This window comes from Phocoena phocoena, chromosome 10 (genome assembly GCF_963924675.1).
Source record: "Phocoena phocoena chromosome 10, mPhoPho1.1, whole genome shotgun sequence".
Classification (NCBI taxonomy): domain Eukaryota; kingdom Metazoa; phylum Chordata; class Mammalia; order Artiodactyla; family Phocoenidae; genus Phocoena; species Phocoena phocoena.
The window spans coordinates 5100608-5373702 of NC_089228.1; the positions used below are offsets into that span (position 1 = coordinate 5100608).

A 273095-nucleotide genomic window follows, 5' to 3' on the forward strand; every position below is an offset into this window, starting at 1 on the left:
TGGTTTAAAATGTTGTCCGTAAGTCTTCTGTTTAAAAGTTGGTTCAAGCAATTTGCCCTAGATTTTGGATTTATCAGAAAAGTCTCTGCTGAAATTTTCTCAACTCTTAACGTCTATCGTGGGCGAGTTGTAAAACGCGTTCACTGCTCAGAGGACCGCCGTCTGCACACTCCGGAGTTTAGCGACCTAAGGACATAAATGCCGTGTCCAGGCTGAGTAATGGGCAAGGAGCTTGGACCCGGGGAAAGGCAGTTATTGTACTTCAGTTGCTAACAGCAACAAAACCTCCAAAACAAAAAACAACAAACCCCAACGCTTGTGTGCCCATGAAGTGTCTATCTTCCCTTACTAAGATGTGAGCACCTTGACAGCAGAAGCCATGGCTTATTGATCTTTTTACACCCACGACCTGTTGCCCTACAAGGCCTGAAACCAAATAAGTGGACAATCAATGTTTGTTGAATGACTGATTGCCAAGTGTTTAACTTGCAACCCAAGCCTACTATTAAGTAAATAATTCAAATGTCAGTTCATCAAGAGGTCCTCCATCACTATTGTTCTTTATTCTCTTAACAGTTTTATTTTTCTTCCTACCACTTATCACTACCTGAAATTATATTTTTAAACTTTTATTTATTTACTGTTTCTCTCCCCACACTAGAATGTGAACTCCATGAAGGCAGCATTTTTTTTTTAAAGTCTTTGTAATTTTAGAACAGCCTTAGGTTCACAGCAAAATTAAGAGGAAGGTACAGAGATTTCCCATACGGCCCGTAAGGCAGAGATTCTTTTACTTGCTGTTGTAGCCCTGGCTGATGGTATGCTTAACACATGGCGTACCTTTTTATCATTGAAAAAATAGTAATGCCATAAATTCAGTCACCTTTAGAGGTTGTATTTTCATCCTTCATGATGTCTACAAAGTTGACGAATATCGTTTATGTAAATTCTCAGGCTCAGCTACTGACCTGAGCCTTACTTACATAGCCACAAGCCTTCTGTTTTTATGAACATAATTTTATTTTGAATACTTGGACCCATGCGCCAACTTTGCTCTTGATACAAGGAACTGCTACTATTGATACACAATTTCTCTTTTGAGCAGACTGAGGACAGGGAAGTTTGAGCAGAAGGCTGAGGAACTGGGCTTTCTATTAGAATGATTTCAGCTATTCTGTTTCCACGGTGATATTCCAGTAATATAATTTCCTTTATTGCTTTTTACAGAAGAGGTTTTCAGGAACGCAGGTGCTTACTTCTGAAATGCCTTAAGGTATAAGGATGCGAACTAAGATAGCAACAGACTTTTTGCTGCCCTGGCCATCCCCACGGCTCTCTCGCCAGTCTCTAGCTGGCCAGCCCTGGCACTGACACCTAAAGGGGCATTTTTCATGCATCCAAGACAGGAAATTTGGAGCCACTTTCTGGGGATGACACTTTGGCCCGGCGTAGACTTCTTCCTTCTGTTTTGCATTTTTACTGCATTTTAAATAAGTAACGGGTAGGTTGATCATGAATTGTATTTATATGTTTAGAAACTTTTGTACACTAGTGGGAGGAGGTACGGAGAGAGTTGGGAGATGTGTATGCTTTACCAAAGGGCTTTGCTTATGGACATTATGTCTGGCAGCCACTCTTCCTACCACTGTAACGTGGATACATGGATATTTTTTCCTCCCCAAAGTATTTTTCTGATTTTGATCTCCTATAATTATCCATTTATTCGCACAGGAAAATTTCAGTAGATCAATTCTTTTAGGTCAATTTCTGCATACCTTCACCTAGGATGCAGAATTTTTTAAAAATTATTTTATTCCTGTGGTAGTAAGAAGTTGATTCTTCCACGGACAGGGCTTTAAAAAGATAAATTTAGTTGACGTCTTTAACTGTTTTCCTGCCAAACGGAATTGCAGTGACCTAGATGATTTGCATAATCTATTAATGACAGAAATCAAATTATTAGCATTTAGGGCAAAGTTTAGTCTGGTTCTACAGAACAAAAGTCTCACTATAAGTTTTCAATTATTATATTTAATCCTAAAATATCACTAGACATTCCCCCCACCCCCAATTTTTAAATCTATGTAGCATGTTTAAAGAGGCAATGTTGTATAAAACAAATAAAACATTTACAAACCACAAAATTAATAACAATTGTAATATAGGGGCAACAAAAGTCAGTACAACCAAATAATGGTAGGATACTTAAATCTAAGAGGAAAAACAAAAACAAAACAGAAAATAAAAAGAAACCACAGGGACTTCCCTGGTGGTGCAGCGGTTGAGAGTCCGCCTGCTGATGCAGGGAACACGGGTTCGTGCCCCGGTCCGGGAAGATCCCACATGCCGCGGAGCGGCTGGTCCCGTGAGCCATGGCTGCTGAGCCTGCGCGTCCGGAGCCTGTGCTCCGCAACACAGTGAGAGGCCCGCATACAGCAAAAAAAAAAAAAAAAAAAAAGAAAAGAAATCACAGCCTAGGACTTTTATGTAAATTGTGACTTTTTTCTTTTTAATTATTTAAAAAGTTATAGAAGTGATATACGCTTCTTGTAAAAAGTCAAGCCACTTGTATACCAATGTTCATAGGAGTACTGTTCATAGTAGCCAAAAAGTGGAAACCATCCAAACGTCTATCCATTGATGAATGCATAAACAGAATGTGGTCTATGTATACAATGGAATATTATTAAGCCATTAAAAGGAATGATGTGCTGATAATACTACAACAAGCATAAGCCTCAAAAGCATTACGCTAAGTGAAAAGTCAGTCACAGAAGACCTCATATTGTATGGTTCCATTTATATGAAACGTCCAGAGTAGGCAAATCCATAGTGACAGAAAGATGATTAGAAGTTGCCAGGGGATTGGGGTTGTGGGGACAAAATCGGGAATGATTATTAATGAGTACAGTTTCTTTGGGGGGTGATGAAATGTTCCCGTTAGACAGTGCTGACAGTTGCACAACTTTGTTAAATATACTAAAACCTACTGAATTGTACATTTAAAAGGGTGAATTTTTACAGTATGTGGATTATATCTCAACTAAAAAAATGGAGAAAACGATGATTATTTATATCCTTCCCTTACCAAATAACAACCAGCCTGTTTTTTTCTTTTCTCCAGCCACCTACCTCATTTTGTCATTCTCTCATTCCAGGGCTGAAGCAGACTGCTGTGCAGGTTATAACTCTGCCCCGAAGGGCTAGCCAAGTGGACAAAGAGGGTCTGAAGTCCTAGCCATGCACTCATTCTACCTGAAAGAAGAGGTGTCTTTCTTCTAATTCACACAAAGGTGACTTACAGACTAACAGTGGCCTTAACCATTTGCCTGGGCTTTTGGAGTAGGGACAGTTGGTAAATATATGTGCTTAGTTTGCTATCTTGGATTAAAAGTCAAGCACTTCATAAGTCAGAAAAAGAAAGACAAATACCATATGATATCACTTATATGTGGAATCTAAAATATGGCACAAATGAACCTATCTATGAAACAGAAACAGACTCTCAGACATAGAGAACAGACCTGTGGTTGCCAAGGGGGAGGGGGTTGGGGGAGGGTTGCAGTGGGAGGTTGGGATTAGCAGATGTAAGCTTTTATATATAAAATGGATAAACAACAATGTCCTACTGTATAGCACAGAAATCTATATTCAATATACTATGATAAATCACAATGGAAAAGAGTATTTTTAAAAGAATGTATATATATGTGTGTAACCAAATCACTTTGCTGTACAGCAGAAATTAATACAACATTGTAAATCAACTATACTTCAATAAAAAAATTGATAAAATTAAAAAAAAAAAAGTCAAGCACTTCATTTTACTCTAATACTATAGTGGATTATTTTCCAGACGAGAACACTCTTTGGCCCTCTCTTTGCACATTGGGTTGAAACTTATCTGATTAAGCTTAAGAAGTACATTTCTAGTTTAAATATTGTCATACAGTTCCTTTAAACTTGCCTTTTTTGTTTAAAAAGGAATTGGTGTATTGTTCAACTTTACATTATGGTCCTCCAATACAGTTTTTATGTTTGACACCACCACTACTAAGAGGATTTCCTGATACTTACTTGTTCTAACAATGCAACTTTTCTGACGGCATTCTTGTATAGATTTCAAAAGAGCTCAAATAATAGTATTTTCTACACTAAATTTAATCAGTGAGTCAACACACATTTATTGAATTATTATTATGTTCAAAATAACATTCTATTCCAAACAGGAAGAAGCCCCAAATCCTGGTACTTTACATGCAAAGTACTTATGTGCTTGGCATATAGTAGGTACTCAATAAATATCAGTAAATGAATCAATGAATAAGAGCAATTTTGTTTATTTGTGATACCTAAAGATTAGACACTCTGACAAATAACCATAGGATTTAATAGGTCCTTAATTCTACCATTAGAGAAAGAAGAGAAGCTGATGTAAAAAATGTGATATAATTAGTGACTACTTCTAAAATAAATCCCACAACTCTGGCAAACTAACAATTATTTTAGTGTTAAGTATTTGTAGCTGCTAATTTTCATCAGCAATTTTTTATCTACTTTGTCAGTTTGTTTGTTTGTGAAAGAGTATTTACTGCTAACTTCCATGATTACTCAAAGTGTTTCCATATAGAAAATAGATAACCAGTGGTTCTCAAATCTGGCTGCGCATCAAACGCTTAATGTTTCTGTTTTGTGCTTCTTTGTTTGTTTCCAATCCTAAAAAGGTGGAATCCAAGATTTCACCTGGTTGAGCTCGTGGATGATATTTTAAATTTTGTTTTTATCTACACAAATTGTACGTGAACAAAATTTTCTTAAAAAAAGTGTAAAGATTTCAGGACTTGCCTGGTGGTGCAGTGGTTAAGAAGCTGCCTGCCAATGCAGGGGACACGGGTTCAAGCCCTGGTCCGGGAAGATCCCATATGCGGCGGAGCAACTAAGCCTGTGCACCACAACTACTGAGCCTGTGCTCTAGAGCCCGCGAGCCACAACTACTGAGCCCGCGTGCCACAACTACTGAAGCCCGCGCGCCCAGAACTCGTGCTCCGCAACAAGAGAAGCCACTGCAATAAGAAGCCTGCGCACCGCAACTAAGAGTAGCCCCTGCTCGCTGCAAGTGGAGAAAGCCCACAGGCAGCAATGAAGACCCAACGCAGCCAAAAATAAATAAATTAACTAATTTTTTTAAAAGTGGAAAGATTTCAAATAATGCCAAATTCTCATCATCATTCCAGGTCTTGGTTCTTTCTCTCCTTCCCTGACACAGGTGTACTTCTTATGCACATTAAAATTTGGGAACCATTGCTATAATGAACAGGTCAGTAGTAATAAACTGAAAATTGTGTTAGAACTCAAACATGAGGCCAGATTTTTAATGTTTTCTCTGTCATGTGAATTACAGAGTCCAAGTCCCAATCAAGATAGAATTACCTCTTCAAGTATTTGAGGGCCATCATTTAAGATGATTTCGTACCGAAAGAATCTCTTCCGTCTTACGAAAATAAAAAAAAAAATTTCAATTACCCTCAGTAAGAAATGTAAGCAATGGAAATAGTAAATATATTCAGTATATGGGGAAAACAGTTGGTATTCAGTAAACACCAAGTAATTTATTGACTTGGCAAGACTCCCTTGAACTTTAGTAAATAGTTAACTCTTACTTATGTAGGAACAGATTTACTATTTTGTAAGCTGTAATGTCATCGAGCTTCTCCCCATCATTTTGCTAAATTCTAGGCTGTTTTACAGTGTGCCTGAGATAGCAGAAGAATTAACCAAGCTGAACGGGGGCAGGGGGTGGGGAGGCTGGTGTAGGTTCACTGTCAAATACACCGTGTTAGCTGAAAGACAAAAATTCTGCTTTTAGGGAGCTCACTGTCCTGTAGAGGAGGCAGACAAGCTAAAGAAAATTAGAACACAATGGGTAAGTGCAATGAAAGAGGTGTTATATAGTGCTGGGGGTTACATACAGAGGGGAGGAATCTAACTCAGGTTGGAGAGGGGAGTAGTAAATGGGAAGGCTCCGCATAGGTATAATACCTGAGCTTAATCTTGAAGGGTGAGTATGATGCAGCCATACAAAAACACTTAGGAGGCAGAGTACAAGACCTTTTAAAAAAAAGATTTGCTCCAACTTGAGCAACTGATGGGGTGCGCTTGGGACATGCTGAGTTTTCGGTGTTTGTTGGTGGGGGCGGGTATCCAAGTGAAGATGTCCATGGACGATAGGCTCCCCACTCCTGTAACTTTGGAAGGGAATCTCAAATGGAAATACAACGTGGAGCTGTCATCGTACACTAGCCAATGAAGCCTTTGATGTGAAAGGACTGCCAGGGAGGACAAGAAGAAGAGGAGGCTGAGGAGAAATCTCTGCAGAACATGAGCTTGTAAGGGATAGAGGGAATCTGAGAAGGAGCAGCTGGTGAGGTGGAAAAAAGAAAAATGAGAACTGCCTGGTACAATGAAGATCAAAGGAAGGAGCAGACAGTACTCAGAGGGCACAGAGATGTCAGTTAAGATGGGCCTGGTGACTTGGGTGAAAGAGGAGAGGGAGGTAGAAGCCCGTGTCGGTCAGGAACATTTACTGAGCAACTACTATGTGCCTGGCATTGTAAGGTATCGTGCTGTTTAACCTTCACCACAGCTCTCTGAGGTATTAATGCAACATCCTCATATTACAGATGAGTAAATGGAGGCACTGAAAGGCCTTGACCAGAGTCATACAACTAGCCTGCAACAGATGAAAGATAACTCAGCTCTACCTAACTCCGGGGTCTAGCCTCTCAGCTACTGCTGGTTACCAGTGGTGGTGAAAAAGTGGAGGTAACGAATGGAGACAGCTCTTTTGAGATGTTTGTGAAGGGAAGAGGGTTGATTTTACAAAGGAGAAGCTGAGTCTAAACAAGGTGGTTTTTATTTCTGTTTTTTAAGATGACAGAGGTTTGCACATGATGAGAAGCTGAGGAGAAAGAGCTAGTGAAAAGAAAGACACGGAAGTCTCCAGAATGAAGGGGTTGATGCATTTCTAACCAGACTTCTATTTCTGTGGCTAGATCAGAACAGATCTGGGGAAAACAAACAAACAAACATATCTGGAAAGAGGCTCTCAGTTTGAATAACTGAAGCTGTTTGGTACTATATCAGTATGTTTTATGAAAGAAATCACCTGCAATAAGTGTCCATCCAGATTTTTCTCACTTTGGAATCCATTAATATAATTAATATAATTCATGATGAAGTAGACTGAATTTCTTATTTCACTACAATTCGCAACTGTAGTCATTATATCAAACTCGGCCCTATCTATCTAGGTTTAAGAGCAATACTAACAGTCAGGGATAGGCCCCATTTACACCTTCCTTCCTCTGTTCACACTATAAAATCTAGCATCTTATTTCCTGCCATCAGCTGCTGTGCTCCTGTGGAATGCCCAGAGTTCTTTCTTTCATAACAGAAAAATTGGTGCCCGTTGTAGAGCTCCTAGGTGATCCTGCTGTGGTACTAGAATTCACTACTTTCATTTCTCCCAGATCTTATTTTCAAAAAAAATATGCCATGTGTGGTTAAACTTTATTTAAACTGAGCTTCTAGTAATTAGACTAGAAAGGGCAATAAAATTCAATGTGTTCAGTTTACAAAGGACTTACAGTGAATTGCCTACCGAGACCCACCAGAGCTCTTGGTAGACTCCTCTCCAAAAGATCCTAGTTTTGCTGCGCTGGTGGCTTCTAAATCTTAGAGAACGAACTTACGGTTACCAGGCGGGAATGGTGGTGGGGGAAGGATAGATTGGGAGTTTGCGATTTACATGTACACACCGCTGTATTTAAAATAGATAACCCACAAGGGCCTACTGCTTAGCACAGGGAACTCTGTTCAATACTCTGTAATCACCTAAATGGGAAAAGAATTTGAAAAAGAACAGATACATGTATATGTATAACTGAATCACTCTGCTGTACACCTGAAACTAACACAACATTTTTAATCAACTATACTCCAATATAAAATAAAAATTTTAAAAACCATAGTCTAGGTCATTATTTTATACATTCAAGACAGACACACTAGGACTTCCTGTGCAAGGCGCTAGTGCCAGGGCTGTGGGGAAAATGCAAAGTACCATGCATGTATCTCCTCTAGGAGCTTTCAACTTTCTTAGGAGAGATTGGCTGGTTACGGAAGTGACTAGAATTCAGAGCACTGAAGGGCCAGTATAAATGGTGAAAGGATGTTAGGTCACTCTGATTTCTTCCATTTAAAAATAATTACAGCAGTAATGCAGGATTTTTGTTGAAGGGAATACAGAAATATCTAGAATAAACTGTAAAAGTTCCCTCTTACTTCCTCCCCACTTCCACTTCCCTTCCCAGATTGAGGCATTTTTTGCATTTTCATAAATATAGAAGTACATATGGACTTTAGCACACACACTTTTATAGTTGTTTAGCGAAAATTATTTGAAATGCATTGTTCTGTGAATTTTTTACTCAATAAGGCCTTTCGTGTCAGAACATACGGATCTATTCTGTTTAAATTCAATGTAGAATACATTTTAAAATGTATCTTAAGTGAGTGAAACAAAATGCCTAAGTTCTAAAACTTTTGATTGGCAAACATTAGTGATTATATTCAATTACTTCCATGTTTAATTTCATGTTTGAGAAAACTAAACCTCATAGGAATTTCCTCTTAACTTTTCCATCTTTTAAGAACATAGATTTAATGCATTATTTTGATATATAAGACCACACATAAGTATTTTGTTCAAAACAAAGTATTCTTGAAAGGAATACTTAAGTAGAATATACTAGAATACTACATAACAAGCCATAATAAGCTATAATTGAATGCTGTGGATCACACGATGCAGAAACAGAATGAAATAAAAGAAAAAAATTCTTAAATATCTAATAATAATGGTAATTCTAGTGGTACCTAAGGACAATGGGGGTTCTTCTTAAAATTTTCAGTTCTTTTCTCATCATTGTTAAACTGATAACTAAAATCTTTAAACTAAAAACCCAAAATGCTACATACATCTTGTTTAAAAAAATATTTACATACACATGTATAGAGAAATGCCTAGAGAAAAATAAGTGTATGTTTTAACAGTGGTTATGGCTGGGTGGTGGGATGCGTTCAAGGTGATTGTTATTCTTTATCTCTTTCTGAACTTTCCAATTAAAAAAATAATGAATACATATTCATTTCCTTAATTAGAAAAACTATTGAAGCAAAATAAAATGAATTAATAATAAATGAACTGAATGACTATATCTCTAAATTTAAGAAAAAGAACTGTGCCCTCCTTGTATTTCCCCACATTACTTTTACTCAAGTAGATGTTAAAGTTTAAAAACTTATAAAGACAAAAGTAGCATTGGACCATTAAGTATAGTGTATAAAATTATAACCTCACGTCAAATAAACTCAGAAATAGACTTGTATAAATAAGCACAGCATCTAAAGTAGCTTATTCTAGTACTGTTAGGCCAGCTCACAAAATACATTTTTATTGACTAATATGTTAAATGTCTTTTGTTAAATAATTACTATTTTTAATTTATAATTTAGCAAAATTCAGTTTTTCAAAAAGCTTATTCTTGTCATTTCCAAAAAAAGACAAGGGGAAAGGAGAGAGGAAGCTGTGTTTACTGGGAAAGTTGCAACATTCAGTTCGTAAGTGCTTTTTGCTTTAGATATTTTTTTCAACTACTTCTCTTACATAAGAGTCCTGTAATATCTCCATAGGGAGAAATAACACTGGGCTACATTATGTCTTTTTAATTTTTCCTCCAGATAGTGTTTACAAATCAACATGTAGCAGTGACTCCATATTCAAAGTTAGCCAATTTGGGTGTCCATTTGCCATTAAGGACAATTGGTAATTTTAACAATCAATGAGAGTTTATTTTAGGAGAAAACTTACTGAAATTTGCAGGAAATAACCTTTTTGTTCCCAAACAGCTGTCATTGAACACCATTATATCTACAACAATTAAAATTATCTCTGGTGACTTTTAGCATTTGGCATTGCTCCATTATTGTTCAGTTAAATATTTTTCAAGTTTGCTAGGACTTTTGCCCACTGTGTGCTTACGGCCCTTTATTGTCAATATGTATCTTAGAATTCACCTTTGTGACATTATTTTTTTGCATTGTGGGAGAGAATGTAATTTCTGAAGCTAATTGCCTGAGAAATCAAGTAATATGTATCAGGAAATTACAGTACAGATTTATAAGTTACTTATGAAAATATGATTACAATGTATCCCATCATATTTGGCAACAGATAGTCCCCTTGTCTGTGTTTCTGGATCTTTGCAAAAAATTTCCAGTTTAAAGGATTAGCTAATGTTTAGTGAACAAAAAGAGCAAGGGTGACACGTGCTGTCATTTTAATAACTCGAATTTTGAAAATTGTGATGAAAAATTCTAAGACCAGACCATCAGTGCAGGGAACTGATTGTCAAAAACCAAACTAAACAAACCCCCAAACATTCTATTTTGCATGCCAATGGAAGTCATAAACAAGTTAGCTCAGCACCCACCCTAAATGTACTGTCTTAGAAAGAAATAACAAGCTTCAGGTCACCCAATTTAAATCTTAAACAAGACTTCATGTTTGTTCATTCAATTTTGAAAGGAAGTAAATGTTTGTCTTCAGAAATGATTAGTTAAATATTGAAACATAATAAATAGCTTATGAACCCTAAACACATCATAGGATAAAATATCTTGGACTTTGATCACTATTACTTGGTTACTATATTTTGAGGGAAAGAATTTATTTGCCATGATTTATTCAAATTAAGAGTTATTTGGAAAATATTTAATAATTATCACTCATTATTTAAACCTAGGATACTGATACCAAAGAACATTTCTTATAACCTAATACTTTACTGAACACTTCCAAGCTCATAAGTAACTGTTCAGACAAAAACAAAAACAAACCCCAAACTGGAAAGGATTAGAAGGGCTCACAGAGTGAAATTTATTTAAGCAACTTCCATCTGCAGGGATTCAAAGCACTGTAAGCTCTGTGTTTATGTGTTTAGGGCTCATCAATTTGCATATGTTGTCTTTAGGCTAACTCCCTTTGGTGGTCTTCCCTCTGTTAGGTCACAACAGATATTTTTATTTCTGAACCCTCCTCCCCATTTCACATAATTAAATCCAGGACTTTTTTTTTTTTTTTTCTTTCGGTACGCGGGCCTCTCACTGTTGTGGCCTCTCCCGTTGCGGAGCACAGGCTCCGGACGCGCAGGCTCAGCGGCCATGGCTCACGGGCCCAGCCGCTCCGCGGCATGTGGGATCTTCCCGGGCCGGGGCACGAACCCGTGTCCCCTGCATCGGCAGGCGGACTCTCAACCACTGCGCCACCAGGGAAGTCCTCCAGGACTTTTTTGAGGAGAAATAGTAGCTAATAAAACTGTTTTCCCATCTTAGAAAGTTGTAAATAAAGGGCATGCAATATATTATTTAAAAAGCAGATGCAAAACTTTCATAAAATTTAAAATCGACTAATAACCTGAAGACAAATACCCCAAATTGTTAAATGGTCTTATCTCTGGGGTATGGAATACTGGTGATTTTTCTTTTCCTGACATTTTCTGAACTTTTCAGAAATTCATGTATTACTTTTATATTTAGCCCAGTATGGAGAAAGAGGTGGAAGAGTATCCCATTGATCATGAAAACGTGAATAAAATATGTAAAACACTGAGTTTTCTAAAGTAAATCACTTTTGACAAATTACAAAATTACTTTTGTAAAAATAATCCAGGCCCCCAAGCTCTTCCTCTCATTTGCGGAACATAAAGTATATTTTGGATCAAGACATGGAACATTCCAGACAATGTGAAATCTAGAAAGGAACTGCACCTGTATCCCCATGCAGCGCCAAAAAAATGTAGCTACTGAATAAATAGTTTTCCTAAATTAGAGAAAAGAATTAAAGCCCACTTTTCCACTTACTGCTATACACAAAAGTGAAAGTTTTATTCTTGGCATGAATATGATAGAATTTGTGGGATAGTAATTATTAGTAATAAGGTATTTGTTCAGAGTTTTATTATACTGAACAGTTTTTACATGGAAGAATAGATATTGCAGAATATAACTCAGTGCTTAACTGAAAACGTGATGATTTTGAATTAAACTATAGCTATTTACAAGTTTTAAAAGTTACTTGATTAATTATTTTTCTCAAAATTGCTAATTGTACCAAACAGAAAACATTGTGTATTTGAGGATTTGTTTACCTAAACAGATGCTCTTGGTGGCGGTGAATTTAGCTTCAGCAGAATTTTTTGAAAGAAAAATAACATTTATAGAATGGCAATTCTAAAAAAAATGATCTTTTTCATAGGAAAATGTGAAGCAATGTATGTGGAAAGCTGCAGACTGGAGTTACAGGCAGATTAAGCAAGGGACATTTGGTAGTAAAATAAAAAGAATTAAATGATGGCTAAAGGGCTTTTTTTTGACAGAAGTAACTAATATATGGAACAAACTATTAATAAAACTTTGGGGGATGAACTATTAGTACAACTGTTTAAAAATAATCAGAAGTTGTAAAAGAATTCCAGTGCAGGAGAGGCATGAGATAAAGAGGGAAGTTGAGAAAGAAAAATAAGTATGTGACTAGACATGTGACTTTGTCATATTTTTATTATCTTTGCAGAAAACCTCAGACTAATGAGGAAAGAGGATTGAGGAGAAGACAAGCTAAAATTGAGGTCTCTAGATGAGATCTTTTGCTTGGATTTTATATTCTTCCTTTTTTAAAAAACACATTTTTTGGAGTATATTTCATGGTAGAAAAATCTCTCAAATAGTCTGTAGTTTACAACAAAAACTGAAAAGCAAATGAAATATGTGGAATTCTTCTCAGATATAGATAGAGGAGAGACCCAAAATAAATCTTCACCTTTGCATTTCAAAGTTCAACAGAAGTGTTGTGGTTAGAGTCTGACGTTTCTGCTGCTCTTATTTTTGCAGCCCTTTTTGCCATAATCTTGGCAAATGTTTGAGGAACCTAAATTGCTAAAATCATTTCCAATCCAGTAAAATGATCTGTATTTCTTTCTTCATTGAACCTTTTTATTAATCTTCCATTTATCAGAATTTGAAGCTGCTCTTGAATTTGCACTCTTCCATTTGAAGGTTTGATCAGGCAATCCATTGTTTTATTATATATAAAATATATATATGTGTGTGTGTGTGTATATATATATATATATATGTATGCCAAGCATTGTGCTAGGCACTTGAGACAAAATGTTGAACAATTCAGAAACGTTTCCCATTCTCACTGTACACCAAGTTCTTTTCCAAAAAAGCTTGTAAAGGTTCTAACCATCTCTACAATGGTATCAAAAATAATCTCTCTTTTCTAGTTTGGATAACCAGAACATTAGCTGTTATTTGTTTCTTAGTGGTTTTGCACAAGCCAGTCATCCTATCTTGGAACTCCTCAATCTCAGACCAAACCCCTCAACTAGCGGATGTTTTCCCATGTGACCCTTTAAATAAATTCTAAGATTTTTCCCATAATTAATTAATCTCAGAAATCAAAATGAAACATGTCACCAGGGTCTTATTTAAAGCCAAGAAATTTATTGGCTATTGTCCAGGCTTCTTTCTAAATTAAACAACCCCAAAGACTACTCTCACCATCCTTGCTTCTTGATATTAGGCATTTTCTCTTTAGAGAACTAGGGCACATATAAGAAAGAGTTTTGATATGTCTATGCTTTAACCAGGACCACATTTATTTCTGATTTCAATGATACATAAGGAAATTTTCCTCTAAAATTTCCATATCTGTGTTTTCTTAAAAAGATTGGGCTTCCCTGGTGGCGCAGTGGCTGGGAGTCCGCCTGTCAATGCAGGGGACACGGGTCCGTGCCCCGGTCCGGGAAGATCCCACGTGCCGCGGAGCGGCTGGGCCCGTGAGCCATGGCCACTGAGCCTGCGCGTCCGGAGCCTGTGCTCCGCAACGGGAGAGGCTACAACAGTGAGAGGCCCGCTTACAGCAAAAAAAAAAAAAAAAAAAAAAAAAAAAAAAAAAGATTTATTTACCCCATCCTTAGTAATAAAATGCTATTATACCATTTTTCATTCTTTGTATGATCCAAACTATAGCAAGTCAAACTCTTTTCTCAAAGTCTGAGTCTTTAGGCCTGGTAACAACTTAATGTACAGCTAAATCTTTATGATTTATACATGGATTACTTGAATTATACTTTATCTTTGGTGACTCAGCTCTTTCTCACTTCTGCCACCTGAGCCAGGTTCAAGGATACTGAAAGGAAGCTGAACTGAGTCAGGGTCAAACAAGCAGAATGAAATTGTGAGATGTGTGTGCGTGTGTGTGTGTGTGCGTGTGTGTGTGTATCTGTGTGTATGAGACAGAGAGACATACAGAAAGACAGAGACAGATTTAATTCCCAAGTCAAACTCAAGATTGTCCATGTTTTAAAAAAAGGCCTCTCTTTTGCTGAGGTAGACAAAAAAAATTACATAGAGCTAGACGTACCATATGATATCACTTATATGTGGAATGTAAAATATGACACAAATGAACTTATCTATGAAACAGAAACAGACTCACAGACATAGAGAACAGACTTGTGGTTGCCAAGGGGGCTGGGTGGGGAAGGGATGGATTGGAAGTTTGAGATTAGCAGAGGCAAACTATTATAAAGAAAATGGATAAACAACAAGGTCCTACTGTATAACACAGGGAACTATATTAAATAGCCTGTGATAAACCACAATGGAAAAGAGTATGAAAAAGAATTCATATATATGTATAACTGAATCACTTTGCTGTATAGAAGAAATTAACACAACATTATAAATCAACTATACTTCAATTTTTTAAAAAGTTAAAAAAAAAAAAAAACTAAGGAGAAAGTTGGGTACCTTTTCTTTCTCCTTCCTTCCATTCCTTCCTCCCCAGGAAGAATTCTTCCTTTTTTCTCCCTTTTCTTCCCCCTCCCTCCCTCTCTCCCTCCCTCCCTCCCTCCTTCCTTCCTTTGCAAAAGTGTTATCTCAGTTGAAAGCACAGGATTCTTTGGCAGCAGGGTAGGGGATACCTACTCATCCAACCTTCAGCTTAATTGCATCTGGTCCTTAGGGAGATGTTGATCCAGCTGTTAGGACCACTGCACCCCAAACATGAAGACTGTGGCCTCTGAACAGTGCTGTGCCTCCACTAATGCACATCTCAGAGCCCACGTGCCTAGCTTCCTGTATTTCCTTCTCCCTCCCCCTTTTGTTCCCTCCTCTGTCTTCCACGTTTGTCTTTTTCTTTCTGTATCTGTCTGCGTGCCTCCCTCTGTCTCTATTCTGCTGTTCTGTTTCTCTTTCATTCACTAAGATTTTCTCTGTTTTTCTCGTAAAAACCTCTACATTATTATTTAAAACATTTTCTTCCTTGAATTTAGATGAGAAAGCTGGTGCCTTGACAAATATATACTTCTGCAAAGATATAGCTGTTGTAACTTCTAATTTTTGTTTCTATGAGTCAGTGATCTTTGACAGAAAGAAAGCATTCTCACTACAGCTTACAGTATTACCATTTAGGAAATGTATGAGATATTCTAAGGGGATCCTGTTAATTTCTTCTAAGTGTTTTAGGATAATTTTAGAAAGAAACTATCATAAACATTGAAAAGCATAATTATCCTTGGGTAGGGTTGCTGGATTTAGTAAATAAAAATACAGGACACTCAGTTAAGTTTAAATTTCAGATAAACAGCAAATAATTATTTAGTATAAGTATGTCCCATGCAATTTTTGAGACATATGTATATTAAAAAACGATTTGGCATTTATCTGAAATTTAAATTTAACTGGGTATGTTTAACTGGGTATGTTATGATTGACCTTTTGTGTCTATATGCAATATTTGTAAGCTGGGTGTTTTTAATTTGGGGACTAATTGTATTTAGAGCTCCTTGCTGCTTCTATATTTAGAGCTCCCTGGTGCAGTTTCCCACTGAGATTTTACTACTCCTGTGGCTGGCCACCGGATAAAGATGAGTGATAGTGAAAAAAACTAATTAAAATTAATTAAATTTTCCTATTTACTTCTAGCATGAGGCTCTGTGAAAGCAAACAGTAAATTTCTCAGTTGTTTGTCCCCCACTAATTCTGAATTCAAAAGAATGTCCTGCCTTTATGTTTTCCCCCTTGGATATATATTTTTTTAATTTCACTTCCTTTCTGTTCCATCTAACACATGCATGGTTTAAGGAGAAAAATGTACCTACATATTCCATTCCAGATCACCTCCCACTGAAACAGGCATGTATTTACTTAATGAACACTGGAAAAGGCAGCATTTCTGAACCTCTTATAAAAGTCAGCCTTATAAATTGCACTAGGTCCATTTTTTTTCTTAATCTCTCTCTCTCATTTTAAAATAAAATATCTGAAAGAAAGCGTGAGTGACTATAGTAATCCTAATAGCTAACATTTATTGATCACTTACTATTTGACAGGCACTGTTCAAGCATTGTATATAAAATGGCTTAAATCATTTAAATCCCCCAAACCAATAAGGTGGGTACTGTGATTATCTTCACTTTAGAGATCAGGAAACCGAGGCAAGGGGAAGTTAGGTAACGCCCAGTTTCCTCTGATATTAACATTTTACATTAGCAGGGTACTTTGTCACAAAATATATATTATTATTAAGGTCCATGCTTTATTCATATTCCCTTAGTTTTTCCTAACGTCCTTTTTCTGTTCCAGGATCCTATTACATGTAGTCGTCATGCCTCCTTTGGGTTCTCTTGGCTGTGACAGTTTCTCAGACTTTCCTGGTTTGCAATGACTTTGACAGTTTTGAGGAGTCCTGGTCAGGTATTCTGTAGAATGTCCCTCAGCTGGGAATTGTGTTTGATGTTCTTCTCCTGTTGAGACTAGGATTATGGATTTGGGGGAGGAAGACCATAGAGGTTTACCTGTTGCCATTCTCATCATATCATGTCAACCTTGATCTCTGGCTGGGTTAGTGTTTGTCGGGTTTCTCCACTGTGAAGTGATTCCTTTTTCCCTCTTTCTACACTGCCCTCTTTGGAAGGAAGTCACTATTCCCCACCCACACATAAGGGGTGGAGAGTTATAACTGAGCTATTATTCTAATAACAGTTTTATTGAGACATAATTCATATACTGTATGATTCATCTATTTAAAGTGTACAGTTCTGTAGGTCTCAGTATATTCACAGAGTTGTGAAAACATCACCACAATCAGTTTTAAAATATTTTCATCACCCCAAAAAGAAACACATACCCATCAACAGTCATCCCCCTTTTTCTCTTGTCCCCCTCCCCGAGTCCATGGCAACCTAATCTACTGTCTCTGTGGACTTGCCTGTTCTGGGCATTTCATATATATGGAATCATGGTGTTTTGTGACTATCTTCTTTCACTAAGCATAATGTTTTGGAGCACGTCTGTGTTGTAGTATGTATCAGTATACTACATTGCTCTTGATCGCTGAGTAGTAGTTCTACTGTATGGACACACCACACTTTGTTGCCCATCTATCAGTCGATGGACGTTTGGACTGCTTTCCTTTTCAGGCTACTGTGAATAATGTTGGTATGAACCTCGTACACAAGTATTTATGTAGACATATGTTTTCATTTTTCTTGGCTAAACACCTGGGATTGCAGTTGCTGGGTATAACTGAGCTATTTTTACAATAAGAGAAACATGGCTGACTAGGCTGTGGGCTGTCCCTGCTTTCAGCCATCCAGAGGGCTAGGAAAACCTAGCCAAGTGCCCTATAAAGCCAAAACAAGGCCCCACCTCTAATCTGTTGGCAGGTACCCAAACTGCAAGCATGTTGACTAAGATGAACGAAAACAGCTTCATAAAAGCCTGCCTACACATCCTGTTCTATAAACCTATGGCAAATAACACAGTTTATATGCACTGGAAAAAAAACAAATCCCATTTATCACTCATTGCTGCTGAAAAGTTATGATGAGAAAGCTCTGTCTGTCCCAGGTCTAGATGTTCTTCAAGGGGCATAGAGTAAGTTGTTTGCCAAAATCCTCTTTTTGAAACTCTTCTAAGGCTGCCACTATCACTATTAGGACTAAGTATTTTTAAAAATTATTTATTTATTTATTTGGCTACAGCGGCTCTTAGTTGCAGCACGTGGGATCTTTGTTGCCGCGGGACGGATCTCTTTTAGTTTGGGAACGTGGGCTCTTAGTTGTGGCATGGGGGATCTAGTTCCCTGACCAGGGATCAAACCTCGGCCCCCTGCATTGGCAGCATTGGAGTCTTAACAGCTGGACCACCAGAGAAGTCTCAGGACTAAGAACTATTTGTAAAGAAGACAGGAACTAAGGAAGGGGCAGTAGCTAGTACTTTCCAGGGCAAGAGATGTACACATCATTTTAAGGAAGCATTTGGTAGAAGGCAACAAAGACACGCTTATACAGATATTACATATAGACACTGCTACACAGAGACAGAAAAAAACAATGAATCTAGAATACCACTCCCTATAACCACTCATGGTAGGAACTAGTTTAGTTATTGATTGGCATGTTTAAAAAGTCAAAAGATCATTCTTCTCCTTTTCTTGGTGGAAAGAAATTAAACCCAAGTAGCTTGTAGCTGATATCATTTAAGTTATTCCCTTAAAAAATAAGCCATCTGTCAGTGCTTCTATGTAATGCCTTTGACCATATCCATTGTTCCTTTGAAATATGATCAGCAAAATCAAGCAGGACACTTTCAGGCCTAGTCCTTTAGCAGTGAAAAGACTTATAGCAGAGAATAAGAAAAATGGAAATGTCTGTTTTTAATGAATAATAAAACACCAGAAAATAGTGGTCTACACAAATCCATCATGTCTTCTCCTGTTTTTGTTCTCTCCCCAAATCCCACACGCAACCCAAGAAAAATAACTGTTGGCTGATTGCTAACTGATTTACTTCAGTATCTACTTGTAGAGTTTTGCTGACCCCTGATAGAAAAGATACTTATTAAGCAATCTGTGAAAGTACAAGTCACAGCCTGGTCACTGAGTAAGGTATGCGTTATGGAGGGTGGTTTACAGAAGAAGGAAGTGTGATAGGAAATGGCTTCTTTAAAGAATGCACTCATGAGTATACACCTAAAATAAAGTCCCTAAATGATCGTGGTGGCCTAGATTAGCATGGGGTTTGAAATAAGGGATTTCTGGCTGCTATTCAAACAGGGAAATCTGATAGCCAAAGGAAAAATTTACCTCTGAAAGAGGGGTAGAATGTCTTTTCCTGGGGACATTTCTAAACAAAATAGATGTACCTCTGGCTAAATGATGTAGATCAGAGCTGGTGTGCAGGGAATGTGTTTCGGGTGTGCAGAGATAGTGATCGTTTCAGCCCTAAGGGAAGCTGGGCAGGGCCTGTGGCCCACAGAGATGTAAGGCTGACCATCTTTCTCCACAAGTGTCCTCTTGGAGTTAGCCCTGTGTGCCATATAAATGCCATTTTCCATGTGCTCCACAATACGAAAAAGTTTAGGAAGCTTGAATTTAGACAAAGCTTGCCAGAGGTTGAAGTAGATGATTATTCAATAAGGATTCAGGATATACTAAATTCTCCATCATGCTTTCTCATGAAGATAAATGATGAAAACAATAATTGCAAGTCTTTTTTTTTTTTTTTTTTTTCCTGCACTGCACAGCTTTCAGGATCTTGATTCCCTGACAAGGGATTGAACCCGGCCCTGGCAGTGAAAGCGCCAAATCCTAACCACTGGACCACCAGGGAATTCCCTAATTGCAAGTCATTTTTAAATTTAGCTTTAGAATTTGATTTTGTTTTTAGACAAAATATAGCCATCTCCCGTATCCTTAGGAGTGGGAATTGAAGGGTTTTAGCCCAGCAGCAGAGGACTCAGCATCAAGTAGCTCTAGTTACTAATTTAATGTGTTTCTTGGCATCCTGATTCTGATAACTGGGGTTCCTCCCTGTTCCCCTCTGCCTGAGTTCCTGTCTTAGTGTTTTGCCTGATACCCCAGACCCTCTCCACCTTAGGCCCTGTCTTGTTCTTACAAGTCTTTTCTCCAAAGGAATGAATGTCTCTGCTTCTGAAATCAAGCCCAGGGCATTCCAGGAAAAACAACAAAAAAATCCAGCATCTGTAGATAAACATGGCACGTTCAGGGAGATTTAGCAAGAGGTTTCAGCATGACTGAAATGAAGGGAAAGATCTGCGAAGAGTAAACAATAAAATTAGTAAAGTAAGTAGAGAACATATCATGAAAGCCCTTATATTACATTTTTAAGAATGTATATGTTCCTATCCTGCCAGGGACACATTGTGGATATATAGATATTATATACGGCATATATAAATATAATACATATTTTTAAATCTACTTCATTGTAAAATAATGTGTGCTCATTAAAGAACATTTGGAAAATATAATGAAATTTAAAGAAAAATAAATAAATATCGCCTATCATCCCATTACCCAGGTAGTTTCACTTAGGATATCCTTTTGTGTGTGTGTGTGTGTGTGTGTGTGTGTGTGTGTGTGTTTGAAATATTTATTTAAAAACTAAGTATCTAAAAAAAAACCCAAAAAACTAAGCATCTAAAATAATTTATATTTTGTTTGTTTTAAAAGCATGTTTGAATTATATTATTCTTAGAACACTGAGTATATTCTGATGTATTTCTTTCCAGATTCATTTCTTGTGTATAATATATCATGATTTAACATAAGTAGAAGAGTCTGCTTCTTTCACTCAACAGTTACTTTGTACTTTTCCCGTGCTGCTAAAATTCTTCCAGAACACAATTTTAATGATTAAATATTATTATACCTAAAGTAGTAAAATTTACTCACGCACTTTCCTAGTACTTGACATTAGGTTGTGTTCAATTTTTTTCTTCTTATTAGTAACAGTGCAATAAATGTTCTTGTACATAAATACCTATATTCTCCTCAGGTCATTTCCTTGGGGTGGTTTCCTGGCAACAGAATATCTAGATCTAAGTGCAAAATCCTCAAATATTTCTTTCTAAGAATTTTCATATTACATTCCACCAAGATTGCATTCATTTTTATTTATATCAGAGTATCTCATTACACTCTTCTCAACAGTTAGAATAAAATCTTTATCTTTGTGAATTCGATGAGCAAATAATGGTATCTTCTTTTAATTTGAACGTATTTGATAAATACTGAGGTGAACATTTTTAACGGCTATATGTACTTTTTTCCCTTAGATGGCTTGTTAATGCCATTTTCTGATTTTCCTATTGAAATTTTAGTGTTAGACTATTAATATACATGCCCACCTGACCTTTTAATGTGTGGCATAAGTTGGGTGTATCTAAGTAGAAGATATACTTGTTAAAAAATCTGACAGGGACTTCCCTGATGGCACAGTGGTTAAGAATCTGCCTGTCAGTGCAGCGGACACAGTTTCAAGCCCTGGTCCAGGAAGATCCCACATGCCGCGGAGCAACTAAGTCCGTGTGTCACAACTACTGAGCCTGCGCTTAGAGCCTGAGAGCCACAACTACTGAGCCTGTGTGCCACAACTACTGAAGCCCGTGCACCTAGAGGCCATGCTCCACAACAAAGACAAGCCACCACAATCAGAAGCCCGCGCACCACAACGAAGAGTAGCCCCTGCTCGCTGCAACCAGAGAAAGCCTGCGCGCAGCAACGAAGACCCAACGCAGCCATAAATAAATAAATAAAATTATTTTTAAAAAATCTGACAAAAGTCATTCTCTGCAGACCTAATTTATGAATATCTTGGAAGTTATTACATTTCTTCATGCTCTATGTATTTATATTAAAGGTAAACTAATAGTGGATAAAGAATCTTTAACATAATGTTACTCACTAACCTAAATAGAACTGTCTGCTCTAAGTATGCTGTTACTGTAGTTACTCCTTTCCTCAAGACTTCAAAATAGTCTAATGTATTTTGCTTAAAAGATCCTTTCTTCCATCTTCTTCTGGGCTGTAGGCTGCTTGTAGGAATAAGTATGTAAAAATAGCAATAATGACCACAAAAGATTTTTTAAAGAAGACCAGGTGAAAACACTCAAGTAAAATTTTGAAGACCTGATTTCCCATAGAAAATTTCAATGCAAATAATCTTCTATACTTAACTCAACCACATTCACAACAGGGAAGATGTATACAATATGAACTTGGAAAGAATTTTAGATGGTAGTTAAAATGCGACATCACAAAAGAATTTTCCTCTCCTAAGTTAAGCCAAATGTACAAGAGCAAGGAATATACAACTTATGGAGACCCCATGCAAGGGTCTCCATCTCATTCTACAAACTTCAAGAAACATCATCAGATAGAAGACAAATTTTGCCAAGTTAAAAGGAGATACAGGGAATAGACGCTTGACTTTCTCTCTCAGGAGAGATATGCAGTGGGATGATCAGTACTCAGAGAAAATTCTGGGAAACCTCAGTGAGGTTTGGTATAAAGACTGGGAATAAAGATAACAAAATGTAAAAGCTCCTCCTTCCGACCTTAGATAAATAGTTCATGAGCCTAATTTAGAAAAACTCATAGGATTTGCCTCTTTTTCCCTTCGGCCACATAGAAAGTGAAACAGGTTTTTTGTTTTGTTTTGTTTTAAGTAGCAAATAAAGTCTCTGGATGGTGGGTGGGAGGGAGGAATATTGGGCCACACCAAACTAAAAGTTAAAACACCCAATGCTTTCACCCTAAATACACTAGCTTGATCATCCTAAAACAGGGAAGCATACTGAAACTCAAGAGAACCTCACTGTCTCAACCCTTTGTCTACACGGACAGGCCATCTCCCCACAAACTCAATAAAATGACCTCTTTATACAGGACTCATTAGGAAGGGTGGTGATAAAGCTCCATGACTTCATCTATTCCAAGTCCCAACTCTCTCAAGCCCCTTCCCACTCTCACAGGACAGAACATAACCACAACCCATTAATATGAGCCCTTAAACTCATGTTCTGAGGGGAGGATTCAAATATTACCCAGATAACAAGGTCTGCAGTCAAGGAAATCTTCCTTTCATTATTTTCCAGCAAAGAGGCCACGATGGAATTGCTGTGGCAAAGGTGATAGGCAAAGCAAGCTGAAATGGGAGCTGTGCAAAAATTTGTTAGTCTCCTCTCCATATTTTCCTCCCCTTGAACCCCTCGCAAAAAAAAGAAACGTAGCAAAGAATCCAAATTGGAAGAAAACTTACCCTGGAAAGAGAAGAAAGGTTTAGATATTATATTCTTCATACTCTTGAGGAAATGAAGAAGAAAATGAAATAACAAAATGACACAATAAGGTCCAAAAGAAGCTGGCCAAGAAAAGGAGCTGAGGAGAAAACAGCACAGTCCCAGAACAAAGAATTGTGTCAGAAATTAAAAGGCAAGGAATGAACATGTGGAAAACCACGTCAAAGATATATTCAGTGATGGCGAGAAATGCTTCTTAAATATCAAAAGGTTTTAGGAAAAAAATAATAGAAAATAATTAACACCAAGAAGAATACAGGTGGGCTACTGAAGACCAAGAAAGATTGTTACAGGCCTCCTGAAAAAGGGGTTAAACCACCTACATAGGAAAAGGAATCAGGCTGCCTTGAGCCTTCTTCACAGGAACATCTGAAAACAGTGAAGCAACATCTGAATGTTTTGCGTCGTAAGGGATTTTTGACTGAAAAACTCTGTACGCAAGTGTCATCAGGCAACAGATAAACACAAGCAACATACAGGGAATAGATCACCTCTGATAGGCAAAGATTCTGGAGATAAACCATTTCTAGAAAGTCTACTTGATGATATAATTAAGTCAATCAAGAGTTGAAATAGGGCTTCCCTGGTGGCGCAGTGGTTGAGAGTCTGTCTGCCGATGCAGGGGACACGGGTTCGTGCCCTGGTCCGGGAAGCTCCCACATGCCACGGAGCGGCTGGGCCCATGGGCCATGGCCGCTGAGCCTGCGCGTCCGGAGCCTATGCTCCACAACAGGAGAGGCCACAACAGTGAGAGGCCCGCGTACTGCAAAAAAAAAAAAAGATGTGAAATAAAATAAAAAGCTGCAGTGTCTGAGTCACAGAGAATGACTATTTTCAACTTTATTAGCCACTGCCAAAATGCTCTTCAAAATGATCCTTTAGATTTATGCTGTATCTATCAAGCATACACAGTATCAACTTTCCCACCTGCTTGCCAACACTTAGTATGGCAAGATTTTAAAATTGTTTCCAATCTGCTGTGCACTGTTTTATTTTTTCTGATGTGAAGCTCTACAATGCTTTGCAAAGGGTTGTACCAACTTTCACTCCCATTAGACGTGTATTAGCATTTATCTTGACCCATATGTTGCCCATGCTTGAAATGTGGGGAACAATTATGGTCACCAGTTGGCCTGACGTAGCCTGAAAATTTAATATAAACTCTTTTAACCATGTAAATACTTCTAGACCCTCTTTATAAATATATGAATATTGCCCCCATTTTAAACAGAGTGGATATGATGGTACATATCATGACCTCCTTTTTTTATTCAACTAGGCATTGTGGAGTGCTCCACAATCCCCCTATCATCTACCCCCTCACCAACAAAAAATTATGTGAAGAAATTGTGCAGGAAAAATATTCCTTTCTTCCTTTATTACATAATTCAACTAAAACTCAGTAAAGTTTTAATGCAGTATCAAGTTTAAAATCCTAAACAATATATGGATTTTCTTCCTGTTGATCTAGTAGACCATCCAATGGATCTTCTTTTTCCTACACTATATCACTGAGAAGATAAACTTTACCTGAAAGCTGGCTGTGGTTTCACACACACACACACACACACACACACACACACACACACACACACATACGAATATTTATAAATAAACTATTGATTCAGTCAAATTGCTTAATTTCCAGTTAGCCATGGGATTATAAAATATAGTTTCCTTAAATACCTAGGTAATATTTTACTGAATGAATCCTGCTGTGATAAGTCAAACTGCACCCTAGGCAGATTATATTTTATAGTCACTCTCCAGTTTTGTTTTGTTTTGTTTTTTACTATATAAAGTCAACCACAGTTTCCCTATTTCATCACTGTAACCTGGGTTTGTCTGCATTTCTGCCAAAAACTCATTTTCTCCTGATGAGGATGTTCATGATAATGTAGCAAGAAAATCTAGGAAGTAAGCATCTAATCTTGTGCCTGGCACATAATAGGTGTTGAACATTAGTTTTGAACATGCAAAAGTTAAGTCTTGTTTTCTGATTTAATTTTATATTCAGTCTATCCTTGTATTCCATATTATATTTGAATTGTCATTTTAAATGGTGAAGTGTAGGTCATTTGTATCATATCCGTATGATAATCTCCATTACTGGGTCTTCTTAAAGTTGTTCCATTTTTCTAGATCCGTCCTGTGAAGGTATGTGGGTCAATGCATATGAAATACAATTTTACCTATTATGTAAAGAAATATGATGTAAATAGTTTTTCTTGACGCCCTTCCCTGAGTAGCTACATCACATTTCTCCCCTACACTAATCCTTTAGGATCATGCCTTTCCCCTTGATCACAGAACAAACTTACGTGCACAGAACTCATACCCAGAAGCCATTTCCACTTGAACTGGAAAGGATTAAGTGAAGGTAGCTAGAATGTTGATTGTAATCTTGGACTTTGTTTCTCTTATCCTGATTCAAAATTTTGTTTGCATCAGTTAACAAGGTGGATCAAATCCATATCTTTAGTCTGTTCCCCTTTGAAGCATCTTCAAAATGACAGAATAGGAACTTGAAATGGCATAAATTCTACAGCACAAGGGAATGGGAGAGGAGACAACAATGGATAGAGGATTCCACAAATTTGTAAAAGATGGAAAGTAGAAGGACCTGTGATAATTGACTTAGTAGAGTGGAGAAAGCTAAAACCTAAGTCTACAGATGGCAGACGGCAGTGAGAAGATAGTTCATTCTATGGAACCGTAGAAAGTTCAGGAATTGGAAGCATCAGGTGAACTTGGGATGGGGAGGATTGAGGACTGGTTGAAAGTCTGTATAAAGAACATCTAGTTCCCCACATCTCCTCAATTACTCCACCCAGTTAAGTGACTGCTCCTCTCTTACCCTGCACAAGAATGGAGATTTGTTCTTCGAAGAAATTGAAAGAGAGAGAAAGAGACACAGGGACTGTAGGCATAATGGAGGGTGTGGGTGAGCACTGAGCAAAAGCTCCTTCTTTGTTCTCCAGCATCTAAGCTTATATTGTCCTCTTCCCTTCAATCATCTCGCCAATCATCCCTCCAACTCCCCATCCTCCCCCCTTCCCCTAACACACTTTCCCCCAAGGTAAAGAGTGGATGATATGCCCCCGGAGAAACTACCTCAAGAGAAAAAGAAATCTATAGACACTGAGATTTAGGGGCATCTCAAGAAACAAATGTGCCCTACCAAATCACATCACAGTGAAGCCCACCAGGAAGCCAACCCTGCTCGTGTCTCATTCTTAAACATACTCTGTCAAAGATCACTAAACATGTGAGGAGCACCTCCAGCACGAAAGGCACACCAGTAATTAAAAAAAAAAAAAAACCAAGACAAATAATCTGGAAAAAAAGGAGCTCAGGGAGAAGAAACAGAAACAACATAGGGGTTAGAAAATAGGTTCAATAATATTCCAAGAGGCAAAAGAGTATACATTGCATCTATGAAATAAGAACAATCAGAAAGAAGAAAAAGCTCTTGAAATGATAGCTAGAATTGAAAATATTCCACATAAGAATTAGGAGATAAAATTAAGAAACTGTCCCAGAAGGTAGAAGTAAAAGATCAAGAGGTGAAAAATAGGAGAAAAAAGATAAGAAAATTAGAAGATCATGGCAGAATTTGAAGAATAGGAATTCTAGAAAGAGAGTAGGGACAGTAATGAATTATAAACCATGGAGAGGAGGGGAGAAAGCCATGAGTCAATCCATACCAAGGATAAAGAGATGATAGGATAGGTAACTGATGATAGATAGATAGATAGATAGATGATGGGTTGGTAGACAGAAGGATGGATGGATAGATGGGGAGAGAAGGGAGGGCTCTCGCTCTTGGTGGAATGCTGAGTGCTGGCTGCTAAATGCAGGAGTTAAATCATCATTTGCAACTATCAAAGTAAAGATTGTTTCAGGCAAGAGTCATCAATGGATGTGAAATCTAGGGGGAAATTTCAATGATGAAGAGGATATTAGCATGGCCTTAAAGTGTCTTCCTGCAGATTTCTTGTCACAAGCAAAAAAAAAAAAAAAACTATCCAGTGGGGAAAAAACTGAATAGCACCTGGACCAGGTGACCAAAATTAACACTATCAATGAGAAGTGGATGGACATTGGGTGTCTCCAGATGTTACGACTTGGAAAGCACAGCATCGCTTTTGTTGTATTCTGACCAGGAATGCATAACTTGAATCTCACCACGAAGAAACACTGGGAAACCAAAATGTGGACCATTCTACTTAAAATAAAAGGGAGGAGGACTTTACTCTTTAAAAAACAAACAAAGCATCACAAACGATAAAGATTGGCTGTGGAAATGTTCCAGATTAAAGGAGATTAAAGAGACATGACTACTAGATGCAATGCCTGATCCTAGGCTGGATCCTGTACCGGAAGGAAAAAAAATAATACAAAAAACATCTTTGGGGCTTCCCTGGTGGCACAGTGGTTAAGAGCCCGCCTGCAAATGCAGGGGACACAGGTTCGTGCCCCGGTCCGGGAAGATCCCACATGCCATGGAGCAGCTAGGCCCATGAGCCATGGAGCGGCTAGGCCCGTGAGCCATGGCCACTGAGCCTGTGCGTCCGGAGCCTGTGCTCCACAACGGGAGAGGCCACAACAGTGAGAGGCCCACTTACCGCAAAAAAAAAAAAAAAAAAAAAAAAAACATCTTTGGATCAACTGACACAATTGATCTATTGGAATATGAATGATAGATTAAAGTATTGTATCAATGTTAAATTCACCAAAGTTGATAATACAACTATAAATATATAAGATAATATCTTTATTCTTATGAAATATATATTGAAGTATTTAGGGATAAGGGGCCATCATGTGTAAAACTTAAGTTTTAAATGGTTCAGAAAAAATATTTTTATTATGTATACACATCACACGTGTGTGTGTGTGCAAATGGGGCAAAATGTTACAAATAGGAGAATCTGGGGAAAATTAAAATAGATTCACATAATCTTGAAGTCATTTACAAATAAAAAGTTGTTAAACTTGCCTCGCACTCACCTTTTCTTAGGAAGTTAATAGATGATGTAACTCCAACAAAGAAATGGAGTGAAACAATTACAAAGAAGACAAAAAATCCAGAAGACTGGGAGCCACCTTGGGGGAAAGGAAGGGCAATTCCCGGGATAATGGTAAAGGCAAGGTTGGCAAGTTCACAAGAGACCAAAAGAACCACTAATCCTACCTGGAGCAGGAGGACGGAGAGATTCCAGAAAGATATCCCCCCAATCCCCCAAAATGATATCAACAGATTACCTGACTGCGTTGAAAGGAGTTTACAGTTCTTTTATAGAGTCTGGGAAGAATTAGTGGTAGTAAAAAAAAAAAAAAAGGCAATTAGTAACTCTAGGGGAAAATAACTTTGTACAAGAAAAGGAATGTAATGATATACTACTTGGCTCACTTGTGAACAATATTTACCTGGAAACAATACATGGGGACACAGAACGTTCATTTGTCCAAAAATTGTGGTAAAACTGTACTGAGAAAAATGAAAAAAAAGGGAGTGAAGGAAAGGGATGGACGTGGGCAGACGGGGCTGTAAGAGCACTATATTCACAGCCTCCATAGTTGCAAGTGAGCTAATGCCCAAGTTGACTGATAAAAAAAAGGCAGCATAAGCAAATCATTTAGAAATATGGGGGGAGGGCTCCCCTAGTGGCGCAGTGGTTGAGAGTCTGCCTGCCGATGCAGGGGACACGGGTTCGTGCCCCGGTCCGGGAAGATCCCACATGCCGCGGAGCAGCTGGGCCCGTGAGCCATGGCCTCTGGGCCTGCGCGTCCGGAGCCTGTGCTCCGCAACGGGAGAGGCCACAACAGTGAGAGGCCCGCGTACCGGAAAAAAAAAAAAGAAATATGGGGGGAAATATCAGAAGAAACAGAGGAATAGCAGAAGAAAGAGGTGAAAGACTGAGAAGTTCTGAGAAGCAGAACTCAGAGATGGTGGTGTGACAAGTGAACTGTAGTTTTTTGGGGTTTTCTGTTTGTTTGTAATAAACTTTGTAATACTATTTGATTTATATACATGTATTGTTTAGATAAAAAAACATTTTAAAGCTCCAGATTTCTGCTCAATATGATTATGATGATTAACAATCTATTTTGCATTTCCTTTTTTGATAGTACTAGGATATAGGTAAAGCTTAGGATACAGGTAAAGCTAAGGGGAGCCGACAACTAAAAAAGGTGATCGTTCTACTCATGGTAAAACTTTGTTTCTTACGTTGTTTAAAGCTGTGAGTGTGGGGTGGTGTGTGTGTGTGTGTGTGTGTGTGTGTGTGTGTTGGTATTGAAAGGGAGAGAAAAAGAAAGGTTTGGGTTTTGAATAATTCAGGTCTTCTCAAAACTCAAGAAGGAACCTCTAGTCATTTACATGCTTTATAATATAAGCTCGTGCTCGAGAGTAATTAGGACCCAGGTGGAGTTTGATGCCTAAGCATAAGAAAAGGAAGCACGAAGAGAGGGGTTCTGATCAAATAGGAGGTTGTTGTCTTTATTTGGGGTACAGAACAGGACGGAAAGGGGGAAACATAGAAAAGATGTTTATTTGAATTTTACAGATTAGGCGCTTGACCTCATAATGTGGTACAGCTGGGGAATTATTTCACCTGCAGCACAGGTGTAACAGAGCAGGGCGCAAGAGGAGGTTCTACATGTTACATGGGTTTCAAGCTGATATTCCCCTAGGGAAGTGGGGACACCAAGGAGAATAGTGTGGGCGGTACCAAGTCACTCATTCTGGTTGGTGGAAATTTCACGGCTAAGCAGAAATACGTCGAATTTTCTTTGCCAAAAAGACATGTGTAAGAACACCAGTGATTTCTTAATCCAATTTTGCAAGTACAAACAGTGACTGTGTACTATAAAAAGGGCTATTCAGATTTAGATTTCTTCATAGTTCCAATAAGGCAAAGATCAAATTTTAAATGTAAAAAAGAAAAGACAGGCAAGCAGACAAGGGGTGAGAATGCTCTAAAAACTTGAGAGGCATTTTAATTGCTTTATAGTTTATGGCAAATGGAAGCCAACATGCAAAACTGAGTTAAAATGTTATGGTTTGGGAGTTTTTTACTCTCTCGTGTCAATCTGAAGTAAAACGAAGCATATGCTTTTTCAAAGGCTGATGATGTCAATGTGATTGATAGGAAATGCTTCTTGGTTATAACGCCAAATATCCCATCAAAATGAAAGTTTTCGAGTCCATGATATCTGGATGTTTCCAAACATCTAGATATTCAGTGCCATGTAGATAAAACATACAAATGACATAACCCCTAACACACAGACATTTCACAGAAACTTGCAGGTTGTGTCCAAATATTTAGATGGTATGACTAGATATGCCTTGCTCTTATCTCAGGCCTGAGGAAGTGGGCTGTGCAAAGAGCATGACTTTATTTAAATCTGTCTTCAGTTAGCTTGGCTTTTTGCTGAAATGAGTTATGACTGCAACTCTTTAATAATCACATGCACAAGTTTGACTGTGTTGTTTAGCACATCAAGAAAAAAAAAAGATTTGTACCCTGGGGTTTCTAAACCTGGGTCAGGAGTTTGTTACATTTATTTTAATGATCAATTTGGTCTCAACCGGACAACCTGGTAGCTGAATTTTTAAACATTACAGAAATCAGGTGTGACCTGTTTGGTTTTTTTGGTTGAACTGAGGATAGCGCAAGAATGAGTACCCTCTCAGATGACAGTATTCCCCTAGGAGATTCGAGAATGAGGGGCACTCAGTCTACCAGAGGAACATTTTCCTAAACTCACCTACTACCCCAAATTTGCTATTTAAGAGAGGGGGGAGAATCTAACCAAATCAGTTAAAAAAAAAAAAAAAGAAACGCTTCCCTTACCAATAACTCCTAAAGTTTTTAATAGGTACATATACATACATAGATATGGATCTAGAGACAACAACAAAAAATCTACCTCATATAGTTCTAACATCTAACTGAATAAAGTCCCAAATCAAATCCTCCTATGTGGTAAAGAAGTAACGGAGATGGAAGCAAACAAAAATACTTCCTGGTTTTCTGAGGTCTTTAGTGAAAGAGAGCATCTTTCTTGTCTCTGGACTGTTATCTTTTCACGTGTGACCCTGTAGGAAGCTTACAATTCTTCCATAACAATATAAGATTCTCTTTCCACAGCTACCTATGGTTTGGTCCCCATTAAATAATGAAATTGCAACACATGAGAGCAGGAAAGAACACCTCAGGAAATTCAGCTCAACCCTTTTGCCCTCTCCACGAGGGAAGCAAGATGTTAAGTCTCTGATCCCGGGTCCCAGAGCTAATGGGAAGCAGAGCGCAGGTGTTCCATCGCCCAGTGCTGTGCTCTCTTCTGTGTTCCACTTGTCACACTACTTCTCATCCGTGAGAGGGATTGCCATCCCTCCCTCATTCCCACTTGACTCTTGTAACTTTTTCCCAGACATGCTCTTGGCTTGCCTCTGATCTTTTTCTGATTCTCCTCATAAACAAATCCTGTAGCGTCTAACCTTAAAATGTTTGAATTTTTGCTGAGATAGCATCTATAAACAACTTATTAATGCATTTTCAAAAACGTTATGGCAAAATAGTGCAATGAAGAGAATATTAAGTTTGGATTTAGGAAACCTAGGTTGTAATCCTGAGTATGTCTTTAATTTTCTGTAGCTTTGGGTAAGTCGCTTTGCCTTTCTCCTACACAGTTTTCTGATCTATAAAATTAAATATTTTCTATTTCCATAGTTGTATGATTATTTTGCTTTTTAATAAATTTAATTATGGAAACAAAGAAAAAAAACGATTTTTCTTAATCTTCATAATTCCTTACCCACTGGAACAAATCTATATTCTTCATGTAGTGCCTTGGTCTCAGCTTCCCTTCCCACCCAGCAAAATGGGAACTGTCTCTAGGTAGTTCTCTTTATACACTGCATACCATGGCACCATCCAGTCTCATTAGCTTAATAAGTATTTTTCAATGTGATGGTGACAAGTATAAAATATAGTGCAAACGTTGACATTTTAACGCCTGACATTTAAAAATCTTTCTGTTTTACTCCTCCTTTCAAAACACTGGTTTTGGCAAAAGAAAATTAATTAAATTGATTTAGGGTCTATCCCTAGCCAAACTGTTAAGTTAATTAGGTTTAGAGGGATCCTAGGAGAGGCATCTTTCTTTCCTGGCCCCTAATAGCCAGGCTTTGCTTAATCTTTTCAAAAAAAATTGGAATTCAAGTGGATAAGGAAATATTTGAAGGACTTCCCTGGCGGTCCAGTGGTTAAGACTTCACCTTCCAATGCAGTGGGTGCGGGTTCGATCCCTGGTCGGGGAGCTAAGATCCCACATGACTTGTGGCCGGAAAAGCAAAACATAAAACGGAAGCAATATTGTCCCAAATTCAATAAAAACTTTAAAAAAATGGTCTACATAAAATATAAAATCTTTAAAAAGAAAAGACATATTTGAGACAGAAGCTAAATAAGATTTTGGCCCTTGGGAAGACTATGGTATTTCTTTCTTTTTAAAAGTGCGTTTAAAAGAAAAAGAAACACCTTTTTAGGAGAAGAAAGGAGGTAACTGGTTTATAAATAAGACTTACTTAGGTTTACGGTCTCTAGGATTTGCCATAACATGTTCCCTGGAAAAGGAATTCCATGCTATTGGAAAGTGTGCAGTATGCCTCAAGTCTACAATGAATTTGAGTAGTCAAAGGTAACAGCCCAATAGCAAACATGACTCATCTTTCAAATGATAAGCAAAGGACAAAAATTAAATGAGAGCAGGGAAAAAGCAGAGTTACTGGAAGCTTTATTGGATTATCCGGAGTGTTAGTGCATCTCTTCTGCTTACAGAACTGGATTTGCCTTTTGAAGACATTCTAGCTATTAGGCACCATGCTAGTTAGCATGGCAGTGTGGCTTCACTGGTTTATTGGCAATTACCACTTTTTTCTTGTCTGATGGTGCTAGGAACATGGGGGTGGCTTTAAATATGCTATGGGAGAGGTTCTTGCTTTATTTGGCATGACACTTCAAGGAACGAGCGATAAAAGGAAAAATGGCAGGAGGGAACTCTTAAGCCAAGTGCAATGAAAAACAGTGAACATTATCTGACCTTTCACCCTCACAACTCACGGTGAGAACAGAAAGTCCACTCATTAGGATGAAGCCTGACATGCAGATATTTGGGTCTCTTGCTAGAGAATAAAAGATGAGCTATCATTAAAAAGACATACAGGGAGCCACAAATCTTCGTATTACTGCGTTCAGAATGACTAGGGAATCTCCTTGTCAACCGTAAGGCCAGCTATGAGTTGACCACAGTGCCTGAACGTCTTCTGGTAATTTAGAAGGATATATGTGGCATTCATCGAAATGCTTTTCAGAGGAGAATTTCTTTTCAGGCGTTCACCTTCACAATCCATGTGTACCCCGTCATAATAGAAATAGATAGTTCCAAAAAAATCCCTTCTGCCAAGTTGGATTTCAGTGAAATAAAGAGCTGATCATTCCATAATGCTTGTAATCATTTCTCTTCTACCTTCCCTAGGAATTTTGTTTTCTTTTTTTTTGCCATATATCCCTGCTCACTAGCTTCTCCAACAGAACAAAGACGAAATTTTAAAAGATGGTGTTCAAACAAGAATTTGAATCTATGCAAAAGCAGCAGGTTTGGGAAAAGGTTCTATGAGGAAGAGGCTGAAACTTTATTTACCAGGAATTTGAGAATTATGTTTTAACTATTTCAAAGTCTCCCAGTGAGAATTTTCCAGAACTGACCACCAGATCAAACAGGAATTTTGAGACAGGCAAATCAGTAAATACCTTAAAATCACATTCCCAAAGGCCTGTCTCTCATAGCTAAAGTTTCACCATTAAAGAGATGGCCATTTGAATTATAACCTACCATAAAGCAAATATTCCCTGAGACATGATCACGTATTAATGCACTGTTATCTCTTCATACTGCCACAGGGTGACTTCTGTAGTCTGATTCTATTTCTGGAATAATCATTGCCTGACAGTAAATTTGAAGAGCGTGTAGGAGTGATGGGGACCCTAGTGGGGAGTGGGGTGGGGTAGAGATGGAGGGAAGGAGATGGTACACGAACCAAGTAGAGAAAGTGGTGCAAAGCAAGGGCACTGACCCAGGAATCTCTGGGTTGAGCCCAGTGAGCACGTCTTGTCTGCCTGGGAGCTGCATGGGCTGCTAAGTAGCCAGAGGAAGGAGAGGAAGGAGAGGAAGGAGAGGAAGGGGACCCTGAAATAAATTTTATCTACACAGTTTGGTTTAGTTCTGACTCTTGGCCACCTAGAGAGTAGACAGGATGACAAAGATTTTAGCCTTGGTGACAGGTCAACTCTGGGGAGGAGAAGACTGCAGAACGGACTAGGGTTTTGGCCTGCCATGGTGTGTGTGTGCATGTGTGTGTGTGCGTGCATGTGTGTGTGCGGTGTGCATGTGTGTGTATAGAAATCGGAATCAGGAGTTTGACAGCAGAGCAGGCACTTCTGGTTTGAACAGCAGAGTCATCTTGGTAAGCAAACAGAAACACACAGGAAGTCGCACTAAGAATCAGAACAGAGGCTGGATCTGGGGGTTAGAGGATGGGTGGTGAGGAGTTCAGTGGCTGGGAAAAGCTCTACTGATTTTTGTTCTTTTTGGCATTGTGCCTTCTTTGTCTTTTTCTCTCTTGTCATTTTGTGCTTGTCTCATCTTTCCTTTTTATTTGTTTGTTTCTTTTAAATGTGGTAAAAAAAAATGACACAAAATTTACCCTCTTGACCATTTCCAAGTGTCCAGTTCAGTAGCATTATGTATGTTCACACTGATGTGCCACCAACCTCCAGAACATCTTCATCTGGCAAAACTGAAACTACGCCCATTGAAAAGAACTCCCCATTTCCCCCTCCCCTCAGTCCCTGGCAACCACCGTTCTATTTTCTGTTTCTATGAATCTGATGATTCTAGGGATTCTGTAAGTGGAGTCTTAACAGAATTTGTTGCTTTGCGACTGACTTATTTCACTTAACGTCCATGTTGCAGCAAATGTCAGAATCTCCTTCCTTTTTCAGGATGAATAATGTTCCATTGTGTGTATGGACCACATTTAGTTTCTCCGTTCTCTTGTCGATGGACACTCGAGGTGCTTCCACCTTTTAGCTGTTGGGCATGTTTTCTATTTCTAGCAGTTCCTTTCCCTCTTCCTTAATTGTATACATCAGGAAACTGAAGTATATATTTTACATTATTTATTTACTAAATAAATCATCAGGAGAAAGGCAGGAAGCATAACATATGGAAATCAGGTTAGTTTCCAGTTAACTGTATGACCTTGGACAAGTTAATTAATATCGCTAAGTCTCTGTACATCTGTAAATTGAGGGATTTGGTCTAGATGAATGTCCTCCTAAGGTCCATGATGTTTTGTTCTCTCTTCTTATGTTTAAGGCAGGAGGGTTAAATTATTATCTCAAATCAAGTAGATAGTTCCTCACTTGTATGAGACTCTTTTGGATTTTTTTCCCTTAGAGTAAACAATATCTTAAGAAAGAAGCCTCCACTTCCGAACTCTTTTTATGAGTCTGTTTATTTTTCCACTTGTACTGCCTTTGACTTGTAATGAGTTTCTTAAGTTTCCTATAGATAAACTCTAAATTTGTCTGTTTTAAACCTAGCCTCAATCAAGTTTTTTTATTGCACAAATATTCATTGAGCACTTATGTATGTCCAGAATTATGTTAGTCACCATGGAGGCTTTAAAAAAAAAAGAGAGAAAAAGAGCAGTATAAGACAATGGTACTGCTCTTAAGAAGCTCAAAACCTAGTGAACTGCATCCCAGGTTTAGGGGATTATTAATTTTTTAAAATTTCCTTTCAAGTTATCCTAAGTTATACCTGGATTTTATCTTCACTACTGTTTCTAAAATTGATTAATCCTGGGATACTTCTCTGGTTTCCCTTCCCCATTCAGAACATTAGGTATCTTCTGATCTGGTGGACACTAACAGAAATGCAGTCCTTCATAAGCTAAAGTCCTTGCATGTATGGCATGGTATGGAGTGTTGTGTATTTCACCCATGAAGGCATGTCATAAAGACGAATTGGAGAGACTTCCCTGGCGGTCTAGTGGTTAAGACTCTGCGCTTCCAATGCAGGGGGGCTGGGTTCGATCCCTGATCTGGGAACTAGATTCTGCATGCCACAACTAAGAGCCTGCATGCCGCAACTAAAGACCCCGCATGCTGCAACTAAGACCCAGTGTGGCCAAATAAATATTAAAAGAAAAAAAAAGAAAATTGGAAACAAAAATTTTAAATTATTCAGAAGAAGTGTTGAGTGTATGCAAGCAGTCTTAAAGGATTAAGTCTCCTACTCTGGAGAGATGAAGTATTATGAGCACACTATCAAAGTTAATAAATATTGATAGATGTTAATGAAGGATACTGGAACTAGGGAGATACAACAGAACTCAAAAATGGACTCTGGACCAATTAAATAAGCCAAATGACATTTAAGAAATGTGCTACTCTGAACAAATAGCATGGGCTTATTGAACACATTAAGTCTTGAGGCGAGGCAGAGGCTGTAAGCACAGCTTTAAATAAGAGTTTGATAGATGAATACAACAGGCTTAAAGGAAAACATGTAGATAGAAGACCCGCCCTCCCACGTGGTTTGGCAGCTGCTGTTACATGTGGCTGCTTCAACTCCATGTGGTCCCTCTGGAGACGAGGAGCCCCTGTTGAAGCTGTTGTTTCTATGGGCTGAATTGTGTGTCATCCCCTAGTTCATATATTGAAGTCCTAACTCCCAGCACTTCAGACTGTGACCATATTTGATGACAGCACCTCTACAGAGCTGATGAAGTTAAAACGAGGTCATAAGGATGGGCCTTAATCCAGTATCACGGATGTCCTTATAAGAAGGGTAAATGTGGACACAGACAGGCACAGAAGGAAGACGGTGTGAAGCCATAGGGAGAAGATGGCCATTTACAAGCCAGGGAGAGAGGCCAGGAACAGATCTTTCCATCGTGGCCCTCACAAGGAACCAGCCCTGAGGTCATGTTGATCTTGGACTTCCAGCCTCCAGAACTGGGAGACGATACATTTCTGTTAAGCTGCCCATCCTGTGCTATATTTATGGCACCCTGAGCCGACTAACACAGTCGTCACACACGTCTTTTTTCATCTATTTAACCAACACCTATCTAGAGCTTACTATGGGCCAGACACACTTTAAGCACTTTACAAATATTAATTTAAACCTCATAATGGCTCTATGAGGTAGGGACTGCTCTGGTCCCCGTTTTGCAGATGGAGTAACCAAAGCACAAAGAGGTTAAGCAACTCGTCCAAAGTCTCCTACTTGGTAAGTAATGGAGCCAGGATGTGAACCTGGCCAGCCTGACTCAAGTCCATGTGCTGAAACCCCACTCCATACTGTCTCTCTTCTTTTGTCTCCTGGGATTTAACCAGGGGTTCCAAGATACAGGTTAAAACCTGTCTCCCGAGAGAGAGAGAGAGAGAGAGAGAGAGAGAGTGTGTGTGTGTGTGTGTTTACATCTAATATCATACCATCCCTCACTGCCAAGTAGATAGAAATCACATTTCATAATGTTTTTCTAGATTTTTAAGCCTCACGTCAAGGAAAATAATCCAGGATTCCTGCAAAATATTTGCTCGTCCTTCCTGAGAGGCAGACCGTCGGACTCCCCGGGCTTTGAATGAATAATTCTTATTTCTTACCCAGCAACATTCCACGGAGGTATGAGAGGAGCGATGTTGTCTTCTCTGTTGGCCTGCAGATAACTCCGTCTAGCCATGAGGGACACGAAGAGCTGCAGGAAAGATCAGGCTCTGTGTGCAGGCAGAGGGCTTTTCTGACTGTGCTCTCGGCTGCCAACGGACCATCATCCAACATGTGTGCAGGTGCTTGACCTCAACGTGTGACAAGAATCTTCCTACAAAACCAACCAGAGAAGCCACATTGAATTACTAAACGTTTTAGAACATGAGAAACTAGGGGAAAACATCAGTGCAGGGAAAGACAGAACTCTTTATCCCTGGCCAGCAAACACAAGGCTTTTGAAGCTTGGCACTGTCCTGGTGGCATTTTCCACAAGGAGCATCAGAGGCTGCACTACAGCGCAGCGGGGAGGGTTAATTCCTTTCTAATTATTAAAGGGAAGGAAAGTACACATGTCCAACCTGCTGAACATGCAGTGGGCTGCATGCTTTCCCACACCCTACCCTTGAGAGTTTCAGGTTGAAAGACTTTGTTTGCAGTCCTTCATTGCTCACAGTCTTGAGTGGAGGAGCCAGAAACACACCTCTTTACTCCTTCCCATTTCAGCTGACTCACCTGTAGATTTTATGGAGGTGATCACGAGAAGCCAAGGTAGGGCAGTGGAGGTCAAGGTGGTGCCAGCAAAAGTTTGGACTTCAATGAATCAACATACTTAGTGATTGAAAAGATAGAGGGAAGGACTTCCTTTTCTACATGCATTCAGTGCTTTTTCCCTTTCCTCAAGTTGATACCGGAACCCAAGTTATGCAGGGAGCACGTCGGCAGGAGAGCAACAAAGCTTTTTCCAATTATGACCAAGGAAACAAGCCAAAGTACGCTCAGCGAGAAGGGGGCTCTTCTACACCATTTCCTCTTACGTCCAGTCAAAAGCTTGGCTTCTTCAAAACGATCTGTGTGGTTTTCTGTCTTGTTCTAATAGGAAGCACTGACATTTTTTTTTTCTCAAGTTATCTCTGGTATTTCCAAACAGGCCCCAGTCCTAAAATTTCCACTGCAGAGAAACCCTAAGCAAGCTTGTTGGCAAGTCTCTCCTGTTGATCTGGGAGCCAGCTCTGCCCCAGGTGTTCTAATGTTAGCATGCACTGCAGCCAGCCGACTTAGAACATCTGAGAACAAAAGGAGCAAAGCATTATGAAATGTGATTGCTACCTGGGATATGTCATACAGGAAGGAAACAAGTCTTTTGTAAGGAAGCAGGTCTCAGCCTGAATCTCAGTGCCCCAGTAAAGAATGCCAGGAGATTGGTGGTTTCATGGTGGTGGTGATGGTGGTGGTGGTGACGGTGGTGGTGGTACAGAAGGAGAGTCAAGGATTTCTAAATGAGAGCACCTGGCTCTAGAAAAGCAGCTTGAGGCACTGCCATCATGTATCAGCACCTATCAAGCCTGTGGCAAGGACGTGGTTCATTCTGCTGTGGTCCATTCACTTCACACAAATATAAGAAGCAAGATCAGGGGCTTCCCTGGTGGCGCAGTGGTTAAGAATCCGCCTGCCATTGCAGGGGACACAGGTTCAAGCCCTGGTCGGGGAAGATCCCACATGCCACGGAGCAACTAAGCCCGTGCGCCACAACTACTGAGCCTGCGCTCTAGAGCCCGTGAGCCACAACTACTGAGCCTGTGCTCTAGAGCCTGTGCGCCACAACTACTGAAGTCCGTGTGCTACAACTACTGAAGCCCACGTGCCTAGAGCCTGTGCTCTGCAACAAGAGAAGGCACCGCAATGAGAAGCACGTGCACCTCAACAAAGAGTAGCCCCCACTCACCGCAACTAGAGAAAGCCCGCGCACAGCAACAAAGACCCAACGCAGCCAATAATAAATTAATTTTTTTTAAAAAAGAAGCAAGATCAGATTCACCCACACCAGGCTTGTGAGAAAACTTTACGAGAAGCCAGGGAACTGGGAAATATTTCAATAACTGAAAACTTTGTAGATCTGTGGTATCTTTGGAGATGTTGCTAGAGGATGAAGTTATAGATAAGGTCAAGACTGGGTTCGGCTTCTTTACTGGGTAGGTTAACTCAAATTGAAGGCTCTGGAGAGTTCTAGTTCTTCGTGTCATGCTGAAGGCAAAAAAAAAAACAAAACCCAAAAACGTTGCAAACCACCTCCCACCCAAAACTGAAGTTCTTTATCACCCTTTTAAAGAGATACCATGACAGCAGAGCAGGTAGCTTTATGCTCCTTCAGGTCCTTCTAACTCGAATAACAACATTGCTAGTTTATCATTTCCAGCTAAGTCAGGCAATACCTGCTATGCAGGATTTCTAAGCAAAATGATTTACTGCAAGAAACTATCAATTGCCTGTCTGTCTTGGTGACTCTACAGAGATTGACAAAGACCAGAGATACGAAAGGAAAATATTTGTGAAATTAAATCAGAGTCCCTGCTCCCTCCACTTGGCACCACTCTTATCTTTCTAGAGTAATTCTAAGACTCTTATTCAAGTTGAAAGCTCACCCTGCCTTTCCACAATGAATATTCGTATAATTGGTTGTTCGTTTCTTACTCATTTAGCTAACCAATTTATTTCAGGTGCAGCCTAAGTGTATGGGGTGTGAACCAATTTGCATGTACTTTTTGATCAGAATAAGAGTTTCATCCTACCACAAGTGAGGCTAAAATTCACACAAAGAAGCATAGTATGTAAGGCACTTTGTAAAAGGAACCTGATATTTTCTGATTATTTTAGTACACTGGGTTCAAGTAGAGCTCATAAAAAGGTCTTATAAGGTTATTCTTTTTTTTTCTTTTTTTTTTTTTTTTGCGGTACGTGGGCCTCTCACTGTTGTGGCCTCTCCCGTTGTGGAGCACAGGCTCTGGACGCACAGGCTCAGCGGCCATGGCTCACGGGCCCAGCCGCTCCGCGGCATGTGGGATCTTCCCGGACTGGGGCACGAACCCACGTCCCCTGCATCGGCAGGCGGACTCTCAGCCACTGCGCCACCAGGGAAGCCCTAAAGTTATTCTTTAAAAAAAAAAAAAAGTGGGTGGATCTAGAGACTGTCATACAGAGTGAAGTCAGAAAGAGAAAAACAAATATCATATATTAACGCATATATGTGGAGCCTAGAAAAGTGGTACAGATGAACCGGTTTGCAGGGCAGAAGTAGAGACACAGATGTAGAGAACAAACGTATGGACACCAAGGCGGGAAAGCGGCAGAGGGGTGGTGGTGGTGCGATGAATTGGGAGATTGGGATTGACATGTATACACCAATATGTATAAAATAGATAACTAATAAGAACCTGCTATATAAAAAAATAAATAAAATTCAAATATTCAAAAAAATTTAAAAACCCTGATATTGATGAAAGTGCCAAATTACCCAAGTTCATTTGTGTTGGTTAAGTTATGCTGATGGATTGCATAACCGAATTAGGAAGCAGGAATGCCAGAAACCCGCTTGAGGTTGAAAGGGCATTGAAGTTAAAATAACTGTGGTCTCCAAAGTAGTGACTCAAGAAAATGCTCTGGGTTCATGGAGGGAGTTGGAGAGAAAGTCAAAGGAATTCATTGGTTATGTGGTAGAGTAATAAGATTTCGGAATCAATAGTCAAGGGATCTAACTTCAGATTTCAGTGTTTGTCGCCTCACCCTGGGGAATTCGTTTCTTCTCTCTAGGCTTTGTCCGTAGAATGAAGTGCTTGGATTAGATGATCTCTGAGGTCCCCTCTGTGTCTATTAGTCTGTAAATAGGTGACATCAGTTTAGAGGATGGTGGCTTTGATCAGTTACACATTTTTTGTTTATACATGATTTAATTAAATGAAAATTTGTACCATAGTAGCATGCTTAGGATTTTTCAATGGCTTTTCCAATCCCTGCATTCAACTTGGTTAACCAGGCTATTTAAATAGTTTAAAACTAGAAACTTCCAGATAGAATTAATGGTGTAGGACTGTCGATTATAGCTCAATTAAAAAAATTAATGGGGTGGGGAGATTATCAGAGCAAACTGTCAAAATAGCAGGATGGGGCTTCCTTGGTGGAGCAGTGGTTAAGAATCCACCTGCCAATGCAGGGGGCACGGTTCAAGCCCTGGTCTGGGAAGATCCCACATGCCGCGGAGCAACTAAGCCCGTGCGTCACAACTACTGAGCCTGCACTCTAGAGCCTGGGAGCCACAACTCCTGAAGCCCAGGCGCCTAGAGCCCATGCTCTGCAACAAGAGAAGCCACCGCAGTGAAAAGCCCGTGCACTGCAACAAAGAGTACCCCCAACCCCCTCTCACCGCAACTCGAGAAAGCCCACGCACAGCAACAAAGACCCAACGCAGCCAAAAAATAAAGAAATAATAGCAGGATGGAGACCTTAAATCAAAGAAAAGAATGAAGGTATATAATACTTGTCTAAATTTTAACAGCAGGAATATGAGAGCTAGGGAATTTGAAGAAGGCCACAGTAGGAAAATATGTGTTCATAAATATTCTTTTCTTTTGGACAATAAACTCTGGCTTAAAAGAATAAAGAAAACACGGAGGATGATCAAAATATTTCTAACATCGAAGAAATAAAATAACAAAAAAATCCTTGATACTTCGTAGTCTGTAAGCAAAGGCATGAAGCCGCTACAATAAAGGTGGTTAACTGAATAAATGTTCGCCTATAATCTATCTGCATGAAGCCGCTACAATAAAGGTGGTTACCTGAACAAATGTTCGCCTATAATCTATCTGCATGAAGCCGCTACAATAAAGGTGGTTAACTGAATAAATGTTCGCCTATAATCTATCTGCATGAAGCCGCTACAATAAAGGTGGTTACCTGAACAAATGTTCGCCTATAATCTATCTGCATGAAGCCGCTACAATAAAGGTGGTTACCTGAATAAATGTTCGCCTATAATCTATCTGCATGAAGCCGCTACAATAAAGGTGGTTACCTGAATAAATGTTCGCCTATAATCTATCTGCATGAAGCCGCTACAATAAAGGTGGTTAACTGAATAAATGTTCGCCTATAATCTATCTGCATGAAGCCGCTACAATAAAGGTGGTTACCTGAATAAATGTTCGCCTATAATCTATCTGCATGAAGCCGCTACAATAAAGGTGGTTAACTGAATAAATGTTCGCCTATAATCTATCTGCATGAAGCCGCTACAATAAAGGTGGTTACCTGAACAAATGTTCGCCTATAATCTATCTGCATGAAGCCGCTACAATAAAGGTGGTTACCTGAATAAATGTTCGCCTATAATCTATCTGCATGAAGCCGCTACAATAAAGGTGGTTACCTGAATAAATGTTCGCCTATAATCTATCTGCATGAAGCCGCTACAATAAAGGTGGTTAACTGAATAAATGTTCGCCTATAATCTATCTGCATGAAGCCGCTACAATAAAGGTGGTTACCTGAATAAATGTTCGCCTATAATCTATCTGCATGAAGCCGCTACAATAAAGGTGGTTAACTGAATAAATGTTCGCCTATAATCTATCTGCATGAAGCCGCTACAATAAAGGTGGTTACCTGAATAAATGTTCGCCTATAATCTATCTGCATGAAGCCGCTACAATAAAGGTGGTTAACTGAATAAATGTTCGCCTATAATCTATCTGCATGAAGCCGCTACAATAAAGGTGGTTACCTGAATAAATGTTCGCCTATAATCTATCTGCATGAAGCCGCTACAATAAAGGTGGTTAACTGAATAAATGTTCGCCTATAATCTATCTGCATGAAGCCGCTACAATAAAGGTGGTTACCTGAATAAATGTTCGCCTATAATCTATCTGCATGAAGCCGCTACAATAAAGGTGGTTAACTGAATAAATGTTCGCCTATAATCTATCTGCATGAAGCCGCTACAATAAAGGTGGTTAACTGAATAAATGTTCGCCTATAATCTATCTGCATGAAGCCGCTACAATAAAGGTGGTTACCTGAATAAATGTTCGCCTATAATCTATCTGCATGAAGCCGCTACAATAAAGGTGGTTAACTGAATAAATGTTCGCCTATAATCTATCTGCATGAAGCCGCTACAATAAAGGTGGTTACCTGAATAAATGTTCGCCTATAATCTATCTGCATGAAGCCGCTACAATAAAGGTGGTTAACTGAATAAATGTTCGCCTATAATCTATCTGCATGAAGCCGCTACAATAAAGGTGGTTACCTGAATAAATGTTCGCCTATAATCTATCTGCATGAAGCCGCTACAATAAAGGTGGTTAACTGAATAAATGTTCGCCTATAATCTATCTGCATGAAGCCGCTACAATAAAGGTGGTTACCTGAATAAATGTTCGCCTATAATCTATCTGCATGAAGCCGCTACAATAAAGGTGGTTAACTGAATAAATGTTCGCCTATAATCTATCTGCATGAAGCCGCTACAATAAAGGTGGTTACCTGAACAAATGTTCGCCTATAATCTATCTGCATGAAGCCGCTACAATAAAGGTGGTTACCTGAATAAATGTTCGCCTATAATCTATCTGCATGAAGCCGCTACAATAAAGGTGGTTACCTGAATAAATGTTCGCCTATAATCTATCTGCATGAAGCCGCTACAATAAAGGTGGTTAACTGAATAAATGTTCGCCTATAATCTATCTGCATGAAGCCGCTACAATAAAGGTGGTTACCTGAATAAATGTTCGCCTATAATCTATCTGCATGAAGCCGCTACAATAAAGGTGGTTAACTGAATAAATGTTCGCCTATAATCTATCTGCATGAAGCCGCTACAATAAAGGTGGTTACCTGAATAAATGTTCGCCTATAATCTATCTGCATGAAGCCGCTACAATAAAGGTGGTTAACTGAATAAATGTTCGCCTATAATCTATCTGCATGAAGCCGCTACAATAAAGGTGGTTACCTGAATAAATGTTCGCCTATAATCTATCTGCATGAAGCCGCTACAATAAAGGTGGTTAACTGAATAAATGTTCGCCTATAATCTATCTGCATGAAGCCGCTACAATAAAGGTGGTTACCTGAATAAATGTTCGCCTATAATCTATCTGCATGAAGCCGCTACAATAAAGGTGGTTAACTGAATAAATGTTCGCCTATAATCTATCTGCATGAAGCCGCTACAATAAAGGTGGTTAACTGAATAAATGTTCGCCTATAATCTATCTGCATGAAGCCGCTACAATAAAGGTGGTTACCTGAATAAATGTTCGCCTATAATCTATCTGCATGAAGCCGCTACAATAAAGGTGGTTAACTGAATAAATGTTCGCCTATAATCTATCTGCATGAAGCCGCTACAATAAAGGTGGTTACCTGAATAAATGTTCGCCTATAATCTATCTGCATGAAGCCGCTACAATAAAGGTGGTTAACTGAATAAATGTTCGCCTATAATCTATCTGCATGAAGCCGCTACAATAAAGGTGGTTACCTGAATAAATGTTCGCCTATAATCTATCTGCATGAAGCCGCTACAATAAAGGTGGTTAACTGAATAAATGTTCGCCTATAATCTATCTGCATGAAGCCGCTACAATAAAGGTGGTTACCTGAATAAATGTTCGCCTATAATCTATCTGCATGAAGCCGCTACAATAAAGGTGGTTAACTGAATAAATGTTCGCCTATAATCTATCTGCATGAAGCCGCTACAATAAAGGTGGTTACCTGAATAAATGTTCGCCTATAATCTATCTGCATGAAGCCGCTACAATAAAGGTGGTTAACTGAATAAATGTTCGCCTATAATCTATCTGCATGAAGCCGCTACAATAAAGGTGGTTAACTGAATAAATGTTCGCCTATAATCTATCTGCATGAAGCCGCTACAATAAAGGTGGTTACCTGAATAAATGTTCGCCTATAATCTATCTGCATGAAGCCGCTACAATAAAGGTGGTTAACTGAATAAATGTTCGCCTATAATCTATCTGCATGAAGCCGCTACAATAAAGGTGGTTACCTGAATAAATGTTCGCCTATAATCTATCTGCATGAAGCCGCTACAATAAAGGTGGTTAACTGAATAAATGTTCGCCTATAATCTATCTGCATGAAGCCGCTACAATAAAGGTGGTTAACTGAATAAATGTTCGCCTATAATCTATCTGCATGAAGCCGCTACAATAAAGGTGGTTACCTGAATAAATGTTCGCCTATAATCTATCTGCATGAAGCCGCTACAATAAAGGTGGTTAACTGAATAAATGTTCGCCTATAATCTAATCTATCTGCATGAAGCCGCTACAATAAAGGTGGTTACCTGAATAAATGTTCGCCTATAATCTATCTTTGGAAGCCTAATTTTTATAACCTCAACTAGTCAACTTCAAAATCTCCACACAAGGAAGGAATTCTATAGAAAATATGGAAGTCAAGAAGTGGGAGCTGAAGGGAGGCAAGAGAGAGGTCCTATCCTGAGGCATACGTGCATGTCCCCTTACTGTGAAGGACACTGGCCAGGCTGCGGTCAGCCCAGATCACTACTGTCTGTCTTAGTGGGGGTTCCCTGGGACACAGACCCAGAGATGGAGATTTGCCTGCAGGAGGGTCAGTGGGAATTCTCTCAGGAGCGACACCTGGAAGGGAGTGAGGGAAGCAGGACTGGGCAGGAGGAGAAGTCGAGCTGTGATGCAGTTACAACGAAGGCCTCAGCCAATTCCGCGGGAAATTTCTGGAGCTGGGATGGCCTTTCCAAGTTGGCTCAAGTCAAAGCAGGAAGGCTGGGCCTTTGTACAATCACCTGAACTGGTCACTGGATATAAGCTGCACCTGGGAAGAGAGCATAACCTTGGGTGAAGCAGCTCCCTGGGGCTGAGGGCAAGGCCCAAAGAGAAACTCAGCTGTGAGTTTTAAGTAGCCAATACTGTCAGCTGCTGGGGGAAACAGTCCTGACCTGGGGGGAAGGGGATTTGGGGTCCTACACTAGATGTCAACAAGTCCATGCACCACAGATAATGAACTTTATTCACAGGAGTCTCTGCACAAGAAACTTGGCAATACGTGGTCTATGCCCATATCCAATGAGAAATAACACATTAAAAGAAGAATTTAAAATGTCTTAATAATGGGAAGTTGTGACCACTAACAATGTATCTGTGAGGGAGGAGCTAAAGAAAAATGACATGAGGGAGAAAAAAAAAAAAATCCAACTTAAAGGGCACAGGTGTCTGGAATTAGTGTCATAGTGAAAACTTGTCCTAGCATCTCACTATGCCTGATGGCCCATCACTGTGACTGATATTTATAATGATTAGATCTTCAAGAAAATAGAATTCCTTACATTTTGTTTAAAAAGGAAAAAGAGATTTCAGAGTAATTTCCTTCCAGAATAGTTAATGGTTTAAAAACATGACTGCTTACAGCTATTCAGACTCCGCCCCCTTCTCTGAAGGAGGAGCGTAGCCAAGTTTTTACTATTTGCATGGACGTGGCGATTAAAGGTTAATAGGCATGGCTTCAACAAAGGCTTTATTACGTAGATGTTCCTAGTGAAGATCTGTGGCAGCAGCTCTATATCCTATTTCTTTTCTTCCTTAATCAGGTCCCCTAGGGAGTACACTTTATAAGCAAGAGACCAGGTACAGATTCGTTTAGGTGAATTCTTTCTTTCCGGTCAATTGTTAAGTTTGGATCATGCTCTTTGCCTCATCAGTCATCTTGCCCTTGCTAAGCTGGCTTGGGAAAACTTTCTGCCAACAGGTAGAATTCTGCTCTAGCTCAGCCATTCAGCCAGCCTCTTTTCTAACATATAAAGAAGACATGGTAAAAGCAGATACCTAACCGGCTTTCAGAAGCTATGCCTGTAGCCGGGGGAGGGAGTGAGCGGTTGTTGCCTTTCAACTGACTCAGCCAAATGTGAGGAGAAAGTATTCCTGAAAATTAACCTAACTGGAAAGTCAATGGAAGTACATTTTTTTTTTTATGAAATGCTGAATCATTCTGATGCATGGAGCCAGAAGTTTATGCAATTTCTCTTTTATCACCGGAAGATCTTTAGTAATTGTGGGCACTCCTCTTATTTCAATAGCTTCAGAGAGGGACTGTTGACACCTTAGATTAAGCCAGTGGATACATGCCATCTTTTTCCATTCATAAACTCAAAGAACCAGGCATGTGCTAAAAACCTGAAAGTAGTTAAAGAACTGGACTTCAATTATTTTTTAACCTTGAATTCTTTTTAACATTCCTGGGGACTTCCCTGGTCCAGTGGTTAAGACTTCGCCTTCCAATGCAGGGGGTGCTTGTTTGATCCCTGGTTGGGGAGCTAAGGTCCCACATGCCTTGTGCCAAAAAACCCCAGAAAACATGAAACAGAAGCAATATTGTAACAAATTCAATAAAGACTTTAAAAATGGTCCACATGGAAAAAAAAATCTTAAAAAAAAATTCTGTAGGACCTTTATACCATGAAAACAATTAGGAATCCTCTATTTAAAAAAAAAAAATTGTCACCATAGTAAGAAAACTTAACATGAGATCTACCCACTTAACAAATTTTTCAGCGTACAATATAGTATTGTTGACTCTAGGTATGAGGCTGTACAGATATCTAGAACTTATTCCTCTTGTTTAACCCATTGATTAGTAACTCCCCATTTCCTCCATCTCCCCACCCCTTGCAACCACCATTGTACTCTTTGATTCTATGAATTTGACTATTTTAAATACTTCATATAAGTGGAATCATGCAGTATTCGTCTTTCTGCGACTGGCTTATTTCACTTAGCATGATGTCCTCAAGGACCATCCACGTTGCCTCATACTGCAGACTTTCCTTCTTTTGGGGGGCTGAATAATATTTCATTATATGCATACGCCATATTTTCTTTATCTACTCATCAGTTGAAGGACATTTATATTGTTTCTGTATCTTGGCTATTGTGAAGGGTGCTGCAATGAACATGGATGGAAGTGCTGATATCTCTTAGAGATCCTACGAGTCTTCCAATCTTAAATGCATCAAAATCGTATCCATTCTCTGCCTCTCTCTTCCCTTCATCATTCTTTGTCCTCAGACAAGCCTTCTGGCTTATACGGCATTTCTAGCACACGCACTGATTGCTGTGTTTTCACAGTGTGAAAAGCATAACACATTATACCCTGGCAACCTCTCTGCTAACTAAATCGAGGAAACTGGCCATAATCTCAAAAGCAGGATCTTACATTTTTATATCTTACATCTTATAAAGAAAGACTTTATTTTCTCTATGAAATCATATACAAATATTAGTATACTTGACCTCAAAAATATTGTTGGATGACTTAATTACAATAACCTTGGAGCAAACAGGAGCTTATTATTTGCACCTCAGTGATTTACGACACATTTGGAATATACTCAAGTCTTCCTAACTGTATGTTGAAGGGAATCACAGAAGACAGCTAATGTCACTGGAGGTAGAATTCTATTGTTGTTAAAGATCAACTAAAGGCCCATTGTGAAGGGATAATTTCTACAATATGCCTGGGAGGAAGAATGGACCTTAAGTTAAACTGGCAATATAACTTAAGGTAGTCTTGTTTAAAGTGAGAAGTTAAAGTTTCTCCAGTCTATAGGAGATCTGATTACATGAATGGTGATTTATTTTACTATATTTCATTCATTCCTACTTAACCTTGGGCAGGAACACAGCTATAAGCTATCATTGTTCCATGAGACTAAAAAACAGATTATAGTTCTGCTTCCAGCCATGATGGAATAACTAGTACCAGACTTGCCCTCCCACTAAACAACTAGAAAACTGAGCAAAATTTATGAGACTGTTTTTCAGACATTAGACAACAGAGAGCACAGGACTGTGATCCTTGGCAGAAGACAAACAAAAGAGGTAACTCCTACGTTCACCCCAGGTTTCCGCCAATGTACTTTCTGGACTACAGTGTAGGGAGGGGGAATGTAGGCAGAACATGTATCGATAGGTCTTGCTAAGTGAGGAGACAGAGGTTGGAGTTCTAGGAGCCTGGGGAGGCTGAAGTTCATGGGGTAGAGTAATAATGAGGTGGGAGCTACACTGAGAAAAAGCTCCAGAAGTTGTATGAGCCTGAATACTAAGTTGAGCATGCATAGAATGAGACCACAAGGCAGAGCTAATAACAACTATAACAATTACTGGGGAAAACATAACCAGCAGGGAACACAGTTCATACAGGTCACACAACGCTAGGAGACATTCAAGTGTAGACCTCTTTAAGCACCTAGATCATTCAGTAGAGACCCCAGAAAGATCATGCCTTAGAAATAGGGCTAAACTAACTATAGATTAAGACTATTCTATACATACATAACAAAACTTAAAAACCAAGGCTTGGAAAGACCAAACTCATCTCCAAGTATTTTAACTCCCTGCCAGAAGCCCATAATACTCTTTGAAGGAAGATAACAAAATCCAAACAATCAACACAAAACATCCCAATACCCAGTACCCAATAAAAATTTGTTCGACTTGTAAATAAACAGGAAATGTGATTTGTGGCCATAGTAAAACTTAGTCAATAAAGACAGTCCAAAAAAATGACAGAGATGGTGGACAGACAAGAACTTTGAAAGCTAATGTAAATATACAAGGGTTTGAATAAAAACATGAACACAGTGAGTAGTGAAATTAAAGATACCTAAAGGGACTGCATAAACATTCTAGAGCTGAAAAATACAATATCTGAAATGAAAAACTCACTGGATGAAATTAACAGTACTTTAAAAATGTGAAGGAAGATCAGGGAACTTGAAGCCATAGCTATAGAAACCATGTAAGCTAAATACAGAAGAAAAGAAGATCAGGAAAAAGATGGACAGAGCCTTCGTGACTTGTGTGACAATATTAAGTGGTCAAACATGAAGGTAATTAAAGTCCAAGAAGGAGGGGAGACAGAAAACAAAATATGGAGAAATAAAGGCCAATTTTCCCTCAAATTAAAAACAAAACAAAACTAACCTATGAGTCCAAAAATCAAAGACATTCAATAAATCCCAAGTAAAATAAATACAAAGGAAACTACGTCAAGGCACATCATAATCAAATTGCTAAAAATAAGTTATAAAGAGAAAATCTTAAAAGCAGACAGAGGAAAAAAGACACATTCTAATACAGAGGAAACAAAGATAATAATGACTTCTGACTTCTCTTCAGAAACCATGCAAACTAGATGATTATTAAATGCTGAAAGAAAAAAAAACAAAAACAGAAAACACCCTTAAAAAGTATCCTTAAAAAATAAAGGTGAGGGCTTCCCTGGTGGCGCAGTGGTTGAGAGTCCGCCTGCCGATGCAGGGGATGTGGGTTCGTGCCCCGGTCCGGGAAGATCCCACATACCGCGGAGTGGCTGGGCCCGTGAGCCGTGGCCGCTGAGCCTGCGCATCTGGAGCCTGTGCTCCGCAACGGGAGAGGCCACAACAGTGAGAGGCCCGCGTACTGCAAAAAAAAAAAAAAAAAAAAAAAAGGTGAAATAATGACATTATCAGGCAAACAAACCCTGGGAGAATTCAGCAGCAGCAGACCAGCACTGCAAAACATTCTTTTTTTTTTTCAGCCTATCATCACAGTTCAGTGGCTTTTGTTTTTTCTTAAACATCTTTATTGGAGTATGATTGCTTTACAATGGTGTGTTAGTTTCTGCTTTATAACCAAGTGAATCAGCTATACATATACATATGTCCCCATATCTCCTCCCTCTTGTGTCTCCCTCCCATCCTCCCTATCCCACCCCTCTAGGTGGACACAAAGCACCGAGCTGATCTCTCTGCAGTGCTGCAAAAAGTTATAAAGGAAGTTCTTCAGGATGAAAGGTAATGATATCAGAGGGAAATCTGGATCTAGATAAGGAATGATGAGTCTCAGACATAATAAATGTGTGGGTAAATATAAAAGATTTTTAAATTTCTTTTAAAGATAATTTACTATTTGAGGGAAAACTAACAACAATGTATTGAGTGTTTATAATGCATAGAATTTTAAAAGTATACAAAAGCAGGAGGAATGGAATATCATTTTTGAATTTTACTGTGCCTATAGAGATATATACAATATATATGTTTATATATTGTGTGTGTGTGTATATATATATAAAACAAATTTGTCTATTTCCAAAATATTTTCATCATCTAAAACAGAAACTCCATGCCCATGAAATAATAACTCCCTGGCATAACACTCCCAGACTTCACTCAATACTACACAGCTACAGTAATCAAAATAGCATGGTGCTGGCACAAAAACAGACATGTAGATCAACAGAACAGAATAGAGAGCCCAGAAATAAACCCACATACCTATGGTCAATCTACAACAAAGGAGGCAAGAAAATACAATGGAGAAAGATGGTCTTTTTAGTAAGTGGTGTTGCGAAAGTTGGACAGCTACATGTAAACCAATGAAATTAGCCCAGTTCCTCACACCATATACAAAAATAAACTCAAAATGCTTTAAAGACCTAAATACTAAGACACGACACCATAAAACTCCTAGAAGAGAACATAGGGAAAACATTCTCGGACATAAATCAGAGCAATATTTTCTTAGATCAGTCTCCCAGGGCAAAAGAAATAAGAGCAAAAATAAACAGATGGGACCTAACCAAACTTAAAAGCTTTTGCACAGCAAAAGAAACCATCAACAAAACAAAAAGACAACCTACAGAATCAGAGAAAATACTTGCAAATGATGCGACTGACAAGGGCTTAATTTCCAAAATATACAAACAGCTCGTACAACTCAATATAAAAAAAACAAACACCCAATCAAAAAATGGGCAGAAGACCTAAACAGACAGCTCACCAAAGAAGACATACAGATGACCAACAGGCACATGATAAGATGTTCAACATCGCTAATCATTAGAGAAATGCGTATCAAAACCACAATGAGGTATCACCTCACACCAGTCAGAATGGCCATCATCAAAAAGTCTACAAATAACAAATGTTGGTGAGGGTATGGAGAAAAGGGAACCCTCCTACACTGTTGGTGGGAATGTAAGTTGGTGCAACCACTTTGGAAAACAGTATGGAGGGTCCTTAAAAAACTAAAAATAGAGCTACCATATGATCTAGCAATCCCACTCCTGGCCATATTATCCAGAAAAGACGAAAAATCTAATTTGAAAAGATACATGCACCCCAAGGTTCAAAGCAGAACTATAAGACATGGAAACAACCCAAGTACCCATCAACAGATGATTGGCTTAAGGAGATGTGGTATATATTAATACAATGGATTATTACTCAGCCATAAAAAGAATGAAATATTGCCAATTGCAGCAACATGGATGGACATAGAAAATATCATACTAAGTGAAGTAAGTCAGACAGAGAAATACAAATATTATATGATATCACTTACATGTGGAATCTAAAATATAATACAAATGAATCTATGTACAAAACAGAAATAGACTCACAGACATAGAAAACAAACTTATGGTTACCAAAAGGGAAAGGGATGGGGGAGGGATAAATTAGGAGTATGGGATTAACAAATACAAACTACTATACATAAAATAGATAAGCAAGAAGGATTTACTCTATAGTACAGAGAACTATATTCAATATCTTGTAATAACCTATAATGGAAAATAATCTGAAAAAAATATGGATAACTGAATCACTTTGCTATACACCTGAAACTAACAAAATATTGTAAATCAACTATACTTCAATACAAAAAAAACCCTCCCCATCACCCACCCCTCAGCCAATGGTTGCCTCTGTTCTACTTTTGATCTCTATGAATTTGCTTATTCCAGTTATTTCATATAAGGGGGATCATACAATATTTGTCCTTTTGTATGTGGCTTTTTTCACAATGTTTTCAAGGTTCATCCATGTTGAAATGGACGAAATGGAGTATCAGAACTCCATTTCTTTCTGTGGCTGAATAATATTCCATTATATCTACAGGCAGACCTTGGAGATATTGTCGGTTTGGTTCCAGACCACCAAAAAGTGAATACTGCAATAAAACCGGTCACAAAAATTTTTTGGTTTCCCAGTGCATATAAAAGTTATGTTTAGGGACTTCCCTGGTGGTCCAGTGGGTAAGACTCCACACTCCTAATGCACAGGGCCTGGGTTCAATCCCTGGTCAGGGAGCTAGATCCTGCATGCCGCAACTAAGGAGCCCACAGGCCACAATTAAAAAAGATCTCACGTGCCGCAACTAAAAGATCCCGTGTGCTGCAACTAAGGCCCGGTGCAGCCAAAATAAACAAGTAAGTAAGTAAGTAAGTAAATAAATAAATAAAATAACAATGGTTCTTAAGAAAATAAAAATTAAAAAATTGAAGTTATGTTTATACCATGCTATAGTCTGTTAGGTGTATAATAGCATTATGTCTACAAAAAACAATGTACATGGGGCTTCCCTGGTGGCGCAGTGGTTGAGAGTCTGCCTGCCGATGCAGGACACGGGTTCGTACCCCGTTCCGGGAGGATCCCACATGCTGCGGAGCGGCTGTGCCCGTGAGCCATGGCCGCTGAGCCTGCGCGTCCGGAGCCTGTGCTCCGTCCGCAACGGGAGAGGCCACAACAGTGAGAGGCCCACGTACCGAAAAAAAAAAAAACAACAAAAAACAACAATGTACATATCTTATTTTAAAAATACTTCACTGCTAGAAAATGCTAACCATCATCTGAGCCTTCAGTGAGTTGTAATCTTTTTTTGCTGGTGGAGGTTTTTAAATATTTCAAGGATTACCACAATATGACACATACACGAAGTGAGCAAATACTATTGGAAAAATGGCTCCAATAGACTTGCTTGATGCAGGGCTGCCACAAACCTTCCATTTGTAAAAACAAACAAACAAACAGTGTCTGCAAAGCACAATAAAGCAAAGTGCAATAAAATATATATATGTGTGTGTGTTCATAGAGGTACATGTATAATTTTCAACAAAAAATTTCAAGGTAATCCAATGGGGATAAAAATGTTTTTTTCAACCAATGGTGCTGGAACAACTGGATATCTCTGAGGAAAAAAATGAGCCTCAACCTTCATCTTGCAAAGCTAGTTTGAAATGGATCATAGATCTATGTGTAAAATCAAAAGTTGTAAAACTCTAGAAAAACATTCGGAGGAAAATCTTCATAACCTTAGGATAAGCAAAGATCTCTTATATAAGATGCAGAAAGAACTAGCCATAAGAGAAAAACAAACGTAAATTTGACTTCATCAAAATTGCAATCTGCTCTTAAAAGAATACCACCAAGGGCTTCCCTGTGGTGCAGTGGTTGAGAGTCCGCCTGCCGATGCAGGGGACACGGGTTCGTGCCCCGGTCCGGGAAGATCCCACATGCCGCGGAGCGGCTGGGCCCATGAGCCATGGCCGCTGAGCCTGCGCATCCGGAGCCTGTGCTCCGCAACGGGAAAGGCCACAACAGTGAGAGGCCTGCGTACCGCAAAAAAACAAACAAACAAAAAAAATAGAATACCACCAAGAAAAGGAAAAAAGCCACAGAATAGAAGAAAGTATTCATAATACGTATAACTGACAAGACTTGTATCCAGAAAATATAAAGAAGTTATACATATTATGAAGACAAAGAAACTAATTATTTTTAAATGGATAAAAGATTTGAATAAAAACTTCACAAAAAAGGATATACAAATAACCAATCAGCACATGAAGAGATGCTTAATATCATGAGGCATTAGGGAAATGCAAGTTAAAACCACAATGAGATACCACTATACACTCTGGAACGGCTAAAATTAAAAAGACATACTATCAAGTTTTGGCAAGGATAGAACACCTTGGACTGCTATATATTACTGGCTGGAGTGTAATATAGTTCAATCACTTTGGAAAACTATTTTTCAGTCTTCTATAAAGTTAACGTATCCTTACCATCTGACCCAGAAATTTCATTCCTAGATACTCCTCAAGAAAAGTAAAAACAAACCACACAGACTTGCAAATGGATGCTTATGGCATTTTCATTTACAATACCCCCAAACTATAAACAGCTCAAATGTCCATCAACAGATAAGTGGATAAACCAATTGTAGTATATAATGAACTACCACTCAGCAATACAAAGGAATGAACTACTGGTATATGCAACACAAATGATTTCAAAACCATTATGCTAAGCAAAGGAAGCCAGACACAAAAGAGTATCTGCTATGTGATTCCATTTAATGAAATTCTAGAACAGGTAAAACGAATCTTTAGTATTAGAAATCAGATCAGTGATTGCCTATAGCCCGGGGGTGGGCAGGTGTTGAAGTACCAGGAATTGACTGCAAAGGGCGCGAGGGAGCTTTTGGGGTGACAGAAATGTTCTCTATCCTGACTGGGGGCAGGGTTACATGAGTGTATACATTTGCCAAACCTCATCAAACTGTATCTTTTAAAAATGAGTAGTTTTATACCTCAAGAAAGTTTATTTCTAAAAGTTTTTAAAAAGCCGATTATAATACTAATATTCAGTTAACAGTCAGAGTGACTTAAAGCAATACAACTTTTTACGATATGACGAGGAAACACAAAGTTCAATTAGATGTGGCCTTGCCCTCATATACCTTTAAGACAGATAGGTATATAGATAATTATCAGACAAAACAAACTGTGATCACTTCCTTTTATGATTTCAAAGTTCTATAAAGGGACAAAACTTAGTTCTAGCCTTCCAAAATCTTACAGAAATAATGTGGATTCAGTTGGTGGGATCATGGATCAGGGCAGGACACTCACCATGAAACCTACATACAACCGTGTATGACAAAGCATTAAACATGTTAGCTCAGATCCTATTAATTATAAATTTGTAACAATATGTGAAGTATATTTATGAAAGTCTTACTGGATATATAACTTAGGAAGTTATATAACTTAGGACATTAGAGGTATAATTAATAGATAATGAACCAATGGGTACTATATATTTTTTTCTTTATCACATTCTTTTATGCAGATATTGGCATGATGGAGCAAGTGTGGGCTTTGGAGTAAGATCTAATAATAATAATAATGACAGTAATAATAATGATAATAGCTAGCATTTATGAGGGTTTACCAGGTGCCTGGCAGTGTGCTAAGCTCTTTTCATGCTTTACTTTATTGAAGCTTCATAATAAATTAATCTGTGAAGTCGGTATTGTTATTATTATTACCCATTTACAGATGAGGAAACTGAGGATTGTAAAGGTTAAGTAACTTTGCCCAAGTATGCACCGCTTATAATTGACAAAGCCAGGAATTGAACTCAAGTCTATTGATCCTGGAACCTAAACTCCCAACCACTTTACTGTCTTAAATTCCAATTTGGTACTTAATAGTTACATGTCCTTTGGCAAGTAACATAAGGTCTTTGAGCCTCAATTTCTTGTTTACAGGGCAAGAATAATTTATGAAGGGCTGTTGTAAAAAATTAAATGAGATTATTTAAGATAAATCACTTAGCACAGTATTTGGAAGGAATACAGTAAATATTAGTTTTTCTTTCCTATTTACTTTACACTTAATTCATAACATGTATAACATAGGACTTTATGAGGATCAAATGACAGAATTACATAAAAGTCCTTTGTAAAATACATACAGAACACTATATAAATTCTGATTATTACTATAAAGGAACTGGGACTTCCCTGGTGGCGCAGTGGTTAAGAATCTGCCTGCCAGTGCTGGGGACACAGGTTCAATCCCTGGTCCAGGAAGATCCCACATGCCGTGGAGCAACTAAGCCCATGTGCCACAACTACTGAGCCCGTGCTCTAGAGCCCGCGAGCCATAAGTACTGAGCCCATGTGCCACAACTGCTGAAGCCCACACACCTAGAGCCTGCGTTCTGCAACAAAAGAAGCCACAGCAATGAGAAGCATGTGCACTGCAATGAACAGTAGCCCCTGCTTGCCACAACTAGAGAGAGCCCACGTGCAAAAAACGAAGCCCCAACATAGCCAAAAATAAATAAATTTAAAAATTAAAAAAACGAATAAAAAATTATTATAAAGGAACAGAGATATGAGTAGAAACTTAGGTGTGGGTATTTAAAATTCAGTATGTAAAATTCAAACTCCTAAGACTTCCCTAAAAGAGTAGTTTCCAAAGCTGGCTACCAGTAGAATCTTTAGAGGAGTGGTTGTGAAAACCAGATTCCTTGATCACATTCTATCTATACAGACCTACTGAATTTTAAATCTCTGTATCCCTGGAATCTAGATGATTCTAAGGTACTATTAAGTTTCAGGATGACTGCCCTATTTTTATATGGTATGTTTCTCATTCATTCAGCAAATACCTAATGTATTTCAATTATGTCAAAGCACTGTTTAGGCCCTATGCTCAATGACTTGCAGTTAGTAATGCCAATTATACATAATTGGATGGCCCTAAAGTGTATGATAGCGTTCTCTTTAGTGTCTTAAATGTTCTAAGATCTTCTTTATATTTTAAATTTATCTAGAAAAACCATTTCTTTTTTTACAAAATTTTATTGGAGTATAGTTGATTAACAATGTTGTATTAGCTTCAGGTGTACAGCAAAGTGAATCAGTTATACATATACATATATCCACTCTGTTTTAGATTCTTTTCCCATATAGGTCATTACAGAGTATTGAGTAGAGTTCCCCGTGCTATACAGTAGGTAGGTCCTTATTAGTTACCTATTTTACATATAGTAGAAAACCATTTCTTGATAAAACCCCTTTTATTATTGACCTATATAGATTAAGGTAGTGAAATAAATGTGAAACAAATCCATAAATTCCTCACATGCAAAATTTTATGTAATGACAGAAAGATATACATGTATAAAGAATAAATAGGAAGAAAAATAAAACCCCACTCACAGACCAGATTAGTGGTTTCCTAGGGCTGAGCAGATAGTGGGGAGTGACTGCTAATGATACAGGGTTTCTTCTGGGGATGATGAGAATGCTTCAAACTTAGACTGCAGTGATAGTTACACAAACCTGCGAATATACTAAATAATGTTTAGTTGGACATTTCAAGTAGGTGAATTGCATGGTATGAAATTACATCTCTTATAATAAAGCTGTTAACAAATGTGTATTATAATCTCTAAAGTAACAATGAAAAAAAATTAAAAATTGAATAAATACAAAGTAAGAGAAGGGATAAAATAAAATAATAAAAAATTTAATTAATCCAAAAGAAAACATGAAAGGAGGTTAAAAAACATGAAAGGAGGTTTTTTCCTATTCAACAAATAGGAAAAAAAAATTAGATGGTAGATTTGAACCCAAATATACTGCACTTACATGAACGTAAATAGACTAACAACTCCCTTTAAAAGAGAGACTGTCTAAGTAAATCAAAAATAATCTACTTATGTATTGCCTATACAATATCCACCTTCATTATAAGGACACAGAAAAGTTGCAAGTAAGCAGGAAAAGACAGGCTATGCTGTTACAGACTGAATTGTGTCCCCTCAAATTCGTATGGTAGAGTCCTACCACCCACTACCTCAGAATGTGACTGTATTTGCAGACAGGGCTTTACAAGAGTTAAAATGAGGCCATAAGGGTTAGCCCTAATCCAATCTGCTGGTGTCCTTAAAACAGGGGTCCCCAACCCCTGGGGACTGATACTGGTCCAGGGGCTGTTAGGAACCGGACAGCACAGCAGAAGGTGAGCGGCTGGCGAGGTGAGCGAAGCTCCATCTGCCGCTCCCCATCGCTCCCCATTGCTTGCATTACCGCCTGAACCTTCTCCCCTCCCCCACCCCACCCGTGGAAAAACTGTCTTCCACGAAACTTGTCCCTGGTGCCAAAAAGGTTGGGGGCCGCTGCCTTAAAAGAAGAGGAGACTGGGATTACAAGAGATACCAGGGATGCGCATTCACAGAGAAAAGGCCATGGGAGGGTACAGCAAGAAGGCAGTCATCTACAAGCCAAGGAGAGAGGCCTCAGGAGAAAACAAACCTGCCGACACCTTCATCTTGGACTTCCTGCCTCCAGAACTGTGAGAAAGTTAAGTTTCTGTTGTTTAAGCCACCCAGTCTGTGGTATTCTGTTATGGTAGCCTTATCAAACTAATATACTAATGATAACAAAAAACAGTTGTTGTAGCTCTAATAATATTAGACAAAGTAGAATTATCAATATTTGGAAAGAAAAAAGGTACATAAATACATGGTACTGCAGATAAAAGAATCATGAAAAACTTTATGCCAATAAGCTTGAAATTTTAAGTAAAATGGACAAACTCCTAGAAAAACACATACTACCAGTACTGACACAAAAAGATACAGAAAATATGACTTGTCCTATATCTACTAAAGAAACTAAATTATAATTTGAAACTTTCTCATAAAGAAAATTTCAGGCTCAGATGACTTCATCAGTGAATTTTCAAGTATTTGAGGAAGAAATAATATTACTCCAATGAAAAGCTTTTACAGAGAAAATAAAAAGAGATCATTTTCCAACTCATTTTATGAGGTCAGTATAATTATGACAACAAAACTTGGCAAGGACATCATGAATAAAGAAAATTCCAGATCAATCTCTCTCATAAATACAGAAAAAAGATCTACGCAAAATATTAGCAAAGCAAATCCATTGATATATAGAAAGGATAATCAATCCATTTTGACCAAGTCTGGTTTATTCCAGGAATACAAGGTTGATTTAAAATTTGACAGTCAAATGATGTAATTCACACATTAACAGAATAAAGAAGAAAACTCATATGATCATCTTACTAGATGGAGAAAAAGCATTTGATAAAATTCAACATCCACTCTTCATTAAAAAAAAAGAGGGCTTCCCTGGTGGTGCAGTGGTTGAGAATCTGCCTGCCGATGCAGGGGACATGGGTTCGTGCCCCGGTCCGGGAGGATCCCACGTGCTGCAGAGCGGCTGGGCCTGTGAGCCATGGCCGCTGAGCCTGCACGTCCAGAGCCTGTGCTCCGCAACGGGAGAGGCCCACGTACCACAAAAGAAAAAAAAAAGAAAAAAAAAGAATCTCTTAATAAACTAGGAATATAAGGGAACCCTGATAATTTGATAAAGAGTAAAAATTAACCAACCAAACAAATAAGAAAAGACACAGCAAATGTATTTAATATATAAATATAAAATATATTTACTGGAGAAATATTGAAAGCTTTCCTCTTTAAATCAGGAACAAGACAAAAATATCTGCTATCACATTAGCCAACATTATACTGGAAGCCCTAGCTGCATAATAAGGCCAGAAAGAAAAAAAAGATACAAGGATTGGAATAAAAGAAATAAAACTATCACCATCCACAGATGACATGATTGCACATGCAGAATCCAAAAGAATCTACAGACAAACCATTAACTTGCTAGATATCAGATCAACATACCATACAAAAATATCCATTGTATTTTCATACACTAGAAGTAAAAAATTAGAGAACACAAAATTTTAAATGATTATTTTAATATATATTTATAAATATAATATATATATATTTATTTATAATATGAAAAAAAATCAAATATCCAGGAAAAAAAAACTAGCAAAATATGTGGAAGACTACACAGAAAAATACAAAACATTACTTAGAGGAATTAGAGAAGACCTAAATAAATAGAGGGATACACCATATTCATGGATCAGTAGGTTCAATGTTGTAAACATACCAATTCTTCCACAATTGATACAACTCTAATTAAAAAGAAGGCTTTTTGTGGAAATTGACAAGGTGAAGGATAGGAGAGATAATTCTGAAGAAGAATGTTGGAGGGCAAAGCTACTTGATAACAAGGTTCACTATAAAGCTACAATAATTCACACAATGTGGTATTTACAAAAGGATATGCCGATAAAACATAATAGAGAGTTCAGAAACAGACCTCCAGAGATTTATGATAAAATACCTAGGAAAAAAACCTACGAATAAACCTAGCTAAGGAGGTAAAAGAGGGGATGCACCTATGTTCATAGCAGCACTACTTACAATAGCCAAGACATGGAAACAACCTAAATGTCCATCAACAGATGAATGGATAAAGAAGATGTGGTATATATGTTTGTGTATACATATATATGTAAATACACATGCACACACACACATTGGAATATTACTCAACCATCAAAAAGAATGAAATAACGCCTTTGGCAGCAACATGGATGGACCTAGAGATTATCATACTAAGTGAAGTAAGTCAGAAAGAGAAAGACATATACCATATGATATCACTTATATGTGGAATCTAAAATACAATACAAATCAATGTAACTAGGAAAAAACAGACTCACAGATATAGAGAACAGACTTGTGGCTGCCATGGGGGAGGTGGTGGGGAGGGATGGAATGGGAGTTTGGGATTAGCCAAGGCAAACTATTATAGGATGCACAAACAACAAGGTCCTACTGTATAGCACAGGGATCTACATTCAATATCCTGTGACAAACCATAATGGAAAAAATATGAAAAAGTATATATATATATATATATATATAACTGAGTCACTTTGCTGTACAGAAGAAATTAACATGACATTGTAAAGCAACTATACTTTAATAAAATTAAAGAAAAAGAGGAGATGCAATTTAAAATAGGGTGGTCAGGGAAGGCCTTGCTCAGAGGGACAGTGTATGCTACACAGTGGGAAGTCTTATATCATAGAGATGTCAGTTCTCCCACAAATAAATATGCAAATTCAAGGTCTTCCCAACCACAACGTCAAAAGACATTTAATGGAACTTGACAATTTGGCCCTAAGTTTCATTCTGAACAGGAAAAAATGCAAGAGAAAATAATTGAGATGACTTTGAAAAGGAAGAAAATGTTGGGATTTTCCTAACACCATCAAAACATATTATAAAGTTATAGTAATTAAAATGGTGTGACACTGGTCTACAAATTAAAAAATAGACTAATGGAATAAAACAAAGAGTAAACAGAAATGTGGCATGCTAAATAAGTGGGGGGGAAAGACCTAATTTCCTGCTTCCTAACTAAATTCTCTAAATATTTGTAGCTTTCCATCAAGTCTCTTGGTTTCTCCCTAAAGAGATAATTTTATGCTTCTTTGCCAATTGTTATGCCTTTGGTTGGTTTCTCCTATCTAACAGCATTGACTAACACTTCCAATACCAGGTTAAATAATAATGGTGATTGTATTCACCCTGACTTTAGTGGGTGTGCCTTTGGTGTTTGCCATTAAATAAGATGGTAGCCTGGGGACTGGGATATCTCTAGTCTATATCTGTCTCTATCTTTATCTGTTTGTACTTTGCAAGCCTCATGCACTGCTCCATGCCAAGATTAGGTGCCCTCTGAAATTCCTTCCAACTTTAAGATTCAATTATTCTATATGTACATGTGAATTAGATTTAATTTTTTTTTTTTTTTTTTTTAGTGAATGTTTCTCTCTGAAAGATTTTACAGCTCTCAAACAGAAAGCAAATGTCCTTGTTCTGTGCCTCACATTTAGACTGACTGCCAGCAAGTAGAAAGCTTCTTGAATGAGGTGAGTTTAGAAAAAAGTGGAAGTAGAAGTGCAGGAAACGGAACACAATTCTGACCGTTGCCAACCAGAGCCCCCCACTTTCAGGACCACCACTCAGTGTCACTTCATCCCACTCAAGACACTTCATGTTGTGTTCTGTTGGGGACAGAAATCGCACGTATGGTTTACCTCCAGCAAGTTCCTCCAGGAACTATGCAGCAAGGACCCAAATGACTCTTATTCATACAATGACAACCTGAAACCACCCATGCCAGCGCCTTGCTTCTACCATTCAATAACCAACCATCTGTATTTGGAAGAATGCCGCCTCTTACAGCACAATTCAGAAGAAGCAAAGAGATTTTTAAAAAAATTTTAATTATTTTCGGCTGCGTTGGGTTTTCGTTGCTGCACACAGGCTTTCTCTAGTTGTGGCGAGCAGGGGCTGCTCTTTGTTGTGGTGCACGGTCTTCTCATTGTGGTCGCTTCCCTTACTGCGGAGCACGGGCTCTAGATGTGCGAGCTTCAGCAGTTGTGGCGCACTGGCTTAGTTGCTCTGCAGCATGTGGGATCCTCCCCGACCAGGGCTCGAACCCATGTCTGCTGCATTGGCAGGCAGATTCTTAACCACTGCACCGCCAGGGAAATCCCGAAGCAAAGATATTGATGCTAGGTTTTGTGTTGTGTTTCAGGGTTCTGTTTGATCTCCTGAGTTCTATGCTCTGAGGGTTCACCAGGTGTTTTTCTCAGAAACACTGCTCTGTTTTGCACTCTTTGATAATTACGCCATCCAGCTGGCACCTTGCTAGCATTTTACTCTTGGGCTGGTATGTGTCTACCAAAATCCAACTTTGGTTGCTTTGTTTCTTCCCAGTTTGGTTTCTAGCAGCCACACCCTTCCTCACAGTAGAGTGTGGAATCCTATGCTAGATTTAATACTGTATTTAAATACGGTATATTTAAAATGAATCACTTCCTTTCATATAGAGTTATGCCTTTCTCTCCGCCCTTCTCTCTCACAAGCCTGGGCTTTGAGGGTTTGTCAGGTGTTTGCTAGACCATAACACCTAACTCAGGGGCAGAAGTGGGAACTCTGGCTTGGCCCTCCTGTGGGTACACCAAGAGGCTCTGAACAACCACCAGTAGGAAGTCAAGCTTCCCATTTGTGCTTATCCATGATTACTTGTCACAGAGTACTTTTCCTCAGTTCATTTGGTTGTGGAACCTGGCATGAGGAATCCCTCTTGCCACACTGCCATCTCTAAATGCTTATTGGTTGTTAAGAAGCTCCCTTTTCCGGAAGGAAAAATACATGTACTTTGTGATCCTGGAAGATCCCATCTATTGAAGCCTTGAACTTCGTAACAGAAGAGAGAGACCTGAGAGGCCGTTAGTGAAAAAACAATACGAAACACATTTTAAATCTTCTCTATGCTTAGTCTTTGCAACCTTTCATTAGATTGATCCTGTCACTTAGGGTGAATGTTTTAATTAAACTGATACTTCCAACAGCCAGTGGCCCCGAGGTTTAAAACAATTGTAAGGAGTAAAATACTGCCAAAGAGCTCAACCCCATTTTCCAAGGTACCCTCTTGTGGGACTCCTCCTGCCTGCCTTCCCTGGGCTGGAGGCAGCTGGCTCTGACCCAGAGGTGGACATTGCAGCCACCCCTTGTTACTCTAAGTGATTTGGCCCACATGCACCCTGACTGTTGGTTGACAGTTCCTGACCTGTGCATCCCAGGGGGATCTTGATTTAAGCAGCTTTTACTTCTTCTTTTTTTTTTTTTTTGTGGTACGCGGGCCTCTCACTGTTGTGGCCTCTCCCGTTGCGGAGCACAGGCTCCGGATGCGCAGGCTCAGCGGCCACGGCTCACGGGCCCAGCCGCTCCGCGGCACGTGGGATCTTCCCGGACCGGGGCATGAACCCGTGTCCCATGCATCGGCAGGCGGACTCTCAACAACTGCGCCACCAGGGAAGCCCTACTTCTTCATTTTGATGATGGTTATAATATGACCTTAGCTCAGATTCAGCTAAACAGGAAGTCTAAAATCTTATATTTGAAGACAGGCTGGGTGAGCAATCATCAGAGATGTTGTAGACTAGAGAGCAGGGTTGGACTAGACCAGAGATCAACTGTTTTTTTTAGACACTGGGCGTTCCATGCAAGGAATTCAGAGATGACCCTGGGGTAAAGGGACACTAATAAATAATAATGGGGAATGATAATACAAAGTACTCATGGTCCTCCCTGTTGACGACAACCATTCACTCAGCAAGTTTTTAGAGTTATCTACAAAAGCTCTACTTAAAAATATAAGATAAATTTCAAAAAAGAAACAAGAAAGCAAGTCCCTCCAGATATAATGATGTCCTTTGAAATGGCAGTTTTAGGGAAAAGGATCCTGTTGGGAACGTCCTCAGTTAATCTATGAACTTAGCTTAGGGCCAAACTGGCTTCAGAAGTCTAAAGATGAGACACCAAGCCTTGATAAATCTCTGACCTACTCCCTTGTCTTGAGACCAACCATGGACCCATTTCTTTACCTTAGAACGGTAAAATAGATCCCAACAGAACAAACATGGAAGAGAAACTGAAATCCATAAACCATTCAATAGGAGAGGAACTTCTAGAAATTTCCTAAGGAAAAGTCATGTTTCACTCACACATAGTCTACTAGGAAGTTACAACTCTAGAAATAGGTACCAAGTCCAGCTCAGGAGGCCACTCTGAAATCCTTATATCTGTAATTCTTTGATCCCACCCTATATGGGCCTTCCTGAGGGTCTAAGATTCCTTTGCCTGGGTTCATATGCTTCCTGCAATCTGACCTGAGCATCTCTGCTGTAGCTCCCGAGAGGCCAATGTTTCTACTTCGTAGCTTTACTGAGTGGGCTCAGGCTGACATCTCCATGGTCCTGAGAGTCTTTTCTTCCACGGAGGCTTCACTTTCAACTGCCTATAGCATCTGATCTCTTCTGGAGGAATTTGTGATGTGTCTCTTATTTTTAGAATAATTTTACACTATAGTCACTTATTCATATAGGAAAAAAAAAAAGAGTACAGCATTATTATACGTGAAAACCTTTAGAAATCAGTAACAGTGAGGGTCTGAAGATCAGAACAGTAAGTAATGACTCCTCTCGGAATCCTTTTTCTAACCCACCACCTAGCTGGATCCCCGTATACTTCATTAGCTAACCATTTGTAACAACCTGTTCAACACCTACCTTCCCCATGAAGCTGCAAGCTCCACGATGGCAAAGCCTTTATCTGTTTCATTCTTCACTATATTTCCTAGCACATTGTAGATGATCAGTATATGTCTGTTGATCAGTTGACCAATGTTAGACTAATTGCTTAGTATCTTAGGGCTTTTAGTTTTTTCATCTATAAAATCAGTGGATAAATTAAATCATCCTCAAAGTCCTTACCAGATGGAACTAACTTGTGTCATGATTTGTGAAGTGCACTGATGTCTGCTACTTACTGTGAAATGCTCTAAAAACATAAGATTTTTTTGAATCTCATGCATTGTTGAATGCATAGAGGGATGGACAGATATGGGATAAAGCAAGCATAATACAATGTTAATTGTAGAATATAGGTAGTGAGTATATGGATGTTCACTGCCAGTTACTTCAACTTTCTGTGTAGTTATAAAGTTTTTCATAATAAAATGTTGGGGGAAAAAAATGGGGGGTTCAGAATAGCCCAAAACATGGACTGCGGTAGGAAGAAAAGCTGAAGAAACTAATTCAATATAAAAGTCATCAACAAGAGCTCAGGATTAGAAAAAGAACAAAGACAAAATAGATGTACACATTTTAATAGAATTGTGTGAACTTGCAAAAAATGTATGTAAGAGTTTAGAGGAGAAAGAGAAATCATGGGGGACTACCAAGATGGGCAGAAAGTGCTTCAAGAACTAGGTGATATTTCAGCAGGGCCTTGAAGGTTATGCATAATTTGAATGGGTAATGAGTTTAAGGAGGAATTTTTAAGGGACTGAGGACAGCTGAAAATGATAAAGTGAGCATACGTGTGGAGCAAGAAAACAAGCAAAGACAGTGAATTTCACATTGGCTTAGCTGCAACTAAACAGGGAAAGTTAAGGTTGGAAAGTAATGATGATAAACAAAATTTATTAGGATCTTCTGTATATATTTGAGGTACCTGCACACAGCACTTTCCATGCATTCTCTCATTTAATTCTCGCAACAAACATATGAAGTATTACAATTACAATAGTTGCTAGTAAGGAAACTAAGGTTTAGAGAAGTATATAGTCATTTGCCCAAGGTCACAGCTTACAAGCAGTAGAACCAGGTTTGTCTGACCCCAAAGCCCAAATACCTAACCATTAGACACACTGCCTCCCTGGTAAAGTGAGGCTAGGCTCTAGGGGGCCTTAAATACCAAGGTAAAAAGTTTGGGCTCTACTCCCTAAGCCTGGAGATCCACTGAAAGATTTTTGATGATCAGAGATTTTTAAAAAGAAAATTGGCAGAAATGGGCAAGAGATTGAAGCTAGGAAGCCCAGTTAGGGAGCTGTCACAATAAGGTGTGAATAAAAGCCCTAATCTGGAATAATTGCTGTGGGGACAGAATAAAGGAATAAGAAGTCTTTAAGAAGAAATAATCTACCGACCTCTTCCTAGTAATATTATATCGAGACATTCACTGTTTTGGTATCAAATATTCAAAGTATCTTTAGATCCCAAATGTTGTATTGTATTAGCCCGGTGAGACTCCAAAGACAAATAAGCAGCCCAAATGTCATTCCCGTCCACTTGCCAAGCCACTCAGGCCTCTGGGATGCTTTGAGGGTCTTCCGAGTGTTGACAGGTCTGGCTTGTCTGAGCTGCCCACAGGGATCCTTGGGGCCTACTCTTGCAATTCTCTATCACTACTGACGGGCTCCAGAATGGATCCAAGAGGTCCAAACGTGGTTGTCCCATCAGTAATCTGATAGGGCTAATCTCTCTTCCCCAAGAACTGGATCTAGAGCAACTAGGGTTGGTTAGGCTGCCACTTAACCTGATCCACTGGAATGGCTGTGGCTTTCTGCTGTGAGCTGCCTAGAGGAGTTAGCTGAAGGGTGGGAATTCTTATCAAAAGAGATGTGTGTGCATATGAAGGAGGATGAAAATGCCCAGGGAGTTGGTGTGCCCTGGGGAGCATTTGTTTACATGTGGGTTGGGGTCCCTGAAACAGCTCTCTGGTGTTCCCTCCTGCCCTGTCTCTCCAGTATTTCCCCGACAAAGTGACATGCTGGGGAGCACAGACCATGAAACAAGAGAAGAAAAAGACTCCTGAAAATACAGACCAGTGGACAAGCACACATATGCGTGTGTGTGTGTGCGTGTTTGTGTGTGTGTGTGACTATATCAATAGCCAAGATGGAAAGCAAGTTCTCAGACAGTGAGAGGGTGTTGAATAAGAGGAGGGTCTACCAGAGGGAATGAAGAATTGCATTATTTTCCCACATGTTTACAACCAACAGTCTCTGAAGTCCAAGGAGATTTGTAGGAGGAAGAGTACTATTCAAGCATGAGCCCAAAGCTCAGACACTCAGAAGCCACTTATAATGAGGGTTAGTTAGGCTCAGGGGGCTATTGTCAGAATCTGACTAATTGAGAGATGAATCAGTGCTTTATAAACTGTAAAGTGCCTTTAAATTACAAGGTGCTATATAAACTGTAAAATACTACACAAATGTAAGGGAGAATGATGACAATTATTTGAAGAGGAGAACATTATTCTGAGTGCAGTCTGCGACTTGAGAATTAGACAGTAAGAAAATTATTTTAAACAAACAACAGAATTTGCCTGTTGAAATGTATCTTCTCTCTTTCAGAATCAATAATCTTGATGGGGCTTGACATTTATTTCAAAGAGAAACTACTCAAAACATATGAGACTCCTTTTCTGGGATTAATTTCCTTCAGAACCAGCTCACAAGCCACACAAAATGATCTCATTAATTTATAGTCAAACTGTGTTTTGAACCTTACATATTATCTAGCTTAATCATTACAGCTGACTCCATTAAGAATTTTAAGTGCTTTTTAAAAATCAAAATTCACTCTCTAAAGCAATGATCCTTAATCTTTTGTGTGTGTGTGTGTGTTGAGGACCTGCCAAAATGCACAATGCACAGAACAGTTTGCATGGGAATTTCTAGATCCCAAGGTAAAGAACTCTTGATCTTCCAAGAGTTATAGAAATTCAAATTTGAGGGCTACAGATCTGAGGGCAATTATTATCTGAACATAAGCAGCAGGTTTGTTGGAATAAATGTTTAGCCTCCCAAAGGAATTGGTTGAAGGAAACCACACCACTGTAGGAATGATCATATGGTATGAGTGTTTAAAAATTAGTCCGTTAGAGTCATATGGGGTTTGTGTCGTCATTTCTGTAGCTGCAGTGGTTTTTGGCGTGTGTGTGCGTGTGTGTGTATGTGTTTGTGTTCATTGCTAGTAGGATGTTTAGGCAGCAGCTATTGCCTCCCCAGGTGTCTACCCTCAACTCAATTTAACCAACTCAACCTGAAAGAGCCATAGCCCTAGGAAAAGGAATCAGATGGGCTGAAATTGCCCTTGAGGCCCACCTGGTTACAGGAGAGAAAGAAAGGCATGATTGGCATTTGTGTACCGCTCTCACTCTCGGAGGAGTCCCGGCCAAGGGGGTTTGGAGCTTACACTGCTGTTGTCTTTTTGAGACGGAGGGGATATCTTGTGATCCTCTCACATGCCAACCACTGTTAGAAACAGACTTTAGGTGAATTAGTTAATTTAACTCTTAACCTCCTCAGAAAGATAGTATTGTTCTCATTCTGTGTCTCGAGACACAGAAAAGTTAAAGAACTTATAATCAAAGTCAATTAGCTAACAATTAGCAAAGCAGGTATTTAAACTCAGAACTCCTTCTGCTGCCCAACACTGACTCTCCCGTTTCTTCCCAGCCTCTGGGAAATGTTCCCATGAGCTCTGCCCTCCCTGGGGGCCCCTGGAAATGAAAGCCATTCACTTATCTCACCAAGGACAGTGTCCCGAAAGGCCTGCCCATCAGACACCTGGGACTAAGCCTCATTTGCTTCTATTACTAACTTCCTTCCTGACCTTGGCAAGCTCCTTGAGTGATCTGGGTTTTCTCATCTGTAAAATGAAGAGGATAGAACTAGATGAAACTTCCAGCTAAAAAATTCAGTGACTGAATTCTGTGCACTCACCCCATTCCCTGAAGCTGGCAGGTCTCCCGATCCTGTGGGCTGCTCACCGCTCCCCACTGGATGCCACCTTCTCTGACCGTCCAGCTAGAAGGATGCTCCACTCCAACCACAGGTACGGCTGTTGTCCATTTTACACTTACTTGGTTTATCTTTTCCATTTTAACTTCCATATCTTGTCTGAATTCCTCAAATGTTTTTGCTTATTTCTTTAACTCTTATGTAGTACTCCAATGTATGAATAAACCAATTTATGTTTTAATTCCTCCACGAGAGACACTGGTTGTTTCCATGTTTCACTAACAATGCTGTGACTAACATTCTTTTAGTTGCCTCCTGGAGTGCTTGTACAAGAGATTCTCCAGAATGAACGTCTACAAATGGAATTGCTGAGTCATAGGGTTTGTGTATTAGGTACTGCCAAATTGTCCACTGAAACGCCAGTACTGACAAACATTCCCACTTGCAATGTGTACGAGTTCTGTTTCTCACATCCTCACCAATCCTATCAAGTTTCACATCTTTCCAAACTAGCATTTTGACTGCATTTGCCTTATGACACACAGCACTTTCTACTTTATATCTGTTTATATGCTACCTCCCCTACTGGCTGTAAACTTTGCGAGGTCAGAATCCTTGCTTAATTCATTTTTTTTTTTTTTTTTTTTTTTGGTGGTACGCGGGCCTTTCACCGCTGTGGCCTCTCCCATTGCAGAGCACAGGCTCCGGATGCGCAGGCTCAGCGGCCATGGCTCACGGGCCCAGCCGCTCCGCGGCATGTGGGATTCTCCCGGACCGGGGCACGAACCCGCGTCCCCTGCACCGGCAGGCGGACCCCCAACCACTGCGCCACCAGGGAAGCCCTAATTCATTTTTATATTCGTCCCCAAGAATTTACTGAGCTTAGTAAGTATACAATAAAGAGTTATGGACAGATAAATGATAAGCAAACTGAATTCATTTTGACCCAAGGAGATGTGGATTCGATGATGGCAGGGATAAAATGTCTATCTCTATTCATCTGGGGTGAGGATGTGGGTAGGGAATCCCCATCAGCTGCAGTGATGGTTGCACAGTGGTCAGAAGTGGCTGACAGACCAAAGGTTTCAAGATCTATAGAGGACTCTCTCCAACCTTTGGAGATCCCAGCTTTAGGAAATGTTTTATCATGGTGTTCGGCAGCTATTTATTGACTGTTGGGAGCAGCAAATTTCCCAGCCTCTGGGGCCATCTTTTTATATACCAGGAGTGCTGTTTCTGAATGGAACTCCCCCACCTCTGGCTCCACCCCATTACCAAGGGTTGGATAGAATCCATGTGTCCTTTGGACTAGGAAGCTGCATGACCTATGGTAAATGCCTCCCCCTTTTGACACCCCAGCAGTTCCAGGCTGACTCATTTTCTAAATAAGCCACTTGTGGCTTTTGGTCTGACATCACATGTGGAAGAATGAGTAATTTTTCAAGAACCAGAGTTATATTGGATCAGAATAAGATACACTGTGTATGTTACTCATAGTTCTAGGACAAGGGGTCAACACTGGTAACAAGTGCCCTAACGTTCTCCCACCCCTCATTTCCCTGGGGCCAAGGGATAGATAGAGAAAAGGCGAAGGAAGGAGGTGCGTATGGATATGAAGAATTTTTGTGTACATCTCTAATTTTGTTATCACATTATGTACAGTTTAATAAAATTGTCTTGTTGCCTCTGCTAGATTAAGTAAAAGTAATATAGCAAAGTAGGCAAGGCCATGGGGCTCCGCTGCTTGGGTTCAAATCCCAGCTCCACCACATACCAGTTGGGTGACCTTGGGCAAGTTACTGACTCTTGGTTTGCTTCCATTTCCTAGTGCCTATAATGTAGGGCTGTTGCGAGGAATAAATGAACTCATATATATGGATCACTTAGGATCGTGCCTGGAACTTAGTATGCACTATGGAAATATTAGTAAATATTTCCTTGAATCCATCACAATGTTTATGCTCATGTTAAATGCTCAATAAATGCTTTTAGATGAAATGAATTCATCTTATTAAAACATACTTGGAACTGGGGGATAGAAGTGACTACAAGTGGTAGACTCTTGGTTGGAAATGGAAGGAACCATAAAGATCAATTCCCTTGAGCACAGGTATTACCTGCCTGCCCCACTTTTGTTTTGTTAGTTGTTTGTTCCCTAGTTATGTGCACTGTGGTGGGATAAGGGCTGCCCCCACCAGATGTCACTCAATGGAGGTTCTACTTGCTGTTTTTTAAGCGTAGGAAGAAGGCACAAGTCTACATCCTCAAACCCTGGAAGCATGGGCTGAGTTAGAAAGGAGACCCTGGCACCAGAGAACTTCATTCTCTGACTTCTCAGCACCTACTACTTGTGAGGCGTTAACAAGACAGCGGCATTAGGATGGGTGTTATTTTGTCGAGTTGTTAGTAGGATGGGGACACGTGTAGGAAATTATTTAGATAAGATGTTAATATCAATGCAGATGTGGTATGCATTCTCACAGCGTTTGTGGCTTTTGGGGAACATACTCCTGAGTCCCAAGAGTCACAAAGAAGCCATAGTGAAACCCCTTGAAACCCGCCCTCTATCACAGACTGCTTCAGGATGCCGGGAGATTGGTGGACCCCACTCATGAGAGCAGGCCCATCCTGCCTCATTGGCATCTCCGTGTGGGTTTTAGCTGAGGAGACTGATGGGCCAGACAAGTAGCTCCAACTGGGCCACTACGGAAGCCAAGATGCTATGCTTATTAGAAAGGCTCCACATTCAGTGCAACTGGTAGAACTGCTGAGTTACTGGGGAGGTGTCAGGAAGCGCAGCCTGGGGGGCATCTAAAGGACAGCCGTATTCTCAACCGTTGCAAAGACAGTCACACACACACCAACACAAACAGCTTCACCCTCCTGGGTTTTTCCCTTCCCTATACTCACGCGCACACACACGCGCGTGCCTCACGTACACTCTCTCAGTCAAAAGGGGGGCCTAGGGGAGACCTCATGGCTGAATCAAATGCTGGTTAATGCTGCTGCTTTTATTACACCGAAGGTCTTAACATTTATTTGGAGAGGAACACAAAACTTGGCATACTGGCATGCATTCTCTACAGCACAGTTTTGGAGGAGCTCAAGATCACTGCACCCCACACAGGAGAACAACGCCGGAGGTGGCAGGGGGACTGTAGGTTCTTGATCTCTCTGGTCAGCAGACTACAGGTGCTTCACTACCATAGCAATCGAGGAATCTTGTGTGCTGGGCAGGTGTGTTTTCAACAGCTAAACAGGTGTGACAAGGGATCCAGGTGTGGGTGAGTCCCTAACACTTAGAGCCGAGAGTTATTCTGGGGTAAGTATATTCTCCCCAAACAGGTAGCACTGACTACAGGGGGGCATGCTTAGTACTGCATCTGAGCTTGGTTAAGCAACCAGGTGTCCTCAGTGAAGGGAATCCTGGTTTCAAAGAAAGAATAAGACATGATGGTGCTATCACAATAAGGCCACTAAAGTCACAGCGAACGAGGATCTCAGAGGAAGCTCTCACGACTACAGGGAAGCAGCTCTATCCTCTCTGACGTCAGGTGCCCCTCGCTGGGTAGGCGCCTGCTCTGAGACCTTCACCTGGTCCTTTCTTAGCTGCAGCACATCACTGAGCGCTAACAGAGCAGAGGAGGGGGCCACACACGTTAAGGTCATGGGACATCACCACCAAGTGTGGCTGACTGTTGTTGGCAAATGTCTTGGATTCCTTTCCCGGTTGGGCTGGGTGCCCCTGTGTGTCTGGAGAGCTAATCTGAAAAGAGGCTGGCAAAGGACTTCCTCAAGCTCCGGATGGTCTCTGCCTTGGCTTCATCCTCATTGGCTGAAGACCGGAAGAAGGAGGACTCAGAGAAGCTGAAGGCATTTGTCAGGGACTGCGACTTGCTTGAAGATAAAAACCAGAGAGAATGTGAGAGGGTGGTGTTCCCAGTGAGGCAGGGAAGGACGGTGACACGAGGATACACGACCGGAACGCCCACTCCCACCCCAGGGAGACTGGGTGGCAGAGGAGAAAGCCAGCATGGGGCATGCTAGCAGGCCCCTGGGAGGTCCCTGTGCTCTTTTCTTTACCTGCAGTGCTGCTCAAACAGGAAAGGATGGAGGCAGCGTGGGAGAGAGGGAGAAGCGGGAAAGAGAGAAGAGAAGGAAGGAGAAGGGAAAGAGGAAGAAGGGGTGGCTCAAGGCTCTTCCTTTCACTTAGTGCTAAAGGGCCCACAGGCTAAATTTCAGGGCCCCAACTTGGCAAGAACTAATCCAGGAATCTCACACCCTTCCCCTCGGATGAAACGTAGCAACCAGGGGCCAGTGGACTCTTGTGCTCTCTTTCCCATCAACTGTCCAGTAGTGGAGCCAGCATCAGAAGACCTGGGTCAAAGTCTTGGTCCCGCCTCTCACTCACTCTTGACCTTAGGAAGCCACGTGCCTCTCTGAGACTCGGTTTCTTGTTTGGTTTCTTAATTGTGTTATGTAGATGTCTGGCAAAATGATTGCTAGGCCTTTTCAGCTCTTTCTTTTTTGCTTTTTTCTCTGATTCCAAAAGAACCTTTTGACTTGGCACGAACTCTAACAACTCCATTTACCATCCTTACAATGGGCGTAATCGCCCTTGCAGCCTTCCTCAGAGGAGCCTAATATGAGGTGTGTGAGTTTCAGGGTGTCCAGGGGCAACAGAGATACACATCAGGCCTACACAAGGTTACTGGGTAGTTTTCTAATGAAAAAACCCAAACTGCACACATTTTAGGGACCAGTTTTTCCCTTGAGACACTAGTGAGTCAGAGAGAAAAACTGTGAAGGCAAGAAGGTGGAGGGGAGGCCAGGCCCAACACTGCAGGAGAGGACACGTGGTCTGGCGTCTCCATGGCCGTCTTCTCTCCTTCTTGACTTCTGCTTGTCTCCTTCCTGCTGGTTCCTGGCTCCAGAACTCCTCTCCCAGTATCTCAGCGCTCCCAGCCCTCCCCTGAACTCGGACACAGCCCCAGAAACTCGCTTCTGCAGGGGCATGAGCCTGTCTCTTCTCCCGCAGTGGCTGAACAGGTGCCCTGCCTTTCACTGGGCCTGCCTGGGATGAGCCCCAACATGCTGGCCTCTGGGAGCGGCGACTCCTCGGCATGCACAGGCCGGGGGCACAGGTACAAGCCTCCCGCTTGTCATCAGAGGCTGGCTCGATTCAACAGCTTCAGCCCAAAGGCGGTGACAGCCCACAAATCTGCCCTCAGACTGGGGCCAGAGTTGGCTCAAGAGAAGGTAGGCGAGATTAAAAAGTCAGCTGCAGAAAACGACGGGGTTGAGGGGAAGGTGTGAGGCAGGCGAGACATGAAATGTACCCTTGGCCAGAGCTGCGGAGCAAGGCCGGGGGATGGCCCTCCCATCATACAGCACTGGAAGACCCAACGGAAGTGGTCATCCGGACCACCCGAGCCCTCATCCTGGCTCTGCCGCCAACTAGCAGAAGGGTTTTGACAACATCAGATCTCTCTCAGCAGTGTTTTCTCATCTGTGCAGTGACTAGAGATGATCTCTGAGTGGCTCATCTGAGCCCCAAACTCGACAGCTCCCTGTTCTCCGTCCCTGAGAGTTTCATCTCTTTACTGAGATGCACTCACGGAACGCTTCCGATCCCCCGGGCTGTGGCTGTCTGTGCTGACAGTCGTGACAGAGGTCTGTGGTTGGGGACCTTGAAGAGAGCCGTCTCTGGTTCTGGGGGAGGGTGAAGCTGAGCACCCAGGTGCTGTCCCTACCAAATGCAGCTATACTGTTTTCTAGGGGCCCTCAGTTCTGTCCTCTGAAGCAGGATAGTGTGACAGGGGTTTCTAGGGTTACTGTTGGGAATGAGTGAACCCAAGAGGATGGAGTTCCTCAGGGTCTCTATATGGGCCTCTCCTCTGATGACCACACCAGAAACCAACCTCCTTCTGACAAAGCTGAAATGGATTTAACTACTTCCCCCTTTTCCTTCTGGGCAGCCTTGCTGATTGGCACACCCTAAACTGTGAGTCAGAGGCAGAAAAGAGAATTAAAATTTTTTTTTTTTTTTTTTTTTTAGAAAGAGAAAGACACATATACACACAGAGAAAAGGAATGGAAAAAAGAGTGGGAGGGAGGATTAAAAAAAAAAAAAAACCCAAACCCAAAGCTCATATAAGAATGGGAGAGGGGGTAGTAACTGCTTTATTGCCACTCCCCAGGAAGAAAGGGGAGGGTTTGAGCTTCTAGCTAGACCTTAAGATTTTCACTTCCCTCTTTCTTGCCCTCCCCAATCAACCCAACCATGCCCCCCACAAAAAAACCCACCAAAACCCAAAGCCCCGAAAAACCCCACAAAAATATCTTTAGGAGGAGGTCTGATTGAAGGTGCTTCCTAGCAGCTCTGGAGCCCAAGGCCTGAGAGGAGGGGCAGGAAGAGGGGGGGAGGAGCTGCTGAGCCGTCTCTTACTTGAGCTGTGGGTGAGGCTGGGGCTTCTGTGGTGGAGCAGCCGGGGGTGGCTGGACCTCTGCCAGGGAGCTGCCGCTGGAGGGTGCATCTCCGTGGGTGGTGGGGCCGCCCGAGGAGGAAGAAGAGGAGGAGGAGGAAGAAGAGGAAGGTGGCAGCGACGGTCCAGGGGGGAGCCGGCGTGGACGTAGCACCTTGCCTGGGGGTGGCATTCCTTGGGGTTGCCCAGGGCCCCCTAGGTTCAGTACAAGAAAAACTTCATAATTTACCCATATCAGAGGGTTTCCTTACTAGAATCTATGTCCCAAAGGGTGTGGCTATTTAATTACCAAAGGATAAGCTCTATGACAAGAAGCCATCCGAGGCTCTGAAGGGCTCCAGAGCAGGCCCCCGGTTACCCTCAGACGTCGCCGCTACACGCTCCTCCTCACACTCACAGCGGCTCAGTCACAACAGAAGTCGGAGCACGGGGAAGAAGCCATGGGATGAGCGGCCCCCATCAGAGGTGAGATCTCTTACGGAAGGCCCCCAGACCACAGGGACCACCCCTCTCCCCCAGAGGTTCCTCAGGTACAGGCCAACCTGGCCCACGGTGTACTAGGAGGTCTCAAGTTCCACATTGTTATTTTGGAGTCGGCCTTAGTCTGTCCTGCTCCACGCCTGCACGTCTGATTGCCGTACCCCCAGCAGGGCTTCCTTTCAGCATTAAGTCACGCCCATGACTAGGACCTTTCGTGTCCAGTTGCCTCTTAGTACCATCCTCAGGGGCTCCAGTCCCTCCCAGGTGTATGTGGTGAAATTCTCCAGAAATCCAAGTCCCATTCTCTCCCTGGAGATGTTGTGAGCACCATTTGGCAAAGAAGAGGCCCCCCCCAAAAGGACCGGGATCCCCTTCTCCCAACATGAGACAGAAAACCATGTGGTGACCTGGAGATCTCATTTCTCAGTCTCAATCCCAGAGTCCACGTTCACGTGCCCACTGGAAGGAGCTGGCTTACAGAAACTCAACGACAGCTAAGAGTTGTACTGTAACTTAGTTTTCTAGAAACACCAGGACACCTGTACCCTCTGGAGAGGCAGGACTGTATGTCTATACCACAGTACATCCATGATTGTAAGCCAGTTTCCCCTCTACGCGGCATGGACTCCACTTTATCATCAATGACCGATTAATACCAGGGTGAGTTACACATAAATAAGTAAATGAAGGAAATTTTGCATGTTGAAGAAGTTCTAAGTTCAAATCAGAAAACTAGTGAAGATGGTAGATTAGCAGAGCATTTCATATTAACCAGTTTTTGCCTCTTCCAAGTTTGACATCATTTGTATCAGCATTTTCTTGTAAAGTACTGCAGGTTGATAGCTCAGCCTCTTGTACCGGAAACCTGAGTGCTTTCCCAACTGCACAGAGGTGCTTGGAGAGCCAGAAACTTTACAGCTTAACACTGAAGACAGATATAACTTTTCTTTTATTGCACATTAAGCTGTACAGGAGTCACAAAAGAGAGGTACTTCAGTCACACTTCCAGCATTGGCTGAGGGTCTCCCCGCTGGATTGGTACAAAGAAAGGCGACGACATCAGAAAAGAAATGGGTACAAAACACCTGAACGGCAATCCTATACTGTGACACGGATGCCCCAGGCCACAGAGTTGTCCTCAGCATGCTGCCTGAGGGCACAGGACAGTCAGGGTGTGCTGTCTGCTTGTGTTCGGCCCTGGGAGGGAGCCCTAGTCCCTTTCTCCCTCACCTGATAGACCGTGGCTGACACCACCACCCTGGAGCCTGACTAAATTCAAACGGCAACTTCGTATTTGTGGCTCACAAATGTCACATGAAAAGCACCTGAATGTTCACACTGATCACATGCAAAGAAGCAACACCACCGTCAGCTCACCACTTGGACAAAAATAAATTAAAAAAATAAAATGTATTCCTCCATTCTGGGAAATGTTTCCTTATTCCTTTCTATCATTTCATCAGATTGGGAGGTATTTAAGGACCTGATTCTTATGCAACCCACCTGGAAGTGCTTAACTGCATATATATGTATATATTTACAACAGATCGACTACCATCGGCATCTACATCGTCTAAGGGAGGAATCGTGGACAAGAACATTCACACTCAGTGCATTTCCCTGTAGCTCAGAATTTGCCAGCAATCAAGACAGAAACCAGGGCACGTGCCCCTTGACACAGAAATCATGTTACACACCACCACCACCAGTTATTCCTCAAACCTGGCAATCCAGAAAGGTGACATGTCAGTACAGAAGTGAGAGGGAATGCAAAAGTAGAGCTAGAAGCACTTCTTCTAAAAGGCAAACTGCTGGCGTGAACTCCCACAGCCCATGGTGCTAGAGGACGCCACTTGATGCCCGATCCTGGTCTGGCCAGGACATGGCAAGACGAGGCACCGACCCGAGGCCTGGTCTAGTAATTGCCTCATCCCTGCCCAGGAGCTGCATGTCGGAGGAAAGAGGACAAACGGGTGAGGTCTCTTTAAGAGCCACCGTTGTGGAACCACCGCTGTGGAAGCCCCAAACACACAAGCTAAAATCTGAGACAGTCCCTCTCAGGAAAGATAAAGCTCTTCATTCTCTGGACTCTGGAGGGCTCTTGGAACAGCTGACAGCGAAAGCAGGTGCCCACCTCAGAGCTCTGGAGGCAGTGTACCCACTCGAGGGAAACGGGACAGTTTCGATTCGCTCCCATGTCGTGATGCCTCAGGAGAGGCCAAGAGAAGAATGGTTGAATCCTTCCCAGACTTCTCAGTAGCTCCCTGCCTTCTATGTCCCAAATCGCTAAAGAATTATCTCTGTACACAGTAAGCTTTGGGGAAAACGAAGCAGCCTCAGTTCCACAGAAGCGCACAGATGGCCAATTCAGAAACGGCAAAGTAGAAACAACTTACAGGGACAAGATGAACACAGGGAAAATACTCACAAGTTCACTTTGATATTGCACATCAGCGGCCCCATTGTTTTTTTTTTTTTTGTCTAATCTCATAGCTAATTAGTTAATAATAAAACGAAGGGTATACTGGGATGTCAAATACAGAACACGCTCCTGGAAATAGCTTATTCTTTATATTTCACGTCATCACTGAAAACACAAGAGCTCTACAGGCACGGCCAGCTTATTCACATAAACTCAAATGCACCAAACTTTAGCAAATGGAGAAAAAGATGGATGCCTTCAGATTCAACGGATGAAGCTACGGAAATAAGACCTTGAAAATCTCTTAAACTTCTATCTATTTACCCTAGTCATGCAGAAAGGAAGCAAAAAGCACAGTTCATTGAAGATCCCAAGCACACTCACGGAGGTAAGCAGGGGGTGGGGGGCAGTTTATCTGAGTCTGGGGGGAGAAGGAGGGGAGTTGGGTTTCATTTTTGTGGTCTTTGTTTCTCCCCTGTCCACCCCCCCACCCAGTCCTATTTCACCCCACATTATGTAATTAAAATATACTATCAAACCACCCAGAAGCTAGTCACACTGAACTTGGGAGAGGCACAATTCTTTCGTACACTGTTGACAAACAGCCCTGGAATCACAAGGTATACAGAGAAACATAAGTGAGCATTACAAGCACGAACAGGAACAGGTAAACAACCAGACAGAGGCACTGACACTGCATAGGAAAAACACAGTCCAGTCAGCCTTGAAAAAACGCAGAAATGGCACCAATGGGAGGGTCTGTTGCTCCCCTCCCCACTTTCCTTTCTTTCCTTGTTTGTTTTTGGCTTAAAATTTCTGCTTTGAAAACTTAACTACCAATCGCTTTAAGAAGCTTGGACTTGTTTTGGCCCTACTGCAATGCCATTACAGTCGAGAATATACTGTAAACAACCTTGGGGGGCTGGCCGCTGAGGTGGGGTCTTGCTCGAGTCCGGATCCTTAAGTGTTCCACTCTGGAAGACAAAAATGCAAAAGAGATACAAACAAAACTCCAAGCAGATTCCAAAGAGAAACCCTGTGGCTCTGTGGCAAGGCTGCAGAGGGATCCGGTGGGATCCAGCGGGATCTGGCCCAGGGGCTTCTGCTGTTCCGGAAACGCCTCAAAGGGACTCTCAGCCTCTGGGTTATTGCCGGGGCCCAAGTGTACGCAGCCTGGGGCTTAGAACCACTCTGACAGGAGTGTCTGACACCTCCTTACCCTCTTTTCATTTCACTCCCTTGTAGACACTCTTTCTAGAAGCTTTGAGACTTCCAACAGCATCTGGTTTCTTCTCTGGGGGCTGCCCAAGGCCCAGCTCCCCCGGCACTCACAGGCCCAGCTTCCTGAGGAAGGATCAACACCAAACTCCCGAGAGTGGCTGGAGTGCCAGCGGGGGCTGCACCAGGTGGCTAGCCTAGACTTGGCTCACTTCTCCTGTGGAGTTAACTCTGGGTGGGATCAGCTCTGGGGCTGACTCAGGGGTCAGAGCCACTCTTTGGGCTGGGCTGGAACTCCCACAGGGAGGGGCTTGAAGGAGGGGGCAGTCTTTTGTGTCCCAGGACCCTCCTTAACCAGAGGGAAGGAGTAAGATGTTAATGTTTGTAAAAGTGCTCAAGGCCAAGCTGTTTATCCCTCTCTAACAGCATAATTGCATTTTACCCAACAACATGGCTCTCCTCCCAGGTTTCCTCTCCTCCCAGCTGTGATTCTGATTATGCCCCAACGGGATCTTCAGTTTGTCTAACATTTGTACCTAAGGCAGTGAGCATTTGGAGCTTGAATTTGGCAAGGGGGAAACGCTCCATGAAGCCTGGGGGCTGCCGAGTATGCAGATGGTGATGTCAAAGAGGGAGATTTGGGGGCCTCCCTGGTGGCACAGTGGTTGAGAGTCTGCCTGCCGATGCAGGGGACACGGGTTTGTGCCCCAGTCCAGGAGGATCCCACATGCCATGGAGCGGCTGGGACCATGAGCCACGGCCGCTGAGCCTGCGCGTCTGGAGCCTGTGCTCCGCGACGGGAGAGGCCACAACACTGAGAGGCCCGCATACCGCAAAAAAAAAAAAAAAAAAAAAAAGGAGGGAGATTCGGAGGCAAGGCTGTGAGAGGCTCAGCCTGTCTTCAGCACACCCCACTTCCTCTTTCACTGCTCCTCTCCCTTGTGACAGGCCCCCCAGCCCTACTCCCACATTAAAACTGTTCCCCATTCCCATGGGCCTCTGATCTGGCCTTCAGGCCCGTTTTCAGCTCCACTACTGGGAGAGCAGAAGCGCTACCCTCTCCAGTATTATGGTCTGTTAATGACAGCACTGCTGTCACAGTTCTACCAACAGGATTTCAGATAGGAGGCAGGGGGCCTTTGAAATGTCCTGGTGCCACTGCATCAGAGGTTGCCCATTCTATCTACAATCCCGACCTCTCACAGATCACAGCAAGAACACCCACACTTCCTTTCCTTTCTTCCAAGGACTTTCATGGGATCCACGAGGTGGGTCTGAACCCCGGCAATGAAACACCCACACCCAATAAGCCAGCTAGGGCCCACACCATCCAGTCAGCAATCAAAACCCATCAGTTTTTCCTTCTTGGCATCTAAGATTCACCATCTCCTCTTGACCAACTCTGGTCAGGCCTGTATCATTTCCTGTTTAGACTACTAGAATAGTCTCTCAAATCTTTAGTCTCTTCTCCAATCAATGTTCTGGATACCTATTATCCTCTTAAACCCCTTCTCTAATTCTATCAGTTTACTGCTCTAAATAATTTATAGCTAACAGTACATAGTGCTGGGTAACATAATGGACAATTTTATGCAGTATTTCCCTTAAACCTCACAACAGCTCTATGAGGTATCAACATCCCTAATTTTTAGATAAGCAAACTGAGGGCCAACTAAGGCAGGTAATTTGCCCAGGGTCATACTGAGGCAACTGGCATGTGAGCCCAGGCAGTCTGACCTTCTCTTCCCATTGCCCACAGGATGACGACCACATTCTTCAGGCTGACACCAGAAACTTGCTTCAGCATGGCTGGACTGGCCCTTCTAGCCTCTCTCCCTCATGTTCTAAACTTAGGCCACTCCAATGTTTATGCTAAATACCCTCCAGAAATCTTTTCTCCTTTTCTACCAATCCAACCCAACATATCCTGGAGGTCTAAGTCAAATTCTACCTCACCCATGAAATCTCTCCTCTGATTGCCCCTTTCAATTCTGATCTCCTGTCTGAAATCCTACAATAGCACTTAATAGACTGTCTTGTTATCCTGAAGACTGGGATGCTGCTGCTAGGGAGGCTGCCAGATCCTTGAGGGCATGGGCTATGAGTCTTCATCTTCTCATGAAATCCTAACAATTACAGTGCCCATTTTTCTCCAAAGAAAAATTGGGATATATGGTCTGATATGGTAACTATTTATTAAAAAGGTAAAAATACTTAAAATTGGGAGTATTTTGGAAAATTTAAGACTATCGCCATTTTACCAATGTCATCAAGCACAGGACTGAGCACATAAGAGTCCTTAATAAATGCTTATTAGATAAATGACCATGCAACAACAGTGAAGTCCAAAATGGAGCAGAGTAGAAGTCTTTTATGAGAAAAATGTTGTTAAACCATAGATGTTAAACCACACTGTATTTGATATCAACTCTGATTAGCAGCCCTGAAAATGCTCAGGTTAGCGAATTAAACATGAGGCCTGCTCCATATTGCCTGCATATTAGGTGCAGAAGGGAAAGTCAAAACAAGTCTCGAAGCAGCAGAAATTGTTTCCTTTTCTTCTTACATCAAGCCTGAGTAATCCAGTCATGGTAGGGATACTTCAGTCCCAAGAGTTCTTTCCCATTGTGAGCTCTACTTTCTCTTGGTCTGGCTGCCAACAAGAAGAGAAGTCTGCAGGATGGTGTTTGGTAATGGGCGCACAGGATACCAGGGCTGCCTTTTTACCCAAGCTGGGTGTCAACCCCACCCAACACACACACACACACACACACACACACACACACACACACACACTGCTGTTGGGTCTCCAATAGTAAGTCTTTAAGATTGGGCAGCAGAGTGACTCAGGAATTTGGGCTTTGGGGTTAGGAAGACGGTGGGTTAAATCTAAATCTCCCACTTACTAGCTTTGTGACATCGGGCAAGTCATTTTCCCTCCTGCACCTGCCTTTCTTCAAATGGTTTCTATGATATAAAGTGAGGTTACCTATTTATCTACCTACTTACCTACCTACCTATCTATTGAGACATCTATCGAGAGATATCTATAAGTACCTGTTCCTGGCAGGTGCTACAAAAGATACGACAGATGATGGTAATGGTGATGCTGATGGGGCCTTTTCCTCTGAAGCTTTGTTGCTTCTTAGGTCTCACTCTCATAATGGAATACCCCCTCATACAGTCTGTGCAGCCACTAGGGGCACTTGCCAGTCCCCTCCCCCAGGGCCTCACTTTGTACCATTGACAGCTGCCAATGATTCACCTCAGACATTCATCAAGAGCAGCTTAAGATGCTCTCCTCCCAGAGAACTGTTATCTTCAGAGACGGTTATGGAAGACCATAGGGCACAAGGGCAGAAGAAGGGCCAGTGGGCAAAATCTCCAACAGGTAGACTTTCACTTACAGGAAGAACTTCCTACAGTAAAAACAGTGGAAGAGGCTGTCTTGGGAGATGGGTATGTTCGTGCAGAAGCTAGAGAATTACCTGACAAAGATACAGCAGGGAATATACCTTTACTGAATATGAAATAGATTAGATGAACACTACAGTTTATCTTCCAACTCTGAGAACCTATGAGTCCAGGAGAAAACTTTAAAAATCCCACAGATTAAGCTCTGATGGGGAAACTCACAGCATGAGCTGATAGGGGTAGTCATACCATGAAGCCTGGTCCTGGCTCTCCTCAGCCTCAGAAATATACAAACAAGACACCCAAGGATGAACTGAGCCCAAAAGTTCCCTTCCAAAAGCTTCAGCGCAAGAGCTCCCAGAAACCTCCTTTGCACTGGAGCCTGGGAATGTGCCTTGGCCACCCCTGTCTGGTGCCTAGGGAGCTTCTCCTGCCCCCGCCCCCTGGAGCCTGTGGACTGAAGACTTCCCAGGGGTTATGGGAGCCAGAAGAGTCTCCCAGGACTGTCCCTTGCCAGGATGAGACTCTCTGGCCCTGCCTACAAGCCTTCTGTCTGCTGGGGCTGGGGGCCTATTCCCTATGGGGTCTGGCTACCATGGAATCTGTCTCCAGTCACCAAGAGCCGCCTGGGATGCCGCATTCCACAGAAGTCTGGCCACTCTGGCGTCACTGCCAAAGTCTGGCCTGTAGCCAGCCCACAGCAGGAACTCAGGGCCAGATTGAGCTGCAGCATTTCCCTCAGGAAGCCGAGTTGACTCAAACAGGTAAGAATGTGAGGTCCAATGCTTGTGCCCAGCTGCACACAAAAAAGGAGAATAAATGGCCTTAGAGCAGCATAAGGAAAACCCCCAAACAACCCTGGGCTTAGAGAAAGATGACAGGCTCAGAGGGTGTCAGCTTGTAATGCTGCTGCCAAAACTGTGATGCAGCTGGAGGCGCATCGGTGTCCCAGCGAGGGGAGGTCACAGGTGCGCGGCTCTTGGGGCTGACAAGCCTCACAGGAGAGCACTGCAATCATCCGTCTGGGCACCTTTTTTAAGGTGGACACCAGTGGAGTAAAATGGGTACATGGAGCAGACAGGATGGTGAGAGGTGTGAAATGACATCTTTCCTCATGGGACTTTGGGCAAGTTACTTAATCTCTGAGTCTCAGTTTCCCAAATGAGCCAAGTCTAAGGATTAAATGTGGTAAATGGGGAAGCCTCCAGGACTGAACAGATCAAAGTTAGTCAAATGTAAATCTGATCAAGGTCAAGGGCTGGTGTGGGTAGTAGTGAGCCTCCTGGCATTAGTGTTTAAGCAGGGCCTGGACGAACTGTCAGAGATGCTGTGGATGGGCTCGTGCAGTCGCAGGCAGGCGACTTCTACAGGCTCTTCTGGCTCTGGGCCTCCATGAAGCCCTGCATACACTTTTCGGGTCTTTAGATGTCTGCGGTAAGAGACGAGCCCTCCTTAGCTGTGGAGTCCTGAGCCCAGCAAGAACGCAGGGAGGTGTCCTGCAGGCACAGGCTTTGAGGGGAGCTGCTGCTGCTCCCCACCCAAGCCGACTGGGCCCGGGTCCCGCTGTGCTGAGGCCACTGGCCTTAGTGACCAGGGAAGCCAGGGAGAGGGGAGTAGGAGAGAGCTGGTGAAGCACGGGTGCCTCCAGATTGGGAGGTTCAGCATGGGGCTGTACGAGGAGGAGGGCGAGCGTTCCCCCCACACAGCACAAGGGCCAGCTCTCTCCATTCTTACCATCTGTATGCTCTGGTGGCGCATCAAAAGGGCCCAGTGCAGGTTACTGCAGAGCATCCTTGGAACTGGGGACCAGAAGATCCAGCTCTCCTGCTTATAAGCTGTGTGACCTTGGACTAATCATTGGCATTCTCTTTGCTGATATGTAAAACAGAGTCAGAAATACCGGCTCAAACCGTCTCACGTAAAGGTCGTGAGGCTTGACATAATGGCTGTGCTTTGTAAGTCATAAAGTGCCAGGTAAAGTAATGATATGAGCATCATTACTATTATTTGAATACTAATAAATATCAATCCAAAGGCATGACGCTTTAATGGTAGGATTTCATGCATCAGTGGAGAAGATATTGTTGGGTGGGCGGGGTAGGGTGTGGACTCTGGGCTAAGCTATGCCATGCCCTCTGACTTGTACCACTGACTTGTCCCAGCGAGGTCCGTGAAGATGCAGAAAAGTCACTTCAAAAGCAGTAAATGTCAGCTCTTGAGCTGACGGGAAAGGAAATCACGGGTCTGGGCGAGAAACCAAGTCCACGGTTGAGGGTTTGTGGGTTTCTGCCAAAGGCACCTTTAATTTGCCATCCTGTGGCTTTCAGCAGACAAGCTGGGAGAGAGGAGCTCCTATCTGAGGTCCCAGCAGGCTGGAAAGCTGAGGAAGGAAAGACATTGACTCAACTCTTGAGAGCTGCTGGCCTGAGTCCAGCTGCCCCACCATGGAGGAAAGCCTGTGCTTGCTCAGCATATCTGAGACAGGAAATTGAGAAAGGGTCTCAGGGTCTGGCCCCAGGAAAGAGGCCAGGCCAAGCGCCTCGCCGGACACGCCACAGAGCTATTCTGATCAGCTCCCCAGGCCCCACTCCCCCGGTCCAGGACCCCAGGGGGAATGAGGCAGCGGGAAGGAATGTGGTCGGGAGGCTGTAGGTTCAGCCAGAGCAAAGGGGACAGCGTGTTTTCAGGCACCTTGGGACCTTTCTGGGATCACTCCTGCAGTCCCCAGTGCCCAACTGCCTTCTTCTGAAAGGGTATAAAAGGCACCCAAGGATGAGCTCCTCCTCCTTTTGTGAGGGGAATTGCTGCTCCAAGGGCAGAGCTCATCGGATTGGAGCCCTCCCATAATCAGTGATTTCCTAACGACACAAGAAATGTCCTGTGGCGTGGTCCATGAGACCTATGGGGACCCAGAGGGCCAGGTCACCCGAGGTCAGAATGTCAGCTACAAGTGATTAAAGATGTCTCTTAAAAGTTAAGACAGCCCCAAAATAGTCAGTTTCCCTGAATAGTCTGTTAAGGGACCTGGTCACTAGTGACTTTATCTGAACCTGCCTCAAATCTCACATTTTCAGCTTATCCTCACAGGGGAACAAATTCCCTAAAGCAGTCCAGCTGTGGGAAGCAGGAAGGCCTTTCCTTGAAATTTACTTCTTCTAAACTGAATGAAGCCCTCTTAGTCCCGTGTTTGGGATCTGAGTTGTGTTTCCTCCTTAACTGCATGGCCCTTTAGACTCCAATGAAACCCCTCCTCAATCTTGGTCTCCTTGTACTCAAGAGACTTCATCTTTATGAGCCCTTTGTAGCTTGAAAGACCTGGCTGGAAAGGTTTTTGAGTATCTCTTTAGAACAGAGAGCCGGTGAAAAAGGACTTGCATAATGCCCCGGCAGAGGCCAGAGGTTATCGGGCCTCAGTCCTTCAATTCGGAACACTCATCACTGCCTTTCCCAGGTCGGTGGCCAGCACACGGCCTGGATCACAGCATCTTAGATCTGGAAGGAGATTTTTAAAAGTTGCCTGTTCCAACAGCCCTAGCCCCCAGCCCAGCCTTTCACAATGTGCCTGACAAGTGGCTTGGACATCAGCAGTGACGTGGCAGCCACATACCGCTTTCCCGAGCAGCCATTTCCTCTCTTAGCATCAGAGACTTTACTCACGTCTTCCAGTAGGTTTGCCTTTGACACCAGTTCTGACCCATGACAGCTGTTGGAGAGCTGAAGATACTGAGTCATGGGCTCCTTGAGACTACTGCTGCTTCACGACAGCCCCTTTAACTTTTACTCATAGAACAGATCTGCTCAATGCCCCAACCTCTAGGTCTCCCTCCTCTGAGCACCGTCCAGTTAGAGTTCGTCCTTGTTATGCTGTGACCCTCAGACTGGAAGCAACATTGGAGGTGTGCTCTGATCAGCTCAAGATCGGGGAGGAGCCTCATCTTCCTCCTGGACACATTATGTGTATTAATGTTTCCAAAGGCTGAATCTTAGAATCACTCCTCATGGGTCTAACCCATAGCCAAATAGAAAGCCCATGGTGTCCGAAATCCCTTCATTAGCAATTCAGCCCTTTGGCTCTGGAAGATTTTACAGGAAAATAAAAAGGGAGCCATGTAATAGGAAATGAAAACAGACTAGCCGCATGAAGAAGAGCCCTAGGACACCACCTCTGCAGGCATGACCTGAAAGCTCTGTCCACCTGCAGTTCTCTGCCTGGTTCCCCCGAGTCTCAGGAGTAGCACCTCTCCAGAGCCCCAGGATGTAAGGCCCAGCTCAGATTCCAGACGGCAGACCCCAGGATCGGTGAGTGTGACAGAGAGGGGAGAGCAGGCCTACAGGGAGGAGGTTCTGTAGGTAAATAGCCTAGAGGCTTTGGCCACCACTGGCCACCAGGTGTCACTGCCACCCTGAGAACAGTATCCCTAAGGCACTCCAGAGTAGAGGGTCTTTTGCCATGGCCAACTCTCAGGGCAGCCCTAAAGCCGGCAGGCCAGCCAGGCTGAGACCAAGCTGTCATCAGCCAGAGAAGGCTTTGCCACTCACCCACTCCCTGCTCTCAGAGACTTAGCGCCTCTTACACCCTCAGAACTGGGCACAGCAGGTGGCCTGGGCCCAGCCCCATAACTTTGCTCTGTTTCCTATAATTAACCCACTTTGGTCTAGGCAGTTGGCTGACAACAAGATAAGGGAGGCCCTCTGCTCACCTCCCCTGTCCCTAACCTCCTTTAGGCTCTCTTTTAGAGTCAAAGAAATGAAAGCTTTAATAGGGGAGCTGTAGGCAAGGAGAGAGAAGGAGAAAGAGAGAAAGGTAGACAAATGGCTAGTCATAAGTCTGTCCTGGTCTTGACCTAGAATACTGGGCAAGAAGTAGCATCTAGGGCTTGGGACTCAGGCCAGAAGCTCTCGCAGCCTGAGCTACAGAAGAAAGAGGCCAGCAAGAGGGGCCTGACCCTGAGGAGTGAAACGTGAGTTAGTGGCAGCACCTGAGGGCTCAGCTCGCCATTCAAAGTCCCGGCGGGGACCGAGGTAACAGGCTTTGGTTTACATCTCTTCCATTTGCACTCTACTAAAATTGTTCATAGAATCCCAACACCAACCCCAATATACTGCTAGGGCTGTTAGGGAACTCGTCCAACAAATACGTATTGCAATGGCAGATCAAGGAAGGGGTAGGTGGGAGTGGTTCATCACTGTTGTTTATATAGAACTGCTGTCACGTGGTGATAATAAAAAGGAGACAGACTGGTTTTGTTATTGTTGTTCGACTTTTCTACCCACGATAGACTGTACCTGGGCAGACCATGCCCCCACCCCTCCTTAGTGTACCCAGGGTACATCCAGTGGCTGCCAGGGGCTGGCTACTCTGCCAGACCTGAGGGACACAGCAGTGAACAAGCCCTACCCTTGAGGCGCCGACATTCTAGTGGAAGAGACAAAGAGACACAGATGAGAATGATCATAGCTGATAGCAAGTGACGTGCAGAAAATTTAAAAAGGGAGGGGTGGTAGCCAGTGACTAGGTGGCAACTTTGGATTGGAGCGTTTAGGAAATATGTTATACAATCATGAAAGAGCCAGCCATGCAAAAATACGGGAAGAGCACTTCAGAGAGAAGACACAGCTAATGCAAAGGCCCTTACCAGCATGGCGAGGGCACAGCGAGCTAGGATGGTATGAGGGCACTGCATTTATCACTGTGGCCCTAAGTCTATTAACTAATTTTAAGCACATACTTTGGGGTAGGCCTGTGCTAGTCAGTGAAAACACAGACAAATAAGGCTTGAAAGTATTTGAGAGACATTTGCTAAATTAATTAAATTATGTATGTAGTAAAGAATTTGGCCTTGCCCAAAGACAGATCTGGCCTTTACTCACACCCCCCCTCCCCCCTTGGAAAGTAGCCTCTAAATTTCCTGAGTGACAGGAGTGTCTCTGTTATTCAAGGTGGGGGGCCCTCAGCCCACCTGATGGTGCATGATAATGAAGTGACTCATGGTGGACCCCTCAGGCCCCTTGCTATTAGACTGACCTCCAGGGAGGGGAAAGTTGGAGACTGAGTTCAAGGAGGTGATCAATCAAGCAAGCAAGCCTACAAAACGAAACCCCAACAAAAACTCTGAACACTGAAATTCAGGTGAGCTTCCCTGGCCGGCAACACTCCACGTGCCTTATCACATACGGATGCCAAAGGATAATGCATCCTAAGGACAAAAGACTCTGCCTTATGCATCCTTCTTTCACTTATATTTGACCTGTATCCTTTCCAATAACACACCTGTGAGTATAATAGCTTTCAGGAAGTTCTGTGAGTCCTTCCAGAGAATTATTGAACCCAAGGGTGGTTTGGGGAAGTATCTGAACTTCCTGCTGCTGTCAGGAGTGAGGGTAGTCTTGTGGAGGACTTAAGGGCCTTTAGGCTTTGCAGCTGGGCTGACTCCAGGTTTCATGTGACCTTAGAATTGAAAGGGATCTAAAGATCATCTAATCCAATTCCATTTTATAGGTGAGGAAACAGGTCTAGAGATGGGAACTGACTTACCCACGGTCATGTAATGTCACGGCAGAGTGAGACTAGCTCCTGAGTGTCTTGACTCCCAGCGTGGTGTGCTTTCCACAGTTTTACAGTTTCTTTTGTAACTTCAAATGTAAGGCTCAGCAGAGAAGAACTTACCCTGAAGCCAGACTGGCTTCGCTACAAGGAAGTTTTGCAGGTGTGCCTATATTTAGGGAAGCTCATTCCCTACCAGGTTTCCTGCCTTGACTCTGACATATTTCTCTTTAAAATATTTAAGCTGAAATATGTAATGTTTACAAAGTAAGGGACTTATATGAAAGAAGAATCAATGCTTTCATTGGGTGAAAACACTTTTTTTGGTAAATTCTTTCTTTGTTATTGAACTTTTATCATTTTCATATAATCTAAATTTTATTGTTAGAAGAGATCTTAGCGATTTTTTTTTTTTTTTGGTTCAACCCTTCATTATACACGCAAAGATGCTGGGGCAGAGAAATAGAAAGAAATCTACCAAGCTAACCTGGTGAGTCAGTGGCAAGGACAGGCTGAACGCAGGTCTCCTGACTCAGCATAGCCTTCATTCAAGTCAGGATGATTTCCCTTTAGGAGGCCAAGACAGTGTTGCACACATTTATAAAAGTACTTATGCAACCTTCACAGAATCCCAGAGCAGCCCAGTTTTGTTTATCTTGCCTGGGCAGCATCAGGCTCTCTTACTCTGTCATAAATTCTTTAAGCAGCTACCAGATATTCTCTGTATTTCTCAGTGGGTAAGGGGGGAAGGGGGCTCTTGTCACTTTTCCTCTGGAGCAGGAAAGAACATCAATCTGCCAATCCCATCACTGAGACAGTGTGGACTGAAAGGCAAGACTAGGACTCAAACACCTTGATTCCATCAGATTTACAAAATCATAAAATCTACTGCGGGCCTCATATTATTTTAACCGGGAAAATCTTTTTATCACCTCTAGTTAAGTACAATATTCAAATAATGGGCTTGTATCTCTAACAAGCAACTAAAGTGTGTTCTCCTAATTACCCTACCTAATTATCTAGTGACTACATTCCTGAAGCACAGGAACAGATTCTTGCACTTGGTCAGAGGCCCCCAGAGCGTGAGCCACCTATAGAAGGTGTGAAACAAACACAAGAGCTAATCTATGGTAACATCCCACCACACGTGGCCACTCTCAACTTGGATACCCAAAGACAGCACAGATGTTTCTATGTTTCTGTGCTATGATTCTGTGATGTTCAAATGATGAGACGATAAATGTGGGCTAATTTGCTTCTATATTGAATAATCCAGACTATTTTATCTTGGTCCTCTCCCCCTCCTTTTCTTCTTTCTTACTGAAAGATTTCAAGAATCCAATTACTTGGCTCCTGATTGCAGTATAATCCCAGCACTGATCTTTAGAAAAGGGAGTGATGATCTCAAAGCCTAAGGCTGTAGGGAACCCACACCCAGAGGCTGCTTACGTAACAACACAGGTAGCCTTTACTGAGCATTTACCATGTGCTGTGCCATGTGTTAGGTTCTTCACTTCATCTGATCCTTGTAACAACCCTAGAAAATAAGGGCTGTTGTTTAGATCTCTCCTGAGCCACGGATACGGTCCTCGTGCAAGGTCACAAAGCCAGTAAATGGAGGGTCCAGGATTCAAATCTGCATAGTTCCTGCTTCAAAGCCCACATTCTGAATCACTATTCTATTCCACCTCCCTAACTGAAGTACGATCTCGAAAGCAAGATTGCTGAGAGATTTTCATTATAAGGGATAAAACCTGAGCCCTGGAAAGGGTAGTAACTTCCCCCCAGAGTCACAGAGCTGTTTAGGGGAAGAGCTAGTCTAGGACTCAGTTCTTGGATTCACTGTCCCAAGTTCTTACTACTCTATTATATGGTGGAGAGAAGAGTTTGGCGATACTTTTGAAAAATGAGCTACCTCCTAGATGACTGTCTTTAGCCCACTCTAGTGCCACGGGGCCTGAGGTTTCACAAAAACCTCAGTGTGGATTTCCCACTAGACCTGCAGCTGGAATACTGTCACTGTGAATGTGACGGCCCGGAGTCATACACCACAGTCAACTGGAGAAAGCTGCCTCGTCTCCCTCAGGAAGGAAAGCAGAACTCGAATATGAGTTTTATCTTGTCACTCTCGCTCAGAATGAGGGACCTGACTCTCCCCTCTCTCCGGACCAAGAGATTTCTCAGAATCACCCTTCTTTACAAATGCGGCAGACCTCTCAGGCAGTGAACAGCTAATGAGAGATCTGATTGAGCCCTTCCTCAGATACCTCCCAGTTTAAAAGTCCCAGGGGAAACAGGTTCTGGTTCCCTGGAGTCTTCAAGTTCAGAGGGAAGGGAGCCAGTACTCCATCTCTGGAAAGTTCTAAAGCTGATCCTGCAGCTTGCTAATGAGAAGGTTTCTATAAGGGGTGGTAGAAGATAATCAGGTGTCCAAAGGGGAGGGAAGGGAAAGAGACGGAGAAGGAAAAGACTACACAGAGCCCATGTAGGCCTCTAGGTATCTGACCTCTGCTCCATCCTAGAGCCACCAGTCCAGAGCAGTGGGCTTGGCAATGGTTCTTGGCTCTCCTCTGTCTCTTCCCTGCTTACCTGTGGCTGCTGAGTGGTTAAGGGTCTCTGAGGAGACAGGATAGGGGTCCTGGACAGCAGCTGGTTCATCTTGCTGATGACCAGTTCGGTGATGAGCTGTCTGTCCTCCACTTGGTGTTCCCCAATCAGCGGCATACTACAGTCCATGACCTGGTGGAGGAAGTGGCCCAGATTAGGAAAGGGCCTGGAAACATCCAAGGCCTGGTACAGTCTTTCAGAATGAGCAGGACTTAAGCCAGCAGAGAGAGGTTGGGGTGAAGTTGGTGCTTTTGTCTTCGGCTAGAAACATGTTCCTTTGCATATATTGGCCTTTATCCCCTTCTCCTGCAAGCCTTTGCCTTGGGCCTCCCCCAGACTTCACCCATGCCAGGGCTCAGTGAGACTTCAGTCTGGTGGCTGAAGGTGGTGGGGAGAAAGAGAGAGCAAGGAGAGAGGATGCCTTCTCTCCTCACCACCAATCCAATTTTTCCTGTACCTCAAGGTCCAGATCAATACTCTCCTCCTTGAGGGAGTGTCTGCTTGCCCAGGACCATAGACTCTATAGTCCAACTCTCTCATTCATGGATAAGAAAACTGAGGCCCACCGAGAGGCGGAAGGTATGACCATCCATAAGTTACATGCCAGGCAGACCATGGAGTAGATGCCAAGCCCACTGTGGGCTCCTGACATGAATCCTCTGCAAATACCACCAATTCTTGGCAAGGAGCCTCTCCTGCTCCTGGGAAGACTGGATGGGAATGTGTGTGAAAGACCATATGGCCACTGACTCTCCCTTTAATACAGGAAAAGAGTCAGCAAAATTGTGCCGGAGGCTCAGGCTGAGTCAAGTGTCTCAAGGCTCAGAGAAGGGCTAAGAAGAATCTCCTGCACCCAGGAGACCTGAGTTCTAGTCCAGGCTGAGACACCGATTCACTATGTAGCCTTGGGCACATGTTCATGGCATTAGGCCTCAGCTGTCTCACTGGCAAAATGAGCAGACTGGACCAAATGATTCCCAAGACCAGCTTCCTGAGACCAAGAATGGCAAAACCACTAAAGTCTTCCCGGAGGAGTGGCAGGCTAGGACCCAGGAACCCAAGTCTGGCATCTCTTACCAATGGTGTGGGTCAGCCTAGCTGGTTAGAAATAAGATCTCCCACTGGCAGATGTGTTTTTGCTATGCATACCCCCTGGCTGTGTCATCTGGAAACCTTCCCAGGGCTCAGGAGACTCTAACATAAATGCAGTCCGTGCTGCCCATGTAGGTCTCAAGCCGAAAGCCTGGCCTCCAGCCTAGGGGGGTGTCTCTTACTGAGATACTGTGTGGGCCAGACTCACCTCAAAAATATAGTCTTTCCCATCTTTGCCATGCACAGCTTTGACAGCACAGATGTCCAGGCCACCAAACATCTCAGAGCAGGTGTCCACCCACAGCTTGTACCTGGAGGGGAGGGGAAGGTGTCCCGAGGCTGGGGCATTAGTCCCATGCTCTCCTTGCTGTCTCTACCTCTCCCAGCCCCCGCCCCATCCCTCCCGCCCTCCACCCCCATCAAATACACTGCCTTGTCTACAGGGCCCTCCTGCTTTGCTTTCCAGATCCTACCTGCCTTCCCAAGCTCAGGGCAGGTCTCACCTACTCCAGGTGGCCTTTCTTGGCCATGCCAGCCCACAGTAACTCCTCCCTTCCTGGACCTTCTATGGCATGTCCAGTCTTTATCTCCACAATTCAGCACATAACCCATTCCTGCCTGATCTTGTTAACTGGGTGCTTGGGCCTTTGTGTTCCATCTGTCTGGCCTGATCAGAGGCTCCCTTTGGGCAGGGCTCATTTCTTACACCTCCTCATCTACGGACGCCTCCCCTTACTTACCTGTCTGACATGGCGATCTGCTCCAGCATTGCAGAGCCAGTGTTTGTCTTCCAGTTCCCTGAGATTGACGTCCTCCTACAACAAGGTCCCGCCAGGACAGGACAGACAGTGAGCTGGGCCAGCAAGAGGAGGGCTCTCCACCACTTTCCCCACCTGCTTTTCCCGCAAATAGCCGGGGGCCTGTCTGCTGAGCCTAGAGCCTGGCTGCCTCCGCCAACCCCAACCTGCAATGCTCTCCTCCTTTCTACAAGAGTCGCACCCAGACTGCTCTGGCTCCACGGAGCCTTCCCTGATCCTTTCAACCAGATGAGCACTTGCTCTCTTTAGAACACCTAGAGGACTTTGCCTACACCTCACTTAAAATCCCGCGTCTACTTTTTACTTTAGTTATTTGAGTTAAGTCTTCTGTCCACAAGTCTATTAATCACTTGAGGGTATATACTTTGTCTTGTATTCCCAGCAGCCTACCCACTTGGTACCTAGGCTGAGTTGGTATATACAAACTGAATTCTATTGATGCTGGAAATACCCTCAGGGTTCCCGTGAATATCTCCCCATGGCTTCCTTACTAGCTCACTTGTTAATTCAGTAGTTAATTTTGAGGGCCTACAGTATCAGCAACATGACTCTGGACAAGTCAGTTAACCTCTTCAGGCTTAAGCTGCCTCATCCATCACATGCAGCTGATGGAGTCAGGTCCCCAACCCCTTCTCTTCCGTGCCCTCTGCACCCTCCCTCTAAGAGCATGTGTTAGAGTCAACTAGTCTTGGACTAAATAGGAGGCAGGTGACCTGGTTTCTGGTTCTGGATTTGCTCTTGACTGGCTCAATGACCTTGGGTGAATCACTTCACCTCTCTGTGCCTCCCTTATCCCTTTGTAAACACAGGGTTGTCATGAGGACCAACTGATACAGTTTTAAATAAACTGTAAAATACCAAAAATATGGCTTTTAAATTATTAGTCTTCATTCAGACACAGTCAAGAGGAAGGGGATGGCCTAGGGGACAGAAGAGCCCTGCTCAACTACTGACAGAGCCCTTCAACTGCTGTCCTTATCACTCACTATGACTGAAGACAGGATGATGTGCTTCTCTGCTCAGCAGTTCTCAGGAGTATTCTCGCAGAGATCTGATTTCAGACACTGAGAAACCGAGACACACGGCTGGTACTTCAGAGCCCTGAGCCAGCCCAATGAGCCGACCGATGTGGCAGTAACAGCTCCTCACATTTGGACAGTACTGACTACCTTCCAAGGTTCTTCCTTCCCAATCCCTCGCCAGAGCCTCACTGCAACCGCCCTGTTGTGAATAGGCTGCGATTCCTGCCCCCACTTTACAGACAAGGAGAGGAAGACGCAGAAAGGTTAGATGACTTGTCCAGCATTGTATGTTTACTCAAAGTAGATACAAGATAAAAACTCAGGACTCTTCGTTCCTTCATTGTGCTGTGCTTTTCCCTACACCCCACTACCTAGTTCAGAAAAGGCAAACAACTGACAGCTGAGTGGCTTGCAAAATATAAATAGAAACACAAAGACAGATCATAGTAAAAATAATGTTGTCTTCCTAACACTGGTGGTTCACAGGTGTGTTCCTGTGGTGAGGCTGGACTCCTCAAGGACAGGGGCAGAGAGTCCCTCACTTCCATGCCCCCAGCACAAGGCCACGGTACATAATAGGGTCTCAGAAACTTTGAGTAATAATAATGTCCCTTATACTTTACACCTTTCTCTAACAACGGGATGCAGGGCACAGATCCATGCAGGCTACCTGGGGCACGTGGGAGCAGAAGGGAAACTGAGAAGCCATTTAGGGAGACTCACAGGTCATCCGACCTCCACAGAGGGACCCACATTACTGCCTACTGACAGTGGAGCAGGAGTTGCGCATTCTTTCCACCGACCGTGGCTGCCTCTAGGTCTCTAGGGTGAGGGCTGGGGGAGGAGGGAAGAATCTCAAACCGTATCCTGACTATTGCCAAGTCAGTTCCTTCTTCTGAGAGCAAGAGAATGGCCAAAAGTTTGGGGAAGAGGAACTGAGAGGGCCTAAACATTCTCCCAAATAACTGACAGTCCCTTGCAAATAAAAAAGTAAGTAAATGGTCATCATCAAAAAATCTACAAACAATAAATGCTGGAGAGGGTGTGAAGAAAAGGGAACCCTCTTGCACTGTTGGTGGGAATGTAAATTGATACAGCCACTATACAGAATAGTATGGAGGTTCTTTAAAAAACTAAAAACAGAACTACCATATGACCCAGCAATCCCACTACTGGGCATATACCCTGAGAAAACCATAATTCAGAAAGAGTCATGTACCACAATGTTCATGGCAGCTCTATTTACAATAGCCAGGACATGGAAGCAACCTAAATGTCCATGGACAGATGAATGGATAAAGAAGATGTGGCACATGTACATAATGGAATATTAGTCATAAAAAGAAACGAAATTGAGTTATTTGTAGTGAGGTGGATGGACCTACAGTCTGTCATACAGAGTGAAGTAAGTCAGAGAGAGAAAAGCAAATACTGTATGCTAACACATATATATGGAAACTAAAAAAAAAAAAAAGGTTCTGAAGAACCTAGGGGCAGGACAGGAATAAAGATGCAGACGTAGAGAATGGACTTGAGGATGTGGGGAGGGGGAAGGGTAAGCTGGGACGAAGTGAGAGAGTGGCATGGACATATTTACACTACCAAATGTAAAATAGCTAGCTAGTGGGAAGCAGCCGCATAGCACAGAGAGATCAGCTCGGTGCTTTGTGACCACCTAGAGGGGTGGGATAGGGAGGGTGGGAGACGCAAGAAGAGGAGGATATGGGGAAGTGCACACATATGACTGATTTGCTTTGTTGCACAACAGAAACTAACAGTACTCTGAAGCAATTATACTCCAATAAAGATTTACTAAAAAAAAATATTATAAACTTAAATAAAGTAGGAATCGGGTGAATAAAGGTGAAAAAGATTCTGTGCTTCAGTTCTTCACAAGGGCTTTACCCTGCATACTTACTGGGGGGCTACTGCACGCCTGCTACTGTACAAGGAAGCAGGGCCACAGAGATGACTCCGGTTCCGCCTAGAGAGCTCAGAGGAGTGTGGTACAAATACCCAACGTGTGAAAAGCGCTCAACTAGAGGTGTGCAAAGGGTTACAAGAAGGGAGTGCAGGGAAGGGACTCCTAACTAACTCCAGGGGTGGGGAGTGTACACACTAAAAGGAAAGATGAGGGAAGAAAAATGAAAATAGATGGTGAGAGAGGGAAGCTGCTCAACCCTGACATCTGCTGAAGTCCTGAGTGGCAAAGATCAAATTCATATATTGTAATGTTCTCTCTTTGTAAAGAAAAACACTACCTTAACATTTTTTACAGTGTGAAGTTAATATTTCCAAAACTGGACTCGTAAGCCATTTGCATTCTTATGTATTTTATGGAAGATCAGGTAGTCTTGAAATCTTTTCTTTTTCTAAATTGTACTGGAGGAAACGTTTACCTTTCCATTCTGGCAAATGGACACAGTTACATGGAGAAGTCATCTATTCTCATAACCACTAGACTTTTAATGTTCTGTAGTGTTTGCAGGGCTATATCGTTGCTTCAGGAGTTTCTTAACTTTTTCTGTGCTCTGGCCGCCTAGTGAAGCCTATGGATTCCTTTCAATGTATAAAATATGTAAGACGTGTGAATGTAAAATAAACTACACAGGACAACAAAGGAACTCAATTATTTAAAAGAATTTACCAAAAGAGTTATCAAAAATAGTAAACAAATCTCAGATTAGTAAAAAATATGTTTCTTCGTAAATAACAAATGTATTTACAGTTGTGAATGCAGTGGCAAGTCTAAGTATCATGATTCTTAAATAGTGATAAAAGTAACGGGTGTTCAGAGATATCTGTGACAAGTGTATGTGTACAAAAACCTCTGTGCTGCCCGTTTAGTGACAAACCACATGCGCTGCTGCTGATACTCCAGTCTTCTCATAACTGAGGAGAATGTCAGATTCCACTTAGAGGCTAAAATGAAAATAAATACTCATTTTATTTCTCATCTCAGTTCAGGAACCCCTCCTCTGCCTTGAAAGGAAGCCAGGCTAAGACTCCCTTGACTGGAATGGCGCCCGCTCTCTGTTCTCTGCCTTGTGGGCCAGAGGAGGCTAAACTGAGAGGTGGCTACCACCTGGGGGCTGAGAGTCTCCCCAGAGCTGAGGAGACAGTGAAGAGCATCTGTGGGGACCCCACCCCCACTCACATATAAGCCTTGTAGTTGTTGCCTATCTTCTGGACCCGGATGTCATACTTGGCGTCAATGAAAGGCTCTGCTGTGGCATAGGTCTGGGTGAGGGCCACCACGCTGGCAATGTCCTGGAAATCGTAGTGGTTTTCCACTCTGACCTAATGGAGAAAGGACACACACACACACACACACACACACACACACACACACACACACACGAGAGTCACAAGAGCCCTGAGCCCCCAAACCCATCAAGATGTTTCCATCCAGATGCAGACCTGAGAGCCACATCTCCCTAGGAAGTCCCTACTCTTTTTTTTTTTTTTTTTTTTTTCCTGTACGCGGGCCTCTCACTGTTGTGGTCTCTCCCGCTGTGGAGCACAGGCTCCGGACGCTCAGGCTCAGCGGCCATGGCTCACGGGCCCAGCCGCTCTGCGGCATGTGGGATCCTCCCGGACCGGGGCATGAACCCGTGTCCCCTGCATCCGCAGGCGGACTCTCAACCACTGCGCCACCAGGGAAGCCCCGGAAGCCCCTACTCTTGAGCTTCCCTTCCCAGGGCTCAGGAGCCACATTTGCTGCAAAGAACACAGGGACCAGTCAGGTGGCCTGCACTCTGCCTGCTGCAAGAGGACCATTTGGGTAACACTCATGGCTTCAGAGGGGCCAAACGGTCTTCTCCTTGAAAAGAAGTCATCAGCAACAGAGGCAGAAGAACAGTCCACAACCAGGCTCTCTGAAAAGTGCCCTTCTTGGCCTCAACCTCAGAGCACAGCAGCCCCAGCCTTACCTTGCCCATGCCCGAGTGAGCATGGCCGATCTTCACCACCACAGGGAACGTGGGCAGAGTCAGCTGAAAGCAGAGAAGAAAGGAATGAATTGGTCAGAGTGTACGTGTGGAATCTTACAAATATTTTTCTTGGGAACACCCTTGGAAGGGCTCTTTAAAGAACTAGTGCAACCTACTTGCCTCACAAATTAAAAAACTGAGGCCCATAGGGTGACAGTGACTTGCTTAAGGTCACAGCATATTAGTAGCAGAACCATAAGGACCCTGCTCTCCGACTTGGTACTCTCTACATCTTTAAAACTTATCGCTTCATCCTTCATGTGTCCTGCTTTCCTGCAATGAACCTGGCTTTTCTCCCCTCTTTCACACTCCCTTGCTCACCAACACCCCAAACTCAGCACCAAACACAGCTTACTTAGTATGCGAAGGCCCATTTCTGCCCAGCTTGGGGTTTGGAAAAGAGCTGACATAAGAATTCAACACGTTTATCACTCAAAAGAGATCCTTAAGAGAGTAAACATTACCTTGAGGTAGCCGTATTTTAACAGAGGAACTATGAAAACTTAAAAGAAGAAGAACCACCCTTCAAAGGCAGGATTTCAAGCTGTTACAAAATGGCGATGGAAGAAATAACACGGTGGAGGGGAAAGAGCGCTGGACTAGACGTCAGGAGACTTGCATCCCAGTCTCTCTGCAAGTCCCTTTACCTCCCTGGGGCTCAGCCTTCACATCTGCCAAGCGAAGAGACTGGATGGGATGCTTTCGAGATCCCGGGCAATAACACATCAGACTCTATCTTGGTCGGGTGTTGCGTGAAGAACCAACCTGGACACCAAATCTCATCCTTCTCGGTCAGGCCTCAGCTCTCTTTCAGTTTCCTTCTTTTCAAACATCACCACCACATCAAGATGAAAACATGTCTTTCAAAGGAAATAATGTTGACTCTGACGAAAAGTCAGATCCCCATGGGAATCCTGAGTGTGACCAGATACTGGGAGTACCTGACCTGAGGATTTCAGTATTCCTGGCTGAGGCCAGTTGAGACTGGGGCAAAATCACGTAGTTCAATCCTACTTTACGGAGAAGGAAGTGAGGCCCAGAGAGGCAAAGGTTGCCAAGCTACCTAGTGACAGAATCAGTACCCAGCCTGCGACCTTCTGGTGGTACAGTGTGTGGAAACATCCTACGACAACAATCCCGTGGGTTTCTTTCTGTTTGGAGAGTTGGAGCACTATGCCCTCTGTCAAACAGTGGACAGGACTCCAGTCCGTGGCCTCAAGTGCCTTGCTTCTTTGTTTTCTAAGCTGCCCCACCCTCTATAACAAGATGTAGTCTCTCAGCTGAGTAGGGGCCTGAGATAGGAACCAGGGTGGCCTAGGGTCTGGAGAGAGCTTTGAGAACCCAGGTTTGCCCTAAGTGATGGGCTACCCCGTGCTTTGAGCCCCCAGCAAGAGCACTGTCCTCAGACATCTGCAGAGTCTGAGCTCTGGGCACGGGAAAGGGTTTCTAAAGCACTGGCTGCTTTCTCGGACATCTCTCCCCACCCCCCAGCCGACAGAGCCAAGACACACACACACCCCAACTTTCTCTGTCCTATTCCATTACTGTTTGCTGTTGCTTTGGAGCCTCATAAATAGGGCATTGAAAACACTTCCTGCAGCTGAAAGAAGCCCTGAGTAGCTTGTCTCATTCCCAGCGGGCAGCTCAGCAAGAGATCCGTCCTTCTCTGTCACTGTCTCTTTTGCCTGTTGTAATTCCGTCTGCCTCTCTCTGACTCCGCCTGTCTCTTTCTGTTTGTGCCTCTCTACACTCTTGTCCTTTCTGCCTGAATTACAGTCGCTTGGTCTCTGTGTCCCGGTGCATTTGTCTTTGTTGCCCTGTCTTTCAGTCCTTACACCATCCCCTTTCCCACCCCTCCCTCTACTTCCAGAAGGCACAGGCAAGGAAATAGAGGCTAGGAGACTCTCCTGGCTTCCCTCTTCATCTTGCAGAGCCTGCCACCGAGCCCGCCGGCCAGGAGGGCCGCTGGTCCCGCAGCCGCGGGTGGCCTACAGCCAAAGGAGGGCGGAGCCCATCGGGGCGGGACTGGCCCTAGGTCCACCTCATAAAACCAGGGGCGAGGGGCGCGACGAGTTCTGGAGAAGCCCTGGAGGAGCTGCTTGGTCCGACAGTCCCCAGAGGCTGAGTCAGGGCGCTGCCGTGACATGCCGCGGAGCCCCCGGACCGCGCCGAGCTGGGCACTGCTGCTGCGGTTGCTGGCGCTGCTTCGGCCGCCGGGGCTGGGCGAGGCGTGCAGCTGCGCCCCCGCGCACCCCCAGCAGCACGTCTGCCACTCGGCGCTAGGTGAGTCCGGGGGAGCCCTCGAGGTCCACGGCAGGGGGTGGCTGTGTGGGGTCGAGGCGGGGCCCAGCGGCAGACCTGGAGTCTGGAGGGAAGGGGAGGAGCTCCAATCCCGCACCAGTTGCCTCCTGCTGGGGCCCCGTGGGTCGGGCAGGGCCCGCGCCACAGCCACCTTGCAAGCGCCGCGACCCGGAGACTTGCGAGGGAACAGACTGCATAAAGGGCCTCCGCAGCGACCCCGTCTCCCCTGCCTACTGCAGTTACGGGGGTGGGGGTGGGGGCGGGGGGGGTGTTGTCACTGAACAACAAGTCTCCGGAACTCTCCGGTGATTATTCTGATCTACTGGATGGGGGAAGGGAAGGCCACGGGCCAGGGGTTGCGCTTTCATTATAAACATTCTTGGGTGTCCAAGCCTATAACTGAGGTTGTCACCACGCCCTCACTTCAACACACAGCTTTTGCCCTTTCTGTCCCTCTGCCTGGAATGCCCTTCCTTGAAACCCTTAAATTCCTGGCAAACTCCTGTTCATCCTTCAAGATCGTACTCAGGTGTCTCCTCTTCTCTGAAGGCTTCCTGACTCCTTGGTGCTACCACAGCACCTCTGTGCTCCTACCATGCTGTGCTGTTGGTCTTTCTAAGGGTGTTCTCCACCACACCAAGAGTTCTGCAGGGTGCGGACCCTGTCTTAATCATGTTTGTGGGTCTAGTATCTAGCGTTAGGCCAGGCACAGAGGAGGAACTCATAAACAGGTTTTGATTAATACCCAAGTGGCAAGAGATGAAATACCTCTGTGCAGGGTCAGGACATTTATTAATTCATAAACATTTACCAACATCAACTCGGTCAGTCTCTCTCTGAGGCCTTGGACTACAGCAGTGGATGACCGCACACCAACTGCCCTCAGGTGGCTCCTGCTTCCTCCTCTACCTGCCGCACCTCCACCCCACTGCACCCTGGCTGTGGAGAACCAGACTCCCCAATCCAGCTGCTAAAGTGCAGGACCCAACAGGCCCGAGGGTTTTGGAACTTCCAGCAAGTGCAGAGGAGTTTCCCTCACATGCAGCATTCTCCCTATAACCCACCAAGACCTAAACCCAGAATTCCCCTGCACAATTCTCCAGGGTGATGCCACGTCATCTAGATCCCAGATGGACCATTCCCACGTGTTGCTGAAAGTTCCCTCTTTCCTCTTCCTATGCAGCGATCCGGGCCAAAATCTCCAGTGAGAAGGTAGTTCCTGCCAGTGCAGACCCTGCTGACACTCAAAAAATGATCCGGTATGAAATCAAACAGATAAAGGTACATGGGGACAGGCCAGGGCGATCACCCCCTTGGGCTGTTAGGAGGAGTGGAGTCTGTGATCTGGGAGTGGTGGGGCCGATAGGTGAGGCGGCTTGGCTCAGCGGTGTTGGGGTACAGATGCTCAAGTGCAGGGGATGACATGTAGGCAACAGGCCCACCGGAGCCAAGGCACAGTGCGGGACAGGCCCTCAGCGCTTGTGCATAGGGCTGCTAGAGGCACCTCCCTTCTCACTGGAATCAACCAAGGTTTAGATTGTTTTAGAGAGGAAAGACCCAGTTGGGCCATCTGTGTGCAACAAATCCTGAACTAGACTTTCGCTTAATTTTTTTAGATTAAGAAAAAGTTTTTCCTGTGAAGATATAAAGTACACTCACTGACCCAGTACTGCTCTTTTGTAAATGCTTTCAGATGTTCAAAGGGTTTGAGAAAGTCAACAATATTCAGTATATCTATACACCTTTTGATTCTTCCCTCTGTGGGGTGAAACTAGAAGCTAACAGCCAGAAGCAGTATCTCCTGACTGGTAAGTGAAAGACCAGCAAGCAGCCCTGAGAGTCTCTGCCCTAAGGAAGGCAGTCAAGGAGGAGCCCGGACTGACCCTGGGTAGTGAGCTGAGCCAGGTGGCATTTTCTTGGGCATAAAACAGAGCTGTGTTACGAAGAGGCAGCCTAGGTTGGGAGGAGCCTTGGTAACATCCATTTCAGTGCAAAAGTCCTCACTGCCACTGGCTTGCTAGTTCACAGGTTGCTCTCCCAGCCTAGGATAACTGGTTCCATTTCCAAACAGCTTTAATTGGTATAAGATTTTTGGTATCTTGAGCCAAATTCTGCCATTCTGAAACTCTCCCTTATGGGTTCAGCTCTGCCCTCTATTCTACGATGACCCTTCAGAGGGCTGAGGACGACAGATACATGCACTCTAGCTCCAGGTCTACTGGCTGTGGTTCCCAGACCCCTTCCTGCCCTGGCTACCTTCAAAGGGATATAGCCTGTCCCTGTCCCTCCCCAGCACAGGACCCCGAACTGGACACCACACTGCAGGGGAGGTCTTAGTGACAGAGCAAAGGAGGATTGTGCATTTTGCAAACTTCCCCTGCAATACACACATAATTGTCACTGTAGCCTACAAATGTATTAGCTTTAGACAGCCAGGACAGGTCACACTCTTGGCTCGTGGCTGACTCACATCTGAGGCCCTATTCTGGGGGTGCAGTAAAGCACAGGCCCTAACTGGAGCCTTGACTCTAACATGATTCTGTCTCCATGACCTTGGGCCCAGGCAGATCCCTCATACTGAACTGGTTGGGATAGAACAGTTAAAGAACCTCACAAGAATATAACCTGTAAGTGAATGAATGCAGTACTGAATTATTTTGCAGTTCAGGAAAAGGTATTTGTGTGGTTGTAAACAGTTATGGAAGCTTCATTGTCTAAGAGAGATCTGAATCGGCCCTAAAGGATGAAAAATATTTAGAGAGAAGGCCAGGAAAAGAAAAACATAGCAGGTGGGGAGGACAGGAGGAGGAATTCCACTATCTGTCCATCCCCTTAGCAATGAATGACCACCTACTCACTGCCTGGCCTGGGGCAGGAGAGTGGAGACTCAGTAACAAGTCACAGTCCTCAAAGAGCTCACAGTTCAAACTTCTGAGAAGTCACAGGCATTGGAGGCCACACGGGTAGGGGCCCCCAGCTCTGAGCATGTGCTGATCGGGGCGCCTCTGGAATGGGAGAGGCAGAGGCGGGGCATGCCCCTGAGCCCTCCAGGTCCCAGGACTAGCCAACGAGGCCACCTCCTTCCTGAGCACCTGCCCTCTGCCTGCCTAGCCCTCTCCTAGGTACGGTGGTGCATCAGGGGAAGCAGCAAACGTGCTGGCTGCCCTCACAGAGGTCAAGTCTAAACGAAGGTGGGGTTAGGTGACGAAGCACAAGCATACCGAAAAGTCATCAGTGGCGCCTGCAGGAGAAGGCACAAGCTCTTCTGCCTAATACTGAATGCCCTCTGTGACCAGACCCTGCTGACCTCTCCAGCCCTGCCTCCTGCCACTTGTCAGTGACCGTTCCCAGCCCCTCGTTTCCCCTAGAGCTGAATGCGGTTGCAGGAGGTATACTGCTGGGCTGCGCCCCTCTGTCCCAACATCCAGAAGTTCTTCCCCACTTGTCTGGCAGGTGAACTCCTACCCATCCCTTCAAGGCCCAATGCAAGCATCATCTGCTCTTAGACACCCTTCTTGCCCCCAGCCCTTCCACAGACAGAGATAATTTTCTTTCCTTTGTTCTTATACTGCATGTTGTATATAATCACACAAAAGTGCCATTTTTGCCTACTTATCTGTCTTCCTTACTAGTGTTTAAGCTCCTTGGGGGCAGAGATCCTGTCATATTTATTTCTGGATTCCTGGTACCAGGTCATAGTAGTTGCTCAGTCAGTAAATGACTGAGCGACTGAAGTTCTAAGAGAGGTGTGTGCTAGCACGGTCAGGGATGGCTTTGCGGACGAGATAGTACTAAAAAGGGTCTTTGGAGACAGGAAAGAGTTTGATAAGTAAAGAAAGGGAAGGGGAAAGACTCACCAAGATAGGTGTCACTGGGGCAGGAGACTGGCCTGTGTAGATATTGGGAAGGGTTGGAAGGGGTTGAAAAGGAAGAAAAACCTACTATCTATTGAACATCTTCTGTGGGCCCACAGCTGTGCTGGGAACTTCACAGACATTCTCTCATTTAATCCTGCCAATAACCTCATTATTCTCATCTTTCAGCTGAGAAGTTATGTGACTTTCTTAAGGTCACACACTAGTAAATGATAGAAAAGAAGGGGGTTCCACCAAGATTCTGACTTAAAGCCCACATCCCTCTGTCTACACCATGCTAACGTAAAGGCCTTCACCCCACAATTCTCCCTCATACAAACATCATCTGGTAACAGCTTCGATATAAAGACAATAGAGATATTTCTGGTTCCTTCACTGAGTCCCATGTCACACCACTGCCACCAAAAGATATTGAAGAGGCTGTGATTTGGGGCTCCTTCAAGAATCCGGACTCCTGGAGCTCCATGAGCAGATTCCTCATGCTAGGCTCTCCTCCATCTCCCCTTGAAGGTCAGATCCTCAATGATGGGAAAGTTTTCATCCATCTGTGCAACTACATCGAGCCCTGGGAGAACCTGTCCTTTTTGCAGAGAGAAAGTCTGAATCACCACTACCATCTGAACTGTGGCTGCCAAGTAAGCAATGTCCATTTCCAAGGTCTTTTGGGGGTGGGGGAAGGGTCTTGAGCCGTGCAGCCTCACCTTTCATGTATTCCTTCCTTCATGCATGCGTGATCTATTCACGTGCTATACTATACTTGAGATCTGCGATGGACCAGGCATCGTATGAAGCTGGGGATGGGAAAGCGAGATGGCCCATAGTCCCTGATCTCAGAGTACTTACATTTTAGCTGGGAAGGCAGCCATCATATTAGGCAGACTGGGATAACACACTACCATTTAAAGAGAGTCTACTTTTTTTGCCAGGACCTGTAATGGTTAATTTATTTAAGATATTTAATTTAGTCTTTAAAACAAATTTTTGAAGACTTAAGATTTCCATCTTAAGGTGAAGAAATTAATGCTGTGGGAAGTGAAGTGACTTGCTTAAGGTCAGTGGTAGAGTAAGGACCTTCAGGTCTTTCTGACTCCAGAGATGCCATTAGGGAAGCAATACTATATATGCAGAGCACAGGGGGAAGGAGAACTAAGGGAGAAATTTGGAGACTAGGAAAGGCTTCATAAGGGAGGGGGCGTTTGAGTTAGGCTGTAGGAGAACATGTAGGAGTCTGAAAGGCAATAATGGAAAAAGGACACCCTACTCACTTTGATGTTGTGTGGCTGTGGCTCTAGATCACCACCTGCTATACGGTGCCCTGTACCATCTCGGCTCCCAACGAGTGCCTCTGGACAGACTGGCTATTGGAACGGAAGCTCTATGGGTACCAGGCCCGGCACTATGTCTGCATGAAGCATGTTGATGGCACCTGCAGCTGGTACCAGGGACGCCTGCCCCTCAGGAAGGAGTTTGTTGATATCATCCAGCCCTAGGAGGGACCACCACATATCTTCAAGAATCTCGAAAACCAAGTCATTTTCCTTCCTTCAGAGCTCTGGCTGTCACCACCTGCCTCATCGCTGCCAGACAATGGGAAGTAACAAGTGGATGGTCTGGCTAGCATTAGGGCAGGGATGGGGCATATTACAGCTTGTGTCCAAGACCCCAGTCCAGAACCTGTCAAGGGCTAGGGAAAGTAGCATGACTTTTCTCTCCTGTCCTCAGCCCTTCATCCCTGCCTCCCAAACCCTTTTAGCTGAGCTGGTATTTGTTATTGATTCTGGCTTAGTTTCTTTTCCAAAGCTAGGACTATTCCTTTTTCTCCCCAGATAAATGTGCTTTCCTTTTGTCTTAACTGATCTGACAGGGGAGAGATGGTGACTATTATACATATGAGATGGTGTGGCGGCCTTGTGATGTACAAGACCAGGAGGTGGGTTGACAGTATCATAAACAGGCTAACTTGGAGAAATGAAAAGAACAGCATCCTTTGGCTGTGTATCCTCTACTCCTCCTGTCTCAATGCATTCTGATCCTTCAATCCCAGCTTTGGGGGAGTGACCTGGGGGACACGGAATCATCCAATGTGAAGCCTACAATGGCCTAACCTCCCTCCATGTGCTGTAATCCCCTCTATACCATTCCTGGCAGAGGGCCTGGCCCAATTAGCAAGATAAGAACAGACTTGGGTTGTCTCTCTAGGTTAACTATACTTAATGCCCTGAACTGATGTCCAAAAGGCTTCTCCTCTGTCTCTTTTAGAAAGTCCTTCTCTACTAGATTACTAATGTTTTCATTCCTACTTCAAAACTTTTTTTTAAGCTAAAAAAAGCCTTTCTCTTATAGAGTTGAAATTCCCACTTAGCTTTTGACACCTCAGAGAGATCTTAGGGGTCCTCTCTTGAAGGCAAATATCAGGATAGAGGACGGGAGAAAAGTAACACAAGGACCCTTGGGGCAAAAGGATGGTAGATGAGGAATACACTTTGCACGCGTTGCAGTTCTTTTCAGTGGTCAGCCTGCTAGACGCTACAGCAGGAAAAAGCCAGCTTTGAGAGCCCCTTCAGTCTTCAGCTCAGTCCCCTCTTGGACTCCCTGAAATCGCCAAGCACAGACCCCTAGGGTTCCTCAGCCTCTACAGGGCTTCCTGACTTGTCCTAAAAGGGAAAGCCCTGATGACAGTCTCAAGAATTTATTAAACACAAGGGCTTAAGGTTCCAGGGCCTCTCCTGGGGATGCTCTGACAAAAATGAAGGAGGCAGTTCTTTTCGAGGCCCAGGGTTGTTATTCATCTTCCGTGCGTGGCTCGCTGATGAGCTGGGCCACGCACAAAATGCCAGGAGCAGGCTCCTTATTCACAGAAATGGTGCAAATGGAGATTCCTTCTGGAGGTCTCTGTCCCCGAGTACCAGACTTGGAAAGCTATGGCAGAGAGAGTCTCCGCTGGTGGGTTAAGGAGGACCACCAACTGACCGTGCAGGCCTGAGGCAGAGTAGGTGGGGCCAGAGAAGAAGAAGGGGGTTAAGCCCCAGGTCACCACGAGAGAAAAACATTAGTAATAGCCTCTGTACCAACCATCCATCCCATTTTTCTGCTCCTTCTGCCATCCTAGGATGGCCTCAGAGAAGGCACAGTGCAACCCTCGTCTTATCAAAATTTTGAGGAAGCCAAGGGAATGGCAGGGCCTGATGAATAACAACAGGAACAACACCTTACATCTGAAGAGCACTTCACACTCTTCACAGACTGTTACTTAAAGAATCTCACTTAAATTATGCAAGTACCGTATTAAATGTCCTGGCCAGGAATAATTATGCCCACTTGCCTTTCACACTGGGAAACTGACGTGCAGTGAGGAAATGCAACCGTCCCTGACTTGTGGGGCTGGGCTTGGACCCGAAGCAGCTGGATCTTCTGATTGTTGATTCATGGATTTGTTGCTCGATAAAATGCCCTTGTTTCTGCTCTTTCCTATGCTGTCTCCAGGTTTTGGAGACAAGGGGCTGTCAGCTAAAACCCAGCCACCCTGGCTTCACAAAGCAGGTCTGCAGTTCAACCTCAACAGAGTCTCTGGGGTTGGGAGGCTGAGGCCCTCTTCAGAGCCGCATAGTCACTACATGGCTAAGCTCAGAGTGCGAACAGCAGAGAGACTGAAGCCCGCACTCAGTCACCTACCATTTCTTTGTGGTTGGGGTAGTATGTCTGCTCAATGAGTGGGAACTTTTCTCCTCCCAGTGTCTTGTAGACGGCCACCAGCTGGGCAAACTGCAAAAGAGAAGCAAAGGTTTCGGTTTACCTAAACAGCTCTGGAACAGACAGACCAAGTGTCAATCCAACAAATATTTGTCAGTCAAACAATTATTTATTGAGTTATTTGCTCACTGAGGGCTTTGTGCAAAGCGCTCTGAGGATATAAAAGAGGTGTCCCATTCCTATTCTCCAGGAACGTATGCTTTAGTTGGGGAAGGGAGAGAGTGAGCTAACATTCATTCAGTGCCCACTCAATTTTAATGATATTTCATTTAATCCTCATATCAAATTGATGAACTAGGTTCTTTATCATCTTCATTTTACATATGAAGCTCAGGGAGGGTAGGAAGCTTGCCTAAAGTCACGGAGCTGCAAAGAGCTTGTAAAGCTGGGATTGAAATTTGGGTCTCTAACTCTAAACACCTTCGTCTCTAGAGATGGCAAGTGATGAAGCTGGATAGGTAACATGGGGCCCAGTCATGGAAGTTCAAATGCCAAGCAAAGGAATGGTAGCTTTTTCCTGTAGGGAGAATGGAGTCATGGAATGCAGGAAAGACAGACCCAGTCTTCTAGGACTTACTACTCATCTACGAACTGAACTCACTGGACCTTCACCTGTGAGAAGCCAGAACAGCTCCATGGAGAAGAGATGAAGTACACAGACTTAAGTGTCAGAGTTTGCCTTTGGCAAACATGTAGCACCCCTTGATGCCCCCTGCCCCCCACACTTTATAAGTGAAGAAACTGAGGCCCAGAGAGGTCACTTGCCCAAGGTCACACAGTAGTTGAACCAGATTCATAGCCAGGATCCTTTATTCCTAACCCGTAGCTCTCCCTACTCATAGCAGCCTTTCAGGCTCTAAAGAGATCACGCTCTTCCCACAGGAAGCTTTCCAGTTCCGCCCACTCACACACAAGCTCCCCACATCCACCCCAGTGTGCTGGCAGCAGGGGTAATCCAGCTTCTTCTCTCTAGTGCTACTGGGTTCACGCTCTAAGCCACTGATATCTGGAACTGCTAGTAGGAAAAGTTGCCAGATCAAATCTACCTTCTATTTATTAGAGAAAGGAAAGCTAGAACATTTTTCAAAAGCTCGGGTTCTGTTTTTGATCAGGGATGTTAGCGCATGAGTCAGTTCGGGGAGACGATAAAAGCCAGAACTGGGTTGTTAGAAAACTGCAGTCTTCTGATTCTTCTTGTTCTGCTCGAACTTGCTAGGTGTCCTTAGGCAAATGATATCTCCTCTCCGGGCCTCCTTTTCTTCATATATAAAAAGAGAGAACTGAATTTGATCAGTTCCTCAAACTTTTTACCACAAAAGAACATCTTTTTATTACATTTCCTCCCAAACTCCATGATCAAACTGTTGTTTAAGTGATCATCTGCTGTGGTCCTTTTGTGAGTAGAGATAGAATCTGTTATTCTTGAAATGCTGAAAAACAGTGGAATTTCCGGGTCACTTCCCTTAGTGACACGCAGTTGGTGACTCTAGATCTCTACGGCCTCCTCCAGGGCTGCAAGTATTATTGATGGACTCTCAAGGCCCAAAGATTTTATTATTGGAAGAGACTTGAGAGAGTCTCTAGGCCAGACATCTCATTTTACAAATGAGGAGACTGGGGCTATAGAAGCCAAGGAAAGCGCAGGCTCCCACATCATGCCTGGACTTGGGGCTGCACTGGGACAGCGCCCAGGTCTCCTCCTGCCCAGTGCATTCTCCACTGTACCCTGCTGTCCTCGCCATTCTCTGGTTCTTCAACCTTCTCTGACTGTCAAGACCACCCCTCAGACCTTTCCTGCCTTCTCTGATTCTCTCCACCACCTCATCTGACCTTTAAGTCCTGCCTGCCCACCTTGGCCTGGCTGGACTCCTGCTCTGTGTCTGGACACCTGCCTGAGCCCCCAAGGCTCTCCAGCCTCCCCGGAGAGCTGATACCAGCCCTGCCTCACAACCTCTGTCCTGCTGCAGCCCACGCCCTGGCACGGCACCAAGGCATGTGGGGCCCTATCTTCCCAGCATGTGGGATCGTTAAACAGACACCACACCGATGCCAAGAAGGCCCACGGCAGGTTCTCAGAGTCCCGGCACAGCCAAGACTAAAATGGCAGCCAGTTCCCAGGCACTAGCTGGGCCTCTGGGAGCTCATCCTACCCTCCTCCACCCCCTGCAGTCCCTTCTGCTCAAAGTACTGGGCTTGGCATCTAACCCCTGCCTCCTTGGAAACTTAGATTCAGTCACAAGCACACAGTCACCAATTAAACAAAAGGAATATCTGATAAGGGTTATTTCCACCATGCCTAGGCAAAAGAATGGATTTGGGAGCTGGGGGTGGTATTGGCAATGAATAGGAAGATAACATTCAATATAACCACTTATCCAGTGTATCAGGAAAGACTTCTTGGATGAAATGGGATTTCAAGATCAGTCTGAATTTAATATGTTATCCTTATCCCTCCTGGAAATAAAATGCTTTAATTCAACTCATGTGCATCTGTCTCTAAAAAACACCCAGAGTGACAGGATTTTCAGATGAATTTGCAGCAATACGTGACGGTGGCATTCTTGCACTCTCTGGAATGCTACTTTCATTGGCAGGTCTACTTCTGCTTTCAAAATCCCAGTGTGCCTGCCCTGACCAATTTATGAGACAGCGGATATGCGCAGAGACACTGTGATAGAGACAACGTAGACCCTTTCCCAATCCAGCTGAGGCCTCTCCTCACACCAAGAGCAGCCACAATAAAGAAATTTAGAAAATACGCACCAAAGTCATCATCTCAGAGGGACCCTCCCCTCACAGTCACCAGATTTGTTCATTCCCGTTAACAGACAGAGAACGATATATAAAATGCCATCAGTGTGGCAGCTGCTCAGCGAAAACGAAGGGAGAGCTTGGTGTTTCGCCAGGGAGCCCCGCTGTTCTCATGCGATGCCAACGGCAATGTGCTGGACTGTGAACGGGTGAGAATGTGAACCCTCACCAGATCCCAAATCCCAGGAGGGGCAAAGCCCCAGGCACAGGCTTTCTGATCTGCCCCTCCCTGGCCTCCAGCACAGTTTTGGAACATAAAGCAGGGAATTAGTTTCTTTCAGATCCCCAGTACTAGGGGACCGTAACACCAGGCTGGCAAGCTGGTGGAAGGTACTATGATTATTCCTAGTTTACAGACAAGCCAGAGCACAGAGAGGTTTAGTCAGAAGGCTGATTAGTGAGGGTGCCCAGAAAAAAGGGTGCCCAGAAAAAAGCTGATAATAGCAGAATCGCCCTGTGTGGCTATGAGGGAGCCAAATTCTAACAGGTATTGAAGGGGTGAGGGCGGAAAGGGCTAGGACACGAGTGCAGTAGGAAAGGTCATGTGACTAAGGGGAAACCTGGTGAAGGCCTCATATGTGCTCTCTGTGATTAGCAACTCATTCAAATCACACAATTCCTGTAGCCTGTTTCTGCACAACTTTAGGACTCCAGAACCTCAGGCCAGACAGAGGGAAAGGCTGAACAAGTGGCAACTACAGCAGTTCCCAGATCTTTCTACTCCTTGCTCATTGGTCTTTCTCTCACACTGTCAGGTCTCCCTGGCTTCCAGTGGAACAGGAAAACTGATTTCAGGTGTAAAAGTAGAGGTGATGGATCCATTTAGTTAAAAAACACCCCCTTCAGCTCCCTGAGTCTGGGAGCTTGGGGTCTGGGAACTTCACAATCAGCCACCAGTGCCATGACCCTTGGCAAGCCGGTATGTGAGACCTGAAATGATTTTTGAAAAACAAGAGGAGGATGTGATTACGGGCAGGTGTTTCCTTCCAAGATGAACAGCCTGGAGCAGCAAAGTTATAGGAACTGGATCCCCCAGCTGTCAGAGGGGAGGCCAGAGAAGCCCAGGACTATCACAGGCCACTTTCCCTCCTAGCGCCACTCTTCTCTCTGCTCAAATGTTTCTACTGCCTCCAAGACTTCCAGACTAGCCAAGGAGGAGAACACCAGACCAGCTTCTTCCTCACGTGATAACCCAATTTATGCGAGAGACACTGTCATCTAGAGAAATCCTTGCCCCGAAACTTTGGTAAGTTAGTTAATCCTTTCTGGGTCTCATTTCTTTGTAATAAGTGACAATAACTTCCTTGTAAGGTTATTGTGAGGATTAAATGAAGTTAATGTAGGAAAATCTCAGATCATGGCATCACACAGTAAGTGGTTTTATACTCTTTACCTTCCTTCTTTAATTTTCACATCTCTACGTGAAGGGGTGAGAGCTGATGATCTCTAAGGGCACTTTCAGCACACATAAGTATCTGATTGATATATGTGTGGATGAATCTCATTTTAAGGTTGTTGAAACTCTTGGTAGGACTCTGACACGAACATCCCTCTGAGATGGACCATCCCCTTGGTCCCCACTGGCCTCAGGCCTTTCCAATGGTTAGACCTTTCACAGACAGGAAACTGGCACTTTTACTGTTGTATCCTATGGCTAAGGGCAGAGCCTACAGACCTGTAAGGGTGTCTTCACAGAATCTTTGGTGTGACTTCGCTGTGAGGCCAAAGGTCCACTCTGCAGCAAAGGCGGCCCAGCCCGTGATGACACAGTCCTACTGTGAGAGCCTGCCCTACCCTGTGTCCCAGCTGAAGCTCCTCCCACATCTTCTCAGCTGGCACCTACTGCACCTGGATCACCAGTGGTCCTCCTAGGGACTGGGAGCTAAGAGGACCAGGGTCTTACCCTTTTACCTGGCGGAAGGGTAACTCACTCACCACCCACGGCTTGTCACAGAAGTTGTAAATGGATTCCAGGGAGTTGATGCTGGGGAGGCCTGCATACTGCATGCCAATGATCAGGTGGCGGAAGTCCTCATTCTCTGCCATGCCAAACGCATGCTGCCGGATGAGCACAAAGTCTGGTCGGAAGGACCTGGGAAGAACGTAGAAGTCTGCCATCAACCAGAACCTCAGGTCATACATCCTCTTGTCTCCCATCTCCAAAGACCAAGACAGGGAAGGAGTCTTAGGGGTTACCCGAGCCAAGCCCTTCATTTTATCATTACTATTCTTTTATGGACTAGGAAATGAGGTATTATGTTTGGCACTTCTCAAAGGAGATTTGAACAGATTTCTGAAATTCTCTTATTCCTCTGGGTTAAGCACTGTCTTTTTCTAAGGTGCAAAAGCCCTCAGGAGGGACGAAACACTTTAGACCCTCACACCTTAGGTCAACAAGAATTTTCCCTGTCCCTATGGGGCACGACAAGAGCTGAAGCTCCTGTGGCTCCAGAGTTGGTACCCCAAGGGGGTCCCAGCAGACTCTGAAGACAACACACTTGGCTGGCTTCACTGCCCTGCCGTGTAGATCCCTGATCTCAGCGTCCTGCTCTGACTCTTTAAAACTGCTCCTTAAAATAGGCAGTGCCCTCATCAGGTCCCCGGGTGAGCAAGGGTCCAGGCTGGCTGAGAACAGATACCAGACGTCCCCATGTTATTCTTCCAAAGCGGATGCTAGGGAGGGGTGCAAATATTTTTTGCAGAACTGAGGTTGAGCAACTGGCTACAGGAAGCACTGAGAGTACAGAGTGTTCCCATGCATGGAAAGGCTCCTTGCATTTCACCTCTAGCCAGCAGAGCTCCCAGCCCCAGCTGCTCCACAGGACCAGGGCCCCCATCTTCATGCCCTGATTCCAGAGGAACCCCACCTTCCTGGAGAGTCAGTTCTGTGGCAGCATCTGCCCTCAAGGCTCTAGGCCTTGGCCATTTCACACATGTGTAACGACCCACCCGGTTCTCTTCCCAGGCACCCAACCAATCCCCACCTACAGCTCCAGCCCCACCTGGGCTCAGAGATCAGTCTTTTAAAGTGGGGGTGGAAGGACCCCTCCTCAGTCACTCAGGGGAGCTAGCATCAAGTCAGGTGGCATGTGCTCTGACCTCCTTGTGCCCTAGTTCTGGGAAACTGGCCCCGGCTGTACGCCTGAGACCAAACCTTATATCCCAGTCACACGCACTGAGCTCTAGGCTTGTGGTCAGCTCCTGAGTCCCCACACTGCAACTGGAAGGGCCTGCCTTATTTTTGCCAGATCCCTCCCAGCACCCTGATATGGGCCTTCCTGTCACCGCCCGCTTGTGTCATGCATCCCTGTGATTCATTCCATTTGCAGTTGGAGGAGCCCACCATTCTCTCTAGAAGGAGCTTCCTGAGCTCACCCCCATGTGGACAGACGTCTCTTTTTCTGTCCTCCTCAGTCTCCAGGATGGATGAGCTCACATTTCCTGACTTGAGGCTCCAGACACCTGAGTTCTGCCTTCCCTGTCATGGACCCAGGTCCTGTTGGACACTGGCAGCCTCAGTGTCAGGGTAGCATAGATTGAGGTAGGGAAAAGGGTGAAGTGAACACTCTTCCTGGAGCAATACCCTGATGTCTGAAAACCTGAAGCCACGCTGAGCCCCAGGGAAGAAGAACACTGTGGGAACCTTTCTCCCTCATCTGGAATCCCCATCACTTCCCGCACAGAACTGTTGTGTTACAATTGATGATGTCTGTAAGTCACCCAGCACCCCTCCTGGCACGTAAGTGCTTTGTAATTGCAAATTTTCTTCCACCCACAATGTCCCTTCCCACCCCAGGCTTTCCTATCAGACTTATGAGTTCCCAGGAATTTGGAACATAGAAAGAACACAGCGCTGGGAGTTAAGAGAATTCACATAGAACACAGGGCTCTGCTACCAACTTACTGAGGGAATCTAAGCAAATCAATGTGAAAAAGGAGGCTGAACCAGAGCAGAGGTTTCCAAACTTTTTTTAAAAAGCAATGGAACCCTGTTTTCCAGGGGAAATATATTCAGAGATAAAAGCCCAGAGCTGCACTGGCTGAGGTAGGGCGGGAGTCTTGGAACACCTCGCACAGGAATCCAGTTACCGCTCAGAGAGCTCTGAGCCCATGGAGCGTTCTCTACCAGTGGACTATGGCCACTATGGACTAAAGGCAGGAGCTGGCTTCCTCTGCCACTGCCGCACAGCACACATCATCAACTTCTGTACGCTATACATAGCAATGCTGTCCCACTGCAAGCCAGAGATGGTGACTGTGGTGACAGTGACAGCGACCCAGAGGACAGAAAGGACCTTACCGGACAACCTTTGTGCCATTCCGGAGCACCTGCATATCCACAGCATAGGTCCCATCTGCATGGGCCACCAGGTTGAGCTCTGAAAATTCTGCCTGGAAAATAACAGGAGGAGATTAAGAGCGTAGATTTCATGGTATGTGTTTTTTACTATGATAAAAAATGAATAAATAAAAATAACAGTAGGGGAGTAAGCCCACAGTCCTGATTCTGCGGGGCCCTCCGCATAGCAGCAACAGCATCCCTTCCACCAAACATTTATTTACCGTTTGCAAAGCATTTTCCCAAACTGATCTCATCTAACTCTCACAGATGCTCTAAGAGGCAGGAGAGGCAGAGATAATTATCCTTATTTACCAAAGGAGCAGCTAAGTGACTTTTCTGGACAAACAAAACTTATTGTTGGCAGAGACAGGAGCAAAACTCAGGCCTTCTGACTCCCCACCCAGCATCCTTTGTGCTGCCTCTCTACAGAGCGGGAATGCAAACTGGGGCAAACATGCCCTTTATCAATTTCAACATAAATACACTAAGTTTTAGTTTAGGCAATTGGGTTTTTAGTTCTGCTCTGGCCCAACTAGCTGCATAAGATGTTCAGGCGAGTTACTTGTTCTCTCCGGGTGGACAGTTTCTCCCAGCTATAAAATGGGAATAATTTTTTTTATCAACCTTGCCTATCTAATAAGTTATTTTAAGAACTGAATGCAACAATGGATAGGAAAAGTACTCTGTATCAATCACAGCACACCATGTAAGGAATGATGAGTAACTTCTATCATTACATATAAAATACATGCATTGTTTAAACTGGACATCCCCCTATGCACTCGAATGGACCTAATCTCTATTTATCATGAAGCAAACAGTACAGGAAGATAAAAAATGACCTTTCAGGACTTCTCTGCATTAAGACCAGGAGGTGTGCTTTTCTAAGTTCTCTTTGCAGTGTAGCCTCAGGCGTGCAGAGGAGGTGCCACTGGAGGCCACACAACTGAATGGCAGATGTGTGCCTACCCAGCAAGACCATGCCACCAGCAATATGTAGGTGTGGCCATGTCCTAGGTAGACATTCCTCTAAAGTGTTCCTCAGCCTGAGAACCCTGCACCCAGAGGGCCCCAAGAGCCACGCTGCTTGCCTCTCTACGGACACCAGAGCCATGAAGAGAAGTCAGCAAAGTTGAAAGATGCAGCCTTCAGAACCATGTCTCATAGAGAGAAAAGTCCTGGAAAGGGTTGGGGGAGGAGATGGAGAGCCTAGAAGCTAGTGACGGACACTGATCTCCACTGGGCAGAACTAAATGGTTCATTCTGGAATGCCAAGAGGGGCCAACAATGATGCAGAGGCAACTCTGGGCTCCAGGCTGGTTACCTGTTCCACTTTGATATCATAATCTCCAAGGACTTTTTTGCCCCGAAAGCACTTGGCCCTGGAAAAAAGGGAAAAAAACCCACACAAATTAGTTCTGTACAGGTGTCTGTGGTCAGAAATTCACTCTCACAAAGATGAGGACCATGGCAGACAGAATCCCAGAATGAGAGTCAAGAGACCTGGGTCAGTCTGCTATTGGATCACCATGAGACAGCCTCAGTCAAACCACGGCCTCCCCTCTATAAAATAAACCAAGAGGCCTTTCACTCTTAGGCATTGTCATTTTATGATAACATCCTTGGTCTTTCCAAAAGGAGGCTAGAAGTAACAATTTCCCTAATGTTACTCCTGGTAAAGACTAGGTCAATTTTATACATCCCTATAGTTTCCTTATATTCCCCCATCCTGCCTTTCACTCTGATTTTCTAGTTGGTTTCCACCCTTGGAATTTTAGTTTCTAAGGAAACTGTTATTATTTTACCTCTTCATACCCATACTTCCAAAAAGGATTTGAGACAATAATTTAAAAAGCAAATATATCCAAGAAAACAAGGATTAAAGGACAATCAATGAATGAAGGAGAGTTAATTATACCAGAAAAAAAGCAGAGGGCAGGGGGAGAGGCTGAGGAAAGCTACTATAATTGAACACAAAACCTATCCTGTGTTTCTGGGCAGTCAAGAGAATGAGTCAAGCCTAGATAACACTGTACTTACTACCTTCCCGTTTTGTCACGGAGCTGGAGGAACCTCACATTACAGCTGCTGGTAAGAGGACTGTTTATGCTTATATTCATAGCCATTGCTACTTTGCTCTTCACCTCCCCTTCCTCTCATAAGAGTTTCTTATCTGCCTTTATAGGCTGGTTCTCCACCTGTAAAAAGGGCCCTTCCACATGCTACCTAGGTTGGGCTTGCTTTCCCAGTGCTTGAAATTTCAAATTAGTGTGTTTCACTGGAGGTTTTCTAAAAGTCCCTCTCCAAAACAAAGGGATAAACTAACATTTATTGGGCATCATGTTCTAGGAATTATGTGCTAATTTCTTTCAAGAACATTTCATTTAGTCCTCATAACAACTTATGAGATAGGGAGAAAGGCATTCATTTTCGAGATGAGGAAACCAAGACTCAGGGGATAAAAATGGCACATTCAAGGTCATATGGCAAGTTAGTGACAGAACCAATATTCACACCCAAGTCTGAGTCCAGAGTCGTCGGCACTGCACAGCACTGTCTCCCTCTGCTTATTCATTCTTGCCATCCTCATTCCCACCATTACAAAAACTGACTTGTCATGTATGCTGCACTGCATGGGTCTTTTCCCATTTTCTCTCTTCTGTGCAAAAGGGACTTGATGTTGTGAGCACTAGTTCCACTACAAATACTTCCTACACCGGTTCCTGTGAACTACCCAGGACGAGGCCAGGCTATTTCCTTTCCGATCTGGTTCTGGAACAGTCTGTTCTAGGAAGTTGTCATTTGTCCTATCCAAGTCCCTGGCTACCCTCAAATTGCTCCTCAGAGGCATTCAGCCATCCTGGAGCTGGATCACTTAAGTCCATCCCCCTACCTCTGCCCCAATTCCTTACTAAGCTTCAGCAGCTTGCTTCCAGAACCCTGTTCAACGTTCACAGCTCAGCAAGCCCCTTGGGCAAGGGGCCTGTAGCACATCCCATCCCTTTTACGGTTCCATCTTATTTATGGGTTTAAATAACAGTCTATGCATGGCACTATCACTGCTCTGCAGATCTTGAGGACTCCGTAGGTCTTCGTCCACGACTATAAACAGAAGGAACTGGAGTAAATGATCTAAGAGGTTCCTTCCCTGTGTTGGTGAGGTGTGCCTACCCTGTTACCAGCAATGCTTTTCTGATGCTTCCTCCCATCTTCCGGTCTCAAAATAGCTCTCCTTCTGTGAGGTAAGTCTCAGAGGCATTAACAATAACCTCTCATTCTGTATGATGCCTTGCATTTTCAAAGCACATTCTTGCCTTATTTGTTCCTTACAACTCTGTGAAGCAGCCAGGACAGACAGTGCTGTCCATTTAACCAATGGGGAAAGAAACCCAGAGCAGCTAAATAATATGTTCAAATCACAGAGAAGTTCATAGGAGTTAAGCTTAGAACTAAGAGTTTATGTCTAGGTACTTAGGTGCTGCCAAGGTTTTTAATTCACTCATTTATTCTGTGGGTTGTGAACACTGATATTGAAGTATAAATATACATTCTGTCTGCATTTATCTGCCACTTTCCACACCTGCCCATTGACCAAGTTGGCTAATGATACTGTTTTCAGGCCTTGTGCCCACCCCCAACTCTCCAATTATCTTAATGCCTTTTCCTTAAGGGAATCTGTCCTCTTGGAAATCTTAGTTTGTGTTATCTGGCTCTGGGTGATGGACCTCTCTTGGCTGAGCTACAGTCTTATAGAAAAGGAGCCAAGATGGCAGGCGATGGAGCACAGAGTCTTCTTCTGGAGAATGAGCACATTCTCCCAGGTATTTTCATGAAAAATTTTGTAACTTACAAGGAAGTGACAGAATGACTTCCTGATCCTAAGAGAGCACTGTTAGGAAGCAGTGTGCTAGAATTCAGAGGGGTTCTGGATCACAGGGCTCTGGAATCACAATCTGCATGGGAATCCTAGCTGTACACTTTTTTGGTTGTGTGACCGCAAGCAAGTCGCTTAAAAAAAAAAAAAAGTATGTCACATGGTTAAACCAATAAATCTATCTATCTTCAAAAGAATAAGATGGATAAGATGAAAAATACATTTTTCCTTTCCCATTTCTCTTTCATCACACATACTCCCCATTATCAGTTGCAAGCATATACTTCCAGTGTGTGAAACTGTGTGCATATATCTGCATACATATATGTTTCAAACATATGGCATCATGCTATATAAACTCTTCTTTTTTGAACCTTAATTTTTTATTGCACTTAAAAATATACCAGTCCTTTGGGTAGTGTAGACATTTTAAAATATTAATTCTTCCCAATCCATGAACACGGGATATCTTTCCATTTACTACTTTATAATAACTTTGTATAGAATATAACCTATGAAAATATTGAATTACTATGTTGTATGCATGAAACTAATATTGTAAGTCAGCTCTACTTCAATTAAAAAAATACATCTTAGTGATGTGCTTTCAACACATACTGATGGACCTCGTTCTTTTTTTTTTTTTTTTTTTTTTTTTTGTGGTACGCGGGCCTCTCACTATTGTGGCCTCTCCCGTTGCGGAGCACAGCCTCCGGACGCGCAGGCCCAGCGGCCATGGCTCACGGGCCCAGCTGCTCCGCGGCACGTGAGATCTTCCCGGACCGGGGCACGAACCCCTGTCCCCTGCATCGGCAGGCAGACTCTCAACCACTGCACCACCAGGGAAGCCCTAGACCTCTTTCTTTGTAATAGCTAGCTGCATGAAATTCCATTTGAAGGTCATACAGTAATTTAACCAATATTTACTGGTGATATGGAGGTTCCTTAAAAAACTAAAAATAGAACTACCATACGACCCAGCAATCCCACTACTGGGCATATACCCTGAGAAAACCATAATTCAAAAACAGTCATGTATCACAATGTTCACTGCAGCTCTATTTACAATAGCCAGGACATGGAAGCAACCTAAGTGTCCATCAACAGATGAATGGATAAAGAAGATGTGGCACATACACACAATGGAATATTACTCAGCCATAAAAAGAAACGAAATTGAGTTATTTGTAGTGAGGTGGATGGACCCAGAGTCTGTCATACAGAGTGAAGTAAGTCAGAAAGAGAAAAACAAATACCATATGCTAACACATATATATGGAATCTAAAAAACAAACAAAAAAAGGTCATGAAGAACCTAGGGGCAAGACAGGAATAAGGACACAGACCTACTAGAGAATGGACTTGAGGATACAGGGAGGGGGAAGGGTAAGACAGGACAAAGTGAGAGAGTGGCAATGGACTATACACTACCAAACGTAAAATAGATAGCTAGTGGGAAGCAGCTGCATAGCACAGGGAGATCAGCTCGGTGCTTTGTGACCATCTAGAGGGGTGGGATAGGGAGGGTGAGAGGGAGGGAGACACAAGAGGGAAGAGATATGGGGATATACGTATATGTGTAACTGATTCACTTTGTTATAAAACATAAGCTAACACACCACTGTAAAGCAGTTATACTCCAATAAAGATGTTAAAAACAAACAAACAAACCCCCCCCCCCCCCCCAAGTATAGGGACTTCCCCGGTGGTCCAGTGGTAAAGAATCCACCTTCCAATGCAGGGGACATGGGTTCGACCTCTGGCTGGGGAACTAAGATCCCACATGCCACGGGGCAACCGAGCCTGGGCACCTCAACTAGAGAGCCTGCGTGCCGCAAACTACAGAGCCCATGCCCCCTGGAGCCTGCACGCCATAACTAGAGAGAAGCCCGAGCACCACAACGAAGAGCCCGCAGGCTGCAACAAAAGATCCTGCACGCCTCAACAAAGATCGCGCGTAGCGCAGCTAAGACCCAATACAGCCATAAATAAATAAATAATAAATAAATAAATCTTAAAAAAAAAAATTACTGGTGAGCGTTTAGATTTCCAGTGTTTGGATTGTTTTTGCTATTAGAAACAGAGCTACAATGGCTTACATTTAAGAATATATTCATAAGATAAATTATTTTTTCCAGCTTTATTATGTTATAATTGACAAACAAAATTATAATATTTTAAGTGTACAGCATGATGATTTCATACAGGTATACTTTGTGAAATGGGATAAGCACAGATTAATTACCACACCTATCACCTCACATTACTACCTTCTGTGTGTGTGTGTGTGTGTTGTGTGCGTGTGTGTGGCAAGAACACTTTAGATCTACTCTCTTATAAGCAAATTTCAAGTATACAAAACAGTGTCATCCACTACAGTCACCACATTGTACATTAGAAGGATAATTTATTGCAGAATTGCTGGTGTAACGAATAGACAGAGTTTTTACTGATATCCGCACACTGCCCCCCACCCAAGAAAAAGATTATATCACTCTCCCCAGTGTTTGAAAGTTTGGGAAAGTTACTTCACCTCCCTTAGTTACCCCCCCACAGTCCCTTGCTTAAGCTGGGCACAGAGAAGGTGCCCAGTAAGGACTTTCCAACAGCCAGTCTTGTCAAATCAATCCAAATTCACCCCCTGGTGCTCAGTCTAAACAGAAACCAAGATGTACATCCTTGAAGCACGGACTAAAAATATCTATGGTACGTGTGTTGTCAATTTCCCCCTATTGTAACATTTTCTTAACAAGCCTACCAGCTGAGGATCTTTGTGAGTTTAATGGCTTGCCCAGGCAATGAACCACCTCCCCTTACTGCTAAAATGAGTAGAGGCTTCTAGGTTTAACTCTTCTTACTCAAGGCACAGAATACCCTCAGGAATTCCCATCCTCTTGCAAACTAGGGCTCATGAGGCTGAGGAGACATCATCAGAGACTTCTCTGCTAAGGCTGCCTCAAAACTTAGCCCAATCTTGCTAAGCCCAGCTTAAATACTCCCTCTTTATGCATGGGGAAATGGAGAAAGGTCTAGAATTAGGAGCCAGAGGAGCTGAGTTCAGGCCTAGTTCTACCACTTCTCAGCTGTGTGACTTTGGGCAAGTAACAGCCTCTCTGAGCCTCAGTTTCGTCATGTATAAAATAGGGCTAATAATGATTTTAATAATAATAGCAAACAGTCACTACCTACTAACCACTATCTTAAGTATTCTATGTATCTTACCTCATTTAATAATACCTGACTCACAGGTTGCTGTGAAGACTTAAAGAAGCCAGGTAAGAATAAATGACATGAAAGTATTTTGGAAACTCTGAAATATTATGCAAATATAAAGTACTATTAGCAAAATGCAACAAACATTCACGTACCAGGTATTATTGCTGTTTTACTATGACCAGAGCCAACATGCCTTCTTCCTCTTCTGAACTTGCATTCCATTTATTGTCTACTCCTGATATCTGGCTTATAGCATCATCACCTGATACCACCTTTCAAACTCAGTTGTCTAATAATCTGTGATACCCCTCCCCCACACCAGCCTCAGATCACTGGATTATGCAACAATACTTTGGAGCAAGGACTACCCAAATGAGCCCTGGATTCTCCATCATTTTGTATTTTAAATATCGATTATGTCCTGTTGTCATATTACATGCTCTGAGCTAAGGCTTGCACAAATATAATCAACATATCTATAAATTTCCAACTACTTCCCTAAACTGTGTATTCACAATCAGGGCTTGCTTATTGACTGGAGATGTTAGGAGTGATGGTGCTGGCTGGACAGATGCAGAAAACCAGAAGAGGCCACCCTCAGGACTGAGTGGACTGAGTGTGTCTCTGCAGCCCCAGCCGTCTTCTCTTTTCTTCTTGCACGCGCACGTCCCAGGGTGTCATGTTCTTTCTTCTCTCTTCTTCCCCACATGAAAATCTGTTCTCAATCTCCATCCACACCGGAACTAAAGGACCTAAAAACAGCCTAGAGTGTAAATCCTCCCTGGGTGCCTGAGGCTCGCACAGGGATCAAATCCTCAGGCTAGAAGATGAAAGCACTAACAATGCACCTAGTAAATGCCTAGCACTGGTTAGACATAAATGTCCAGGCAAGGTGCTTAGTTTCTGGGTCTTATTGTCTATAACTCAGGCCCTATTCTTTTGGTCAAGCATCTCAAGGCATGAAGAAATTAGAAAATAAACTAGAAATAGTAGAGGAATCTATTCCCCACCCTACACTCAAAGGGTAAATCAGGCCTGCCGGTCTTGGAGAGAGTTTGTGGGCGCCTGCTGCCACCCCCTGGCAGGATGTGTACTGCAGACACGCCGTAGTCCTAGCTCACTCACCCACTGAGCTGACTCCACTGGCTCAGTGATAGCCCTCCAGGTGCTTATTTGCTGCTCTGACAAACCATGCCTGAAAATTCACTATTTCTCCTAAAAAGTGTGTGTCCACATACCCCAAGCTAGATAGTTGGCTTTTTGCCATCTGTAGAAAGAAAGGATGTGATTTATCAATAAATTCAGCAACAATTTACTGAACACCCAGTGGTGGGTGCTGGAAATGTAAAAATGCATTAGTAGGTGCCAAGTAGAGAAAGCACAGTCTAGAAAGGGAGACCAATATGCATGTCGGTAATTGCTAAGGACCCTTTCAACTCTTAAGATTTATAGCTAATATTCACATTCCCACCTTTCAATCTTTTCCTCAAAAAAAAGAATTTAATGCACACGACTAAAACAACAGCAACAAAAGTTTCATCTAGCTCAGAAAGATGTACAGTGAAAAGTAAGTTTCCTCTACCTTCATGAAGCTTGCAGGTTAGTGGTGGGCAGAAGCATAACTAAAAGATCGTAATACAGGGTATAAACTGTACCAGGGGTGTGGACAAGGCACTGTGGGGACCCAAAGGAGGGAGTTCTCTGCCTGGAGGAGCCTGGGAAGGCTCCAAGGACGCAGCTGAGTCTTAAAGAATGAGGAGGAATTTGCCACACAAGAAGCAGAGAGCAGAATTGAAAGGCACAGAGGCTGCCTGAGCACAGAGCGCTGCAGCGGCCCAGCTGACTGGGGGAAGGGCATGCAGGCTGAGGCTCCTGAGAAAGGGAAGGGATGGCCTGTCAAAGAACTTCAAATGTCAGGCTGAGTAGTTGGGATGTAATAGCCAGCTTCCAAAAGAATTTTTTTTAACTTTTTATTATGAAAAATTCCATCCTCAGTAATCAACATTTTGCCAGTCTTTTTCATTAATCACCCTCACTGTTGTTGTTAGGACTGTTGTTTGATTGTTTTAAAGCAAATCCCAGATATCATGTTATTTCTCGTGTAGAATTTTAAGTAATATCTCTAACTGGTAATGCCTTAAAATTTTTGTTTACTGTGGCAAAATATATATAACAAAAGTTGCCATTTTAACCATTTTCAAGTGTACAATTCAGTGGCATTTAGTGCATTCACAATGTTGTGCAACCAACATCACTACTTCCAAAACTTTTTCATCCTCCAGAACAGAAACTCTGTGGCCATTAGGCAGTAACTGCCCATCCCCCCCCAAATCCACCCCCCAGTCCCTGATAACCTCTAACTTACTTTCTCTTTATCCCAGGGAAATGACTTTTTAATAACTATTATTATTTAATAATTAATAATAATTTAAAACATCTTTACTGAGTCTATATTCAAGTTTTCCCAACTGTCTCCCAAAACACTGTCAAAGATTTTAAGCAGAGAGGTGACATGATCAGATGTGCCTAAGATCTGATAGGCCACACTGTCTGGGACACAGAAGAGATGGCAGGGAGCCAACCAGGGCTTGAGATCATTTGGGAAGCTGTGCAGTAATTAGACTTCAGGACTTGCTGTTTTCCTGATACATGGCAAACCAATAGCTACTGTACAACACTCATCAGGCAACTCAATTGATCATTTGACTGATCAGGGCTAGGAATTTAGAAGCTAGCTGGGAAACGACAGTGATAGAAAGTGGTATAGGACAGACACCTCATATAGATGTTCTGGAACAAAGCCATAAATGAGACATAAAATAGGTGGGCTTACATTGGTAAAGGGGTTCTTAACTCAAATTTGGATTTGCAATCTAATTCATAACCCATAAAACTTGCTTTCAGTACATGGAGAAATGCCTGTTATAGATAACTGGTTTAGGAATAAGATACAAAGAATAGGAAGAAGTGAACAGTTTTCTGGATAAAGGCAACGTTCTGTGGCTGGTCCTTGATATTATTAATTCAGTGATTAAGTAGTTAAATCAAATTCTCTGCTACTTCTTAGATAGAAAGCAAGCTGCATGGCGTCTTAGTTAACATTCATATAAATGATCTGGAAAAGAGTGCATGGGGAAATTGCCAAATTTGCAGATGGCATTCAGCACTTCCAGGGATTAAAATGCCAAGAAGATGTGGACGTGGGCAGAAAAGTGGCAGAGGAGTTTTAATGTGACTAAGTGTAAGAAAACATTCTATTCAATGGAAAATGATTTTATCAGGGGATCATGAGTGTTCCACTACAATCCAAAAAAGAACCTGAAATAAAAGAAAATTATTTCCTTAAGACATTAGTCCTGTGAGATGTAACAGAAAAACACAAAAAGACTGAGAGTGAAAGGTGAAAAATAATGTTGATTATCATCAGAAAGTTTATTGGAAACTCAACATAAAGGGTTTCTTACACTCTGAACTCATCTTGTACAAGTCATAGTACTTTCATATTTGTGATACAGCATATCACGTCCACTTGTCTAAACACAAATGACATGATGAAAGTAGAAATGGCCCAGAGGAAAACAGAACAAAATAAAAAGGCTCTGATTTTAGGAGAGGCTGATATAATGAGTCTTCTTCAGTCTGTAAAGGTAAAGATCCAAAGGGCACAAAAAGGTGTAAAGGAGGGAAAGAGAACTTGAGAGACTACATACTACACACATTATTCATCCCAGATATCCAAATTAATCTCACGATATTTCATGCCTTACAGGAACGTCATTTCAATGCTACTGGTTTTATAGGAAAAGGAAGCTCGGATAAAATAAGTGACTTGCTTAAAAGTAGCAGTGAGTAGGTGGCAGAGCTAGTAAAATTAAATTTCAGCACTTCTGATGATCAAGTTTAGAAATCGTATATTTTAGATGGGAACTGGGCTCTACTCATTTTTGTAGCCTCAATGCCTGTCTTACTCTTCAACACACAGCAGATGCTCAGAAAATGTTTATGGAGTTATTAAAATGAATACAGCTAGACATTTGGAAGTTAATATCTGAGAGAGTAACCATGCTCAATCTGATAGAGTCCTGGGCTTGTAGATCTCTGAGGACACCTACTTAGTCCTTCCCTGGAGTTCATAGAATTCCCTCAAGTGACCTGCAGGAGGGCTTCAACAGACTTAGATGGCAGATGAGACCCCTTAAGAAAAACAGCAATCTTAAAGTTCTGAAAATGACTAATTTCTGAGTAAACACACCAGCTGTGACTTCAGTTGGTAACAGCAAATCACTTTTTCTGAGCAGATCTTCTGAAGATCTCTATTTTGGGGAATAATTAAATGATGCAGTATCACAAGATAACAAGATTATCAAACACAGAAGAAAGAAAAAAGAATCCAGGAGAACACATGATGGGAAGATTAGCTGCATTTGTCTGTAATTACAGTGGAGCTACAGAACAGAATGCTTTGGAGTCATGGGACAGATTCACTTTCCATGACTGGCTTATAAAATTAAATCAGGCTGATTTGATATTCAAGTAGGTCAGTATTAAAGTTTGCTTTGGAGAAATATCAAGCAAGTATAATTTTTGAAAGATATGGATTTCTTTTATACCAGAAAAACAGGGATCCTAGCACTGACAAATGTCCAGGTTCAATTCCAGTGTCAGGTCACAAATCATACCCACAATCACCACTACCATCAAAGCCATCCATCTCTAGATACAGAGAAATGTCCTCTATGATCTGACCCCATCCTTCTATTCTAATCTCCCACTGTTTCCCTCCTGCAAGACTGCTGCAGAGTCTGTGTGAATTAGAAAAAGGCATTCTTTCCTGCAGGTGGACACTCCTACACCAGGGTTCTTGGCTTGGCAAGCAGCGTGTGGGTCTGCGTTTCACCCCGACTTGTCCCCTCAGTCAAATGCCCTTGTGTGGTGAACAACCTGAAGGAGCATATGCAGGCGCCCTGTCCTGCTACCATTCAGACACTGAATGGTACTACTAGGTCAAACTGCCATTCAGACACTCTTTCCCAACTATCTCTTGTCAAACTACTGCTTCTGTGCATTGGCCCATTTAGAAATCACCCTTTTCTATGGAAACAACCTAAATGTCCATTGACAAACAAATGGAGAAAGAAAATGTGATATGTACATACGATGGAATATTGTTCAGCCGTAAAAAAAAGGGAAATACTGCCATTTGTAGCAACACGGATCAACCTGGAGGACATTATGCTAAGTGAAATAAGTCAGACACAGAATGGTAAATGCTGCATGACCTCATACGTGGAATCTAAAATAGTCAAACTCAGAAGCAGAGAACAGAATGGTAGTTGTCAGGGGCTGGAGGAGGGGGAAATGAAGAGATGTTGATCAAAGAATCCAAAGTTTCAGTTATGCAAGATGAATGAGTTTTGGAGATCTGATGTATACGGCATGATAGCTAACAATACTGTATGGTAAACTTGAAATTTGCTGAGTTCTCACAGAAGAAGGAGAAGGAGAAGGAGAAGGAAAAGAAGAAGAAGGAGGAGAAAAAGGTAATCTCAAAGGCATTGTTTTTCTTACTAAATGTGCTTGTGTGGTAAATCACACTGATTGATATTCAAATGTTACATGAAACTTGAGTTCCTGGGATGAACTCCACTGGGCCATGATGCATGATCCTTTTTATATATCATGGGATCCAATTTGCTAAAATGCTGTTAAGAACTGTTGCAACTATGTTTATTGGGGATTTTGGTTTGTGGTTTTCTATTCTTATGGGGTCTTTGGTTTGGTGTCAAAAGTAATAATTTTGGCTTCACGGAAGGAGATGGGAAGTAAGAAATTTTGTGGAACTTGTATCATCTCTACTATAAATGTTTGAGAGAGTTCATCTGTGAAGCGATCATAGATTTTCTACTTCGGGTCCAGGAATTAATCTTACTTTATCATAGAGTGTGCTTTTTAATACTTAATTGGATTCTATTAGTTAATATGTGACAAAGAATGAATGCATCTAGATTTTTAAGTGCACTGGGACAGATATTGTTTTCTTATTGCTCTTATCCAAATTATTGTCAAGGTTATTTTAGCCTCAAGAAAATTGGATGGAGAGTCTTCCATTTTCTTTTCTGGTACAAATTTTATGAATTATTTTAGCATGTATCCTCAAGCTTATTAAAGTAACATTTAAAAAAGAAATCATCTCTCTCCTCATTTTTAAAGGTCCCAAACAAGTTCTGCCTCCCTTTTGAAATCTTCCCTGTTCTCCCCTCTGTGGTGGTTTCTCCTTCCTCTGAAAGCTTAGTCTGAAACCTATTCACTTGTCATTTTAAATAGACTCAGCTTAGTATCATCTGCTGATTTTCAAGCCTCTTCCTCCCTACCGTATCACCCTCTGAGGGTGCACACTGTCTTATACTTCCTTCCGAGTCCCCCACTACTCACCGCCACGCTCACCACTGCCTTATACAGAGCACAACTGGGTTAGTTCATTTTATGTGTCAACCTGAAAGGGCCACAGGTGTTCAGATATTTGCCTAAACATTATTCTGGGTGTGTCTGTGAAGGTGTTTCTGGATGAGATTAACATTTGAATCAAGACTGAGTAAAGCAGATTGCCCTCCCCAATGTGAGCAGGCCTCATCCAATCCACCGAAGGCCTGACTACCACAAAAAGGTGGAGTAAGGGAGAATTTACTCTGCCTGACTGTCTTTGAACTAAGACATCAGTCTTCTGCCTTTAGTCTCAGACTGAAAGATATAGCATTCCTGGTCCTCAGGCCTTCAGAATTGGCCTGGAACTCTACCTTCGGTTCTCTTGGGTCTCCAGTTTGCCGACCTTAGGACTTCTCAGCCTCTATAAATGCGTGAGCCAATTCCTCATGATAAATCTCTCTCTCTCTCTTTCTATATATAACTATAATCTTATCTGTCTCGCTTGCTCTCCCTCTATATATCTATATAAATAGATATATAAATATATATATAATCTATTATCTATATGTTATCTATATTATCTATGTGTTATCTATATATAGATAATAGATGGATGGATATAGATATAGAGCTCCTTGACTGCTATAACAAAATACCACAGACTGGATGCTTAAACAGCAGACATTTATTTCTCACAGTTCTAGAGGCTGACCAGTCCAGATCAAGGTGCTGGCCTGGTAAGACTCTTCCTGGCTTGCGGACTGCCACCTTCTTGCTGTGTTCTCACATGGTCGAGAGAGAGAAAGAGCTCTGGTCTCTCTTCCTCTTATAAGGACACTAATTCCATCACTGCTACACTACCCTCATGACCTCAGCTAAATCTAATTACCTCCCAAAGGCCCCACCTCCAAATACCATCACACTGGGAGTTAGAGTTTCAACATATGAATTGGTAGGGGAGGCGGGGGGGGGGTGGAGACACACAAACATTCACCCCATAACAGCACCATTAATAAAGACCTATTGCTTGATTCCTGGCAGAGAACACCCACTCAACCTGGGACTTGAGGGAAGGAGGAACCACGATACATAAAAGAGTATCACAAGAATACACAATAGTATATGTTCCTCAAATGCCAAAAACAAATAGCCATTTACCTCCTTTCAGGTGGGATATACTCTCCCTGAATCAAAAGTAAGAAAGAGAACCTTCCCACCCCGTCACATAGAAACGAGTCAGTTATTCAAGCCAACTCAGAAACTTTGCATTTTAATCAATTGCTGAGTGGCATGGCACAGTGGAAAGAGCATGGATTTTAGGGTCAGACTAACCTGGGTTTAAATCTCAGGCGACCAACTTACTACCTAAACTTGGGCTCTTTACCTCTCTGTATTTTCACCTGTAAGATAAGAATAATACCCATTTCTAAGTTTGTTAGATTCAAATGACGCTGCCTTTACCATACTCCTCAAACATGCTGAACTCACCACCTCTGCTGGGCTTTTGCACTTGCTGCCAGATACCTCCTTCCCCGGGATCTTTGCATGTCCCGCTGCTTCTCACTAATTGAGTCTCAGCTCAAACATTACTTCCTCAGTGATGTTTTTTTCTGACTACCTGAGCTAGGTAATCCCCACCCCTCCCAATCATTCTCTTTATATAATCTTCATAGATATTATCTTTATTTCAAAATTACCTTGACTATTTATTATTCATTTCCCCAACCAAAATGTAAGTTCTCTGAGAGGAGAGACCTTGCTGTTGTGATAACTGCTGTGTCAATCCCGTGTCCAGCTCTATTATAATGCCTGGTACATATTAGGTGCCCAATAATATTTGTTGAAAGAATTAATGAGTATATAAATGTGTATCTGGTATATAAATGTGTATCTAGCACAGCACCCATTCATACATTTAGATTCTTTTCTTCCCCCTTTTTATGTAAAAATCACTGGGTTAAACAATGTGCCTGTGTGAGTCCTTTGAAATGGAGAGCACTTCAACAAAATGAATTCACTGAATGCTCATCAGGCATTTATAAATGTAGACAGAAGTATGGTCATTTACTTCCATGTGCAATGAGACTATCCTCCGCCTTAATGTTCTATTTTAGGTACAAATTAACATACCAGTTATTGAAGTGTTTATGGATTTTACTCTCATATGAGACATTAATAACATAATATTCTCTCAGCCTTCTGAGAGGGAAGATTTTGCTTAGAGGTCTTTTATTTATAAGGAAACAGAGGCCCAGAGAGAGGAGACACTTGATAGTTCAAGGTCAACCACCTAGTCAGAGGCAGGTGCATTCTACCATGCTGCCTCCTTAGAGTAAGAACTGCAAGTCTTCCAAAAATCGAAGAACAGTGGAATTCAAAGACAGAGATCCCTAAATGATATTATAGGATGTGGAAATTGAGGATTTTTTTTTTTTTGAAATTGAGGATTTGATTTCCATTTGGAGTGCTTGTGAGATCAAGTATGATAAAGAAGATAAACAGCTAAGCATTACAGAAGCATAAGAAATTTTTTATTTTTATCCCTTTGCTGATGCATTGATTCTGTTTGTGATACTGCATCACCAGGGCACGGTTCATACAGCAAATTGCTGGAAGGAAATAAGAAAAGAGCTCTCCCCTCATTCTGCTCTCATTAGCAAAGGAGACTTGACCGTCTTTTCCCAGTCCAAGTGCAAACTGCCATGACTCATATTATCAGCCTACTCACCACCATGGCTGGGCAGAAACATCCTTGTACCTCAAGGCAACAACACTCTGGATTTCCAAATCCAAACCCAGGTGGCACATTCCATTCTACAATTTTCCAACTGGCACCAATTCAGGGGGAGATATTATTCACCAGAATAGGCACTAACAACTGGATTCTGGCAGGTTGGGAGACGAACACATGCCACAGGCTCCCAGATGCACCCAAGTTTAGCAACATGGTACCAAATGTGTTCTGAATGGAGAAATGGATCTTAGATGCTATACTCTCATTTTTATAGGTGAAAAAACGGAGGCTTAAGGGGAAAAATGGCCCAAGGTCATGAGGTGGTAACCCTCATTTCTTCTCAACAGTGCTCTTTTCGTTACACCAAGTTGAGCTCACAGTGGATCTGGATTGAAGCTCATGCCTTAGAATCGAAGCACAAACATATATGGTACTGCTCTGGCTCTATTCTCCTCAGTGAATTTGTCTATCTTCTCAACCACCTCTAATGAGCCATTGAGGATACATGGTCCTCACATTCAACAAGCCCGAAGAATAATTTTAAAAACCAACCCAAACTGATTTGCCTGAAAACCTGGTTAATTTTATCCTTAGTGTCTCCATACATTCCTTTGAAATAGAGTTTACTATCCAGTGTTTTTATAATGAAATATATTCTATCAACCTTTAAAAATATTCTCATCATTTATTCATTCAACAAAGATTCATTAGAGTAGGTACCTACTCTTTTTCCAGCAGTATGCAAAGCGCTGGGTGGAGGGTAGGAGAAGGAAAGACTATAGACCTCAACCAGCTCTGCCACAAATAAAAAAAATAGTGTTAACAGAAGTACAGGAGATTACTTATCCCAGAGTTCAGGTATCAAAATTATATCAACTACAGTAAAATTGATAATAGCTAATATTTGTTAAGTACTTAGTAAGCACTAGTTACTGTGCTGACTTTAAACACCTTATTCAATTAATCCTCACATCAGTCATACAAGACAGCATTATCTCCTAATCTTACAGATAAGATAACTAAGGCACAGAGAGACTAATTAACTTGTTCAAGGTCATACAACTACCCAGTGGTGGATTCAGGATTTGAGACCATGCAAACTGACTCCAGAGCAGATCTTATTCATCACTTCACACTACTTCTGAAATTATTCAAAAAATTTTAAAAGGGGATTCATATTTTAATACTCACACAGGACAGTAAAGACAACCAATACCTTTAGATACACTTTGGTGGCTTTCTCACTAATAATCAACCACTATAAATATTAATCCTCTTCTTTTTTCCCATAGTGGCTTTCGGAAGAAAAATCTTTTCTTCATCAGGCTCCTAAATAACTCTTCAACTTTTGAAATTAAAGTTTTCAGTTTCTTTTTAGTTAAGACATACAGACTTCTTACATTTCTTTATTTCTTTTATCACACCTTACATGATAAAACATCTTTACAATTCAATGGGGATTTGTTGCTTGATGGACATAGAGATCCAGTTTTGCAAGATGAAAACAGTTCTGGAGATTGGCTGCACAACAGTGTGAACGTACTTAACACCACTGAACATTAAAAATGGTTAATATGGTAAATTTTACGGTATGTGTGTTTTACCACAATTAAAAATAAAGTTCTTGTGCTCTTTTAGAGTTAGAATATGTAAACTTCAAAGATATCATTAACTTAGAACAGATAAGGTTCAGACATTCTACATATATGATTTTCTGTTTGTGTTACAGTACAGAGAAAGGAGTGATAAATTTTGATTACAGGGTAAATAATAGAAATTTTGTGTAGCTTAGGAATTCATCTGAATTGCATTTTCTTCATATGCAATTGATAAAATTTAACCACATGGTTTCTTTCTTTTTTAAATTGAAGTATAGTTGATTTACAATGTTATATTAGTTTCAGGTGTACAACATAGTGATTCAATATTTTTATAGGTTATACTCTTATTTAAAGTTATAAGATATTGGTTATATTCCCTGTGCTGTACATTACACCTTTGTATCTTATTTATTTTACACATAGTAATTTGTACCTTTTAATCCCCTTCCCCTACCTTGCCCCTCCCTTAACCACATGGTCTCTAAAGGCATTTTTAGGTTCTGACAGTCTGGGAGTTAAACAGTTAGTAGGATTTCAATATGTGATGTGGAAAGGACACTTCAAAAAGAAAAGTGGCTTAAACAGAAGTATTGCAGCATGAAAGTATAATTCACAAAGCCCTAAGTGGTGATGCAGTTATGGTATAACATAGGATATGCATATGGCAGAGCGGGAGTGAGGATAAGGTTGAAAGGTAGGATGGAGCCAGTTCCTTGCTTCCTGCTTTGCCAATAACCAGGAGAGGGGCCTCTGAAGACCTGTGAAGCTAATAATTTGGAATCTTGGGAATGATGAAACAGAAAACAAGTACTCTCTCGAAGACAGATTTCTACTTGAATGTTGTTTATTTCCCGGGTTCTTGATTTTGTACTTTGGGGACTATTTTCTAAGATAAAGCTGAACTCCTGAGGCCCAAAGTAGCTTCTCCCTTTGTGTCAACAATTCTGATATGTGGCGATCTTCATTTGAATGGCTTAGAGACTTAATAGGCTGTCTCTCTAACATTCACGTGTAGGAAACTTCAAACTAGGTCATCAAATCCCAACTTCCATCCCAATGCAAGAATCTACACTGTGATGTTCATAACAAGGGGTCACTGGAAAAATTACTATTTTTCAGGTTTTTCTGTTTTTTGTTTTTTTCATTTTCAGACAGCTGATGGGACAAAATTTGTTTGAGGGCTTTATTACACATTTTATTTCTATCCTTGGTGTGGTTACCATTAACTTTTTTTTAAACATGCACACTTTACTTATCAAGTATAAATTTAATCAGTAGCTCTACTGTCCTCCCAAGTTTTAGTATGTTTTAAGAGTGATCACTCCTCTTTTCTCTTTACTCCCTTGCCATGTCACATATTACAGCCCAGTGTCTTAATTTCACCTTGTTTTTATACTCCCTAAATTAATCATTATTTTTGTTGTTATTCTGTACAGTCAAGTTTTTTCTGTTTTTGTTTGTTTTAGATTTACTCACATGTTTACCAATTTCTCTAGTCTCTATTGCTTTTTTCATGTCACTACTTCCTTTTGGATTCAATTTCCTGCTTCTTGAAGAATATGTTTTTAGCAGTCCTTTCAGAAATGATCTCTGAGATGTAAATTTGACGCCTCTATCTGTCTAAAATTGTCTCTATTTGACCCTCACTTTATTTTTATTTTTATTTTTTTGTGGTACGCAGGCCTCTCACTGTTGTGGCCTCTCCCGTGGCGGCTCACAGGCTCCAGACACGCAGGCTCACGGGCCCAGCCGCTCCGCGGCATGTGGGATCCTCCCGGACCAGGGCACGAACCCGTGTCCACTGCATCGGCAGGTGGACTCTCAACCACTGGGCCACCAGGGAAGCCCTGACCCTCACTCTTGAATAAAGGTTTACCTAGGTGGAAAATTCTAGATTGGGTGTGACTTCTTTTTTTCTCTCAGCTTTTGAGGGCATTATTCTTTTGTTTATTTTGCCACTGTTCTTGGTTTAATTGTGATTTCTTGTAGGGTATCTCTTTTATCTTTGGATGCTCTTAAGACCTACTTTTTTTTTTAATTGTGTAATTTTAATTTACTTATTTATTCATCTAATTTCTTTATTGGAGTACAATTGCTTTACAATGTTGTGTTAGTTTCTGCTGTATAACAAAGTGAAACAGCCATATGTATACATATATCCCCATATCCCCCTCTCTCTTTTTTTTTTTTTTTTTGTGGTACGCGGGCCTCTCACTGTTGTGGCCTCTCCCGCCGTGGAGCACAGGCTCCGGATGCGCAGGCTCAGCGGCCATGGCTCACGGGGCCCAGCTGCTCTGCGGCACGTGGGATCTTCCCGGACCGGGGCACGAATCCATGTCTCCTGCATCGGCAGGCGGACTCTCAACCACTGTGCCTCCAGGGAAGCCCTATCCCCCTCTCTTGAGCCTCCCTCCCACCCCTCTAGGTTGTCACAAAGCACTGAGCTGATCTCCCTGTGCTATGCAGCAGCTTCCCACTAGCCATCCATTTTACATTTGGTAGTGCATATATGTTAAGACCTACTTTGAATCTTTGCTGCTATGCAGTTTCACTACAGTATGTCTAGAAGTGGCCTTCTTTTAATTTATCCTTTGGAACTCAGTGTGCTTCCTAATTGAGGTCTTTCATCAATTTTGAAAAAATTTCAACCATTACCTCTGAGTATTGTCTTTTTTCCATTCTTTCTATTCTCCCCTTCTAGAACTATTATTAAACATGTATTGAGGATAGTATTCTCGTTCTATCCTCCATGTCTCTTAATTTTGCTTTCATAGTTTTCTTTTCTTTGTCTCCTTGAGAGGCATCATGGATCATTTCTGCCTTATCTTCCAGTTTACCTGTTTTTCTCTTCAGCAGTGTCTGATCTCCTGTTTAAACAGCCTATTATGTTTTTTAATTTTGATGACTATGTTTTTTATTTCTGAAAACTCTATTTGTCATATCTACCATAGACAAAACATATCTATATTTTTATCTCTTTATTTGTTCTTAATCATTTAAATATATTAATTTTACAGATTTAAAAAATCACCTCATAGTTTTAGATCTTTTATCATCTTAAGAGGGTTTTGCGGTTTCTTCTGCGAGGCACCTCGGGTGGGTATCACTGGCTGGGTATACTTTTTATGTTAATTAATCAGCTTGCAGGACCTCAGACCACACAGGGAGTAGAAATCTAAACACCAGAACCCACCTGAAGATAGACCTATCATTCTGAATTCTGAGAGAGAGACTTTCTTCTTTCCAGAGACTAGGCTGAGAAAGACAACTTTCTTGTGTCCATGTATTAATGAAAAGATTTTTTTTTCTGACTACCATGTTACTGAAAGTCCCATCTCACTTGTGGGTTTCAGCTTTAATGCCTGTCTTGTGAAGACTCAAGTCTTCATTTTCTCTTCCTGTGTGGGTATTTAAATCCAAGTCCCAAGATTACCAAGACAGATATCTGAAGAGGCCTGATACAACATCATCTTACAGACTTATTACTCAAGTCTGTCTTTATTTTCAGCCTCTGGAGAGTCCCTTACTTTCTTGCAAGTTCAGTTATGCATTAGAACGTTGTTACTTTTTATTCAGAGCTGTTAGGAGTTTAGTGGTGGAAGATTTTTAGGCTATTGAGTCCAAATTACTGCTAGAAAAAGAAGTAAGATTGTTCTCTTTTTCTGAGCTTCAGATAAGAAGCTCAAAAGCATACAGCAAACATTTACTGGTCACTTATTGTGATGATTAAAGTTTTACGTGTCAACTTGGCTAGGCTATGGTGCCCTGCTGTTTGGTTAAACACTACTTTAGGAGTCAGGTACAAACAGATAAAATATAGCATGTAAGTACCCAGATACAGATAGGTGTATTCTATTATGTGACTAGCCTAACTTAGCTTGGAGGCGTCAGGGAAGTCATCTTGGAAGAAGTGATGCCTGAGCCCATCCTAAATTGAAATCGGACTTAGCTAGGCAAAGTGAAATAAAAATTAAAGCAGGGATTCTGGGCACCCGGACAGCATTAGCAAAGGTAAGGAAGTGAGAAATAACATGGTGCAAAGTTGCGGTATATAAAATATGAGGCAGGGAATGATGGGAGATGGGGCTAGAAAGTTGTAACACTACAACAGAGAGAGAGAATAAGCGTGGAAGTTTTTGAAAAAGGCATTTTGAAGTGGTGTTTAAGCTTAATCTGGAGAAAGGAGTAATATTTTAATAGGTGAAGATGATGAGGAAGGGTAGAAAAGATAGTACTCTGGGAGAAAACATAGGATGCGTGAAGGGGACTCTGGGAAATAAGAATACAGAGGTAGATTATGGCCAGACTACAGAAAGCTCTGAATGACTGATGACTCCCAGAGAAGACGCTTAGATGTATTCCCTCAGGTAGTGGCTAGAAGCCTGTGAAAAACAGAAGCTAATCAGGAAATTGCAGTTATAAACACCCACCACCTCCAAGGGCTTGGAAGACCCTGAAAGACACACCTGGCCATGGCATTCAGCTGCCTCTGAAAGACACAGCCAGACTAGCCAAGGGACAGGAAACATCTGTGCCACCCTGACCTGTCTGAATCTCTCTCCCCTAACTTTGGCACTATAAAAACTGGGAACAGAACAAAGGCTAAGGCAAGCCCCAGCCTCGGTTCTAGAGAAAAACAATAACAAGAGGAGGGCCAACCTCATTTACTAGCAGAGAAGAAGAGGTGGACCCTGTCAGGTCTCATCAAGGAGAATATAATAAAAGACTCATTGTTACTGTTTTCTCCCCTGGTGAAATGAGTCTCTAAACAGTAAACTGTGGCTGAACGAGCACTGACCTGGCGAGGAAACCTGGGTTCTAGTCCAGATCCTGTCACTAGCTTGCTGTATGGATTAGGCAAGTTGTTTTACTTCTCTGGGTCTCTGTTTCTCCATTTGTATTGTGAGGGAGTTGAACTAGACTAGTGGAGTTCTGTGGACCCCAGACTATCTCTGGGAACCCTAACCCCATTTCAACTAAAGCAGCTGCATTTTAACCAGTTTTATATATAATGAGTTCTGCCTAAAGCTTTGTTTGAAAAAGAAAATTCAACTACTTAAAAAGTATGAGACCCTTGGATTTGAATCTTTAAGACCCTTTCTAACTTCAGTGGTCTATGAATTTGTGGTTTCATGATAAGCTGTTGTTAGGGAGCTCCCACCTTAACATCAATTGGGGCTGAGGTTGCATAAGAAACTCATGGTGAAGGAAAGGTCCAGACAGAGGGCACAAAGGCAAGTAAGAAGGTGAGAAGGAGAGGAAATGAACTGGGGAGCAACATCAGGAATCAAGAAGTAGGCAGGGGCTTCCCTGGTGGCACAGTGGTTGGGAATCCACCTGCCAATGCAGGGGACACGGGTTCGAGCCCAGGACCGGGAAGATCCCACGTGCCGCGGAGCAATTAAGCCCGTGTGCCATAACTACTGAGCCTGCGCCCTGGAGCTCGCGAGCCACGGCTGCTGGGCCCGCATGCCACAGCTGCTGAGGCCTGCGCGCCTGGAGCCCGTGCTCTGTAACAAAGAGAAGCCACCGCAGTGAGAACCCCGTGCACCGCAATGAAGAGTGGCACCTGCTCACCGCAACTAGAGAAAGCCCGCACACAGTAGTGAAGACCCAACACAGCCATAAATAAATAAATTAATTAAAAAAAAAAAAAGAAGTAGGCAATTAAAGGGCCAAGGCTAATAGATAGCAAAGGCTTTCCTGGCAGGTAAAATCAGGTAACCTGAAAAGTGAATAAAGATAGGGCTTCTGGAAAGAACTGGAATATGGTCTAAAATTTAAAATTTGTTTTCCTGCAAATAATAAAAACAACAAGCGTTGCCTATAGGTGCCACAGCATATGGTTCTGTAACAAAAACTACTGTTAGACAGAAAACTCACTGTTGAGGGGGAAGAGAGAGCTGGTGAGGTATCCAGGAAAAGCTCATTTATTTGCCAAGTTATTTAAAATTTATCAAATTTCTGCTATGGGCCAGAACTGTGCTAGGTTACTGGGATTACAGAAATGAATAAAACACTATCTTTTTCCTCAAGGAGTACAAAATTTGAAAGAGACAGACAAACAAGTAAAGTGAGATGGGAAGCTTGGTTCAAAATAGCTGCAAGTTCACAGAATAAGAAAGGCACAGTTCAAGGAACACTAGCTGATTTCAAATAATAGCTAGAAGGGAACGTATTTTCTTACCTGAACAAAGAAGGATACCTGGCACTTAGAAAAGAAGCTTGTTTCTTGAGGGACCAAGGAAGGGAAGAATACACAGATCCATTAAAAGGAAATAATGAGGACAGGAATGAAGGTGAGGCAGCCAGAACTGAATGCTGGGAAGAATGGGGACTGTGGAAGGCTGCACTGTCCAATAGAGCGGTTATCAGCCACATGCGGCTGCTGAGTACCTGAAATGTGGCTGGCTAGGGCAAACCGACATGTGCTGCGAGGCAAAATACACCTCCAGCTTTAAAGATTTAATATGAAAAAGAATGTTAATATCTCTTTAATGATTTGTTTTATATTGATCACATGTTGAAATGAGAATATTTTGGTCTTATTGTATTAAATAAAATACATTATTAATTTCAACTGTTTCCTTTTATTGATTTATTTTTACTGTGGTTGCTAGAAGATTTAAAATTTCACATAAGGCTCACATTTGCCATTTGTATTGTATTTCTACCGGATAGTGCTGTGTTAAACCTCTGCCATGCCCAGCGAGTAAGGTGACAGCGTATCCCTTTGACCAATATCTTTAGGAGAAAATATGGACCCCTAAACTTCCTCACACTCTAACAAAACACACTTCATATGGTGCCAACAGCATACGGGCTACTTAAAAGTCTTTCAGTGGACAAGGTCTATGAAGGAGGGAGAAAAATGAAAAAAACTGTATTTTGTGCTTAAATAATGGAGGGCTGTTTCATAGCAAGCATGTGAGACTTTCAGCAAGGTTTTTCATGTCTACACCTGTCTCCTCTACTGTAAAATTAGATAAGATCACTTTCCATCTGTGTTTGTATTTTAATTTGTGTTTTCCAAAGTTTCTCATACAGTATCTCACTTGACCCTTACTACAACCTTGAGATTTAGACAGGGTAAAGATCATTCTCTCCACTTTATAGTTGAGTAAACTAAGGCACAAAAAGGTTCACTTGCTCATGCACATAAAACTGAGCCTTTGAACTTGGGTCTTCTAACTGTAAGGTCACGGCTCCCTCTACTACTTTATGCTACCTCTCACTGCACAAACTTCACTTGTCTGACACTTGCTGCTCCTGCTATCTACTTAGCTCTTCCTGTATATGTCCCATCTCCTTAACCAGATTAAGTTCTTTGAATGCAATATCCATGCCATATTCATCTCTGAAGCTACCATATCATCTAATACGCATCAGCAGTAGGAACTCAGAATTAAGACTAAGTAAAATGTGGCACAAAGGGCCATGATAGGAAGATCTGGGAATCCCTATTTTCCAACTCACTCCAGGGAGGCTGACTCCTGCCTCTGGGAAAGATGCCACTGACTTCTGGACAGGAAGTTCTATCATTTTACAGAAGGACAAAAGGCAGAAAACATAGATAAATAGGAGAGGACTTAAAGCTGGACAACTCTAACTACAACCTCAAGGCAGAATTTTTAGCAAGTTATATTACAGCTTCTGGCACTAGCCACTCATACCATCCAGAGTGCTGTTGATTCCAGTTCCCAGTGTTATTTGGGAGGGTGGGCTGGGATACAGTCTCTGTCTTCCAGGGCCTTTATAAACAATGAATGATGAGATCTTATAGGAGCCAGCACTGAATAGTACAAAATCCAGAGCAGTGTATCTTTAGAAATTTTCAGCAATTCTTTGTAGATTTTGAGACCAGATTTAAACAAAATAGGATATTCCTTTTCCTAAAGCTTGTACCTTGGTAAGACATAATTTAGAGACTAAATCCATCTTTCTCAACACTGAATCCAAAGCACCTAGCAAAATTGTCACTCAAAAAACATATGCTGAATGACTCAGTAGTCATTACTGAAAGAATCTGCTTTGTAGTTTTCTCTACAAATAAAAACTGGGTCCAGTGACGCTGTATTTGGAAGTTTGTGAGCAAGGAGAAATCACGGTGATGGTACATGTTAAGTGAGTCCTTTTACACATCCATGAAGGTGGGGAAAGGGGCATGTGGTTGTAACTAACTGCACTGATTTCATGTAACTCCCATGTGATATATTTATTCTATAGAAAATTCTTGGGTGACATTGAAACTGCAACGACTTTTGCATCCCCTTGAGGTTAAACTCCAATCAAGAATGCCCTAGACTCTGGAGTTTACAGTAACATTTCTAATCAACAAGAGGGAGCCCGTTCTAAAATGTCAGGAACTCCTCTGAGAATCTTTACTGCGGAGGACAGCTGTTATTTAATGCCTCCTTCCCTCTTTCTCCACAAAAGCTGTAAAGCTCACTCTGGATCGTAAGGTCCCACAAGATCTAGAAAAGGGTTAGAAGGATGGTAAGTACTAAAGTCAAACCTAAGGTAGTGGATATCCTGGCCATGAAGAGAACATGGCTCTCTAGCAACAATTCCTTTGCCACCAGATCACCAAACCAATCACCAAACCAGGGTCAGGCCACAGCCACTATTCTTTCAAGTCATCTTTCTCTCCCTCTGCTTTCCCAGATACCGTTTCCCTTTTTCCTCTCCTAACTGTGTCCCCACTCTCTTCCCCTCTTCTCCTAACCTTTCTCTGACCACACTCCCCCTTTCCATGCTGGCAATCGGAAACACAACATCCTCACAAAAATCCCTAGTTTCAAGCCCAGAAATCTGATTAAGGAGGAGTTTTTCATTTACTTTTCCTAGTAGTTCAGGAAGATCCACAATATTTGCTGTCTGGGGGCTACGGGTTCATTATTGCTGGTCTTTGATTTACACAGTCACCTCTCCAAAAACTGATGACATCATTTCTATCATTAACCCTCTGATTCTGACTCAATAACTCACTTAGGGTCATTTAGACACTCCTGTCTCAGAAATTTGTAGCTAAAAGGACAGGCAGCCCTCTCAAAGTGAAGTAACAATCTCAATTCAATCAATTCTTTAAACATATCTATTTTATGCTAGTAGATATTGTACTAGGAGATGAGCATATACAGATGAGCAAGTCCAGACCCTCCTCTGATGAAGCCAACAATTACTCAATTCATCAAAAGCTCACAGAATGCTTAGTATGTACTATTTACTATATTATGTGCCAGGGAAAAAAAGAGTGGTATCCTGGGGAGCAAAATAATATTCCCCAAACATAACCTCTCACCTTAATGTAAAACTAGGGAGGCAAACATCATAGACTCTCAAGCCAGAAGCCCTCAGGATTAAAGCTCCCATGTAAACTGGAACTTCAGGTGCTTTTGCACATCTTTCCCCAGGAACTGGTTAAGAAGGATCATAGACCAGGTTATTAAAAATGCAGAATTAAAGAGGTCTTTAACACGGGGGATTCCTGAACCCTGGAAGGTTTCATCTGACATATGGCACAAAAATTCATATTTTTCATAGCTGATTTTCTTGGAGTGCTTTTTGTAGGTAAAGGAGAAAAAGTCTAAGGATATGAAGTTTGAGACTGTTCCTAGGCTGCCACTGAAAATTCACTATAGGCTTTCTTCCCTCACAAGTTGGTTTTACTTGGAAGGCTGGGTTCTAAAGGAGGTAGCTGTCCATACAGCAGGATTTAAAGGGTGAGATATGCCCTTGCTTTCTGAAACTTCACCACACATTCCTTCAGGTCCCAAAGAGCAGTGGTCCAATAAACTGTAATCAGGCACTCCTGGATGCAAATTCTGGCTCTGCCATGTATCAGTTGTTTGACCTTGTACCAGTTATTTACCTGAGTCTAATCTAGAACACAAGTCTTCTGCCTACTAATCGACAGTTCTTTCTGCAAAAATGACTTTGCTCGGATAAAAATTAGAAATTTCCTTGGAATGGTAAAGTGAGATCTTTTCAGGGCAATTAGACTTTCCTCCAAGAGAAATAAATTCAATAATTAGGGATAAAATTGGAGACTGAAGGGCAAGTTTCTTTTTGTTTGTTTGTTTGTTTCACAGCTTTATTGTGTAGCTTACATTTTTTTAATAACTATATTTTTTTTGAATTTTATTTTATTTATTTTTTATACAACAGGTTCTCATTAGTTATCCATTTTATACATATTAGTATATACATGTCAATCCCAATCTCCCAATTCATGCCACCCCTCCCCCACCCCCTGCCACTTTCCCCCCTTGGTGCCCATACGTTTGTTCCCTACATCTGTGTCTCTATTTCTGCCCTGCAAACCAGTTGCTCCGTATCATTTTTCTGGTTTCACATATATGCGTTAATATACAATATTTGTTTTTCTCTTTCTGACTTACTTCACCCTGTATGACAGTCTCTAGATCCATCCACATTTCTACAAATGACCCAATTTCATTCCTTTTTATGGCTGAGTAATATTCCATTGCATATATGTACACCTCTTCTTTGTCCATTTGTCTGTTGATGGGCATTTAGGTTGCTTCCATGACCTGGTTATTGTAAATAGTGCTGCAATGAACACTGGGGTGCATGTGTCTTTTTGAATTATGGTTTTCTCTGGGTATATGCCCAGTAGTGGGATTGCTGGGTCATATGGTAATTCTACTTTTAGTTTTTTAAGGAACCTCCATACTGTTCTCCATAGTGGCTGTATCAATTTACATTCCCACCAACAGTGCAAGAGGGTTCCCTTTTCTCCACACCCTCTCCAGCATTGATTGATTGTAGATTTTCTGATGATGCCCATTCTAACTGGTGTGAGGCGTTACCTCATTGTAGTTTTGATTTGCATTTCTCTAATAATTAGTGATGTTGAGCAGCCTTTCATGTGCTTCTTGGCCATCTGTATGTCTTCTTTGGAGAAATGACTATTTAGGTCTTCTGCCCATTTTTTGATTGGGTTGTTTGTGTTTTTAATATTGAGCTACATGAGCTGTTTATATATTTTGGAGATTAATCCTTTGTCCGTTGATTCATTTGCAAATATTTTCTCCCATTCTGAGGGCTGTCTTTCTGTTTTGTTTGTAGTTTCCTTTGCTTTGCAAAAGCTTTTAAGTTTCAATAGCTCCCATTTGTTTATTTTTGTTTTTATTTCCTTTACTCTAGGAGATGGATCAAATAAGATCTTGCTGTTATTTATGTCAAAGAGTGTTCTTCTTATGCTTTCTTCTAAGAGTTTTATACTGTCTGGTCTTATATTTAGTTCTCGAATCCATTTTGAGTTTATTTTTGTGTATGGTGTTAGGGAGTGTTCTAATTTCATTCTTTTACATGGAGCTGTCCAGTTTTCCCAGCACCACTTACTGAAGAGGCTGTCTTTTCTCCATTGTATATCCCTGCCTCCTTTGTCATAGATTAGCTGACCATAGGTGCGTGGGTTTATCTCTGGGCTTTCTATCTTGTTCCATTGATCTATATTTCTATTTTTGTGCCAGTACCATACTGTCTTCATTACTGTAGCTTTGTCGTATAGTCTGAAGTCAGGGAGTCTGATTCCTCCAGCTCCGTTTTTTTCCCTCAAGACTGCTTTGGCTATTCGGGATCTTTTGTGTCTCCATACAAATTTTAAGATTTTTTGTTCTAGTTCTGTAAAAAATGCCATGGGTAATTTGACTGGGATTGCATTGAATCTGCAGATTGCTTTTGGTAGTACAGTCATTTTCACAATTTGATTCTGCCAATCCAAGAACATGGTATATCTCTCCATCTGTTTATGTCGTCTTTGATTTCTTTCATCAATGTCTTAAAGTTTTCTGAGTATAGGTCTTTTACCTCCTTAGGTAGGTTTATTTCTAGGTATTTTATTCTTTTTGCTGCAGTGGTGAATGGGATTGTTTCCTTAGTTTCTCTTTCTGATCTTTTGTTGTTAGTGTATAGGAATGCAAGAGATTTCTGTGCATTAATTCTGTATTCTGCAACTTTACCAAATTCATTGATTAGCTCTAGTAGTTTTCTGGTGGCATTTTTGGGATTCCCTATGTATAGTATCATGTCATCTGCCAACAGTGACAGTTTTACTTCTTTTCCAATTTCTATTCCTTTTATTTCTTTTTCTTCTCTGATTGCCGTGGCTAGGACTTCCAAAACTATGTTGAATAATAGTGGCGAGAGTGGACATCCTTGTCTTATTCCTGACCTTGGAGGAAATATTTTCAGTTTTTCACCACAGAGAATGATGTTTGCTGTGCGTTTCTCATATATGGTCTTTATTATGTTGAGGTAGGTTCCTTCTATGCCCACCTTCTGGAGAGTTTTTATCATAAACAGGTGTTGCATTATGTCAAAACCATATGATCATCTATTGAGATGATCATATGGTTTTTATTCTTCAATTTGTTAATATGGTGTATCACATTGATTGATTTGCATATATTGAAGAATCCTTGCATCCCTGGGATAAGGCCCACTTGAATATGGTATATGTTACTTTTAATGTGTTGTTGGATTTTGTTTGCTCGTATTTTGTTGAGGATTTTTGCATCTATATTCATCACTGATACTGGTCTGTAATTTTATTTTTTTGTGGTATCTTTGTCTGCTTTTGGTGTCAGGGTGATAGCAGCCTCGAATAATGAGTTTGGGAGTGTTCCTTCCTCTGCAATTTGTTGGAAGAGTTTGAGAAGGATGGGTGTTAGCTCTTCTCTAAATGTTTGATAGAATTCACCTGTGAAAACATCTGGTCCTAGACTTTTGTTTGTTGGAAGATTTTTTTTTTTTTTTTTTTTGTGGTACACAGGCCTCTCACTGTTGTGGCCTCTCCCATTGCGGAGCACAGACTCCAGACGCTCAGGGTCAGCGGCCATGGCTCACGGGCCCAGCTGCTCCGCGGCATGTGGGATCTTCCTGGACCGGGGCACGAACCCGTGTTCCCTGCATTGGCAGGCGGACTGTCAACCACTGCACCACCAGGGAAGCCCTGTTGGAAGAATTTTAATCACAGTTTCAATTTCATTACTTGTGATTGGTCTGCTCATATTTTCTATTCCTTCCTGGTTCAGTCTTGGAAGGTTGTACTTTTCTAAGAATTTGCCCATTTCTTCCAGGTTGTCCATTTTTGGGGCATACAGTTGCTTGTAGTAGTCTCTTATGATGCTTTGAATTTCTATGGTGTCCGTTGTAACTTCTCCTTTTTCAGTTCTAATTTTATTGCTATGAGTCCTCTCCTTCTTTTTCTTGATGAGTCTGGCTAAAGGTTTATCAATTTTGTTTATCTTCTCAAAGAACCAGCTTTTAGTTTTACTGATCTTTGCTATTGTTTTCTTTGTTTTTATTTCATTTATTTCTGCTCTGATCTTTATGATTTCTTTCCTTCTGCTAACTTTGGGTTTTGTTTATTCTTCTTTCTCTAGTTCCTTTAGGTGTAAGGTTAGATGGTTTATTTGAGATTTTTCTTGTTTCTTAAGGTATGCTTGTATTGCTATAAACTTCCTGCTTAGAACCGCTTCTGCTGCATCCCATAGGTTTTGGATCGTCGTGTTTTTCTTGTAATTTGTCTCTAGGTATTTTTTGATTTCCTCTTTGATTTCTTCAGTGATCTCTTGGTTATTTAATAGCATGTTGTTTAGCTTCCATATGTTTACGTTTTTTACATTTTTTTCCCTGTAATTGATTTCTAATCTCATAGAGTTGTAGTCAGAAAAGATGCTTGATATGATTTCAATTTTCTTAAATTTACTGAGGCTTGATTTGTGACCCAAGTTGTGATCTATCCTGCAGAATGTTCTGTGTGCACTTGAGAAGAAAGTGTAATCTGCTGTTTTTGGATGGAATGTCCTACAAATATCAATTATAACTATCTGGTCTAGGGCTTCCCTAGTGGCACAGTGGTTGAGAGTCCGCCTAACAATGCAGGGGACACGGGTTTGTGCCCCGGTCCGGGAAGATCCTACATGCAACGGAGCAGCTAGGCCCGTGAGCCTTGGCCGCTGAGCCTGCACGTCCAGAGCCTGTGCTCTGCAATGGGACAGGCCACAACAGTGAGAGGCCCGCGTACCTCAAAAAACAAAAAAACAAAAAAACGATCTACTCTGTTGTGTCATTTAAAGCTTGTGTTTCCTTATTAATTTTCTGTCTGGATGTTCTGTCCATTGGTGTAAGTGAGGTGTTAAAGTCCCCCAGTATTATTGTGTTACTGTCGATTTCCTCTTTTATAGCTGTTAGCAGCTGCCTTTGTATTGAGGTGCTCCTATGTTGGGTGCATATAATTTATAATTGTTATATCTTCTTCTTGGATTGATCCCTTGATCATTATGTAGTGTCTCTCCTTGTCTCTTGCAACATTCTTTATTTTCAAGTCTATTTTATCTGATATGAGTATTGCTACTCTGGCTTTCTTTTGATTTCCATTTGCATGGAATATCTTTTTCCATCCCCTCACTTTCAGTCTGTATGTGTCCCTAGGTCTGAAGCGGGTCACTTGTAAACAGCATATATATGGGTCTTGTTTTTGTGTCCATTCAGTGAGCCTGTATCTTTTGGTTGGAGCATTTAATCCATTCACATTGAAGGTAATTATCAATATGTATGTTCCTATTACCATTTTCTTAATTGTTATGGATTTGTTTTTGTAGGTTCTTTTCTTCTCTTGTGTTTCCCACTTAGAGAAGTTCCTTTAGCATTTGTTGTAGACCTGGTTTGGTGGTGCTGAATTCTCTTAGCTTTTGCTTGTCTGTAAGGCTTTTGATTTCTCCGCCAAATCTGAATGAGATCCTTGCCAGGTAGAGTAATCTTGGTTGTAGGTTCTTCCCTTTCATCACTTTAAATATATCGTGCCACTGCCTTCTGGCTTGTACAGTTTCTGCTGAGAGATCAGCTGTTAACCTTATGGGAGTTCCCTTGTATGTTATTTGTTGTTTTTCCCTTGTTGCTTTCAATAATTTTTCTTTGTCTTTCAGTTTTGTCAATTTGATTGCTATGTGTTTGGCGTGTTTCTCCTTGGGTTTGTCCTGCCTGGGACTCTCTGTGCTTCCCGGACTTGGGTGGCTATTTCCTTTCCCATGTTAGGGAAGTTTTCAACTATAATCTCTTCAAATATTTTCTCAGGTCCTTTCTCTCTCTCTTCTCCTTCTGGGACCCCTATAATGCGAATGTTGTTGTGTTTAATGTTGTCCCAGAGGTCTGTTAGGCTGTCTTCATTTCTTTTCATCTTTTTTTTTAATTCTGTTCCACGGCACTGAATTCCACCATTCTGTCTTCCAGGTCACTTATCCGTTCTTCTGCCTCAGTTATTCTGCTATTGATTCCTTCTACTGTATTTTTCATTTCAGTTATTGTATTGTTTATCTATGCTTGTTTGTTCTTTAATTGTTCTAGGTGCTTGTTATTTAATTCTTCTAGGTCTTTGTTAATCATTTCTTGCAACTTCTCGATCTTTGCCTCCATATTTTTCTGAGGTCCTGGATCATCTCCACTATCACTATTCTGAATTCTTTTTCTGGAAGGTTGCCTATCTCCACTTCATTTAGTTGTTTTTCTGGGGTTTTATCTTGTTCCTTCATCTGGTACAAAGTCCTCTGCCTTTTCATTTTGGTTATCTTTTTGTGAATGTGGTTTTCCTTCCACAGGCTGCAGAATTGTAGTTCTTGCTTCTGCTGTCTGCCCTCTGGAAGGGCAAGTTTCTTGGGGGCATATGTAGAGGAGAGACTCTGGGTGACAACATAGAAGGAGTCACAGGCTGACACAGGAGTTAGGGTTAATAGAAAGTTGTTTTGCTAGATTGGAGCCTGGTGAGTGAATTCCTGCTACATTCATCTTATCTTTCATTATCCTTTATCTCATTATGTCCATCTTATGAAGCTGAAGAGAAGGTGGGTAGGAGAGGGGGCTCAAAGAGGAACTAATAGATTTCCAAATGTGGTTTCCTTCCCTCCCTAAACTTTTTATTACGAAGAATTTCAAACATACAGCAAAATTGAGAGTTGAAAGAATTTTACAGAGAACTTACCACCTAGACTCTACCATTAACATTATATAGTACTTGCTTTATGACATATCTGCCTAGCTGTCTATATCTCTGCCTATCCATTAACCCATTTTATTTTTTTGATCAGTGTCAAAGTAAATTCAAACATCTGTACACTTCCTCCTAAATACTTCAGCATGCATATCATTAACTAAGTTTAATACTTGATTCTTTTCTTTCTTTTGTTATAAAGTTTACACACAATGAAATGCCTAAGTATTAAGTGCATTTGCTGAGTTTTTATAAGAACACACGCTTCTGTATCCCAAACCCCTATAAACACATAGAATATTACTGTCACATCAGAAAACCTCTTCATACCCTCTTCCTGTCCCAACACTCCTGGAGGCTATCAGTGATATGATTTTTTTCCATAATAGATTAGTTTTTCTCTTCTAGAACTTCATATAAATGAAATAAGATAGTAAGCCTTCTTTTTACTCAGCATAATCTTTTAAAGATTATTCGTGTTGCTCTATGCACCAATAATGTTTTCTTTTTTGTTGCTGAGTAATATTTCAGTATATGAATATAAGAGTTTGTTTGTTTAGTCTCCTTAAATGCGATGTTTCCAGTTTGGAGCTTTATGAATAAAGATGCTATGAACATTCTTGTATGAGTCTTTTTTGTGAACATACATTTTTTGTTTTACTGCATACTGACCCTAACCACAGAATTGTCAAGGTCATAAGAAAGGCCTCTCAAGTTCATAAGAAAACTACTGTGTCCCAAAAGTTCTAACGACTACAGGAAAAATATGAAGGAATTAGAGTTCAATCAAAAGAGTGTTGGATCTCTAGGGAGAAGACCTCAGCTCTAATTAAGTTTATGTGAGCCTTCAATAAACCATTAAACTTGCCAGAGAGCCTCAGTGTCCTTATCTGTAAAATGAGATATCATTTGAGCCACCTTATTATTAAAAGAATAATGAACTACCTTGTTATTAAAAGAAAAATGAGCCACTTTGTTACTAAAAGAATAAAATTAGATGTAAAAGCACTTTGCAAATTTTTTTGTAAAAACGAAAGAAATATGTTACACTGTTTCTCACACTGGGATAATGTATACTCCCAGTGAAGTGAAATCATATAATGCAGTGGGTAATATATTTTAAAAAGTAGGGAGGGAAGTAATTCACAGATGATATGATCTTATATTTAAGAAACTCTAAAGAATCCACCAAAAAATTAAACATAATAAATGAATTCAGCAAAATCAAATGATATAAGATAAACATGCAAGATCAGTTGTATTTCTATACACTAGCAATGAACAATCTGAAAAGGAAATTAAGGGAAGTCCATTTATAAAGCCATCAAGAAAAATAAAATACTTAGGAATAAATTTAACCAAGGAGGTGCATGACTTGTACCTCTGAAAACTACAAAACATTGCTAAAAGAAATTAAAGATGACCTAAATAAATGGAAAGACATAATATTAAGATGGTGATACTCTCCTAAGTGTTCTACAGATTCAACACAATCCCTACTGAAAACCTAACGGCCTTTTGTCAGAAATGCAAAAGCTGATCCAAATAGTCATATGGAATTTCAAGGTACCGCAAATAGCTAAAACAATATTGCAAAAGAAGAACAAAATTGGAGGACTCACACTCCAACTTACTACAAAGCCACAGTAATCAAGATAGTGTGGTACTGACATAAGGACAGACATACATATCATGCAGTAAAATGGAGAGTCCAGAAATAAACCCAAGTATTTATGGCTAATTAATTTTAGACAATGGTGCCAAGACTAGTCAATGGGGGAAAGAATAGCCTTTTCAATAAATGGTGCTGAGACAGCTGGATATCCACATGCAAAAGAGTAAAGTTGGACCCTTACCTCACACCGTATACAAAATTAACTCAAAATGGATCATAGCCTTAAGTGTAAGATACAAAACTATAAAACTGTTAAAAGAAAACATAGGGATAAATATTCATGACATTGGATTAGGTAAAATATTTTTAGATATGTACCAAAAGCACAAGTAACCAAAGAAAAAATAAATTTGACTTCATGAAGAACTTTTGTGCATCAAAGGACACCATCAAGGAAATGAAAAGACAACCCACGGAATGAAAGAGAATATTTGCAAACATATACCTGCTACGGGTCTAGTACCAGATTATACAAAGAACTTTTACAACAAAACAGCAGAAAGACAACCCATTCTTTTAAATGGGCAAAGGACTTGAATAGACATTTCTCCAAAGAACACGTATACATGGCCAACAAGCATATGAAAAGATGTTCGACGTCATTAGAGGAATGCAAATCAAAACCACAATGAGCTATTTCTTCATACCCACTAGGATGGCTGTAACAAAAAAAGACAGACAATAACAAGTGTTGGCAAGCATGTAGAGAAATGGAAACTCTCATATATTGCTGATGGGAAGGTAAAATGGTGCTGCCACTTTGGAAAACAGTTTGGCAGTTCCTCGCAAAATTAAACATAGAGTTACCATACGACTCAGTAATTCCACTCCTTGGTATACACCCAAAAGAACTGAAAACAGGTGTTCAAACAAATCTTTTACATGAATGTTCATAGCAACACTACTTCCCATAGGAAGAAGATGGAAACAGTTCCAAAGTTCATCAACCAATGAATGAATAAACAAAATGTGGTATACCCATACAGTGGAATATTATTCAGCCATTAAAAGGAATGAAGTACTGATACATACTACAACACAAATGAACCTTGAAAACATGCTAAGTGAAAGAAATCAGACACAAAAGACCACACTGGAGGATTTCATTTATATTAAATATACAGAATAAGCAAACCCATAGAAACAGAAAGCAGATTAATGGTTGTCAGGGTGAGGAAATGGGGAAATGGAAAGCAAATGCTCAGTGGGTACAGGGTTTCCTTTTGGGGTGGTCAAAATGTTCTGGAGTTAGATGGTGGCGATGATTGCACAACATTGTGAATGTCAAGGATTGTCCAATTCTTCAACAGGGAACAGTGGTCAATATCCTCAGAGATGAATGGCTCAATGCAGTGAACTGATGGGTAAAGAGTTCCAGATTTCCCTTCCTTAAAAAAAAAAAAAGCCCACTAAATAGGACCATTTGGTAGGCTGGTAGACTGGACAATATATTGACACCAAAAGCAAATTCAAAGCTTTTGAGTCAGAATTCCCATTTAAGATAAAGAAGAGGAAGATCTAAAAAGGAAGACGGCCTAAAAGATGAAAACCACTTTCTCTGAGCTATTCTACAGGACTGATTAGGAATTGCCAGTTCTTTAAAAGTTCATTTAGGGTTGTCTAAGGACCTGAAGGGGATCTGTATGGGACGATGATAATAACAACAATGGCAACTAACATTGATTGAGCATCATCATAATGTACCAGGTACTATGCTAAGTATATACACACCACAACTTATTAGGTAAGTGTTATAAATATTGCCATTTTAAAAAGGAAAAAAACAGAAGTTTCATCAAATTAACCTGCCTTAGCTTACTCAGCTAGTAAATGATAGGAGCCAGGATACAAATTCATACCTGAATTTCTCCCAGGCTTGAGTCCTTAATCTATATACTCTGTGGCCTCTTACAGAAAGCCCAGATAGGCAGAGTTCCCTCCTCTCATCCTACATTTACCTCAAACCCTTGAGGGGAGTTATCTGTAGAGTTGGGTCTTATTCTCTTCCCTACAGAGAAAAGAGCTGGTATCAGGGAAAAAAATCAAGAAGTTTGGTAGTGGGGAAGGAAGGAAAGGAGAGATGAAAAGAGAACTAACTGACCACTTAGCAAATGTCAGGTACTTATGTATTTCCTTTTACCAATACGTTAAAGCAAAAATATCTTTACTGGTTTTCTGATACCACATAATTATCATAAAAAGTTCAAATAAAAAAGAGAAAGTAAAAAAAGTTCTCAATCTCATTTCCCAAAGGCAAACTCGAATTGGTGTGATGAACATAATACAACATAACATAATAAACACTTGTACTTTGACTTATGTAATCTTCATAAGCCTGAAGATAGGTAGCAGTGTCTTCATTTTAGAGATCAGATAAGAAGCCTAGAGAGATTAACTACCTTATCCAAGATGGCACAGCTCAAAAACAGGAAGTGTGGTGACTTCAAAGTTCAGGTCCTTTTCACTGCTGTGCCTCTGACAGCTGTATCTTCTGTGCCTGTTTCCTGCCTTACACCTCTCCAAGTCCCCAGACCTCCAATCGCGTTTCAATACTGCCTCCACTCTATTCCACTTCCTATAAAATACTCCCTTAATTTCTGATAATGAAACTTTCTGACAAGACAAAGCAAGGATGAAAAATCTTCAACATGTATAAGAAATAGGTATTTAGGGATGGAACTACAGGCTACAAGCAGGAGCAACCTGCAAACCTCATTGAGTGTTTATGGCTTTTTTCAATTGAACAGCCCAATATGAGGAATAGGTATTTGAGTTTTCTCCATATAATCTCTCTCTCCCCCACTTTCCATCTATTTCCTCCCTTTTTCTCTTTTAAGTAGATGGTCCGGAAAAGCTCTGGGAGAATTGGCTCTTAAATGGATTGTATCTTAAAAAACACCCAATCAAACAAACAAAAACTAAAAAAAAAAAAAACCACTAATGTATGAAGAATGCAAGTCCCCTCTTGTAACATGCATTCCTATTCTGCAGACGTTAGAAAAGAAGATGGCTGGAGCCTGATAACTTAGTAAGAGTTTTTACTCCTGATGGGAGAAGGGAAGATAAGAAGCCTTTACTTAAAACAGGGACTCTGCACACAAGAAGAATGGAACTAGAGTTGAAAAGAGCGATTTTGTGACATTCTTTAAAAAAAAAAACAAAACTCCAGTATATTCTTTAAGTCAAAGCGCTCTTCTCACTCCTACCCCCAAACTGAAGCCCAGTCAATGTTAAAGTTATGGTCATCTTTAGCAAAAAAGGTCTTATGGCTCACAGTTGCTAGGTGAGCCTATCAGTTTGCTAAGAACTGCATTATAGTAAGAGAAGCACAGAAGTGGGAGACAAGACATCTGAATAGTTTTCATCCAAGCTTTGCCACCAACTAACTGTCCTAGGTAAGTCTCTTCAACCCTCCAGAGCCTCAGATTCTCCAGCTTGGATGTGGTAGTTCAACCAAATGACGTCTAACGCTACTTGAAATGAAAATACTCTATAATGCTCTTTAGAGTTGGTCTTAGTTTCTTAGATTATAAAAAACCAGCCTTTCCCAAGCTGTTTTCTATGAAATTTATTGGGTGTTCAGTGGCAGGACTTCTGTAGTCAAATGATTTTAGGAAATGTTGGGTTAACATCCATCCTGCACTGAAAAGTCAGAGAGGATGAATATGTCATATTGTTCCTCCTTACACGGTATTCTTTGAAATACAGTATTGTATTCCAGAAGTCTCCACATGAGTCATCTCAAATAGCAATGACCTCTCTGGATGACCATTAGCAACTGAGCTAAGCAGAAAATTACATTACCCAGTCTGATTACAGTGACATCATTACACAGACAAGCTCTCTGACGGGATAAGTATCCACTAATCTATTTTTTGAACAGATTATCAATAAGGGCCGAGCAAATGTCATTAAATTGCAACAATAATACCCATCACTCAAAACTACAGGTTAAAAAGCTACTCAAGCAGGAAGGAAAACATTAACATTAGATAGTCCCAGGGTAACAGACTTTCAATTCCAAAGATAAACTTGTCTTGGAACCTACTGTTGGCATCCGTCTGGATGCCAGGAGGAAATGGTTAATCCCTCTGATACCTAACTTCAAGTATTTCTTTCTTTACTTGGAATATTTCTGCTGGGTATCTGGAAACAAAATGTATAAAGCACAGGGCTTCCCTGGTGGCGCAGTGGTTAAGGATCTGACTGCCAGTGCAGTGGACACGGGTTCGAGCCCTGGTCCAGGAAGATCCTACATGCCGCGGAGCAACTAAGCTGGGGTGCCACAACTACTGAGCCTGCGCTCTAGAGCCCGTGAGCCACAACTACTGAACCCTGCGTGCTTAGAGCCCGTGCTCTGCAACAAGAGAAGCCACCACAATGAGAAGCCTGTGCACTGCAATGAAGAGTAGCCCCCGCTCGCCAAAACTAGAGAAAGCCTGCCTGCAGCAATGAAGACCCAAGGCAGCCAAAATAAATTAATTAATTTAAAAAAAAAGGATAAGGCACAGAGTTATGTGAAATAGTATGTTTGAAAAATATAGAAGATTATTTATGTGAAAAAGCAGTTTGCAAAATTTTGCTTTTAAAGCAGCAATTAAAAAATAACTAGGGGGGCTTCCCTGGTGGCGCAGTGGTTGAGAGTCCGCCTGCCGATGCAGGGGACACGGGTTCGTGCCCCGGTCCGGGAAGATCCCACATGCCGTGGAGCGGCTGGGCCCGTGAGCCATGGCCGCTGAGCCTGCGCGTCCGGAGCCTGTGCTCCGCAACAGGAGAGGCCACAACAGTGAGAGGCCCGCGTACTGCAAAAAAAAACCAAAAAACTAGGAGACTCTGTCTGTACTCTATCTAAAACTACAAAAAAACTACAAACTGAACTACACATGATTTTAGAAAAATATACCATGCTACATAATAATCAGAATACTGTTCACAGCCCTGAATTATAGTTATTCATTCTTTCATTAATTCATCTAAATATTTGCCAAAACTATAGTATAAATCATATGCTATGTCAGACACTAGGTATTTAAATTAAACATGAATAAGATTATAAATCTCATATATAACCTCTAACATTAATTTTTAGTCACTGATGATGTAAATATCAGTATTTACTAATCGTTGTTATGTGCAAGGACTCCTAAGAGTCCTCAAGACTCTTAGGACCTAGTAAATGAGATAAAACATACATACAAATGCGGTAGGCATAATTCTAAGATGGTCCCATTCCCGCCATAATCCCCAGGATTGTTGAATATGATGGATTTTATTCCCATGAACAGCTGACTTTAACAGAGGGAGTTTATTTAGGTGGGACTAACCTAATCACACGAGCTCTTTAAAAGCACAGTTTTCTCCAGCTGGTGGGAGTAGAAGTCAGAGGTTTGAAGCACAATTAAGATTTGATGTGCCACTGCTGGGTAGAAGACTGAGAAGGCCACATGTGAAGGAATTCAACTGGACACTAGGACTTGAGAGTGGCCCCCGGCTGACAGCTAGCAAGGAAACAGGGATCGCTCAGTCCTATAACTGCAAGGAAATGAATTCTGCCAACAAGAGTGAGACTGGAAGCAGATTTCTCTAGACGAGAACTCAGCCCAGCCGACATCTTGATTTTGACTTTATAATACTCCATGCAGAGAATCTAGCTACCCTGTCAGACTACTGACCTACAGAACTGTGACCTAATAAATGGATGTTGTTACGCAGCAACAGAAAACTAACACAACAAACTATTACCATAGGAATTGTATGAGTTCAGCGTGTCTGCTAAGGTGGCAAGGTAGGTCTGAAATAACACATAGCTTCCCTTCAAGCCAGGCTAGAAAAGTTTCCCTGTACTATAACAGAGTCCATGTGTTCTCCAAAAATCTTGAGAGAAAATTTTCAAGTGTCGCTATATGAATTCTACAGCTAAAGGACTTTGAAAATATCATGGACTGTTTCATTCGAAGCTTTTGATGCTTTCCTTCTTCATGGAGCACCAGATTTGCCTTAGACAAGGCTCTTTTCTGATAAGTCAGGTTTTCTTTCCTCTCTTGGGCTACCTAGGACCAAACCCCCTGGAAAGTGTGGATCGTCTTTCTCCCTCTTTCCCTTCTATTTACTCATTCAAACTCTTGCTAGATGACCACTTCATGCCAAACACTGTCCATAGATAAAAGACTGCAGTGACTCAGAGGAGGCGGGGGTTACTTCTGGCTATAACGGGGTGGGGTATAGTATATTGGAAAGGCCAAAAATTACTTTACCAGGCTTTTGCATACGCAAAGCTGAAATTCAGGAGTCAAGAATGCTCAAAGAAGGGCTCTGCCCCAGAATTCCAAAATCTCTATTCCTCTCATTCTAGTGACTGGATGCAAAGCCCTTGCCTAACACTGCAGCTGCTGCATGAGCTGGCATTCTCCTAATTTAAACCTGATGAACAGATGAAATCAGATTGCTCATACAATTCAATTTTGTTGTCAAAGACACAAGCAGTTCCCTCTCAATTCATGGCAGGGCTTGAAAATTTAAAATATAGATGAATTTCACAGAGATGATCAAGGCTTCAGAAACAGTGATTACATGTATTGTGCTCACTTAGTGCTAGCAATGCTCAAAATAAATCAAAGATTTAGAAGGAAAATCTTTTGAAGCCAATCTTATCTATAATACACTTATCTGTACCACCAATCTCTTCCTTCTTAGTTATTTTAAGTTTTGTTTTGTTTTGAAAAGTGTTTCATACGTGCTTAAGAAGGATGTATAGTTGACCCTGGAAGCATGTGGGGGGTTACGGGCACCAATCCTTCCACTCCCCAGCTCAGTGGAAACTGCGAATAACACGGTCAGCCCTCCTAACCGAATCCGAGGTTCCACATCTGAGGATTCAACCATCCACGGTAGTATTTGTGTAGTAGTGTAGTAAGTATTTATCGAAAAAAATCTGTGTCTATGTGGACCTGCACAGTTCAAACATCTGGCTGCCTTCTTTTCAGTCATCTTTGCTGGGTTATCCTCTACTTACCTTTAAATGTTGAAGTTGTTTAGAATTTAGGTCATCTAATTCTGCTCTCTCTCTTCCACCTAAGGGCTTCAGTTATCACATGTATGCTAGTAACTCCCAGATTCTATACTGTATCTTTGTCTCAGATCTCTCCTCTGAGCTCTAGAATTGCATATTCAATTGCCCATTCAAGATCTCGTCATTAAACTCAATATTCCCCTTCCACAATTGTTTTTCTTCCAGTGTGCCAGATTCTCTGTAAATTATATCATTATCTTCTCAGTAGTTCAAGATAGATACCTGGGAGTCATACTTCATTTTCTTCTCTCCCTGTGTACCACAACTAGTCCAGTAGGAAGTCCTGTTCATTCTACCTTCAAATATGTCTCCTTTATAGACTGTCTACAGGCCATACATCCAAAGGCTCTTTATCTACATTACCTTTCTCCTTGAAGTTCACAAATAACCAGTACGGTAGGTATCATCCTCATCTTGAAACTGAAGCTCAGAAAGGTTAAGTAACTTACTCTGATAACACAAAAAGTGAATGGCAGAGAATAGTGATTTAAAACTAAATGCTCTGACTCCACACTACCTCTGACTCCTACTACTCAACCTCTCTGAGGCCAAGTCTCTTCAGGAGTAAAATGGACCTAATATTTCCAATCTTTAGGCTAATATAAAAATTTTTAAATAAACTATAAGGTACATATACCTAGCACTAGGCATCAATTCAATAAATGTTAAGTTCCTTTACAGTCTTTTACTCCTTCCTCTATACTTTTTTCCCCCCTGGGGCCAATTCAGCAATGTTAGGATTACAGAGATGAATAAAGATTGCTCCTGATTTCAAGAAGCAAATAATTTAAGGAGACAAAATGAACACGAATAAAACAATGAGATAATAATATAAGACAGTAGATAACAAATCATTACATGGCATTGCAGAGGCTTCCTATAAAATTTCAGAGAAAGGAGAAAGGGCAGCTGGGGGAAGGGAACGGGAGTGGGCTTCTGGAAAGGTCTATTAGAACAGTTAGGATATATAGTAAGGGTATCAGCAAAGAGGGGCAGGACACTCAGGAAAAAAAGATACTGATGTGGAAGTGAGAACAATATGCTCAGGGTCAATGATGAGAGCAAATGGATTTCAGCTAAAGGTACTTATTTTTCCCCACATCAAAGTATTTTTACTACTAAGTTTCTTTGAAACGATTAAAGTTCCCAATGGAACAAAGGAAAATTTGAGCCTATTATTAAGACCAAATGTCCTGGCAGGCAGAGCCATCATTAAACTATCTACCCGCCTTCCTAGGGAATAGGAACAAGCCCTAGACTCTAGCCCACATGAGATAAAAATAACTCACATGCTGGGGTATGCTTTGAGAATAAAATCACACTGTCAAAATGGGTCTAATGAAGTCAATAACCTTTTCATAGCTTTCATCTCTCAATTGACACCAACAAACATCACCATTCCTATGTTCAAAGTATCCTTGGATAAAACCCCACAAAGACCACCAATACTAATATACCCACTACATCTGGGGTTTGGATTAAGAAGTTTTAATTCTCCAGAGCCTGTTTAATAAACCAATTTGGCTTCTATGACAATGAAATGTGATACATAACTTGTTCTGCCATTCAGCAGAGCTTCTGGACAATGGCATCATAGAATATTGGAGCTGGAAAGAAACTTAAAGATTACTTTGGTCTTACTTTACTAATGAAGACACAGAGGCCCAAAGGGGATACGTGAGAAGTTCAAGGTCAAAGGGACCCTGCAGGAGAGAAGGTCATCAGGATGGCCAACAGACCTTGGAGAAGGAGAGTCACATAAGACCCCTGGTGAGAATACTAATGAAAATGGGGGAAAAGTAAAAATATTATAGAGCTACTCGCAGAGCTCCAGTGGTTCTTTGGTACTGATGAGGAAATGTAAAAGATTATTCTGAAGTCACCTCAGATTCTGGCCCAACAATCCCTTTCCCTAACTCCCCATAAGCTGCTGCCTTATATTTGACGGTCAAGCCCTCTATTCCAGTAATCAGCAAGCAGAGATGAGTCATGGGCAAAATATAGAGGCTAGACCACTGTTAAGTTCCCACTAAATCTTGATGTTTCATTATTTTGACAGAAGTAAATACATAGCATAAATAATACCCATAATCCAATTTAAGTTTTTAAAAAATCCTCCCAAATTAAGTACAAAATAAGAGCCCTGTGACAAATCAAAAGGCATGGCTTCAAATCCTAGTTCTTCTGCTTACATAGGAAGTGATCTCAGATAAGTCACCTTCCCTGTGTAGGGTCTCACTTATAAAATAAGGATGAGATCACTTGAGCTGTGAGGATCACAAAACAGACCTTGAATATGAAAGCTCTTTGAAAGGAATAAAGTGTTTCCTCAATAAGAAGAAAGAAGCAAGGAAAAAAACATTTAAGTATTTAAATGTCAAGTGCTAAGTGCTAAGTGCTATGCTGGGTACTCATACATATCTTACTTAATTTTCACAACAGCCCTAAAGGGGGGTAGGGATCATCTCTGAATAAAGCCATGGAAGTTCACAGAAGTTAGATATCTTGCCAAGACCTCATAACACATAAACAGAACTCAAGATTTTTCGCTTTTGGTTTTCGCATATAGATTTTTTTTTTAGATCCAAAACCCAGTCCTTGTCCTGTTACATCATGCTGCCTCTCAAAAATACTGTAACAATCACACTTCCTCTCCATACCCACCCAGTTGAAATAATCAAACTTGACCATACATATCACAGTAAACAGTTTGGGAAACGTTAACGTTAAAAGTTATCACTCAGCCTAAACTGTCAAAATATTTCTGAAGGAAGATTAGGGCAAAGTTGTCATCTCCTTCCCCTAGTCCCATGCTCCTTAAATTGGAATAATGTGTCCAAAGTACATATCTCCACAGAATGTGCACACAGATTCTTCCTGCAGTACCAATTTTACGCAATGATTTTTGGGCAGAAAGGTGGTTAGTTTTTAAAATCCTACTTTTTTTGAGTATATACTGGTAATAAATTCAATATAAAAATGTAAACTTAAATGAAAGTCCTCGTCAATGTCTCCTCTGAAGATAAACTACTAAAGACAGTTTAATGTTTATCGTTATTCCAAACTTAACCTATCTACCAAGATTATGAGGGGAAGAGACAGAGGAAATAAGTTTTTAATTTTCTTTTCCCTAAAAATAATTTAAAACACATGTTGATATTTAAAAAAAAAAAAGAAATATATTATGCAATAGATTTTAAAATTTTTACTTGACCTTGTCTTAATATAACATTTAAAATATATATCTATCACTCAACTTGAAGTAAACTGTTTAGTGCTATACTGTTCCCCTCTCCCACAAAACCTTGAGGTTCATCTTCCTCTGTCATTTGGGATATCCGTGGAGGAAAAGTTAGTAAAGCACTACCTGGCCAGTCGGTCAGGGGTGCAATCAGATACAGCTCCTTGAGTTCAACTAGGCCAAAGTACCATTGTAAGTAAAGCTCCATTTTCAGGCTCTTGGCCAGGAACATCCTGCTGTCCCTGCTGTCATCCCACAAAACATTCTGTCCAGGGGCTTCCAGCTCTAGTCCCTTATTTCTGAGTTGCTAAGTCACAGTTAACTTGAAAGATAGTCCAACTATCTTATTTTACAGCTGAAGATCCTGAGGCACAGAGAAGTAAACTCAGTAGCTCAAGGACTTATTGATAAGTATGTGGCAGAGCCAGGACTTAAACTAAAGTCCTCAGACTCTCAATTCAATATTCGTTCTGCCCCATTGTGTCATCTTTCTTTTTGAGTCCTCTAACTCACGTGAACTCACTGTTTGTATTTAACGCTTCCATGGGACCTTAGGTATGTCCTGTTTCAGTTACGTGGTCATAAAGTCTACCCCAAACCTGGCAAGTGCTGCCTAGCTATTCAGAGACAAGCTAGAGTTTCCTCATGGTCCTTTATAAATAACAACACGTTTGCAGTAAAATGGCTTAAGCTTTCTGAAGGCCACAGCCAGAGACTTCCTTTCTTCATCAGTTCTGGGTAAAGATCTCTTAAGGAGCTGTTGATTTTATAACCCATAATGACCAAGGGGCCCCGTCAAAAGGACAAAAGAAAGTTCGGGATTACATTGCTAGTGTCAAAGATATGTGTCCTCTGGAGGCCAAGTCTAGGCAGAAGTTTTCTTTAAATGCAGTTAGTCTATTTCCTGGTAATCACAGCCTATAGTGCTTTCAGGCTACCTAGTGCTTATTAAATTCTCTAATCTAACTACCTCACACTATAGATAAAAAAACTAAGCACCAGAAGTGACTGCCCAGAATTACAGAACTTGTCAGGAACCAAGGCAAGATCCAGGACTCTTGAATCCAGCCCAGGATTTCCTCCTGTCCCCGACTCATCTTCAGGTAACAAGAAACTGCTAGGACACCTTGTCTACCTTTCTACACCCTCTAGTACTCTCCAACTATTTCCCCCTAATTCCCCTGGACACCTCACGTCCTTAGGCTTCCTATAGGCTGCAGTTGTGTTGTAACACAATTCACCCAGGATTGCTCTAAAATCTATGATCCCTTCTAGATTCTCATCTGATTCACTGTCCAGGAGGAAAGAATCTGATTAATTTGCATATGGATTTAATGGATTACACTTCCCAGAGGCATCTGCAGAGTACAAGAGAACAGCAATTAACAAAAAGAGAATAAAACTCTTTAAAATTTTGAAAGGCCCTTCACAAGATAATGGAGTAGTCTGAATGACATCAAAGGACATAATTAAGAAAATTAGAAATGAGAAGATATTATAGGGAAGCAGCATTCACCTTAACATTATAAATAATAGTCAAAGTGACCCAATGGGGAATTCAGTGGCGGTCCAGTGGTTAGGACTCTGCGCTTTCACTACCAAGGCCCCGGGTTCAGTCCCTGGTGGGAGAACTAAGATCCCACAAGCCTCGCAGCACGATCAAGAAAACACAACAAAAACAAATAAACAAGACCCCCAAACAAACAAACAAAAAGCCAAGGTGATCCAACGGATTACCTCAAGGGGCAGAAATAAACTCCTGATCAAGGAATAGTTTTAATTAAAACCTGATGATTACCTAATAGGGATGCCATAAATAGGATTTCTGAATTACATCAGCGAGGAGAGACATCTCTGGACAAAGGACGATCCCAGTGTTCTCCTCTGCCCCACTCCAACCCATGAAAAACATTACACAGCCTCTACGGATTTCTTGCTCCCTAGCTTTGGTCATTTTCTACTTGGTTGAATATTGACAACACATGGGGGCAAAATTCAGATGTTGTGGTAATTCTGTTAAGTAGATGGAGGGGTTAGGTTTTCCTCACCCCCAATGGGCTCCTGTTTCCACACAGATTAAAACTAGCAGATGGCTGGGCTCTGCACCATCCTAACCAGAGACCACTGGTGGAACAGATGATGAAGGGACATCTTCACTGGGAGCAGCAGCCCACCTATAAGCTCTTTATGCTCAAGGAGAGTCACGACAGTTCACAGAAACAGAAGTTATAGGGACATAAGGAGTTCCAGAAAATTACAGCACTTCTAGTATTTTCTGAGTGTTTTCCTAAACCTGAAGACTTTCCAAATCTAAGGGGGAATTGTTGGGGGAAAAAATAAACATTTCTATTGTCCTTAGCTCTCCCCTTGAATTTTCCCATTCCTCAATGACCCAGTTCCACCAACCTGGGGTAAGATGCTAAACTCAAACTTCAGTCTGCAAGATTTGTTAGCACCAATGGCACAGGTGGTGAGACTCTTAGTCACAAGGATTCTAGGTGAAAAATGGAGATGTGTCCAAAAGACATTAATTAAGAACAGGAATGGTTAGACATTATACGTAAGTAGATATTTACCTCAGTATCATCAAGAACTTTGTAACCATCAAAGTAATCCAACAGACTCCCTCAAGATGGCAGAGATATGAGAGCTAGGCAGAACCTTCGAGATCAAAAACTTCAAGTCCTTTCTAGACAGGTAAGAAAAATTAGGGAGACAAGTCAAGTGTAAGTCAAGCACTAAGTCAGTCAAAATTCAGGTCTTCTGATTTCTAATCCAGTGCCATTCTCCAGTGTAATAAGGGACTAACACATGGAACAAAGAGCCTACAAAATAACATATATTATGGGACTATAAAAGTCCCAGAATTGTAGAGCAGCAATGCATATATCTCCTACAAAATGTCTCATGCAGGTTTCTATCCAATTTATTTGTAAATGCCTTTCATTAGCAAGTTAATATTTATCTCCTAAGTTAGCCTATTTCACCTTCTGACAGCACTTTTGAGAAGTCTTCCTAATACCAAACAGAAAAGAGTTAACACAGCAGGCCAGGTCTGAGACTGCTATACTGAGAAATGCCTGCTTGCAAGGTTGGCCCTCGGCTGGCATCTAGGAGCCTGGATTTCAGGAGGATATCAACATTCTCAGAATTCATGAGAATGGATCACTGTGCCTAAATTGTTAGTACAAACAGTGTGGTTTACGCTGAACACCTACTCTCCTTCTCGGGCCTAGGATTATGTATGTGCTAAGCAGAGGGTGCCCACGCGACCAGGCCCAGTAAAACCTTTGGGCACTGAGTCTCTAACGAGCTCTCTTGGAAGACAACATTTCACACTTGGTACAACGTGTGCTGTAGGAATTAAGTATATCCTGGGTGACTCCACCAAGGAGGACTCTGGGAAGCTTGCACATACTCTCCTCCAGTCTTCATCTGTGCACCTTCTCCCTTAGCTGATAACTGCTTTGTATCCTTTTGCTATAATAAATCTTTGCTGTGAGTATGACTATACACTGAGGCCTGGGAATCTTCCCTCCTAGCAAATCACCAAACCTGGGGGTGCTCTTGGGGACCCCTGACACATAGATGGAGCGTAATTCTCCCTTCCTTAGTTTCTGCCCATTGGTTCTTCAGTTCTACACCTTAGAACAAATGCTAAAGTTAATGACAAACCAGGAAGCATATAAAGAAAGAACAGCATGAGCTATAGGAAAGCTCGCTAGAGGAAATAATACTTGTGTTGGGCCCTGAAGAAAGAGTGGCATACAGATAGGTGGAAAATAAATTACAAATCAATCCATTTAGACAGTCGGGCAAGCACTCTGACACAGTATAAGGCTGGGGATTGGTGGGGGAGGGGCATATTTGGTGGCAGAAGGATGGGTGAGATGGCTACTGAAAAAAATACATCTCAGATTCTCACCCTCTAATTTTTGAGCACAGTTAGAAATCATCAATTCAGTTGCAGAACATTTCCTAACCCAGAAACGTACAGAACATATTCTTTGGGTCTATTACGAACGACGGATCACTACTAAATTTTCTTCTCAAGTATTCTTTCAGTACATTTGCGATTTGCATCGGTAACAAAAAAAGGTAAATTAAGGGAAGAAGCTAAAAGCTCAAATGTCTAAAATGAACAATTTGATAATGTGCACTAAAGTAAGGAATGCTAAAAAAGCAAATCATCTTTCAGCTACATTTTTATTGCAGAAATGCAAAATATCTGGAACAATAGCTCATTCCTTCAGAAACCAACAGAAGGTTATATTACATTTTCCTTTCAAGTAGCTGTTTTTGTGATTTGATATTATGGACATACTTATGGCATTGCATTAGAAAAGACAACTGTGTGTGCTTAAATAAAAGCCAGCTTTTCACTTGTTTATTTAATGAGCATTCATCAAGCATTTACATGCCAAGTACTACCAGGCTAACAGTACAGATTAACCTTTGACTAAACTTTGTTGTTTGTTGTCTAAAAATGCTCTAAAATCCAGATATGATAAATCCTCTCATCAGTGAAAATACACTAACAGGTGATGCTATTTACTTTCTTCATACTATTTACAATTTAATTCTTTCCTCTAAACTATCGGTCTTCAAATTCTTATGCTCCACCACAATTAGGACAGCAAAAACCCTAAAACACCTTATTCCAATTTTGTTTGAAATCTGTAGCCAGGTTTGGAGGTTATTCTTACATGAATTCATCTCTCCCTGGGCTATAAGGATGATGCCAGTTTGTTTCCAGAGCAGTGTAAAGGGAGGTTCGAGGACTTTGTAATGACACAGATATAGGTTCAAAATACAGCTCTACTACTGAGGAAGCATGTGATACTAGACAAGTTACTAAACCTTTCTCAGCCTTGGCAGGAAATGACACTTACCCAATAGGATTGTTGTGAGGATTAATCAATACAGGTAAAACACTTGGCATAGTGTCTGGCACCTAGTAATCACTATTAGCAATATTCCCTTGAAATTATTTTTTTCTTCAGTCTCACTCCTCATGGTGATCATGTTATCATACTAAAAAATTGGTACACGTGGTCTGATTAAAAAAAAAATTGCCTCTAGGTTCAAAAAGCAACCTGAGAAATATATTTTACATGCCCAAACATTTTCATGGCTCATGGGATAAGGAGACTATTTGAAATCAGTACTGAGAAAATTAAAGAGCTATGGTAACACAGGCACTTATCAACTCAGACTGGGATTACTTCATTTGCCTCCTTACGAGCCTGCTTTTTCTCACCCTGGAAGGCAGCATAGCATAATGAGAAAAGCATGAACTTTGGAATGTCAGGCACGTATTCTAGTCCTGGCTCCACCTAGTTATGTGACTTGAGCTTCTTACTACTTTAGTGGCTTTCTATAGCTGAGAAGGTGAGGGGTGACGGGATGGCTGCTAATTGGTACAGAGTTTCTTTTAAGGGTAATGAAAATATTCTAAAATTGATTATGGTGATGGCTGCACAACTCTGTGGACATACTAGAAACCATTGAAATGTAGTTTAAATAGGGAGGTTTTTTAAAGAGAAAAAAAAATAGTATCATTGAAAAAAAATAGGAAGGTTAGAAGAGAAGTTGAGGAAATCTTCCTAAAAATACATTTAAAAAACCTCAGAGATGGAAACGAGAAGAGAAAAAAATGAAGAAATTAGCTGATTGGTTCAGAAGGTTCAACATCCAAATAACAGTAGCTCCAGAAAGAGAGACCAGAAAAATATGGGTTGGAAATGAACAATGAAATAATTCAAGAAAATGTCACAGAATCAAAGGACTTGTTTTCCACATTGAAAGGGCTCCAAAGAGCCCAGCACAACGAACGAAGATAGATTCTCACATGAAGGTTCATCATGACAAATTTCAGAAGAGCAAGCCGAAGAGAAAATTCTTAAAACTTTCCGGGAAGAAGGTGGGAACAGATCACATACAAAAGATCAGGAATCAAAGTGACTTTGAACTTTCCAGGAACAATACTGGAATCCAGAAAATAACTGAGTAATGCCTTCAACATTCTAAGGGAAAATGACTTCCAATCTAAAATTCTAAAGCCAGCTAACTATCAATTAAGTACAAGGGTAGTATAAAGATATTTTCAGACATGAAAAGTGGAAATTTAAATGTTTCTATAAAGAGAGAGAGAGATCAAGTACATGCCAAAAAAGCTTATTACACTTGAGTTCATTCAAACTTTAATTTTAAAAATTTAGGGGAGACCTTCAAGATGGCAGAGGAGTAAGATGTGGGGATCACCTTCCTCCCCATAAATACATCAAAAATACATCTACATGTGGAACAACTCCTACAGAACACCTACTGAATGCTGGCAGAAGACCTCAGACTTCCCAAAAGGCAAGAAAATCCCCATTGACCTGGGTAGGGCAAAAGAAAAAAGAAAAAACAGAGACAAAAGAATAGGGACGGGACCCGCACCTCTGGGAGGGAGCTGTGAAGGAGGAAAAGTTTCCACACACTAGGGAGACCCTTCACTGGCAGAGACAGGAGGTGGGTTGGGGGAAGCCTCGGAGCCACAGAGGAGAGCGCAGCAACAGGGGTGCAGAGGGCAAAGCAGAGAGATTTCCACACAGAGGAGCAGTGCAGACCAGCACTCACCAACCTGAGACACTTGTCTGCTTACCTGCCAGGGCAGGTGGAGGCTGGGCACTGAGGCTCGGGCTTTGGAGGTCAGACCCCAGGGAGAGAACTGGGGTTGGCTGTGTGAAGACAGCCTGAAGGGGGCTAGTGTGCCACAGCTAGCCGGGAGGGAGTCCAGGAAAAAGTCTGGACCTGCCAGAGAGGCAAGAGACCTTTGTTTCGGGATGCACGAGGAGAGGGGATTCCTTCCCAGTGTGCCCAGAGAAGGCAGAGCACTGCCTAAACGAGCTTCAGAGACGGGTGCAAGCCGTAGCTATCGGCTCAGACCCCAGAGACAGGCATGAACTGCTAACTCTGTGGCCGTTGCCACCAAGAATCCTGTGTGCAAGCACAGGTCACTATCCACACCCCCCGGGGGAGCCTGTGCAGCCCGCCACTGCCAGCGTCCCGTGATCCACGGACAACTTCCCTGGGAAAACACACGGCACGCCTCAGGCTGGTGCAACGTCATGCCAGCCTCTGCCACCACAGGCCCCCCCCACATTCCAGTTATGACTACCATACCCCTTCCTCTCCCCAGCCTGAGTGAGCAACAGAGCCCTAATCAGCTGCTGCTTTAAACCCCTCCTGTCTGGGAGAGTAACAGACTCCTGAGGGTGGCCTACACGCAGAGATGGGGCCAAAACCAAAGCTGAACCCCAGGAGCTGTGCGAACAAAGAAGAGAAAGGTAAATTTCTCTGTGCAGCCTCAGGAGCAGCAGATTAAATCCCTACAATCAACTTGATAAACTCTGCATCCAAAGAATACCTGAATAGACAACGAATATTCCCAAAATTGAGGCGGTGGACTTTGGAAGCAACTGCGGACTTGGGGTTTGCTTTCTGTGTCTAATTTGTTTCCAGTTTTATGTTTATCTTAGTTTTGTATTTAATGTTTATTATCATTGGTGGATTTGTTTATTGGTTTGGTTGCTCTCTTCCTTTTTATATATATGTATTTTTTCTCCTTTTTCTCTTTTTGTGAGTGTGTATGTGTATGCTTCTTTGTGTGATTTTGTCTGTATAGGTTTGCTTTTACCATTTGTGCTAGGGTTCTGTCTGTTCATTTTTTTGTTTTTGTTTTCTCTTTCTTCCTTTTCTTCTGAGCCGTGTGGCTGACAGGGTCTTGGTGCTCCGGCTGGGTGTTGGGTCTGAGCCTCCAAGGTGGGAGGGCTGAGTCCAGGACATTGGACCACCAGAAACCTCCTGGCCCCATGTAATATCAATCAGTGAGAGCTCTCCCGGAGATCTTCGTCTCAACACTAAGATCCAGCTCCACCCAATGGCCAGCAAGCTCCAGTGCTGGACGCCCCATGCCAAACAACTAGCAAGACAGGAACACAACACCACCAATTAGCAGAGAGGCTGCCTAAAGTCATACTAACTTCACAGACACTCCAAAACACACCACCGGACACGGCCCTGCCCACCAGAAGGACAAGATACAGCCCCACCCAGCAGAACACAGGCACCAGTCCCCTCCACCAGGAAGCCTACACAAGCTACTGAACCAACCTCACCCACTGGGGGAAGACACCAAAAATAATGGGAGATACGAACTTGCAGCCTGAGAAAAGGAGACGTCAAACACAGTAAGTTAAATAAAATGAGAAAACAGGGAAATATGCAGCAGATGAAAGAGCAAAGTAAAAACCCACCAGACCAAACAAATGAAGAGGAAACAGGCAGTCTACCTGAAAAAGAATTCAGAGTAATGATAGTAAAGACGACCCAAAATGTTGGAAATAGAATGGAGAAAATACAAGAAACATTTAACAATGACCTAGAAGAACTAAAGAGCAAACAAACAATGATGAACAACACAATAAATGAAATTTAAAATATGCTAGAAGGAATCAATAGCAGAATAACTGAGGCAGAAGAACGGATAAGTGACCTGGAAGATAAAATAGTGGAAATAACTACTGCAGAGCAGAATAAAGAAAAAAGAATGAAAAGAACTGAGGACAGTCTCAGAGACCTCTGGGACAACATTAAAAACACCAACATTCAAATTACAGGGGTCCCAGAAGAAGAAGAGAAAAAGAAAGGGTCTGAGAAAATATTTGAAGAGATTATAGCTGAAAACCTCCCTAACGTGGGAAAGTAAGGATCATACAAAATGGATACAAAAGGATCATACACCATGACTGAGTCAGGTTTATCCCAGGAATGCAAGGATCCTTCAGTATACACAAATCAATGTGATACACCATATTAACAAACTGAAGGATAAAAACCGTATGATAATCTCAATAGATGCAGAAAAAGCTTTTGACAAAATTCAACACCCATTTATGATAAAAACTCTCCAGAAAGTGGGCATAGAGGGAACCTACCTCAACATAATAAAGGCCATATATGACAAACCCACAGCCAACATTGTTCTCAATGGTGAAAAACTGAAACCATTTCCACTAAGATCAGGAACAAGACAAGGTTGTCCACTCTCACCACTATTATTCAACATAGTCCTGGAAGTTTTAGTCACAGCAATCAGACAAAAAAGAAATAAAAGGAATCCAAATCGTAAAAGAAGAAGTAAAGCTGTCACTGTTTGCAGATGACATGATACCATACATAGGGAATCCTAAAGATGCTACCAGAAAACTACTAGAGCTAATCAATGAATTTGGTAAAGTAGCAGGATACAAAAACTAATGCACAGAAATCTCTTGCATTGCTATATGCTAATGATGAAGAATCTGAAAGAGAAATTAAGGAAACACTCCCATTTACCACTGCAACAAAAAGAATAAAATACCTAGGAATAAAACTACCTAAGGAGACAAAAGACCTGTATGCAGAAAACTGTAAGACATGGATGAAAGAAATTAAAGATGATACAAACAGATGGAGAGATATACCATGTTCTTGGAGTGGTAGAATCAACACTGTGAAAATGACTATCCTACCCAAAGCAGTCTACAGATTCAATGCAATCCCTACCATCAAACTACCAATGGCATTTTTCACAGAACTAGAACAAAAAATGTCAAAATTTGTATGGAAACACAAAGACCCCAAATAGCCAAGGCAATCTTGAGAAAGAAAAACAGAGCTGGAGGAATCAGGCTCCCTGACTTCAGACTATACTACAAAGCTACAGTAATCAAGACAGTATGGTACTGGCACAAAAACAGAAATATAGATCAATGGAACACAATAGAAAGCCCAGAGATAAACCCATGCACATATGGTCACCTTATCTTTGATAAGTAGGCAAGAATATACAGTGGAGAAAAGCCAGCCTCTTCAATAAGTGGTGCTGGGAAAGCTGGACAGCTCCATGTAAAAGAATGAAATTAGAACACTCCCTAACACCATACACAAAAATAAACTCAAAATGGATTAAAGACCTAAACATAAGGCCACACACTATAAAACTCTTAGAGGAAAACATAGGCAGAACACTCTATAAATAAATCACAGCAAGATCCTTTTTGACCCCCCTCCTAGAGAAATAGAAATAAAAACAAAAATAAACAAATGGGACCTAATGAAACTTAAAAGCTTTTGCACAGCAAAGGAAACCATAAACAAGATGAAAAGACACCCCTCAGAATGGGAGAAAATATTTGCAAATGAAGCAACTGACAAAGGATTAATCTCCAAAATATACAAGCAGCTCAGTATCAAAAAAACAAACAACCCAATCCAAAAATGGGCTGAAGGCCTAAACAGACATTTCTCCAAAGAAGATATACAGATTGCCAACAAACACATGAAAGGATGCTCAACATCACGAATCATTAGAGAAATGTAAATCAAAACCACAAGGAGGTATCACCTCACACCGGTCAGAATGGCCATCATCAAAAATCTACAAACAATAAATGCTGGAGAGGGTGTGGAGAAAAGGGAACCCTTTTGCACTGTTGGTGGGAATGTAAATTAATATAGCCACGATGGAGAACAGTATGGAGGTTCCTTAAAAAACTAAAAATAGAACTACCATATGACCCAGCAATCCCACTACTGGGCATATACCCAGAGAAAACCATAATTCAAAAAGACATGTACCACAGTGTTCACTGCAGCACTATTTACAATAGCCAGGACATGGAAGCAACCTAAGTGTTCATCAACAGATGAATGGATAAAGAAGATGTGGCACATATGTACAATGGAATATTACTCAGCCATAAAAAGAAACGAAATTGAGTTATTTGTAGTGAGGTGGATGGACCTAGAGTCTGTCATACAGGGTGAAGTAAGTCAGAAAGAGAAAAACAAATACCGTATGCTAACAAATATATATGGAATCTAAAAAAAAAAAAAAAAGGTTCTTATGAACCTAGGGGCAGGACATGAATAAAGATGCAGACATAGAGAATGGACTTGAGGACACGGGGACGGGGAAGGGTAAGCTGGGATGAAGTGAGAGAGTAGCACAGACATATATACACTACCAAATGTAAAATAGATAGCTAGTGGGAGGCAGCTGCACAGCACAGGGAGATCAGCTCGGTGCTTTGTGACCACCTAGAGGGGTGGGATAGGGAGGGTGGGAGCGAGGCGCAAGAGGGAGGGGATACGGGGCTATATGTACACATATAGCTGATTCACTTTGTTATACAGCAGAAACTAACACAACATTATAAAGCAATTATACTCCAATAAAGATGTTAAAAAATTTTTTTAATAAAATAAAATCGTGATATTGTTAAATTCTAAAAAAATGTATTTATAGAATGCTTGAAAGGTGAAGACATGAAGACAGAATTAGTTCAAGGATTTTCTTCTAGGAAAGGAACAAAGAAATCGGAGTATGGGAGTCAAGGAAATTTTTGTTTGTTTAAGATGAGTCTAGAGCTTTTATATACTGATGGAAATGATTCAGTAGAGAGGAAGAAACTGATGCTACTTGGAATGCCCCTTACATCAGCTCTGTGAGGTCTCTTTTATAGCAGCATAAAGCTTCCAAAGGAGCTAAATAGATACCCTCTAAATCTTTAACAATCCTCTGAATATAACAGCACCAGCTGCAATCAGATCCTTAGGCTGGACCTGTGTGACCTGATATAAACCTTCCTGTGTACAGCTGCAAAGGCCCTGAAGTGAGTCTATCTGGGAGGTAATACTGCTCATAGTGCCTAAAGCACTAGAGGCAATCATTACAAATTATCTGGGAGAAAATCTTGATTCTCTCAGTGCTCTGGGTTCAAGCTATGAATGTGACTGTGATTCTTGAAACTTTTATCACCCATCAGGAGCTCCAAGCAAAGCCTATCATCTTCAACCAAATACTTAAGCCATACAAGCCCTGGAATGTTAGCTCTGGAAAGGACTGCAAGAATCATCTTGTCCAGCTCCTCAGTGTGAAGATGAAGAATCTAAAGACCTGAGAGGTATAGTGATTTTCCTAAGGTTAGAAGAAGGTAAAAAAAAAATTCTGTGTAAAATGATTTGGGACCAATAATGTTGGGATTAGATTTAAAAAACAACTTTATTGTTTCAAAAATAAAAATCAGAGGCAGAGCCAGAACCAGAACTTAGAAATCTTAAGTTCGATTCTCTTACATGTCCTCCTATCTGCCTTTGATCAATGATAACACCTTCGTATACTTGCTATCTCCTCCCTGAATGCCTGACAATCCCATATTACAACATCAATGTATACTACAGAGGTTACAGTAACTCAGCTGATAAATGGGCCAAACAGAACATCAATGATATTGGCACAAGTGCAGCCACTTACTTGCCAAGGCCCTACAGAAGGCCCCAGGATATGTGTAAACAGTTTACAATGTCTGCAGCATAGAAAAGTCTGCACTCTTTAGTGTTATGTGAAATAAATGTACCTTCTCATCTTTTACTAAGAATGAGTGTGATATCAACTTGAAAATATAAATAACAATGACTCCACACACAGAAACAGTGCCTGGAAAAATGTTTAATTAAAAAAAATTATTAATATCCTAACAGGTATTCAGCTCTGTGTAAAATGCTCTGCAAGATATAAGAGACGAAAGACAATTTCTGCCGTCAGAGACTTTCACATAGCGGGACAAGACATACATGCTTATTTTATATCAGGAAATGACCTTAGAAATCGTGTAAGAGTTCTTTCACATTGCAAGTGGGGAAATGGAAGCTAGGAAATGCAAATGACTAGTTAATGTCCCAGATCACATGAGAACCCAAGTCTACTGACTTTCTAATTACTATTCTTATCATACCAGCTATAACTACACACCCACAAGTAATTTTAATGTTTAAATCCTTTTACAAAGGATTTAAGAGTGCCTCCTAACATACATACAATAGAGAAGAATAAAAAATAAATTATTGATGGTGTTAAGCAAGGAAAATTGCAGCAGCAGAAAATAATGAAGCCAGGAGGAAGAACAATTCAGATGCATGCCCTAAGATCCTACATACAGTTGCTAGTGATGGACAATAAACTTGGCACTCTGTTTCTGTAAAATAAAGCAACGAGCGAAAACCAATGACTTGTAGCATCATTAAATGAAAACAAATCTGTTAGTTGGGAGTAGCCTCACTACACCTCACGATAAGAACTAAAAGGAACTTCTCCCACAGATTCTCAGAAAAAGGAAACATGTCATATATACATGTGATATCCCAAATAATCAATAATTATAATATATATTCTGACAGACTCTTATTTAAGGACCAAAGTAGTGATGTCAATTATAGTTAGAGCAACTCAACAAAGAGACATAATACAGACTAGAGAGAAACAGAGGTTTCATAGAAGACATGGTCTTGGAGGATGGAAAGAATTTCACAAGGAAAGGTAAGATCAGACAGAGTCAAAACAATAGAGGAACAACATTCCCTTTTTTATCACTGAACGTGACCTGAGTTAAATCTTGACATAGGTTTGTTCTGTTTCTCTTCCCTTGCTAAAATTTGCATCCATCCTTTTTCCCTGGGGAGACATGAAACAGAATTTCACAAAACTGGTGAAGAGGTTCTGGAACAGAATGTAGTGCTTCTGAACGTAACTATCATGTTACTCTGTGGTGTCAGGGCTCCAGCTTATTTATTTCCGCATCCTACATGCTGTAAACATTCTGATATAAGTATACAAATGTTGTTAGGGAGGAGAGAGGGAAATATTTGTGCTGGAAAACTCAGTAGTTACGCAAATAAGATACCCAGTTTGCATAAGAATCAGCCAGATTTTCTACCAATGCCTCCAAGAGTTTTGGTGAACATATTCAATCCATCCTTTGCAGTGTGATTAGATTTTTCTCTCTTTCTGAATTTTTTTTTTGTAAAACAACTGACTCCAACTATTCCTGTTTTCATAAGTGAGAATTTGTTTTCACTTCTGATGTTGAAACAGCTGTTTTCCTTTTTTAAAACTAACTATTTTTTAGGACAATTTTAGATTGAGAGTTCTCACAACCCCCAATCCCAGTTTCCCCTATTAACATCTTACATTAGTATGATACACTTCTTATAATTAATAAATCACTTTTATTCATTATTATTAACTAAAGTACAAACTTTATTCAGATTTCTCTAGTTTTTTCCTTATTGAGATATAATTCACATACCATAAAATTCACCCTTTTAAAATGTACAATTCAGAGAGTTCCAGTGTACTCAAAGGTTGTGTAAACATCACCAACTACTAAGTCTAGACAGTTGACTGTAATCCAGTTATTACATCAGAACCCTGTTAATGTGGTGGTTAAGATGTGGGGAGAAGGAAGCATTCTATAGTCTTATGACTGTATCTCAGTCTTTTAGTGGGCTTGTGTCTCTGGGCTGTGACCTTCACAAGTATTTCTCAGTTTCTTTCCCCTCTCCTCACTTAGGTGAGACAGTAAGACTCGAGGGGCTGGAGGCAGAGAAATGTCCTTTCCCAAGTGGAATGAGGCTCTGGTAAAGTCTTTTCTCCCAGAGAGCAGACCTTTGTTATGGAGAAGGCTCTAGGTATATTTCATAATGGTTACTCTTCTCCTCTTCCTGCTAGAATCAAGATGGGGTCTTTCTTGGCGCTTCAAACTTTAATGTATGCTTTTAAAGCGTCTTTCTTGGCACTTGGGTTCTCACTGGCGCACAGTGAGAACCTGGTGAGGTTCCTGGATGTAAAACCCATGAAAATGCGGGAAATGTCTAAGACTCTGGCCCCCGAAGTTTCTCAGTGTCGAGCTAGCCCACACTCAAGCCTCCAGCAATTACCATCGAAGTGTTCCTACCAGTTCATGACTCCAGCAGCTCCTGCTCCGGGTAAGCGGATCTCAGCTGTGACTTTCTGGATCCACCTGTCTCTCCGTATTTTGGGGCAGCGATTTCAGTTCTCTGATAAGAAAACTTACTTATTAGTGACTTCTTACTGTCCAAAAAAAGTTACCAATTTCTATTTTGCTCAGCTGTTTCTTGTGTAAGGATGGGAATGTTGACTTCTAAGCGCTTTGTATGCATGAACCAACACCTTACTGCTTGCATTTTCATCCATACGGTTTAATCAATTGCTTTCTTGAGGAATCACCTGGGCAACATAATACTTGAGATGCATGTAACCAGGTAGGTAGATTTATATAATATATGCCTTAGTGGTGAGACCCAGCTCTTGGCCAAATACTAAGGCTCCCTCATCCAAATTGATGGCGATGTGGGGCTCAAGTGCTACCATTAGAGGATTGTTTCATAAGATGAGAAAGTACTTGGAACCAGCGTGGAACTGAAATGAGAAGGGCCTCTCGGGACAAGGGGGGGCGGTGGGCGAGGATAAAGGTGAGTGCTCTTTTCAGAAGCCATTCTCAGCACCTTATGACACTCCAACAGAACCTTTTAAATAGGTCAGGGAAAGTAAAATTATCAGATAGATTTCCAGCACCCACGCTCCTTTCTGGGTTTTTCTCTGCCCATGCCTCTCTTCCTACTTCAGCACTGTCCTTGTATTTCCTTCCCCAATACTTTTATCTTCACTTATTCACTGGGCCCACTTTTATAGGCTAGAGCTTAATTGTTATCAGAAGGGCTGATACTAGAATAAGTGGAAATAATAGAGGCAAATTGTCCATCATTGCAAGGAACAGTTTGCTTCAGGAGAGAGTTTCCTGCCACTGGCATATTTAAACAGAAAGGGAAAAACTGCTTGTCAGGAAAAGAAGTAAATTAGATTATCTTAAGCCACACAAACATACAAAGGTTAATAATGACTGGAATAACTGACACTCATTCTGGAAAAAGAAATTCTGAGTCTTGATTCCTTTTTTAGTCTATATATACACACAGCATAACAATATTTTAATTTAATGTCTTTGATAATGCAGCTGGGAATCCTTCAGAAATCATATACTATCATTAAAGAGATCATTAATTTGTTGGAAAGAAAATGTATTTATGCTGTCAAGATCTCCAACTTACGTCACAAATCTATTGTTTCAAAAACATGCAAATGGTCTACTAAATCAACCTCCAGATGGTCTTTTGATATCTACGTCATTAAAGACACTATGGATAAGAAATAAATGCAGAAACTGAAAAAAGGATGAGGATCAAATTCTAGACATGTGCGCTTGTTTAAAAATGCAGAGATTCTGATTCAGAAGGGCTGGAGTGGGACCTATGGAGTATGCTTTCAAAGTAATAAGCATCCTAGATTTTTTTTTAAATTTTGGCTGCATTGGGTCTTTGTTGCTGTGCATGGGCTTTCTCTAGTTGCGGCGAGCAGGGCTACTCTCTGTTGTGGTGTGCGGGCTTCTCATTGCGGTGGCTTCTCTTGTGTAGCACGGGCTCTAGGCACACTGGCTTCAGTAGCTGTAGCACGTGGGCTCAGTAGTTGTGGCACACAGGCTCTAGAGCACAGTTTCAGTAGTTGTGGTGCACGGGCTTAGTTGCTCTGCAGCATGTGGGCTCTTCCCGGGCCAGGGCTTGAACCCGTGTTCCCTGCATTGGCAGGTGGATTCTTAACCACTGCGCCACCAGGGAAGCCCACCTTAGGTGTTTTTGATGTAGGTAGTCAGACTAACACACTTTGAGAAATCATGCTCTGAAATGATCAAAACTAACAATATATTTATATAATTATTTTTAGGTTTTTAGTTTTAACACGCTTTTAAAATTTAAAAACCAACTCAATTCACATGCTTATTTTAAGTATTTTCATAAAATCTTACCTGATTGTCTTATAGTAACAATAAAGGCATGCCATAGGGAATGGAAAAGTAGAACAAAAGAGAGAGTAGAAGAGATCAGTTCCCTGTAAACTAAGAGTACAAATAAAGTTATAAACAAATAAAATGCTAAGAGAAATAAATCTACGTCAAAATTAAATATAAAACAAAATTTCTAAAATCAAGCTGCAGCCAGAAAAATAACAGTTTGAATCCTGGTCAATCTACAGGCAAGTCTAATCCAAGTTTATACAGTGTGCAGGGCTAAAATCAACACAAAATATTAAAAATAAAATCTCTCCTGATACATATATTTCTATATGTTTAAGACTGTTCTGGTACTGTTCAGCTACTGGTCTAAATTTGAAACTCATTCCAAATTTCAAATATCTTTTTTTCATGTTTCACTAGAAAATTCCCCTAAAAACAGGAGATTTAAAGGTATCACTGTATGATACTTATGTTATCTTCTTAGAACTATCTTTTTTTTTTTTCCGTTAGAATGAATAATATAACTGGTCTTTCTATATAATAGATCAGTTGGAGAAAGAGAATTTAACATACATGTTTCCATAAATTTTTCATATACATGAAACACACAACTTTTCAGAAGGGTGACTAATTTAAGGATAGATACTGCAGACACTGCATTTAGAGAGAAATCAGTGTACCACCCACACTTCTGCTTGCCAACATCAGTCAATGAGAAAAGTAGAAGTAATATGTACTTTGGAACCAGGTCAAGTTTGGGCTTTAACTACTACTCTGCTACTCACTACCATGAGTAAGTTATTTAACCTCTATACCACTCAGTAAAACAGGGATAGTTGGTTTTGAATATTAATATATTATCTGTGAAATGCCCTAGCACAGAGCTCAGCATAGAGTAGTAAAAAAAAAAAAATTTTTTTTTTTATAAAGCTCCCTTCTTTTCTCCTCTGTGCCCACTAATCCTCTTGTTCATTAGTTCAGACCACAGAAAACATTCTTGTCTTTAAACTGTATATTGTAAAATAAAACAAAGGCACAGAAAGTCACACCAAAAAATGTATTGCTTAATGAGTTGTTATAAGGTAAACACTCATGTATTCACCATCAAGGTTAAGAAACAGAATTTTGCCTGGTATCCCAGCAGCTCCCACAGTCCTCTGTCCCAAATTTAGACTCCTCCCTTCCCCTAAAAGTAATCTCTATCCTGACTTTTATAATGATCGCTCCATTATGTTTGCACCCAAGTATACATTCTTAGACACTATAGTTTACAGTTGCCCATTAAAAAAAACAAAAACATTACGTGTCTTCTAAATCCCTTTTAATCCACAGATTTCCTCCTTCATCTGTTTTTTTTCTCCCTTGTGGCTGCTATGTTGAAGAACTTGGAGCACTGGACATACAGGCAGAATTTTCCGAGAGGAAGATAAACATGTTCCTTGGGCCTCTGTGTTCCCTGCAAGTTGGCAGCTGGATCCAGAGGCTTCATCAGACTCACGTTAGGTCCCTTTATGTTCTTTTATCAGGAGCTCATAATGTCTGCAGTCTCTCTTTTTGTGATGTTAACAGCTGTTGGTGGTCAATGCCTAGATACATTAATTCACTAGGAGTTGCAAAATGGAAATATTCTAATTGTCTTTTTTTTTTTTTGAAAAAACTTACTTGTTTCTAGGTGCCAGCAACCAATAAATAAAAAATGAAATTCAAAGAATAATGCCATTTACAATAGCATCAAAAGAACCACCAAACACCAAGGGATAAAGGCAATGAGATATGTGAAAGGCATCCACACTGAAAAACCACATAATGAAATTTAGAGAAGTTAGAGAAAAAACAAATAAATGGTGGGATACATCATGTTTATGAACTAGAAGATTCATAACTGCAAAGATGTCATTTCTCCAAAATTGGTCCACAGAGCCAACACAATCACAAAATCCCAAAAGGTCTTTTCTGTGTGTATGGGAATCCATGCTTTTTTCTGTATTTCTTTTTTCCTTTCAGTTTATTCTTTTCATTTCCTAACTTCATAAAATGGACACTTAGTGCATTCACTTTAAAGTTTTCTTACCTAATTTACGTATTTAAAATTTTAATTTTCTTCAAAACTCTACCTTTGCTTTATCCCTCAAATATTGCTATGTAACGTTTTCATTGTCATTCAGTTCTAGGTATTTTAAATTTGTGTTACTTATTTAGCAGTATGCTTTTTAAAAATTTTTTTATTTTATACTGGAGTATAGTTGATTAACAATGTTGTATTAGTTTCAGGTGTACAGCAAAGTGATTCAGCTATAGATATACATGTATCTATTCTTTTTCTTTTTTTAATTTTTAAATTATTTTTAAATTTTAAATTTTATATTGGAGTATAGCTGATTAACAATGTTGTGTTAGTTTCAAGTATACAGCAAAGTGATTCGGTTATACATGTATCTATTTTTTTTCAAATTCTTTTCCCATTTAGGTTATTACAGACTACTGAGCAGAGTACCCTGTGCTCTACAGTAGGCTAACAGTATGCTTTTAAATTTTCAAAATACATGAGGAATTTTTAAAATTTATCATTTTGTATTAACTTCTAATTTCATTATGTTGTAGCCAAAGATCATTCTTTATAATTTCTATTTTTGAAATCTGTTAATGTGTTCTCTAGAACTTGTTCATATTAATTTTTATAAATGTTCCATGTAAATATATCCTTAAATTGTTTGATATAAAAATATATATAACCTAAAGTTCAAGCATCAAGCTTTTTATTCTTTAATTCTGCCTTCTTAACCTATCAATATTAAACTTCTCAAAGTAATATGAGATGGCAGAAAACAGAGCAATAATTTTCTAAATTTTGGGGAAAAATTACTATTTTCAATCTAGAATTCTGTATTCTAGAAAACTGTAAACCAAATGTATGAGTAGAATAACAACATTTTTGAACATGCAATTCTCAGAAGATTTATCTCTTAGGCACTCTTTCTTAAAAACCTCCTGGAAGATGTGTTCCTGTAGAATAAGGGAATAAAAGTAAAGCAAAAAAGAAAAAAGTGGGATCCATGAAACAGTAGCTACTCCCCAGGAGAGCAGTAAAAAAAAAAAAAAAAAAATCCCAAGATGCAATAGGCCCAGGTAGCAAATAGTACAGATTGAAACAGAATAGAGGGTTCTGAGAGGGAGATCTCCAGACAGGGGACGGGAGAGGAGAGTGTCAGTAGATTTTTCAGATATTGTTAGCAACTGATTGTATTAGACACATATCTGAGGCCAACTAGCTACACTCCCTGAGTCTCTGACTCCTCCCACAACTTCCAGATTCAGACAAGGTGTCACACTACAGAAGGTAGGATCTTGCTTCCCTCCAAATTGCCAAAGACACATCTGGTGATGCAACCAGGAAAGGGGAGGTTATTCTTCATGTGGAAAATTATACACAATGGGAAATAAAACAGACGAAAGCCAATAGACAAAATCTCTTTCCCTCTTTCGAACGGACTATTCTAACAATTTTCAGTACAGTCCATATGGAAATGTCCTGAGTGGGTGAGTAGGTGAACCTGCCAAATGACCAGCTGTTATCTCTTTCACGGCTTGTTGTTAAGCAGTAGCCAGTGCAGTAATGCATCACCTTGCATTTGCTTCCCATTCTTGCTGCCTCATTTCCCCTTACCCTCACTCTTGCTGCCCTGGGATTGCACCTCTCAGTCAGCATTTAATGCTCGCCTCAAGCTCTGTTTACTAGGGAACATGGACCAAGTTACAGATGTATGATGAATTCTGATGAAACAGTATGAAAATTTTAAATTTAGATTTATAAAATTTATTCAAGGAAAAAACATCAGAATACTGTTAACTCTAGAAAAAAAGGTGTACGGTAAGCATTACAATCAGAGTACAATATATCATCTAGCTCTGCAGAAGACAATATTTACGTAATTATAATAATATAAACACTGATCACTGATATAAGTACAAATTGTGGAATAATTAAATTTGATGGATGGAGAGTAGACGGGGAATGTGAGAGCTAAGTCTACCTCTACCAGGTAATGAGAAAAAACTATCACTCATCAGAATCCTATTCCCAGCTCTAAGGTACTCTAATGTGTGATCTTGCACAAATTGTTTAATTTACGTTGGTCTCGGTCTCTTCATTTATCAAATGGGAATAACATCTGCCAAGCCTTTTGCAGCACAACTACTGTAAAAGTAAAATGAAACAATGTGTATGGAAGATGTTGAGAAACAGAAAGGTCATCTTTCAGAAGAGGCATGGGAACCAGCAGCAAGTTCAAAGCAGCATTTTGGGGTCAAAGGAAGAGAAGAGGGATATGTGTCCAAATTCCCTAACCTACCACTTCTTTGAAGGCTAAACTGCAGGGGCAAAGCTAAGAATTTCAAGAATGCTATGATCCTTTGCATTAAAAAAAAATTCTCTTTTCCCTTAGAAGTAGAAAGACATGACCAGGCCTGGCTCCTATGGGTAATCTAGATTAAAACAATCTCCTAGCTTGTTTTCTGGCCTCTAATCTCTCTTCCCACTAATCTCTCTAGCTAGCTTCACATTCCTAACCTAACTCTTTATCATCTTATCCGTGGATCAGGGACCTATAATGGCTCCAGATCCCTCAATTTAGGTTCTATCTTCTCTTCATAAAAATGTATTCGTTTCTTTGGTCCACTCTGATTTTTCTTGCCCTCTTCTAACAGTTCAACTTAATTTTTTTTCTTGGATGTATAACCAACAATTAACTCTTAACACTTGATTTAAGTTCTACACTGTCTTTATAAATCTTGACTCCCTCAGACACTCCCACATGAGTTCTGGAGAACAGCAAACATGTCTTTTACTTCTCCTAAGTGCTAAGGACAGTTCTATTCAGTGGTAGGTATAAAAAAACAAAAATGAATGGAATAGAAGTTACTTAATCTCTTTAAGATTCTATTTCTCTTCTCTAAAATGCGGATAACACTTTACAGAGATGTTTAAAAATGATATATGTGAAAGACTAGCACAATGTCTAGCATGTATCTAGCATTCACAAATGTTTGCTAAATCTAAATGCTAAAATGTGTATAATATCTATCTTATATGATTGGTGGGAGGATTAAATAAGGATGTGTCAACAATTTTAAAACCGAAACACCTGTGAAAGGCAAAGAATTATCGTCATTAAAAAGAACAACATAAAGAAACAGAATGGAAGAGGAAACTAGCAGAAAGCCAGCCCAGCAGCAGGAACCCACATGGGAAATATATAGTGGATTTAATAAGATTTCTGGCCTCCAAAAACCTTCTTTCTTGGAGAAGCTGAATGAATACCTGAGAAAGTTTTTGCCTGAAGAAGTGAGATCCTAACACATAAGGCCAGATGCTGTTCCAGAGTGTGCTTCAAAGGATGTTCTCTGCAATTGACCCATTTAAGGTAGATTTCCTCTGGTCCAGAGAAGATCTCTGGTAAAGCATTTCCAAGTGGGCTAATGCAAGAACAAGCCTCAATGTACAGTTTCAGAGCTCTGAGACATACTTAATGTTGAAGAATAGCTCAGAACTAAAAGTAATCCGTAAAATAAAGGAGGCAGACCAAAGGTAAGACGCTTCAGCTCTGCCATTTGGGTATTTATCTATACTAAGAAAACTTACTGGGGCTGCAGCAGTGTGAAGAACAGACCACCACCACCCAAAACTAGAAGCCCAGCAGCAGCTCTGGAGAAGAAATTATCAGAGCTTGTGCCTCTTGCAGAGATGCAGAACAATGTAGCAACTCATCTCTCAGCACAATACCCTCTGCTTATGTTCCAATTTAAAAAAAAATTATCCACTGAAAGCCACCAAGAGAATGTAAAGAAACTGACACTATATATCCCTTTGCCTCAGTCCTATGAGGCCATCTTAAATCCCTGTTCATCCAGAAAACTATAATTTTTTGCTAAAAATATTGTGTAGGATTTATTACTTCTTTTATTCTTTTAATCTGAACTGCTTTTATTAAGAAGACACTTAAAGACAGGTAGATCCATCATCACACACGAAGCACTGGCCTGTCACTCAAAAGACTTGGATTCTTGTCCAGTCTTTTCTAATGACTTGCTGTGCTCTCTTTGACAAGGCACTTGTCCTTTTGCTATTCTCGTTCTGGGTCTCTGTTTTCCCTATATTTAAAATGAAGAAGTTAGATGAGGTGTCCCCAAAGATCTTTCCAAGTCTACAAACCTACAAAATCAGTCCAAACTGGAGCCATCATTGTCAAGGAATCTACACTAAATGAAGGGAATAACTTCAGGATCTGCTAACATTCTAAGATTCCTGCAGAGAATTATAATCATTGACAGCCTAAGGATTGATTTGTTGCTTGATCTCCTGCCCGCTTGGAGCTCTCCAGGGTACTGATTCCATCTCTGGCTGGCATCTGCTCTCCCAATCCTCTGGACACAAGCATGTTTCCAAATCCATCAACCACCCAGGCAGAGGTGTGGCACAAACATATGCGCTGCCCAGTGGACATATAAATAAACAAAAGAGAAGAATTTCGTAACAGAAAACATCACAGGACGCTAAACAAAATTAGTTCCAAACCATGGTTTTCACTCAACACCTTCTAGCCACTTTACAGGAAGTACTGTACCATTTCCTATACATCACCCAAGCCGTCTATAGCATTCTGGTACTAGACTTGAACCCAGATCTCTCAAGCTTCAATCTAATGTTCTTCTCACAATTCCTCTCTGCTTCTCTTTTGAGCCCCAATGTGAAATTTCCCAAAGTTATGCTAAACCAGTAAGAATTCAGACTGTCTTACGTACCATACACCTAGCACAATGTCCTGACATACCCTAAGTCTTCAATAAGTTTTTGTAAAATGAATGATAAAGATGGGGCCATGAACATTTCTAAACTTCAAGTGCCTCCAGTCTCATCTGCATATTCATAAACGCTGACAATCCCTTCTTATACAGAACTCAAAAAGATGGACACACAAGCTCCCAGAGCTTAAGTCTGCATGTAATTGCAAAATTAGTAAACCAGTTGACTTAATGACCAAAAGCAGACACTACTATGTTGATTGCTGCAATTCTAGTATAGTGATTATGAACAGGGGTATGGAATTGGACAACCTTGGATTTGAACCCCAGCTATCACTTAGAAGCTGCATGACTTGGGCATATCATTTACCTAAGCCTTACTTATTTGTAAAATAGGGGAAATATAATTTATACCCTCATAAGACTGCTGAAAGGATTCAATGAAATACTGTATTAAAATACTAAGTAGGCACTTCCTTAGACTGTCCTATTTACTGTGTAGCTGGCACAATGCCTGGCACACAATTAATGCTCAATAAATGTTAGCTATCATTATCATCTTTATAATAAATCACCAGATTCTATAACTAAAATGAAGACTTTTCATTATATGTGAAAAATAGTCTCAAAAGAATGCAAAAAAACTGTAGTTAAAAAATAATGAAAAAAAATAATGAAATCTCATACTACCCTCATGGGAAAGTAAAAACAAGGCAAATATTGATTGCCTCATTTTAAAAAGGCACACAGAGGCTAAATCTTTCACTTGGGATCACAGAAAATGCTCAATCCACTAGAGACAAATAATGGGCATTTTGCCTGTAAGTCAGAAGCAAAAGGCTGGAATACACAAGTGTGTAAACTGTATGTAATCAGGTACCTAGGAAACTAAAGTATTCTTATACCAAGAGTTACTTGCTAATTTATTGAACCTCCTTAAATCTGAATGCCTTACCGCAAAAAGCATGTTAATAGCTCTCTTCTAATTAGAGAACATTCACATGCTGCCTCCTTAATATCCTACAACAATCAAATGAGAAAGGCATCAGAACTTACCCTCCTATTTTACAAATGAAAGCAATCTATGTCTTAACAAATCCTCCAAATGATTCTGATGCATACTAAAGTTTGAGAACCACTACCTCAGTCCATTGCTCCTTTCCTATCTTCTTCTGCCTCTCGATTCCATGACCTAGTATTTCAATAACCTATATTTCCTTTGCCTTTCATCCTTTCTACCTGGTAAAACCTCAAAAACCCCTGATAAGCTCAATTACACACCTTCTCCAAATATGTCCCCAAGTTGGTGAGGAATGCCAAACAAAACACACAACACTGCAGAAAGGCACCTCAACAAGGCCTTTGACTGTCGATAAGTCATGTGTTTGGTCAAAAGACAACGGTGATTTCAAATCTTATTCATTCCCTTCAAATAGCACCCCTTCCTTCTTCCTTCTCAGTAGATGACCTAGCCTCCTACTTAACAAAGAAAATAGAATCCACCAGATGGATACATCCTCAACTTCCCACCATTCAATCTACACAACTTTCTGTATCTTCCATCCCTCTGTACATTCTCCTCTATCCCTTCTGTTCAAATAATAAGTCAGGTGGCCCTCCGCTAATCTAAGACCAAAACCACCTGTTAGCTGGACCTCATTTCCCCTTTCTCTTAAAGGAAACTCACATTTATAAATTACTCTTTTCTCCCATCCAAGTACTAACCAGGCCCAACCCTGCTGAGCTTCCAAGATCAGACAAGACCGGGCGGGGTGCCTTCATGGTGGAACTATATTCAATATCTTGTTATACCCTATATTGGAAAATAATCTGAAAAAGAATATATGTATAATAATCACTTTGCTGTACACCCAGAACTAACACAACATTGTATATCAACTATACTTCAATTTAAAAAAAAGGTCTGGGCAAAAAAAAAAATTACTCTGCTCTCTCCATATTATTTACCTTTTCCTTAGGTTAATTATGCCACATAATTGGTACCTTAGTATTTACACATGCAGTCATGAAAAAAAGAATAAGGCAGTTCTTTCTGTCCTCGTAGTCACAGAATACAACACGCTTTCCTGAAGTTCAAACCCATATACCTAACTGCCCAAAGTCATCCTCTACTTGGATGTCTCATAGGCACTTGAAACACATGTCAAAAACATGTCTAAAACAACACTCATCCTCTCACTCTAAAATCTGTTTCTTCAGGCTCCTCCAGTGTTCCTCATCACAGTAAATGGTTCCCGGATCTACTCAGGTGCCCAATCAGAAACCTATCAGACATACTTTGCTACCTCCCTCTCCTTCATCTCACATCCAATTAATCATCGAGACCTGATAATCTTATCTAGCAAGTATTTCTTATATTATTCCACCGCCTTCCATCTCCACTGCCACTATCTTTGTCCAAGCCACCATCATCTCTCACCTGGGCTTCTCAAAGCATTTTAATGGTTTCCCAGCATCCACATTTCCCCTCCTCCAATCCAGCCCCCACTAGATAGCAGCTAGGACAGTCATTTCAAAAGGAACATCTATCATGGCTCTCCTCTATGAAAACTCTTATAGCATCCCATTTCTATTAGAATCAAGTGCAAAAGCCTTAACAAAGCCTATAAGGCTCTGCATGATCTAGCCTCTGTTTACTCCAGTTTCATTTCATGCCACCCTCCCCCTCCCTGCATTTCAGTCACACAGGGATGTGTTTCTTCAAACTAACTAGGCTCTTTCCCTTTCCCAGATGTTTTTTCCCCTCAGAACGTTTTCCTCATTATTTCCCTAGCCAATTCCCATTCATCCTTCAAGTCTCAATTTAAATGTAACATCCTCAGTGAAAAATTTTCCAACTCCTCAGATTCAGTCAAGCCAATTTTAGGCCCCCTTGTCCCAATTTACCAGATTTATTCATTCAATAAATATTTATTAAGCACCTAAACTGTATCAGTTGCTGTGCTAGGTGCAGAGACTATAACTGTGACGAATACTGATAGTCTCTCTCCTGATTAAATTTGTATACTAGTGGAAAATATAATCAATAAACAAATAATTATTTAATTACAACTGCAATAAATACTACTGAGGAGAAGTACAAGAGTGCTTTGAGAATGAATGTCTGGTAAATAGGGGAAGGAATTCAAATCCAGATCTTTTGAGTCCAAATTCTATGCTTTTTTCCTGCTACGCTACGCTATAAATAGAAGCTTCACTTTTATTTCTAAGCAAACTGATTTTAACTTTTTTCTCAACTCCAACAGATTCAAAGTTTATTATCGTTCTGGGAGGCAGCTCTGAGCTCCCCTCCAGTCAACATGGCAGTACTAACTCCACAGGGCCCACAAATCAGTTCCCTAGGAACACTGTTCTGGAGACTATGGTTGGGTGGGGAGTAAATAACACCCAAAAAATGTTACAATACAGTGCAGGGCTCTGTGCAGAGGACTATGGGAACACAAAAGATGGAAAGACTAATGTTGTTTGGGCAATAACATAAGTGAAAGTACTCTGTAAAATGTAAAACGTTACTCAAATGATTGTTATTAGTGGTGGTGGTCTCCCTAAGTAATGTAAATCTCCAAGGACAGAAAAAAAACGAACACACCCACTCAAATAGAAAAATAGCATAGCCACTTAGCCCAGGAAAAAAACGTGAAATACATTTCTCCTCATTCATTCTTAGCATCTCATTTTAAATCACTTTAAATACAAAACTCTTATTTGCAATAAAGGGAAAATTAATTTATGCATTTTGCTTTTTATTTACTCTTTTTTATTGCATCAGAAAAATCTTAAAATGCTGAAAGTCCTAATTTATTATCATCATATCTCAGTCATTAAGCAGTCACTGAAGTTAAAATTTAAAAAAAAACAAAACCACTAAAATATACTAAATGTAGTAAACTCCCTCTAGATTTCATTTTTAGCACAGATTTTGTTACACCACAAGTACCGCCCCCTGGTAGTGGTACAGTGGAATGACACTGGGTGGAAAGGGGACTGTGACTCTAGATTACGAGGAGCCCAGGCTGGGAACCCCCAGACCACATAACCTTTAAGGCACACAATTACAGATTTTTAATTACTCTGGCTCTGCCACTTCTTAGCTGCATGACCTGGGGGTACATTTCTTAACCTGTCAATCTTCAATCTCCTCACTCATAAAATAGGAATGATATATACACCTGAAACATTGTAAATCAACTATACTTCAATTTTTAAAAATAGGAATGATAATTGTACCTATTTTATAGGGTAACTGTGAGAATTAGTCACAGATGGTCCCCAAATTATGATGTTTTGACAATTTTTTGATTTTACGATGGTGCAAGAACAATACACATTCAGTAGAAACCATACATCGAATTCTGAATTTTGATCTTTTCCCAGACTAGCGACAGGTAGGATGCTCTCCCACGATGCTGGGCAGCAGTAATGAGCCACAGCTCCCAAAACCAGTCAGCGACAGGAACACGAGAGTAAACAAATGATGCACTTACAACCATTCTGTACCTAGAGACCATTCTGTTTTTCACTTTCAGTATAGTATTCAATTACATGAGATATTCAACACTTTATTATAAAATAGACTTTGTGTGAGATGATTTTGCCCAACTGTAGGCTAATGTAAGTGTTCTAAGGACATTTACGGCAGGCTAGGCTGTGATGTTTAGTAGGTTAAATGCATTTTCAGCTTACAATATTTTCAACTTACCATAAGTTTATCGAGATGTAACCCCATCATAAGTCGAGGAAGATCTTTAATATATGTAAAGAAATTAGCACAGTGGATAGCACACAACTAGTACTCAATAAACATTTGCTCTATTATTCTTACTCTCTCTTTCAGCTCTAAAGTCCCATGAATTCCATACACCTAATGCCATAAAGTACAATAAAATATAGAAAACCTGTTTATAGGTATTGTTCTTATTCCCCAATAGCAGAAATATCTGTAGTTCATGACAAGAACCACAACCAGGTAGACTTATAGTTAAATGGGATGCCAAACGCTCATCTAGAAACCTCAGTGCCTCCACATATTTCCATAAAACTAGATGATCATGACTCAAGATAAAGAGAGTCCTCCTATTTTAAGGGGCTCTAATGTTTAACCAAATGTCTTCATTAGACTCCAAATATCTCATACCAATTCGCCTAGTTCTCTCCTCTGAAAGAATGGAAAACCATTGCTCAGAATTTTTTCGACAGAGCAAGGTAATTATAGACAGTTACTAAGTTTTCAGTCATATTTCTGGAACCCTTTACTTTCCCACAAAGATCTTATTTCAAATCTTTCAGTACCCTAATTATTCATGCAGTGGGAAAGACAGAATGAAATACAATATTCCACCAGGAATGTGAACAAGTTTGACTTACAGAAGAATTCTCATTCTTTTTTGCCTTTGCTCACGTCATTCATGTTCATGCCTTACCTCTCTTCTCATCTGAATCCTACCTATCCTCTATAGTCAAAATTATACTTCTCTTCTGACCCTCTGATTTCATTCCACCATTTGATTTTGTGAGTTGAACAAGACAGCTATCAGCATCAGCACCCTAAAAGAGGAAACTAAAACTCAAGAGGCTAAAATATGTGGTCCAGTTTACAGACATGATAAGTGACAATGCTATCATTTTATAAATCCACTGAAATATCAGTAGTCAGATTTAACAACAGGGAAACACAACTTAGTAGCACCAAGAACATCCAGACCACCAACCTGGGCTATTCCAATGGGAAAAAATCTAGTTTATTTCAAACAGGTATCAACATAGAAGTAAATCTACCTCTTAATGAGCCCAGTGTGCTCATTTTAAAGATACTAAAATAAAGGTCCAGAAAACCTTGTTTGTTTTTTAATAAATTTATTTATTTATTTATTTTTGGCTGTGTCGGGTCTTTGTTGTTGCGTGTGGGCTTTCTCTAGTTGCGGCGAGCGGTGGCTACTCTTCGTTGTGGTGCACGGGCTTCTCACTGCGGTGGCTTCTCCTATTGTGGAGCGCAGGCTCTAGGCACATGGGCTTCAGTAGTTGTGTCATGCAGGCTTCAGTAGTTGTGGCTCGTGGGCTCTAGAGCACAGGCTCAGTAGTTGTGGTGCACGGGCGTAGTTGCTCCGTGGCATATGGGATCTTCCCGGACCAGGGTTCGAACCCGTGTCCCCTGCATTGGCAGGTGGATTCTTAACCACCGCGCCACCAGGAAAGTCCTGAAAGGCTTGTTTAAAGTCACCTTTTCAGGCGACTTGCAAAAGTAAACTAGGCAAAAACAAAATTACTAATTCACATATATGAAAAGTCCAGGTTTTGAGTCCAACAGACTTTAGGAGTTCAGAGGATCTGGTTGCTTTTCATCTCTGTTTTGGCTTCATTCCCAGGCAGAACTTCTCCTGAGGACCCCAGTCTTACATCTTCCCAGGTTCATATCCAATATAAAAAGAATACATACCTTCTCTAAAAAAAATTGATCAAAAATAGATCCAAACTGAGATTGCTGCCCATTCCTAAACCAATCTCCATGATCAGAAAAATATAATACTCTAATTAGCAAGGCATGAATCACATGTCCATCCTTGAAGCCAGGGGTGAAGTGGGCTCTGCCCAAAGCACAAGGCCTGAGTTCTAGGGAGAAGATGGCTCTCCAGAGGAAAATCTGGACGATGGTATTAAAAGAAGGGGAAATAGACACTGGAAGGCAAAAACAACAGAAGTCCACTATAATCATATAAATAATTACACTCATGTTTGGGACCAGAACTTGCACTGTGAACCCCACGTCAGTGTTCTTTCTCTCATGCTACGCTACTCCCCTAGAGGAAGAAACTATAAAAGAGGATCTCAACCACCTCTAAGCCTTGAATTATCTGAAGCTTAAAATGTTGTGCTTTGCTTCTTAAAAGCTATATTCATGAAAAGATAGCTTCACAAAACTCTCCTGGAAATAAGTCTGCTCCATATGGAGAGTTTCGGCATCACTTTTCAAGATGATCTTGGCCTTATGATCTACTTCGCATCTATACCTGGCAGGACCAGCCATCTAAAATAGAGGGTAACCTATAAGGTTGAATATTAGGGGAATCAAAAGGCTCCCAACCCAGACCTCTACCTCAATACTTGTTAATATTTTTAAAAATTCTACCACCAAATTCAATTGGATTTGGAAGGCCTATCAGGGGCTACCAGTTTTCCTAGAAAAATACAGACATCCTAGGAAGTAAAACACCATTAATTTACTCACTCAACCAACATTTAATGAATGTGAAGCAAAAAACTAGGCATTTTGGGTATTAGAATGGGCAAGAAAAACCCTTCTTTTAGAGGAATTTGTAGTTTGGGAGGCAGGCATCTAACATGATTATAACATTGTGAAAATGCTATGATAGACCTCTTAAAAACGTATTTAGAACACAGCATAGCAACACTTCAGAATAGAATTAAATGAGAGTCAGTGGACAACAAGGCCCAGTGAGGGTATGAGGTACACAAGGATAATAACATCACTGAAAAGGAAGATAGGAAGAAACCAAAGATGAACTCTGCCTTCCAAAAGTTGGCACTGGAACCTGAAAACTGGAGAAGAGGGAGAAGAGGAAAACAGAAATCCAGCTAACAGTTAATTTCAGATGTTATGAGTAAGGATTCCCAGTACGTAACATGGAAGATATAAAAATCAACAAGACAAGATCCTCATCCTCAAGAAGTTGACAATGTACCTGGGAGAGTAAGACATAGACAGAAATCACATAATAAAATATAGACTATGATAAGCATAATAAAATTCAGTAGATAAACTGTTATGGAGTTTCAGATGAAAGAGAGAAAGAGAGAGAGAGAGAGAGAGAATTATTAGGTAAAGAGGAATCTCGGAAAGTTTCATGAAGGCTGAGTGAATATGTAGGTAAAGATGTTGGGGGAGAGAGGCTAAAACTCAGGCCCAGAAGAAAGGTCATATGAGATTTCCGGCCCTCTTTTGACTGATCCACCGATCACATCTTTAACCAATCTAGTAGGGATAGACCATCACAATTCAGTGCCCAATCACTGTGAGGACCGCAAAGTAAGTTCCTCAGGCAACCAACAGAAGAAGAAAGTATTGATATATAGCTGAAAACAGAATGATAGAATATTTTTGAAACATGAGTTTTCTATTTTATCTTTCTGAATCTTATTTTTCTGATAATAAAATATGGATAAATAATCCCCACTTACATAAAGCTGTTGAGAGATAAAGTAAAATAACATATTATAGTACCTAGAATAAGCCTGGTATATAAGAGACTTTTGGTAATCATTTTTTCTTCCCTTCTGTATTAGTTTCCTAAGGCTGCTGTAACAAATCAGCACAAACATCATTGCTTAAAACAGTCAAAATTTATTCTCTCACAGTTTTGGAGGCTAGAAATCTGAAATCAAGGTGTTGGCAGGGCTATGTTCCCTCTGAAAGCTGCAGGGGACCATCGGTTCCTTGCTTCTTCCAGCTTCTAGTGGCTATCAGCAATCCTTGCTGGTCCCTGGTGTGTAGCTACCTAGCTCCAATCTCTGCCTCTAACTTCACATGGCCTTTTCGTCCCTGTTCCTCTCTGTGTCCTCTCTTCTCCTTATAAGGACACCAGTCATTGAATTTAGAGCCCACCCTAAATCTAGGATGATTTCATCTCAAAATCCTTAACTAATCACTTCTGCAAAGACCTTATTTCCAAAAAAGGTCACATTCTAAGGTGATGGGTAGATATGAGGGACACTATTCAACCCACTACACCTTCCTTCTTCAGATCCATTTGAGTCTGAAACATTCATAACATCTTTTATAACTGTCTAGTTCACAGGAAGACAGAACTTTTTCATTGCACTCCGAGCATATTTCCATGGTATTGAATAACAATGTCTACAAATCCCTTAAAGAAAACTGGGATTTTAAGAAAACCTGAGGTAAGCTGGCATTTTCAACAGAACTAAAACCTTAGACTCCAGTTCTGTCTACCAGTTAGCAACTGTGAGACCTTGGGCAAATTATATCAACTCTTTTTTGTTTTTTTAGCAGTAAGTTATTTTTATTCCTTTTAGTTCACCTTTTTACCCTCTAAAAGTAATACATAATTAAAGAATTTATGAAAATAAAAAAGCTGAAAATAAATCACCTGTAATCCCTAAACAAAGCTTATTTTAACATTCTTTTAATGTATTTTTCTTATTTTTTCTAAGTATGATTGTATTTTTACCAATGCAATAATACTAAATGTGTGATTTTATTTTTTTTTGTTTTTTCGGAGTATAATTGCTTTACAGTGCTGTGTTACTTTCTGCTGTACAATGAAGTGAATCAGCTATATGTATACATATGTCCCCTCCCTCCTGGACCTCCCTCCCTGCCCCCATCCCACCCATCTAGGTTGTCACAGAGCACTGAGCTGAGCTTCATCTCTTTAAGAGTCAATTTCTTCATCTTTAAATGGGAATATCACAAAATTTCTGGAAGAATTAAGTGAGATAATAAATGTAAAAGCATTTGTAAACTCTAAAATAATATACAAATACTAGTTATTACTTACAAAACTTTCAGCGTTTAATAATTTAACAAAATGTACTGACATGTGCCCAGCGCCACCTTAAATACCATGGGGAAGAGGAGGAAACATGGTCCATAACTTCAAAGGGCTCAGAGTCCAACACTAACATACAAATAACCATTATGAAACAATTTACCACTACATTATTTAGAAATTACTATATATGGTTGATAGAGCACAGAAGACGGTGATCGATGCTAGCTTGAAGGAGGAAGAAATTGAGCTAAGACTTATAGGACTTACGGGTAGGTGGGTATTAGCTAGAGAAGCAGGCCAGATATAACACATTTCAAAGCTAGACAGCATGCCTAGACTTGATGCAGAGCGGCAGCTACTGGAGCTACCTGAATGGAGAGTGCCATGATGAAAGTAGGCTTTCAGGGAAAAAAGCCTGGCAGCATTTGTAGTCTAAATTGGCAGGGGAGAGACTAAAGGCAAGGACACCAACTAAAAGGCTGTGGCCCTAATCCAGCACATGTTCATCTTCACTGGGTGCTAAAATCGTGACTGGCAGCAAGATCTGTCATTTTCGGAAAGCTGTTTACATCTCAGGCAATAATTCTAAGTCTCTCCCAGGGTTTTTTCCTATGCTGACCTCACTAAACCAATCATGGACTATAGAAGCTTTCAATTCACATTTCTCATAATCTCCAGGCAGAAAAGAAGCTTGGAGAACACACAGGCAATCCAATTCAATGTAAAAATCCTCCCTAAAGCAACATGGATTGGGGGAGTCATCCACCGGGAGTTAACAGCCTCTGTTTAAACACTTCAATCTAAGAAACGTCCATTCCACCAAAGCCACTGTCCCTGCAAACAATAGAGGTCAGATATCAATACTCAGCTCCTTGCCCAAACACTTGGTCTGCCTGAGTCCTGGGCAGCTCTTCGTCCAGGAAGGTTAGAGTTTGCCACTGCTAGAGTAGAAGGAGAAATAACATGATCCTGCAGCTTTTGACAGAGATTCAAGCCATCCCCAATAGTGGCTGCCTGCAGGGAGGCAGGTCTGAGTCAGTCAGTCAGGCTGTGAAATCCTCACTCCATCTGCTCTGAGGGAGCTGTCTGCCAAGTTTGGTGCCTGGACACATGAGCTCCCACTCCAACACCTACCACTTTCTCCCCTGAGAAACAGAAACAAAATCTGTTTCAAAGCTTCATTTTCTTCTCCTCTTCCCAAAGCTTAGCTCTAGGAAATTACCTTTTAGTTTTAAGTCATGGAAGCAAAGACAGAAACATATATTCTCCTAATAACTCTAAATGGGCAAGATCACTGTAACACGACATACATTAAGCAAAGGCTGCCTGGCATTAGTTCCTTGCTGGGACTTGATTCTCTTCCTTTATTCTTCCACCTGTTTTTCTTTCATCTCCCCCTTTTGTGAAGAAATATTGGATATATTTTAAAATGTGATGTACAGAGAAGTTATAAAGCCTACTAATAAAAAGAACACTCATGGATCTACCACTCATTTTAAGAAACAGAACCTACCAATACCATTAAAGCTCTCTACCATACCCTCCTGCCTCACCTTGGCTTCCACTGGAAGTAATCACTATGCAGAATTTTGTGTTATTTCTCTCATATTCATCAGAACTAGATTAATTTGCTAATCCGAAGACCTCCTACCTCCAACTTTTTCACTCTAAAGTCTACTTTCACTGCCTTTTCTGTCTGCAGCTACACACTTGCCAGGCAATCTCTCATCAAATTCCAATCATCTTTGGAAGCTGAATCCCCATGAAATACTAATACTTGGTAATCCAGCTGTTGAACACCCAGGGAATCTGTGTTCCCCAAACACGGGCACAAATCTCCCAAATCAGCAACTGGTGTCCCAAATCGGCATAGTTTATAGTTAATCATTCCATACTTATTATTATTAACTAAGTATACAATAAGGATTCCAGGCTCCCCCAACACCAATGGCCACCTGGTTAATGTGGGCATTGCTAAAGGCCCAGAACGTCACTGTACAGCTTACATGTCATCCACACTACAACACTAACTGCTTACGGGCAGGAAAAGTGTCTTCCTTAACCCTGAGGCTTAAAGACCGTTTTCATTTAAGGGTTAAGGCCTGATCCTATCTGCTATCAAAAAAGGGTGGCCAGACAACCAAGAAAATCTTGTATTTCTTTCTATGCCCAGCCCTTCACCTTACATAAGATCTCTAGCCTATGATTATACCCACGACGGGTCCAGTTCTGTTATTACACACATAAAACTAGCTTTATAACTTATAACACACCTTCAAAAAACCTGCTGCTTTATCTGGCTATTTGGCTCTGCTTTACTTCTTTTCCTTGCAGTATCAATCCCTACTTAAGAGAAGATAAGTGCTAAACCAAAACAAATTTTTTTTTTTTGCCTCTTTGTTTTCTCATCTGCAAGACAGGGACACCACTACCTAGAAGTTTAAATAAGAGAGCATACATAAGGCCTTCAGCATGGTAGCAGCACACAGCAGCTGGTAAAATGTGAGGCACCTTCTATTTCTCTCTGTATAATGCCAGATCTACTAAAAACACTTTGCAAAAAGCTCCAGCTACAAACAGTATACTAACAAACCAAATCTAGCAATATATAAAAAGAATTATATATAGCCAATATTTTATAATAATTATAAATGGAATACAGCTTTAAAAATTGTGAATCACTCTGCTGTATATCTGAAACTTACATAATATTGTACATCAACTAGACCTCAATTTAAAAAAAAAAACACCTCGGGGGAAAAAAGGATTATATATGATGACTAAGTGAGATTTATCCCAGCAGTGCAAGGTTGGTTCAACACATAAATATCAATATAATACACAATATTAATAAAGGATAAAAACCACATGACCATAGACACAGACAAAGCATTTAACAAAACCCAATACATTTTCATCATAAAAAACTCTCAGCAACCTAGGAATCAAAAGGAAATTCCTCAACTTGATAAAAGGCATCTATGAAAAAAACCACAGTTAACATTAAACTAATGGTGAAAGACTGAAAGTTTTCCCCCAAAGACCAGGAATAAGACAAAGATGTCTGCTCTCTCCACTTTTACTTAGCATTGTACTAGAGATTCTAGCCAGGACAATTAGGTAAGAAAAAGAAATAAAAGGCTTCCAGATTGGAAAGGAAGAGGTAAAACTACTGCTATCTGTAGATGACATGATCTTGTATATAAAAAATTCCAAGGAACACACATATACACATACATTCTATTAGAGCTAATAAACGAGTTCGGCAAGGTTGCACGATACACAGTCAATATAAAATATCAGTTGTATTTCCATATACTAGTAATGATGAATTAAAAAATTAAGAAAACAACTCCATTTATAACAGCATCAAAAAGAATATAATTATTGGTAACAAATGTTTAAAAGGAAGACTACTGAAAACTACAAAACATTATTGAAAGAAATTAAAGAAGATCAAAACAAATGGAAAGACAGCAGTGTTCATGGACTGGAAGACTTAATAGATGTCAATATTCTTCAAATTAATCTGCAGATTCAATGCAATCCTTATCAAAATCCCCATTGCCTTTTCAAAAGAAATTAACAGGGAATTCCCTGGTGGTGCAGTGGTTAGAACTCAGTGCTTTCACTGCCGGGGCCCAGGTTCAATCCCTGGTCAGGGAACTAATATCCTACAAGCCACATGGCACAGCCAAAAAAAATAGAAATAAAAATAAATAAAAGAATTTGACAAACTGACCCTAAAATCCATAAGAAAATTCAATGAACCAAGAGTAGCCAAAAATCTTAGAAAAGAACAAAAAGAACAAAGTTGGAGAACTCACGCTTTCCAATTTCGAAGCTTACTACAAAGCTACAGTAATGAAGACTGTGGTAGTGGTATAAGGATAGACGGTAGATCACTGGAATCCATCTCATCAACAGAATAGAACTGAAAATCCAAATATGAATCCATAATTCTATAATGAGCTGATTTTTCAACAAGGGTGCCAAAACAATTCAATGGGGAGAGAAGAGTCTTTTCAATGAATGTGCTGGGAAATATAGATATCCACATATGTATAAGAATGAAGTGGGACTCCTACCTTATACCATAAAATTTATACTTATAAAAATTAATGCAGAATGAATCAAAGACCTAACTGTAAGAGATACAACTATAAAACTCTTAGAAGAAAATAGGTGACTTTGAATTAGGCAATGACTTCCTAGACATATACCAAAAGCACAAGCAACAACAGAAAAAATAGATAAAGGACTTTATCAAAATTTTAAAATGTTGCTTGTGCTTCAAAAATCACTATCAAAAGTAAAAAGATAACCCACTAAGTGGGAGAAAATATTTGCAAATCATATTCTGGTAAGGTACTTATAACTAGAACATATAAAGAAAACTCTTACAACTCACCAACAAAAAGACTCAAACCAACCCAATTAACCCAATTAAAAATAAGAAAGAATTTCAATAGGCATTTCTCCATATAAGATATACAAACAGTCAATAATCACATGAAAAGATGCTCAGCATCATTAACCATTAGGGAAATGCAAATAAATAACACAATGAGATACCACTTTATATACACTAAGATGGCTAGAATAATAATTTTTTAAAGTACAATAACAATGTTGTCAAGGATGTGGAAAAAAAATGGAACCATCACGGGATGTCCCTGGTAGTGCAGTGGTTAAGAATCTGCCTGCCAATGCAGGGGACACGGGTTTGAGCCCTGGCCCAGGAAGATCCCACATGCCGCGGAGCAACTAACCCGTGCGCCGCAGCTACTGAGCCTGAGCTCTAGAGCCCGCGAGCCACAACTACTGAAGCCCACACGCCTACAGCCCATGCTGCAACAAGAGAAGCCACGGCAATGAGATGCCAGCGCACTGCAATGAGACACCTGCGCACCGCAAAGAAGAGTAGCCCCCCCTCTCACCGCAACTAGAGAAAGCCTATGTGCAGCAACAAAGACCCAACACAGCCATAAATAAATAAATAAATTTATTTTTTAAAAAATGGAACCATCATACATTACTGGCGGGAATGTAGAATGGCACAGCAAAAAATAAATAAAAATAAAAAATAAAATGGCACAGCAGCTTTGGAAAACAGTTTGGCAGTCCCTCAAAGAGTTAAACATAGAGTTACTCCTATTCCACTCCTGGGTACATACATAAGAAAACTGAAAACACGTTCACATAACAACTTGTACACAAATGTTCATAGCAGTATTCATAATAGCACAGAAGTGGAAAAAACCCAAATATCCATCAACTGATGAATGGATAAATAAAATATGGTACATCCATACAATGGAATATTACAAAAAGGAATAGAGGAATAAACTTCCATTAAAAAGAACTAAGTACTACTAAGTGTTATTTATGTAGTTCTTTCTTATGTCCATGCTACAATGCGGATAAACCTTGAAAACATTATGTTAAGAGAAAGAAGCTGGACGCAAAAGAAGAAAAAGTCACATGTTATATAATTCCATTTATATCCAATGTCTAGAATAGGCAAATCCATAGAGACACAAAGTAGATAAGCAGTTGCCTGGGCCTGCGGGAAGGGGGTTTGGGGAATGACTGCTAATGGGTATAGGGTTTCTTTTTGGAGTGATGAAGACATGGAATTAGATAGTGGTGATGGTTACACAATCTCATAAGTATACTAAAACCAATGAATTTTACACTTCAGAAAGGTGAATTTTATGGCATGCAAATTATATCTCAGTGTTTAAAAAGAGCCCCAGCTACATATCATATTACTCTCTTGCTTCCTACTCTGCCTCACACCTGGATATTATCTAAACTTACCACTGGCCACAGAATAATGTGTTTCATTCCCAAAGTGAGGAAAGTACTAGAATTGCTTTAACTCTTTACACTCTACACTTTATAAGGCTACTCTTCTGATTAGCCTTTAGTGTTGATTCTCCAAAGCCTCTTTTCTGGCTCTAATGCCTAAAGGCCCCCCACCTATAATTTTTCCATCGAGCTACAAAGTTGCTATGACTGTATATGCACAACTATTCTGCTTTCAGAGTCATGAAATGGACAAAACATGAGTTTTGAATTCAGACAAAGATTCAAATCCTCACTTACCACTTTCCAGCTATATGCAACTTTGGGGAAGTTACTTAACTATCTTTTCATATGTAAAATGGTGATAACACCTCTTTTAAGGTGCAAGGAGTCAATGAGGTAATTTATGTGAAGTGCCTGCTCATAGTAACTTTTCAGTCAATGTCAGCTCACTCCTCACTATTTTGTAAAATGAATGAAGGTGACATTGGCCCCAACTGGGCAGATACTGTGCCCCAATCTGAAACCTGTCCTCAACCAGGATAGGACTCATGGGATATAGGGACATCTCAAGGGCACAAACGAAAAAAGAGGGCAAATGGGTGAGACACCCTTCACATGTTTAACTGGGAACCTAATTCCTGACCTAATGCAATTCATAGGCTCATTATTATCAGGCTCTGAGGCTCTCTAGGCAGGGAGACGAGTGTTTGACAGGAGAATGAAAAGCCACGCTGCTCCAATTACCACGAATGTAATACATTACAAATAAACATACGCTTCCAGGGACAGAATGAGAAGATCCATTATGGAGAAGAGCTGGGAAGTCGGAGCCATAAGCCTGACTCTAATTTTTCACACTGGAGGTAAAATTACAATCTTCCACTTCCACCCCTGATGATGAGTTTAAATGGAAAGGACACCACTGAGTTTATCACAGTGTGGAAAGTCACTGCCCAGCAGCAGAGCCTCCCCCACCCCTCTACCCTTTCGTTTTACACAAGTATTACACATATATATCCAGCACTCTGAGCCAATTAAGAAGAAGAAATTAATGTAGACCCAGGCCACCAAGGTTCCCTCTATCCAGAGTCACTTCTGAGTATGTGAGCATCACCACTGCCATAGCTCCTGTGCAGAAACACTGCTGTGTGGATCAGGGATCCTGAGTCTAAAGGAGCCCCAAATGAATGAAGCGGGGCTAATTCAAATGATACGTACACTTCTTCATTAGCCCTCAAATGTTCAAGTCCCTTTACAAAGAGGCCTCATCGCCTAGCTTTCCTCCTTCTTCCCCTTTCCATCATATACAATATCTATACCAAGAACACAATATTTCCAAAATAGCAATGTTTTTTCATGCCTTCCTGCCTTATTTCTCTACCTGAAATGCCTTATCTCCCCAATCTCCTAATCCACCTAGTGAAACTCTACTCTTCTGTTAAGTCCAGCTCAGATGCCTCCTCTTTGGTGAATCCTTCCCCAACCTCCTACCCTAGGCAAAATTCATTATACCCCCTCCATTCCCTCACAGTGGTCTGAGGAAAGCATGACCACAGAGGAAAGATGAAGCCTTGTATACATATTTTTTTTAAATGTAAAGGGTGAAAATTTTGCTCATTTCAGTTTTGTCACTCATAATCTTTCATAAGGTTTTCACAAAGTGATACACTGACTTAGTAGATATCACCTAGTCTAGTGTATTTCAAGCATGTACCTGTCATATAATCTTTCACTATAAAATCTCAGGAGGAAGCTCAATACATACACAACAAATAAAACCAGAGCTGCTCTGTTTATAATATACAGAGGATTCAAAGTATCTTCTGCTTGAGTCTTCCCACAGTAAACCTTAAGGACGGCCCATGTAACCACTAACCCCAGTCCAATGAATGCCCTCTTTCTACAAATTAGAAAACCCGTGGCTTCCCTGGTGGCGCAGTGGTTAAGAATCCACCTGCCAATGCAGGGGACATGGGTTCGAGCCCTGGTCCAGGAAGATCCCATGTGCCGAGGAGTAAGTAAGCCCGTGTGCCACAACTGCTAAGCCTGCGCTCTAGAGCCCACAAGCCACAACTACTGAAGCCCGCACGCCTAGAGCCCGTGCTCCGCAACAAGAGAAGCCACTGCAATGAGAAGCCCCCCCCCACAGCAACGTAGACCCAATGCAGCCAAACAAATAAAATAAATTTTAAAAATAAATAAATAATAGAGAAAAAAAAACCTTTACAAATTGACAAATTAAAAAAAGCAAAAAAAAAAAAAAAACCCGGGTCAAGAGCAGGTAGATGTGATATTCAAAAGCATACAATTTAGTGTTAGGGTCAGGACCTAGGTCTCCTGCCTTCTAGCTCTTTCTATGACATGTCATTCCTGTCTTCCTAGTCTTGAGAGGGACGAAAGCTACAGGAAGAAAGCTGGTAAGAGAGAGAAATAAGAGGCTTGGCTAGGGTTAAAAATTCCATGGGAGCTTCTTCCGTCATCCTGCCAGCTGGAGCAGAGGATGTGCCAGTATAATATCTACCTTGAGACAGTCTTAATGACCGGCTGCTGAGTGATTCAGTGGGGAAGCAGAAAGGGCGCAAGGCGGGGGAGGTGCCTGGTTGGGAGGCTGCTGTTTACAGCGTCAGCTAAGTACTAAGTCTCAGAAGGGGGCTACCTATATGATGGGACTTCAGGGTCCCCAAGAAGAGCCTCCTCTAACCACCAAAAAACCGAAAACACCGCACTGACAAACTGCAGTTTTATGTGATGTCATTGTTTGGATTCAAGCAGATTTAGATTGGATTCTAGACAGCAAATATGAGCTGCCGAACCTGTGAGTCTCAGTTTTGTGGCCTGTAAAATCAATGTGATAACACTGATCACAGTTTACAGGAGTATTATCTTCATTAAATGAGACAATGTAAGTAAAAGCACCTAGGCAGTATCTGGTATGTGGCAGGCCTTCAATAACCAGTACAGTCAGCCTGCTGTATCTGAGATTCTGCATCTACAGATTCAACCAACTGGGGGTCAAAAATATTTGGGAAAAAAATTCCAGAAATTTCCAAAAAGCAAAACTTGAATTTGCCATGCAGCAGCTATTTACCTAGCATTTATATTGTGCTAGGTATTATATGTAATCTAGAGATGATTTAAGGTATACAGAAGGATGTGCATAGGTTATATGTAAATACTTCACCATTTTACACAAGGGAGTTGAGCATCCATGGACTTTGCTGGGGGGGAGGGGGGGCTGGAACCAATCCCCTGTGGATACAGAGGGAAGAATGTAGCTCCTTTCTTCCTTTATGCTAGATATAGCCCTCTCTGTTCAAGTTTCTTATAACATAAAAGCCTTTGAAATTTAAAATACTATAATACTGAGTTATTATGGACTGAATCTTTTTGTCCCTTGCCAAAATCCATATGTTGAAGCCCTAATCCTTAATGTGATGGTATTTGGAGGTGGGGAGTTTGGGAGGTAATCAGATTTAGATAAGCTTGTAAGGATGGAGCCCCTATGATGGAATTGGTGCCCTCATAAGGAGTTGAAGAGATCAGAGCTCTCTCTCTCTCTGCCATGTGGGGATAAAGACAGACGGCATCTACAAGCGAGGGAGAGGACTTTCAACAGAACTTGATCACGCTGGCACCCTGATCTGGGAGTTTTAGCCTCCAGAACTGTTAGAAATAAATAACTGTTCATTAAGCCACCCAGCCTATGGTATTTATTATAGCAGCCCAACCTAACTAAGACACAAGTATTGGTGAGGAACTCTTAAACTCTGCTAACAGCAGTGGAAACTGGTAAACTCTGTAAAACTCTATAAAGTACTTGGTAGTATCTACTAAAGCTGAACTTGCATATGCCCTATAACCCAGCAGATTCTACTCCTGGGTAGGAAATATAAATATAAAAAAGAGCTTATATTCACCAGAAGACATGTAAAGGAACTGTTCATAGCAGTATTATTCATAGTTGTTCCCAAACTGGGAACAACTTAAGCATCCATCAACAGCAGAATGCATAAATAAATTGTGATATATTCATACAACGAAATACAAATGAGCACTGAAAAAGAATGAACTAATTCTCCATACCAGAAAACAGAAAAATCGCATAAACATGATGTCAAACAAAAGAAGCCAGACATAAAAGAGCTTGTACTGATTCTATTTATAGAAAGCTCAAAACCAGGCAAAATTAACATATATTGAAGGAAGCCAAAATAGCGGTTACCTGTTGGGGAAGGAGAAGTAATGACTGAAGGGGGATATAAGCTTAGCAGGTGCTGGATATGTTGTATATCTCGACTTGGGTCATACTTTATACTTTGTAAAAACTCATTGAACTATTAGTATTTGTGCGCTTTTATACTTCAACTTTTAAAAAGTTTACAGGGAAAACAAACCTCTGGGAGATATAACAGACTGAAGGTCATAAGGTCCCAGAGCTCCTTCAGCCTGGGACTATACTCTCTGACATCCTTGTATCCACTCCTTCTTTTCCATGGCCACGGTCCTATTAGAAGCCTCCAGTCTCTCATAGATGGAAAACGAAAACATGCCTCTACATTGGTCTCCAGCCCTGCACAAGTTCTTCCTCCTCCCCATTTTCTACAGTGTCCCCAGATAAACCTTACTAAGCACAGCATTGATCAAATCACTCCCCTGTTCCAAAACCTTCACTATTCCCCACTGACTACCTCTGAGTTTTGCATTCAAGGTTGTCCTTATTGGATCCTAATCTACTATTCCAGGATCAGCTCATGATTCCTCCATATCTTAACCCACTGCCTCAATCAAATCACTTACTGCCTCTGAACACGGCCCATGCTTTTGCCATGTTCATGTTGTTTTTACTCTTCTTTTTGCTGTGCTTCATTCTCTAGGAAAAGAACTTGGGCAGAAAGAAACTAATCATTTGGTAAAGTGATAAAAAGCTTAACAAAGTCTATTCAGTCCCTAAAGCTACCCAACCACATCCTCCATCCTTCCTCACTATTTCCTTGGCGGGAAAATAATACTTTAGAAACTTCTATTTCATCTTCAAATGATAAAGATTGACTGCAAAATATGAAGACTAAATCTAGCTCCTGGCAAAAAATAAAAGTAACTTTATCCCCCTGCTCCTTGGTTACCTATATGATGGTGATGATAACAATGATTTTTTTATCCACATAGCACTTTAGAGTTTACAAAGCACTTTTATAACCTACTTTATTTAAATAAAGTCTCACAACAACCCTGGAAAGTATGCATTCTCATCCACATTTACACATAAGGACACCAAAGCTCAGGTGACTGCTAAGATTACATTCCTGTTCTCATATTCCTGGGATTCTCTGCAATAGATGAGGTTTATTCTTAACAACTTCCTACTACTCTTCTGAGCATCTCTCTCACCCCCTCTCCACTCCTCCATCACCAGGTATTTATTTTTTATTCCACCCCTATAGAGTATTGCTCTCGTACTGTGGTTATAATCTCCGATATGTTGCCTGAGACCACCATGGCATTGATGGTATTTATAAATCCTAGAAGTATTTATAAATTCCAGGAGGTATCCTTTACAGGTATTTATAAATTCCTAGAGGCCTCCAAGATTAGAAAGTCATTGAGAACCAAAGAATGAATTTTAAATGGTGAAGATGTGAGAATGATATTTAGAGAAGGAGACTGTCCCAAGAAAGTCATATTCCTTCAACAATTTTTTGAGGCCTATCATTGGACAGGCTGCTAAATGCTGAGTCAAAGAGTAAAACATGGCCCTTGCCCTGAAGGAACTCACAGCCCAGTGCAGACCCCACAGGTGTCAGTCCTACACAGAGTACTGACTCTAGCTCAAAGAATCTGACCCTTAACGTCACAATCACAGAAGTTTTTTGTCAAATTAGAGCAAATCCCCAAGAAGACATTCTACGCAGTTATCCATTCCTCTTCATTGACAATGAATATCCCATTCAAAATCAAACTGTCAAGTTAGCAAATCAACCAGTAAAATGCCAAAAAACCAGAGCAATCATTTCACATAATATATTTATAAACAAACATTAGGGAAAACATTCAACTCATGTGTACTCGTAGAAATACATGGTAAAATAGCCAAATACTGCTTTCATACCTATCATATCAACACTGAAAAAGATAATACTGCATGCTGAAAAGTGAAGTGAATATAGTTGATGGACTGCAAACTGGAAAAACCTTTTATAGAAAGCAATACAGCAGTATCTATCAAAAGCTACATATATCATCATAATTTTTTTAAGCAACCCTCAGAAAGCCATAGCCCCAGTGTCCCAAAGGCATTCGAAGTGTCAGTGATCACTGTGTCCTGCAATTCTCATCAATTCTGGCAACTAATTGCGTTCTTCATTGAGGTTTGAGCCAAGAGATCCAACGCTAAGAGTCGTATTATCATAATCTTTGATCAAATAGTTCATTTCCTGAAAACTGAGAATGCCTATGGTATGACTACGTAATAATGTTGAAACATTGGAAGTCAACAGTTCTCTAATAGAAACATAATTGAATAAATCATGGTACAACAGTTATTAAAATATATAATAATTATTAAGACTATATGACAATATGTAAACATTATTTACAAGTAGAAAAACAAAACATGAAATTATAGCTAGACAACAATCACAACTATGTAAAAATATGTCTGCATTTGGACAAATATTGGAAGAGAACATAAAAATGTGACAGCAGCTGCTCTATTGCTATGGTGAAATTATGAGACAAACATGTTCTATTTAAAACTTCGTTTAATCATGTTGATATAATAATAAATCATACTTCATTACACTGCTTGTTTAATTGACTATCTTCCCAAATAAACCATAAGCTTTGTGAAGACAGGACAACGTCTCTTGTGTTCAGCACTATAGCACTAGTTCCCATGGAATACTTCATGAAGGAATTAATGAGATAAATGGGAAACCTCAAAATAATCCCCAAGAAGGAGAAAGGAAGTAGACCAGTAAAAACAAAGGTGGGAATTCCCTGGCAGTCCAGTGGTTAGGACTTTGCGCTTTCACTGCCGAGGGCCCAGGGTTCCATCCCTGGTCGGGGAACTAAGATCCCACATGCGTGAGGCCAAAAAACCCAAAACAAAACAAAAGGCTGATCTCTATGCCTGTTTTTAAGCTCTAACTATGGGAAAAACCAAATCAACTCATTGAAGAATCTCTGGGAAGTCTTTCTTCCCTCAAGGCCACCACCCAGACCTTTGCTCTTGAAGGGTCTGGAGAAAGGCACAGGTTCTGCTAAGTGGACACAGCAGCAGGGTGCTTCCATGATATTCAGGGAACATGAGCAGTCAGAAGGGACAGGAGCTTCACATGCTTTCTCTACCCCAAACTCACTGCCCTTTAACTCCCAGAATCTTGCAAATAACTATAGTTGGAATTAAGGGGAAGAGGGAGGGGGCTGTAGCGAGAGGGACCGGCTATGTGGAAAAAAAAAAAAAGGCAGAAAAAAATTGATCGGCAGGGAACAGTTTTTTTAGTAGGAACTTAAGAACTTAAGTCTGATGCCACCCTGAGCTCTGGCTAAGAAATAAGTTTCCAGGTACAAAAGGATAATAAGAAGCTTTAAAGGAATTGAGCTCTGGAGTGAAAATCCCCTCTCCTGACAACTTAAAATCAGTTTGAAATACACCAGAGGCACCAGAAGGACTCTAAGTCGTCAGAGTATTATAAGCATTAACAAAAAACACATAGGGAAAGGAGACAATCTTTAAGTTATTTTTCAACCAACCTACGCAGCACCTGTCACAGACCATACAGGCACTTTCCAGCTTAAGCAATTTCTTATCTGTTCTTGGTGCTTTGAGGCAAAAGGATCATAATTGATTAACGCAGAGCTCAGAAAGTTTAGCTGCACAGAGAAAAGGGGCACTGAGTAGGGAGAAAAGGGTACAGAGAAAGAAGAATCTAGATTTTACATACAGCTCTACCTATTTCATGTAGCAACTCTAAGCAAACCACACTCTCTCTGAGCCTTGGTTTCCTAATCAAAACAGGCAACTATACCAACTTACCTCACAAGGTTAAGGTGACAATTAAATTAGATGATACATGCAAGTCGAAGTATATAATAAATTATAAAGTTTTACTTAAACATGTGACCTAATTACAGAATCACACATGCTACAGTTTCCTTCCAGGATGAAAGTTCAGTTCAGTGCATTTTTCAACCTGATCTGAGTGTATAAGTAAGTCATCTGGTGGCTACAGGAAAACCAATCTCGTCCCTCTTTGCCAAGTTTTTTCTTTTAAAGAGTAGACTTTTCATGTGGGTGCGGGGCAATAAAGAATGATTCTCTTTTTCCCCCAATCTTAATGCTAAAACTGTACTATTCATTACTTAGGGTCAGAGAAGATTTTCTATTTTCCAGCTTCTTCTATGAAAATGCAAAAACCTGTGAAAAGGGATTGCCAACAGCCATTAACAACTCACACTGAGCAAAGATTAACTCAGCCTGCTGAAAATAAAAAGCTAGGAAATAAGGATGCCAACAACAATCTGGCCAATTCCCAGGAACCTCTGGATTTCAAGAAGGTTCCAACCACCAACCACTAAAATTTCCCCCCAATTCCCATATTGCAGCATCTAAAAATCTCTCAGACTATTTCTTACACTGAAAAATAAGACCTCATGTCCCAATTTTGTTTTAGAAAATATGTTCACCTCTGGAATGGGTCCCAGGTCACAGGAGTCCATGGACACAGAGTGAAAGGCATCAGTGGGGGGAGAAGACACAGAAAAGTGAAAAAACAAAATTCACCATTTCCACAGTTCTGACTAGAATCAGCAGCCCTGATAGTAGGGAAAAACCTATTTTCTCCCCCAAATTTCTACTCCTAATTAACTAGAAAAACTGCCCACGATAATACTTAAGAGGAAATTAAGTGGGGAGTTCTTCCTCATATCTCCTCTCAGTCCCACCTGTTGCTACAGTTTCAGTCCATACATATTTAAATCTGTTGTGTATGTTACAGTTTGCAATCTGACCTCACAACAATCCTATGAAGAAAGCAGAGCAGCTTTTATTACTCCAACTTTAAGGATGAGGAAACTGAGATTCAGGGAAGAATAGAAGCTTGCTATGGCTGAATTAAACCCAGACCTTCTGACTCCAAATCTCCTGTGCTGTCCAAAACACCACGATGTTTCTTTAGGTCTTCTGGTTCCAGTTTTGCCAGAGAAGATAAATACCAGTCCCATCCTTCCTGTGACCACCTTCCATGGCTCTATTCACTAGCTTTTTTTTTTTTTTTTTTTGCGATACGCGGGCCTCTCACTGTTGTGGCCTCTCCCGTTGCGGAGCACAGGCTCTGGATGCTCAGGCTCAGCGGCCATGGCTCACGGGCCCAGCCGCTCCGCTGCATGTGGGATCCTCCCGGACCGGGGCACGAACCCGTGTCCCCTGCATCGGCAGGCGGACTCTCAACCACTGCGCCACCAGGGAAGCCCCTATTCACTAGCTTTTTGTGTCAAATCTAGCAGTTTCTGCAAGAGAATCCCAAGGTAGCACTAAAAGGAAATCATTAAACTAAATACCCATGGAAAACAAAGTTTAATAAATGGCTGGAAGAACTAACATTATTGTCCACTTAATACAAGCTTCCAACTAAATTAGCTCACCATCTAGCTCTATGGCACCTGCAACTCAGTCTAGGAAGCCCACAGCAAAATACAGAAGATCCAAAGGCAGAGACCTGGGTGGGAGTCCTAACTCTTGTCACTTCCTGAGTATGTGACCTTGGGTAACCTCCCCATCTTAATTCCTTCATATGTAAATGAAAATAACATTAATTACTGCCCCACAAATACTGTCTTATGGAGGATTAAATGAGACAATGGATGTGACAGTGCTCAAAGTATAAAGTTTCTACAAATAAGCCATCTCAAAAACATCTTCCCCCAAGACTGTTTCAAAACATTAGTAATCATTGTTTTCTAAACTATGTGCAACAAACTACTCCAAAACCAAAATGAAGGAATATTCATTTAGGCTTGCCCTATTTTTCAAAATTACTTTTAGTGTCACAGAAACCTGTCTACAAATGACTTTACTTGACTTGAAGGCTCCTATAAAGACTCATATGGTAAGCTGTTGCCTCAAAGTTGCTATGAAAATCTGCTTGTCATGGTGGAACTTTTATTGAACATTTCCCAGGTCCCAGTCACATTAGGCATTTTGAGAGTTTATGTCAATTGATTCTCACAAGAATGAGAAATACTTTAACTCCTCTTTATATAGGAAGAAACAAGTTCACAAAAAACAAGAAACTGCTCGAGGTAAAACAGGTGTCCGTGTCACTGAGGAAAAGAAACACCAAGGTGTTAAGTGGCAAGGAGAAATTTGGAACACTGTTACCTAGTGATTACAGAGCGTAGTGGATAAGAGCGTGGTCTCAGAGCTGCACTACCTGGATTCAAATCCTGAATTCGCTATGCGTTTCTTCATTTGCAAAATTTGGTTAATAACAGTAATCTATTTCATAACTTAGTAAATCAGTTAATACATCTACTTAGAACACCTACCTAGCACATTGTATACTCGACACATTAGATATTATTGCCATCATTTCTCCCACCCCGCTTATCCAAACCTCTCTCCCTCTTTTCCCTGCCCTGAAACCTGTGTGCTGACTAGCCTAAAGCTCCCTTGCACACATTTTACTCACTGGTGTTTATGATTTTGCTCTTTCTCTTCCTTTTAACTGAAATGCCTCTCTCCTTCCTCACCAATCTAAATCTCACTCAGCCTTGAAAGCCTAGCTCAGACCTAGCCCCTTCCGTGAAATATTTTCTGACTTCACCAGCCCACAGTGATTTCTTCCTTCTCTGAACAAGTCTTTATATCGTCAAACGATCTAACCTTTAGAAATTACTTGACTTCTAAAGTGGTTTCTAAAGGACTCTGAAGATAAATGATTTAGCTCAAATCCCTAATTTTTGAAAGAGAAAAAGAGGCTTAAAGTGTTAAACTGCCTATGGTGACACAAAGTTACACGGCAGAGTAGAGGCTTGACCCAGATATTTTAAATGTTTGCGATGCTCTTTCCACTAGATAATGCTAATTTTGTCTTCCTTGAGATTCCCTACAAGTTCTCAAAAGTGAAAGCATGTATTATATAATTGTCTGATTCCAAGTATTTCACTTACTTTGTAGCCTTCATGGAAACTAACACACTGGAGTTATTAGCTCTTTGCTAACTGATTAGCAGATCAATCTTTCACTGCTACCCTTTTGTCCCGCAGTTAAAATGTTAGTAAACCTATGTTTACTCCTATACTCTCTAGAACTTAAATTCTCATCATCGGCTATTCCTCAGGGGGTGACAGGGACTGCAGAGGGAATTATATCCATATGTGTCCCTGAGTCACATCACAGGGTCCAACAAGAACAACAAAAAACTCATTCTATATCACTGAAACCTGGAAGTGTAAAAGAAAACAGACTTCAGCTGTGCTATTTTAATATTAGGGCCCTCTAAGGATTCAAGTCCACAAGAGAGAAAGGGGACTTCAATTTCCCCCCCCACAAAGCCCAAGCCTCTTTTTGTAGGATTAAATCGGGCTAAAGATACCGCATAAAGTTGTTAGACCCCTTGAGAGGAGAAATAGATGAGAGGTATATATCCTGGAAAGGGATTAAAGCTGTGCTTGGGAGGAATGGAATGGAAGAATGGTCCTAGACAGAAAGAAAAAAGAAAGAACAGACTCTAAAATCTGAGAAAGGCTCCAGTAAACAAAGACATCTTAGCGCCTAGGCTGAGAGAGGGGAAGAAGCAGAGAGCACAATAGCTGTTCTCCAGAAAGGAAGGAAGAGCAAGCGTGGGTGTTCATGCACATCAGAAAAGGGCAAGCTGGAGAGCTTAATAGCTATTTAATATTTGGAAAGCGACTACTTTTATGAGTCTGTTTGTTCATCATTATGAAGATAAAATGAGACATTGGGTATGAATATGTTGTGCAAACTGTACAACACAGTGCCCACGGCAGGGATCAGGAAATAAATGCTGTTAGCCAACACTTCAGCATGTATACAAAAGTTCTTAGAGCTATCAGGGAGACAGGAATTCAACCACAAGTCCACAATTCCCACTACTGAGTAGGAAACATACACAGTGGGCATTACAGGATTAGGCCCTTTTTTTCAGGATACCACATGGTAGCAACGCTGTAAGAAAGGGGTACTGAATGGAGAGTACTCGAAGATGAGCTTTTCATCCAAGGACATGTTTAGCCATGTACTGACCTATGCCTCCCCTTCCAAAGACTTACAAGCATTACCACATAGAATAAATCATAGAGCTAAAGCTTTTGAAAGAAAATGGCACAAAAACTGTAACATGGAAATAATGTAGTGCTGTAAAGGATCTGAGAGAATGTTTCAATCCTCTCATTTGACAGAGTTTAGAAAATCAAACTCCAAAGAGGCAAAATGTTTTATCAAAGAATACACAGTGGCACATTTTTAATGGTACAAACATTTCTAACCACACCATCTTCATTCCTCTCTGCTCCCACAGCATCCTATGCATGCTAATTACCATAGTGTACTAAAATCCTATTTAAACGTCTGTCGTTTCCCCTACTCGACTGGAAGATCCCAGGGGACAAGGCCTATGCCCAACTTAACCTTATATCCCCAGCACCTGGCTTGTGTTTAGATGCTCCACTGCACTGAACATATCCCAGTTAAAACTGTTTTGTAAATTTGAGGGAAAGTAGGCAATTCTGGAAAACTTGCTAATTAGGCCTCCATTACATTTTGCTTAGCAAGATATTGAAAAGGCTAATGTTACCACAGACCTCAACTTGGGCAGAGAAAGACAGTAAACAATCTTAGGCAGACAGGGATACTAAGGTAAAAATGGGTCCCTGAAAGCAAGGTCATCATAGTAGCGCAGTCCTACTAACTTTATTATATTGTTGGAGTTTGATGACTAAGTCTCTAATTAAGAGCCTCCTTCAACCATTTTACAATGACCTTTGCTGAAACAACAATAACACAAATAAGACAGTGAAACTGCTAGTGGAGATATAGTGCAATATGCTCATGTGGTTCTTCTTTAAGCACTTACAACTCCACAGTGACTCTTTAAAAGCAGCAGACACGGGCTTCCCTGGTGGCGCAGTGGTTGAGAGTCCGCCTGCTGATGCAGGGGACACAGGTTCGTGCCCCGGTCCGGGAAGATCCCACATGCCGTGGAGCGGCTGGGCCCGTGAGCCATGGCCGCTGAACCTGTGCGTCCAGAGCCTGTGCTCCGCAAGGGGAGAGGCCACAACAGTGGGAGGCCCGCGTACAGCAAAAAAAAAAAAGCAGACAAAAACAGAATTTTCAAGGAGAAAAAAGGTTAAATTTAAAGAATCTACTCATAGAGTAACTTAAGAGTCAGAAGATGCAAATTCTGGTTTCCATTCTCTCTCTAACTTCTTATTTGACCTCGGGCAAATTGTTCCATTTCTCTGGGCTTAGAAGAAAGACTGAAGTTCTAGATCCTAGTTCTGAGTAAATTTGAACAAGCCACTTTGCTTCTTCAGAAAAAGATTTCCCCCATTTATGGGACTTCCCTGCTGGCACAGTCGTTAAGAATCCACCTGCCAATGTAGGGGACATGGGTTCGAGCCCTGGTCCTGGAAGATCCCACATGCCGCGGAGCAACTAAGCCCCTGCACCACAACTACTGAGCCTGTGTGCCACAACTACTGAAGCCCGCACACCTACAGCCTGTGCTCCACAACATGAGAAACCACCGCAATGAGAAGTCCGTGCACCAAAACGAAGAGTAGCCCCCGCTCACCGCAACTAGAGAAAGCCCGCGCGCAGCAACAAACACCCAACGCAGCCCAAAAAATAAATAAATTTATTTTTTAAATTTCCCCCATTTATAAAGTAACCCGGATTATCTTCCAGCTCTAATAACCTAGAATTCTAAGCTATAAGCTAATGTTGCTATGAACAATGAAATTCAATGTAATCAGTATGTTTGTGTTAGAAACAGGACATGTAGATCAAATATTTGGCAGAGAGAAGCCTCAAACCACTGGAGCTTTCCCCCCAAGTTTCAATTCAAATATTTTTCTAGAACTACACACAAGCACTGGTCCAGACTTCTGCGCTTCCCCTATTCTTAATGAAATGCCCAAAGACTGACCAGAAAAGAATGGGAACCGGCGCTTCCCAGATAATGCATCAATCGAGTCTCTTGGTTGTCTCCCTCTTTTCTACCAGTGCACTTTCCTTATACCATCCACTGTCTGGACTGAGCCAACCTATCTCTTTTGATTTAAATTCTTCAAGGCTCAGTTCAAATCTCACTATTTCCATGAAGCATTCCCTTCCCATTCCAGCCCACATCCATCACTCCCTCTTTTAAACGTCTACAGTACAATACATTGCTGTGGTAGGGATTAAATGATATTTCTAAAGAACTCGGTATCACATGTGACATATAGCAGTTGCTCAAAAAGTGATAGTACTTGGTGGTGTTGCCACATCTTTAGCACTAATCACATACCCTTTAGTTCAGTGCGTCTTAAATTTAATGTGCACGTGAATCACCTGGAGATCTTATTCAAATGCAAAGTGTGACTCAGTAGGCGGCAGGTGGGACCCGATAATCTGCAGTTCAAAAAGCTCCCGGTTGATGCCTATTCTGCTGATCCAAGGACCATAGTTCAAATACAAGAGGAAGTTTTTAGTAAACTTTTTTTAAAATGTATTTATCTTGTCTATCCAGCCAGATGGAAAGATCTTAGAAGAGAGATACTATGTCTCATTTTTCTTAGCATATATACTCTATACAGAGGTGTGCAATAAACATCTGTGGACTTGTCAAATCTGCAATCTCTAGATACTCTAGATAATCTCCAGAATGCCTGTTATACTGATTTTCAAATTCAAACATTGAGACATTCGAGGTTGAAAAAGCTCACTTGGTCACTGGAATTGGAATCACTGGAACAGAGGCAGGGGAGAATCTGAGAGAAAACTTACCTCATAACCAGTGAGAAGGTAAAACACAGAAAAAACAACATATACAAATGGACGCTTGTTCCTTGTTTAAGCACAAACATCATTAAAATGCAATATTAACTGCACTTCTAATTTAGGTACGAACCTTGAAAGAAGACATGCATTTTCAGGCATATATATATATATATATATATATATATATATACACTAGTAATAATTAACTAAAAAGGTATATAATGAGCTTGATATCACGTTTTAGTGGAACAGAAATATTTTTCAGTGATCCGTTAATGTGCAATTAACCTAAAGATCTCAGGCAACCAATGAAAACACATTTCAAGCAAAAGAAAGAGAGAAACACCCTCCGATTTTCCCATCAACCTGGTCAGTGATAAGATCCCCAGATTCCATTGCCCACAATTACACTACAGAAATTCAAAACAATCTGCTGTGTATCAAGGCTGCTCTAAGACGCTGCCTATTTTAAGTCCTCCTCTAAATCTCCAATTATTTAAATACTTGTTAAACCCTCCGTATTTTAGCATTCCGTAATTCAAATGGGACCAATATTCTTAAATTTTACTCGGAGGCTATACTCTGACTTCCTATGCAAGCACCAGGAAAATAATATCAGGCATGTATGACACCTGCTCACAGAATACTATCTAGGTAGCTAAAACTGTGAGACAAATCTATTAAAATCAGCCTTTAGAGCAAAAAGCACCCTTTTAAGTCACTGAGCTTGTCATAAACAGGCATCTGCGCCTTAACTCATAGAGACCTTTCAATAAAGCCACTCACCAATACTTAACTGCGATGTTTTTAACAAATACAGACACCTTAAAGGAAGACAGACTCTGCAAAATTCTGAGAACTGCCATTAAGCACAGAAACACAGAAGCACAGAACTGCTGTCAAGCACTAGACTCAAACTGGGTTTATGAGTTTTAATAAATCAATGCTATTACTTTAGAGAACATCAGAAAACAGTTGGGAGTCAGCCTACAGTAAAGTGGCTTCTATTTCTTCGATCCGAAGTCTAGTCTCCTGGGCAAGGCAAGTTCTGTGGTTCGTGCCAGGCAGGCAGTCTTCCTAGAGAATAATACTATCCAAGGAGAGTTTCAAACCCCAAGCCACAGACGCAGTTATAAACGCATACCCATACAAATGAGTGTCTCCCTACCTGCAGGTATCTAACTAGTAATTACACCCAAAACAAATGCCTTCAACAGGAAAGGAGATCAGGACCAGGTATAGGAGGGTCAAGATTCTTGCATAAAAAAATGAAGCACCAATTTCATTCTCATTTCTCCCCTCCTTTTCCTGGTCTTTCTTCAAGACTCATCCTTTGTGAAGCTTTCTCCAATAACTCTGACCCTTACTCTCAATAACTCTAATCACTCCATTTATTGAAAGCCTGAAACACCAGTCTCAACTTATTATTCTAGATTCCTTTTTGTTAACTGTTTCATGTTTTCATTTTGTCTCCCAAATTTGAGTGAGTTCTCTGTAAGGCCCATACACTGCCTAGCCCCTAGAGGGGGCCAATTATTAATATTGCTAATAATATAATAATAATAATGAGGCAATATAACATAATGGAGTGGCAAAAGTGGAGTCAAGTAGGCCTAAGTTCAAATTCTGGTTCTACCATTTGACTGTGAACACATTACTTTCTCTAAGCCTCAGTCTGGTGGTGAAAATTCAATAAGATATATATTAGTGCACCTAGTACAGGGTTCGGCATATAACAGATGCTCAATAAAGCTTAGCTACCTTCCCTTCCCACTTAATAGCACTTGTTGATTTGAACTGAGAGTAATTCTCCTAGGGGACTGCCAATGGCGCCATCATATACTCTCTTAGCTTCCCCATTACACTCTTGCGTGTGCCTGTGTCATTTCCTTACAAAGGTCCCTTCAGGTTTTCTACTCTGCTGTCCTAAGAAAAAGCCAACTACACAAGTCAGCAGGAGGGCATCTCCACATCTACATTTCACTTTTATCACAGCCACGCCAGCACTCTCTCCGTCTGGGTCTCCCAGTGAGAAAATGATAGAGAAAACCAGGGAAGCAGCCAGAAGAGGAAATGGAGATAAAAAGCTCTGTGGTCCCTCTGTGCCTCCCTCTTGGGAGGAAAGACTTAGGTCTAGTCTCCAACCCCAACTCTTGTGAAGAAAGGAGAAAAAAAAAAAAACAAAAAAAAACCCTTGCCATGTTCCAGAAGAAAAAGCAACCCCTTTTCCTCACCTCTTCACTTCTTCAAGCCCTTCACCAGTCAATTCCACTATCACCTCCCACCCTAACCATCCCCGGGTCAACTTCCTCCTCCATAAAACACAGCCTCTTTTAACTAATTCGTCTTAAATAGACCTCATTCATGCTTTTATCGACTAGAGGTCACAAATTCCCTCAGCCTTCCAAGTTGGAATATCCCTTAAAAAAAAAAAAGAATTTTTTAAGTTTCCCATCTTCTGCATTAAGGCACATCTCTTTTTATTTGTGTCCCTTTAATGATCCAGAATATTTAATGATCCAGAATACCTCGGTCATCATCCTTCCAGCTGGAAAAAGCACCATCACTTCCACCCCAAAACACATACCCACCCCCCCCCAAAATTTTTTTAATCCACAAATTGGAGATTTTGGAAAATACAAGAATATTTGGGGCTGCAGAAAATACAAGAATTGTATTATTCTTAAACGAGTTCACCATGCTGCACGGGAACAAGTCCATGTACACCTGGCTCCCACCAGCCTTACTCGGACCAGGTGAAAAAATACCCCCTCGCCCTCTCGCTTCCCAGCCCCCGAATACCCATTTCCATTCCTGATTCGCCCCGGGGCCCATAAAGCAGAACCTTTCTTGTTGGCCTTAATGTCCCTCGGGAGCTCTGGGACCCTTTTCACGTCAGCTTTGATGTATCGAGGCAGAAAAGTCTGTTCCCTCCACCCCTCCCTCAGAAAAAAAAAAAAAAAAGACTATTTCTTAAGACTCTTCCCTGTTGGATAAAGTAGCTCCAGCATTTATGTGTTGGGGGGATTTGAGTCAACTGAGGGACTATTTCACCGCAGGCTTCACCTTTCCAGGCTGACCAGTGCCTCCCCCCGCCCTCGACACACAGACGCTCGCTGGACCCCCGTCTCCTCGCGGCGGGACCCCAGACCCTCCTTTTCGTTGCTCTGACACCTCCCTGTGAGCCGGAGCATCCTCGGAGCGGCCCCGAGCCCCGGGCGGCGCCGGCCGGGCACCTACCAGTCGGTGTGCGGCTCGTCGACGACCAGCAGCACCTTGGCCTTCCTGGCGGCGGCGGGCGCGGGCGCGGGCGCGTCCACCAGCCCGGCCGAGGCTGCCGTTTGCTTCACCGCCTGGGAGAGCGAGCTGAAGAAGCTGCTGCCCACCGACGGCGCCGGGGCCGGCTGCGGCGCGGGCTGCGGCGCGGGCGCCGGCCTCCGCTCGGGGCCCGGGGAGGCGACCGGGGGCGCAGACGAGGCCGAGGCCGCGCCCGGGCCGGGGGGCGGCGGCGGCGGCGGCTGCTGGGGCTCCGGCCGCTGCAGGTCAGTCATGTAGCCATTGGGCAGGTTGGCGATGAAGCTGCTGTCGGACAGCCGGCGCCGCAGGAAGTTCATCATCTGGCTTGAAGGGCTGAGGGCGCGCGGGGCGGCGGAGCCGGGAGGCGCGGAGGGCGAGACAGAAGCGGCGGCGGGGGCTGAGGCGGCTGAGGCGGCTGAGGCGGCTGAGGCGGCAGAGGCTAGGTCCGCGGCGCGCAAGCCAAGCACACAGCCGCGGCCAACTGGGCCGGGCGGGCGGGGAGGTGCGAGGCTCAGCGCCAGGGAGAGGGCGGAGCCGGGGGCGGGGGCACAGGTTGCCCCGCCCCGCGCCGCAGAGCCGGCACCGCCCCAGACTCGCCCCCTGTGCAGCCGGCTGTGAGCAGCGGGCCTTTGGGGGCTGGGGACACGCGGTCTGGGGAGGACCAGGCCTCCTGCGACCTGAGCGTGGCTCTCTGGGGAGGGCGTGGAAGCTAGTCCTGCTCCCCAAGAATAGGGACAAGAGAGCCCAGAGCCCCTACCACCTTTTTGACTGGGGGAGAAAAGAACCGTGTCCGGGAAACTGTCCCCACTCCCTTTGAAGGAAAGAAAGGTGTCAACGTCCCCACCCTGAAGTGTGAACGAAGCCATTCCCCTCGCGCGCGCGAAGATGCGCGCGCACACACACACACACACACACCCTATGGTGAGATGAAAAAGAACTATCCCTTCCTCAATGCTGGGAGAGAAAGACATCGCCCCCTACCCTAAGGTGACAAGACAAGACCTAGTGGGGAAGCGAAGGGTCATCTCCTCTACTTTGGGGAGAAAGGAGGTGGGACACAGACCCTCTCCACCTGTCTTGGAAGGATGTGTGGGATGCGCTTTCAGCACCTGAACCTTAGGGATGGCTCACCTCCGAGCACCTACTCCTCTCCACCATCTCTTGCACAAGAGAGAGGAAACATGTGTAAGTCTGGAGATCCCCCCATGCAGGACCCCTGAGTGGGATATCTAAGGCTCCGCCACCCCTTCTGCGTCCTTGCTTACAGGCATTGGTGCATCCTATGTAGTATCAAGAAGGTCACCTCTTCAAGATCTTTCTGTTTGTTTTTTCCAGTTCATTCATTGGCCAGATCTGACTCGACCTCCATGAAGGCTTTCTGATTACCACCTTCCCGTGGGCACTCCCTGAATCTTGTATGCCCCCTGAACCTTTGTTTTCACCTCTCAGGAGATATACTTCTAATCCCTATGTTGAATTGGAGCAGGACTCAGCAGATATACTTTACATTCAGACCACTCTGCGTGATACGTGACCTTGGGCAAATCAGCCCTCTGAGCCTCTTTTCCTGAGCTAGTAAAAGGAGATAACACTTTTCAAAGTTGTTACACAGAGTAAGTGAGAGCATGTATGTAAAGCACCTGGCAAACAGTAGGCATTCTAGTAGTGGTGGCAAGATTCTTATACTTTTTTTTTTTTTTTTTTGCGGTACACGGGCCTTTCACTGTTGTGGCCTCTCCCATTGTGGAGCACAGGCTCCAGACGCGCAGGCCCAGCGGCCATGGCCCAGCCACTCCGTGGCATGTGGGATCTTCCCGGACCGGGGCACGAACACGTGTCTCCTGCATCGGCAGGCAGACTCTCAACCACTGCGCCACCAGGGAAGCCCAAGATTCTTATTCTTATTGGAACTAGTTCTCAGTAAGTATTTATTGGGCTGAATGGAATCAATGAGCAGCTTGTCACTAATGTTGGCAGGCAGTTCTTGCTTCCTACATCCCAGCTGGCAGTCAGCTTGGGAGCTGGAGATGCACAATCCAGCCCTGAGCCAGAGACCCAGTGATGTCCAAGAGGTCTTTGGTCAACTATAGTTATACAGTGGTCCTCCCATCTCCCATGTGCCAGGCATGGTTAGAGCTGGATAGACTGACATGAATGGAAAGTGTCCCCTGTGTGCTAGTTCACCATCTATGTGGGCTAGAGGGGGAGAGTAGGGAGGACAGACAAAGAAACAATCACCACAATAAGATGGGCGAGGTGTTTTAGGAGCACCAGAGAGCGAGGGATTCATTCTGCCTGTGAGGCTTAGGGATACCTTCTCAGAAGATGTGATATTTGAGATGGGTCTTGAGGCATCTGAAACGGTTTATAATCAGAGAAGAGGGAAAGCAGTCAGACAGAGAAGGCCTGCAGGAATGTTCCTTGATGACTCTTCCAGGAAGCTTCCCCTCAATCCTCCAGGGTGGGCTGTTTCAATGCCTGTGCTTGGTTTCGTCATAGCCCCTGAAGAAATGATAATAAAATATTCTGGTGACTAGAATATAAGCTTTTCAATGATGGGATTGTGTCTCAGTCATCTTTGGACCCCAACACCAAGCACAGTGCCTGATACATAGCAAGGACTCTGCTGTTTAAGAATCCAGCTCTACTCTTACCCAACTCAGTTCTTGTGTTTATTGGAGAATAAAACTGATGTCACTAATAACTTAAGTAAATAAACTCAGTTTAATGTATTAAACTGAGTATTTTTTAGAAAACGAGAGGAATCTTTTCCAAAGGCATGAATCTCTACTGATGGGATTTCAGACACTGTATCACTTTAAGTTTTTTGAATGAGTGGGTTGTCTTTTTTGATATATATTTCACTAATTCACCCCTAACCATTAAGCTTGTAGTGTACGTATAATATTTAAAAATCAACCAATTAACAAACATGTTTTGAGTACCTAATACCCACAAGGCATCATGCTAGGCACTGGAGGGTAAAGGAGATTCAAGATGAAGAAAATCTAAGTTCTGCCCATAAGAAGACAACTCAGAAACACGTGAACGCATAATTAGCAATAGCAGAGCGTCTGTGTGTGACCAGAAAGTGGAGCAGGCGGTGAGGATTAAAGGAGGCAGAGGAAGAAGAGATCTCTGGGGTAGGAGGAGAGTTCACAGGAGCGGTAGAGCCCAGGCCGTGTAACATGGGTGGAATTCAGAAAACCAGGACAGCAGAGAGGAGACAGTCAAAACGGAGGAGATGGCAAGAGCAAAGTCAGGGAAGTTGAATTGGTTAAGTCATAAGAATGTATAGATCTATTCCTTGAAGGCAAAGACCCTCCCTGTATTATCACTATACTCCTTAAGCCTTAGAATAGCACCTGGCATGTAGAATGCACTCAAATATTTGTAAGAGGGGTTCCGAGAGGCTGTACTTGTCTGTGTGTTTATTTTGTTGGTGTCCGTCCAGCTATAGTTTTAGATGGCAAGCACCTCACAGTGAGGAATTCTGTCTGCTGCTTCTCTCACAATGATCTGCAAAGCCTGATGTAACATTCAACACACAGGAAGTATCCCAGTCTTGGGTGGTAGACCAGAAGGTTCCCAGAGAACTGCCTACCTATAGATTTCTTCACTGATACAATGGAGGCCCACAAGACCATTAAAAATATTTATCAAATATTCCACTAATTTATAAGTATTTTCTGGTGGGTTTTAATAAGAATATTACTCTTACGGAAGAACAGAATATTTTCTTATGATTGGGCATGGGTGGTTATTAATCAGCTCAATATAATCAGAAGATTTTCGTTAGTTGGCACAAATGTAAATCACAGCCGATTAAAACAATATCCTCCGCGTTCCACTGAGTCCTTGCCAGGAAGTGTCTTTAGCGTGCAAAGACACTGTATTATAAATGGGCTTGGGTTTTCAAATGAGCTGTAATGAAAATCTTTCCCGTATCCTTACCTGTGGATCTAGGTTCCAGATGCAGGGAGAATATAGCCCTCTTCATCTAACTTATATCCTGCCTTTTCTCTGGAATTGAAGAGGGAGCAGGATTGGGAAATGCTATAAAATATAAAATTCTGGTGCACTTAGGGCCTTTTCTACCTATCTCCCTCTGAGACCAACCAGCCATTCCCCATCTCCAGGTAGAAGGCATTTCTCCCAGAACAATCAGTGAAGAAGTGGGGATGGGGGATCTCTCCCATCTTTCTTTCTTTTTTTTTTTAACATCTTTATTGGAGTATAATTGCTTTACAATTGTGTCTTAGTTTCTGCTGTACAACAAAATGAATCAGCTGTACATATATATATATATATATATATATATATATCCCCATATCCCCTCCCTCTCACATCTCCCTCCCACCCTCCCTATCCCCCCTGTCTAGGTGGTCACAAAGCACCGAGCAGATCTCCCTGTGCTAATCATTCAGTGACTGACTGAGCCCTGACAGACTATTCTGATTCTGACTATCAGAATCTCGGAAGTCTCTTCCAGTTCTGGAAGCCTGGGACTCTTTGAGGTCCTTCCTTGTGTAATCTTTATCTTCCCACTGAATTGTAAACACAAGTAAACACCTGGCGACTGCAGATGAAAGAATCCTGCTAAACTCAGGAACCAATTTAAATGCTTTACCACGCCCCTCTGATTTCTCTCTTCCCCTTGAGCAACAATGCAGCAGAGAAGGCTCACGGGGAGCCAGGCTGGGTACAGGTTGGAGGAACAATTGAAGTGCCTTCTGCAGGCAGAGCTCAAACACAGAGCTTAAAGGGAGACCTCGGCACACTGTCTTGGTTCCTCCCAAACAAGGAAGTTTGCTGGAACATGCCACCCTTAGCCCTTGCTCATGCCTCAGGATCAGGGACCCCCTTCAGACCCAGCTGCCCTAAAAAGAAGTAGAAAGAGTTTGGGATTGAGGAACTGTGGGTTCTTGTCCTGGCTCCATCACTCGTTGGCTTTGCAGATTTTCAACAAGTTGCTCGGCTCCCTGGGCCTCTTATGTAAACCAGGGGTATTAGGTCTTCCTCGGGCCTCTCATGAGATAATATGAGAACACTTTGAAGGCGACAAAGCTTTCCTGGAAGAGGCATCATTATTGCTCCCATACTATCTTGTTACCTGCCGTTTGGAGAACCCGGTTGAATTGAGGGTTTGCCAGCTCTATTCAGGTGGGCCTTGGTGACCGTCAGCCCTGGGGATGCCCTCCTCCTCCACTCTGCACAGAAGACGACTATGTCCCGAACTTTGAATTCTCCGAATGTGGCACATCAGCTGGGCCACTTTGCTATACTTACGAATCACACTAATATAAGTTCAACTCCTAAATCTGCCTAGTGGTAACTGTGTCACTCTGAACAAGTCACGTTCAGCCTCAGTTTCCTGATCTGGAAAAGAATAGCGATAATTATTATAACGACCTGGAAGATCGTTATAATAAATAAGATCAAGTATATGAGTGTATTTTATCAGCCATAAAGCACTGTGCAAATGTTAGCTATTAATATTTCTGATGCCAGGGGAATCACAGAACTTGCCAGTAGCACAACTAAATAAAAAAAGGACTCTCCTCATACATGTGTATCCCCACGTTACACACCCAAGAGAATTCATAGAAGGCACGAGGTCGACCTCTGCCGCTACTCCCAGGCTTAGTCATACCTGCCCAAAATAAATGCAACAACCACTTCAACTATTGGCTTCTACCTTTCTGGATGACCTTGAAAAGACACTTCACTTCTGTCTCCAGGCTTCCATTTCCTGGCCTGGAAGATGAGGGAGAGGGAGCTAAGCTGGGCGATCCTTAAGGTCTGGTGTTGTGGAATTCTCTGGGTGGGGCCCCGCAGGGAGAAATTAGCACCTGATGTCACCAGGCTGAGCCAGGGAACACAGGGGCAAACACTGAACGCTGAGATGGCTTTAGGAAGAGAGAGAAGCCGGGGCGCCCAGAAGAAACACAGGTGGCATGAATTCTAATTCCAATACCCCTGACTTAAGGGAGTCAGAGATGGTCCCCTTGCCGAGTCTCCATTTCTCTGACAGTATTGGGGACATCATAATAACTATAACTGATTAGATGCTGACCAGATGCCAGAAACTGTCCATGTGTCATCTCATTTAATCTCCCACAAGGGAGGTGTTAAATATCCCCCTTTTACCAATGAAGCAATTAGACTTCAGAGAGGGTACACCAAATAACATGAGATCTTTGAACTAAAAAGTTACAGAGCTAGAAGTCAGGTCTCGTTGTCTGCAAAGCCCATGAAATTCTGCATTAGGGTATACTGACAGCCCCCTTAGAAAGGTGCCATCCATCAGCAGCTTGCCTAATAAACACATTTACTGGAAGCCATGGAAAATGTAATATGCCCCCTGGGCCCTCCTCAGCTTTCCTGCCATCTCCCTTTGCCCAGATTCCTTCAGACACAGGAGGCTTGGAATCCTGTATAAACATTCCTGCCCCAGCAACAAGCTAGCCTCAAGCAAGAAGAATCCAGCTGATGAGACGCCCCTCCCCCATGCACCCCACTCCTACTCCCACCAAGCTTGGACCACAGCTCCCCACAGAGCAGCTCTGGCCACTTGTGGGATGCTGGTGTATTGGCTGTTGCCATGGTGATAGAGGAACATTTCTGTCATGCGCGCAGGAGCAGCACAGAGTGGGTTTCCCTGCCTGGGAAGCTCAGAGGATTCATCAGAGGTTGCTTTTTCGCAGCATCTGCACACCGCTTCACAGATAAATAAAAGAGCATCCCTCCCACTTAGCATTTAGCCCCGCTGCAGGGAAGGAGCTGAGCTCTCTGTACAAGTCGGTGCAGAAGGCAACCCCTTCCTTCTACCTCTGGTACAGTTCCTCTTCGGGGAGGTGCCTTCCAGGTGGTAGGAAGAGATATTTACAAGATGCCAGTAAATTAGCTGTTTACAGAAAGTGAGCAGCCCTTGACTCCCCATCCTGCTGACCACTCCCAGACTGTGGATCAATTAGATCTTTAGTGTCAGACCCATGCAGGTTTATCCTCTGCTTCAGTCACCTATTAGCAAGGCAGCCTCAGGCAATTTCTTTAATGAGACTCAGTTTATTTATCTGTAAAGTGGGGTTAATCATTCTTTGCAGAGTTATTGAAGAATATGGAGATCATGTAAAAATACTGCCCAGTACAGTGTCTGGCACATGGTAAGTGCGTATCCACGATAGCAATTATTTTTTAAAAAGAAATGTAATGAAACTTATGTTCTGATTTGGAGACAGACTAATATTTGAATCCCTGGCTCACCACTTAACAGCTCAAGAGCTATGTAATATTCTGCAGTCAATTTTTTTTTGAGTCTCCCATTTTCTGAAGAGGTCCGGATGAGATTCATAGACTCAGACTCTATGTGAAGATTTTATTTAGAAGGTATGGTTATAATATCTCTGCTGAGAACCTGAGGATTTGGGCTAAAAAGAAAAAGACATCTTCTCTTTTGGTGAAATGGCATGAGGCATTGATGGCATTACTCCTTAACGTAAATATCCGTACATTGAGAAGAACATTTCCCACCTCCAACACATTGTATGAGTTCCTGCGTGGCTGTCCCCCAGGGAAAGGTTCCTCGGTGCCAGGGCCAGCTCTGAGCAGATGGCCCCATTTCCTCTTCTCTTGAAAACAGCCAGCTCCAGGGATTGGAGAAAAATAGAGTCATAGTCCACGGTCAAACACTTGACTGTCGTGTTAATGAGCGTGATTCAGCCTGAAAGTCCATCAGTACTCTCTCTCCGACCCCTCCCCTTCACTCTGCACATCTTCAGGACTCTGCCAGCACTAGAGGCCCTCTGGAGGGCTGAAGACACCTGGCTGGCTTGCCTGTCTTCTGTTCCCGATCAGGAGTGGGTCAGTACTACTATTTCTTGGTTTTTATCTTCTCCCTACACTGCCACTGTCTTTTCTCATCTCCAAAATAGCTTCTGGTCCATTTGAAGCAGACTATGCCAGCACCCTCATTTCTTGGAAAATGGAAGGCATCCCCCATCCTATTATCTAAAAGTCCCTTTGCCTGGTGATTCAGCCAACCCCTCCAACAAAAGCCAGCCCTGGGTGTCCTAAAGGCACCTTGAACAGATTGATTGTAATTCAACGCTTCACACGTTGCCTTGAATTCTTATAACAGCTCTACAAGGTAGGAATCACATGCTCATTTAAACAAATGAGGAAACAGAGGCTCAGAGAGGGGAAGGGACTTTCGCAAGATCATACAGCCTGTCATAGAAGAGCTGAGATGCAAGCTGTAATTTCCAGCTCTAGGAGGAAGTGTTGAACACTCACTTGCCACTTGCTTTTCTCACAAGCCATAGTGAGTGCTTTGGAAAGTGCTAGAGTTTAGAGAGCGTGGCAGCCGAGGGTTCCAGAAAATCAGCCCCGTGTCATCCCTAGTGTGCCCCCAAGCCTTTGCTCAAGCTGTTCTGTCTGCTTGGGATACCCTTCCCCACGCCTTCTAGCGTGGCATGGTGACACAACCACAGGCCTTGCAATAGACAGAGCTCTTTTGGAATCCTGTCTGTACCACTTGCAGCTTTGTGATCTCAGACAATTTATCCAATCTCTCTGAGGTTTTCTTCCTCCATAAAGTAGGGCTGTCTCCGTCATAGTATTGTCACGAGGATTCTCGCAGAAAGGGCCTGCCTAGCATGGTGCTAGTGACTATAACCAGCCCTTCCCAATGAGCTCAGGCACCACCATCTCTGTGAAGCCCTCCCTGACTGCAACTCCTGTCTCCATGCCCTAACATTCATTCATTTTTTCAGCCTCCTCTGAGAACGCATCCCGATTCCTCCATTGACAGGAGCCAACTACTGGATGAGAATATCAAGGACAGCCGGAGTAGGAGGCCTCGGATGAGCCCCGCATTGAGAGTGGAGCCGGTGGGAAGGCGCAGCTGCGGAGAGGAAAATTCCGTCTGTGCCGCCGCTGGGGACAGACTGCCATCCCAGGCCTGGTAATGGCGCGTGCGGGCTGCGGGCCGCGCCCCGCGCCCCGCGCCCCGCGCCCCGCGCCCCGCGCCCCGCGCCCCGCGCCCCGCGCCCCGCCCACCTCTGGCCCCGGCACCTGCAGCCCTGGCGACCGCTCAGCCCGGCGGGCGGGGGAGGCATCTACCGTCTCAGCCGGAAGGCTGGAGGCTCGCCGGTGTTGGCTGGCGAGAGTGGAGTGTGCTGAGCCCCAGAGCGGGAGCTGGGAGCCCCAACCCTCGGGCAAAAGCATCAGGGAGGGGAGAGGAGAGGAGGGTCTTCTTCCTCCCTGCTCCCCAGACAGTTCCCCTGCCCACCACCAGATGGGCAGGGGGGACTTCTAAAAAATTCCATTCTAATCCCACCCCCCTTTCTCCACAAAGGGGGAAGCCACTTGATATCCGTGATTCTCCACACCACCTGACTAGCTCATCTCCTGGTCTTCCTTGAATGGCTCTGCAGCCGTATTCAACTTCTTTCTGGTCCCCAAACAAGGCACGCTCTGTCATACCTCTGGGCCTTTCTCATGCTGTTTCCTCTTCCAGGAATGCACTCTGCCCATGCTTCGCTGTGTGGGGTCAGTTTCCCAGAGGCAGATCCTGAGACTAGGATTTGAGCACAAATAGTTTGCTTAAGAGGTGATCTAGGAAGCACAAGTGGGAACATGGACAAGCGGGACCCAGGAAGGGAAGGAAGCCAGGAAAATGTGCATTAGGAAGCAAGTTATCCCTTTGAGCAGCTGGGGCCCAATCCCACTGAGCAACCCTGGTAGATATTGTAGAACACATCTCAGAGCTGTCCCACTCAGTGGGTGAGAAACTAGGGCATTTATCCACCAAATTCCATTCCAGATTGGTTGAGGACTGCTCCTGGGAGCATTAACTACCACCACCACCCCTCCCTGACGCCCTGGCATCCTGCCCTGTGCAAGAGCCAGGCCCATCCCACCAACAGAGCTAGCTCTCAGGTAGAGCCTTACAGGGCACTAGTACCGTCTGCTACTCTTGCCAAACTAGCTAACTACTCCTTATCTTTTAAGGCCTAGCTCAAAAGCCAATACCTCTAATCCCAAATACATTCCACGGCCTCCTCCTCTGCATTCCCATGGCATGTTGAACGCAAGTCTATTGAACATTTGTCCTTATTCATTATAGTGATTTTCTGCCTATCTTCCCCACTGGATGGCTCCTCTAGGGCAGGATTTGTGACTTTATCCATTTCTGTGTACTCAACGCCCAGCACAAGATGGCACATAGATAATAGGTGCTCATTAAATATTAGTGATGGTCAAGAATGCTAACAAATATTGACGAGTTCCAATACCAGCCCAAGATTCAGTTTCTCTGGGAGCACGCCTGACACCCTATCGCCTTTTGTGATTTGAGAAAAAATGGAGTCTCATCTTAAAAAGTATAATACTAGGGCTTCCCTGGTGGCGCAGTGGTTGAGAGTCCGCCTGCCGATGCAGGGGACACGGGTTCGTGCCCTGGTCCAGGAGGATCCCACATGCCGCGGAGCGGCTGGGCCCGTGAGCCATGGCCGCTGAGCCTGCGTGTCCGGAACCTGTGCTCCGCAATGGGAGAGGCCACAACAGTGAGAGGCCCGCATACTGCAAAAAAAAAAAAAAGAAAGAAAAGTATGATACTGAATGCTGCCTCAGTTTCCTCAAGTTGATCAACTGTCAGGACACCAAAGGTAAGTCTATCCAAAGGGTCTCAGACTGAAGCAACATAAGCTTTACTTTGCCATCTTCTGCCCTGGTGTAGACGGACACCTCACAGAGGATAAAAAGGCATTGGATTCATACAGATTTGTAGTTGTTTATGACATGCATAACATCATCAACCTATTTTAGTATACATGGCACCCATCCTAGAGGTGCTTAGCTGTATGGATAGGGCATTCCTCCTGCTAGAACCCTCAGACTCCATCTTTATCCCAAGGGGTCTGGGTCTTGCCTGCAGGCTGATGGCAGGAACTGGAACCCAAGTCAAGTCAGATGTGAAGTTTCCCAAGACAACTTGAGGCGATACTGCCAGAGTGGAGTATTGTTGTCAGGTATTCCAACTATGTTGGAATATTGTTGGAAGTATTGTTGTTACAATTGTTGCCAAAACAATATCCAGTTAGGAAATATGAGGGAAGGGAAAAATATTTATAATAGCAATAAAAAAGATACATTATCCATCAGTAAACCTAACAAGATGTATGCAAATTCTATTTGAAAAAAAATTAACATTACTGAGGGACATCAAAGAACACTTAAAAAAAGAAAGGTATATCTTTTTCTTGGGTAGGAAGACTCAACTCCTAAAGATGTCATTTCTCCTTAAATTAATCTGTAAATTTAATGCAATTCCAATAGAAGAATACCAAAAGATTTTGGGGTGGCAGGGGTGGGGAGGGAACTAGACAAATGGATTCTGAAATTCACATGGAAAAATAAACAATCAGGAATAGCTAGGTGAATTCTGAAAAGGAAGAGCAGAAAGAGAGGGACTGACTCTCCCAGATATTAAAACATGGTATTAAGCTGCAGTAATTTAAACATGGGCATGGAAAGACAAATAGATCAATAACATAAAGCTCAGAAATAAACCTAAATATGTCAAGAGATCTAATATAGAATAAATGCTGCATTTCAAATCAGCGAGGAACAAGATTATCCAATAAATATTGTTGGAATGACTGGTTTGCTATTATGGGAAAAACTTAAATTAGAGCCATATCTCACTCATCACAGCAAAAAATTTACAGCAAAAACCCATAACATTAATAGAAGAAAAAGTAGGGAACTTTGTTTTATAAACTTGGGGTAATTAATAGCTGTCTAATAATGACATATCCCACTCATAAAATATAAAAATTGACAAATTCAACTGCCATAATGTTTCTCCATGGAAAAAAACTTTGCATTTTCAAAAGGCAAAAGACAAACTGGGAAAATATTGACAATTCATACCACAGGCATAAGACTAATTCCCTTAATATATTAAAAGCTTCTATGTATCAATAAGGAAAAAATCCAATAATTCTATAGCAAAATAGGTAACAGACATGAAAGAAAGAAAATACAAATGACTTCTAAACTTCATCATAATAAGAGACTGGGTAACAGGGAAATACCTGGATGCTCTTTCGTACCTCTAAATTTTGTACCATTTGGCTATATTACCCAGTTTTGCTTTTTTTTAAAGCACCCAAGCTCAAAAAAAAAAAAAAGAAAAGAGCAAACAAAAATTATTTTAAAATAATAATAAGATTCTCGGTACTAGCTGAAAGAACCACTGTGGACATCAAAGGCATACGTGGGAAAACAAGTAACAAAGTTGATAACTGAGGACTTTAAAATTAGAAGCAAGGGTGGGGGAGTATAGTGGGGTGATCTATCACACAAACTTTGGTGTTCAAGTTCCAGATCTGTTTTGTCCTAGCTGTGTGACTTTGGCAATTAACTTCATTCTATGACCATCAATTTAAGGGAACAATCGTAGATTTTCTGAGGTTCAAAGAGGATATGCACAAAAAATGCTTAGGGCAATGTCTGATATACAGTAAATGCCTTGCGTGTGCTAGAAGAGAGTGGGTGTGACAGCTTAGTGGCTGAGTTTAGGTTTGTTTACGTATTCTGTAACTTTACTGTTTTCTAGGGTCCTATTTTTTCTACTACTGAAAGAGGAGTGTTGAGATCTCCAACTGGAATTGTAACTGACTTCAGTTCTGTGAGTTTTTGTTTCACATATTTTGAAGCTCTATTTTAAGTGCATACATATTTAGGATTGTTGGCTTCTTGATGAATTGACCCTTTTATTATTATGCCCTTTTTTATCCCTTATAAGTATTTCTTGTTCTAAAGTCTACTTTATCTGAAATTTCTTGTTCTAGAACCAGTTTTTTTTAAATAAATTTATTTATTTTATTTATTATTATTGGCTGCGTTGGGTCTTCGTTGCTGCGTGCAGGCTTTCTCTAGTTGCGGCGAGCGGGGACTACTCTTCGTTGTGGTGCGCGGGCTTCTCATTGCAGTGGCTTCTCTTGTTGCCGAGCACGGGCTCTAGGCGCAAGGGCTTCAGGAGTTGTGGCTCCCGGGCTCTAGAGCGCAGGCTCAGTAGTTGTGGTGCACGGGCTTAGTTGCTCCGCGGCACGTGGGATCTTCCCGGACCAGGGCTTGAACCCGTGTCCCCTGCATTGGCAGGCGTATTCTTAACCACTGTGTCACCAGAGAAGCCCACATTTCTGCATTCTTGAATCTTTATCTCAGGGTCTGCTTGTGGTCAAATCCAAACTAAGACAGCTCCCCCCCGCAAATCTTTGAAATAGACAACTAATGCTTTCTCAAATATACATAAAATGTTATGCCAATGGAATTTCCAATCCCTTCTGCTAACCAGGTTTGCTGCCCATAAAGCACCCCCCCTCAATATAGGAATTCTGGAACTGTCACCACTTTGCGGGACAGATCTTCATAACCCCCGCCCTGCAGTTCACACAATCCCTTACCTGGAGCTGTCCATCTTCAGCCTTTAAATTCCTCCTTGGGGACCAGGGAAGGCCTGCTCCAAAGCAGGAAACTTCCTGTTCATTGTTGGCCTGGGCTCCATCCAATGGCACAGAAGCAGATCAGCATTTTTTATTCCTATTTATTTGCAATGTCAGGTCCTCTTGGCAGGCAAGATCATGCCCCTGCCTATCAGACGTGAGGGCTGTCTGAACCTTTTGAGAAAAATGGATCACAAACTAACTGCAGTGTAAATGTAGAGCAGAGGAAAGCAGAATTACAAATGCAGGAAGCTAGAGCAAAGAGACCCCAGGGAACAATGGGATCTGATGGGAGCCACAAGGAGAGGAACCTCCCCCAAGCCCACACCCAAGGTCTGTTCCCACAAACCTACCTGACCTGTGTGTGAGATCCCACCGTTAGAAAGTTGTGCCAGATGGTATTTTCCAAAGACAGCTACACCAGTACATGTCCATCCCACGTGTTCTTCTTATAATGTGACATTGACATTCCTGCATTGAGAAGTGGGTCGACCTTTGGTACTGCCTCAGCCAGTGGGATGAGGCAGAAGCGACACTGCACGAACTCCAAGACTAGATCATAAAAGGCAATGAGTTCTGTCTGACTCTCTTTTGGGTTATGTGCCCCGGGAACTCAGTTACCATGTTGAGAGGAAGTTCAGGCCAGATGGAGAGGCCACGAGGGGGTATTCCAGCTGACAGCCGGCCCCAGCCACCAGGCGTGTGAGTGAATGAGTCTTCCTTCTGCCCCCAGCCTTTGAGTCCTGCATCAGAGGACCAAGACATCGTGGAACAGTCAAGACTTCACCGTTCTGCCCTGTCTGGGTTCCTGACTCACAGAGCTTGTGAGAGATGATAAATGATTGTTGTTGCATCAAGCCACCAGGTCTTAGGGTAATTTTTTATATAGCAATAGATTACAAATATAGGAATGAACCCTCAGTTGCAGTTGAGAGCAATCTCTCTAAGTGCAGACACACCCAGACGGAGAAACATCTGACCCTAGGTATAGTCATTCACACTTCAGTATGAATCACCCATACTCAGCACCACCATCCCAATGAGAAAAGAGACAGAATTAAAAGTCTTAGGAGGGCTTCCCTGGTGGCGCAGTGGTTGAGAGTCCGCCTGCCGATGCAGGGGACACGGGTTCGTGTCCCGGTCCGGGAAGATCCCACATGCCGCGGAGCGGCTGGGCCCATGAGCCATGGCCGCTGAGCCTGCGCGTCCTGAGCCTGTGCTCCGCAACAGGAGAGGCCACAACAGTGAGAGGCCCGCGTACCGCAAAAAAAAAAAAAAGTCTTAGGAAATGAGAGAGGACCTGGGAAACTGAAGAGGCAGAAATGGATACGGGGTATTTTGTAGAAAGAGATCTGGACTTAAAGCCGGACAGGACTGTGTTCTAGTCCTAATCACGCCCCTTTCCAGCAGAATTTCCTCTGAGGTACGGAACGGGCTCTGCCACTTATTAGCTATGTGACATGGGCACAGCCTCAGCTTTCTCATTTGTGAATCATTCACAACAATACCTACCTGTCTCTCAAGATTGCTGGGAAAAGCAAGTAAGACAGTTGTTATGAAGACAAATTGTTTATGTAATTAAGAAAGTTGCAGGATGTGGTGGACAAAGCAGGACTCAGCAGATCTGGGTTCTAGTCCAGGCTTTGCCAGTAACTCACTCTGCAAGCCTTGGCAAACTCAGTCACCTCTGCACTGTAGTCCCCACAAAGCTCGTGCCAGTGTAATACTCACCTGTAGACCCAAGCACTCCTGGTGCAAGAAGGCCTACAGCCATCAGTGCCAGCAGAAGGTTGCAGAGTCTCAGTCACCAGTCCAGGTAACAAAGAAAGGTCAAGGTGAAATCAAGGTCAAAGCAGGGTCAATCTAGCAGAGTGAGAAGCCAGTTACAAACAGGGTTAAAGGGGTCCAAGGTGAGTCCCATCGTCTAAATATACCTTTTCAGCTCTGAGAATGAGATGCAACCAGGGATGCAGCTGATAACTAGTCATAGGACCATCCATTGCCAGTATAAAATATTATTTAGGAGTTTAAACTCTGGAGCCAAAACACCTGAGCTCCAAATTCCAGCCTTACTGTCGATAGCGATGGTGGACATGTTATTAACCATCCTGTGCGTCAGTTTCATCCACTGTAAAGTGGAGGTGATAATTACTTACAGCACCCTGCTGATGGGGTTATTGAGAAGATTACATGGACATGTGCAGTAAGAGTTCTTTCACACCTGGGAAGCTGGCCCTCAGTGAGGCGATTCTGACTCCTGTTTCCTAAACTGAAGAAAATGGTTATAGGGCAATTTTAGGAGGTAAATTCACAGGTCCTTCAACATAACATCACACATCCCCCTCCACTCCCATTAAAATCACTTTTCAACGCTCCTTTGATCCTTCTGACTATACCAAAGAGAAAGTGTCAGCTTGGTGTTAGTAAATCTTAACACCTCTCTGGCTCCTACTAATTTGCTAATCCCCCCTCCAACAAAGTAAAGTGCAAGGGCCTGTAGCTCAGAGCCTTTCCAGGCAACAGCGTCTAGCTACAATTTAGTAATATTTTGCTTCTGTCATATTTATTTTTACAGTTACTTGCTTTCTACTTGAGTGATTCTGGTTTTACATTTATAGTCATGATTTAAAGTTCTCTTTCAAAGTAAACGTATTTTTTAAGTAAGTCTTTTTTGATATTAAACATTATGATATATATGGTTCTTCGATATGGAAAATAATCATGAAGGTGGGAAACATGGTATCAGGCTGCACGGGCAGACATGGCCTCTCCAGGGAGCTACATGGATCTACTGACAGCTAAAGTACATGTCCTAGTCCTAAGTTGCGTCCCCAGAGTCCCCTGTTTTGTTTCCAGGACCCCAGAGACTCACGCTGCTCTTCAATCCTTCCAAACGCTGCCAGAATGTAAACTGGTACAAACTCTGGATAATTTGGCAAGTATATCCTCTATACATCGGCAAATCCATTTCTAGGAATTTAATAAAATAACCAGAGATATGCCCAAAGATACCTGGTTGTGAATATTTGTGGCCACATTATCTATGACAGGGAAAAATTGGAAATCATCTAAAAGGCCAACAATGGGGGACCAGCTTTGCAAATTACAGTATTTTCACAAAATGGACTGATCTGAAAATAGTAATATGACAAAGACTCTGCACAAGGTAGATATTATTATTAACTCCACTTTACAGATGGAAAAACTCAAGCACAGAGAGGTTAATTATCTTGCCCAAAGTCACAGAGCTAGTAAGTGGTAGAGCTGACATTTGAACACAGGCCACCTAGATCCAGAGTCCATGTCCTTAACCGCTAGGTTGTCCTGTCATTGAAGCTGACATTGTAGATGAACATTTATTGCCATGGGAAATTGTTCCCTCAATGTATCGGTAAGTGAAAAACAGGTGGGAAAAAAACAATCTGGAACATACACCATATGTCAAAAGAGGTTATTTCTGGTTGGCGGAATTATTTTATTTTTGTTGTTTGGTTTGTTTGTTTTTTTAATTTATTTATTTTATTTATTTATGTTTGGCTGTGCTGGGTCTTCGTTGCTGCATGCGGGCTTTCTCTAGTTGCGGCGAGGGGAGGCTACTCTTCGTTTCGGCGCACAGGCTTATTGCGGTGGCTACTCTTGTTGCAGACCACGGGCTCTAGGCATGTGGGCTCCAGTAGTTGTGGCTCATGGGCTCTAGAGCGCAGGCTCAGTAGTTGCGGCGCACGGGCTTAGTTGCTCAGCGGCATGTGGGATCTTCCAGAACCAGGGATTGAACCCGTGTCCCCTGCATTGGCGGGTGGATTCTTAACCACTGCACCACCAGGGAAGTCTGTTTGGTTTGTTTTTATATGTGTCTTCCAGGTTTTCTGTTCCGAATGCCTATTACCTTCATAATAGAAATGAAACATGAAAATATGACTTTTCTCCTCAGTTCTCCCATTCCTTTCTGCTTCTAAAGACAAGACAATTGGTTCTTCATGATGCTAATAAAAATGACAATGATGGTAATAATAGCCAACATTTAATTTTCTTTTAGTATGCTAAAGGAATGACAAGCACAATTTCATTTGACTCATCACTGCCACTTCCTGTGTACTGCCTCCCAGTCTGTGCACTGCACAACTCCAGGTAGTACCACTCATATATCATCTACATTATGGACTGAGCTGTGAATGGTGCTTCTGGGAGCCATGCGACAAGGCCACCCTGTCAACAACCCTCAGGGGTAGATACTCTGATAATCTCCATCTGATACAAGAAGAAATTGAGGCACAAAAAAACGCTAATTAACTTGCCCCATATCGCCCAGCTAGTGATTGGAACGGTATTGAAACTCAAGCAGTCTGGCTTCAGGATCTGGTCTCTTTTTCTTTTTGGCTGTGAGACTTGTGGGATCTTAGTTCCCCGACCAGGGATCGAACCTGGGCCCTAGACTGTGAAAGCGCGGAGTCCCAGCCACCGGACCACCAGGGAATTCCCTGGTCTCTTATTTTTAATGGCAGAGGGGAGATAGGGCGTGACAAAGAAGATACAGTAAAATCTGGACATCTAGACAAAGATTACAGATCCAACAGGACATTGTGGCAACATGAAGAGAGCACTGGTGTCAGAGGGAGGACATTGACATTCTGTCCCTTGCTCTGTCCCCACCTAGCTAGTGACCTTAGCAATTAGCAAAGTTCCTTTTTTTTTTTTTTTCTTGCTCTGGGCTCAGCTTCCCCATGTGTAAACTGAAGGAATTAGATCTTTAAGATCTCTTGCAGCTCTGAGTGTCTACAATTACAGATGGCATCCCAATATGGGCCCAGAGCTGTGGCCTCCCACTCAGCACAGACATTCTCCCACCTGCTCAGGGAAGCATCTCTCAAGCTGACCTACTTTGTGTATGGGGGAGAGAAGGGCAGAGAGGAGGCCTAAGGCAGGGGCGAGAAACCAAAGGTTTGCCCTCCTGAGCAGCCAGGCTCCTCTCCAGCTGCTAATGATTCAGTCAGTGCCCCCTCAGAGGCTTCTGGGGCCTGTCTCCCTGCTCCACAGAAGGCAGCAGGCTTAAAATATCTGACAGGGTGGCAAAGCTGTTTTAATGCATCGCTTTTAGTTTTTAATCATGCTGGTGATTCACCAGGGTATTTCTCTGACTTTCCAAACATGCTTTGTTAAAGTCATTCTTGCAGGATCTTTAGAAAGTTTAATTAAACAAAAAACCAAGGTGCGGAACAGTGTGTACAAGGTGAGAAAAATTATTTAGATATACAGTTGTATCTGTTTGCGAAGGGAGAAAGAATGAATAACTCTGGGAGGAAACATGAGAGATTGGTAACCATTCACCTCCCAGGAGGGAAACCAGGTGGGTTGGGGGAGGGGCAGAGGTAGGAGGGAGAATTTATGCCTTTTGCATGTGCATGTATTATTACCTAGACAATTTCCCATCTCAAGAGTGTTTAGTTCTGACTTCTCTTCTTCAGAGATATTCCTGGCTGTATTAGTTTGCTAGGCTGCCATAACAAAGTACAATAGACTGGGTGCCTTAAACAATGGAAATGTATTTTCTGATAATTCTAGAGGCTAGAAGTGCAAGATCAAGGCGTCTGAAGGTTTGGTTTCTCCTGAAGCCTCTCCACTTGGCTTGTAGATGGCTGTCTTCTCCCTTTGTCCTCACCTGGTCTTCCCTCTGTGCATGTCTGGATCCTAATCCCGTCTTATAAGGACACCAGTCACGTTGGATTAGGGCCCACCCATACGACCTGATTTTAATTTAATTACCTCTTGAAAGATCATATCTCCAAATACAGTCAGTTTCTGAGGGCTGGGAGCCAGGACTTCAACACGTGAATTTTGGAGGATGCAACTCAGCCCGTAACCGTGCCCTACGCCAATGAACTCACCCCATCAGACCAGTGACCTCTGAGGAACAAGTACAGGTTCTTATATTCATTCAACTTTAATTGAGCATCTCTTGTGAGGGAAGCAATGTTTTAGAGTTGGAGGTGATATCCAATCGAGTTAGATTTGATTCTGGCCAGAAATAAATAGGAAAATGAGAAAGACCGCAAGACTAAAAATCAAAAGACCTGATCATCCAACCCCACCTCCCCCTCTTACTAGCTGAGTTAGTCTGGACGTAGCTTTTAGCCACCATTTTTATCCTCAAGGGCAGGTTGTAATACATACGTCAAAGGGTAGGGGAGAGGATTAAAGGAGAAAAGACAGGTAAAATACCTTGTCTATAGTACTTGTTCCCTGTACAATGCTTACTCACCTCAACTCCTCCCTGGGTTGGGGCTCGGGGAGCAGGGTCCACACCCTTTCATCCTTATGGCCCTGGAGTATAGCAGTGAACAGTGGGGCACTGGCTGGGCAGCTTTGCTGGAGCAGTAGCCCAGATGGATTTGTGAGGCCACGTGTATATACCCCAGAGGGACTTTCAGAAACATCATAGAGGCTGCCTTTAAAAGCAGTTTTTCAAAATGAAAAAAATTGAGTATTAATGTTAATACGACCTCCTTGGGAATCACAGGCTGATGGAGCCCAGGAAGATCTGAGCTATATTTGGAACTTCTGTCTTTCATGCCACACAGATCTCCCCAGGAGAACAGGAAGCACATATGATTTGTAGTGGACGTTTGCTATTTTGATCTGCCAAGCACAGATCCTGCTTCTTCTGGTAACAGAATTCCACGGTTCTTTTGGGGAACCACACCCTCCAACATTCCCAGCCCATGTGGTTTAGACGAGCAGACCACATCTCCAGCTCCAGGAGTGAGCACATGACTCAGGCCTGCCATTGAGAGTAACATGGTGAACTGTGGCTGACGTGGCAACTAGCACATGACCCCAACTGGGCAAATCAGCAATTCCTGGGAGTTTGACACGCTCTGTCAGGAAAGAAGTGCTCTTTTCACCAGGATTGCTAAACTAAAACTTCTAATGACTGTTTTGCCACCACCTGGGGAAAGCCTGCCTGAGATCCTGGCGACATTGTTTGAGCACCTGGATTTAGCCTTGCCGGAAGCCAGCAACCCTGAACCTCATGTTGATGTGAGCCGATAAACTTTCCTCATTTCTTAAATCAGTTTGACTTGGGGTTCTGTCACTTATCAACCAAATAAATGGCACGTACAGGATTAGTTCTCGGTAACTTCTTTCCATGTGTAACTCTGATCCTTTCTTTGGGGGCTTCGAACTATTCATACTCGAAATCAATTCATCAGACAACTTGCACGTAAACTCGCTCTGGAGTTTACAGACACCTTTCACAAATCCAGGGGTATGTGTGAAAAGAGATAGTGGAGATGGAGAGGAGATAAAATGAGAGCTGACTGGTAACTACACCTGCCAGGTGGATCCAGATGCTGACTCTGGCCCAGCCAGCACATCTGGCTACAAGGTGGCTGATTCTGTGCTCTGGGTCAGCCGCATGCTGAAGCTGGCTTGTACCAGCTAACAAGAGGATTTGTTAAATAACTGGGAATTTTGCAGCTGGTTTTAAACCACTGATAGTTTGAAATTGGCCGTGGTGAGAGTATTTATACCATGGATATCACCAAACACCAAAAATCAAGTTAATTCTTTCCCCTTGGAGAGTTTGTTTATCAGCAAACCACAGGCTTTGGCCTTGATTCAACAGGTCTGAAAATGGCCCATAAGAATGAGGGCTAAACAGCAAAGATAAACAAATTTATATTCCACTTCACAGCACTTCCTCACCCAAAGCCTCATCTTGCCCCTCTAGCAATGCTGTAGAGTAGAAATTATTACTCACATCCTATAAGTAAGGAATCTACGGGCTGGAGAAATGTCTTCCTTGTGGTCAGATGGCAGAGCTAAGAAATAAACTCAGGTCTTTGGACCCCATGCCTAACGTTGTTTCCCTGACATCCCAGTAGGAGGTGACTGAAGCATCAAAACAGGGTCTAAACAAGTAATTTTGTCACTGGGTATGGAAAGGCTGTTTCCAAAAACAAAAGAGCTTTTTAACAACGTATTTCTGAACAGAGGTGGCCAATTAGCAAGGCAGCTGCCCGGAGATTAGCAATAATACTACATATTCAATCCTCTAAGAAAACACAGCATCACTTCTAATAAATTAGCTCACATTTGTACAGAATATTTGGTTGGTTTATAAAACCCTTTCAAGTATGTTGCCTCTGTAGATCAACTCCTTTAAAATATTCAGAAACTTTGGCCCTGCGTGGCATGCTGATTAACTTAAAACTAACCATCAACACTCTTTTCTCTTAACTGCCTCTACTAAAACATCTGGAAAAATGGAATATTTACTTTTTCAGCCTCCCTTAAAGACCTACAGACATGTGATCTAGTGCTGGCTATTGAGACTTAAGCAAAAGTCGGCTTTCCTGATAAAAAGTATTGCCTTTGCCCCTCTCCATCCTGTCTTAAACAAGGACGTGATGATGGTACTGCAGCAGCCATTTTGTAACCATGAGGTGACAAGACAAAAAGCTAAGCAGAGCAGAGCAGAAATAGAGCAAAAGTATGGGTCCTCAATGGCATTATTGAGTCTGCACCAGGCTGCTTCCTCTGAATCTTTTATAATGGGAGAAAAACAAACCGTTGTCATTTGACTATTCTGTTACCTACAGTGGAAACATTCCTAACATAACTAGAAATTCTACTTCTAGGAATTTATCATATAGATCATCTATAATAGAGGAAAACTGGAGTCTCAATGTGCAACAATAGGAAGTTGATGAAACATAACGCAGGGTGGCTATATAATGTATACTATTCAGTTATTGAAAATTATATTGCAGGCAAGAGATTCTTCAACTTGTGTTCTTAAACAGGTGCCCCTAAATACGTACAGACATTATGTGTGGATGCATATATGCATTTTTCTAGGACATAATTATTTTCAGATTCTCAAAGCTTTCAGAAAAAAAGTTTAAGTATCACTATTTCAAATTAATATTTGTAGACATGGAAAAATGTTCACAGTCTATTGGGGGAACAGAAATTGACAAAACAGCATGTTCAATATTCTTCCACATTGGAAAAAATTACATATATATTATAAATGTATGTATGCATGGTGGTGAGCTGAAATTTACCGAATACATACTTGGGAGCCACGCCCCCCAAAAAACCCCACAAACTTTATTTCTGTAAACTTAGCTTTGCCTACTATCCCGCACTCTTGCTGATTACAGAAAACTTAACCTTGCAATTCAAAGTAACTCAGACACTTCGTGATTTAAGATGGTCAGTTCAAGGTCCTTCCCATTTCTCCCTCCTCCCCTGCTCCTCTAGTTCTTCCATGGACAGATGCATTGTCCCCGAATCCAGAGGAGTGGCATCTGGTCCTATGCTACCCTCTGTTCTTCCCTTGGCCTCTGCAGTTCATCTTTTCTGGTCCCCATCATGAAGCTCTGGCATCTGCTACTAATGTCTGTGGTCTTGTCCTGACTGTTAGTTGAGAAATCTATGCACTCCTGGTCTACCTGGTCTCAATTTATTCTCAGCCCATTTAGTACCCTTCACAGGGGTCCATGGGGACCGTTCTTAGATTCTTTCCCACATCTGAAATAATGCCCTCAGCCTCACCACCCCCACTCAAGCAATGGCTGCTTTGCCCCTGAAGATACCAGGTTTGACATGGACTTTAATGGACTTACATCCTGGGAAGAGAGGCTCAAGTGCCTCCTGTTTTCCTGTTCTCACTAAACTTATTTAGGATCCCTAAGGCCCACTCCCAGTTTCAGGTGTGGGGTGGAACTCTGAGCCCCTTCTCAGCACCGAGGTAATGTGTCAGCTCTGATCTCATCCTTCCAATGTTCCTTTTCTCTCCAGATATTCCAACTCTTATCTCTTTCTTCAGACCTGCATTCTTCTTCATTCTGGGGCTTATCTTCCAAACACAGTGCTCTGAGGCTCCCAGCTTTGCTCTTTTATATACTAAGTCAGGCTATTGCAAATCTGAAGATAAACTTTTTGTTTTCCCTCAAAATCCTGGCTCTTGTGACTCAAAAGTGCTCTGGCTTCCAAATTTTGCACCTGCTCTAAGTTTTCAAGTCACCCTGGGGGTCGCCAAGAATTTGGCTTTTTGTTTTTGTAAACACTTTATTGTCCCTCATGGGTAGTGCCTGAAAAATGCCCAAATGGTGGGTGTAGAACACAAGGTACAAGGTAGCATGTGTTAGGAGGAAACATCTTAATGTCTCAAATTATTTTCCTGATGCATATGTATCGGGAAAGATCTGAAAAGATGCAAACTGAGATGTCATCATTTATGATCCCTGGATGATGAGAGTACATTAATGTAATAGTTATGATGGAAGTTACAGAAAACCCAACTAACAGTGGCTTAAAATAACAAGGGTTTATTCTTCTCACAAGATAAGAAGTATGGAGGTGGGTAGCTGCTGGCGTTGGCTCAGCACCCCAACACTGTCAGGGTCAGCATCTGTACTGTTCCCTCGGCCTTCCTCCATGGTCTCAAGATGGTTGCAACACCACACGTTACATCCCACATTCAAAAGGGAGAAGGGATGGCACGAGCTCCATCTGTTCCTCTGAGCCAGAAAAGCCAAAGCCTTCCACTTTTATCTCATTGGCCAGAAATGGGTCACATGGCCACCCCAGCTGCAAGGGAAGCTGGGAAGACCCCAGGGACCGGTTGGCAAGGGTTTAGCCAGCCGATGGTGCCTACCACAAGGGATAGCTACCGTCTTTTTTCTTCTTGCTTCTCTGTGTCTCCTAATTTTTCCACTATTGACAAATATTACATTTATAATAAGTGCAATATTTATTTATTACTATTTTTTTAAAGAAGAATTTTTTTAAATTTTTATTTTATTGTTGGCTGTGCTGGGTCTTCGTTGCTGCACATGGGCTTTCTCTAGTTGCGGCGAACGGGGGCTACTCTTTATTGCAGTGCACGGGCTTCTCATTGCGGTGGCTTCTTGTAGGAGAGCACGGGCTCTAGGCGATCAGGCTCAGGAGTTGTGGCTTGCGGGCTTAGTTGCTCCGCGGTGTGTGGGATCTTCCCGGACCAGATATCGAACCGAACCCGTGTCTCCTGCATTGGCAGGCGGATTCTTAACCACTGCGCCACCAGGCAAGTCCCAATAAGTGCAATATTTAATTAAACAAATAGACAATGCCTAGAAACCAAATACATTGCCTCATTTGATCCTCCCAACACCTTTCCCTGGATAATCTTACCCTTGTTTCAGGAAAAAGTGAAGATCAGAAGTGAAATGACTTCCAAGGACACACAGCAGATGATTGATAACACTGAAGAAAGAAAGCAGGTATCTAGACTCCAAATTCTCTGACTTTTCTCTACACCAACTTGCTGCTAAAGATCAGGAAGCTTAGAAATGAAACTTCACAGTTGCAGTTACTCTGAGAGAGAGGCGAGCGGAGATTAGTGAAGCACAGCACAAAAGGCCTATTCCCCATGTTTCAAGCAACATCCTGTCAGGCCCCTCCTGACCGTCCGAGCCTCTTCACCTCCTCCTGCCTCCTCTGTCCTCAGCCCTCCTTCCTCACACTCTCCGCCCAGCCTTTCCCACCTGCCACCCCCAGCAGAGTGTCACCCAGTGGAAGTGTGCCAGCTGCGCCTTCAGCTACTCCTGAGTCTGAGTCCCCGTTCCCCCAATTAACTACCCAACTTGAGCCAGTTGCTTAGCTCTCTGGGTCCCCAATTCTTCATCTGCTAAATGAAATAGTATTACTTGTCTCATAGGACTCATTTGTTAATTCTACGTAACAACATAAGTGAAAGCTTCTTGGGTGGTATCAGACGCTTAGTACATGCTCAATTAATGCCAATATTAGTCATTATAGTCATAATATGGAAGCTCAACAACATTTGAAATCTCAGCCTATAATCCTGCATTATTATGAACTAGGACAAGCATATGCCAGAGCAGAAGGTCATCAACTCTGCTGTCTGTCAACAGAGCAGTCACTTGTACGTGTCACTTAGGATTAAAGCAAGTGGATTTAGGAGTCGACTTTGAGGACCCACTCAGTTTGCTGAGTGGAGGAATTCTTAGTAGCACATAGTTTTGAGCAGAGATGGTTGAAATCATGGCTCTCACGCTTATCAGCTGTGACCTGGGTCAAGTGACCTACAGTCTCTGTGCCAGTTTGCTCATTTAGAAAATGGGGATAATAATAGCATTTACCTTTCAGGGTTGTTGTGAGGATTCAAGGAGTTAAAATATGTAAAGCACCTAGAAGAGAGCCTGACATATCAGATCAAATGTGTTACATAACTCTACTATTAATGCTATTATTATATCATATTGAACACCTGCTATGAGCCCAAGGTCATGAGCTAGTAATAAGTGAAGACAGGATTTAACCTCAGCACTGTCTGAGCCTGAATCAGCACTTCTAACCCCTAACCAGCCTACATCCATCATCTCTAATTTCCTCCCCTCCCTCATTGCTTCCCCTTCCCTTCACAATCCAACGCTTCCCTTGTGTTCCTAGGATACAGGTCCTTGTCTCCTCTTTATCCATTCTTGCCACCTTTTATCTCTACTTCTCCTCCTCCACCTCTTTTCCCCTGTGACAAGCCTGGAGCTGAGGACAGACTATAACACCAGCTATATCAGAGACCCAACTCCACTGGCTTAAACACATTTTTATTTTTTCTTCTCTTTCTCTTACATAAAAGAAGTCTGGAAATGGGTAGTTCAGGGCAGTTGTGATAGCTCAGTCATCAAGTTCAGGGCCGTTGTGATAGCTCAGATGGAAGTCTAATGGCTTCCATCATCAAAATCACCTCATGGTGACAAGAGTGATGCTGCATTTCTAGCCATCACATCTATACTCCAAGTAGTAGGAAGGGGTAAGATTATAAGAGGTAACCTTGTTGACTCAGCACAGTCAAAGGGCTTTCCTTGAAGTCCCACTTCAGTACTGTCATCTGGCCATTCTTACCTACAGGGGAGACTGAGAAATAGTTTTTCACGTGGGCACATTGTTACTCCCAACAGAGTCCTGTTATTAAGGAAAAGAAGGAAAATGGTAACTGGGTAAGTAGCTAGCTCTCACTGATATCCTATCTTCAGAAAGAAGAAAAGGAGACTGGATGTTGGGTAGGCAGTTAACCATCTCTACTGCTCCATCCTTAGACTTCCTTCCAAGGAGAGTACTGTGAGTGGTTGGGAACGATTCTCTGATGAACCACTTAGACACATGATAAGACACCTAAGAAACATGGTCCAATAATTATGGGTCCCTAACTCATCTTTCAGGAAGGAGGTTCAGATTAATTCTGGCCTTTGTGCCGCTGAATGGAGATGTGAGTTTGAATCGAGAGCTGTTTTGCTTAGACAACAGAGAGACTAAATACTGCCAAGAGGACTCATTTGTTTTCATTCTTAACACGCAACAACATTCAGCCTCTTCTCTAAATACCCTTTTAGCAAATGTTTGAAGAATAATGGTTTGAAGGGATACCAAATTATTAGCCTGCCTGGGATAGACATTACTTGTGCTCACCAGGTTCTGGTTTTCCTTTTCCTCTTTCTGGGTGCACAGGGAGACTACACTCTTGCAACTATACAGGGCCATGTGGCTAGTTCTGGCCGGCAGGCTTCAGCAGAGGTGACATATGTCACTTCCAGGGCTAACCACCCAAGAGCTGATGTGAGTTCTCTTTGCTTCTCTCCGCCCACACCCTGGTCAATGCAGAGGTCTCGGGTTGAGATGGTGGAGCCACCAAACTGAAGCAGCCTAGGTCTCGTGCAAGACGCTGACCTAGGGGTTGGAGGGGGGTGCCAGTGAACTTTGACCAACCAAGAAACAAATTTTTCATTACAGCTGAAAAGTATAACTGTTTCTTTCTCTGTAAAATGTAGACACTCATTCAGAGTTTGCACAGAACAGCTAGTATCGTGTCACGTAATAGTTACCCTCGATGTATGACAATAACAAAAAGAGCTTTATTTTCTCACTTAATCCTGACGATAATCCCTTGAGGATTAGAGCTCAGTGTTCCCCCTGGGACTTCCCTGGTGGTCCAGTGGTTAACAGTCTGCCTTCCAATGCAGGGGACGCGGTTCGATCCCTGGCTGGGGAACTAAGATCCCACATGCTGTGGAGCAGCTAAGCCCACGCGCCACAACTAGAGTGAAGCTCGCATGCCATGGTGAAGAGCCTGCGTGCCACAAATTGAGACCCGACGCAGCCAAAAATAAATTAAAAAAAACCAAAAACTCAGTGTTTCCCAAACGTGCCTGGTTATGAGAATCACCAGGATGGAACATGGTATAATTATAGATTCACAAACTCTCACCCTGGACATTCTGATCCAGTGGGACTGAGGTAAGGCCTAATGATTCTGCATTTTCATCAGGTGCTCCGAGGACTCTTGTGAGCAGGTAAGTTCGAGAAACACAGTGGGTGTTACTATTACTTTACTGATAAGAAAAGCGAGTTTTGGATCAGTGCATCTTCTGAGCAGTTTAATGGGCACGAGAATCACCTGGGGATTCTTATTCAGTAGGCCTGGGTTGGGGCCTGGGGTCCAGAAGTGCTAGCAAGTTCCCAGGGGTTGTCCGCACCGCAGCCTGAGGACCACACTGAGTGGAAGGGCGAGCCTGGAGAGTGAGCTCACTGGTCCTCAGGCAGCTGCTCTTTGGTGTCAACTAAAAATGCTGATGCCCGAGTCCTGCCCCCATAGATTCTGATGTAATTAGTAGGAGTGTGGCCTGGGCATTGGAATTTTTAAAACCTCCCCAGATGATCCTACTCTACAGCAAAGTTTGAGAACCACTGGTTCAGGTAAGTCATATAGTTTGAGTTCACAGAGCTAATAAATGGCCAAGCCATTTTTTTTCTTTTTTTAAGATTGAAGTATTATTGATTTACAATGTTGTTAATTTCTGCTACACAGCAAAGTGATTCAGTTATACATATATGCAGTCTTTTTTATATTCTTTTCCATTATGGTTTATCACAGGATATTGAACATACTTCCCTGTGCTCTACAGCAGGACCTTGTTGTTTATCCATCCTACATATACTAGTTTGTATCTGCTAATCCCATCGTATATATGCTAGTTTGTATCCCAGTCCTTCCGTCCCCCACCCCCCTCTCCCTTGGCAACCACAGGTCTGTTCTCTACGTCTATGAGTCTGTTTCTGTTTCGTAGATAAGTTCATTTGTGTCCTATTTTAGATTCCACATATAAGTGATGTCATATGATATCCATCCATGTTGCTGCAAATGCAAGCTAAGTATCCTGTGAGAAGAGTATACAAAATGGTAACTGATATTATTACTAATATTATCATTATAGGGGGGACCCTAGAAATATGGCACAAAAAGGTAGCATAAGGCTGGGGTCAGAATCTGTAATTGGTCAGCACCAAGTGGGCCAGGCCAGTGGTGCGAGCAGCCTATAGTTTAGGCACGAGCTCCCTGCCTTAGGTCTCCCAGCTGCGGGCAGACAAACGTGGGCGTGGGCCACCCCCTCTCTTGCTGGCAACCCTCCAAGTGTCGTGAGCAGCTGCTGAGGCCTGAGCTCACCTCACACCCACACTGACAGCTTTTTGAAGATGGAGACAAAAGCCAGGCTGCCCCGGCGCTGAAATGAGAGTCACGAACCGTCAGCCTTGAGAAAAGGGCAGCAGCCCCTAACTCAATTTCTTACCAATTATCCCAGCAAAACGTCTCCAAGGGACAGATGTCCATGGCCTGATTAACTAGAACGCCAGACCACCGGAGACAGACAAATATTCCAACCACAAAATTCATTTGGAAGACTCAAATAGAGAAGGGATGTCAAAAGAGACTGACTGTAATTTCAGAAGCCATGAGTGGTACCACTTGACATGAATAATAACAAATAAAAGCTATCATTTATCAAGGGTCCACCATGCACCAGACTCTAGGCTAGGTACTCTCCACGCATTATCTCATTTAATCCTCACCACCGCGCTATCAAATGGGTACTCTTGGACCCTCTGAATAGGCAAGGAGATTCAAGTTCACAAGCCCCAAGTTCACACAGCTAGTAAGTGACAGAGCTGTGGTCTGAAGGTTTAAACCACACCCTAGCTCTTACCCACTTTATATTTTCCTTCTCACCCTGTATAGCTGGACCTCATAGATCACTGTCTACTTCGACCTTTAAACAAAGAAAGAAATATTCTTTCTCTGGCTCTGCATGATAATAATTATTCACCTCCACTACACCGTGGAGACATGGAGCCCAGCTGTTCCTCGTACCCATATCCATCTCTCCAAATGCCTGCTCTCCAGGGAGGAAAGGGACTGGCTCTGCGATCCTGCAGGGCCCCAAAGGAGGGATGAATATACTCGGCTTTGCAGGGCGCCAGTAACAGAGCGAGTGAGGTTGTTCTGAGTCCTTGTCTTTAGTTTTTCATCAGAGCTTTCTGCTGTTTTAATTTGCCCCAGGGATCTGGAAAGACAAGCCCTCTGTTCTAAAGGCTTCATGCAGAAACAACTACAGGTGTGGTCCTTTAATTTCCTGTCTTTAAAAAAAAAAGGATCCAGTGACGTTTTGAACCAGCTGGCAGACTTTTGTTCTAAAGAGCAGCATCGTTGCTGGTTCTTATTTTATGCTCTCCACCGCAGGGCATACCATGGTTCTCTGTCCTCTACCAAGGTGATTCCGGGATACAGCATTATCTACCCCCCTATCTGATCTCTGAAGCCTGAAAACCCTTTCACAGGGCAACAAAAGCTTTCCTTCCATTAGAGACCAGGGTTACAGGCAGATGGCCAGGAGAAAGGCAAGGTGAGGGCTTTCCAGCCTATCTGCAAGCAAAGACCTAGAATCACCAGGAATCAGGCCCTTTGGCGACTCACAACCAGGAATGCCTTGGGAGGGCAACTGTAGGCAAAAAGCTGGAAGCAGTCTTCAGTTGTAGGCTTTTAGCTAGCTGACAAATTAGCGAACAAAGGATCTGAATTCTTTTTTTCTTTTTCTTTTTTTTTTTTTTAATTTGCACTCTAATGAGGAAACCTCTTCCTTCAAAGTTCAGAGCTAGCTAACAAGCTAGGGAATAAATGGACTCCATGGCGGATTTCAAGCTCTTTTGTTGGCTCGGATTCAACTTGGTTTGGAAACTATTTAGCTAGCAAGCATGCAAGCAAATAATTTGAGGGACCATCTTGACTTTTTATCATTTTGGCTACAAAACCCAAACACAGATCCTTCACCAGTTCTTTCCCTAGCTATCAGCAGGCTTGGGTTCCACTATCATTATTATTGGAATAAAGTACCCAGTATTGATAGAGTAATTACCATTTGCCAGAGACGGTTTTGAAGGGTTTATAGGTCTTAACTGATTTGCCTCTTTTCATTCCAATTTACACGTGAAGAAACTGAAACACAGACATTAGTATCTTCTCCAAGGACACAGACAATGAGAGCCAACCAGTCTGATTTCTGAGCCCACACTCGTTAATATTTTAAATTGTGAACATTTTATAGAAGGATAACAGAGATCAACAAACAGAATATGATCATACCCAAGTGACTTCCTGCTCAGTTCCAATCCCTTCCTGCCACCCCAAGGTAACTACTATCCTGATTTAATACCATGAATCACTTTGCCTGTTTTGAACTTTATATAAATCTAAGTATACAATATGTAACTTTTCGTGTTTATCTTCTTTTATTCTTCATAATTGTGAAATTCACAATTGCCTCTCTATCCCATTCTATCACTCTGTCTGTCCTTGGGCCAATACCACACTGTCCTAATTACTATAGTTTTTTGTTGCATCTTCACATCTGATAGTAACAAAAAGCTATAATAATTAAGACAGCTTTATCCTTCTTCAAAATTGTTTTGGCTATTCTTAGCTCTTTGCCAAGCTTGTCAATCTCCACCAAAAAATACTTGTTTGTTTGTTTGTCGTTGGGATTGCATTAAAATTATGAATAAGTGTGGTGACAATTGTCATCTTCACAATAGTCTTTTGAATGAAATATCCTTTCATTTTTTTAAGATGTTCTTTTTCTCAATAATGTTTTGTAGGGTTTAAGGTATTATACATCTTTCATTCAATATATTCCTAGGTATTTGATGTCTTTTATGCCATTATATATAGAGTAAAATTTTTTTTCCTTTTTGATTTGTTTGTTGCTAGCATTTAGAAATAAAATGATTTTTGTACATTGACCTTGTATCCAGTGACCTTGCTAAATTCACTTATTAATTTAATCATTTTGTATAGATTCTTTAGAATTTTTCATATACACAATTATATCTACAAATGATCACATTTTTGCTGCTTCCTTTCCAATAACTATGGCTCTTATTTATCTTTCTTCCTTCAGAGCTCACTACCTAAGTACTTTGCTAGAACCCAAATCGCCATGCAGAACAACAGAGCTCTCTGTAGAACCTGCTTTCCTCTCAAGTTAAACATTCCTGGGAACCCACAGCAGGTATTCTTTTCTTGTGTTCACTTATCAAGTTAGGAATGCTTTTTGCCCCAAAGGACAGAAAACCTGACCTTTGTGGCATAAGCAAATAGGAGAGTGTTTTGTTTTCCTTTGTTTTGCCTCAACCATTTATGGAGATTCTAAATAAATGGCTGCTGCAGCTCCAGCCATCAAATCACATTCCCGGCAGGACGTAAAAGGAAAGGGACCAGGGCACCTCGTGTTTATATCCTGAATACGTTCTCAGAAGTATCCAGAGCGGATTGCCCCTTAGGGTGCATTGACCAGAACTAGGGCACATGGTCATTCCTTAACTTCAAGGGAACCTGGGAAACTGGGGTATGGACTTATTAGAAATCCATCATCTGGGCCAGATTCATTGCCTCTTTGAACGAGATGTTAATTCAGCTGGCAAAGAGGAAATGGTTTTGGATAGACAACGAGCCGCGTCCACTACAACCTGAATAGACTCATCTCCACCCTAACAGGCTTCCACCTGCTCTCTCTCCCTATCTCCCCTCTTCTGCACGACACCATCTCCTCCCACAACTGAAGCCTCCAGGTGGTCAAGCTGCCCTGTGTGTAGCAGCCAAGTGGAGCGAATGCTTCTCACCTCCTTTCCTGCTTCCTGACACTTCCTTGAAGTGTCACAGAGCAGTGCGGATCACGCTGAAAACGTTATAGAATTGTTAGTAAAACAGATTACTTACAATCCTCTCCTTTGCAAGGACCTTGACACAGGTGTCTGAGCCAAAGCCAAGTGGGAACCACCATGCGTGCACATGACCCCATCTGAAGATTGGAATTTGCTGGCCAGCCAATCTCCTCATGCTAGGCGCCCTATCCCCTTAGGATGAGCTCTTTCCCAGGAGGCACTGGCCTTCCAGTGAGCCAGGATTCTGATCTGAATCCCCACTCAGGCTTGAGCTGGAACCCGGGCTACTCACATAAGTAAGCTAAAAACTAGGAAACCCTTTTTGCTTTGGAGCACTTTTGAACATGGATGACAAAGCAGTTTTGAATTTTTTTTAGCAAGCTGGCAAGTCGAAAAACCTGGGTCTGGACCCAATCCTGGTAGTAATTGGCAAATTAGTCTCAGGCAAGTCCAAGCCCCTCTCTGGGCCTCGGTGCCCCCCTGAAAACATAAGAGAGCTAGCTGGACCAAATGGCCTCTCACATTCGACCCAGCTCAGCTCTTCAGAGCCCACCGATGAGAATGTGCTAGGGCAGCAGTCCCCAACTGGTCCCTGGTGCCGGTCCCTGGCACCAGGGACCAGTTGCATGGAAGACAATTTTTCCACGGGGTAGGGGGGAAGGTTCAGGTGGTAATACGAGAGATGGGGAGTGGCAGATGAAGCTTTGCTCACTGGCCCGCCACTTACTTCCTGCTGAGCGGCCAGGTTCCTAAGAAGCCATGGACTGTTTACCGGTCTGCAGCCTGAGGGTTAGGGACCCCTGTGCTCAGGGAATGCCCCGTGAGCCCTCAGTATTTGTCCCTCAGTGTTTGTCGGCTTAGACCACGAGTACCCTAAGAGGATTCCAATACCATCCCATGTTCAAGATGCGGAAACTGTGCGGCTCAAAGGTGAGGCAAACTGTCAAGATGGCACAGTTAGTAAGCAGTGATCAGGGTTTGGACCCAGATCTATCTGACTCCCTTCCAGGCTCCGGATCACAACAGGTGGCCTCGACAATACTGGTCCCACACCCCTTGAGAATGGAGCCTCTGGAGCCACTGTGCAAAGCCTTGGCTGCAGGGAAGATTCTCTTGCTTCTGGGTGAGTTGAAAGAGCTCCCAGGTGAGGGGCAGGGCTGTCATCTGCCCACCCATCCTTCCTGTGCATCAGCTGCCTACATGATTACAATTCTCTGCTAAGCCTTCGGCTTTTCTCTGCTTTCCCCTACCAGAGGCTTCTTATTTCATGATTTCCATATAAATGATTTCCTGGGAATTGTCATTCCCTACAGCGGTCAGCTGCTACAGAAATCAGATTGCCCAAATCTACAGTTAGGTTGAACAGAGGCGGTAAACGTACCCTTAGCTCTAAGGATGCAGGACTGAGCCAGTAGGCAGCCTCCGCACGTGCACCATGTCATTTGCCCAACATACATGCATCCCTGGACCAGCCACGCAAGTGGGCTGCAAAAACCCTCGCATGTGTGCATGCTCTTCCCAGAGTCTCCACGGGAGCCCGTATGCACTCCAACAATTCCACCTTGAAAACTTTTTGTGAGAACTTATGTCGTATTTGTTGAGCTGCCTCAGTTTTCCCAAAAGCAATCAACCTTTGGGAGGACAAAAGGCAAAAAAGCAAATGGGAGTATTTGGTTTCTGGATCATGCTCTTAGGCAAAGGCAGCCAAGACCGCAAACTTCTGAACTCTCCACCAGCTGCTTTCCACTACAGGTTCCTGAGGGACGGCTGTGGAAATCTCAGCAGTACCCGCTCCTCGTTACCTTCTTTTCTCCTATTCTAATGAGCGTGGAACAGAAAGGACCTCTTTTCCCCCTTTTTCCCTGAAGCTCTCAGCAAGTGCTTCTCAAAGTCTCCTTGGTGAAGGACCACTTCCTCCAATCTGTCATGGACAGATAATTTTATAAAATACAATAAAAGTGAACTACTAGAAAAAAAAGTAAGGAAAAAAACATGCAAGTAAAAGCCTAAATGTTTTATTATTAGGTTCAATAAATTCAATAGATTTGATAAAATTACCCTGCCAAATTGCTACAAAGTTTTTTTGAACACTTACTCTCAATTTCAGTTCTTACCTTGTTGCTGACCAGTTTCAAACAGCCCACAGATCAGCCCTGGTCCGTGGTCTGTGATTGAATAGCACTTGTCAGACCACTGAGGGGCAAATAGGTAGCATAAGTGCCCTCAGTCTCCTATCCCACAACTACAGCAGACACTGCTAACTAATCACAACATTCGTTCTTGACTGCAACCCCAGACTCCTTCTCTTTCACCTACTCCCAAAATCAGACTGAGTGTGCAAAAGGAAAACTCTTTGCTATCCCTGGTTCTCTTTTTCCCGCCCCACGCTCTGATCCTGGATCATCTGACTCTGTGCAGAGCTGCTGTCCTGAGTCATCCACTCCACCCCTCTTTGCCACTCTCTCCAACATGGATAGGTCTTCCAAGGGGCCAGAGTTTGCCTCCAGAGGAGACAGCCCAGCCCTGGATTCACTGAAAAGAAGAGAGAGAAGTGCAATCCTGAAATTTCAAGGAAAGAAAAATCTAAGGATGTTTTCCCTGCAACCAGTGCTTTTAATGATCTCTTTACACCCCCCTAGCAGTATGTACTAATCACATGCTTTGAATCTAGAGATGCCATCTGTGGAGCACCTGCAATGGATCAGACCTTATTTTAGGTGGCTATTTTTGCTGTCTCAATTCAATACACCCGTATGAAATAGCCATTATTTTATCCCCATTTTAACAGAGCATGAAACTCAGAGAGAGAGTGACTGAGCAAAGTCACGGAGCTGTGAGTGATAGAGCTTGGAGTCAAAGGAGGTCTGTCTAACTCCAAGGTCTGTGTTTTGATTCACTTTATCTTCTCATCTCCATCCAGACCCAGTGTCGGAGTCGGGGAAGACAACCTTGAGCTCCCTCTAGAGGTGACACTATGCAATCCACCGTCTTCTCCAGAAGCTACCACCAGGCAGGAGAGGCAGCATTTCCCCTCCCCACGCCTAGGGTGCAGTGGAGGGCAGACCAAGGCACAGCCCCAAACCCAGTGTTTTATCTTAAAGACCATATATGAATGACAAACCCACAGCCAACATCGTCCTGAATGGGAAAAACTGAAAGCATTTGCACTAAGATCAGGAACAAGACAAGGTTGCCCACTCTCACCACTCATTCAACATAGTTTTGGAAGTTTTAGCCACAGCAATCAGAGAAGAAAAGGAATCCAAATCGAAAAAGAAGAAGTAAAGCTGTCACTGTTTGCAGGTGACATGATACTATACATAGAGAATCCTAAAGATGCTACCAGAAAACTACTAGAGCTAATCAATGAATTTGCTAAAGTAGCAGGATACAAAATTAATGCACAGAAATCTCTGGCATTCCTATACACTAATGATGAAAAGTCTGAAAGTGAAATCAAGAAAACACTCTCATTTACCATTGCAACAAAAACAATAAAATATCTAGGAATAAACCTACCTAAGGAGACAAAAGACCTGTATGCAGAAAATTATAAAACACTGATGAAAGAAATTAAAGATGGTACAACTAGATGGAGAGATATACCATGTTCTTGGATTGGAAGAATCACCATTGTGAAAATGACTCTACTACCCAAAGCAATCTACAGATTCAATGCAATCCCTATCAAACTACCACTGGCATTTTTCACAGAACTAGAACAAAAAATCTCACAATTTGTATGGAAACACAAAAGACCCCGAATAGCCAAAGCAATCTTGAGAACGAAAAACAGAGCTGGAGGAATCAGGATCCCTGACTTCAGACTATACTACAAAGCTACAGTAATCAAGACAGTATGGTACTGGCACAAAAACAGAAAGATAGATCAATGGAACAGGATAGAAAGCCCAGAGATAAACCCACGCACATATGGTCACCTTATTTTTGATAAAGGAGGCAGGAGTGTACAGTGGCGAAAGGACAGCCTCTTCAATAAGTGGTGCTGGGAAAACTGGACAGGTACATGTAAAAGTGTGAGATTAGATCACTCCCTAACACCATACACAAAAATAAGCTCAAAATGGATTAAAGACCTAAATGTAAGGCCAGAAACTATCAACTTCTCAGAGGAAAACATAGGCAGAATACTCTATGACATAAATCACAGCAAGATCCTTTTTGACCCACCTCCTAGAGAAATGGAAATAAAAACAAAAATAAACAAATGGGACCTAATGAAACTTCAAAGCTTTTGCACAGCAAAGGAAACCATAAACAAGACCAAAAGACAACCCTCAGAATGGGAGAAAATATTTGCAAATGAAGCAACTGACAAAGGATTAATTTCCAAAATTTACAAGCAGCTCATGCAGCTCAATAACAAAAAAACAAACAACCCAATCCAAAAATGGGCAGAAGACCTATATAGACATTTCTCCAAAGAAGATATACAGACTGCGAACAAACACATGAAAGAATGCTCAACATCATTAATCATTAGGGAAATGCAAATCAAAACTACAATGAGATATCATCTCACACCAGTCAGAATGACCATCATCAAAAAATCTAGAAACAATAAATGCTGGAGAGGGTGTGGAGAAAAGGGAACACTTCTGCACTGCTGGTGGGAATATGAATTGGTACAGCCACTATGGAGAACAGTATGGAGGTTCCTTAAAAAACTACAAATAGAACTACCATATGACCCAGCAATCCCACTACTGGGCATATACCCTGAGAAAACCATAATTCAAAAAGAGTCATGTACCAAAATATTCATTGCAGCTCTATTTACAACAGCCCAGAGATGGAAACAACCTAAATGCCCATCATCGGATGAATGGATAAAGAAGATGTGGCACATATATACAATGGAATATTACTCAGCCATAAAAAGAAATGAAATTGAGCTGTTTGTAATGAGGTGGATAGACCTAGAGTCTGTCATACAGAGTAAAGTAATTCAGAAAGAGAAAGACAAATACCATATGCTAACACATATATATGGAATTTAAGAAAAAAAAATGTCATGAAGAACCTAGGGGTAAGACAGGAATAAAGACACAGACCTACTGGAGAATGGACTTGAGGATATGGGGAGGGGGAAGAGTGAGCTGTGACAAGGCGAGAGAGAGACATGGACATATATACACTACAAAACGTAAGGTAGATAGCTAGTGGGAAGCAGCCGCATAGCACAGGGAGATCAGCTCGGTGCTTTGTGACCACCTAGAGGGGTGAGATGGGGAGGGTGGGAGGGAGGGAGACGCAAGAGGGAAGAGATATGGGAACATTTTATGTATAACTGATTCACTTTGTTATACAGCAGAAACTAACACACCATTGTAAAGCAATTATACTCCAATAAAGATGTTAAAAAAAAAAAAAAAAGCATCGGCTGGAGAATTCACCCATCTGGCCTCCTAGACAGCTGCGGAAATAAATAAAACCAAATAAGAAAATGGGGTTAACAACTGCTACTATTTATTGGGCTCCATATGCTGAGCTCCGTGATAAGCATATATGTATTCCAAAATACATATATTCCAAAACTTCAAACAGCATTCCTTTGCCATTTCTTCACGAAGGGAAAATTTTCATACATTGGGTGAGTGAGTTTTCACCAGATCCTAAAGTCATTTGATATAGATGCAGTTGAATTAGGTGGGTGATGGAACCAAATAACGGCTTTTTTGGATCCAAAATGAAATGATGACTACAGAGTAATATAATCAATTTCCTGTGGGTCTCAGGACCTAGCTCTTAAGAGTGCTAGAGATGGAGCTCTGGAAGATTTTGAATAGTGGCAACATTCCAAAAAAATATTTGTAGTCAGGGTGACTTCTTTTTCCCTTTTCAGAAAAAGCAACGTTTATTTCTTTTCTGAATCGCAAAGGCCATTTATCTTTACTGTAGAAAGTAGAAAATAGAAAAGATTAAAAACAAAAGCATAAATTATTTGTAATGTCCTGTTATTGTTTAGTTGTTTCCAATATTGTTGCTATTAAAATTATGATGCAATAAATTCTCCTATTCATCTACTTTTTGCACATCTCTGATTATTTCCTTCATACAAATTTTTAGACGTAGAATCTCTGGATCAAAGAGTATGTATATTTTTTAAACTTTTGAAATTCATTGCCAAGTTGGTAAGTGAAAATGTTATCTTATTTTAAGATGAATGTTTTAATTATTAGTAAGATGGAATTTTTAATAGGTTTATTTGTATTTGTTTTTATGTGTTGCCCATTTATAACTTTGGCTTATTTTCATATTGAAGTATTTAGCTTTTCCTTTTTTCTTTTTTGTAAGGAATGCTTATCCAGTGAGGAGGCAACCGTTTGTGTCTCTTGTTGCTTTCCCTAATTTGTCACTTGATTTTCAATCTTTAATGATTTTTTAGCATCATGGTTTTTACTTTCATGTAGTCAAATACACATTCATTAAGGAGATTGCTTTGCATGGAGCAGTATGGTTTTGGATGTGTAAACACTGGTATATTGTTTTTAAAGTCTTGGTGCTTTATAGTCACACTTCTTAATGTATTCATTCAATCATGTTTCTCAAGCAACGTCAGATGAATACCTCTATTTTCCAGGCTCTGTGCCTATAGTTGGGTCATATATTTTCACAGATCATGAAAATATTTTCACGGATCTCCTGACCTCACTCTACTTTGGCTGAAGCCAAACTTAGCAACCCATGAGGCACAGGAAGAAAAAAAGCAGGATCGCTCTCCTCATCTCCTGTCCTTGACCTCAGTATGTCCCTTAGATTCCGTGCTTCTTGGAGTTCTAGTTTAGGTCTTCTTTTCCTCTCACTCCTTACAAGGTCCCTGGATGATCACCTCCAATGACTGTGGGGTCACCCTCCTGAACATCAGGATATATGTTACCTTCATCAACACCTGTGGGTCCCACAGGCACCTCAAACTCAACTCATCGTCTTACCCACAATCCTCACTCGCCTGTTCAGCTCAGTAATGGCCCCACTGTCTACTCAAAGTTCAAGCCAGCAACCTGGGCTCACCCTTCATTCCTAGCCTCTCTATTGCCTCTGTTTTCTAACCAATCACCAAATCCTGACAATTCTACCTCCTGTCATATTTCATCTCCACTCCCTTCTTTCCCAACCCATTACCATGACCTTATGCTGGGCCCTCGCATCTTGCACCTGTACGATGTTTCAGCCTCCTAACTAAACTCCATGCTTCCCGTCTGGTCCCCTTCCAATGCATCTTCCACACGGCAACCGGAATGATTATTCTAAAGAGCGGCTCCGACCACATGACATCCCTCCTTCAACTGGTTCTCCCTGGCCTCAGGATAAAGTCCATGCTCCTTAGCTGGCCCTACAAAACCCACTGTGATGTGGCCCCTGCCTGACCTCTCTAAACTCATCTGCCATATTCCTTGCCCTCCGCCCTTCCTTATTCAGACTGCATAAACTACTCCCAGATCCCTGAATGTACCAAACTTTTTGTTGCCTCTAGCGCTCTTCACATGCTGTCCCCTCTGCTTGGTCCTTTTCCTCCCGCGTCTTCACCTGGCTAACTCCCATTTTTCCACAGGGCTCAGTTTAGATATCCCTTTCTCCAAGAAGCCTTATGTGAAATCCACCTCCATGTCCAATGACTTACATACCCCTCCTCTCTGCTCCCACAGTCTCCCTCCCTACTTACCTTAAATACAGTACCACAATGGCCTGTTTACTGGTTTGCCTTCCTCTCTAGACTGTGGCATAGCTGCATGGGTTATACATTGCACAACTCACAGGAGACAATGACGTAGAGAGTGGCCCTTGAAGTTATGCAGCATCTGGCAGTCCTACCTGTGACCCCTTGAGGAGGACTCTTTCTGTTCACTCTCGTATAGCACGTGTGCTCGGAAAATAATTGTTGAGTTGATGGATGGAGAGATGGATGATGAATGGGTTGATGGACGGATAGGTAGATACAGAGCTTCCTCCTTGGTCTCCACGTCTGCTGGCCAGTGAAAGTCCACATCTTTATCCTTGTCATCTCCCATCTGCTCTGCTCACCTCTAGCTTCCAAGCAAAACCTTATTTATGGGGTTTAGTCCTTATATTGCTTAAAATCAAGACTCATTGCTCTTTAGTTGCCACCCCGACTCCTAAGAGTCTCCTGAAGGTTTAATCAGGAGTGACTAATGACCCAGGGTTATGTGGGTTTTTGTCTTTGACATTATGAAAAGTTAACTAGCCTGTCTGCTGTGTTTCCTAAGGCATAGAAGATTTAAAGAGAAAACAACTCAAATCCTCCTTCCTCCTCCACCCCTTTTCCCACTGTTTAAAGAGAAATTTCCTTTGGAAAATTACAGAGTTGTTTTTTTTCCTGCATCCTAAAGAAGGAAAAAAAAAAACTTTGTGAGAATTATAACCAAAGGATGTGCCTAGGAAACATTTGAAGATATACTGTGCAGATATGCCAAATGAAATAAGCCATACTCAAAAGGCCAAATCTTACATAATTCCACTCACATGACATTCTTGCAATAGCAAAACTGTAAGTTCAGGAAACAGATGAGTAATTGCCGGGAGTTGAGGGGCTGGGGAATTTGGGGGTGGGGGGGATAGAACTGTTCCATATCTTGATTGTGTCGGTGATTATACAACTGTATACATTTGTCAAAACTTGCAGACCTGTACACCAGACAGGATGAATTTTACTGTAAGTAAGTTATACTGTAAGTTTTAAAAATGAAAAAGGTTGTAACATCCAGAGACCATTAACAACCATGTAAACGTGAAGAATGCAGAAGGCAATGTATGGTAAATTCAGTTCTGTTCATTTCTATTCAGTTTCTACCTCTGGAAATCCACGGAGAATGTCATTTTTTCTCACCCTTTGCTCCCCCCGTTTTCTCAAACAAAAACAGGCTTAGGTTTGAAACTCACTTTGTTACTTCCCAGTAGATAAATCCTGGGCAAATCACTCAACCTCACTGAGTCTCGTTTTGGGGTTTCCTTATCTTTAGAACAGGAAAAATCATATCCATCTTTGAGAGGGTTTCTGTGAGTGCAAAAAAAAGATGATGTAAATTCAGGCAGGTACAGTGTCCTGGGATAACCTGTAGGATAGGTAAAGTGCCATTGCATCCATCCATCCATCCTCTACTGATCACTTAGGGATCAAGGAGAAAAAGGACCAGCGAATTCACTTTGTTAAGGGTCTACTGGTACTGTAGATCAAACATTTTCATTGAAAATTTGTCATTTAATCCTCCCAATCTCATGGTGAGACTCAGATTCAGAATATCAGGTTGCATCCCCAGTAAAAGGAGTCAAAAGGATGCAAATTTTTCTGAGTCCACCCACTCCTTCCCCAGCTGTCAGAAATTCTGCTTTTCAAATGCCATCTCCTTTGGTCCTCACAACAACAGCCCTACAAGGCACACAATCTCATCCCATCTTTTAGCTGTGGAAACTGAGGAGCTGTCCCTTGCCCAAGAACACATGAGGCTAGTCAGTGACTTTCTTCTACAGCTCGTCCAGCTCTTGTCGCTGCTCACTGGTCCTGGTCGTGTTGCCAAGCATGGCAGTCACCCTCTTTTGCCAGGAGAACACCTGGGCTGTGTGTGATGCGGTGCACGGTCAGGGCACATAGGAGGAGAAGCTATCACTGCCCTGAGGGGTGGGAGACACTTGGGAGTGAAAACCACCCTGATAGGTAAACAGTCTTCATAGTATGTGAGCTTTTCCATTATTCAGAGTGTGGCCCTGTACCTATTACTTCCACCTTTGGAATCCCCATAGCCTCCTCTGTTAAGTGAGATTATATCATGCATACCTGTCAGAGTGTGATGGGGATTTAATGAGATACGTATGTGAAATCACCTGACACAGAGATGGTCCATAGTAGATGCTCAATAAAACGTAGCATTTCTCTCCCTTCCTTTCACAGTCCCTGCCCTCCCAAAGCTCAATCCACCTGTGAGCAAGTAGTGATGATATTTATGGCTCGTTTATGTGCAATGGTGGAGGGGAACTCAAATCAGCAACACCTGTTAATATGATTAGACTGGAACAGAATCATCTTAGCTCCTGCCCCCATCCAGGTCACAGGCTTGGAAGAAGAAATCTAAGGAGGCAAGTTTATGGAGTTACACGTGGATGTTGGGCATTCAGATCAAGGCCTCTACCCTCCATGTGAGAAGGATCAGGAGTGTCCTTCCTTAGATGCGGAAAGGGGAGTAGTTGCCATAGTTACCACGTGCCCTGGACAACGCAGCTGGATGGGACCCAGCCAAGTCTTGGGACCGAGGTGGGCATTACTCCTGCAGGACCCTGCTGGGTGCTGTTGAATGAGGCCTTCACTCCTCACCAGCAAGACAGCAGAGCCCTTAAAACAGAGGCTGGGAAGCCCCAGGGCTCCTGCTGGCAGGTGAGGGCCAGCATTCACGCAGGTAGAAGCTGGGTGGTGGGCAGAGCCTGGCTCAGCGCCTCTCCATGGGGTCCTTTCAGGCCCACACCCACCTCCCCACCTCCTCATGTCCTGTCTGTCTCTCTCCTCCTCTCTAGCACAGAGAGTCATTCTGTAGTTCTGAGGACAAGAGGCCTTAAATTTTTCTCTCGAATGTGTTGAATATGCCCTGAGTTCTTTTCATTCTCTTGAAAGTCTAGGCTTTGGGGACTCAAAACCCAGGAGCTCAAAACGCTCTTTCCTCAGCCAACGTATCCCCTCCCTGGGATAATCTGTCCCAGAATAACCTAACCCACCCCTGAAAGTGATTAGCAGTAAATGCATCACCAGGACATTTGTGGCAGGTACAAGTTCTGGGGCCTCACCCCTGACGTACAAGTGGGAATCTCGGGGTGGGGGGTGGGTACCGCTCAGTAATCTGCTGGAACATCCCTCTAGGCTTTACTGACACAAGATACAGTTTGAAAAGTACTGCTTAGCTGATGGCTCAGTGCCGAGGTGAAGTGTGTTGGGAAGGGGTCAAGGAGGAAATAAAAATACTAAGAGGAACCAAAGCAGTTATTATTTTAACTATGTTCTCCTCTTAAAATAATGGCTAATAATTGTATTTGTAACGAGTAACGCACTTGACTGCTTACAGGGTACCAGGCTCTAAAGCGAGCGCCTGACCTGCGTTGCTCACAACATCCCTGTGAGGTAGGCACGCTTGTAATTCCTACTTTCCAGGTAAGGAAACTGAGGCTTAGAGAGACGATTAGGAATTTGCCTTTGGTTATATAGGAAGTAGTGGGGTCAACATTGGGATCTTGTGTGTGTGTGTGAACAAAGTGGATGAAGGAGATTGAAAGGTACAAACTTCCGGATATAAGATGAATAAGTCCTAGAGCTGTAACGTACAGCATGGTGACTAGAGTTCATAACACTGTGTATTATGTTTGAAAGCTGCTAAGACAGTAGATCTTAATGGTCCTCATCACAAGGAACAAAACTGTGTAACTTTGTGTGGTGATGGATGTCGACTAAACTTATTCGGGTAATCATTTTGCAATACATACATATATGAAATGATTATGTCATACACCTAAAACTAATGTAATGTTATATATCAATTAGATTGCAATAAAAAAGATGAGGATCATGTAAATATTCAAGAGCTCCATTTGAGCCCTAACTTAAAAATATCAGATTACAAAACAGTCACTAGTACGGAAAGTAGCATTACAGATGACTTTTATTTACTTCTTTCTAATTTTCTATATTTTCCACATCTCTCCATGAACATGTGTTGCTTTTTAATCAGAAAAAGCGTTGCTCTTAAAAAAAACAAACAAACAAACAATTTGTACATTATGGTCCCTTATTGGTAAAAGAAAACCTATAAGACATATAATTATATATAAATGCACATATATACTTACGTAAATAGATATATTGATAGTTATTTATTCATAAAAGACTAGAAGGCTCGCATAAATGTCAGCAGTGATTATCTCTGTGTGGTAGGTACTAAATGATTGTAATTTTCTTCTATTCGCTGCTCAGTATTCTTGTATAATAAACATAAATTACTTTTGTAACTGGAAAGAAAAATATCTTAAAAAGTCAAGAGGCTTTTTTTTTTTTTTTGGCGCTTTGGGTCTTCATTGCTGCCCGTGGGCTTTTTCTAGCTGCAGCGAGCGGGGGCTATTCTTCATCACAGTGCACGGGCTTCTCACTGCGGTGGCTTCTCTTGCTGTGGAGCACGGGCTCTAGGCGCGCGGGCTTCAGTAGTTGTGGCACGTGGGCTCAGTAGTTGTGGCACGTGGGCTCAGTAGTTGTGGCTCACAGACTCCAGAGCGCAGCCTCAGTAGTTGTGACGCACGGGCTTAGTTGCTCCGCGGCATGTGGGATCTTCCCGGACCAGGGCTTGAACCCGTGTCCCCTGCATTGGCAGGCGAATTCTTAACCACAGCACCACCAGGGAAGCCCTACTCTCTGTTTTTATGAGCTTGGCTTTTTTAGATTCCACATACAAGTGATATCATACAGTATTTGTTTCTCTGTTTGACTTATCTCACTTAGCGTAATGTCCTCAAAGTCCATCTGTGTCGTTGCAAATGGCAGGATTTTCCTTTTTCCATTGTGTGTGAGATATATAAACAGCATTATCTTTATCCATTCATCTGTTGACAGGCACTTAAGCTGTTTTCATATCTTGGCTATTGTGAATAAAGCTGCAATAAACATAGCGGTGCATCTGTATCTTCAATATCCTGTTTTAATTTTCTTTGGTGTATATCCAGAAGTGGAATGGCTGGATCCTTACTAGCAGACCTTGTTTCTGTCCAGGGGATTTACTTCTCCCCCAGGGAAGGCGGAAGCTGATACCACGCTCAGCTCTAGGAGACCATGTAGGAGATGAGACAATCCACCTTCTAGTGATTGGTTCAGGTACCCAGGCTCAAGCCAATCAGTGCATGTTGTTCTCTCATCAACTGTTATTGGTCCAGGGGTGGGCATGTGACCCAGTCAGGATGAAAGGAATAAGGAGGGTAGAGAGAGTTTTGATCTGTCCCACCAGAGGTGGAGTGAGGAAGCGTGCTGGTTCAGCTGATGCCAGCAACCATTTTGAAACCAAGAAGCCAAGCTAGAGGAGGCTAGAACCTAGAGGAGAAGAGAAAAATGGAACGAGAGCCCTGTCCTATACCTGAAGCCTACTTAACCCCTGAAATTATTTTAAGCTACTTTGTATCCAGACCTGTTATGTGTAGAGAAAGAAGCCAAATGGATACACCTCTCAAAGCAGAAGTTGTTTGTTTGCTAATCCTGTGTCCATCCTCTTACCCCAAGGGTTCTACAGATAAAGAAACGGAGTTACACTTAATAAATGCATTTTGTGATAGAAGTTATTTCAAGTTTCCACAGGGTGTGGCTGTAGTACATTATAAATTTTAATTTTTACATTTTGTATTTTATAGTACATTTTAATTCTAATTTTTTTCTCTGTTATAAGACCCAGGGTCCAGCCAGTGCTTGGCACACACACACACACACTCATAAAATATGTGTTGAATGAATACATCACAAGAAACTCATAAAAATGGGTCCTTAGTGGTGAGAGGGTTGGGAAGTTATTTAACCATTGTAAACACAGAAACGTTGTATGCTTTAGGTTAAATAAGACAGTGTACCTACAATGCCTAGCACAGGATCTGGCACCTAGTAAATAAATGAAAACGGACATTAAGGTTATTGGAGTCAACTAAGCCAGTCCATCTTGAAGGTTCCTTTTAAATTTAATTATGTTGTTGTTCTAGGACATATAGTATAGTGACTAAGAATGTAGCCTTCATTCATAATTTTCTAAAACCAGAAACGAATCCAAATTCCATCAGCAGGGCAATGGATAAACAAATTGTGGTATAGCCATGTAACAGGAGCTGTACGTGTCTATACTACTTAGCAATAAAAAGGAAGAAAATACTCATACATACACCACATGGATGAATCTCAAAAGTATTAATGTTAAATGAAAGAAGCAAGAGACAAAAAACTACATTCCGTGTAATTCTGTTTTTTAGCATGACGGAACATTCTCAAAAAGACAAAACTATAGAGACAGAAACCATGTCAGTCATTGCCAAGAGCTGGGGATACGAGCGGGAGATTAACTAGAAAGGAGCACGGTGGAGCTTTTTGGAGTGATGGAAATATTCTATATATTATTTGCAGTGGTGGTTAAACAATCATATATTTATCACAACTCATTGAACAGTACACCCCCAAAAAAGTGACTTTTACTATAACTGTATCATGCCTCAATAAACCTGGCTTAAAAAAAAAGTAACATGCAGACTGTTTGTATAGACTGAATTCACACAGACTTGGTTTCAAATCCTGTCTTCATCACTTTCTGTGTAACTTCAAAGATGTTTCCTTAATCTCTTGGGGCCTAAGTTCACCACCTAAATAATATCAGAGGAGATTTTGTTCTGGGTAAGATGGATTAGACACATTCTACCCTCTCTCACCCACTGAATACAGCTGTAAAACTTAGGCATGATGCTTGGCACAGATACTTGAGGTCTCTGAAAAGTAAATACTAGCAGTCAAATTAGGAAAGGAGACTAGAATTCGAAGTACCACTAAACTGAAATATAACTTCTTTTTTAAATTCCAGTATCTCCCAGGCCGGTCTCAGTATAGCCTCAGCCTGCAAGTGGACAACCACGTGGACAGAGAGAAGTCCTCTAGTTATGGTTCTGGGAGCAGGATAAGAGTGTCCTGGTGTTCAGAGAAAGTGAGGGAAATCTCCTGGGGGTTTTACCCTCTTTTTTTTTTTTTTTTTTTTTCTTTTCTCAGCTCCTGTGTACTCATCCCCAAGCAATTGCATGGCAGTGGCAGTGATATCATTGGCAAAAGGGACTCACAGGTGCCTAAAACTCTGAGAGGGGAAAACTCCTCTCTGATTATAGCAGAAGTGGTCCCAAAGAGGCGGGGCAAACTTGTTTATTTTTCTCTTTCTTGATCCCAGATATGGGCAGTAGAACAGGATAAATAAATCCCCAGCTTTCTGTCTAAGGGCCAGAGAATATTTAAGGTGTTAAAAGAAAGAAACTACAAAAGAAAACTGAATAAACAGAGAGACTGACATACCATGTTAATGGATCAGAAGATCCAACATAATAAAGAAGTCAATTCTTCCCATATTGATCTATAGATTTAACATAATCCCAGTAAAAATCCCAGTGGGATTTTTGAAGAAGAAGAAAAAAAAAGACAAGCTGATTCTAAAATATAGGGAAAGGCAAAGGAACTAGACTACAAACGAATTTTGAAAAAGAAGAATAAAATTGAAGAAAACACACTATCCAATTTTATTTATTTTATTTTATTTTTTTGGCCGTGCTGGGCAGCATTCAGGATCTTAGTTCCCCGACCAGGGATCAAACCCATGCCCCCTGCAGTGAAAGCACCTCCAGCGAAGTCCCCAGTTTTAAAATATTGTAAATCTCCATTAATCAAGACAACTTTTTAGTGGTACTAGAGAAGGAACAGACATATAGATCAATGGAACAAAAAAGAGTGTCCAGAAATACACATAAAATATAACCAATTGATTTTTCACAAAAGTGCAAAGGCAACTCAGTGGAGAAATGACAATCTTTTCAACAATCGGTGCTGGGCAAATTATATATCCATCTTTTTCAGATTCTTTTCCATTATAGATTATTATAAGATCTTGAATATAGTTCCCTGCGCTATATACAGTAGGTTCTTGTTGTTTGTCTATCTTATATATAGCAGTGTGTATCTTTTAATCCCACATTCCTAATGTATCCCTCCCCCTTTCCCCTTTGGTAACCATTAAGTTTGTTTTCTATGTCAGTGAGTCTATTTGTGTTTTGTAAATAAGTTCATTTGTATCATTTTTAAAGATTCCACATATAAGCAATATCACATGGTATTTGTGTTTCTCTTTCTGACTTATTTCACTTAGTATGATAATCTAGGTCCATCCATGTTGCTGCACATGGCATTATTTCATTCTTTTTTATGGCTGAGTAGTATTCCATTGAATATATGTACCACATCTTCTTTATCCATTCATCTGTCAATGGACATTTAGGTTGCTTCCATGTCTTGACTACACTGTGCGTATTAATGCTCTGAGAAATCCCACAGCAAAGAAATCTATTTACCTCTACTTAATCTGATTTCCCAAACTTAGGTGACTATGGAATTTTTTTTCAAATAACTCCAAATAATAATTCAATGAAACCCACTTTGAGACATGCTGCTCTACACCAAATCCAGATTGCAGACTTTGGTGGCTAGAGATAGACTGGGTATATAGTAATGAATTCTTTCTTCTCTAACTGGGTTCTTTGCCAATTCAGTTTCTCCCAAAATTCAGGGCCAGTTTTACAGAGAGATAAAGTAGACAGTTGCTGACTTGCTTGAAATTCAGGGACACTATATGATGACGGTGATGGTGATGATAATAATGGCAAAGGCATACATAGTAGTCACTACATGTCAAGTAGTTTTCTAAGCACTTTATGTATGTTAACGGCTTTAGTCATTGTGACAACCCAGTGAAGTAAGCACTACTATTATCCCCATTTTATACATGTGAAAACTGAGGCACAGAGCTACTTGCCCAAGCTCACACAGATAATATGTGGCTGAGCTAGGATTCAAACCAGGCAGTCTGGATCCAGGATCCACACTCTTGACCACTGTATTATACTACCTCTCAGATGAGACACCTGTTCTTTTCCCTGAAATTCTACTATTATTCATTCATTTCTTTAGTACTGTAAGAGTGTGATCTTCCAGAACTTCATTGGAAAACACAGTGCCAAGAAGCTTTCCCAGAATCCTTGAAGAGCTGTCTTACCACAGGTATGGTACAGACCATCTCTGTATTTTACTGTAATTGGTTTGTATACATGTCTATGACGTTCTCAATTGCAGAAATTTTGTTTCAGGCACTGTGCTAGGTACTAAAGGATAGAAATATGAATAAGATATGGCCCCTGACCTCGGAGAGTCCCCAAGCCTTTTATAACTGTTCTTGATGGACACATTTCGTATTTAAGACCAGGGCTGTAGAGCTATAAGCAAAGGGTTACATGTGGGCATGGAGGACAGAACAGTTACTTCTGATTAGAAGGGGGTGATATTTGAACGGAGGAAGAGGAAGATTTCAATGGGAGAATGAATGAATGAATGAATCCCTTGGGAAAATAAACGGTTTGTGTTATTTTTATGGTACAAGAGGAAAAGAATTAGATTTGGCACTCTATTGGGACTTCAAGCAATGACTTCATTATTCTACACTTCAATTTATCCATCTGTAAAATTGGACTGGTAAACACTAATTTCCCAGGGTTTGTTTTAAGAATTAAATAAAACCATGTCTGGAAAAGTTCTTTGTGCGAAATGCTAAGTGCCATAAAGATATTAGGTATTCTTATGCTTCTTAATTCCTCTTGTACATTGTCTCTTCAGAATCCAACACAACGGAGAACATTTACTGACAGCTTGCTCTGTGGCAGGCACTTTCTGGATACTATTTCCTTGGCTGTCCCAACGACGCTAAAAGGTAGGTATTATTTGCATGACCATCCTACAAATGAGGAACAGAAGACACAGAGATCTTCAGCTGTCTTGCTCAAGGTCACACAGCTATTAACTCCTGGGGCCCTGATTCAAACTCAGGTGGTCTCTCAGCGCCCCAATGAGAGACTTAAAATGTATTAAAGATGCTCTCCATCTGGCCCAGTTTTGACACATCCGTCAGCTGAGAATGGACAGATGTGGCAGGTGACCCACCTCTGATGAGACGGATCAAGACTTTTCTCCTTTACGTCCGTTAGCAGGTCAACTGAAAATTTGGTTAATTGTAAGGATCACAGCACCTGAAGTTTCTTTTCCCAAACACTTTATGCCTTTTACTTAAACACTGATTAGAAGAAAAACTGAGGCATAAAAGTTTTAGAGATTTCACAGGGTTTTTTAGAAAATGGAATAGATGAACATCCTCCTGGTGAAACCTATCCTGACTTGGTCATTGTTAAGGAGCACAAAGACAACAGCGGGATAAATCAGAAAAATGAGATCCAACATGCAGTCAAGTGGAATTTATCTATATTTTAAAATGGCTCTCTGATGCTTTTATTTCATTGGTATGAGAGTTCCAATAGAACCCTAAAGCGATGATATAGAACACTGGAGCTTTTTAATAGCTTCTAACTTAGCAAGCCACGGTAATTTAAAAGGAAGTGGATGAGCTGCTAGGAGCAGGGAGAATTCTGATGAAGAATACAAATGTGTTCTTGCTACATTGCTTCTGCCTCTTTCTGGGGAGAGGCGAAATGCACATAGGAACGTGATGGAACTTTCCAGCTGGTGCTTTTGCATTATCAGGAAGGAAAGTGTTTATGAAAACGAAAATTACTGATAATTACGTGTGAAAGCCTGCAAGGGAAAAAAACAGAGAAACGTTGCAGAATCTTTATTTATATCCAGGGCTGAACTCCATTGGTGGGAGTGGAAATTGGTACAATTTTTTGGAGGGGACTTTAGCAATGTCCTGACACTTTGACCCAGCAAGCCCCCTTCTAGGAATCTCCTTTTTAGCAATACTTGCATATATTCCAAAGCTCTATGTAAAAGGATGTTCACTGTAGCATTGTTTGCATGTACAAAAAAATGGCAATAATCTATATCCATGAACATGAAAATGTTTAAACAAAGGATGGCATATCCAAATTTTAGAAAATTTTGCTAATAAATGGAATGAGATAGATCTATATATTCTGATATGGAAAGGTGTCCGTGATATTTTAAATGAAAAAAAGCAAATTGCAAAAGAGTATCTATCATGTGCTTCCATTTTAAAATGTTTTTAATGTTAATATATTCATAGAAAATTATGTTGAGGAATATGTACCAAAGATTACCAGTGGCGATCTCTGGGGGATGGTATCCAGATTTTCGTAATGTTTACATTTTTATGAGTACGGATTACTTTTGCAAAGGGGGGGGGGAAAAAGCTGAATTATTTCCTCAAGGGAAGAAAGAAAAAAAAAAGAAAAGAAGTATGCGGGCAGACATTTATTCACTATCTTTAGGTGAAAGGTGTCAGTGTAATTCCACGGTGAGTGCATCTCAGATTCTGGCCATCTGGGCGAGGGTAGTGTTTAGTCAGAATGAACCAAAATGCCTGTGTTCCCAGGAGGAGACTGAGCTGCTCTGTGTCTCCCGTCTGCCGTCCTTTTTCGGGCCTTGTGGTGGCCATGGCAGCTGCTCCTCAACCTTGGTTGATGGAGTAAAACCAGCTGGTTTCCCATTCCCTTCCCTTGCCTCAGAAGCTGCCCACTTTATTTCTTTTTCTTTTTTTTTTGCGGTACGCGGGCCTCTCACTGCTGTGGCCTCTCCCGTCGCGGAGCACAGGCTCCGGACGCGCAGGCTCAGCGGCCACGGCTCACGAGCCCAGCCGCTCCGCGACATGTGGGATCTTCCCGGACTGGGACACGAACCCGCGTCCCCTGCATCGGCAGGCGGACTCTCAGCCACTGCGCCACCAGGGAAGCCCACAAGCTGCCCACTTTAGAAGGCTCTGAAACAAGGTGGTAAAGAGCTCGGCCTTTGGAGCTCAGGAGCCCTG

General features: G+C 41.9%; 2 protein-coding genes across 2 annotated transcripts; one reads left to right on the plus strand and one right to left on the minus strand.

Annotated features, from left to right (window-relative positions):
• Positions 1-74458: 74458 nt before the first annotated feature.
• On the minus strand, positions 74459-221238 carry SYN2 (synapsin II). Its single transcript, XM_065884781.1, has 13 exons — positions 220862-221238; positions 119195-119252; positions 117829-117920; positions 115464-115620; positions 110640-110729; positions 100732-100794; positions 99957-100099; positions 95700-95774; positions 95168-95270; positions 93850-93999; positions 80998-81058; positions 77146-77377; positions 74459-74594 (listed from the first exon to the last, which is right to left on the minus strand). The coding sequence occupies exons 1-13, from the start codon at positions 221236-221238 to the stop codon at positions 74459-74461; spliced, it is 1737 nt and encodes a 578-aa protein (XP_065740853.1).
• On the plus strand, positions 102898-108952 carry TIMP4 (TIMP metallopeptidase inhibitor 4). The gene is made up of 5 exons (XM_065886069.1): positions 102898-103074; positions 104276-104373; positions 104786-104900; positions 107478-107602; positions 108260-108952. Exons 1-5 carry the CDS (start codon positions 102936-102938, stop codon positions 108455-108457), a joined length of 675 nt encoding a protein of 224 aa, XP_065742141.1. The 5' UTR covers positions 102898-102935; the 3' UTR covers positions 108458-108952.
• Positions 221239-273095: the final 51857 nt, after the last annotated feature.

What these genes read in the sequence shown, in the direction of transcription:
- SYN2 (XM_065884781.1), bottom strand. Translation starts at nt 221,238, where the DNA reads ATGATGAACTTCCTGCGGCGCCGGCTGTCCGACAGCAGCTTCATCGCC. An exon ending in GGAAAGACTATATTTTTGAG is followed by an intron (nt 94,000 to 95,167) that starts GTGAGTCTGGCC and finishes TTCCTCCACCAG; the next exon opens with GTCATGGACTGTAGTATGCC. An exon ending in TAACCACTCAGCAGCCACAG is followed by an intron (nt 81,059 to 93,849) that starts GTAAGCAGGGAA and finishes TTTGTCTTCCAG; the next exon opens with AGTGGAACACTTAAGGATCC.
- TIMP4 (XM_065886069.1), top strand. Translation starts at nt 102,936, where the DNA reads ATGCCGCGGAGCCCCCGGACCGCGCCGAGCTGGGCACTGCTGCTGCGG. An exon ending in CGTCTGCCACTCGGCGCTAG is followed by an intron (nt 103,075 to 104,275) that starts GTGAGTCCGGGG and finishes CTTCCTATGCAG; the next exon opens with CGATCCGGGCCAAAATCTCC. An exon ending in ATCTGAACTGTGGCTGCCAA is followed by an intron (nt 107,603 to 108,259) that starts GTAAGCAATGTC and finishes CTGTGGCTCTAG; the next exon opens with ATCACCACCTGCTATACGGT.